Source organism: Bombus vosnesenskii, unplaced genomic scaffold (assembly GCF_011952255.1).
Source record: "Bombus vosnesenskii isolate JDL3184/JDL3185 unplaced genomic scaffold, Bvos_JDL3184-5_v1.1 scf7180000013436, whole genome shotgun sequence".
Lineage (NCBI taxonomy): Eukaryota > Metazoa > Arthropoda > Insecta > Hymenoptera > Apidae > Bombus > Bombus vosnesenskii.
The window spans coordinates 703,994-992,351 of NW_022883050.1; the positions used below are offsets into that span (position 1 = coordinate 703,994).

Sequence of the window (288,358 nt, forward strand, 5' to 3'; positions counted from 1 at the left end):
CTTAACCCACGACTAGCTGTTAATTAGCTCCGGAATTAATTCGAAATGGAGTATACCACGATATCAATCTATCAGGTACCATCGGTATACAGATGTATAATGTACTTTCGTATCGAAGGAAATTAAATTTCAATTTCTACTTGTTTGTTCTTGTCAATTCTTTTCGTATGTTTTTTATTTTTATTTCGATAATTAAGAGAAAGTCGTATGGAGACATAATTTCTTAAATATTTATGAATCTTTGGATGATGTTGAAGCAGATAGTCTATTAATAATCGATAAATATTGAAGGATCAAACATAATCAGCGATATTGAACCAGAAACCAAACTTAAGGCTACAATTAAAATAATATTTCGTCACAATATATTACCACTAATAGGAAACAAAAAAGAAAGATTTAAAGAATCATCCATAAATCATCTACTTTCAATCTCACGTTCGAAAGAAGGGAAGCAAAACTATTTTACAAATAATTCTAAAATGTTTATTCACGTTAAATGTATCGAGTCATCCTTTAATGTTAGTACTACAATGGATGAGCGATCGTGAAAGCAGAGAGCAACGGTCAGGTAGCGATTCCGATCGGTCAGCGTTTAATCGTCCGTAATTCGAGCGTTTCTGGGAAGGTATGTCTGCGTGTGTACACTAGTGTGCAGATGTACGCGCGAGCACACGAATTTCTGTGGCGATACATGAGCACAGTATGCAATGCAGGCGTCTCCACTCAAGGGCCGAGGGTGGAGAACCTCGGCGTGAACATTATGCGGTGCACCTCGCGTTTAGCTTGATAAATGGCGGCGGAGCAGCGGCGAATGCCGGCGTTGTTGCAGCCGCCACCGCCGTCTTTGCCCTTGTTTCCTATGTTCTTTCTTTTTTTTTTTTTTCGTCTCTTTCTCTTTCTTTCTTTCTCTGTCTGTCTATCTGTCTGTCTCTCTCTCTCGTTCCCTTCCTTCAACCTTTATTTTTCACCCGTTTCACGTTCTCTTTTCCCTCGATGCTTTTTTCCGTTCCTTCCCCCCTTTTGTGGAGAAATCGTCCGATTTTCAGGTAGGAAAAAAAATTTACCGCAATCGCGCGCGATCCAACAGCACACCATGAAACGGAAGAGGTAAGAACAAGCCAAAATCAAGCTCGAACCAGCAATCATTATTTCTCGCGAGGTTCGCATGATATCGTGGACGTTATGGAGATGCGATTATATTCGCGTAGTCAGCAGGGAAACGTTCTTACATGTAATCAACCCGCTGCATTATGACCCAGGCAAAGTTTTTTAATCACGTTTGTTCACCAGTAGATATTACTCGACCTTCGTTTCGTTGGCTAGGTCCTCGGATTAAAATATTCGCCACGGTTCCTGTTCATTCGTTATTCATAGTTTTTCTCGCTCTTTCTTCTTCGTTTTTATACTTATTCCCATAATTTGATTGCATATGAAGAGCAAGAACATACAATCTCGAGAAGAGCGTAAGTCCATTTTCGTTTAATTTCCTCGTACCGAATAATTTGTTAGATTCACAGGTAGAAATTTCTTAGAAACAGCTAATGGATCTATGAAATTATATAAACAACAGGATAACGAATCGTTTTGTGTATTACAAATAAAATAAATTATCACAGCTTTACCTGTTGGTAGTATAATAGAATAATTATAATATAACAAATATATTATGAAATTGTAGAGGAACGGATAATTTGTGCTTCCGTAGGATAAACTTTGATATAAAACCGATTAGTTGACGTTTCCCTGTTTTGTATGAGCTTCAACGACAGAAAGAACCGATCGTTTTTATCGAGCCTGTTTCACCCATTAAACCGCCATTAAATTTAATTTATTCGCTTAAGAAGATATTTTGCATCGAATTTATTATTCTCCAATTGCGTTACAAACGATTGGCTACGGACGTACTTAAGAAACGGCATTTCCAATTTATTTTGCATTTCTTTCGTATCGACGGCTGATCGTTCGTTTCCATTATTGCGGGAGAAAAGATCCCACCTAAAAGGTCAATATATAAAATCGTGTCGAGTATAAAAGCGTTCGAGATTTATTATCGGCTCGGATTTCATACGTAATTGTTGTATACATATTTGCAATTGACGATTGTTCTGCAATTCAGTCAGATTTCAATCCGCGTGTGCACTTTCTCGTCCAAAGAACGATGGAAGATTAAAATTATCGAATCGACGTGGAAAAAAATTCAATTTCTCAAACATTCGCGATATTATTTCTGAAACGTTCGCGACGTTAGTATCGCTCGTATGATTGATATGTGGATAGAGTAATGCAATCTTTCGAGAAATACTGATATCGATGCACGATTACTACGATAGTTATATCGTATTTATTTTTATTGCATTTTGTTCGAATATCGTTCATCGTTGTTGGCAGTGGAGGGATTGAACGCATCGTCGAATATGAATGTTCCGGAGTTTTAAAGATCAAATCGAATCGAGAATGCATAAAATCATCTTTTATGTGTGTCCGCATTTACACAGAGAAGACCACCAACCGTTTGCTCTAATTAATCCGTCGTGCATTTCAGAAACCGAAGAGGATTATTTTGGTAATTGGAAAGCATTCGAAGATAATTTCATTTGTAGAATGAAATTCGAAAAACCAGGAACTTGGAATTAACGATTAAAAACGTTTGTTACATAAATATTTGAAAAGCTCTTGGTAACGTTGTTGTCTCTAAAATAACATGCTTTTAAAAGTTTTATAACAATCCATGAATAAATGTTCGTTTGACCTAACTTTTTCTCAGGCTAAATCCTAGGTGAATGGATTTAAATAAATTTTTATTTGCTACGAGGAACAACGTTGTTATCCCGTGAGTGACACGGATTATGACGGATGCTATTATACCAAATTCCATTTCGAAGTTGAACTTTTGCTCGGCGATGATGAATAGCCAGCTCGTGAAGGGAGCAAATTAGGAAAGTTAATTCGACCGCGTGCATCCTATTCGTTCACGTTCTGCCAATCGATTAGACAAATACGTTCATAGCAGTTTTTTTAACGCGTCTTATACCTTCTATCGAGTGTTCCATCCGTTCCATTTTGCTTCGGTCTATTACTCCTTGGCCCCGTTCGCTTCTCTTCTTTTTTCTTTTGCTCTGCTCTATGCGATCGATTCCTCGAATCGACTTTCTCGACACAACCGTCGACGATTTTTTTTAAAACCAGGAACAATGAAAATGCGAGTTCGCAGTTTCGAGCATTACCGTACGAGAAAAGACGCACGTTGCAATTGAGTTTTGAAATAAATTGTTCGGAAACTATCATTCGGCTTGGGTATGAAAAAAAAGACGCGATATTGATCTACGTTTCACGCTCGTGAAAAAAAATAAAATTTATACTCTCGTTAAAATTGCATGAATATTCTGCATTATATTGGATATTCTGCATGATACTTCAATTTCGTTCTGGTGAGATTATTACGGTATAAATTACAACGTTTCGATCAGATTGATCAATTTACCAAATAAAACATCTTCTCCCAGGATTAGCTATTAAAATATTTACCCATCGTATCGACGGTGCAGTGGGTTAACGAGATAACATTTCAAAGTATTTAATGCCGTATTACAGAGAGATAAAATAATTACATCTGCGTGTATTTATATAAATATGACGATACCAAAAAGAAGATAAAAATGAGTCCATTAATAGCATAAAATAAATTTTTCATAACCATCGAACAATACATCGACTCATCCTACTGTTAATTTATTTTTTGGGAACTTGGCGGGTATTTTTTTCATGCAATAAGCCAACGACACATTCGGTTCGGCGTTTTAACAGGCGTTTTATTTTGTGGTGTGTAAGTACACCGTCCGCATTAATCGATTTGCGTGAAACGTCAGTTTTGCCATACGGTGGAAATTTGCTCGTGGTGGTGTATGTGTGTGTGTATCGGTCGCCGAAGTAAATAAACTTATTATGATCGAGTCGTGATAACGGTAAATTAATTGCTCGGTCGCAGTCGAGTTTCGCCAGCGTGCGTCAGCCTGTGAAATTCATTCGTTACGCTTAATCGTATACTGACTTCCGTTCCACGTAACACGTGGATCGCGATCATGCTCGTGTCTCGTAAATTAGACCGCCTTACATGTGACCGGTTGGCGTTGAAAGCAACCGTGCGAGAAAGAGACGACGTAAATAGATGACACGTAAGAGAAACGACTGAATAGAACGTGATGTTGGTGAAACGAATGAAAACTAGAGTAGATGAATCCGTTAGAAAAAACGTGTGAGTTCGAGAAGTTGATTCTTACATGACTAGAATTCTTATCGAGAGAGATCCTCTTTTTCTTTTTTTGTAATTTTATTTTTTTTTTTTTTAGTTTCATTCGTCGCACGAGAGATCACCAACTCATTGTTTCCATCGAAAGCGTATCGCGTATAAATATCGACGTAACGAGGGCTTCAGTTCCGGAACTAAGTGGTGCTGAGCGATTTCAGCGTGGAGGCCGCGAGTTTGGACGCGATTATAGGCGGATCGAACTTGGCCATTAGCTTTTCGATCTTAATCATTTCGATCTTTAACGATCTTTCGATCGTCCTTCTGCCTAACAGATATCGATATTAGTGTACAGCATCGCGATACCCTGGATGCGATCAAAATTACGGTTGCGTGGCAACGATTCACCCTTTTCGATCCGACGACGTACGAAAACGAATCCGTCGGTCTATGACTCACATAGCTTTCTCTTTTTGTACTTTCTCTTTTTCACTCGTCTACCTTCTATCTTCCCCTTTTCGTATCTACGCACTTTTCAAACGCAAGGAAAGACGATCTTTGATACTCCGATTCACTCTTGTCCCGATGCTTGTTCCGTTCTGTGTCTTCCTCTCGATCGCTGATTCTTTGTCTTTCACCGTTTCAGTTCGCTGCTCCGTTTTACGGCTGCTTCGAGCTTTTTCATTCCGCGACCCACTGTCAAGACAACGTTATTCTCGTGTCAAGAGCTATTACGTAGCGTAGTGCGTGTTCGTTCTCGATTACGATCAGTCACTTGGTTGCGTCGTCGAAACGTTGCCGCATCATCGCTCTCGACGTCGTAGTTCGTTTCAGATCGCGCGCATACGGAACCCGCGACGCCACGTTACGTTTCGGGCCAACTCTCGCGCTTTCACAGGGCTGTCACGTAATTCTCGCATCAGTTCGTCTCGAACTTTGAAACTTTTAACAGCGTCGACGAGGTCGCGTATTGACTGTCGACGTGACGCAAACGTTCGCATACACTATTTCATCGACGTACCGGCGTCGTGGTTAGGTGTTCGCTGGATCACTGCACCACCGCACCGTGCGATTTCCGGTTGCACGAACGCGCGTACTTTCCTCGATGGGGCAGCGATCGACCCCTGATCGTTGGATCTCACGGCGGAAGTCTTTCGTTTACCGTTCGTCCACGCGAAGAAAGAAGGGGAATAGCGTTTCCGGAATAAAACGGTTAGTAAAGCAGCAGACACAGACAGAGCAGAAGGGAGTAGAGCCTCGGTTGCTTGGCTTGACCGCCGTGCTGCATTGCCGCGGGATACTCTCCTGAAACAGAGGACAACACTTAAATTTTCTGAAGGCACCGCATCTCGCGATACGACTAGTAATACGTTGTCAAAGTATATTGGCTGGGATCTGCTGTTCGCGACATAAAGATGTATACGGTCGAAGTCGACGAAGTTTCAGGGTGTACTTTAATTCCATCTAGTCGAGCTAATTACGATGGCAAACTGACTTTGTTACTAAGGCCGTGAAGCCATCGTGTTAACGTTCCTACATTCGGATACTTCCTCATGCATATGTAGATACACTACATACGCGCATACGTCTGTACGTTTAGTCTACACATTTAGTCGTTTCAATGGTGCGTCACGTACAAATACGTTGAAGTGTGCAAACATCAGTTGCAATCGTGTTGGTGTTTTACACGGAAATTCTGTTAAACCGAAGCAATGAATTCATTAATTAAACGTGTGTGTCGAAAGCAGATCTCGTGTTCTCTGTTTGAAACTCTTTCTCTCCCTCTTTCCTATTCTTCGTTTGACGTTCATCAATTTTAAATTAATAATCCGGGGAAACTCGCCTTCGCGTTCCCTCGCCATTAATACGTCTGGTAAAAGAAATTCGAGAAAACGAAGCCGTTTATTAATTTAGATCTTGCTTAAGAGTCGGATCCCCATTAACGATCCGATGCGAAAAACCATTTACGAGTACCGTCGCTGTTTAGATTTGATAACGAGCCGGGTAAAGAGACGGCCCGTAATTAAGTCGAAATTACTCACCATTGAGTACGTGAACGGTGATCGATTTTGATTGAGCGTTGCTGGGATTACAGGTGTACCGGCCAGAGTCCGATGGCTTTGCTTCCTGCACCAGTAGAAAACTCTTGGTGATGTCACCCTTTTCCGTGACCACGGATACGCCGCCTCTGGTCGGGTCGTAGGTGATTATCTGCAACAATGATCAAAAAGGGAGCTTTGAGTCGAGCAACGTTGAAAAGTCGAATCGTACTCTGAAACGCGGAGAACGCGAAACGAAGGACGATCGGAGACCACCAACGTGGCAACTTCCTCCCTTTTATTCGAGGGCTGGAAGTTGGAACTGTTGGTCGAGGAACGTGGGAGATAAGCTTTTGGGAAGTACGTCGGAACGTCTGTTGTCATTGAACGAAGGTTGATACGAGGGAGCAGGGAAAAATTCTCGCTGTTCTCTCTCAACCTCCCTCTCTCTCTATCTCTCTCTCTCTCCTCTGTGATTTATTTCTTTACGTTGTTGGAAGTTGTTAAACGAGAAGAGATTGTATTATTGTAGAAAATATAAATAGAAAAATGTCTCTGCTTTCCTCTGGCGAGTAACTTGATAAATTAAGAGCAATTTGGAATCTGCATTTGTTTGAAAGCTTTTCATTTTCATCGTTTGTTTCAAAACGGATATATTTTTTGAGAATTGTAGACTTTTTATGGTTGAAAGGAAGTAACGGCTTTAACGATAGACTATTCCTTTAATAGACCGTTATTTGATACTACAGGTTTCAGTGCTGTTCAATAAACGCATTGTCGGATACTATAACATTGTGACGTGTCAGATCAATCGTGATCTTCACAGGATCATCGTCAAACCCTGCAATATTAATGTATCTTTCTATACGGGGTATTTCAGAAATATAAATCAATCAAGTACAGACTAGCAGTGAACTAAAAATACGAAAGTTGAATGTCAACCTGTCAACCTGTCAATCCCCTATATACGCACCAATGGTCTCTCTAGAATTTCAATAAAATTTCAAGTACTTTCATCGGAAACTTCATCATCAAATAAACACTTTTACTCTGTACTTACACACTTAAACATCCTTTACCGTAAAGGATTGGTCTCGCTATTTTCCTCAGACGTGTAGTCAGCGAATTTCTACGACAGTAACGATATTGCAGTTTCTTGTTACGAAACTTCTCGACTCATCGTACTTTTATTCTCTGCGCTGAAAATCCGCCCTGGCCGTCACGATTTCGTTTAGATTTCCACGTCCTCCTTCTCGAGCGTTTGTACACATAGATTCAGAAAGGCTAACACGGAGCACCGTCCGAACTTGCACCGGTACATAGTGCCAGAGCCCTGGAAACGTTCTGTTTATCCTGCGCCTGTTCCACTCGACGTTCCTCGCGAGTGTCTCTTTAACAGGGGTCGTGAGGGTCGATGCTCGCTGCTGAGGGAGCTAGAAGCGGTGCCGGTGTCGTCAGAGCCGAGACGGATTTCTAAATAAATGATCTGCAACTCGAGCCTTCGGTGCACTGCTCTTACGTGCCATCTTAAGACCATCTTCAGGGAGGACATCTTTCGCGAAATTTCTTGAAACTCGTTTTCTCGAATTTCTTTTTTCCTCGTGGCTGTCCCCATCACCTTCAAAGTTTCTCGTAAATAAACGGAAAAAGCGCCTCGAGTGCGTGCACGATGGTTTTTCACGTTAATGCTTGTCACGTTAATGTTCTGCTGTGAGACGATCATGAACAATATTTATTATCAGATACGTTAAAAATATCGACGATATTTTCCTTTAAATGCTAGAAATCCTAGGAATAGCATTATCAAAATGAACTAAGAATCGGTTAATAAGAAATAGGTATGTACATTGTTTCATTAATATTTGTCGTACAGAATTTGTATCTGATAACATGTACGACCCTAGAACACGTTTGCCATATCATATACCGTATATTGTTTCTAATTGAAAAATGTTTCTATAGACAAAGAACAGAGGATGCAATTCATTACAACATGTCTAATATATACATATTTAAAAATGGGACTTTGTACCACAACCCGGTTCAAATGTTTCATTAAAAGAAAAGTTTAAGTAATTCAAAGCGTACAAATGTAACAAAATTATTAATTTCTTATCCATATTGAATGGCACAAGATACAATTAAAAACATGTTGAGTTAAAATATATTAAATAAACGATCCATTTTTGTTATACGTTTGAGAACACGACCTCTCCTGGGTTGTTCAAAATATAATCAATCGGACGAGAAAGTTGCAACCTACGAACTTGATAAGCCGCGCTCTCTTCCTGCCATTCTGTTATCTACGTCCGCGATATAACGCAGAATAATATGCGAAACTTTCACTGGAAAGTACACGGTTAATCCGAGTCTCGTGTATGACGAGCTAATAACGGATGTATTCGTTCCATCCCTTCGTTCGTGTTCAACGCGAACGAGCATATACGCGGTCAAACTTTTGTACCGGTGAAATTTGAAATTTCAAGTTGCATTGATATCATGTCACAGAAAAATCCGTCGTTAAATTCGTCAATTATTTTCACGCGTCTATCACAATTGTTTTGCGATCGGCATCATTTAACGCGTCATGTTTTTGACGTTCTGTTAAACGATTTATTTTTTAGTATCAATTTTCGTACATGTGAGAGTTGTATCGAACATTTTTAGATATACGCAGAGCAGGAGGAAATAATTATCGTTTTATGCGCGCAACAAAATTTCGACGTGGTTAGTGTTCTGTACCCCTTTGAGCAACTAAAACCCTTCGCAAGCTTAAACCTCTTAAAAATTTCTAATAATCCTCTTAGCGACAAAATAAGCTATTAACAACACGGATGGTAAGCTCTTAATTAGAAAAGTCCTGTACCAGGGTCGTTAAAACGTAGCTATAAAATCCGCTTCCTAATTTTCTGTACAATGGGATACCGCGCACCCCAATTAGAGTCGACCTACCTCAAAATCAGGACCTTCTACTTTTTTTTACTGCTTACCACAACCACTTATTTACCTTCGTAGAACCGCATTTCTCCTCTACTTCATCTTCCTGGACGGTGGGTTTAGTATTAAATCACCCAATCACTCTACTCTCTATGCTCTCTTTTTAAAAATCACCAACATTGATCCTTCTCTGATATTTGAATGAGTGCAAATATTTCTTTTAATATAGAAATTCCTGTTTTAAATCAATTATGTCACATTGTTCGTTTCGATTACCTGTTATTAATTCAATTAGTTCACGGTTATGTCAGTATCAATAATCGTGTTTTAAAAAAATATCAGATGTTTGAGAATATCATCGTGTCACACAATCGTTGCAATATATCACGGTTATATCGATTCCTTCTTTTTTATGCGATATTTGTATAAATATTGTTCGATATTAATGCAACCATGGAACCATGGATTTGTGGGAGACAATAGAAAATAAATATTGTATATTATCGAAAACGAACGATCATATGGCTGGACATAGACGAAGATACAAGATAATAAGGAGAAGTCTTTAAAATGTAAATTTACGTACCTAGCTAACGCTAAAAAGATACTCTCTTTTTGCATTTTAAAAATTCTTTTCGTTGAAGATACGTACAATAGCCTGAAGCAGGAGCGTGAAAAAATTTGTGAAGGAAACACGATACAACGTAGGTATCCGAGCAATGTTCACTTTCTTAAAACAACGTAAAGAATCTCCCTTACCTTTAGCTACTGGAAATATCTTCCAACATTTTCTTGTTCGTCGTGGCGAGGTACCAGTCCGAATTCGACTTCATCAAAAACAAGACGACGAAGAATGTTCGAGTGGACTCGATTTTCAAAGAGCAAATAAAAACGACGTCGAAAAGTTGACGACGAAGACGAGTACAGGATAACGACCGATCCGATGAACGAGAAAATCAGAATTTTACTGTTTCAGGATTGCGGATCGCCAGATTTCCGCGATCTTCATTCGATGTCAGCGAACAGAACGGTGCAGTTCAACGAACTAGATAATTTCACTGCATCGTGGAGCTCGTAATTTGAAGGAGTTTTAAGCGCGTGCCGGACGATAGTTCTACATGGTCTTGAAAAGAGGAAATGGAAATGGAAGGAAACGAGAAGGGAGTCTCGTCAGCCTCATTACGTGATCATAGGAGAAATCGGCATCCCATGAGAATCTTCGGCAACTGGATGGAACATCTTGGACTCAATGGTCCATTGGAATGGTTTCCACCCAGCACGTTACTACTTTTGTCTTATCAGTCTTCTCCTGTGCTCTGATAACGACTCCCTTGTCCCCAGATTCTTTCCTTCTTCCTCCGTCCTGACATTTCCCCCCTCGACTTATATCGCCTTTTCTCGCCTTTCTCGAGTTCGCTTTTTTCTTTTTTCCTACCCCGATCTGATCTTAATTTATCTACTTCATTTAAATCGATAGCCTTTCAGCTTTGATTGAATCCTCCAGGATCACTCGAACGGTTCTCTTTATTACGTGAAATCGCTTTAGAACGTTGGAGACTGTGCTACTCCGGGTTCAATTTATCGTGATGGATACTATGCGCGAAATTAAAGTTATTCCTTTGGGCAACGACCAAGTGAAAAATGTTTTAACACGGAATCAGACAATTGCATAGGCGATAGACAATCTTTATTTTTGTATCTCTCTTTACGTTTAACTGATTTTATTTTGAGGCTATAGCGATAGTACCTATATCGAATTGTTAAAATTCATTTCGCATTTTTTTCTCTTTTTTTTTTTTACATTTAGAAACTTTCAGCTTCTTTTTCTAGGATTTGATTTTTTATAAATAGAATTCTGCGGAAGTGCGATATAAAAGCGGAAATATAAGAAATCTCGAGCTACGAGTTTCCTTAAGCAGCAGAATTATTTATTTTCGCACCACGAAATCCGGCGATACACTTGCTGCGAACGTATAAATGGCAAAAACAGGTGGTTACCTTGTCATGGCCAGCATTTCCCAGAAACCCGTCTCATTTCCTACGAAGCATATTTTCCAATTCGAAGTCAGCGATATTCTTGTTCCTTGGTCCAATTGTTTCCTCATTTGTTGAGATCGGGCAGAGATAGCCATCTGCTGTTGCACCCGTAAGATTGCCTTTTATTTTGCGATTTCTCGCCAGCTCCTAGCCAACTCGTTCGAATGTACACGTCAGAAGGAAAGAATAAAATATTTTTGAAGAACCTCGTTGTCGCTAATGTCTTCATCAGTTTAGAAGTCTTTATTAACACTAGTTTTATACTTATATCCTTGCAAAATTTCTTACTTTACTTCCAGAATGTTTTAGCAATAATACAGATGTGGAAATACCCTCAAAATTTTCTAACCGTATTACGAAGTTTCTTCTCGTCTTTTGAATGACATAAAATGCATATAAACCTATTACAGTTATTTATCCAATCTCTACAGTTGGAACTAAAATTAAATATACATAACAAATTATAAATTGCAAACTTCTAATTCAAATTCAAACTTAATATTTGGTGTTCTTCGTACCAATTTCTTTATTCTTATTCTATTCGGTTTAATCGGATTCGATACGTAATAACTCGCCTCGACATTCAAAATCGTCAAACAAGCGTTGGGCAGCTAATTTTCTGTGTCTTAATCACGTTTAGTTCGTTACCATTTTCCAAGTTTCGCCATTTCTCGTGCGAAGTAGTCGTTATTTTACGCGGCCGGGCGTATGACGCGTCATTGTGCCCCGTTTTTCTCAGAGAGAAGCGAAAGTTCGCGTTACACGGTAGCGAGTACAAAGGCGATGAAATGTGTCCACCTTTATTTGCCGCGGCCGATGCCGGGAAATAGCGCGTTTTTCGTAGCAAGTCACGCATGAAGGTAACACGAGCTTTCGACGTCCCCCCCTCGAGGACAGGTTCCGAGCTTTTTGTAGACATCCGAGCCTGAAATTGTATCCGACAGGTAAACAGTTGTACATAAAGCGGGCTGTCGTCGACTGTGTTGGTGTGCGTCGCGCGGGAGACCATTTTCGTTCGTGTTGGTGCGTGTGAGGTGCAAATAACGTTGCTTTGAAACTGCGCTGTCACAGGACAAACATTCTCCCTTTCCTTTTTTTTTCTTTTCGTCCCTTTTTTTCTACCCCTTTCTCTCTCCTACATCTAGTGTCGTGTAAATAAGTGTTGGTGGAAGATAAAGAAGAAAAATCGAGCAAGCCAGACAAGTTGCTACACTTGTCGACGTTCTTTGTACGCGTGCGCGAGAACCTTCGTTTAAAACTACAAAGGGTAAAGAATTTGGATTTCGTTAAAGCTTGCAGTTTCGATATGCAAATGTTTTTAAATACTTGGATACGTTATCGCAAAAGTGTCCGAACATGTGCTCTTCTTTGAAGGGGTGTAATTTTATCGTAGGTTTAGGGAAAAGAGGATTCACGGTTATACTGTTTTTGGCATACTATAAATGTTATGGCAGAAATTTAACTTTTGAAATTTAATATGCAGTAACAAAATTTACATTCTTTAGATAATTGTTCAGCTTGTGGAATTATTTTGTCGTATGAAAAGCTCTTTATCATCACGTTGTTTAATTTTCTGAAGCTACATAAAGAAGACCGGTGACATTATCTTAAAACAAATACAAACAGAATATATTTATAATTTAATCTTGTTTACGATAGTTGGTACAACTTCCTTTCGATTGATTCTACTTATTTCAATGTGAATTCTTATTATTCGAATAAGAAATTGTAGATAGCGAAAAGAGAAATGTGTGTTCATATTACGTGAACAATTTATCGATGATTTCAAATAAATGGAGTTCTAAATAAGAATCGAATTAAAAAGATCTGAAAAGTTTCGGTCAATTGGTCAAACCAGTAAATAAAAGTTACAAATCGAAATCGAAGGAAATTGAACTTTCATTGCGTTTGTCGAAGTTTCGCCAAGTTAGTCACAGTAAAGTAATGGAACTTAAACGATTAACAAAAATCGATTACAACAAGCAGGAAGTTTGCATTACTTGGTGGATCGTTTGTTCGCGATCGACGTGGTCGTTTCCTATTCGTTAGAATGGACTGGCTTGTAATCTTGTTTCTGAAACAACTTCTTTTTGTCAATTTAAGAGCAAAGACATTAAATTTAATAAAATTTTTTATCAATGACAATCTACATCGATGAGATGAAAATTGTCCCTAAGTTTAAGGGTTGAAATTATGCTGTTTTAATCTTTTGTGGATTGCTATCCGAGTAAACATAGTTTTTGTTTTTAATTATTGAGCTTAAAGCGTTCTTAATTTTAACACGAGGCCAATCGAGTGAAAATGACCTATTAACAAACTGACGGCTGTTGCTTTCACTTCACTATAAATGCAATTATTTACAGCCTTTAGATCTCAAGGAAATCGTTCAGTTTAGAATATTCTTTCTTTAATGAATATTTTAATTTTAATCTACTAATAAATGCAAGTATATTATACAGTGGATTTTGTTAGATTTTATCGTTCTGACTAATCTTTCGTTATATTTTAATTGGAATCGATAAATTGGAAATTGGTAATTGGAAAGATAATTTTCAAAATATCGAATGATTCATCGAACGATTAGACTTTGAGAAACACAGTGTTTTGACACAATTGAAGAAAGAATAAGAATGCAAGGGATTAAACCGTGTCGATCAAGATCAGTTTACAGTTTTACTCATTATCGTGAAGAAATTGAGAGTTACAAATCCGGGGAATGTGCTTTTATTTCTATCGTCGTAATACCGTGAAAACCGATTTGGCAACGTCTTTGCCTTGCCAGTTTGGCGATCGTCCACGATCGCCACATAAATAAGACGCGATATCATATCTCGTTTAACCACTTCCTAACAGGATTTCATTCGGGTAAACCGATTAGAACCACCAACTCAATTGATACATCTGCGGTAATAAAAGTTAGCATGAATTCTCACCTCGTTTCGTCAATTATCGTTCATAAAACGCGTATCTGTATTGTATCTGACACAATAATGAAATAACGAGGTAGAAAAAAGTTTATAATGTTAGTAACGTTCCTCGATCAATTTTTGTTCTATTTTTTTCAATACGATAAAGTCATTTAAAATTTTTGACGAAGCGAAAAGCGTTTCGATATTTAGATTAGTAAGTTTGCTAATGTGAAATCGGAAATCATTAATGGAGACTTGTTTTGATCTTTATCGTCCTGTTTCGATGACGTGCTTGCCGATGTTCGCAGAGAAAGGACTGACCTAGAAAATCACCTAATGAAATGTAATCAGACAAATCGGTAAATATCGTTCTGTTCATACAAAATATCTACGAACGGGAAATTAAGAGCAAAGAAAGCAGTTGATTTAGATTTTTCCTGATTTTTTTCAATTTTATTATTAATTTGAAATAAGCTTCTCAATGAAGTAGAAAAGCACGAACAAATATGTGCTCTTGATTGCAACTGCTATTTTGTTGTAAATAGCAGGTAATAAAGCTTTGAAATTTTATTCCTTTGATTCTTCCTGTTTTTAAATGCTACTTCATTTTGAAATATTTCTCCTATCTTCTGTGTAACAAATTCGCTCAGAGAACGCATATATAGTAATTAAAATATGTAGACACATTGATATTTTCATTTTGGATATTTACAAATGTGTATTATAAGATTAACTGATAATTCATTTAATTCATTTAATTGAATGTTTGATTTTGATCGTTGCTCCACATGTATTGATAACAAATTATCAAGCAGAGTTGTACCATATGTTCAAAAAGCCGGAAATTAACCCCTAAATTGTAAAGGTGGGTGTTTCATGCCCGAGCTATTTCAAACGGATTGAGTTCCTCGCAATGTAGGAGGCAGGAAGCTTTTTTCCCCGTCTAAAAGGGGTTATTTGATAAAAATTTTATGATAACCCTAATTTAGGACGTTTGAAGATGTTACGTGAGTTTTTTTTATTTTTTAATAAGTATTTCCACTGAAAAACGTATCGGACATGAAAGACCAATGTTTACAGTTTGAGGATACCGTAAAAACTGTTTAAGGGTTAATTGCCAGAAGCTGAAGATCAACGTCAAGCATGTTTTAATCTTGTTCACTGATAAGTGCAGTTACCTATGTGTTATACACAAGAATCAGTAAGAGAGAGAAAGAGAGAGAGAACAAATTAATATTAATATCAAAAATTAGTTGCAACATGAATAGTGATTGTTATCAAACATGTATTCCGAATAGTCGATCATTTAATTAAAATCGTACGTACGCAATTTCATGTATGTTCATTTACATGTGAATTTACATTTATTTATTTTTATATAGTAGATTGCGTCAATTGAATCACAAAGTAACAATGAAATTTCATATGTGTTGCGTTATTTCATCTCAAGTATACGATACTGTTTCATTAATTATTACAGTTCGTTACATCCAAAAGACCCGTAACACGTGTCATCACCATTTTAAGAGAGCATCCTAATTTTTCTCATTTAAGGTCGTCGATCAATAATCATTTCTCCATTATCCCTTTTAATCAAGCCGAACAAACAGCCAATACTCGAGTTACCGTTAATGAACACATGACGATCGCAAAGAAAAAAGGGGAAAAAAGAGCAGAGAAAAAAGGAAAGCTAGGAACAACATCGAGGTACCGATAGCTGACCAGGGAAAATAGACTTTAGACCAACGTTCGAAAGATACACGAGATACGTCTGCTTTCGTCGTACTCGAGTGAAAAGGCAACCGACAAATTGTTAAGTCAATTTAATTGCGACCAGCTCGGTCTTTTCTATTTACAAACGCACAGGTACAGTGTTCACACACAGTGAGATTGAGCGAGAGAGAGAGAGAGAGAGAGAGGGAGAGAGAGAGAGAAAGAAACACGCGAAACGAATAGCTGATGCTCGACATAGAGAGGACAAATCCGCAAGTACACGCCGCAAACCGGGAGAAAACACGTTCGTCTCTCGCACATGGATAGAACAGAGAGACGCAGTCTCGAAATTCAATCGAAATCAAAGGGACGAGGTTTATTGAAGCGTATGGGGAAAGCCCAGCGAGCTCTGATGATTCCTTGCGGTTGGAAAATGTTTCGCGTCGCGGATCGATCGATCCATCGATCTTATCATCGAAGGATTGCAATTTCGCCTTAGTTCACCTCTAGGGACGATGCGTGTTTCCTTCCTTATCGGTTTGTATTCCTGCGCGACGTGTTGCGAAACTCTGCAAGAATCGTTTCCCTGTGAAACTCCATCTCCTCGTCTCTCTCTGCTGTGCGGGAAAGCATTGCATTTGCGCAAGATCGTGACTTTGACGAGCGCCATTTCGCGTTTTCTCGTTTTGCTACGACTTTGTAAGATTTATGGGCTCCGTATCGAGGGGTCTAAGGTGAATATCTAAGATGGTTAAGAAAGTTAAGGGTAATCTCGTCGATCTACGTAACGTTGAACTTTCCATTCTTCTATTTTTGGATGCAAAGTAAATTATAATTCTTCTGTTCGAAATCGTATGATTAATCAGTATGATTTTAAGGGGAAACCTGATATTTATACGAATTTCTAGAAATACGAATAATAGATGCTCGTTATAATTAGCTTTACCAGTGTCGCAGATTAGCTCAGTTCGTTGTCCTGTGTTCAGTTCCAGGTTGTTTGAACCGCACGTCTAAGTCACAATGCCATGGAATTCATCTTGAGGCTCGCTGTACCTGTTCGTAGTCGCGCTAGGGAATTCCAAGGGCGTTGGTCAGACTTAATGGGCCTAATGGTGTTTCCCATGCGCCGTTATTAGTCGCGCCTCCACTGACAATTTAGTAGTTACTAACGTCACGATTATCAAAATTTATCGGTGTTTCGTTCGCTCGAATACCCGACGTTGGTTTATAGTCCGTTCCTTTACGCTGTTACGTGCTTTGCTACACTATATGGCAAGTGTTCGGAAAAGACATTTCCGACAAGGACTGAATCTCGTATTTAAGTGAAACTCTGATTATGATTAATTTTTATGATGCTGCTGAGTGCTTTACGGTAATTGTTTACCGGGGTGCATCTACGAGAAATTTTCTCATACTGGAGATTATATGTGGTGAAAGAGGAGGGTGGAAATGCAAGGAATACTTAGGTGGTATTTATGAGAGAATATTTAGATTCGGTAGACTCAAATAAAAATAGTAAGTGGAAATTTTAAAAGATGTTGAGGTATTTTATAAAGATACGTTGAGAATTTAATAGCCTCAGGGATACAGGCTGTATTTATACACTGTAACAATCAAACTGCTAAGATTTAAAATTAAAGTAAATCTTATTTAGCACTGCTTGCAATGTATAATAATCTATAGTAATTTCTGATGTTTGTTAAAAAGAGATCTATTCGACTGTTAGATCACTCATTAATATTAAGCTGTTAGTTGGGGGAAAACTACGGGGAGTTAACTCGTCGCGTGAATTTGTTATTCTGGACATAATAATTTCTTTGTTTAGGAATTTCCTACATTTTTACCGACCTAATTTACATTCATTTGCCATTAATAATTTCTCATTTTTTAATTATAAAATTGTTTGTTCCTTGTTAACGGATATTTACACTTACACACACTATTATTAAATTACGGATTAAGCATCCTTCATGGTAGATCCACTTTTGTCACAGATCTGTTTTACCTCAACTACTGAAGTTAATATATATCGATCATTCACATTATGAGTAACTCGATAGAAAATAGTGAAAATATCGCGCGGAGGCAAAGTAATCTTAAGCGAAAGACGGATGACGAATTTCGAAGCAACTTCAGTCAAGCGGAAACGTTGAATTCACTTGCTGCTTTCAGCAGAGTACAGAATGTACATAAGTTTCAAGACATCAGGCAGCAGCGAAGCGCCAAGAACTATCGTCATCAATTATACTTGTATAAAGTTAATACGTACTGGCATAAACTATCTCGATTGTAAATTACAGTTTCACGATGCTTTTCGTATTTACATTTATGTATTTACGCATTAGAAACGTTTCGTTATTGGACATTCTCTCCTATCCTCGAAGAAAATTATTAGATATGAGAAAGTTATTGGATATTTTCTCCTATTGCCGTGTTCATATAATTTTCGAATTTTTAATCGATACTTACGGCATTGTTATGATTCCAAAATATGTAGGCTGGCGGCTCTGGACTTAGGAGAACCACACACGTCAGATTGATCGTGCTACCTCGATTGATGTATAGGTCTGGTGCACCCAGGATTTCAGTTTTTGGTACTGAAAAATAAAGTGACAAAATTATTTTTAACTGTTAATTCTCGTATGATTGTTATATAGAGTTTCTTTATAAAAATATTATAAATACAATTACTTCTTCAATAATTCTCATTTTATTCAGAATCCATTTAGTAGCTTTATAAAATTCAAACGACAAACTAAACCCTACGAAATATCATGCTATTCAATATAAATCAGTAGCAATAACAGTTAAGGAAAGAATAATTTCTCTTTATATCCTTTATCGCAAAAATTCATGCCATTATTTCAAGCACAAAGTACTACAAAAATGAACAAAGAGTAAAATGGTTGCAGGTAAAAGCAAGACTCTTTCTTCCTCGAAAAGACGATACATTGGCTGTTAGTAGCGCAATCTTACTAGCTCAGAACACACGAATTATTTTTCCGGCGAACTTTTACATCTCGTAATAATATCTCTTATTATCCTTAGTTCTTTTTAATGTCTGCTATAAGTTACATACTACATCCGTTTAACACGCAGGCTCGTACTTCTTTGACAATTTGTATTATGCTTAGCCATAATCCTTCATGAGTATCCAGGCTTTTGTCTATACGTCAAAACTTGCGTTCTACACTCCAGTTCACAACTACGGGAACGCGAGAAGCAGGATAAATTGCATCGTCATTCTTTAATCAGTTCATTCAACTAAGATTTAGAAGACATAGTTCTAACCTCCTTCTGACCTCAAGGAACTTTATCCCTGGCATTTTTCTCGGCAATATAGGTTAGCAGTGGAGAAGCACCAGTGTTTCGTTTAATGTTATTAATTATGCTTTTTATACGTCTAAAAATTATCTACGAGAGAAAGAATTTTCCCTATAAACATATGTGCTGTTATCTTAAATACGGTAAAGCAATAGTATTCCTCTGAAGTCAAAATATTGCAAGCAATTGTATTTATGAAGTTCAGTATTTACCAATTTGTTAGCGGACCATCTTGTCCCTGTTTGTTATTTTACCGTTAATTTCGCCTATTCAATGAACCAGCTTAGCTTTTCTGGTTGACGAGAAACGAAATGAGCCGTTTGAGACGTTATTTATCGTGGCAGAAACTGCTAGCTGCACGAACGCCGCGGTATTTATGGTCAATTCGGTTTCCGAATTTTTTGTATCCTTCTCGTTGAACTAAAAGAGCCACGCGGCTAACTTGGCCCTTGTATCCGGTCCGAAAGAGCACTTTGAGGTGGCTCATACAGAATATCCGTTCTCGCGTACTGTCGTGTACTGTCAAAGAGAAAAAGAGACCCGGAAAGAGTGATCTGTGTGGCTAGTGCAAGCGTGACAAAGACGGTATATAGGAAAAGCGAATGTAAAGGGAAAGAGAGAGGTCGAGGAAGGAGAAATGGTTCGATGGACGATTACAACCTGGCTATTAGTATGAAAGGAAGGGAGTCAATCAAGATTTGAAGGGGAAGAATATTTCGATCAGGATGAACGAATTTAAACTGTTGTGTAAAAGCGGTGCGTATACAATGTGCACTTGTGGGCGAATATTGCCAGAGAAAGATAGGAAACTGAAGAGAGGTCACTGGGTATAGATCGATGTGAATATTTTCCAGACGGTCTCCTCTTGGAGGATTGACCGAAATAACCGGGCACCGTACTTTACGGCTTTGTGCACCAGATGATACCAGAGACGACATTTATATCTCTGGCGATAACCTTTCGCTCTGCTTTCTTGCTTTGATCGGTACTGCGTCCTTTTGCTTGTCTTTCGAATACGTCCTATCCCTTAGCTTTGTTTCTCGTCTTCGCCCACCTATTTCTTCGTAAGTACTAGGAAATCTGCTGGTCTCGTACAAAACACGATGATTTACGTGGATTGTCAAGGAAACGATTAATCGATTTGAAATACGTAAAGATATTAGTAAAAGTTATTTGTAGAAGTTTCAGGGAAATAACGAATTAATGAGTATACTGACGCTTACAATTTGTACACTCTGTACATACGTATGTACGTCCGTCACGATAGGAACATGGACAACATAATAATATGTCGCGTTGATTCGATGGAAATCGTTTTTGTCGCAACAAATTCTCCTTATAAATGTTTTTACGCGCCCATTTTACTTGAAACACAGGACTATTATTCCTGGTCCATGGTTCTCGCTATTCTAGAGAGGCTCTGGGCATCATTCTTCAAACATGTCACCCAGTGCTCGCACGTAATTTGGTAATTTCCTCTTTCGTAAATGGACCCTTCACTAGGATGTGCTGCTTTGTCGAATTGCTCCTTGAGGTAGAGGTTCGCTCGATATTCGCTTGTAATTGCATTCGCTTCATATGTTAAATATTCTTTATTATTGCGTACAACAAATTAAGATGATCAATGCTACTCTACTGATCTTTTGGTTTTGGTGTTATTCGGTGATTAAAAGTTTTTTTCGAATATAAAACAGGAACAACCTATTCGATCTAAAGATATGCTCCTGTTAACAGATAACAATTGCACGGAGTTTTGTGAACAAGTTAATGACACATCTAGTGTTTACAATACGATAATCCATACTTTCGAAATCAGTATCTATCTCAAGGAGGATTGAGTTTAATATTTTTAGTGTAAATACCCCTCAAGAGAAACCCATAACCAGATCTAATGAAAAGACAATTTTGATATTCAAATCATTGGATTTTAAAATTGTTTTCATATGTAAAAGCAGAAATATGATGTATCGTGTCCTTTGCCTGTGATCTTCATATAAGAGAAATTTGATAAGCTACAACCAGTGTTCCTCCCTTTCCATTCTTCTGCTTTGTTGTAATTTCACATTCTATCTAGAGATTTTCTCTAAGTCGAACTTTTACTCAATATACCCACGAGGAGATCGTTTATCTGGTTTATAACAAAAACTGGACACGTTCATCGTGATTTAAAGAGAATACCTTTGAATCGAACATTGTTCGACATTGTACGTCGTTTTTATCGTCGAGAGATTCGCTCGTTTCTCTTTTCTGTTTTGTCATCGTTTAAGCTTTCGTATTGCAAAAGGAAATCGAACCAGCATTCGCACACGTTGAAACGCACGGAAGTTATTTGTATTCCGGAATAGTTTGAAATATTATATCTCTGCAATAACGATACGTTGCTCGAAACAATTCAATAATTACTTATTCCATAAAGAAAATTATTTAAACACAGTGATAAATCATTTTTTATAAACTTAAGAAATAATACGTTTTAAACATTTCGTTTCTATACCTTATTATAATTAGTAGCTATTTATCGAGTATATACGTATCTACTTATAACAAATAATGATGATTTAAATTACAAAGTAGTCGCCGTGTAACTAGAGAACGTATATCTACGCAAATTCGTATTTTTGTGAGCAGAACTTAAAAAATCAAACTTCAGCAAACATTTGTTTCATCCACTAAATATTATGACTACTAGTATACTTTGGTTATTTTTTATATATACTTGCATATTATTTAAATTTTGCGTATTTTTGTAGCTCTTCAATTTCCATACAAATGCACAAACATCTGTACAAAGATCTTCGGTGCTCATTCACATTAATGTGATCACGTTGCAATATTCTACCAACGATCGTAACGCTAATTCGTTACAACACAAAATGCCGATCGTAGGTTGCACAGCTATTATAAAAGTTTCGACTCGTAAAAGAGCTCCAAGAATACTGATTTAAAACGAACATCTCGAATGGTTAGCTCGATTCTCAGAATCAATGCGAGCTGCCCGAAATTCCTTCGACCGTGTACAATTATTCCATTCATCCGTCTAGAATTTCTCAATTATTCTTCATTATCGAGGATACGCTCGGATTCGGAAAAGGAATAAGACCGAAAGTAAAAAAAAAAAAGAAAGAAGAGAAAATTATAGATAAAGGTTTTTCTACTTGATTTTTGCCCCCTACCCGTTTCTCGCTGGCTGATTCTCACTCTCGTCCGGTCCGGTTGACTCGCGTCCTATTTCGGTTACAGATTTTTCCCTCCTTTCATTTTTGCTCGGCATTTTCCTCTACGAGATGATCGAGGCCATGGCAAAAGCCGAGCACCGCCGCCTATAGGTCGATCGATATCAGGAATATACGCGAAGCGCTTTAACGTAGGTTAACCGCAGATGAAAGCAGAACTGGCTGGACGACGACGCCGCGGCGTCCGCGCGGACTCAAATCACGTATTGGCTCTCCAATACGGTTTCAGCCTTGTACTTTCCAAAAGGTGTGCCCACATCCCGTCCAAATTCTAATTAGTGACCACGAGTGCTTTCAGTGGAGCGAACTGTACGTCTGATCTCTCTGATCTGTCCCTTAACTTGTTAGAAAGCTGAAACACCTAGGAACTTATTGGTGGCCGGCAAGTTTTCCATGTCAAAGGTGCTTTTTATGAGCTAGCACGTTATTATTGTTCATGGAAATTCATCAGTTTGCATGGTTTTGTTGTTCCTGTTTGAGGAGTATGACAAAGATAAATATAGTTATCCTCTTGAAATAACGTAAAGATAATTTCAAGAAAGTGAGTAGGATTGAACGAAAAGTATAATTATATTCAGATTACGGCTGTTCGTGAAGATGTATATTTTTATACAAATATTACAGATTCGTTTTATCTTTCAAGTATTATAATGTACATGCAAAACTTTGGATATTTTGTATATCTAATTATTTCTAATTAAATGTTCTTCCTTAGAAAAGATCTCAAGCGTGAGCAAAATTTCAAAGAATTTCCATGATTTTTTCAAATGTTGAAGGTCTTTCCGTTTATCGAAATGAGAAGAAAATTACTCAAGTTTGAGTAAAAGAGAAAGAATTCTTACCTGTACGATTTCCCGTCTTAATCTTGCGTTTAAAGACTTTTTGAAACGTTAAGAGTCTTTTCGTTGGTTGAAACGAGAGTAAGACTGAGGTATAAAAATTCGAGGACCATAAATGGGTTAAATTTTCCATAAATACATAAACATAGGGAATTTCTTCAATTGTCGTTTGAATTTCAAGTGAACAAGAGTATCCTTTGTTATGCTTCACTAATATTTATCCTCGAGGTAACATCAAACGAATATTTAACAGTACGTAAGTAAATAAAATTTGTATTCAGCTATAAGTATCAATCCTCGCATTATTAAAATGAAATAGGATACAGGATGAAACGATAGTTGGCCGTCCACAGATCGTCCGTTTCTAAATTAATTTCCTGAAACAAGATAAGGGAAGAGGAGCAGATTGTCGATCAAAAAACTTTGAACGTTGCTCGATCGATTTATCGTCCGTTCTGTATCCTTGATCCCCGGTATCGTACGATGGAACGCTTTTGTACTTACGGCTGCTATTTGTTGAGGAGTCCACATAGCGTACTTGCACGCTTCGTTGTTGACACTCGACCTAAATAAAGCGCTGTTCACAATGACGCGATACCTATATCCTTGTTTCGCGCGAACACCCTTTCTGGCTGTCACATGATAGAAAGACCGGACATGGTCAGTGACAGAGACAAAGCGATAAGCATAGAAGAAGAGGGAACGAGAGGGATAGATCGAATCGTAGCAATTGACGATTGTCCAATTGACGATTGTCCTTTGGACTAGACGGTAAATTGCGTTAGACGATTCTCAAACGATGTACATGCCTGCTCCGAATACGGTCATTCGTTCGAAATACAGGCTGATTTCCAACGAAATAGAAACTCGAGATATACGACCGAGAAGGACTTCGGAAAATATGGCGTTCGCAGCTAAATAAGCGAAGCAATCACAGGCAAAGGAGGTTTTTTTCCTCATGCAACCTGTGGATGTTTGTACGACCATTTTGAGAACTTGTGGATGTGATGGATAATTCTTCGGAATGATTTGTAGTACATGTGTCGCGCTATCAGGTTAATCGAATAGAAAGACCATTTACGGAAGATACTTGCTGCTGTTTAATTATTCATCTAGTATTATATTAATTTTGTCTATCTAAAACGGTTACAGTAGCGTTATCTAATATATATTATATTATCATCGTACACGTTAAATTCATATCGAGTCTGTTTTATCTACTAAACGATAGGTATCGACAATCACGCAGGATCTTTGCAAGTGACGCAATTAATCAAAGTAATTAATTTCGCCATGTTATGCTGCACCGCTTTTTTTTCATTTTTTCGATCTATAAATTGCTTATTGTGCTTATTATTTCGCATGTTTGCCGTTTGTCGTTACCTTTATCGTAATCAGAACTCTGGAATTTCGTTTGATTAATTGTTTTTAGCGGTTTATTTTGTACACGAACGGGCTATTTGAAATTGCTATTTAACATTTTAACGAGACTCGTTTCCACAAAGGTATCAGTTGGAAAAGGAAATAGGAATTTTAAACGGCAATAATTTAAGCAAATAAATTGACGTGAAATATAAAACGCAAGAAAAAGAGTAACGTAAGAAAAGAATTTTGAATGAACATGATCATGAATTCTATAACGAATACTTTATCAATTTTAAAGTCAAAGAACTTTTTCAACAGTAGTTTTGCTTGTATTTTTGAACAACATTCGGGCACGTAGTGATATGACACAATTTGCACGTAGTGATATGTGTCTCGTCGACAATGTGTTAACTTATGTGTACCAATTGTTTTACTCTTTTTCACTTTACTTTATTTTGTACTCATTTTCATATCGTTGGTATCTACGATTTATTTTCGTACCGAAATATTCTCATTTTTAGTGTTTCCCTCTTTTTCGCGAATCGATCATCGACCTTACACGTGTGGTTATATCTCATTGTAAAAATGCTATCGTAAAAAGCCTGAGAAAGATCTTGTAATTTGAAATTATTTGGAATGTTCATACTTTGTTTTATTTTACTCAGTATTTCTTTTATGAACTTACATTTTATAATATCATCAATTCACTTACAGCTCTGATAAGTAAAATCTAATCAAATAATCGATAAATATTGTCCTCCTAAATTTACATGAAATTCAAATAATACCCATAGTAATCGATAATAGAATTCTGTTAAATTCAAAAGAAATTGTAACTGTACGATCACGAGTTCATAAAACGAACTTCTAAAACCGGTGGAACACGATTTCTCGGAAGAACAGCATGCTCGTTCGACTATGTCTAATACGAAAACTTTCGGCATCTCCGATGCGATTCATAGGACGAAATCGCTTTAAAATACTTCTTGGGAATATCGCGGCAACCAAAGTAGGAAACATTCGTGACAACTCGGTATGAATAAAATTTATTAGTCGAGGTGTATTCACAACATGACGCTGGATTTTCTTTTCCGAACATTTGGAACATAGTTGGAACTCCGTTTCGATTTGATAAAAGTGGGTCAGCGAGATTTCCTCTTTCTACAGAGGGTGGAACGACGTGGTTTGGACAAAAACGCAGGATGTAAATCGCTATTCTTCCTTCTCTTTGCTTCTGTCGATTCGAGTGACATCCCTGAACTGACAAATCAGTTCGCGAAGTCGTGAGTTTACATTCGAGAATTGCGAACGTTCGTTTACTGGTAGCGAAGCATTGCACGCGAGCAGGTGGAACAGCATCGAAAAGAACGACGTCAGTCGGTTGGCCGTGGCGTGAACGGAATGTAAACCGGACCGTTTTCGATTTCTCTCCTCACCTTTTGTTTGCGTTTGCGGTCTGGTGGATAAAGCGGCGAAAAAGGAGCGAATTTTCGCATCTTTTTCGCCATTCCCACCGAACTTCTCTGTCATTTGTGTTTATTTCTCTTGGTACCTCCCCTTAAAACTATCGAGTGGTTAATTTTCTTTTATTTACGGTTCATTTTGTGTTACGAGTTCCGTGTGTGACTATTAGAATAAAAGTAGGTTTTTTTTTTTAATTTGGAGTAATTTGGAGCATCGAGGATTTTAACAATGTAGAATTTATCGATAGTTGATAAATAAGGAAGACAGTTGGATTAATTTTATGTAAACTAATCGTAATTTCTGAAACTTAGAAAGTTAGATTGTGTATGGAACACGCATTTATGAATTTATTGAATTTATTTATGACAACCTTCTTCTGTAAGTAGAAAGAGATAAAGTTTTAGAATAAAGTTACTTCATTGGGTGGTTAATTGTTGAATTTATAGATCCTGAGAAATGTATATTTTTCTCTAACATTGTTAGAAACTAGTCACGATACGAGTATATTGATGTAAGACCTGAAATTAAAATAACGTGCACTTGTTATTCCATGAACTGCGCTTTAAATTAAAAAACAAACCCTTCCATTAATTTTTTAAATAATACATCTAATTTATCAATCCATTAGTATCACTATAAACGTGATTCTTCAGTTGCACTAATTAATTCTAATACATAGTTATCCTAGAATTATTATATTGTTTCTCTTTCATCCCCAAGAGATCACATTGCATCGTCACGAACGGTTTTTTAACTTCTCGAGTGTGCTTTACTATTCCAGATTATACACTGATTTCACGAGAGGACGTAAAATTTCATTTGACGAGAAGTATTTCGAAGTCAGAGATATTTGACTCTGATAAATATTACGACTGCAAATTCGACAAACTTTTCAGTTCGTTTTCCAGATAAGACCCTTTAAAAGAAGGATACTCGTACAGAGGTAGGTTTCGTTCGGTATTGGTCCTCGCGTGAATCGAATACGGAAAAGGGGTAGTTTCGAGCCATGTAACTGGAGAAAACGGTCGAAGAACTTTCGAAACTTTTTTATACGTCAACTTTTCCCGTTTCGGCGTGTCATTTGCACGGGCTACCTTTTTTCATTCGTTACCAAAAACAGAGAATGCAGCCGCGGGGGAGGAAACAAATTTCGTTTTCCAACGAAATCGGGACCAGAGATGGAATGGCTCGATACTCGATACGCTTCGCGATCAACCGCTGGAAAGTATCGATTTTGCGAAGGACCATTGGTCAATATTTCGAATAAGCAAACGCGAATTAGTTCTACGAAGTTCAGTGTAGTTTTACATCATAATTCTTCGTTGAAAAACTACTGTTTTATTGTTTGCTTTTCCGGTCTTGTGCCACTCGGGTATTTTTAATTAAATCCTATTACTCAGAATGGAGAAACGTGCTTTAATTAAAGAAAACGCAGCAAACGTTTATAGGATGTTGTAGAACGCGTAAACATTATTTTATGGGCAAATCGAGGCACGGAAGCAACCAAATATCGCATAAACACATGTACATATTTGTCTTATATTATCCTGTTTTAAAATTACAAGTAGTCTTGTATCTTCGCAATTCTTTTTCGAGATTACCCTGTACAATTTCTTTATCCTTTTCCTGATTTTACTGTTTTTCAATGAATTTAATTAAAATACATGTTTGAAATATTTCATTAAAAAATCCTCGTTCTAGGAACATTAATAAAATTATAAAAGTTACACGGTTAATATTTCGTACGTTATGTATAATATTTTATGAATTTCTTTGTTATATTGATAAAAATATTAAGAATACATTTTCTAATGGACTTCGGTGATTTTTCACGTTGTCATGCATACAACGAGAGTCATTAAACTACCGTGGAAAATCGTCTGTAGCTCCGAGATAGGGTCAGAGTACCAACAAACAGACTGAAGGTTTATCCGAACTTTTGGTATATTCGCTTCACCCGTGAGAATATGCACACGTGTTTTGAAATACCCCGTAGGCTTGTAAAACAAGCAGCGAAACGTTCTCCTTTCTGGAGGAAGAGGTAACAGAAAGTTTTTATAAAATCCGCAATGTCAAGCGCGGTTGGAAAATAAGAATGATGCCTCTTACCATATCGTAACTACGTTAAACAATACTTTGTTTTCCGATTCATTTCCAATCACGCGTTAAACCGCTATCTATATATGACGTATATATAACGTTGATCACATCTATCTCCCGAAGATTATAGCACAATCATCGGGTTTATCGTCGTTTCTTCTTAAACGATTCTAAAGAGCCTTGTTATCGCTCAGAATCGTTTGCAGTAAAGTTCGGCGGCCATAACTGGCTTTTACTATCACCCTAAGCAACGAGAAGAATCTTGAACTATGAAACTCGTCGAAGTGAGCGATAGGTATACACGGTGTCTCGAAATACGTGGAACTTACTCCAGAAATTGGATGTGCTTCTGAAATCAATAAAGAAAGTTCACGTGAACGTACGAATATACTTGTGCTATTTCGTGAAACATAATCAATTCTATGTTCTTTGATACACAATAATAGTCTATAGGATTGTATAGTTGCGAGAAAAGAGGAAGTGAGCCGAATCTACGCGATTATTGAGATAATTGTAAATCGTTTAAGAATTATCATCTCGTTTTGAATATCAGATTAAGGTATTAAGAGAGAGAACATTACATAAATGAAGAATTTATATATTCAACTTAAATTGTCATTATCTTGTCATAAAATATCATTTTTACATCCCTCGCGTTTTTTCATCGTTATTTTAGCAGTTTTAACGTTCGTATCATTAATCCTTCTATCGCATTTGTTCTCATTTGGTTTTAATTCAAATTTTAAATGAATTTCTTTAAGATTTTCATTTAACTCGCTCGACATTTCCTCAATGAGGCTAGAGGATCGTGGAGAACAACGTATAATTGTTAATTCATCATGCATCAGTCTCCTATAAAGAATGTTCGAAAATTTCAGGAGCATCGCGTTGTATAAATAGAAAATTCCGATTGATTAATTGTTTTCTCAAATCAATTTGTGTCAATTATCACGTCTTATATAAGATCAAAAGATCTTCTGATACTCGTGGACAGACGTGTACGCTTATACGGACTTTTTTCATTGTTTTCAGCTACACAATCGATAATTCCTGAAGTAAGCCCAACATATTACGGGATACCTTGTATAGCTACGCCAATAGAACGACAAATTGAGTCATTCCATAACTTCGTGTGGTTTTTATCAGCAGGCCTCGCGCTACGTTCACTCGGTTTATCCCGCTAGCTAGCTCGCGCGGCCATTCATATCTCGTCCAACTTCTTATTACTTTTCCCTGGGAAATTTATCACATTCGTCGTGTTCCTGACTATCGTTCGCTTCGTTTCCTCCGCTCCTCCCCACCTTTTTGATCCCAAAAACACGCAAACAACCAGGAAATCCGGGCCTACGAACTTTGATCTCGATATTAACTTTATTCGTCACGAACCCGTGACTCCCATCCTTCTACACCATAAAACGTTTCGCTTGAGAAAATATTTGCTCGTACTTTTCGACCACCGCGAGGCAAAATATCTCTTTCTCGACGGGCGGTTCCGTCCTGTAAAATTTACACGCGTGTACGTTACCGTGCAAGAGATCTGTTTTATTTCTTGCGCGATGGTTTTAACTTAGAAAATACGCGAGAATAACCTTCGCCGACATGTATACGCGTACGAGACGGGAGATAAACGAATAATTAACACGTTCTTCGACGAAGCGTAGTATTAACTTGATCAGGCAACGTTTCGTTTGCAATTTGTTTTTCCCATGTTCTGAATTTTTACTTTCACGATGTTTGTGACTGTAGCATTCTGATTTTTAGCACTGCGTATACAGGTACCGAGTGCGTATTTTCTGGTCAATTAGTTCAATTAGTATGAAATTTGTATTCCTATACTCTGTAAATACATAAAAAAATAAGATTCTTTAAGAGCCTTTATAAAACACAATTACAGCTAATGTTTCCAACACAAGTCCTGCGAGAGTTATCATCAGTTCAAACATAGTCGATATTAGAAACGTAGAATTATAAAAGTTGCAATCCAACTTACTCGATTTAACATTTTGTCGTATAAGCCCTTTCAGCAGAAATCAATCGCGTAAATACGCCGCCAGCATTCACAGTATAATTTATGGATAGCCAGCCATCCAACAGGTCTGTGACCATCTTCTGTCCCATCAGCGTATTACACACTCTGTTTAGTCGAAATCGTCGATATCAGAAAATTCACTTATCCGATAGGTGTCGAGTCTCGTTTCCGATAATCGATATTTCTGTCGTATTTCTCTGTACAATCCTTGCAGCGAAAGTTGTGAACGTCCGAGAATCTCTGTCGATACTTCGCGAAAGGCTAGAGACACGATCGGTCGTTTCACGTTCGAAAGACGATTTGGTTCTCGGTGGTTCGAGGCAGGGTTTGAGCATCCGCGCTTTCAAGGCGACAGCTCCCCACGGTCGACGGTTTTTCGCTTGGACGGCCAGAATTTTCAGCGCGGAGGGACACATCCTAGACGCTCCGCGGAGCGCGAACGATCGCGATGAAACGAAATTATATAGCCGCGTCGATATTCTCGAGCGTGCACACCGGAGCGTGGTACGAGGTCTCGTGAAAACGCTAGGTGAAAATAGGTCTCGCAAACGTTTTTGTTCCTGCCGCCCTGTTAAATGTCCCTTGCTCGTTAAAAATAACATTCAAGCTTTGGCGCATTTCTGTACGGTGCGATGTGCCTAGTAAAAAATGCTCGATAAATCATCCCAGAATGCAAAATTGTACTGGTCTTACCAAAGCTTTAGCAAATAAATTTCGCACGGGCTCATAGGAAGATATTCGAATACTCGCGTAACTTTATATTCAACATGTCATATACGTTATCAAAATGGTTTTTATGCCATACGATATGATATGATTATCATGTTCATATTAGTACAGTTTGAAACAAATCCGAAAATGTATACAGGCGTTACGAGATGTTTACTGCAAACATACGCTTTTCACAAAAATTATAGAAAAATTTATTAAAAAAAGAGTCACGTTCATTTGCTTGGCTATTTAAAGTGACGAAGGCGACCGAAGTCTCGGACCTGGACATTTTGAAATTTGCTCGGCGACTGACTGAAACCTGACATCGACGGTTCGATGTCGAATGTTTAGATTATCGGACCACCGCGAATACCAACACGGGTCCTCGAGAGAGATTTTCACGTCTTATCGCCTACAATGTGATGGGACAAGACTACAGAATGTAGCGAAGAATAACATTTTCTATAACGGATGTGTATATGAATCGTTATATTAAAGAATAAACGAACTTGTACAATTAAATTGTATAAATTAAGAGTAATTTTACAAATTCTTCAGAAACGTGGAAGTGATCGTAAAGATCTTTTGATTCTATTTTTTTGATTATATCACCCTTGCAGATAGATTTATTAGAATCTGATCGTAGACATTACGAACAGAAGAATATAATTATGTATTTGAATCCCAAAAAACTAAACAAACTTTGAAAAAAGAAAACTATTTTAGTTTTTAACATTATCAAACTGCGATCGCACGATATTTCCTAAAAAATACGGTGGCCTGTTTGTACATAAATTGCCCAGAGAGTGCGACATGGTCGCTAAAATAACTTTAGTTTAACCGGTGCACACGAGTCAGCCGAAAAGCCATCGACATCCGAATCCGCAAAAATTTCACGAATTTTATGTTGCGCTAGATATGTCCACGCTTCCTTTGTACCACATTTCGACGGTGTCAAAACGAGTGCAGCGGCAATAGAAAATAACAATTTCGTATCCACGACTCCTGCAGTCATAAAGCAATATGTCCAAGTTTTTCCAGACAGTCATGATATAACTCGTGAACAAAAGTTGTTGGATCCGTCGTGTGGATGATTTTAAAAATGAAGTTTCACCACGTTGAAGAATATTTCTGTACGACACAGTCGTCCTAAATTCACAGCAACGTCTACTGGAAAAGTTAACGTACGCCATTTGCTGCTGAAAGCCTGGTCATCATTTTCCTCTGATTCTGAAGTGACTCGTCGTTACTTCACCTCCCTATGCTTAACTCTCTTTCTTCGCCCGTTACGTTCTCACACGTTACATTTTCGTTTATAGCTGTTTTCTCTTTCGACCATACCGCATCCAGCGGTTGTAAGTCGTACAGTTTGCTTTCTGAGGGGAGCTATGACCCGAAGTTTACCGTAAAACCTCTAAGTTTTCCGTCGAATGGCTAACCCTCGGCTCGTCGAGCGCTCAACGAAACTTGAACCGTGTTTTGACCTTCGACCAGCAACGAAGATGTTTCCGAGAGGGAAAACTACGTTAGGCTTACGAGGGCTTGGATAAACCGAGGGTATTACGTATGTAGTTTATACAGAACGATTTGTTCCTATTCTATTTGTATGCAATAGGATACCTTAAAGGTAATATGCCGTGTTTGTCATTTCCGAAGGTGTAGAAATATTTTCATAAGAAACAAAATTCGTATATTCAAGAAAGAGAGAGCGAGGGATGATTATAAGAAGACACTTGTAAAAGACTATTTCTTAAGTGAAATTTAAGGGTAATTTTAATTAGAAGAATAAAGTTTTAAATGGCAAGGTAACATGTAAATTTACAATATTTCCTATAGCATAAGTTTAATTTAATGTATTTTAATTTTATGTTTCTCTATGGCAGAAGTGTGTCGAAGTGTTCGGTGACTTATGGTTGGCAGTGTATACGTATATATATTCTTGAACCTCTATTTCATTCGATAGGATCTTCCAATATGAATATATGTGTTCTTGAACCTCTATTTCACTTCTATAGGATCAGCCAATATTACGTATGATATAATATTCTTGAACTTCTATTTCGTTTCATTTATTACTATCTCCTTCAACGATCAGCTAAATTTGGAATTCTGATAAAAAGAATGATTCGAAGTAATCCGCTTCTTTTGATATCGCACAGTAGCAGAAGCAGAAGAGTTATTTTTCTTTCAAATATCAGGATTTCATCTCTAATCGAGCTTTCATAACTTCCAGAACAACAAACAGGTCTAGATTATAAGTTTTCCACTCTACGGTATGGCTCTCTGTTTGTTCTCGTATTTCTATACGTACTTGTATCTACGCTACAAATTTCTCAGAAACCGCGCGTTTTAGACGAAGCCGTAATAAGAAGAAAATATATTATTAAAATAGTAAGTATCGTGAAGGATAAAAAAAAAGTAACAAGAGATCTCTTTCTAGAGAATGGGCTTCCTCTTGAGTCAAAAGCTCCGGTGTCGCATATGGAAATAGAAGGAGATCCCCTATATAGGGAGAGCGGTTTTCAGGAAATTGAAATTTGCTCGTCCTGCTTTTATCGAATCAGAAGATTGAATGTAGCCTCAATTTTGAAAGGGCATGATACGTAATCTTTGTTCGTGAAATATACGAAGATGTGTCGTTTCAGTAGAACTTCCTTTGATGAATATCTATATAGATAAACAATCTTTTACAGGTAATTATTAGGTTATATCGTATTTCTCTGAAGGAGAATTAACAATTACTTCTGTGTAAGATCTATTTAACCGTGTGTACACGATTGAACAATGTGTACAATGTTTTGTTTTATTATCATCTATGAATGGATTAACCTTCTTCCTAATTATTCCAAGGTTTTCATCGGTTTATTAAAAAGTTGCAATACGTTAAAGAGATTCCTGCAGTTAATAAGAGCAATATTTCTATAATATTCCACAAAATGTAATATCGAGAGACGTACGAACTTGTTACGTAACCGAATATCATTTTTTTCGCCCGAACTGATAATTAAACTCGCACGTTAAAACACTTGTTAATTTAAATGCAATTAATCCGATCTATTAGATGCCAGGAAAAGAAAGCAGAGCGTTCAACTATCGATAAAGTGTGTCAGATGAGCTGAATTTTTCATCCCTTTGGAAGTTTCATAAAGTTCGAAACATTCGGAGAATACGAGCGAGTACTTTCTCTATTTCCCTGCTCCTTTAATTCGCCCGTTTACTACCGGAGAATCGGACGATTTTATCGATCCTCGGTGTCCTCTTTGAGCACGGGAAAGTCTCATCGAGATAGTAATTTCAGTTTCAAATTGAAACCAGCCGCGATTTATTAAAATTATTGTGGCCTCCGGTAAAGTTTGCGATGAATCTTCAAATGGCTGCAAACAGCCGTGCATTTGCTTTATACTCGAGCACCTTTTCCTCGGGTGTTCTCAACGTAACTTTTACGTCAAGTTCTTTTCCTCTTCTTGAAAATTACGAACGTGAGTGTACAGGATATTGCTGTAATTATGGTACCACATAGATGATTATTGTGCGTCAAAGAATAAGTCGAAAATGTCGAATAACGTGTTTGTCCCATGACGTTTCGATTTCGAGAAACTCGAACCTGAAAATTTGCCAATTATTTTTTACTTATTTTCGCCTATAGAATAATCTACTGCTAATTATTCCGCACGTTTTTTAGCCGATGATTTTAGTCGAAATTTTCAAATTCGATTTCATCGAGAACCAAGCGTCGTAACAAAAACTTTATTGTATATTATCAATCTATTTTTTCACGTAGAATCACCCCTTTGTCAATTGTAAACCTTGTACATATGGGACACTCTGTACATGTATATATACAATATACCAGAATTCAATTTTATTTATATTAGAGCAACAGACAAACTTTTTTATAGTCTTTTTCAAGCTTCTCTCGAAACAAAAATATTCTCGCAGCCGATAGATTCAACAGTATGTTGGACAAGCAAACAAAGAGACCACAAGAGAGAGAGAGAGAAAGCAGAGAACAGAGTAGACACATATGTATATCTGCCATGCAATACAGAGGAGTTCAATCAAAAGTAAACGAAAAGGGAAAGGGTATATTGTCGGTTGGCTGGCGCGCGGCCTTTTTCCAGTTTTAAAACGACGACTCTTTGAGACCTGGACGACACGTATAGAGAGATGCTCCTGTCGCAAAATGCCCGAGGGGCAGTTACGTGGGTGCATACCTAATCAGAGAGACGTCCTGCAGAATGCTTGAAAGCTTGGAATCTCGTGATTCTTCCCATCGCGTGCCAAGACATTCGCGTACTTTTGTTGGGCATATTCCTAAAGGACAACGCAAACTGTCATTCTACGAGCGTACTCGTTCTGCCATGCCGGACCCCTTGCAATTCAACACGAGAGGAAGGCCTTCTGTTGCATGAAAGTATTAATTTTCCAGACGCGGGAGCATTCACATTCGTGTGCATCGGTCAAAAGTTTCCGCTACCGGTTGGAAAGTTTCTGAATGGAAAATTAATGATCGTGCAGTTCGCGAAGTGATCGTGTAAAGTTTATGATTCAGGCGAAACACGATCGGGTAATTATAACGGCAATTAAGCATTTAAGCATCATTGTATTATAAAATAAAGTTATATTAGCTATACAAATTAATGTGATTAGACACAGTAGCGAAGTGTTCGCATTACGTGTATACAGGAAATTGCTAGCTGTTCAAAACTGTCAGGTCATATTTTTCACGCGAGAATACTGGGATAATACGCGCGTTAAAAGGACGTCGCATATGCTAATCCTTTATACACTGGTGGTGTGCCGATTTCACTTGGCCCGTAACAAGCCCGAAGAGCCGCACAGGAGAAAAGGAACGCGCGGTTAGAAACGGGGAAGAATGTCTAACGACTAGAAGATGAGCAAGTCCGCTGATAAGACGAGCCTTTACAAACTCAGCCGGCTAAAAGACGCTGGCAACAAAGCTGAAGAGAAAGAGAAAGGAAACGTTTCAATGTTACGGAGAATGAACCCAGCCTTTATCAGTAATTTGTGATTCTCACTTGCTGTCTTTTGCTTTCTCTCTCGAACTCTAGCAACAGTTCTCGGCTTTTTCTTCCACATCTTGGAAACGTTTCATGCTAAAACGCCCCTTTCTTCGCTCATCGTCAAATAGAAACGAATTTTCCAAAGTTCTTAGCGGCTGTTTCTAACTCTATTTACGCGTAACTAACAAAGTGTACCGTATTCTGTTTAATGAACGAACTTCCTTAACCGCATCGACAGATATTAAATTCATCTTATGCTGGAAAGTTACGTCTATGAAGCGTAATGTAGTCTTGCATCTGGTTAAACAGTTCGTGAAAACCGCAGAAAAGATTTTAATATGCAGAAAGTGATATAACTTCGAGAAGTTACGGTTACCCAAAAGGATCCTTATTATTGTCTTTAGAAGCCTCTGCTGTTTGACAATTAATTTTGTGACATCTATTCGCAAAGAGAGAATAATCAAATGCCAGTGAACTGTTCGCGGCATGACGTATGCAGATATTATATTTTCTCGATTAAGCATGCGCCGCACGTTAACATCGTTCGATGATCGTGCTAGAAATATGTATTTTGAATGCAGTCGGTTTAACATCCGAGCAAAAACTTTTATGAGACAATCGCAAAAACGAAAGCTATTAGCTTGTCTAGCGATTACTCGCTGGCTTGACAGTAAAAGTGAAATTGCTGGAGAAATAGCTTGTATTATGCTGAACAGACTGTCAATCTATTTCGTTGGCAGTCGTTACACGATTTTGTAATTAGGTTTCCTCTGACAAATGACAAGTCGTTCCCTCTTTGAGTGACACGGCATGTTCGCTGGGACGAAGAAAAGACAGTTAAATAGCAAATTTCGGGTAGGAGACAGTCTAATCTTATTACTTTGATTGAGATAATTTGGGAATCATGGTTACTAAATGAAAAGTGAATTCGAGGCCGATGTCCTATATTAAGTAACGTTATTTTAGATGCATGATGTTATTTCATAACAATATGATATATTGTTCAACCTTACCGAGTTGTAACTTCGATAAAATCATAAAATTGCGTATTTTAATAAAATGAGATTGAAACGTTTCAAAAATGTACAGCTTGCAACTTCACAATCTAAAACCGTCGATCGAAAGTTTATTTCTGTCGTTTTACAATTTTGATGAGTAATGAGTTTTAAACGTTTAAATGAATAAAATCTAATTCTATTATTGTTCAAATTTTATGGATTTCTGGATATTTCCAGTATATTAGATAAAATAATAAAATGGTACTACGTAAGATTGAAGCTCGTTTTATAAAATATGTCGTTTCTTCATATTCCTGCCTGTTTTCAATATCGTTTGACGTCGCTTCATCTCTACCATATGAAATTTACACTTACTCTAATAATAAAACAACATCCAAAATACAAATATATACATACGCTACACAATAGCCGTCGAAGAACGCGAGGGCGTCAGAAATAGTCATCTGCAAAACGACCGAAGTTTCCCGTAGTAATTCCCAAAGTGGCAGTTCAATTTTCCCGGTGGATGTCGAGGCGACGTCCGGTAATTAAATCTGTAGCAAAGCTGGCCGAGCAGAAAACAAGAAGGAACTCTAGTTGGTTAGATCGGCCGGTTTTCCCTTCCACTGAACACGGAGAATCGCATAAAAGAAGTTGACACGCGAGGGACTGTAAAACATCTCAGTTTTTGCACGATTAATCGAAGTCTAACCCCAAGGCGTGACAGAAATCGCGTTTAGCTCCAATTAGAGTGGCGCGCCGAGTTCCTAGCGACTTTCTGTGACAGAGCAATCATTGTTCTCGAAACTTCCGCCTGTCTCCTGAGTAGCACAATATATCCGTGGATCCGTCTTCTGTTCCCTTTACACTTTTATCCTTCTTTCTCCTACTTACTTCTTTCATTCCGACGGATTTCATCTGAACTTTCTCGAGGCTTTTCACCGAGCGTGAAGTCATATTTTATACCGACCCGTTTCTCGGCTGCATGAACGAACAATAACGTGCAAGTACCGGTTCTCAAAGTGTTCGAGAGACCGCGAAAAGTGCTTGCAATTGTATGGTGATTGAACTTACGAGTTCCAGTGCTGGATTAACTCTTTAGCGGGTTTGAAAAGGGCTTGTTACTGTACAGATATATCGAAAGGTTGGAGACGTTGAATTTTATATAATTAGGTCTTTTCGAATGTTAGGAAAAGGTGTTCCTATATTAAAAACGTACGTTTCTTTTAAGTACATTTTATTCTTTTAACGTCTTCTAAATTGGTATTAGAATATTTATTAGTGAAAGATAATGTGTTTGTATATTATTGTATTTTGTCAGTTCTATGAATTTTTGCTGCGGAATATTTTACAGACAACAGTCAGGCTTACATGATTTTTTGTGAGAGGCTGTATCTCCATTCGTAGCTAATCCGTGGCAATTTGTACTCGCATGATCGCATGAAGTTTGTTGGCGTAAACTTTGATGGATCCGTCGACGTAGCAAATATATTAGCGTAGTTTGCGAAGACGATGCAGCGCCATATACGTGATGTACTAATGAGAGAAACAAATTGTATTGTTCTCGATGCAGTTGTCGACGAAATTGCTAATTAGCAGGACCGTGGAAACTCCGACATTCGTTAATTCGCCCAGTGAATTAATTCATCGTTTCGGTGTTCAAGAGATACGAATTAATCACGGTAGAATCTTCGCGTTAGACGTGTTCTTGTTCCTCGAGGAATTCTGAAGCTTCATTCAGAAAACGGAAGGATCTTTCATTTCCTCATCTTCGAAATGGCTCGACGACGCGACGCGTCGAAATTGACGATCAATAGTTTCCGCCTCAACGATCCTGTAGGCAACAGTCTGCACAGATTTGTCGTAGAACCCGTTTTTTTTTTGTTTTATTTTAACATAACCCCGGTGGAGAGAAGACAGAACGCGTCAAAACTCCCTTTTTACCATTCTCTCGTGCTATTGTAAAGCCCCTAGTAACGTAGAAAACAATATTGCGACCGAACGTCTCTATCAAAACTGTCGGTTACTACGTGGGTCGAAGCTTCCTTGAATTTGTAACCAGAGAAACCAAAAATTTACAATCCTATATTTTAATAACGTATATATATATACATATATATTTCTCTTCGATATTCGTGTCTTTTCGCTGCTTTGTTCTTTGCTATTTTATTCATATTCTCGTTCTTGAATATACAAACGTATCATACGCTCATAGGAGGAATATCATGTCATGCTTGGATATATGGATAGCGACTGATATACAGAAATAGCGATATTGTGAAATTTCGAATATAATGCGGAAATATCGGGATTACGGGGAAAAGATCAAAATGATGGTTATGTCGAAAGCTTCCGTGCGCAAATTAATTCCTGCTACGAAAAGGGAGAGGTTAAGAGCCGGGGATAGAGGATCGTGAAAATGAAAAAGCCGAACAGATTAATAGCCGGGATATTAATTGAAATTCATCAGCGTGGAGCGGAATATCCGACAAATGCTCGTTCCACGGATAGATGGTACCTGTAACGCTGTTACTACTGTTACATATTTGTATTTGTCGCGTATCTTTCTTTTTTTTCTTCAATAATCTATTACAATGTCAATCGCTTGTATGGCTCATTAACGACGTAAAATAATGAAAAGTCTATAGGTTACTATATAATTTAGAGGATTTTAAATAATTTAGTAGCTCTTGTATCGATTTATTTAAGAATTGTCCTTTACAGTAAGCTTTATATCGAATTGTTGTCTATACGCGTATATGGCGCATTTATCTTACAGAACTGATCTTTAATTAACAACTAAGCGTAGGTTTGTTGAAAATCAGGTATCTCTCGTCGCGCAACTGTAACGCTATCCGACGTGTAAGCAAAAGTCGAGTCGACTATTTGCTTTTCAGGACCTGTATTCTCTTATCTTTCTCTCTTATCTTTCTCTCTTTCTCATTCTGGTATAATTTTATCAGTGTTAAAGGAAGTTGAAATGAACAAGCTTATTATTACGCGAGAAATGGAAACGGATGGGAGAGCTGGTTATCTAGGAAGAGATAGAGAACGACAGAGAAATATAATGTCGTAAGCACTTCGCGCAGTGTAAATTTGATAACAGCCGACCGTTACGTGCCGTTTCTCATCGTTCCGTTTAAAGTCGCTTTAATTCCCCCAGAGAATTTAATTATAATGTTAGTGGCGTTTCAACGGTCGGTATCAAGCAAGAGTTCGCGGTGTTTCGCGTCGGAATTTTCCACCGTACGAATCGGAAGGAACCGCCGAGGATTTACGACGAATGATTTATGACAAGTATCTGCGGGTGTTGCTGGAACAATGTCTGCCCCTTTAAATGTAGCCGTGTATCTCTGTGCGATACAGCGAGCCCGATTAAACTTGTACCGGTATTCTCTTTTTCAATAGAAGGCCACTGTAGGATCAGTAGATCGGAGGAACTGAAATTATACACCATCGTGGATGAATAAAATACGATATATTTATTTCTTTAGTCGTAGATCCTGTGGAAATTGTGTCTCATTTGTTTCGTTTAGTTCTGCGAGACCTAATTTATAAGATATCTGAGCGTTGGAAATTAATATTTTCTCCATCGAATCAACTTTCTTTCGTATTAAAACGTCAAAAGATATTGTTTTACCATGTTTTATTACGTCCATGAATAAAATACGACGCTTTCTTACACACAAGGGAGAAATAAACGTGATAAAAACAGCCCACATTTTTGTATAGAGAAATTAAACCACTAAAGAGACGGTAGTTTCTTAAGGTTGCAATGGTCAAAAATATCTTTGACGACTATAATTTTTAAAGTACGATATTATATAATGAAAATCGTTTAGAAAGCTTGTTTCTTTAATGTATTGTTATACGAGTATCTGTTACCGATGATAGGAGATGCTTGCTTATGAACGTTGCGTCTGGCTAAAAGTAGTAAATGCACGCGTTCAGACGTACGCGTCTGACTCTTTCGAGATACTCTACTTTTAGATTACTCTTGCGCGACGCGACACTTGATCAAGTCGTCACATACGACTCTCTCAATGCTCTATTATTCCGTGCTCTTAAGTCTTGTCTAGACTTACAGACAATTGCTGTAGACATGTACATATTCATAAATCATAGACACTGTCTCTTGTTCTCCATTTCAATAACAGACAGGTTAATGTATTTGTTCATGGAGTATTTCTGAATGTATACGATTGTATAGAGATTGTCTGCTGACTATTCATAGAAACATTGTCTATCTCTAGACAATTGCTGTAAGTCTGTATGATTATCTGAAGATACCAAATCTACAATGTAAATTTTTATTTTAATATTTATTTATTCTCATTGTCACGTGCACTGATCAGTCTAATTATTACGACACCTATAAATATCTATTAAAAAATGAATGCTTTTCACTGTTTTTATTTCTTGACTATTCGATTGTAAATCTATTATTGCTTTTCAATTATATTGTCTTATAATGCAAAATATTAACTAAAATAAAATCTATTGGAATTTTCTATCAAATGAAACGAGTAAGCATCTTAATATTTCTAACTGGGAGTGTATAATATCAAAATCATTCTTTACTCATTTACTTTGTACCATTGTATTTGTATTATTAAATGTAATTGTGTTTTTGTTATACTAAAAATTCATTAATGTATTAAGCGACTCTTTAATACGCGACCACGAATAAAATATATTTCATCGATTTTACATGCTGTACGCTTAGTATGGTTGTGATATCAGCGAGCCAGACTCAACGTAGACTTCGTCATCACGTACATTGACGTTTATATTCGTTGTACGGTTTGTTTCGCGCGGCACGAACACGGTCCAACACTCTATACGATCGTGGCAAACTATAAAAAAATAAATGGAAGCGGAACGCCACGAAGTGTAAAAAGCAAACCGTACATGTGATTCGAAATATTTGTACACGGTTCGTTGATAGAAAAATATATTTCTTTGGTGTTGGTTCTAACGTTGCGACAAGTTTCATTTTTCATGGTTGTAAGGGTTATTTTAATGGAAACACTGGCATTTTATTTAATAGAATAACCATTCAAACAAGATAGAAAAATGTTTTATGGCGTAGTAAGGGAATAAAACACGATGAAAAAGAAAAGTACATGCATAAATTCATATTATAAAATATATACATAAATTCATGATATTTCACTTTGAAATATACAATTACATAAAATGTATAAGCTTACTATGATATATAAAACGTCCAATTTTTAAGACCCCAATGAATTCTAAAAAGGGAAGATCGATTCGTGTATGTAAAAGATTTTAATGAAACAGCGAGAAGGAAAATTCTCAATTTTAAAATGGTAATATGAAATTTTGGAAGAATATAAAAATATTTGCTGGGACACAAAAAATTTCAAGAAATGACGTAACAGAAAATAACAGAGAGAAACGTAATAAAATCCAACATTTTATATGTTATAACCTAATACATATAAATATTACAAAACATATAACGATGAACCAGAAAATTTACATTTAAATCCCATAGCAGATTTTTTTGAAATCAAGTGTTCTTTGATATGATAAATTCCTTGAATCCTGCATTGTGCGCATAGATCGTCACATTAAACATGTCACGATGATCGGTGTTCTTGTGACTTTAACGCGAATATCCCTGTCCTATGTTTCATGCTGTAACGCAGGGCACTACAGATACGTTCCTCGTCTCTTTACCAGGAAATAGAGCAACGAATATCATTACGTCGTCTTTCATTGTTGCAAGTGTCAAGCAAGTTCAGAAAAGTGGAGCGTCGGCTAAACCGTACGACCTACATATTTCAGTAGCATGTGTTTCTTTGCCTCTTCTATAATGTCACAGAGTGCTGGCCGTCCTATTTACAAACATAGATAGTAGATACTAGTGTGGGACATCTTTTGTACAGTTGTAATTTCTCTATAAGCGATAACTACCACGTCTTTTTAATCAAACCTTTATACCGATTTAACGTAGCAATGAATGACCATTGACTCATGAAACCCGCAGAAAATTTTTATGAATATATTACATACATTATGAAAAAACTTTTTGATACGTTACTACCGCTGTAATGAGACACGGCTGTCATGATTATTGCAACAAAATTTGAAACGAACGTGGGAACGTATATGTAAATAAGTTGCAAGGTGTATATTGCAAACATATTAAAACTTTGTATATAGAAAATTAGTATAGCATGAATAGTTACCTCAGACATATATATGTAATTCATGCTAAAAATAACCTCACTAAATATTGAGACTGATTAGTGTAAAGGATAATTGACCATTTAAATAATTTTGCGATGTTAGTGAAATGTAAAACGAATTCGGGTTTGTTTCAAACTTTACCGATGTGATCATGATAATCGTATAAAATAATTATATCGTATGATATTTCATACAAAATGTTTCATATCACACATATACTATATTCAGAATAAGTTTCCACGAGTGTTGGAGCCTGTGCAGGTCACAGAATCGATACATTTAGCTTTCGGCGACATCTTTCTCTTATTGAATGAACAAACTCAAAAACACAGAATTCTTCCATTCCTTTTTTAACTACATAGAAAGACTATGTCATCGTTGTTTACGGAAAGACTTTATCACGCCGTAAATTCTATCCCTGAAGTTTCGTGGAAATTTTTAGCATACGAATGGGTCGTTTCTTCGTAGACCAATTTCGTAAGAGCTGGCATCAAGACACAGGGAGGGTGATCTCACGCAAACTATGGCTTCTCTATCAGTTTCATATCAAACCAATTGTCATCGGTATATCTTTCGTTCTTATTGACCCAAATCATCGGCCCTCTATTTTCACAATCGCGTGCTCTCGGTCGTTCTTTTGGGACGCGTCACATTCGAAATTGCTTTGATCTCGTTTGAAGCGTTGTCTCGGTCGTGCCGGGCGTTTCGTATAACGTATTAATCAAAATGAAAATCAGAATTCCGCGGCTAGAGAGTGAGGTCGGGTCGTAAGGGCTGCGGAGGTCCGTGAAGTTTCCAGAGGCGCGATTATATATCTTTCCCGGACGGGTTGCGCGTGAGTGCTACGTTATTCTCTAGAGCAGGCCAATGTAGAAAGGAAGGAGCGCGCACAAGCCCTTGTAGAGCGAGGATGGCGACATCGGAGAAGGGCTAGGCCGTAGAGAAGCCGGAAAAGTGCTCGCGCACGTATACACTGTGCCCGTTTCCGGAACGTTTTATCTTTTTGGCACGGAATATAGAAGTAATCGCGCCTTATATTACTCGAAGAAGCTCTTGTCGAGGCTAGTTTAAAGTGTTTTATCATCGTTGGACCGAGAGGCCGCTATTACTTCGCCAGCGTATTTTTTAAACCCTGTTTTATCTTGATTCTTCCTGGCCATTTTCATCCCACGCTTCTTGTTCCGCGAGTAATGTCTTTCACGAAACCCTTCGACGCTAAGAAGCTCACGATGAGAAATTGTCCGGCTAAGTTCTCCTGTGTCTCCTTCCACTCGGTCAATCGTGTCACACCTCGAGTTACAACCGCTTCAGAGCGTCGAGTACACGACGACCCGTATGAACAAGGTAACGGGTACGCACGATTCTCAGAAACTCGATCGTTGTTGACTAGGTGATTTTAAAGAGAAAGGTAATCTCTCTGGTAATCCTCATTCTGTAAAATTTTTTACTTATCGTGATGTTGCGCAAGTTCACGGTAGAGCAGATTAGGATCCATCTTTTGGATATGCCACGGTCTTTAATTAAATTCGTTGAAGAGGAAGTTTCAAAGTTGACAAAGTGTATCGCTTGTATTATCGCTCTTATCGGGCGAGAGAAATCAGCGGAGGTTTCTACGCTGCTCATATACATTATATATAATTTTATTAATAATTACTGATAATTAGTATTTTTAACAGGATAAGTGCTCTCGATACGATAAGAACTCGAGTTGTCTGTAATCAAATATTCTTGTGAGCGCATGAAATGAACATCGAATTCATCGCGTATGGCACATCTGGATAAAAGCGTTTCGACTTATCGGTCGTTGGAAAATGCTTCATTACAAGTATCGGCATTTGAACAGTTTTTAAACCGCCGTAAATTTTACGTCTATATTTTCTACATAAACGTAATATTTTTACTTCCGTTTTGGAGAAACGTGCTTTTTCGATGAAAATAAAAATTGAAAGGTTCGTATTTGAACGAAGGAAGGTTTATTCGATTTATTAAAGTCAAGATGTCTTTATGCTCGTGGAAAATACTTTGTTGCGCGTACATTTTTTATTGAACCAAAGCAGTCGGCGAATATTCTCTAAAATATATGACAGAGTTACGCAGAATAATAACATCGATAGAATCAAAATTTTACGAATAGTAGCCAATAGAAAACTTTTTTTCGAATACAAACCACCGTGAATTTTCTCGGTTCACCAATTTTCATAAACCTCGGAGCTTTATTTGCGCTCCGTTAATCGGTTCTTTATAAACGTTTGCTATACCTACGCCGAACACGATGTTTGGAGATGGTGGCAATCGAAAGCAAATATATTTTTCCTTCGGATTTACGTGCGATGAGTGTGCGACCAGTTTGAAAGAAGATTTTCTAAGATGGGACGCTTATTTTATGGAACGCTCCCAAACATGATCGCAGATTTTCTCGCAAGTATATGGCAATTTAAATGGCATTCTTGACACTCTTATAGCGTACACTTTACCGTCTCAGCAGATATCAGAGAAATTTTTGAAAGTATTATTGAGAATCGTTCTGTTACTTTTTCCATATTCCATATTTATCGATACATCCGTTTTTCAATTTCTTCCCAATCTTTTTACTGTCTATCCAATTCGAGATTCTCGAATTACACACAACTAGAATCTTGTTTGGTTCATTTTTTTTTTTTTTTATCAAATTAACCTTAAGGCATATTGCTGTTAGTAAACTAGCAACTTTATCAGCATCCTGTAATATAGTAAGATTCATTTCTAAGAAAATTTTCACGTAAACGGTCACGGAAACAAGGGTTATGAATGTGTCTTCGCGTGAAAGTAATTTCGAGCGAGGCAATTTTTTTTACGCACGAACTGCTTTTCCTTGTTGGCATGTGTATAAGCATGCTCGTATGAAACTGCGAAGGGAGACAACATTTCTGCGCGAAAATTTAGTGGAGGTTTAGTTACAAGGAAAAATTCCAGGAGATTAATCTGCAAGATGCGGTTGTGTTTATTGCGGTAGAAAAATTTTGAATCGCATCTCCTTTTCGTCGCTCTTCTAATTTTTTTCATAAATATAAAACGCTTGTCCGCGTATCTTTTTTATGTTGCTCGTATCTCACCAAACAGAAACAAAAAATGACGCTATTAAATGTACACTGACGATGAAACAAGTCTACCGCGGAGTATTGCATAAAGTTCTCGGAAACGTCTCTCCGAGTCAAAAATAAAATTTGCATATGCAAACGCGTGTAATTGCTAGGAACAGTTTACTAACTGAATATAGACGTACTGGATACCGACCTATTTATTCCGTCTTTTAATCAAAGAATTTTCCTCATATTGCTGTTGATTATGAAACGTAATGCACTTAACTATTGATACACAAGATATTATGTAGCTATTGATTAAGTAACTAAAACATGGCAAGAGATAATGAAAGAAACGTTATTTCCTTAGTAAACATACACATTTGTCTTTACCTTTCACTAACGAAACTATAAAAATGTACCATAAATTTTGAGATTATTTGTCGACGAATGATCTCTCAAACCGTAATTGTTCTCATTTGGTTTTAATAGTGTGTAGGTTGCAAAAATTGTATATTTTATACAGAGCTAGAGAAATCTACATTTTTAAAGTTTCTTTACTGAAATAACGCAGTAACACCGAATTTAATTTAATTTATTTAATTTCTGAAGCATCTCGTATCTCGTATCTTACCGAGATAAATGATTGATCAACGTCTGCTTCATAATCATTGTGTTTTTAAAGAAAAGAAGTTTCTGACACTGTGATCAATTATTCAAAAATTAATGAAGGAAGTGCCCCGGATAATTAGCATAATGCATAACTCTTTCGTTGAATATCGTACCGAAGAAAATTTCAGAAGCGGACGAAGTCCCGTTATTTTGTAATTACGTAATGGACGCCAGTGCTAATCTTTTCTCCGATGTTGACGAATATTACACGCTTTCTCTGTCTCTTCGAACGATCCTTGTTAACAAATCGTACACACGCTCGTGGTAGTTCACGGTGAGAAAACAATTTGTTTTGAATTTCATGTTCGTACCTGACTAAAAGCATTTTATTAATCAAATAATTTATAGGGTGTTATGTGAAAACCGACACGATCTCCGAAAAAATAACACAAGAAAATGTATGGAGCACAAACGATAAATGGCAAAACAAATATATATAATATACATATATATATACATATATTTGTTTGTTTGTACTTGCTACAAGGAAATAAAAGATTCATACCTAAATATGCAGTTGATTGCATTATCTTTCTCCGATGCAGCCGTGATTGTAACTATTTCCAATTGCTTTCGAAACGTTTGAAAAATAATCGTTTGGGTTAACATGGTTTTCAGAGAGAAAACACAGTTCTGTTAACGAACAATATGTTTTATTCTCTTTTTATAGCCTTGAAATTCTCAAATAACAATTTCATTGGTCGTATCAAGCGAGCCAATCGGTAACATGTATATGTATTTAGATATATTCGAAAGAGTAAATTGAAAAGCACAACTGCTGTGGTAAATTGAAAAAACCAGGCGAAAAAAGAAAATTACTAATACAATATAGGATACAATCGTAATTATTACATTTATTGAAAATGCAAGCCACATACAGTATACACATAGTATTCGAGATTCCAATTTCTAGTAAATCCGCCTATCGAATACTGTTAAAATCTTCCCACGAACTTCCCTCGTAGTTGAGAATTCTATTGTCCAATGTACACAGAGTTCCACTACTTTGACCCCGGTTCAAGGCTTTGTATCTTCGTAGCGATTCAACGGGATTGTTTGTTTCGCTGTTTCGTTGAATTAGCCCTTCTCTAGTCGAACGGATTACCATACAATCGCAACGTGCGGTTGCATACCAAACAACAGCAAGTATCCCCCTTAAACTTCGCGACTACTGCACAAGATTTGTTCTTACATACCTCCCTTTCCTAGTTCGATGTAAGCTTACGATTTTCCTTATTGTTGCTATATAGAAAATACAAGGAGACAACAACTAACCGTAAGAACAATAGACCTTGCCTTCTCTGTTTCTCTGACTGCGTTTTCATCCAGCGTTCCGCGAGTTGCCCGCTATAACCTACACAAAACGCAGCTACCTCGAATCCCAACAAAGTAATAATTAATCCTAGTTAGTTTAACGTGCTACTTGGGTCGTTCCTGGATTCGCAAAGACGTCCGCTGAGCGCAAAAGGGGAAGAGGGCACATTATAGACGTACGAAATGCAGGACCGGCGAAACTTGCGTTATTAAATCCAACTACATGGCACAAAATGGAGCTGGGCTCGAGCAGAGGATCGTTGCCACACTTCTGCTAAAGCTGACTTTACCGACGAGGATGCGAGGCAGCCTGCCAGATATCGTCTTGCCTACCTAGAACCGAGCTCTTCGTAACTTTGTCCGTCTTCTGTGGTCTGTGTGTATATCAGCCCATTTGTTTCTTGTCGAGTAGATATTACATACGGTCGTTGGTGTACCCTGAACACTATTCGTCTTTCGATCTTATTAAAGCTTCCAGGACGAGTCTATCGAGATATGCTTAATAGTTTTAGCAATCGTTATATCATTACAGGAGTTTATATTTCGACGAGGGAAAGATATTTTAATAATATTCATCCATCGATATGAAAAATCTGATAACACGATATACAAGTTTATTAAATCTTTTGCTACTTGTTGGAACTGTTAAATTCTATTTGAGGTAGAAATTTTGCAATGATTCACATATGAATGCTCTTCAGGCCAGATCGAAGTCACTATGAATTGCCTTGTCGCCGGTTACAGCCGTACAAAAGCGCAATTTAGCTTCATCAATCAATAGGAATAGTTATAATTTAAGTAAACTAATATTGCATCCCAATCGAACGAACCAGTAGATTCGAATCTGGAACAAGGTTCCTTCTAAAGGTCGAACAACTTAATCCTAAATTATGACTTCGTATCTGTCACGTTAGCCACGTGCCCGTGCATCGTTCGTACGTGCCAGCAACTATATGCTTTGTCCATCGAATGACATAGTCAGTAACAAAGTGAGGAAAGAGAGGGAACGATAAAATATCCAATGTTTTGCTAAGTATTTGAAATTCTTTTTCCTTCCTTTTTCTCGATCGTGTATTTAGTTATTAGATAATTATCGATAGTTTGTATTATTAGCTTCCGAGTCAGAATTTGAAGTCGATTATTGTATTTATTTTATATCTTTGCATTATATAATTGATATGTAATGCAATTGAATTAACAAACAATTTCATATTTGAGAACACTAAGGTGACATTGGAAAAAATTATAGAATTCATTTTGCTAGTTCGAATATATTAAGTTATTCCTTCGTTTCGAAAAAAATTAAACGAATTACTCCATTACTCCGATTCACATATATCTTAAATAGAATTCTGAACGATTAGAATGATTGTTCTTAATAGACTTTTCTACTTCTTTCATACTGTTTCCTTAGTCGATTTCGATAGTAAATATTTTTTAATAGACCTTTTAATTTAATTTAATTTGAAGTCGATTTATTTAATTTTATTGTATGTATATATATAATCTTTCACAGGTTGCAATAAGTCATACTGTGTTGTATTTCCCGCGTGAATGTTCTATAGTATCGCCATCTCACGACTTTTATCAATAATTTTTATTGTTTCTAAAGAAGACGCCATTATTAGTTCGGTTTTTGGCGCGTAGCATTATCGTACTCTTCAAACAACTATTTTTCCAAGTAATTTCGGATTTGTTGCAAAGATTTTCGAATATTTATAAAATGTGATACAGTTTATTACTAGAATACATATATCAGCCTTCGGTAACACACAGTATAATCTCTAAAATCAGTTATATTGCATTTCGAGTATTCGTTGACGTTCAATGTAAATAAAGATACATATACATACATTCGGAAATTAGTTAATTCCACACGACCGACTTCCTGCGACATAAACACACATCCCCACCCTTGGGGCGTTTGTGAGACGAACGGGTCGCGGGGAGTGTCATTGCGGTGTCGAAAGTCGTCGCGTAAGGATCTGTCAATTTTCGTTGTTAGCGACGTATTAATTAATTGCGTAGTATCTTCACTCATATTCCTTCCTGCCTTCGTATGCTGTTATTAGGTTCGTGTTATTAACAGTTGTTCGCTTATTAATTTATCATACGTTATTATGACAAAATTAAATAATATTTGAAATTACTTTTCGTTCATTTTCCTCTCGATCGTATGTTTGGTTATTAGTTTTCGAATTAGAATCTGAAGTCGATTATTGTTTCTGTCTCATTTTGATTATAATTCTATATATTTGTTTTAAATTGGTGATTTTCTTTTGTGCAGATTGCTCGACCATAGCGGGACGATAACTGGGAATTCAAAATAGCGTCGTTTGGACGCCATGATGATCAACAGTTAATTTGTCAACTTCTCATGGAGATTGAGTCAGGTTTGTTAGAATAATAAGATGTTTTAATTATTGTAACAAAAGCAAACTGATACGTACGTTTATATTATCTTTTCATTAGATCATTGGTAATACAATTATGTATTTATTGTATAATACATATTTGATACGTACCTTTGCACTATGTAATTAATATGTAATATGATTGAACTAACGAATAATTGGTGGACACGTTTTTATTCGTCGGTTCACTAAACGAAGAGGAAGTGCAATCGGCGTGTCACGAACAAAGCAATGCACGTGCCGCAATTTTTCGTGCTACCGATTGCGAAAGGTGATGTCGTATTGAAAAAAAGGGAATAAAAGACCAAAGGTAGGGGCAAAAAATAAAATAGTGCCAGGCTGTGCAAAGATCCAACCCGCTTTGGTTCCAATGAAGTGCTATTTAGTTGGACTGCGTGTCCTATTACAGGCTCTCGTTCCGTTTTATAATGCAACGATATTTTCTGAACGTTGCCCGATAAATGAACAGCAATTGTTCCCCTGGTCCGCGTTTTCTCATTCCTTTTATTTTTCTCTCTCTCTCTCTCTCTCTTTGTTTCGTTATTCTCTTTGCTTCTTTCTCGTGCAATTTCCTTTTGAACTCGATCATTCGACATATACAAGGTGTCCTAGTAATCATGGTACGGTTGAAAAAGAGTGATTCTATATGAAAAAGTGTCGGAAATATGAAACGAAATTTGTTCATACGACGTTTCGATTTCGAGAAAATCGAGTTGGAAATTTATCAAGTATACTTGAACTTGGCTAATTTCAGACTGAATATGACTACATAAAGGACAAGAAGTTATTCTACATGTGAAAATAAGTAAAAAATGTGGAATAATATTTCTTCACAGAAATTTCCAATTATTTTTTCACGTAGAATCATTTACTTACCGACTGTACCATTATAATTGTGACACCCAATATATCGCGAATATAGGAGCGGCGAGTAAAACGATGCAGTTCGTGGCAGTAATGATTGGAGATGGAGTCACGCGATCAGCGATACTTTGGTTCTGGTGTGCATGCGGCCTTAATTATTTTTACCAACCTTTCGTCCCAGACAATTCGCTACAACTCCCAAGATAATTTCCCACTTGGCGAATTAGCTTGTTCGCGGCTCGTGCTTAACGCCCATCGACCGCCGATCTGGCTGTTCCATGTTCTCGTTAAATGGCAATCCAATTGCGTTATTATCCGTAAAATGGGATTGCCTTTCAAAAGGATCGCCGGGGCACTCTTCATCGATCGCTTTCGTTTATTCGGGATTAGTCGGAGAAAGTGGCTATGGTTATTTAAGATGGATTGCTTAGCTGGCAAGTGGTTCGAATAAGGTTAACGAGCGTCTTAGTAGCTAGTAATTTATAGTTACCAGTAATTGTCTACCGATTTGTTAAACTGAATATCTAATAACGATGGCATTAACTACGATAACGTGCAAATTAGTAACGTAGGTTGCTAATATTAATCATTGGTTGAACGTTTGTACGAGGATTATTTCTCGATGGAAAAATTGAAATAATTACAGTATGGCTCACGAAAGTACTTCAACACATACTATACAAAACTTTTATGTGTATATATTGTGTGTGTTATATAAAATATCCTGAAATTCTGTTAGCTCTGTAACGAAGCACGACTACCGTGGTTGTATCGATAAAAGTTGAGGCGAATCTGAAAATGTACGTAGAAGTCGGAAGATATTTATTGCAAACATATATATATTTAGAAAACATTAGTATGTGCCATGGAGATGTATCTTAAGTATATAATAAGTATTCCATTAAATAATTCCGCTAAAAAGTTGTTCCACTATATGTTGATTCCTATTAATATATCTATTGAATAATTAATCGTTTAAATGCTTTCACAATTTTTGTGAGATACACCGTTGCATTAAATATATCGTAGCTGCTATGTACGCTTTTAGATTTGTTACAAACTTTACCAACATAATCATGGCTATCGTTGTATAGGATCTTCTGTTTTTAAGCAATTTGAAGAAATAAGTCAATATCTTACGATTTATTCTGTATTAAATATTTTACTCCAAAGTCGCTTCAAAATTGGCATACAAAATCCTTTATCTAAGCGATACAGGAATCCATGCGATTATATAAAAACTTTATACCAACAGCGAGCCTTAAATATTATTAAATCTAAGAATTCAACAATTTCAAAGTTTCCACACGTAGGCTGTTATACTCTCTATAAACATTCATAGAAAATTCTCGTTCCCACAATAACAATATATACCGATTGTTCCCCGCGTTATTGGATCATAAAAAAGCTCCCGGTCTCAAAGGTAACGTGCGCAACATTCATATTTCGCTTAGCAGTAAAACGATTTAAAAGACGCTATCGTGTAGATGCAAATTCGTCGTGTAGGCCTTTCCGGGCACGCTATTTACGTTGCGGATAAGCACAGATTAATCTTGTAGAAAGATGCTCGTAATTCTCACAGATCTATACTCTGGCATACGTTTGTTTGAACGTTATATCTCACCACCAATACGATATTTTTCTTTCATCGTCGAACTTGTCCAGGAACATAAAAAGAATAACATTGTAACTTTATTTCGATCGCGCGAATGAGACGTATCGCTCATATCGTTTGGGAAGGATCACAATTACGTGTAGGACAATAATTGTTTTTAAGATTTTTGAATCGACACGTGTTACTTACTGCATTTCGTATTCACTGTGCTGCCATTCTCTTTGTAAATTTTACAATAAAAACAAGAACCTCCACCACCAAAAATTGTTGCGCACGTCAGAAGCAGCACCAAAAACCCAGAGATGTGAAATGAATCACATTTGTGATTGGTTCCCGCGAAACGATGTCTTCCGTTATTCGGAAACGGAATATAGTGGATGATAGTATAGAACATGACGAGTGGCTTCACGTATACCGACATTTTGATTTACAAGATAATGATTAAGGGCAAATTTATTTTCAGTGATTGAGATTGTCTTTTCAAATTTTCCGTTATCATTTTTTAAGCAATAATATCGGAATAAGAATATGAAATAATAAACATTCTTGTAACATTTAAAAAGAATCTATTTAATTTAAATACGAATATTGATACGTGAATTATGATTGGTTACATAATCGAGCTTTAACTTTTCCGAAGACAATAGGTCGAGTTTGAAACTACTCAATCAGTTATGTTCAAATGTTTAATAATCACAATCGTGTAATGTTTTCTAAATATGAAATACAATTTATACTTGCAACGCAAAAGGGTAACAACGTAATAATCATAGAAATATTATAATTAAGTGATTTTTATAGTTTTATTCGTATCTTTTTAAATAGAAACTTATTTGGAATACAGTAGTTTCCGGTATGGTTTAGCATTTCGTCAAACGGCTATTTTATAGGACGCTTCACTGTCACGTATGTTTGCTTATTTGGTGTCTTTTACTCTTTTTAACGAATAAACTATTTATATGTTCTTTAAATAATATAGTTTATTCAGTGCAAGAAGCGTTGACAATGATTAAGCAAGATGAGTAAGTATAAAATTGATATTTATAATAATTCATTGTCTATTCTTTGTCGACATGGAGAATCATGTACTGATCTGAGTATCAGCAGTATAAATTTTTTTACCAAGTATTTGTTGAATCACTCAATTTAGTTAATATTTATACAAATTATATACTGAAAAACATATGATAAAATTTATAGGTATATATATTAACAAGCAACAGTAAAACGTGTTTTCCCTTACACGCGTTAGTTCTATATAATCTTGTTAAATATTAGGGGTCAAGTGCAGAATAACGAGGAGAGAGATCGAAGTAGAGAACGTGATCGTAACAGGAGAGTGGAACGACAAAATCGCATAAATTCTACAAGCCGTGATCGTAGAGAACGAAACGATCGTGGTCGAAAAGCTTCAGATCGATGAATCTACGTAACAACATTCTTTATGATTTTCTTTGATAAGATCAGAACAGAAGTTGGAAAAGTTGCTCATGTTGAACTTTTTACTGATGAAAATGACAAAGTAAGAGGTTGTGGTATTGTGGAATTTGAAGATTGAGACTCGGTAAAAATTGCTGTAGAAAAAATGCATCGGTATGATGATAAAGAGGTAATTAGTATATTGTTATTCTTTCAACTTCCTTACAACTTGGATGGGTACCATGTAACCAATGTTAAGAATATATTTAATATTTATGTATTTTAGGACTTTGATGTTGAACGGGACGAATATGGCCGGTTAGCAACAGCTCGTAACAATGAAAGAGTTCGTGATGATAGATTTAGAGATCCGCCAAGGCCACAAAATGGTGGGCGTCAAAATATGAATGCTCCTGCTGGTGAAGGTGATGGTGGTGGAGGCGGCGGTGGTGGCGGTGGTGGTGGTGGAGATAGCAAATTTGGGGATACCTATGGTCTAAGTACTCAGTTTTTAGAATCTTTAGACATTAATGGACCTTTAGTTACTAGAGTATTCGTAGCAAATGTAAGTATATCTTGCGATACAGTTTGTATAATATTGACAAATTAAGTATGTGAAAGTTTATTAAGTTATTACTTTGTATATTTAGCTTGACTACAAAGTGGATGAAAAGAAATTATTAGAAGTGTTTAAATTAGCTGGTAAAGTACTACATGTTGAATTAGGAAAAGATAAAGATGGAAAATCTCGAGGATTTGGAGTGGTAGAATATGACCATCCAGTAGAATCTGTACAAGCTATATCAATGCTTCATAATCAGCAACTTTATGATAGACGTATGACTGTGAGACTTGACAGAGAAAATGAACCAGACATGCCACTAAAATTACCAGAAGGTACCTTCTTATTTCCTAAGAAATATTTTATTTTGTTATATAAACATATAAAAATGAAAATTGATATCAATTCCAAAATAGGGTTAAAGGGAATTGGAATGGGTCTTGGAGCTGGTGGTAATAGATTAATGGATGTAGCTAGAAACATTCCTATTGAACAAGCAAATAATCCACCTGTTGTGAGTCCTATGTCTGCTCTTCTGTTGGTTGCTGATGCTTTTAGAACTGGTTTAAATAATGTGCCAGAACAGTTCGGTGAGTCTTACCATAAATGTAATATATAAAATAGGATAGATAGAAAAGCTGACAAAGACATATTTATATACCTATAGCATTTGTATTGACAAATTCAAATGCTGCAGTTCTTCAAGCACGAGTTCTTTGCTGAATTCGTCGGTAATAAATGAGTTGGCTTCTAACTTTAATAATTTCGGCGTAGGAGTTGGAGGTTTGTCTGATTTACAAGCCTCTACTAGACAAGGCAACAATTCATTTGCGCGGCAAGGCTTATCTAAAATGGACAATGATGTAGGCTTCGATAGAAACAATGTTTTTGATGATTCTAACTTCGCTGGTGGCAGAAATTTTGACGGTAGATTCAACAGAGGGGACAGCGATCGTGTTCCTGGTGGAGATGGTGGTTTTGCCAGAAATCAAGATGAAGGAAGAGGTGGGAAGAAACAGAATACATATGATTCTCGGCCGATGTCAGACATTATTCTTATAAGAAATGTATGTACTTTCCTTAATTTGTACACAACAACTAATACGTGTATGTTTATTTATAAACATAAAGATAATTATAACAGCTCCCACCTAACACAACATGGCAAATGTTGAAAGACAAATTTCAAGACGTTGGAGAGGTGAAATTAGTTGAAATGCGGGGAACTGGCATGGCCATAGTACAATTCGCATCTAAATGGGATGCTAAACGTGCTGTGTGTATCCTTTTAAAGAATATGCTAATAGTATAGATCGATTTTGTCTATTTAAGAGAATACGCATTTTGAAGGGCATGTATCATTTTAAAGTTTTTTCTTAATAATTCTTATATATAGCTATGATGAATAGGTCACGTATCGATGGTAGGACGATTGATGTTTGTCTCTACTAACTTACTTCAACCGTTCGGTATGTTTCAACTGGTTCATAAATTCCGATAAACTACTTTCCAGATCAACACTTCCTACTATATAAATTAAACTATAATCAGATTGTGAATGTTTATAGAGGCACATATCTTTACTTATTTTTATATTTATTTCATATATTTATTACATCTCTATTATCACATTTTAGAAAATGAACGAATTTTTATATTTTTTTCTTTAATTAGACACAATAAACACAAAGTAATATCTTGCATATTATCGTTGAAAAGAGTCAACTGAATCATCCAGCTTCGATTGACATTCGTAAAACCGCAAACGGTTATAGAGCAACTGGGGCCCTCAAACTGCCTTTAATCGGACACATACACTGTTCCACCGTTTCTATTAGCAATAAATTCAATCAGATCTTCCCCTTCGCGTGGTTGTAAAATCTTGTTACTTCGAAGGGGGAACGGAAGCCGGCATACACTTATCCGGACCGGATCGACGAATGCAAATTCGCGTAGTATCACTTAATTGTTCTGTCGATCGGAAGGAGCCACGTTCAGTTGGTTAGAAAAGAGGGAAAATGGTCAATGGACACGTATTGCCATTCACGTTCATCTTGCGTGCCACCTTTTCATCTTTTAGGATTTAAAATCCACGAATTCGTTGTGACAAAGTTTTACTCTTCCATCGTTAATTTCTTTCCTAGAAATGTTTCTGCAACGTGGAAATCCGCATTGCTATTGTGGGGACTGATGTTTACATCGTACACAGGTGTCATTTTGAAATGACACTCTGTGCTTCTTCTGACGTAAATCCATTCGTTTCATTAATTTTGAATGTTTTATACCGCAGTCAGCATCCTCTATTTATATAAATAGCGAGAAATGAAAAACACTCGGACTTTATCCTGTTTCAGGAGGAAAAAGAATCGTTCGAATTGCCGGACCAGATTCGAACTTTGATCTGTCCTTTGCCGAGCAACTGCTGTTATCAATCGAGCTATGTAGGTCATCGACGTATTCTTTCTTTTTAAGTCCGATGCTCGAAATGGATGCTGTCTGCACTCTACTAGAACTCGTAAGTTCCCTTTTATGTGATATACTTCTTTCCCAGCGGATCGTCGTATTTGAGTAGTTGTAAAACGCCGCAGTTATACTTTTGAATGGAGATGCGAGGAATTTATAGGCATTACCATAAAATTTCGAAGAATTCCTCGAACGTAATGCGACTCGTAAATAAAATATAATTATTCTGTGGTAATTTTCTAATTTCAATTTTCTGTTCCCACGTTTCTATTTAACGAGTGTTAAAAAAATGAAGTTAATTTACAATCTTATCATTAAAATAGATAAGAGATTTTATTGAACAATTATTCGGAAGATTTTAATATTAGCAATACCAAATATAGAATACAAAGTCATAGAAGTTTGATTTCGTTCATATATTCACTGCTATCGAGCAGCAACATACGTTGCATTGATTGCTTAACTTAAGAATGTTACGAAATGAACGAACTTCCTGTAACTCTGGAGGATATTCGGCACGTGACATTTCGTGAATACAATCACGTAAATCATTTTGAAATCTGTTTCACTGCCGGATTATCATTGAAATCGATCGATTATCCATACACCAGCATTGCTTGATTATAATCTAGTTCCTCGACGTTGGAACCCGAGATATTAGGGGAATTTAACTAGAGACCCGGTCATGTCCGAGATAGGGTTATGACAGCACGACAGGGATCACTCTAGTTGGATTGCTAATTGCTAATAGAACTATGAGTGAAATACGAGACAAGGGCAATGTTCCACGTACGTTCACGTTATGAGCTTTTCAAAGTAGTTGATTTAAGTTGATTTATTCATGTGGAGAATAAGCAATGAACGAAATCGCTGAACATAGATACGGGATGTATGTTAATATTAATAGTAAGTAGTAATGGTAGGTACACTCTCGTATATAGTTCACAGGGCACTTATTAATTTTAAACACAAGTTTTAATAAAATATGCCTATAATAAGACCTTTAAACGATGGTATAATTTACTTTTTCTTATGGTACAGCCGCTTAATAAATATCAACTTTATTTTGTGATTATAAAATCCATGTACCTATTGTGTATTAAGTGACCCGAGATTTATGAATAATGATGTATATATAGCACAAATTATTCACGTATACATCAGTGATGTCATATGTATCATTGTTTGAGAATTACTGTTCTAATCGTTTAAAGTTAGAAAAGTCACTTATCTCTGCTGCTTCGGTATCATCAAAATTAATAAAAATATAAACAACGTTCCCTCCATTGCTTAGTTAACTTCTAAGATTTACTACATGCAATCTAGAAGTATCATAATTTCCCTTTACCGACTCACAGCCCGTCCCACACCCAGACGCAGCGTTAATCCGCCGCAGGTGGGCTTACGTACAATATCTCGTTTCACGGAATAAATCGAGCAGATAGAAAAGAAATGGCAGAGACCAGGGAGCAGAGGGTGGTAGGATAGAGTTAATTAGCCACGACATGACGCGACGAACTACTTTCTGATGTCGCATCGTGCACGGCGTAACCCAATTTACGTTGGCGAAAAGATAGAAAAAAAGAGGGTTTCGGGACGAGCGCACGGCCGCGCGACGATATAGAGAAGGAGTTCGGGAACCAGGAATGACAGAAAGAAAAATGAAAAATAAATGCACCTACGACAACACGGTGCACCACCGAGCTTCCAATGCTTTTAACTTTCCCCATAAATTTATTTGCCCTCCCTTTCTCTCATTTCTACGTTTTTCTTGCGTATCTTGCCTTCCACCGTTTCTTCCATGCTAGGATACCCGGCGAACTTTCGTCAAGAAACATAGTTTCTTTTCCCTTCCTGCCACCCCCTATTTCCCCTTCGTTCTGCTTATCTCTTGACCATCTGTCTCTATTCCGACGCCTCTCGTCCCGCTTTTTGTACTTCTATTGACCTCCTTGTCTCGCGTCCCGAGAAGTCGCGGCACTCGAATTAACCCGTGATTCTTCGACTTAGTTGCTTGTCGGAAAGTTTTAAGCTGCACGCGACCGACCGGCGCGTCGTCGCCGCCAAGAATAAACAGAATAATATTGACGATGCGATAAACGAGCAGAGGAACTTGCTGAATAGCTACGTAAATATAGACATTAAGCTCCAGAACAGTATCATAAATTGTGGCGAATTGTATTTATGTGATGGGTATAATATAAAGACGTTTCCAAATTAACGGTTTTTTTATGGTATAAGTAGCATAATATTTCATTGCCGGGAATGATAAGATACGTATTGATGAATATATGAAAAATATATATCGCTACTTGACGACGATACTGGCGCGCAACTAAACATCTCAAATTTGCTTTTATCCAATGGAAGACCTACATTATGTTCTTACTTTTATCATGTCAAATATATTTATAATTCCATCAGTTTTATGTCGGAAGCAAAATTACTTACGCCGCTGTCAATTTGGCCTTAGTTTTTACAACGCTGCCTCATCTTCTGGGACGCTACAAGTGGAAAATTGTAGATACTATTTTCTTGAATACACACATTGTATATACACATACACATATTGTGCTAAGTCAGCCTTGCAACATCGTGACTCGCGAAGATTTCTTTGTATATTTCAAAAAACCTCCCCTCTGATATTTACATTTTCTGAGTCGTGACATGATCGATGCAAAGCAGCCAATACGGTTCTACTTAAAGAAAAATTTCATCTTCATACATGCTCTAAACCGTAACATCATATTTTCTACAAGAAAATTACATATCAGAGCTGAATGGTTTGACATAATTTGATATAAAATAATAATATAACTTACACTAAATCATTCCACTTTTAGCTGATACCTACATTCTTCGATATCAATTTAGATAACAGAGATTTCGTGTCACAGTGAAGGGGCTTCTCAGTTTTCCCAAGATTTTTACTACAAATGTAAAATTACTACTATGTATAGAGGATATTGGTGTCAGTACAAAGTCACTCGTGAAATACGCGTAGCATACGAGATCTTTTTTAATTAATGAATGCGCATAAAACACTGCATAAAATTGGCTCAGCGGAGTCTGTCAGAAGTTAAAACATCCGAAAATATGCTCATCGAAAGTTTTGAGCTTCGTATCAGAATAACTCTGAAAGTTGGAGTAATTAGAAAACTTGAACTTTACTTATTTGCATATTATGTCTACTGAATAATTATTACGTTCCTGGAACTTTAAATTTAAAACAAACTCCGTATATATTAACTCACATTTTTCATGTCAGAAGTCGCAGTTTTATAAGAAAAAATGTATGTACATTTTTAACAGTGGATAGCTTACTGTTTAATTATATTCTTCTTTATGTTATGATGAGTTAAATCAGACCTATTCTCACTCTACTACACATCGCAACATCGAATATAGGATAATGCATAAGTTTTAGATTCCTGGAATTGAAAGACCATATGTTAAATCGTGCAGAATTCAGATTGCGATGAAGATCTAGAGATCCAGCAAACCTCATAGGATTTGTTGAATTTTTATTACATCGTGACAGATTTCTTAGACTTTGATCAAATTCGTCGAAATTCCGCCAGAGTCGTCAAAATTTCCATAAATTTAATCGGATATGTTATAACAGAATATTATTGAGACTTATAACTTTCCATTAAACTCCATGTTTACTTCGTCTAATGTTATGTTTCTGAAATAACCTTTAAGAATTGGAAACTTAAATGTCATTCGATCAAAGCAGAAAATTTCTTTGTTTCGGAATTTATCAAAGTAGCTAAAGACTGTCAACAACTTTGAATCTAATGAAATCATACTATTATTCTTAGAAATCCTATGGGTTTATTACAATCTCGCTATAATTAATTTTAGAGGTAATATTTGTGTTCCAGTTTTCCTTTAATGTTTTCAAAATCTGTCAGCAGTTTCATAATTTTCTTGATGGCTAATAGGTTTCTTCCACTTGCAATGTTAGCCGGTTTTGCTGAGTTCAGTAGATTTCATGGCATCTTGTAAAATTCGGTCAATTCCCTATCGAATCGAGAATCCGCCATGGTCTGCTAAATTTGTGGCTACTTCTGGAGGATCTGCAGAGTGTGGATGAGTTCCTGTGAAATTCGACGGGCTTCGAAACTGCTTTAATGTAATTGGGTTCGGTGGACTTTCTGCCTCATTTAGCAAATTTCAACTGCTTTCCAAATCGTGTACGCTTTTTCGTGATTGTTTCCTCATGCACTCGGTTACAGAGTGTCACTGCTACTTCAGGTTTCCAATAATTTTAATCTTCCATATATTTTTAAGTATTATAGAAAAATTTTACAAAATAATTCTTTAGTCAATCCCTGTGTAACTTTTGGTATTTCGTTTTTTATAATGACAAATTCATACTGATTTTGAGATAAAATATTATGAAATAATAATACTTCTTTCGTAAGTCATCGAACATTTGCACTGTTGCGCACGCGAAACTGCAATTATATTTATAACTGTAAATAATTTTTCATCGTGCAATGATTTTTCATTTTCGTGAATATAAACGATTCCATTGTTCGACTATGTGCGACGATGTTTACGAGAATTTCTAACATTGTGTAGATTAGAAAAAGACATTTTCGCCGCCTGGTCCATGGGGTATAATAAAAGCTGAATGAGCGGTTCGTTCTGGCCGAGATGCTCATTTTCTATGCTTTACGAGTTACGAACTTGCGAGCACGCGAGATTGTCATTGTTACTTAGGATACCTAGGATACAGCAGTAGACTTGCGTAAAGAAAAATTAAAAAGGAAACTTTCACTGGTGCTTCTTCATTGTTAAAGCATTTTTGTTCATGTTTTTATGTATAGAGAAGATTGGCTCAATATTTATTTTAATAAAGACTAAATGTTTGTTTTGTCTAGTTCTTTAAAAGGTTTCTTCAAATTTGTTATATATATTATCTATATGTTATACAATATCACAAAGAAATTTCTTTTTATAAATTTTATTCAAAAATAGAAAATTCAAACTTTTGCATTCTAATATTTAGACAAAACTAATTCGAAAGAATTTCACTACCGCAGAGAAGGAAATAGAAGCAAGTAAATTCAAGAATCATTTTTGCTTCAACATACCACGTTTCAACATATCACTTCATAGTCTAAGAATGAAAATGTGGTTACGTCAGGATTGAAAAGTTCGAGCTGTCTGCTCTACCTACCGCCGAGGTTTCCGTGTAATTTTTAACGGCAGCCTTACCACGGTACTTCTTACATGACTTCTCACTTAAGCTCGCCCGAAAACTAGGCGAGTTTAAAAGGGGTAGTAACGTTCTTTCAGGTCGCTTCCTGCGTCCCTTCCCCCTTTTTTTCTTGTATTTCCGGTGAGTAAAACGGCGAACATACACGAGGACAGAGGTAAACCCCGCCGGATTACTCGGGATTCCATCCCGTTTCCGGTTGTGCCCTCCGTGACTCAAGAGCGATTGCATCGACCTTTTGCTTCTTTCTCAACCAAGTCACGCGCCACTCCTTTGACGTCTACGATACTGCTCCAGCGGAATAACCGGAATCCTCGTCGGATACAATGCTTTCTATCAAATACTTCCAAGTAGGATCGATTAAATCCTGCGAATGTTTAACGTTTTGGATTACGCGTATCATCTACCAGGTTACCACTTGTCTGCCTGTTGTTGTTAATAAACTAAAAAGACAATGGACCATGCTTTTTTTTTTAATATTCCAAATTAATTAGTTGTTAAATTGGTATCGAACAGATGGATTCGAATAAGGAACAACACGTGTCATTCTTTCATACAACAGGAGAATTCATTTGTTGCTTTGTAAAATAAAAATTACTGTACGTACGTATTAGGATTTCTTTTCGATTCCTTTTATCGTGTTTTGCCTATGATATATGAATTTACAATTTTAATGGATCTTTCAGAACTCGAAGTTTAATGGAGGAAGAATTATGCATGAAGGTGGAATACAGGTTTTAGGAAACCCTGGTTTATAATGTTGCTGAGAATAAAGCGATTTTTGATCTGTCAAGGTTTTCGTGATTCGCTCGCTTTCAGATTAGCTTGTTTCATGCTAGCCATTAGACGTACGAAATCTTTAATTACTTCAACATAGTGTTCATTAGGTCTTCACTGTGTAATCTGTGGCAAGGATATTAAAAATGATGGGTGATAAAATTGCTACACCACCCGTCGCTTCTTATTACGGTGTTTACAAAGATGAAAGCTGCTACTTAAAAGCATACGCAGTCTATGTACATCACAAACATGTGAATTGCTTTCATACACATAATATCAATCAAGATTATGTTTCGATTTTCATATAATTCATTGCTGTGAATAAAAATCTGAATTATTGAAATTGTGAAATTCTAGATTATTGCAAAATTAATTGACAGAGATTAACTATGAATATTGGTTGTGAATTTCGGGTTTATTTCCGTCTTTGTCAGTTACATTTAATTAGCTATCAAAATATCAATTATTGTTTAATCGAATCTACAAATCAATAATTACGTATATGAACAGTGAACTGACTAAAATTAAATTATTACGTTGCGGAATAAGTCCCTTCAGTGTTACATTTTGTGGAATATCATAAAAACACATTTGTGTTGAATGCATCGGACAACATACAAGTAATATGGACAAATATTGTTTATAATTGCATCATTTAATGACAGTAATGCAGGGAAACCGGACATTATGGATATTTTAGACTTTTCTTTTTGACATAGCAGAAATCTCAGATTTACAACGTGTATTTAACATTAATATTAAATATGAATCTTTCTAACCGATTGACTGAGGAATTTAGTTTTATAAATCTCTTATGAAGCTATATCATGAAGTGCGTAAATGAATACAAGCGACGACGAGTGTACAGGTCAAACGCATCGAAGTAAAGATTTGTTTAACGTGTATACTCGTCAAACGCAGTTAACTGGTTAATATTTGGTAATCTTTTTACGAAGGATATTACATATTTCAAGAATATAAAGATATACATTTCGGAATGTTTCGTTATTTGAAAGGAGAAGAAATGTCAAACGATAAGGATAAATAAATAGGTTATTTATTCCATTTGTAAAATATAATGAAACAATATAAATAAAATATATGTTATACGAAATGTTTTGGCACTCTTTTAAAGAAATGCGAACGAATTAGTACACAATATAACATCGGATTAAAAAGGCTAATCAGATGAATGGGTCTGTGAAAGAAATCATTTTTCAAAATATCTTGCTTGTTTAAAATATCGTGCCTAACAATAACTAACTTGATGTACTGTGGCAAAAGCCACTGCAACCTATTAGAATTATCGCTTTTCGTTAAGTTAAGTAATTATCGCTTTAAGTTAAGTTTTCGTTGACAGACTCTTGGAAAATGTCTGCTGACAAGCAATATTAGTTTGCGCCTTGTATAACATATATTACGTTTACCTACGTAATCTAACTATGTGTACCACCATTGACAACTATAACACCTCTAGAACATACTGACAAGGACAGATGTGCACTATAATAATTCTGTCACGTCTCTGTAGAGTTTATCGATTAATTGGCACGTACCGCACTTCTCTATTCCACTTTCTTCAAGTTTTCTTCCACCAACTATAAGACGAGCATTTCAACTCTTTTCTTATTTCCTGTAACGATGCTCCCTGAAAGTACATTTTATATGGAATGATTAAAAAAGTTCACCTCGTTCTATTTGACGGTCAACTGTGAGATACAGAGGGAGAGAGTGAGTGAGTGAGTGAGAGACAGAGAGAGAAAGAGAGAGAGACAACGAAACAGAGAACTTAATCCTATGGTACTTCGCGCGTTACGCTTAAGCTTTTTTAAAAGTTAGCAGTTATTTTAATATTCATGAAGATACATTCTGGACAACAACGGAGAGTCGTATTTGCGTCACAGAATTATGATCTACATTGGGTACCATGTATCCGAACACACGGTTGCGCTATACAACTATTAAAAAATCATCCGGCTAATCCCGTGCGCGCTTTCGTTACCGTATGCAAAGCAGCTTTTGTTACTTATTTATACCTGATCGCACTTCGCGTTAAGTAATAATAATTTCCATCGCTTTTCCCTTCTAAGCTATAAATGCTCGCAGCATTAATTTCTTCGGTCTGGAAACACGCATTTTAATGCACGATACTTGCATCATGTAATTTGTCGATTTTCCTTTCCTTTCATTTATTAAACCTTTTAAATAGGCAGATATGAAAGAAAGGTTTTCTAACGAAGGAAGAATATTCAAAAGTATTCTTTGTTATATAATTACATCGTACATGTCAGGAAATAGGAGACTTTGGAAATTTGTTTTCTATCGCTAAGATTTTATATTTAAAGGTTCGTTAGATCTGAAATCTAAATATACTTGAAGTAATCGAAAAGGACGTGTATGACGATAATTTAACAATTATAGGTGTCACAAGTTGTTAATTTAGAAATTAGATGTGAAAACTACTGTGGCCAATACTAAGCCTATTTAATATTATTTCTTCGCTTACGATCGTTAAGATGTGTATTGTAAAATTATAATTGTATGAGATTTGATTATAGTACAAAATAGATAATTTAGTTGAAATTATATTCAGATGGTTGTTATCAATACACTAAAGCTTTTGTGATCAAGTAGGTACTTTAGAATTTCTGTTCTATGTATAGGTACAATTAGATACTGTATCCAATATACTAATGATTTACGGTTATTGCTATCTAATGGTAACGGTATATCTGGTACAATTAATATTCACCTGTAGTCGTAGTTGGTATAATCATACTTGTATTGGAATCTGATATAACCATTGATAGTAATTCTATTAATTATTGAATTTATCGCGCGTCAAATTAACAGTCGCCAAAGAAGTTCGAAATTAGTTTCAATACTCTTCAATATTGTTCTAAATTAATTTTTATTTCGACGAATTATTTTTCTATGAAATATTTTCTGGATATATACCATTTTTTGTCCTATAAATTGTTTTTTGCGTTCCATAAATTGGTTTCGCGGTATAATTACAACAGTAGATGTGCTTCGCATAGATGTTCGCGAAAATACATGAAAATTTATAAAGGAAACGTACATGTAGCTTGAATAAAGCAGAGCGTGTTCGTGCAGAAGAACGATGAAGTAAAATTTGAAATGTAGTATTTGTTTCAGAAATAGGGAAAGCTTTCGTATATATCGTAGAATAGCTTTCCAAGAGCTGTTAAGACACCACCAGAGAAACGTACTCTATCGAGTAAAAAATACCTCTTCTCTCTTTTATCTCCGTTTTACTCCTTTAAGGATGCAATATCTTTAAAGCTGTTGGATCTTAAAAGATTTTAAAAGGACACTTATGTGTCAAAAAGGAACGCTGCAACTCAAAAGATACAGTTTTATAATTTTCGTTCGGATCTAAATTCACCCCTTTGTAAGCTGAACAGGGGCATAAGCCTGAATTACGTTTCTATGCATTTGTATGGATAACGTTTCTAAGCTGAACCCAAGTCGGAGTCTCATCCGGCATTGGAGATATTGGAAGAGTCCGTAACACACATTTTACCCCTTTCCATACCCTTAAGACTTGAATTTAAAAAAATCTCTTCTTAGTGGGTGCTTACGTCATGGAAGGAATTTACTGCCCGAATTTCATGTTTGCTTAGGAGTTTAGACTGTGCGTTGACAAGAGTCAGTCAAGAAATTCGTTACTAGATAGGCGACCAAAAGAATTCGTGCAGTCTCTGAGAATAATAATTTCTGCACGTATAGCTATTTTTTTACAACAAGTGTAAATAAATTAAAATAATTGTCCTCGCAATTTATAATCCTTTTTCGACGAGAATCAAATTTGTAAATTCCGCTTCTACAATGTGTTCTAATCCTAGATACAAAAAAATTACTAATTTCCGCTTGAACCTCTGCTCTATTGTTAATCGTATATGATATTATCGCGCCAGGAAAAAATGATAATCACCGAGAGAAATGTCAGGACAGTATGAAAAATGAAGTAGTGTTTCCCATTATAAAGCACAAATTTTCTCAGAGGTGGTACATTTTGCAATATGAAATCTTGCGTTATCTTGTAAGAACAACAGATATATAAATGAATATCAGACTTCAGTGGTGATATAAATATTTGACCGTAAACAAAGCAATTTATTTCTTTAGAATACACTTGTGAAAAAATACATAGAACAAGAATGATGGTGCTGAAAGAAACCAATGGCGCTTAAGTATGTTAATATCATAATGGGGGCTACTTTCAACGAACCATTCTTTTTCACAGCGACAGGCGAATGGCGTATGGAGAACACAGACTTTCGTTGTTGCTCCTGTAAAGTAAGATTACTGTTTGACCCACTTCAGTATAATTACATTCTTGCATTTTCATGCATTCATTGTGCTCTACCGGCGAACGTGTACTGTGTCAGTGACTCTCAAAAACTAAAAAGGATATTTATTCCCATATATTATGAGCAAAACGTTCTCCCAACCATCGTTGAATTTGATAGCAGTCTTCTTAACATCGATAAATATCCAACGAATCGTGAAATTGTTGAATTTTAATTTGTCGGTGAATTGGCAATCTTGTTATACACAACAAGCGCGCTAGCGAACTAGAAGACCAAATAAAGCGTAATATTAATATATATTTATAAAGATTCATAAAATATTTTACGTTTACCGTACAGAGTACACAGAGATGATTGTAAATTGCATGGACAAAACGATGCCTTTGTCACAATTGGCTTCCCGTGGCTCATTGTCCATTTTTACCGCTCCACCTTCACTCGGCGTGCAAATATTTCAATATAATTGTTCTTTATCTTGATTAATTTCGTTTATCATGATAAAGCGTAAAGTATTTTCCACGCGAAATTTCATATCGTTGCTATTTGAAGGACGTGAAATATGAATTTTCCTTCCTATACAGCAAATATTCGCCATAATCTCTCCTGAGCTTCGAATTCCGTGGCATTGTCGTAAATTCGGTTCTCGTAACGTTCAGGCGAGATATCAATTGCCATTTCTGACCTTCGATACATGTTGCGTATAGCGTTACATACGGGGTCGAGCATCGCATGGAGATTTACGAGTGCCATACGAACGATCAGCTTGGAAATGCCGGGAAAGCCTCTGGGTATTTACCATCTCCTCTTAAACATACACCTGCTACTCTATGCATAGCGGTTAAAAGGGCTATGTCCTTTATCTTTTGCCAACGGAGAGCAAAGGTCGTGGTTACAGTTTCAGATGGTGACAATAAACTGGTCGATATGTCACGCGTATATATGTATCTCGTTTTACATTGTTTGCTTGTGTATCTGTGAACGTGTTCAACATTGGCGAGATGTCTACCAACGGACCATTTGAAGTTTGATAATTGGATTTAACACGTTTCGTGCTCAAAAGAAAGCCAACGTTTTGGGAGAAGTTTCAACTGGAATAAGGAAATTATGTTCGAGGCGTTAATGCAATATTTTATTGGCAATTTTATTTTGTCAATGTTTTACCTGATTAAATTCGATTTTTTAACGTTACAGGCTAATATATCATAGCTGAAATATTTTCATCCAAACTTTTCATTTTACATTTATATTTATTATAATTCAATTATTATATTGTACATAGTTTCAATACGATTTAATACTTATATTCTGGTATGTTTTAAAGTATTAATAATCGAAGCCGTGTGTTTTTCTCGAAATACGTTCTTCTTTTTATACACGAATTTATTAACTATAAATTTCATTATACTTTACCGCTTGAAAATTCTTCAATTATTAGTATCTCCATTTTCTCATTTTATCTTTTATGTCGATTATTGTTTAAATATCTCAAATATTATTATTATTATTACTTTATACTCTTCTATAACATTACTCATATCGTTAAGTAAGACCACGTGAATACAAACTAATATTTCACATCCCTTATGACAACATTCCCGGAGTAATCTCCCTGCGTTTCAACAATTTCCATCCTCGTTACATCACATTCCTCGCCAATTTATTAGCGCGAGGAATCCAATATGCGTGAGAAATTTTGTCAAGTCTAACAAACGTAAGTCGTCTTATAAAACGGTTAAAAAGCGGTCGCACGAAACGTCGCTATTGTTCCTCTCGATAAAGGAGCAAGAAAAAACTGAGCAAGATTAACTCGGCCTCTATTACACGGCGAAACTTGCAGCAATAATGGTGATCCAGTTTCGCCGCGGCCGATTCTGTCCGATGAGCTAATTAAATGCAATCGTTTAATTCTAATTGTTCATCGTTGCTCCGATGGAGAAAGCCAAGGCATGCGAAGCCCGCTAATGACGAACGTTTTACTTATTAAACGTTGGCTGGTGAATAGCGCCACCAATTATGATACTAAACGTTCGTTTCGTCGTTCATTGGTCCGTTACCATTCTCGAAATCAAACGATCGGATACAGTGTAATCGACATAGGCGCATTCGAAGGAAACGCGTTGGAACAGCAACGCACCATTTGCATCTCGAAAACGATGTAAATTGCGTTCAAAGCATGCCTGGAAGGTTATTTTCGGGAATATAAGATTTGCCGTTACACTGCATCAGAAAATGGTCAACGTTTAGCCGGATGGTATTAATTAATGGGCGGTGTAACGATATAACGCGATCAAGCGACCCAATTTCCGGCGAAAAATCAATAACGCCAGAGCTCAACGGCGGTTTCGACGTTGTCACGCGAGTTCGTCGCGTGCGCGACCGCGTTTATGCTTTTTCGAAATAATTTCGCCACCTCAAAGCGAGTCATCATCCCTTGAGCGGTCGCTAACGAAGATTTAATTGCTTTTACGGCTGCAAGGTGGACGAGCTGTAGCGTATTTTTTTTTTTCTCCCGTTCCTTCTCCTCGTTGTTTTTGTTGCGTTGTTTGGTTTTTTGTCCGTCTTTTCTTTCTTTTTTCCGTTTTTCCTTTCCTTTTTTTTTTTAATGCCGCGACGAATTAAATTCCTCTGAAAATTTATACCGCCGACTCCCTTTGATACGTTGTTCCGAGCGACGAGCGCGTAATTTTCGCCGAGCGAATATTTCGTCCGCGCGATATTAGCAGCGGTTTCGCACGCCAGTCATCGTCCATACCTCGTAACGCGTTGTTGTTTTTTTTGGCAGAGGTCACGGAATTCAGCTTGTGTATTCGATGAATTTTTTCATAAATTTCGCACTCCCTTCCGTTGTCGTGCTTTTAATATCAAATACTTGATAGATTGAAGCAATTCGGTTACGGTTCCCAATTGCGCTAGAAAAATTGGGAAATATTGAGAATTTCAGGTGGTCTTAATTTGACGGGTTATACATGTAAAAGCTATATTTCTCTCTCTCTCTCTCTTTGTCTCTTTCATTTTTAGTAGAAACGTGATTAATAGAAGAATAAACGCGAATATAGAGAGAAAAATCCTTTTCGATCATTATTTATCTTGGTCTGGAACAAAAGGGTTAAGCTTTACAATCTCAAGTATCAACCGCCATGGATTCGTGCTCGTTAATTCCCGTTTCCACTTGGCAGACAAAACAGCAGCTTGCCATTCCCTCTAAATGGAACAAGAGAACAAAAACCGAATAAAGGTAACGGGGGATAAAGACACCGACCGAGACAGCTCGTGTTCTAATGGTACCGCGTGAAAAATGTCGCTCGGTGGCCTTATTACACGGCCGCTACGAGCGAAAGTAAGCGGTTAAATAAATTATGTTCGCCAAGTTGCTCGCAAGGACAAACGCGCGTAACACGGAACAAGATTAGAGGAGACAGTGTGGAATCGACCGCGGAATTAGTTTCGTTGTCCGGTTACAACCGTAGGTTTTACGTTGTCGCGGAAACGCGTCTGTGCTGACTGGCGTTACGTGACCGAAATTTCCAATATATTCGTTCATAAATTTTCTCACGATTATTCAGCGAAATCCCTCCGTGAATACTTCCTGAAATATGATTATTAAATAAAAAGAAAAATCAATGGTACGAGTGCACGCGTGATATAACCTAATTTTGCCGCGATATCCAACCTGTTAACACTTTCGTTGCTATTGTCGCGTATGCTGCGTTTCATAAATTGTTTCGATAATGGTCCTGACGCAAATACTTTAGTATTTCATTATGGCGCAGTGACGTTATTTGGTTTCGTTAATCGGCGGTTTTTCTTACTGATTTCTTCAAATAATAATTAACGAGGTAGGATATAATAATATTTTGTGGCTAAATAGTAGTGTATTGTTTATCGAGAGGAAAAATTAACTTGAAAAGCAGCACTTGATAATAAATAGACGGTGAATGTCCATGTAGTTGTGAGAAATTTCAGATTGTACAAAAGTACGGAATATACATTGTATGCAAAAATATGTAAAATAACCATATCAAAATACTTGTTATTATCGTTTGGCAATTGTACCAATATAAATGAATTGGGATTAAAAGGAATTTGATTTAATAAGATTTAATCCGAGGCAATTATTTTACAATGATAAAAATTAGAAAACAAGAAAGGGTGGAAAATATTCGTTTCCAATTTTATTTTGTTCCATTACATCCACTTCTGACAAGAAAGTAATTGATTTCTCTATTAAATAATACTAATACTAATGAAAACAAGATGACAAGTCAATTACGATATTTCCTTCGCTTTAATTCTGTTTTGAAAATTTCTTACTGCCAGAGAAATATGTCAAAACGTTTCCTTTAGAAAGACAGGAAGAAGGATGGGGCGCTGTAGTACAGAGATTGTGGAAGAACAACTTCAAAATTTCTACCTCGTACAAATACATTTCAGTTTTTGAGTTTGATTAAGTTTAAGTTACATTATATAGTTTGTTAGCTGAGTTGGAAAGCGTAGATACCGCGAACGGGCCAGCATACGAACTGAAACAAAAATATCCGGCCAGAAGTTGTAAAACAGAAAACATGTACACGTGTACTATGTTCCTGACGCTTGACTGATTGAGAGCAGTTAAAATTTCAACTCAACTTCCACCGCATCGAGTCACGTTTCCCGTACGTATGTAATAATTATTTGTTGAAAGCTTGGAAACATATTTTTTGTCGTTTCTATGGCATGCGTCGTTAATCAGATTGTATCCTCCTGTTCAGTAAATAAAAATGAAAGTACGCAAAGTTATATTACAAGCAAAATGATAAAATGCTTTTTTACCACGCTTTCTATTTATTTATTTCGCTTTCATACACAGGATGTTCACGCTATCAATTCCAAATATTTTTCAAAAGTTTATTCTATTTTTTAGACACGATACAATGAATCGGTTTTAAATTTACCATGGATTTTATATAATGAAAACATCGTAAATATTTTAAAATATTGGTAGTCACAAAATCCTTGTTACATTATTATTATTTGTCAATAGCCACGACAGATTTTTTAAATCTGTTCAATTCGTCGCATTACATATAAAATATAGAGAAACTTTGCCCTTTTGTGTTCCTCCTATAAATTTTGCATTAATGGGAAAAAATGTTGGCAACTAACCTCGTAGACACTGTGCATAGACGTTAAGCGCTTTTACGTTTGCCTTTTCGCTAAATTGCTTCCGTGAAGCGTAACCGAATTCCTCTTGCAACGTTAAGGAGAAAGAAGAGACAAGGTTGCACAGGAGGAAACGAACTTCACCCGCAAAGCTCGAAAGTTTTTTTCCACCATACGGAGGATGGAACATGTCTCTCGTTTCGTATCGTTGAAATTAATTCGGTATTTGAATCTGTACAAACGTGACAGACAGGTGAAGTCGGCATCAAATATCATTTCGTTGTTCAAACGAAGTGCTCCGTCGATCCAATAAAAATAACTTGGTCGCGCATGGAAAAGCTTTTAGCACGAAGAGCTTTTTGCTTCCACAATGTGATATAGATTTCTTTGTGCCGTGGTCAGCCGCTGTGATTCGTCTAGAAGCCGGGGCATGAAACTTTTCACGTTGAACTTCGTTCGAAACTACGCGCCTTTGTACGCCTTTTCCGCGGAGAGGAACCTGCTCTGACACCGGAAACAGTCTTTCTGTTAATTCGATGTTCTTTGAGCTAGACCGAACTAAATTTTGAAGAGAAAGATTGAAATATTCCCGTTCGATATAGCCAATGATAAAATATGAACAGAGCGAGTAGAAGGTTGACAATTTTGATGATTATTAATTTCCTGAGAAATTTAATTCTTGAGTTGAGACTTTGGTTTGGAATTTAGGAACTTTGCATGTAACAGTATTGTATCGCAGCGTATAAGCTTTGAAGCCGGAGGCCAGGCTTAATTTATGGCCAGGTTAACGTTAGGTCTTCGAGAGGCTCTAATGTGAAAAGCTTCTGCAAGCTTTGCAGTCCTGTGGGATGCACATGTTTTGAAGCAACATAGTTCGCATGAGTTAGTGCGTCATAAATCACTGTAACGTGCATGTAAGTAATAGAAATTCTGTTGAATCTTCGTTTATGTTCTTTCCACCAGAAATTAGTAATTCGTATGACAGGTCAACTTGTCATTTCTAGATAGCAAATCGACGATAACGCTCTCTGCCTTGTGCACGTCTTATAATTATTAATCTATGCAAACTAGTTAGAAAATTTCTTTATTAATATTCAAACTATAAGACCAAGAAAGGAATATCCTATCTGTAAAACAGACATAATTTCATCCTGTGTCAATTTCGTCCTCTATATACACTATATAATAAACGAAAATAGCTCGACTAACAATAAGTATAGAACATCCTCTCCGAGAGGAGAATCCTATCGGTAGGTACATGGGAACGTTAATAACCTTCGACTCAGACACCGACCAATAACTTATCGGATTTGGCCGACGCGCCGTCGACTACACGGGCTTACCCTTTTGAGTCTGCGTGGCACGTCAAAGTCGACATAATTTCATTGGATCGGAGAAAACTGCGGAAACACTCGACAGGGAATCAGAGAGAAACAGAGGGAGAAAGGGAGAGAAACTGGAAACTCGGTTATAGGAGAAGGTTTTCACTTAGTAAATTGAACTCCGGAAAGTTATAGTCTCTAAAGCCGCTACTCCAGGACACTGGGAAGACTGTTTCGCAAGCGCAATAGGACACACTTCGTACTCGGTCGCACACACACGCCGAAACACCAACAAACATCAGAGTCCAGAGAGGAAGAGGACAGGGAAGGCGTTCCACGAGAATGTCCAAATCATTTTATATCCGGCAACGGAATCGCATGATGATGCACGCTTTTGAATCCGGGATCAAAAGTATTTCGTTACGAGATGGGACTGCATAATTCATTGTCTGAATGTTTCATCAGCCAGATTATTCTTACTGTTCGCCACAATGTGGTCGTGTGTACGTTCGTTGCATCCCGCAAATCATTAATTATTCATTTAACTGCGAGAATTTTTGATGAATCCGTCCTCTTACATCAATTTTACGTTGCTCGTTTCTCTTATCGGCAATTTCAGATCACGATTCAAGCACCGTTCATTTCTTTAACGATATCTTCTCGATATAAAAAATGTATGCATTGGCAGGCCTGTTAGCTCTGAGAATATCTATACTCCACGAATTCATACTATGTTGAACGCTAAATAAATATACGTCTGACCATCGAGAAACTTCTAAGGACGATATTGATTGTATTAAGGTTTCCAAACATTCAATAAGTCCCTCACGATCCGGTTTCACTATACGTTTACTCAAATGGAGGAATATTTCTAATAATTAAACAAGAATAATCTACATTTAATAGATATCATTGCAAAAGATAGCATTTATAATAAATTTAGGTCACAATCGTGTAAGGGAAGATACATCAGCGCGTTGTCCGCCGCATGTCCAATTCAGTTTTCAGGGTTGAAACAAACAACGATATAAGTCTTCCGCTGCGATACGATACGGTTCATTGATAACGGCAGATATACCGTGAATTTTTCGAAAGAACACTAGCCGAATGATGCCCAGCAGCTTTACCGCCAGCTCTTTACACCCTTGTCTGTGACATCCTTGCGCGACTGACACTCTCCAAATGAAATTTAAGCGAATAGACGCTTATTTCATTACGCGGCCACACGTTGAATCGTAATGCGTGCATCTCACCGACGAGCCGGATGGACAAAGAAAATAATTTCGCTCTCACATTTAACCGTCACGGCGAAATTTTAGGTCAAAGCATTATAAAGTTGAGGAAAAAAAAGTTGTTAGAACTGTAACATGGTTTTCGTCAGTGATAATTTTTCTTTATTGCGCGTGCTACATAATTGATTAGAAAAAACTTTATGGGAATAATGTAGTGACTTGTATCCATGTTTTGTTGAAAACTAGATATAACAAAATAGATCTGTAAATCAAAATTTTCGTAGCAAATATACTCGTATACAACTATATATATACGGAGTGGTTGGTAACTGGTGGTACAAGCGGAAAGAGGATGATTCTACGCGAAAAAAGAAGTCGAAAATATAGAATAAAAATTTTTCGTTTGAGACTTTGTTTTCGAGAAAATCGACTTTGAATTTTCGCTCAGTACGCGTGCACTTTTCGTGCGATCTTAGTGTAGATCGTTGTTTCGATGGAAAAATTAAAAAAAAAAGAAATTTTTTTATTCTATATTTTCGACTTCTTTTTTCGCGTAGAATCACCCCCTTTCCGCTTGTACCATCAGTTACCAACCACTCTGTACATATATATCACTAGATTATGAATTTTTAGATATTTATGAGAAATTTTAAATGTAGGAAAATATATAAAAGTAACGTAATATACAAAAATATATAAAATGTCCAAAATCAAGTTCTCGTTCCAATATTTAAAGTAGAAAATATATCTTTATTTGATTTCCATTGCTTTGCACACAAAAACATTACATATGTTTCTATTAATTTTCTATTTCTGTTGTTTACGCAGTCGTCAATACCTGAAAAAAGGTGCTTGTAATTTACAAGAATATTTTTAAAAACTGATAAATATTTCCAGTCTTACGATGCACCAATGTTCTGCTGTAATTTTATTCATCAATCAATTCCAATCTCAATCAATATATTTTTCTTTTCTAGACTCGTAGGTTAAAATCTTACGAACTGTGAGGATGAATCTTTCTAAAATCATATCCATGCAAAAAGCTTTGATTTTTTGCGTTCTCGTGTCTCGCTGTTAGATATCACAACGTCGAGTGCATACACAGGGACCGTGGGGAATTTTTTCTGCTCCGGTCGTTCGCTAATGGTCGTCCATTTACCATGAACCGACTACCATGTTTGATAGAGTAAAAGAATGATTTCCGCGGTAACAACATGCTGCTTAAAAAACGTGGCCATAAGTGCGCATTTCCTGGAGAAGTGCTTGAGGTGCGATTGATCGCTACTGCTTGAAAGAAGCACGCTCGGACTTACTTAAAACGAATTTATTCGTTCCGCTTTTTAATCACGCCGATAAATTTCCCTCGACATTCGACCAGAACTCTCGATTCGTCGCGGAACGAATAACTCGCATAATTTAACCTTCGCTTTTTAGTCAATTTTAGTCGGAAATGGAGCAAGAAGAGAGTGAGGATTTCAATACTGTAACCCAATGGTTTCTGACACAAACATAAGAACGAGTGATGATTATCTTTGACTTTGGGATTTTTAGTTTATTGTGGTGTAGAATGTAGAAAAAGTATTTGCACAGCATACAGTATCAATTAATTATACCCAATATTAATTATATACTTCGTTTTACTTGATGGTATTTTCAAATGATTTCAAAGATTTGATACTTCAAGAAACGCTTCGTTAGAAAATAAGGATATGTGCAAATGAATTTTGTAGACATTACATATATGTAAAGAATTGAGATATTTTCTAATGGAAGATGTTAGAGCTTGGAACTTAGAGCTTTTTAAAACTTGCTTCTTTCGTTTCGATAGCCTGTAGGTGTATATTATAGCATTATAAGGTGCGTATTATAACAATTTGCGGAGATTAGCAATTAATTTCGACTGCCTGGAAAATAATTTAATAATAAAATTTGCAAAAGAACCTGTACTTTTGCCAAAATTTTTATTGCCTCAAAGTATCAATTAGTTAAGTTAATTTTGCAAACAAATGTATTAGAAACTTAGGGGAAAGGTCCTCACGGTACCAACAAAATACGATAGTGGTTTTTAAATATTTTTAGTGATAATCAATAATAATTTTAGAAGTTTTCGTTGCAGCGAAAGAAATCAATGTTTATAGACTAGTTCTGTCATCTTTCGATCTTTATAATATCTTTCAATTGAATTCGAAAATAGATTTACGTATATCGGAAAATATTTTCATAAATGCTGGTGAAAGGTTAAATATCTACACTGAATAATTTAGCACTTATGAAAGCTTTCGGAGGTTTTTATAAATAATAAATCACAATACACTGAATAATACCAAACGTTTTACTTGTACCGTATCTGGAAATTGTAATCCATCAATTCTGTTACTTGAATTCACCAATTTCCCAAGAAACGCTCGCAGTTTCGATGAAAATGTAGTTTCCTAGCTTCGAAATAATTCGCCAAAGCAATTTGTACGATTAACGAAAATCGAAATCTTCTTGAAATCATCCATCAGCAAAACTTTCCGATTAGTTGAAAATATACATTCGCTTAATCGTTAAATATAAAATACGTATTCCACTCGCGTATCAATTTACATGTTTTGAAATCATCGACAAGCAGCTCACGGTAATATCTTTCACTCTGTCAGGATCGAGTAATTCCAGAGATAATAACTCTGACAAGCATTGGTCCGTGAAGGGGGAAGCCGCGATGCATTTATCTCAAAATTGGATTGATTATAAGTTTGTCGTGGAGCAACCTTCGGTTCAGCCGTTACAGAACTCCAATACGGCCAGAAACTGGTTATTTCGAGGCTCATAGAACACGAGCACGGAGAAGGAGGGAATATGTTACGAGGCCAACTTTATCGTCGACATGTACCACTGTGTGCTACTATGTTATATCGCTGCTCGAAAGCTGCTCATAACTGAGCTAGCAATGTTTTTATGGATATCCACTTCTTTCGCCTTATTTCCCCCTCCCTTTTTTATATTATTCGCTTTTTTATATATATAGTTATAACCAAAATAAAAGAAATTATAGCATAAATATTAATATTTTAGCTGAAATAACTTCGGCCAACGATAGACGTTGTAAATAATCAAAATTTTATTTTTATTGCTTGTTACCATTATCGATGCTGAGGTTTTCTTGTAAGCAGAAGTTCTTGCCACAGAACTTAACTTTTTTTGTTAAATTCCTTTCCAATTTGCATTTTGGGGCTGATGTTTAAACGCGACCATCAGTTCCCGAAATCGCAATTAGTTTGTCGGTGCATCGTTGTTGATTTGTGCAGAAAAAACTTAAGATGGAATCGATCGAATTTTCCCTCGCGTTCTGTATAAATGAACTGAGAAAACAACACAGTTGAAGATCGATTAAACGTGTATGGCAGACGTGGAATGAGATCTGTCTAAATGAAAAGGAATTTAGTTCAAAGGATGATATTTCAGAGAATTTGAAATACGCGGAATAGCGTCAGATGTTATGATTACACCTCTTTTGTTTCAAATTAATGTAGCTTACGTTGCCACTAATTATTTTACTCTATGTTTTCAATTTATTTGGTTATGCTTCCACCGAATTTATCGCGGATTGGTATTCAGAAATTATTTATATCTCCTTCCATTGTTACCGAATTAATTAATTAATCTTGTAATTACACTATTCATGAGTACGAGTGTAAAAGTGTGACAAAAAGTGTGAAAAAATATATAACGACTTTGGATTAAATTTATGACGCATGTATAATAATCCTTAATGAGAAATTATAAAATCGATCAAACATTGTTATGGTCTCCTCACGATAAAAGTTTTTCAACGAATAAATTAGTCGATAGAAAACGGTGGATTCGATCACAGAAAATTTCGATGTCTCGTTTCATTTGCTATGAAGCGTAGATCCAGAACGGGGATCAAGAATTGAAAAAAAAAAGAAAAAAATGAAAAAGAAGGATGACATAGTTATACCGTATCAATGATTCTAACAGAGATCAAACAAAATTTCACTCTATTCGCCTGTCGTGCAACCCGATTACTTCCGGTTTTAACTTTGACGATCGACGGAAGAAAAGAAACTTTACGGTCCATCCAATTCGTAAGTTCCCTTTCGAAATGGAGGTTCGAATGTATCGTGTTTAACAAATTGAACCGAATCGAAGATATTCCAACGAGAATCTGTTCTCCGCGAAATCTACTATGAATACGAATTGCAGGCTACTCGGGCGAGAAGAATCGGAGGAATCAGAGATTCACGACTTTTGAACTTTTGCGTGTTCTGACTTTCATCGATACCTTCTTTTCCACGAATATTTGATACGTAAAGGAACGTTCGATAGGGGTAGTTTTGCTAAGAAACAGAAATTCAAACTTCTTGATATTCTAATGGTCCATTTTTTTTTAAGTTTCTTTATTACTTCTTTTTCTGTCAGAAAACCACGATCACTTCGAACAATCTACTGTTTTGTTTAATAATTATAAATTGTATCTATTTTAATAAAAGTAACTATATTTTTAGAACACAAGCATATTGCAATCTGCGAGATGAAATTCTTACGATACTCGACGACTCGACATCCTGCACGTTTCATTTGCATCGTCGTATCTTTCCGTGTCAATATTCGATCACAGTTATTAATTCCTTTAACCGATCATCATTCAATCGTCGTTTCTGTAAGTTGGATCCGCGTCATTGTACACTGGGGAAGCGAAGGTAACTAATCGAGATCATTGGATACCGTGTCAGGTCGATAATTAAACGATGACTGGTTTGTTTATGAAGCTGGTCTGGTGATGTATCGCTCGGCCACGTCCAGCTAGAGATTATCGATGACGAAGGAAGATCGATCTTCTTCTCTTATCTTCTCTTTTCACTTTCTCTGCTTTCGTTGTCTTCTCTTTCCTTTATTTTTTAGTTCTACTTGATAGATGAGCTTAGGCTAGGATAAATGAGCCGTGACACGGTTAAGAGATATCGTGATGTAACGAAGCGATATTCGGGACATCGTAAACTTGTCAATTTTCACGTTGCACCAAGATTATCTGCTCGAGTAGATACGGGGTGTCTTAAAAATTAGATTGTCTTATACTCGGATTAGGTGCTCTCTTTATACAAGGCGATGCATTCATTTGTCACTTTATAGTTGTGCAATAGGCACGTGAAAGATTAATCGCACAGCGTCGCACGATGAAAGAACGAGCGATTATTGTTGAAACATACGTTGAAACATACAAGTGACTCACGAAAATATTTCAACACTAATTATAGAAAACTTATACGTATATATTGTATGCGTTATATTGTAATTTATTGTATGTGTTGTGTAAAACATTTTGAAATTTCATTGGCTATAATAAGACATGATTGGTAAAATTGAATATCAATCTGAGAATGTATATACAAGTTACAAAATATTTCACGAATACGTATATTTAGTAAAAAGTTAGTATGCCGTATATGCTCTCGATCTTCGATAAATAGTTCGTACGAAGAAATCAAATATTTTTTATTCATCTTACAAGTTATTTACAAAGAAACAAAGGGATTCATTGGGAAGCCCCGTGGAAAACGGCAAAAGTAATTCCGTGTTTCTTTCTTTATGGAGATTAGGGCGGCTTGGGAATCCATGTACTTTCACGTCGTTGAGAATGCATCTTGTAGATATAGACCATTACAGGAAAGAAGGTTTCGCAACGCGAGAAAGAGGATTAAGGACTTATCCGCTTTGAAGAAGAAACGCTGAAAACGTTGCTACTTGTAATTTGATTGAATTTTATATCTTGTATACGGTATATGCATTCCATGTTGATTACAAAGTCGGTTCAAGTTTATTACATTCATAATATGCATCGATGAAATTACTGACTGTTCACGATAAATTGAGATTTATATTCAACGATGAAGTACCAATGACCATGGATTTATTTAATCGTGTGTCGGATTTAAATACGTGTAATGATAATTGACTCGGATCGAGGAAGATTACTTGTAGCGTATTATCTCTTTCAATATCGTCCCATTCGTATACATACATATGCGTAGTATTTGTTATCGTATCGTAATTACAGGAAATAATGACATGGCTGTTTTAACTAAGTTCTGTTACTACTTCTCATGAATATAATAAAAAAAAAAAAAAAAAGAGAGGGAGGAAAAACGTTAAAACAAGATCTATTGTACATTCAGTTGCTTCGTGGATTTTACGGTTTAAACGGGAATAAACTGCGCCGGTGCCAGCGAATCCAAGGAATTAGTTTGACGGACAGCGGCGGGCAAATCACTCGCGGCTGGCGAGAGTGCGTACAGGACGTCGACTGGACATCGTTAATCGCGACGAAGGATCGACGTCGGCCGTTAATCATCTGTTCGACCGACGACCTTTACTAGCAACGTGGCTACCGTCTCTTAACCGAGGCTATTCGTCTCTTTATCCATTAGTACGCGTCCTGGTGGTTGACCAGTCACGTTTACCTTGTCTCGACCGCGAACGCCAATTTGTAACGATACCAACCCTTGAAATCGCTATTTAGCCTCGCCAGATTTTTACCAAAGGACTCGTATTCTCCTGTATATGTGTCAGTTACACGCGTCATCGTGCCATTACCTTGCATGTCGCTTTATTAACTTGGTTAGTTCCTTTGGCAATAGCAAAGCGATGTTAAACTGGGAGACAGAGTGTGTTGAGGGTGGGACGAGAGGAAGGATGAATTAGTCGATGAATGCATCAAAATGAGGATCCGGGATGATATCGGTGATTAATTTCTCTTTGAGAATTAAGGGACGTCATCGAGCACCTTGATAATCGCGTACGTTGATTACGTTGCTTCTATGATGACGTTAGACCTCTTACAGAAGAGTCACTGACGTTCAAGATATGGGCGTCTGACATCGCTGTTTATGGCAATTTTTTGAAACTTTATTACTTAATCTTTTCGCTCAGATGCTTTTTAATACAGCTTTGAATAAAGTTTTTTTTTCAAATAGAGTTCGGTAACGGTTGCTTCAAACGAGGTTTTCGTTCTATCAGATCAGAATAAAGTACTTTTTATTTCCTCTTAACGAGATGGTTCTTCGTGAAATTTTGCAAGTGACGTGATACGTGGCAATTTCAGCAAAAAGGGCCCACCGATTAATAATTTCAACTGCGGGTATCAATTTCATTGTTTGTATCTGTAAATGACGAAATACCAAATAATATAGCGAGCGATTGTACTGGAACAAAACGAGATATCCTTGTTGTTCGTGATTTTTATCGAATATTAAACGAGATGCGTTCCAACAATTTAACACGCCGATTCGCGTTTTGATCTTTGCAATTTTGTGATTACAGAAGTGCGGGCTGTGTTTCATTCGAAATCGATTATATCATATCGAAAATTGCTAGCCATTCGGTGAGGCCATGCGAGAGCAAAACTGGGTCGTTTGAAAATTACGGGAATGTTTCTGGAAAGGTAGGCGTCCCTCTTTCATGTCGGACATCATACGTCAAATATATTTTATCCCTTTGTGAATTCTTGTTCCCCTATATTTTTGTCCTTTTTATATTACACTGTAGTTCGATATTCTGTATCTGAAATTTACTTACTCTTTTTTTTTTAACATCGTCACAGAGATGATTGTAATAATACAATGGGAAAATGTTATCTAGCCGACTGATGACATTTTATTTATAGAATCATAGGTACGTACATCTTCTGACTTTATACCGTTATACTTGCTGAAAGATATTTTCTTTCTACTTTTCTCAGATTTACGTAGGCCGTTCTCTGTTTCATTTGTCTGATCATACATGCTTCGTGTTTTGATTGTATCATGTATCGCACGTAATATGTTTTACTTGCCGAGCGACATATTATCTGTATACTTATTTAGATAAATTATTCGTGACTGATTTTGTTTATCATACGATTATCTCATTTTCAATCGTACGAAGAAATCATTTCCAAGTTTTCTGCGAGTACAATTAAATAAATGCATATTACTAAAAATTCATAACCTTCTGTGTAGAAAAATGAAATTATTCTGGAGGAAAATATATTGTTAGAGGTCAATTCAAATCGATGAAGTTTATATTAAAAATAAAAAATTGCTTTTCACCGTTTTACAAGCTAGCAAGTTAAATAGCATTCTTAGTTTCTGTTATTTAGTTAAAAATTAAGAAATCATCGATATAAGGATCTCGTAAATCTTCGAGTGAAACGTTAAAATGAGTAAAAGTAATAGCAAGGCAACAGAGGAAACAGATTTGTAAGTGACGAAGTTGCCGATTAGTTTACGACTCGATTACGTATAACTTCTTTTGCGCTTCAAGTGCAAACGTTTGATTAAATTGCAGCGCCGCGTTGCAAGAATCTAAAAATTTAAATTTCAAGAGCGCATCGTGTTTTGCAGCGTTCGAGCTCCTCATGAATTTTGATGCATTTAACATGCTGATGAGCGGAAACATCTCGTTTTCATAAGATTCGTTCTATTCAAACATGGCTGTGTCGCGTTTTAAAATATTTTATTTTGTTATTCACCCATTGACTTATGTAAGATAGTCAAAAGCCAGTTAAATTGTTCACTAGTTGCTATTTGAATTACACCAACTCTCCAAAATATTTATGAAACTGATTATGATCCTAAATAAAAAAAAAAACGATATAATTCTAAATAAAATATTGTGCAATTCCATAGTAATAAGAATGAAAATGCAAACGACCAAATGCATTATACGAAGAGAATCCAAATCTGCTTAATTTGAAATGCAGGTATGTTGTAAACGTGCAGCAAGGCTCGAAACGAAAAGAAACGCAGTGATATCTTCCTTAAACAGTTTTTTGAATTTTACATACGTTGTGTTACATATATTTCTCCCACGTTTCTGAATTTACATATATAAGCTTGTGGCAACATACGCAATGCAGAAATATTGCAGAAATTTTAAATTTAAACAAGGCAACTGCAATCCTACCAAGAGCTTGAGGTTATGCAATTATCCTTAAGAGAAGTATTATACTTCCTTAAGAAAAAAATACGGACACAAAAATATGTAATGTCAAGGAAAGCCAACCTTAAAGAAGAACATTTTATTACGACAGTTTTTTATTTTCTTTTTTAATTTCTATGTATAATTAAATGAGTACCTAATAATTAATTAAGCGCGTATTTACTAATAAAATAAATAATTAATTCTGTACGTACTCTCAAAAAAAAAAAAAAAAAAGAAGGGAAAGATTGCCTATTAAAAAGTAACGACAAGAAATGTCAAACGTTACATGCGTATCAATACGACACACTGGTTTCACCAAGCGAATAATGGTAACCCAAACAGATGTAGAACGTAGCGTCGTAATTCACACGGAAAATCTTTTCGGATGATGTATCATTGCACAGTTTATTTCGACAGACGGTTTAAAAATAGTCGGAAACAAAGTTGATCAAAACTGCGCAATAATTTCTCTGACACCGCAATAACTCGTAGTTTCCCAGATATCACAACTGTACCGCTTCCGAGCCAACCAAAATGCGATTTAAATTTCCTCCCTTTGTTGGAATCGAATCGTTCGTTCCCTGGTTTTATGATTTACACCCGAAACTTTTATTTTTGAGATCTCGCCACTGACACTGGCGTATCGAAGTTCGCGCAATTTCGCGAATGCTTTCGCGGGAACTTGAAATCAGCTCGAGGACGAAGGAGAGAAGACGTTCGCGTGCCTGTGAGAATCGGGACGATGTTGAAGCGAAAGTTTTATTTAAAAAAGCCCGGAGACGGTGGAACGAGCTGCAATCTCCAAGCATCGTGTAAACACGGTCATAGATTTTCTTTATCTCGACGAATTTTTCCTTTTCTTTCTTTCCCTCCTCCATCGAATGACTCATTACATTCCCCTTCCTTTCTGGCGCACCCTTTTCAAATTGCCATGGGGACGTATCTTAAGGATATCTGAAAAATTCTCCCTCGCGCCTCAACCTATCGGATACAAACATCTAACTCGTGGCAAAGCTGCTCAGTCAAGATTACGTTCGTCAAAAGGTAATCCCGACGAGGAGGTCTTTTGTTAATGGAAGTTATCTTCTGTATTTCGTTGTGTGGTTCAGATGAAAAAATCAGGTGGACAAGTTGTTGCCGTGATCTCTTCTTTTCATTAATGAAGGCTATAAGGCAAGGCCGTTATGAGTGAAATTTCTTACTTTTTTTTCACAAGAAAATACTTTGAAAAATCAGAACGTTTTTAATGAATTTTCCTTGTTTTCTCAAATCTCCTTTTTTTATTTTACTCATACTGATCATAGCTACTTTATAATTAATTTTTTCTGAACATTTAATCCATTCTCAGTTATAAATTAATATCTCTTAAACAAATTAAGATCTCTTTCCTCGTACAAATATATCCAAGCATCACAGTATGTAAATTATGAATGCATGCAGTGGTGGCAAATATCCCCGCGAAATCTTTTAAATGAAAATTCCGGAAGTCTCACTAGAAATGCGTTCAGTAGAGCGGAAGAATGACGCGGGAGAAATCGTCGTCGTATCTGATAGAAGGCTTGTTAGCCTAATTGTGTCCTCCTTCTACCCGCTCGGTCTGCTACCCTTCACGCAGATGAAGAGGCAGCAGAGAGTTTTAATTGTGATCCACCGACTCAACGCGGATACTTTGCCTGGACGTGTTCGAGCGCCGCTGCAAACAGTTTCAGGAGCCGGAGCCCATCCCCGGAAAGTAAATTAACTAATGGAAATACAATCCTGCTTTTGCCACACCGCCACCCCTTTTCCTCTTAACGATATACTTTTGCGCGAACGTTTGCTTCGATTCTCTTCAGTTTCCCTTGCTCGTGTACAGAATAACTAATTGTAAGAGTAAGTTATGCCGTTATAATATAAAATGAACATGATTTATTAGTTTATACGGGAAGCGTAGTTCTACTTCTATCGAAGAAGTATCGGTGTTATTTAATCGAATTATGAAATTCTGGATATCGTGATAAACACTTTTTTTCCACACAATTAGTTGATCTTCGACGATAAGAAATAACATGCACATCACATCTTTGGAAATATCGATTTCATCGTGTCAGTTACATTCCTGATTACTGGAATGCGTTATCATTTGGAAAGTCGAAAACTTTTATTAGAGTTGTTTATACGCACTTACTCGTTAACGTAACAAAGTGTCACTTTAATCGATACGACTGGAAAAAGAGAAAAGAGAAGAAGAAGTTGATCGTAGCCTGCCGCGAGCGTAAACGATCGTTGGAAAGTAATTGTTGGCTTCGGGATAATCTCGTAAAGATGATTAAGAATGGTCCCGTATCGGAAATTGAATTAAACGAACGCCGTGAAATCGTGGCCGCTCTCTTCGTGGCTTTATGGATCTACCATTTTTTCCCGCAGTTTCCTTTCTTTGTTTCCCCCTCCCTCTGCCCCGCCTTGTTTCTTCCTTTCCTCCTTTTTTCTTCTCGCCGTTCGCGGAAGAATTCTTTTATTCGCCACCATATCGAAAGCGTTGTGGAGGAACGCACGTTCACGCCAACCAACGAAACGAGCAACGACTGGAAATTAGCTACTAAAGAAGAAAATATACGCGTGATCCTAACGATACGGATTGAAACGCGCTGGTTCCGGCAACGCCTCGGGAATCTAATTTGCCGGAAGGCAACGCGACCGAATTCATTGCCTCTAATTATCTCGCTTGCTTCTACCGTTCACGACTCATCGTTAATTGAAGGCTATTCACTGGAAAAACAGAGGCACACTGCAATACTGCAGTCGGTTTCCATTGACGTTGCCCACTTGCGAATCTATTACACCAACGAATATGACAGTATAGAAGACGAATCACTATTCATGAATATTTTTATTCCTGTTCGTATACGTCCATATGATCGTATTGGTAGCCGCGAGTCTCGATCGTTCGAAACTATCGAGAAACGAAATCTTCTACGTCTATTGATTGTTCGTATTGGTTTTCCTTCGTAGCTGGTGGAATCCTTTTGCTTTTTCTTTGAACTACGAGTATCGAGGTATGTGGACTTACAGGGTGTTCAAAGTTAGATGGAATGGAAGAGGAAATTTTATATGAATATATATTTGTGAACTTAGTTAAAGAGTTGGAAGGAGAATGTGAAAGAAATAGCGAGTTTGCTGTTGATACACTACATACAGTGATGAGTAAATCAGTAATATTTATCTGATTTATTTAGTTTTACGATGTTATAAGAAGCAAGGGAATATTTAATTTTTCATTTGAAAGTAGCATTCGCTGTCTGTTACGTAATTTGATACCACCGAAATATGCAATGCATATTATATTTTATATCGAATTTATTTCAATTAAGCGTATGCGTCGCTCCTATCGCTAGTTAACTTTATATATCGTATTATTTACATCTTATTATTTATACTTCTACTTAGGTTCGTACAATATCCAGTTCTGATCATTTCTTTTTATTTTACTTTCCTTTCCTTCCTCTTACTTTTCTGTTGTACTTCATTCCTCTCTTCTTTTCTCTTAATTTTCTATTCATAGAGTGTACTGACACAGTTTGATTGTTTAATTTTGAAATAAGCTTCATACGTACAGAGATAATACAGCAACGAAGAGAAAGCTTCTGAAAAAGGAATGACCAAGTAGAACAAAGGCCATGAATTTTGGTTCTTCAAAGCCATCCAGTGTGTATTTCACCGTATTGTTTGACATTTTGCCACTTTTCCATAGTCTCTTCAATTCGTGTCAATTGACATACTCGAGGTATTTATGTGTAGATACACGAATGTATTATAGTAACGAGATAGAAGCCTTTTGGGCTAAGAACTGCCAGTATAAAACGTAAAATAATGGCAAAGAAAGACAAAAGAGGAGGAAATAAATCTTAGATATTTCGAATTTTTACGCTATATGTATAATACGTATTATATATTATTATAGTAAATTTGCATCTTGCAACCATATCAAGTGTTCTGATGCAGAATCAAGAAAATGATAAATATCTATAATGAAATACACGATGAGATGACCTTAAATGACTAAGGTACATAATCTACGCTGTAATTTTCATTTAAACTACATGGAAGTCATGGTTTCTGCATTATTAATCGATTGACCCTTGAACAGTCGCGTCGTAGAATCGATCGTTGCGACCCCAAGACGTAAATCTAAAGTATTATCGGGCGTTTGTTTCGAACATTATGTCCTTCATATTTCATCAAGTATCCCCTCTGAAGGTTCTTCCAGCTCAGGTTTTTCATATATCAGGATCTTTATCTTACCTCTGGGTCACTTTGCATTGCTTTCAGATAAACTTCTTCGTCGATGCCATCGGATTTCTAAAGTTCCTTACGCGTATATCCGTTTTATCGTGGTGCAAAGGTCGATGGGATCGAAATAACGAGGAAAAATACTGCGAAAACCGCGGTCTAACCCTGTGGCTGTTCGAGCAGCAGATATCGATATGATTTTTATAAGAAGAGGCGTGGTATTTGAGACTGTTATTATATTTAATAGTTATATGTAAAATTATTATTATATTATTGTATTTAAATTTCTACGAATCTGAGCAGGTTTGTTAAGAAAATTGTTCTGTAATGAATATTTCGTTGTTAATAAAATAAAAATATATAATTTGTATTTATCATTAAGTAAATAAAGTACAATGTATTTATAAGTGAAATTAAAAATTCTTGATTAAAAGACAGTAATGATAACTGGATTTAGTAAGTTCGACGGTTTCAATAAATTAATTTGGACACGTTTCTACAGACTTCGTTTAAAATTCTACATATAATGAATTTGTGTCAAACATTTATTTGTTATAAAAGCTTTAATTAATTATTCAATGCGACACACGCAATCTATAATGCACGTGCATCGTTGACTCGATTATAATAGATTTAATTTGACTAATTTTTATGTAAATTAAAATGCGACTCGGTTATTAAAAGATCAGGTAACATTTCTTTCGCGTTAAAATTTATTTTATGACTAAAATAAAGCTCAATCGCTACTGTGACAAAAATTATTTAAATTAGTTAAAACTATCATCGTGTAACATAGATTCTACGTCATTTACTAGAAATTGGAAAATCTGAATAAATTATTATAATAACATCTAGTAGTAAAAATATTTTTAGTTAATATCAATTGAAATATAAATTTGCATAAATAGTATAGTTATAAAGGATCTAAATATACAAGCTGAACAAAATGTACAAATGTACACTCAGATAAGCAAAAACTTTTATTTAATCATAAAGATTATCCGTTTTATATATATATTATTATTACTCATATATACACATATATAATGAATAATAGAATAATACGATAAATATATAATGAATGTAAGCAAAAATATTAAAAAATTTTCTATTTTATATAGTTTCACGATCCCTCAGTTACTTATGTAAAAGCGAACAGCCACGACCGACAACTTTACGACGTTTCGTTACGTTTTTGGGCAAATAGCGAGACATTTTCCAAGGATGATTTACCGTTCGTGGAGGACGCTTTTCCCCTCTATAAAATTTGTAGCGAACACAAGCGATCGCGAGCGTCGGGGCTAAAAACGAATTCGCATTCGAGGCTGAACCAGAGTGTGAGGCTATTATTTATCGACGCTTGTATGCGCCATTAGTTCGGAAAATATCCGGGAACAATGATCCCTCCTCCCACCTCGCCCACATTTCGATTTTTTCTTTTTTTTTCTCTTAATACTGCATTCGTTATTGGTGGCACGAAATCGAGAAAAAAAATGTCAGTGACGATAAACGGTGGCTCATTGTCGCATCGATGGACGCTCGTCCTATCGTGAAAACGCCTCGGTCGTTGTACTGCGAGTAACGAGCGATGTAAACGTGATTTTAATCTCTAAGGCGTTAGCTTGAAAAAGTTGATGGCACTTGTAACGATTGATGTTACAGGTTCTAACTAACGATCGGCACAAGAGAAGTGTGAAAAAATGAACGAAAGAGTAGCTTTCGTGAAATCGATACGTTTACGAACTTATTTCCATTTCGTATCAAGCGGATATCAAAATTACGTATTATAACACGTATCGAGGACGAACATTTACGACGAATGGAGATAAAAAGATATATGGTAGATCGTATGTTTTCCTACTTGCAAACGTTTCATTGTAAAACTTTCACGTTGCCAATGCTATTATGAAAGTTATCCGATACGCGAGATACCCACTCGACGATTAAATGTTCGATGGTTCTTTCGCGTCCATTAACGTTTCGATTAAATGCAATTTACATTCATTGCACACGGAACGCGAACAAAATTTCAGTAGATTCTATCAATTTCTCCCATTTTTTTTTTATACTCGGCAAAAGGTTAACAAAACAATTCGATGGATCCCGTGCTTAATTCTAATTTTTATTTGATGCGCAGAAGGCTTTTATCGATATTTACAAACTCCAGTGATATTGACAGTTGCCCGCTGTTCTGTTTGGAATTGTCGTTTAAATAATCGAACTGCAAATTCGCATCACGCGAATTCGATATTTTCAATAACTAAACACGACCGGAATATTTACTGCGATTGTGCGTCTCAATTGTGCAAATTTCAATCGAATTTCGAATCGGAAACGTGTGAACGTAAATGTAATGTTGCCGCATTGTAATGAAAAATCGATGAACGCAAACTTTCACCATTATCTAACAATAAGTTCCAGGCATTTTATTAATGGGATATCAAGTCCATTATTAATTATATTCGTTCTGTAATTTTTTAAATTTTCGTATACTCGGTTACGCGTTTATAAAATTTATCCGCGTAAAGTTGGAAATTTTATTTTGCTTTGAATTATTATTTTCACGAAACAAAGGAGCAACTGGAACATTGTAATCGAACAACCAACAAATCAATAAAATCTCATTCGTCATTTGAATAACATCCGGTATACAAATATAGAAAACTACGGTGCTATACTATTCAACGGTATTTCTTTTTATATTTACTCAGTTGTATCGTGTAATAAACTGGTACTATCATTACCGTGATCTTCATTGTCATAAAGGAATTGGATCCATAACTCCGCGTTCTATTAAAACCCGAGTTAAACAAAGAAGTATCACAGTTTCACAAAGAAATCACAGTGTAACGAATCGCGCGTTCCCATTCCCATTTTCCGGTCAAATTGTTTTTCCGTATTCCCTTTCATCACACAGTGAGTTTGCGTAGAGGGTCGGCGACAGTAAAAAAGTCGCAGTTCTTTCATTCTTTCTGACGTGTGCACTTTTTATGCATTTACTGCAGAACGTCACGAATACGAAGGACAACGATCTCAGACTCGCTTCTCTCTCCGGCATAATCGAACTTCAGCTGTGGTTTAGTTTAATTCGTACTCTATGCAGATTTCTATATTGGATAGGAGAAGAATGAATAATTACGCGGACGAACTTAAGGCGGAGATTGTTTAATAACTGGCGTAATATATTTTGGATATACGATAGAATTAAACTATTGAGATATGTATAATTTTATGTGCCAGACTAGGTTAGCTGCGTAGTAGTAACACTTGTATGTGAATATTAGTGTGCGGAAGTATGTGTGTGCACGGCGTCTCGAAAACAAAGGAATGTAAACTGTTTAGTCGGTTAACAGTCGGATATGGAAGAAAGGGCTGAGACGCGTGCAAGTGCGTATCGATGAATATCTTTGAAATCGTTTATCAAATAAATATATAACTATTCTAATATAAATTATAAGTGTAAATTTAGTGTTCCTATATCATTATTTCGGCTATTAAGATACAAAATTCTCAACAGAAACAGATGGTTAATAAGAGTATAAAACAGATGGTAATAATATTACGGAAGATTGAATTTGTATAATATATAATTTTCTATATTCGCGTATTGTGTTTGACGGTGAAATGCGAGCGCTTCGGAAGTCGAACTGATCAACCCTATTTCTGATGAATTTCATTACACGTAAGGAATCAAGATCGATATTCAATCTTCATTAAACATGTAACTAAATACTTCTGAGAGTTCCTTCATCGCCAAACAATTATACGTCATCTATGATCCAACGATGCCACTCGAGGAACGATAAATCAGTTAGACAATGGAACACAGGTCTCTAGCCGAGCTTCTTTAAGGCTCAAAAGGGGAAAGCAAAAAAAAAAAAAAAAAAGAAAGTCAACCTCAGAACTCACGGCTAAAACTTCAGTGCGACAAAGCATGATACAATACATTTCACAATTCAATACCTCGAACGCTTACAACAGTTCGTATCGTGGATTCAACCGTCCATGAACCCTAATAGCATTGCCTTCTGTGTCCGCCCCTTCGTCTGGAGGGGGTTACTTTCAGCGTCACGACGAGAACAGATACGTCGTTTGAATTCGCGACAACGCCGCTGGTAAAGCAATTTACTGGGCGTGATTCGATGAACGCGCATAGGTGGAGCGGCGACTGGTCATACAAGGGGAAGCGACGAAATGTGAATCAAAGAGAGAGAGAGAGAGAGAGAATTAGATAGATAGATAGATAGATAGATAGATAGATAGATAGATAGATAGATAGATAGATAGATAGATAGATAGATAGATAGATAGAGGCAGAGAGAGAGAGAGAGAGGGAGAGAGAGAGAGAGTAGGGTCAAAGGTGGCCAGGTCAGGGCGTTTTTCAACCGCGAATAATGCGACAGAAATTAATTGTATCGCGACGAGAAGGCCGCACAATGGTATCGGTCGCCGAACCATTTATCACTGGGTGTAATGGATACGCTCGGTTTATCATGGCACGCGTAAAAAACGATCTTGAAAATGTCGCGCCTATCTAGACCTTCGCTCCACGCTTTTCATTCACGCTCGGACATATTCGCTACCTTTAATTGTGATATATCGTTATCGCCGCGCTTTTATACGCGCAAATTGCGCACGAATATAATATGCTCGCTAACGAGCGATTTCACGCTGTTTTTCCCCACTTTTCTGTTTTTATTCCGCGCGATGTTAATCTTGGATAAAACTGATAATAATCTCGTACGTGGCTCGGTACGATGCGCGATGTTTAGAATTAGTACGTGGAATAATTTGAGGAAAGGGGTAGGATAAATGGAGAAGATGTAGTTTAGATTGTTTTGCTAATTGCATACAATCTATTGAATCATTCTGTATTATGAGAAACAATCTATTGAAAAGAAAGAGTGTTAAAGAAAGAGCGCTACTTACATTATCTTCTCAAACATTAAGAAAATGAAAAACGTGAAATTGTACAAATTTAAAGATTCTCCTTAAAATTAGAAACAAGTTAATTCTCTTTGTTATATTGCATTAGCAAAATGAACATTTAAACTGTTGGAGATGAATAGTCTATAGTCGAGGATTAGTTTTCCTCGAGTTTCCCTTATTCGTGTGTTTATGAAATCGTAGAGTATTATCCGCTGCAAAATTCTCTTCTGTATTTGTTAGGGAATAGTAAAAATACTTAAAGAGGAATCTTATTATTTTGTAGAAGCAGATATACAGCAAAGATAATTTCATTAAAATTGCACTATCACTAAGTTCGCTTAAACATTCCGTTACAGCTCTTCGTTCTGATTCTACCTTTAATTTCCTGTACACACTATTTTCCCCTAACGTACTGTTCATTTACTTGTCGTGTAAATTCACGAGCCGGACCATCATTCCTTCGAGTTCGAGTTTGTCATTCGTATATTTCGCTTAAACGATACTCGAATATTGCGAGTCAAGAGATAAAAGAGGGAGAAAAAAATTAAATGAAAAGTTGAAAAATTGAACAAATTCGAATAATAATCTAAAATTCTGATATTCCTAACTGTAGAAGAGAATAAAGGATCCAGAATGTACTATTTTCCGTTCTAAAGCCATCTCCTTTGCGCACGAGGTAGCTTTGTCCTAGTAAAGTAATTCTCTTACTATTCACTAATTAATTAAATTAGTTAAATTAATTGAATTAAACGAATAAAAATTAAATTATATTCATTATCTATCGTTAGTCTACTTACTTTATAAACGCATAACCAAATTTTTGCATTGACTCGGTATATCTTAATCTATCAATTTTTGTCTCAACTATGTTACGTTCTTTCCTTGCAACGAGAAACAAAGATTCTTTCAAATCTATTCGCCGAAACGTTGAATCACTGTTCGTTGCATCGAACAGAATCATCGGTACGTTCTCCTATAACCGCAGTCCCGATGGATCGAGTAGAAATTAAACGAATATAAATAACGATAATCGGGAGCGGCCGTAGTCGCACGGAAATTGGACTGCGGGTAATCACTCTATAACAACGCCTGTCCAAATGTGATTTTCAGTCGCGACCATTGTTCAGAATTAACCCGTTTTATCGAGCACCGTTCGATGGCACAACGGCCGAACAGATGAACTTGAGCGGAGAGAAAATGGCCTGGCCGAGAGAAAGAGAGAGCACAGGTCATGTGGTGAGTGACTGCAGGGGATGTTGAAGGGTAGACGACACTGGCGACCGCAAATAACGTGAAATATTTGAAATAATTGTCGGCGGAAATTAATTAAAATACCACGGCCTCCGAAACGCATTAATCGTTGCACGAAACAAAAGCGACCACCTCTCATACACCCCACTTCCACCTGCCATCGTTCTGTGACAGTTTACATCTTCCATTCGCCAAGTGGAATTAAAAAGTGCGGTTGACAACGAGCCGACTCGGGCGTGGTTTGTAAATCGTCGTGTTTCTCGGTTGGACGATATTGAAACACGCTATTGCGGCTACCGGCCGGAACGAGTGGCATATATTATGCTGTGCAGAGATAATGAGGCATCCCAATCCATTGTTTTTTAATCGGGTTGTAAGGCATTTTGTGGGTAATCGCAAAAATTAATGTGACGGATTTTCGTATAATAGGTATATGCGATATGTATTATGCTAGATTTATCGTTTATAGGTATATTTTCGATTGAATTATTTATTTATGTGTGTTTTCCTGTTTATTAAGTATTTATTTATTATCATTATATCTTGCTCATGAAATCTCTTTGTATACTTAATTTATCCTGGTAATACTCATTAGCTACTACTCGAATAAATCGTCTACTTAACAGTGATTTTCATTTCTGAGCCTCGGTACAGACCGAGATCGCGAAATGGATGCCGATCGTCGCTCTCGTCCAATTATGCTCAGACGTGCGCTAAAACGGAGAGAAACTAAAGAAAAAGATCGATTTTTCTTATTTATCTTCGATAATTCTCAGGATCGAACGTAGTTTAAGCACAACAAGTCAAGCGTTTAAAAACCATTGCCTCGTTGAAGAACAGTGCCAGCGCCAAAATTTTCGTTCTGTAGTGTACACGTGTGAATTAACCGATTGCGATGAAAGTTAATCAACGCCGAATGCTTCCGCTTGATCGTGGATTTCGGAGCAACGGACAGACAGAAGGCAGGAAGGGCCGACATATGGGTTCCTGGATCGCAAACAATTCGACTGCAATTAATCGAAAATACCGCGAGATTACATATGAAGCTATCGAGCGTTCCACTGTAAAGATTTTACGGTCGATCGGGGCCAATCGGCGATATATGCGCGTGTGAATTCATTACGCGTTCATTACGAGTATTTATGCAAATTTGGGGATGCCTCTAATTGAGTTCCATCGATCGGTTACTGACAAAGCTCCGTTTCGCTTCGATTTGGTTATACGAAATGCGCTTCATGCGGTCAAGGTGGCGTAAACGAAGAACCAATCAAAATGATAGAAAGAATCGTTGCGAGGCGTTTACGGTCATAAAATAAGATTAATGTTAGTAACGCCAAGCATTTGATTTAGTAGTCGTCTCGTTTTGTTAATTTAATTCGTTGTGTTACATGATGATCAATTGTTCATTAAGTATTCCTATCGCTTTTGTGCTCCAGTCTGAATATACTAAATATTTCTATTATAAGATCACAGACGCTAAATGTAATTGTTTTTTCAGAATAAAATTTAGAGTATTTCGTTTACGTACCATTATTTTTTACGGTGTACCATGATATCGATAAAATTAGGTAATAGCTAATGAAAATGTTAGAAAATGTTGCTCTTTATATTTGATACACTGTAGAAATTTGTTAGGAAATTGACTATTTTAGAATTTTATTTGACATACGTGCTCTTTTTACGTTGTATTTTTTTTATCTCCACTTATCATGGTCTATAAAACACAGCCTTTTCGGTAGAAATAGGGAAGAAATCCGGAACTGGGTCGGCTACTTTCTCGCCATGAGAAAGTAGAATCGTTCTATCGCCGTAAAATTCAACTTTTAGTAGAAAACTTGTAGCAAACGAAAGAAACTGTTTTAGATAATTGACATCGTACCAATAATTGAATAACAGAGATATATAAAGTATACGGAATAAAGATGTTCAACAGAAACAGTCATTACTTTTGCATATTCAGAAAGATATGAATTCCATAGACGTTCACAGTATTAGTATCGCTTAACTCTAAAAAGCCATTAGGTTCAGCTTTGTCAAAATCTCTCTTGAAACTACTGACTTTGCAGTAAATGATCCATATATGCATATATGATGCGTTCGTGGTTGAAAATCTTCTCCTTTCCAAACCAAAAGTTGCCCATTCGATAACTTAATCTTGGGGCTTCCCTGGCCCGTGAAACTGTCGACATTTAGCAACGTTGGAATCCTTAGGGTTGCATTTCCGAGCCGAGGATAACCTTTGCTCTTTCGACGAAACCCTTTGTACGGTTGCAGAGAACACGCGACCGTTGTTAGTATCCCCATACAACACGAGTCTCACGGTGAAATGAATTTAGATTATTCCTGCCACCGCTCGGCGGAAAATACACGGGGAAAATCAACGCGGCTATTTCCGCGCGCTGTTTAAGAGGATTGAAATTACGAATAGATTTATGTCAATATCATTGTTCGTGAAGAAAAATGGATTGGATGGAAAGGAACACGGGTTTTAAAAGGAGAGAAAGGCGTATGGAATATTTCGCGGATGAATGCGTTTCAGAGATTTCAAAATGATAATTGAAAATTGAAAATGAAAATGAAAATTGTTGCGCACGGTTCGCCGTGGTAAATTCTTGTCAGTTTCCATGGTAACATCTTGAGAGATTGGTTTTTAGAGGAATACAATTATCAGAAGTGTCGTTGTCTGTGTAGTGAAATTTTATGCACAAACTGAGCTCGATATGACAGTCGTTTAGTATACCGTGGTTGATGAAATATCCCGACTATTTTATATCGTACAATATTGTTATTTTGTTAGGATAACAGGTTTTTGACAGTAAAGGCCACTGTAGGAAAAATATTACGTTATTAAATTTTTGTGAGAGGAATTTTGTTAAAGTAAATTTAAACTGGAAATATTTCATCATACTTTTATTTTATTTCTGAATTATCTGTAAGAAAAATATACTGTTTTCATGATAATATCAATACACTTTTTGTACGTTCTTAAAAATTTGACGAACTTAAAAGAACTCGACGAATTCAATAGACGATGTTAGGTTTGTAAATTTCATTCTAATGGTAAATCATATTTTCACGTCACAAATCTTTCACAAATTTTCAATACAGCTGCCTTTAGAAAAGTTCAGAAAGAAACAAGCTGGCTAAAATAATGATGGAAAAAGACCTCTATGTGAAACTAGTCTCTCCCAAAATGGGAACAAGCTTCATTCTTACGCAAAATTCACATGTTTATTACGAATGATAAAATTTCTACGAATAAATTGACAATCCGAATGAACATCAAGACCTTTTTATGTCAACAACGGTTCGCATTGTTTTCCGTCGTCGATAAAACTCAAACAATGTACAAATGTTAAAATAACATGTGTTATGCAACGAACGATGTAGTCATCAGATTTCGTCGATGAAACTTCTTAATCGAGAGAATAATTATTATTGACTTCCATAAATTGCAAAATATGCAAAATTGTGCGTTTCTTGATAATAAAAGATTTCTATCTTCGAATGGAAACAACAATCATGTTGAGAACGGACAACAACGAAAGTACTCAACTGGTTGGTTACTTTTCATCCGGGAACGCTATCGTCCCATAATTCATTTTCGTTCCGAAGTTTTGCCGAATTTACCGCGCCAAGGAACGATCCACGCTCCCTTAAAACTTTTCCACGCTGCCGCTTGCTTCCTTCCCGACTTAAATCCGTTTCGGTTGTTCATTTTCCTTGAGGTCGCGTTATTAAGTTCTGTCAACACCGTACAAAAATGGGGCTGATCATATTGGAACGCCTCTACTTTTCAGATTACTTTATCATAACGCCTCTTCTTATCATCATTTCTTCGTTGATATTGACAGAGACAAGGGTGTCTGTTCGACTATCTACGAGCTGACTTTAACGACAGTGTGTCACGGCTACTTAAAAATTATTTCATATTATTGTACATGTTGATAATAAGATTAAAAAATGAGAATTGGAAAGTGCTCTTGTTTGGGTTCAATTTTTCTGTCAAATTTTTGCCATTATTTTTATAAGAACTACACTTTCATTTTCTCAGAGATAATCTAATAGAATTGCAACAATGCAGAGATCGTGCTATTTCAAGATCGCGACGAACTCAAAATCTCGTTATCTCTAAAACAAACACAACAATATCGTATAATTGCTGTACAGCTTGAGAGAATAGCGCGTCGTTAGCAAGCTGTTCGGTCAACACAGACTATCTGTCGACCAGCCAACCAATCTTCCCGCTAAACACTGCTAACTTTTGTCTGGCTTATTATGCAGTTTCTTTAAGCTGGCGCCACGTTTTTCCCTCCCACCCTTCATAATCTGCCATCTAGAATTTTCCACCCTCTGAACAATGCGGTTGAAACGTTTCGTTATTCAATTCAGGGGTTCGAGTGGATGAAACTGCTTTACCGTATGGAAAGTATTTTATCTCACGCGATAAACTCGTGGTCGCGAGTTGAGAATAAAAAAGACAGAAAGGATGAGTTATCGTTGCGTCTTGGCTTCCCTTTTCGAAGCGAAAATACGCAGGATTTCTACGGGTTTTATGATAATATTTGTTAAGCCGCTTTTATCGCGAAACGCTGGAAGACCCGCTTGATGCGTTATCGATTGAGATGCCTACCAACGATATCTTTGTCTTCGTGCCTATTCGCGTGTATCTCTCTCTTTTTTCTCATTTGTTTTACGGCAATTTACCAGGATGCCAAGCACGTTTCCAGGACTGAGAGTGAAAGGGATAAATTGTATTCGAGAGCCTAAGTAACGAAATGTAGATTCGGAAGACATTTCTAGATTGTAGTTTTATCTTTCGCAATAAAATTGTTTCTGATTATCTGACATAAAATATACGAAGTCGCGAAGATATCACGAATTTTTTTTTCTCAAAGTTTAGTTTTAGTAAGAAACAAATATACGTAGACAATTTGAGTATTACTTTTTACTTAAAAATTTTTAATACTATTCCAAGTACTATTTTCTTGGAGGGGGGAATTTTTAATAATATTCCATGTACGATTTTTTTACTGAAATTTCTTAACTCTTAACGTAGCTATAGTGTAACACAAAATATCAATATATATTTCATTTTCATGATTATTATCTTTCACGATGAAAAAGTTTGCATAAGAATGACATAATTATATTCACTAGTATTTGACAGTAAAAAATATACTGTGTATAAGTAATTATAGCAAAAATTATTCTTAGTGGTCGCAAGAAAAAAGAACCGGGAATTGTTATTTTGTCGAGATTGCTAATTCTAATATTAAATGCTGAATACTACGAAATTAAGGAAAGTCAAATACATGGCAAACGTGTATGTACGTAAGCTCATTGGTGCAAAACTGCGTTTGTATGGATTAATTGATATTCCACTAACGATAAATATCGTAATAATACTGCGTCTAGAAGAATGAAAGGAATTCTCATAACGGACAACTATTTGTAAAAGTTTCGCATAGAATTAAGTGAAACAAAGCTGAGTTTCTGCTACTGCTGGAACACGTCTCAAGAAACAACAGGCGAGAATCTAAACGCAAAACTTTTTAACGCGTGTCTTTGTATTCATCCAGACAAGGTATCTCTTTTAACTTGCAAGTTGTTACTTAGTACAATGCATTTGACGTGCTACCTTTAAAAATGCATATCAATTTTGTTAAATATATTTCAAATTTCTCTTTACCTTTATTTTTGAATTTTTGCGAGCACTAAAATTTTAATCTGGAAAAAAATGTACAGAGTTTACACGGGTCGTAATACGTTGGTGAAAAGAACCTTTGAGAACGTAAAATGACATGTAAAATGGTACAAAGACCATGAAATCAGAATAGCGCCAGTGTTTCTGAAAGGATACGCGTCAAAAGAGAGGCGAATAAACGAAATTGAAACAGGAACTTTGATTTTTTGTAATTTTCCAGCTTATGTGACACTTTTGTAGTTTATAAACGGGACACCTTGTAATTTCCAATAAAATCTTTACAAATGTGAATACAGGATTTAATTAAATTTTATACAAAAAGGGCATGTAAAACATACAGTACACAAACACGAATGTTAACAATTTATAAATTAAGGATTTTATGAGGGATACGGTGGCTGAATGATACATCATTCTTTTTCATTCTTCTTCATCTGGAAAATTTTATCACGTACGAATTTCCAAATTTAGTATAGAAATACAGATCGATATCCATACTAATTCTACTAATGTGTCTTAATTTTTCGAGGCTGACTCTCATTTTTAGAAGCAAACAGTAATTTTCACTTATTTGAACCGATCAGTCAGTAAGTTACATTAATCATACATCTGAAACCTTCGCTGTGAATCAAATTCTTTCGTGACAAATAGTACACCTGCTTGTACACTAACAAAAGAAGAAAGACTTTTTTATTAATCCATTACGTACTGTGAAGCCTATGAAACGCTACTATCGGCCTATGTACAACCCATAATACCATCTTCTGTAAAGTTCTGAACAATTCCATGTACGTGATGAAATAAAATAAACTTTATTCACAGATTTTTCAAATTAAAGATTTAATTATCCTTATCACTTTTCTTCTAAACTTCTCTATCAAAATTGTATGATCAAATGTTCCAAGCAGATAATTACAAAATATGATATATATAAATAATAGTTACCAAAATAGAACGTATATTGCCTACTGATGTAGAAATTCGTGTCGAGCAACCACGAATAGAACGGCAGTCTCGATTTCCTTCCATGGACCAAGCTGGTTTTACTTTCGAGGCTGCCTGACTGAAACTAACCGACGATACAATCACCGGTAACGACATTACTCTACAATTATGACGACCGATCTATGAGTCATCGAGTTTCGAAGTGCAAGAGTGAATTAACCGCATGGGTTGGCCTCGTTGGCACGCTTCCGAACTTGCTGCTACACGTCGTTTCCCGAAACTTCGATAATTCATGATCATCTCATTGACAATAATACACTACCAGCCTGTTCGATCCACAATACAATAGATCCATTTCGTTTCGCTAATATTCGTTTTCTTTGACAAACGACGTATTATGCCAGCGTCTACTAGAGATTTTGATTTGAATTTTTTATTTAATTAACGAGAGCTAGTATTTTATTATTTGAGTTGTTAATAGTTTAGAATCGTTATTACAAGATATCACAGGGCCTGGAAACATTTTACATAGAAATACTTTGCTGTTTCTTTGAAGTTTAGTTTCGAACACTCGAAAATCAAATAAAATTTGATGCACCGTATTCACGCGTTATTTACAAATTTCAGAAATTCTCGCGATACTACGTTAAATGTCTATATATCGAATATAAAACATCGAAAATGGAATGCCAATGGATTTTCTGTCGCGTAAAAGGTACGATTACAAGGCATCTGCGATCACAGCATGCACGTTTCTCGTGTACGTGCGTGAAACGAGCATTATGTCAACTCGAATAGCGTTTTCGCCAATGGCTCGAGCGGGTCGCGTGAAAAGCAGTGACAACGACAATCGAGCAAGAGCTCTCTTTCGATCGCGATCGACCGGAAATAACGAACGAAGAATCGTTGACCCTTCTCGACCTTCCCAGGCAGATCCTTTTTTTTTTTATTCCCTCTGTTACCCTGGACTTGTGTTCACATTCCATTGCGAAAATTCCACAGTCACGGGATCTGGCGTTTCTGGTTTTGTAGTTCGTGACGCGAAATGTTGAATTGTCGCGCTGTGCGAGGTCCTTCGGCTAAAAACCAACGTAGATAAAATTCGCTGACAGTGGATGATGGATCTACGACGGGAGAATCTTGCTGGAGAACTCGAAGGTTCTAAACGAAATGTTAGATTAGAGACATGCGAAGGGGATGTCGAACACTGGCGTTAAAATGTGAGGATTTAGGAGAAAAAGATATGATGGGAGTACGACGATGGGAGAGAACGTACGACAATTCGAGTGCATCTTAAGCTGAAAACAGCTTGACGACTATTCTCTAGATTATCGTTTGGCTGAAAACTGTTGAATTTTATAATTTGTGCACTTGTATGTAATTTATTTCAGCGTACAGTTTGCTGCTTACGAATGTATATGGAGAGCTAGAAAGACGGAAGAGGAAAAGGCAACAATCAGTCCTAATTAAAAAATACACAAATACTTGGTTGAAAAGTTGATAATTCACATGAAGAGCTACAAATACCAACTTTGCTTATTAGCGATTGAAACAGTCATAAAAGTATCAAGTACATCGAGTTCTCGTGTTATACAGTAGATTAATTATACATCGTGAATATCGCTTATCACGATGAAACGAATAAACAAGGCTTGTTTTCTTCGTTAGGCATTATTGATAAAACCGAAGCTACATCGCTTCTGGGGAAGAGTAGTCATATTTTCGTAGCAGCGAATGTATTGAATACCAAGTATGCTATTAATCCAATGAAAAATTTACTTGACTACGTAACGACGTCTCAATTTATTTATCAATGTTCGAAAACCAAGATTCTCCACAAATTTCACGAACAGGTTCGTTGTAGCAGCGAACATGCATCAAATGGCGGATGAAGATTCTAACGATGATCCACGCAGGGTTGCCGTTAGTCGTCGATATATTTTCCATCGCGAACGTTATCGCGTGCAGTGCAATACTTAGAGAGAGCAGCTGTTAACGAAATGCTTGCGGACGGGGATCGTTTGATTAGGATTTATAGGGTCAGCCGATCGCTGGTTCGAGAAGAACGAAACGGTAGTACGTCGCGGGCAATTCCGCAATTGCGGCGGCGATGAATCGCGAGGTTGGAACAGGTTAAAATTTCAATTCGCGCGCACCGGTGCGGTGGTACGCGTTGCAGTGGTTCTAGCGCTCGACAGTTGGACAAAAGGCGCCGGAAGTGGTGGTAGCACGCTGCAGACGAGACGTTCAAGCCCCGTGTTGTATACTTTTCACGGTAAAAAATTGGGTGACTGCTGGTACGAATATGGTTCATGATCTTCTTTTATCTAGTCAGAAGTAGATTCTGCTTGGCGTAATATGATCTTATGAAGGGAGAATTTTTATGATCCTGTTTAATGCAAAATTTGTTTTATAAAGGAGATTTTTCATCCTATTGCAATAGTTGCAAAATAGTTTCTGACTACAATATTTGCATATAATTTTTAAAATTTCTCCTGTATAGTTTCCATCATTATCTTGCATTGATATCAAATCCTGACTAACTAATCGTTTCTATATTGATCATTGTATCAATCATTATATTTTGAACAGGATCGACAGGTATTCTAATACGTACGAATGAGGTGTACACGGTAATGTAATGTATGGATGGAGTAATGAGTACATTTCTTTAATTCTAATTGAATTGTCTGAATCATCTTCAGATGCGTTAATGCGATAAATCTTTTTATGAGTTATATAAAATATATTCATCGATAAAATTTAAAAGCGATCCTAAACACGAAAAGAGGCTAGAAAAGTAGCAATAAAATTTTTATGACTATGCTTTTAATATTGTCATAGTTGAAAGCACTTAAAACGGATTTTGCGATTACGTAAAAAGCCTTTGTGTCTCTGCAAAACTCAATCCCGAAATCTGAAGAAAATTTCAAAAGTACAGAAATTTTCTCCAACAGGTTTATGTAAGTATACAACTTATCAGTGAAAATAGCGAACCACCCTCCCCCTTAATTAGCCGAGACTTGCTGCAGCGCCGAGGATGTACGTTACGAAATCGGTTCATAAGAGCATCGCTTTTCAGGAATCCCGAGACCACTAGGAAGAATTTGTGCAGGACACAGACAAGACAATGGTAAATTTTACGCTGAATCCTGGCTGAATCGTTAAATCTCGTCGAGTAGGAAACAATTTTAAGGATTTCCATTAGGTTGCGCTGGGAGCGAGAGCGAAGTAGCGGACAATCTGGCCTAAAACTGGAAGAAGCGGCCCCAGAGCTTTTAAGGTTCGCTCGATCCATTATAACGCTCCCAGTAGCGGTATTACTTCCGAGCTTTTAATATCGTTGTCTCCCTGACCCAAGCCGATTCGAGTATTTTCACCAAGCGTGCTTTTGGTCAAAATTAAAATCTGCTTTGTGCGAGCAATTTCGCGTGCACGGTTCTTCGACTAGGATCTTATGAGCCCCGGCTTAAGGATAATAACGTTGTAAACTTTCGAGAAATTCGTTTTGCCCCTCCACAGCTTTCCTTTATTCCATCGTAGAGCTTCGTTTCCTGATCACGTCATCTCACTTCGCCAGATCTGGTCCTCTTTCGCTTTCTTCGCCTCTTTGTCTTATCATTGAGCGAAGATTCGTTTAAGTGTTAGTTTCAACATCTAGCAATTTCGAAAAGAGGCAGGAGAACTTAGCTTGAAACTTCGCCCTATGCACTCGTGTATTAATAGTAATTAGACGATGTTCCTTTGATCGCTCGTTGTACAGTTTCGAACCCACGGAATCGTGATCGAAGTGCTTTCTCGAGGTAACATCGATCAGGTAATAAAGTTTATGTGTTTTGAGAATCCAGACAGTAAGACTAGTACGAATTTATAATTTAAGATTTCGCCTTAAAGACTAAAGTCGAAGCTTTCTTTTTAAGGTTTACTGTTCAAGAAATAATCCGAATAAAGTAACTTCACAAATCTTTATATCAAATACTCTGTACTTTTTCACCTCTGGGTTACAACCAAGTTTTTTTCTTCTGAGATTTCTTATCTCATTGATAAGACAAATAGAGAATTTTGAAAATTGTAAATAATATTTCTATTAGAAGTCCAAGTGTCATACGAAACATCGACATAAATATATATTTCGTCCTAGGAACGACATCGTTTTCTTCATTCCAATCTCCAGCAAAAATTCATTTCAATTGCAGCTTATTCCGCTTTCCGTGACAATCATTCAAGATATCTTGTATTAATATAGAATCAGGTTGGAGGTAAAATCTGGCACGTATCTGACATTCAACTGTGGAAGTTTGGAATGAAAACAGTTTCAGAAGACTTTGCTATTTCCGATGGAAATTAAGCATTCTCCGTCACGTCGTTTTATCTTCTTAGATTTTCATAATGAGACATGTCCGCTCCTAAATTAAGCTTTCTCTTTTTCTTTTTATTTGATAGGTATAATTTTTATTTGACGGTGTAATTTCATCATTCGCCTTCCATCTTTTTTATTGAATGATATTTCAATGACACATCATATGATCTCTCAAAATTGTTAATGATGCAGTACTATGTGAACAGCACACAAGGGCAACATGACAACATTCATTTTTCTTAGCTTGTTATGCTCACAAATATTAGCTCGTTAAAAATAGGTGGTAAATCTCTGAAATTTTGTAATCAAACAAACAAAGGATCATTCTTGGAATGTTTAGCTGATGCGTATCGATAGTTTTGATAACACGAGATTGTACTTTAAAATTCCTTATCGTGCTTCCTATCTGTGGTCTGCATATTTTTTTAATTTTGTCTGATCGATGCTTCTTCTTAATTGTAAGAAATAGAAATTCACCACTATATACAGTGACTACAACAAGTATTTGTACAGCATCACTGTATTTATTGGAACGTTATCGCTTATCTACTGGTTACATATTAATTAATTACGCTCAATACAAAATTTCGTATCCTACAGCAGAATCTTCGTGTGACCACAACAAATTTCACACTGTGAGACCAAAATGTAGATAAAAGGGAACGCATTAGAATATAACGGTACGTACAGATACTTTTTGCTTCGACCACTGCAACTTTACTATTCATCTATTACAAAGTTGCACGACAAACGTTTAATTTATCGACATCGTGCTAAACAGCCGCAAGTAATCGAGTTACGGCGCGTCTCTGAGCCCAGTTCTCAGTACCTCAAGGTATTTCATTAATCTTCGATGTCTCTGGAAACGCGCAACGGGCGCATTGTGCCTTCAGAGCGTCGCGATTGCGTCGCTGTCCCTTAGCCGAGATTCGAAGGGAGCATAAATAGAATCCAAAGGAGGCCTTTAACAATTCATGCCGGGCTTCGTTGAATACGATGCTGACGTACCTTAGAAATTCTGCCATCGGAACGTCGCTGATAGGTTACATTGCTTGATAATTACCATGGCTGGAAGCGTGACACAAAAGCGAACGTTCACGAAACGAGGACCTAGACACGAGGAAAGCTACAGGATCGAGTTAGAAGGCGCATCTTGCTAATTCATTTACGTAACGGGTTTGGAAATCAAACTCGGCAACGTTGCATACACGAAATTTGATAACGATCCCGCAATGTTAGCGAAACCTTTGATAACCATGTTCGATGTCTGTTTGTTCGACGTGTTTCTGTGATACTAATATCTAGTTGTTTCCCTTTGTATCGTATGCTGAGAACTATGTGTAACAATGATTTATATAAGAAGCTGCTGCTATGATTTACGATCGATTTCTTGTCTTGTGAATTACGGCCATTTGATAATAATTCTTTCGCATTGAGTGATTTATGTACATTCCAATAATTAGGGATTCAAGGCAACGTAGTATTACATCATTGGCTAAAAACTATAATTTGTCCAAATAATATAGAAGATCCACAATTTAACTTATAAAGATACTTCTTTTAAATTGATTCAATTGATTATGAAGTAAATATAATTGCTTCTCCGATATTTCTAAATTCAGCCAAAAATCTCCAGGCTCTTATCTTATTCTCTTTCGAAGACTAAAATCTACATTTCGAAAACCTGAATACAAGTTCCAACTTGAATATACGAAACATTAGATTGGCTCGATTTTTACCAGACTAGTCTATGGATTTACTCGGTCCATTGATAATAATTCAACAGCGCGTTATCGACTTTCGTAGAAGAGGATTTCCCTGTTCGTATTCGCGTTGTACAGATATCGGGGATAGAGAACAGCGAATATAGAGGCGTCGAGGAAGGAGCAAGTTTCGACGAAGTGTGCTGCAAGTGAATCGAGTGAAGCAACGTGGCGCCGCTGTAGAAACTTGTCAGTAGAACAAGTCGACCTAATGTCCGACCATGAAGGTGCCTTGTCCGCTCGCAGATGTTGCACTTTGTCTCCGTCGCTTGGCTACCACGTATTTACAAGTTGTTAACGACCAACGATCCACCAAAATTTGTTCGTTATCTCCATGATCGACGCGGTTCGAAGCGATAATGGTGTGGAGGGACGTGAGCAAACAAGGAAAGGAAGGACGAAAGGGAGGAAAACACGAAGACTCAACAAACGAAGGATATCCGAGCGAACTTTGTAAGTAAATCTTCGTTTATAAATAAAAGATTTAATTGAATTTCTGCGTTAATCTAAATATTTAAGGCATCGAGCGGTGCAATTACCGCAATGTTTATTACTGTCGTATTTTAATTTTGTTTTCGTTCGTTCATTTAATTCATCATCGTCGCCATTCTCCAGGTAATGAATGGCGTTGAAAGGTAATGCGCTTGTACACGTCAACGACGATATCGTTGATGATTATTGCTGATCGATGAACAACTACATTTCAGGTTCACGCAGCAGACGCAAATACATTCTTGTGATTGGGAGAGTGGCTGGAAAACGGGTGAAGTGGACAATGTTGTGAGTTATTTAAGGCGTCGTAAAGTAAAAAATGGAACGATAGAGGTGAAGTAAGTCGGGAAGAGTGGGGTGAGTAGGAAGGTATGGACATTGCAAATTTGCAGATCGCGCGAAAGAGGTTGTGGGGTAGAAGAAGTGAGCGTTCATAGGCACGTTTTAGGGCGTGAGGGGATGAAATACGAGCCGACAGTAGCATGCACGCGAAACGTCCGCTAAGGTGAAATCGAGTTTAACGCGTTAATAGAGGCTAGCGATACTAATTTACAGGAGTTGTTACTCCGTCAGTAATGATTCTTTGGTGTTCAAACTTCATACGATCACCTTGTTTCTTACAGGTGGACGAAGATGAAAATAAATATTTCTCTTTAACCTTACTATGTGACAAATGCATCTAAGAAATATTGCTCGAATCTGGTCATCGTCTCAAGTTACTTTTAAGCGGTCTATCGAACTAAAATATATCCATACGTTGACAATTAGTCAAAAAGATTTCGATGATGGATATGGTACTACGATTCTTAATTTGTTCGTGTCTTCACTCGTCTTATCTCATTGAGAAAACTTATTGAAACAAGCAGAGTTCACTTTGACATTAATAATTAACATATACAACGTTAATAATTAAGAAATTACGATTTTTATTAATTAAATTATAAAGAAACTACGAGTGATAGGAAATAGATAAAAGATGAAGGCAATGAAACATCATTCTCTGTAATTTCTTCCAAATAGAGAAATTCCTCTTAAACGATATTCGGAGATCCATTTAATAAAGTTACGTTAAAATACAATCGGAAATGAGAAACTAGTTTTACAAATTTTTCAGCTGTTTTCTGGCGACTAAGTCTACAAAATTCTTGCAAGAACCGTTCACGTAGTTTAAAACCGCGAAGGTATCGCAAAGATGTTCGACGTAGCAATAATGGTATGCAAACGGGAGCGCGATTTCCTGTACAAGCATCGAGCCTGGCGAGGAAGTGGCAATATTTGCAGACTGGCTTCGCTACCGAAAGTTCGGAATCCATCTACCTGAAGATAGTGCCGAGCAATATTTACCCACCTGCAATCAATTTACTGATTTCCTCACAAATTAGATCGAGCTTTGCGGCTACGGTCACATATACATGCACCAATAAACGATTTTTGCTTCGTTGGTCGTCGGATCTTCTGTAATCTCTCATTTCGATGGGTTTAGGGATATCAATATTTGTATGAATCATGATTCGATTCAACTAGTTGTGTTTATAATTCTACTAACGATAACTGTGATACGACGTGTATGAAAATGACCATTCCTGAATTTCAAATTTTCACCTGATTTTTAATACGACAGTAACCCTCGTAATTAATCACACGACGCACACATTTCATGCTTCAGTTCATTTTTATTGTAAAAGTTAACTAAAGATCCCTTGCTATCATAAATACATATAATTATTTATTGGAATAACGAACGCTGTTTCCATTGTATTATTGATTAGGAATTTGTATGTGCTTGAAATTTAAATTATTCGACCAGTGCACATAGACTTTTGAAGTTGTTCGAATAATTACGAGAGATAACACATATACGAAGATGAGTATGGAAATTAACGAAGGAGGCTAGAGTATTAGTAGAGCTGAGTACAGCTTAAACATATTCATTACTGCTGACATATGCATCCATTTAATTGAAGGAGGAGCAAAACAACGAATATTCATTACGTGTAAATAAGTTATCGAATAAAAATCAGATAAAAATAAATTCACTTTAGAAATCATTTTTCAATATTTTAATCGACCGATCATTTAAACGAGAAAAAAGAAAGGATTTTTAGGTACGCTACATCCTGTGATATTCGATGATACGCACTACAATCAGAGTTACGTGAAAGTATTATTAAATTTTTTATACTTTTCTCGACAGGATAACTGACGATAATTTAAAAATGTAACACCAGCTTAACGTAATTTCTTTGTTCATATTTTTACTTTAATAGGGTCACGTAAGCGGAGAACGCGAAGTTACCTCGCACCCTTGGCGTTGCTAATAAAGGTTAATGAAAACACTAATAAGGATCCCGACATTATTTTTCATTAGCGCGACGTTTCATCGTCGCTGCTCTGACCTCTTCCTGTCGAGTTTCTTATCGACTAGAATCCAACGTATTTCCTTTTGTTTCCCCGAGTAAATTTTCCACGCTAAAGGTGCAGAGACGACGTTATTAAAGGCAATGAGGGAGCTTCCCTTTCGTTGATATCCAGGTGGAAAAGTTCGCGCGCGAGCTATGAGAAAGAGAAACGCGAATGGAGTCTCGGAGATCTGAACGCGATTGTTTCGTTTCAACGTGGCTGATAACGCGTAGCTGCGACGCGACGACCGAGCTTTTGGCGCGCGCAAAATAAATGCACGCCGTAATTGAAATGTAAATTTTTCTGAAATAATTGAACGAATCGATTGTAAAACGGCGCGAAGAAATACAAACCCTTTGTTAAACAAATAAATTTGATCCAAAATTTATATTGATACGATCCAAAATAATGAAGTATATAGTTTAGCTTGGTTTCTATTGATTTATAATTACATATATGTTTATATTGAGAAAGTTTTGTATCATCGTTTTAATAATTCGCTTGTAAAACAGACTTGTAAAGCTATAAATAGTAAAAGGCGATTTATAAAATATGGTCCTTTTACTTGTAATGAAAAGATTTTTCATTAAAATAAATTATATGTTCATGTAACATCGTACGTATCTATTACAAAATGACAATAATTATTATAATAAAATATGCCATTCCACAAAATGTATATGTATATTTTGAAAAGATATATTTTTTATTTTGTAAATAGATACATTTTTTAGACTCTTGTTCTCTTTCTCTCGACCTCCTTTTCCGGAAAATCGAAGAGAAAAGATACGATATTTCCTGTGACCTATGATATACAAATTCTGTAGGATCGAAACGTTCGACGAAAGGTTCGTTTGATGTGTCATGAAACTAGTCGAATGTTCAGCGGACTCGTCACATTCTCCTATCGGCCATTTTAATCAATTTGTCCCCATCGATGAGAAATTTCCTGCCGAATATTTAAACGACTTCGAAACTCTTCGTTTCCCACGGGAGATCTTGAAGCGGAAAATAGTTCGATTACACTTTTTCTTTTAATTGTTCATTGCAGATCGTCGATTATGAGACTTCACATAATTACGTGAAGATGCTACGTAAAATGTTAATGCGCTACCACGAATAGGATTAATTTTGCGTAAGGGCAATTTCATTTTATGTGGATCGAGGACGCAGACTGGTAACCGAAACTGGAATTTTAGGTTAAAGTATAGTAGATATCTACGAGGTAAGTGTGCCACGCGAGGCATCTGTTGGCTAAGCACTAACACTTTCTCTTGTAGATTGCAGAACGTTGATTGTAGAACGAGATAAGTTCCCGAGCTTTATGGGGTTGGCGGTTAAAGGGATGTGAAACTGATATGTCGTACAGACGTAACATTTTAACTTTAATTCATATCATTCGAAATTATTACAAGTATAAAATTTGCTTATGAACTATTTTTCCCTACACGCTAGAAAAAAATTCATTTCATGTAGATCGAAGTTATAAAAACTATTCTGATTTGAATAAAATATTTATGAATTGCCAACTCCCAGAGAAAAGTCAACAAATATTATAAACTCGTAGTTACTATCTCATAAATGAAAAAAGGAGAAAGATGAAATAGGAAATGCCTCTTCAAATGCTTCGTCTGATTTATGGCGACCTATACCACTTACGCTCCGTTTCTCTGCACATCATGTACATGTTATGTAAATCTCTACGCTTACTAATCGATGTAAACACATACTAATCGGGTAAATAAACATGCCGCAAAGAAGAAAATCTGAACTTTTACCAATGGAAAACATACTACGTTGCCTAATAGACGAATTTTGTTCAATCTATCATCTATTAAGGATACTAGATGTTTTTATATTCGCGTAAAACAAAATTCAGTCAAATCTAATGTAAACACGTTGGAACTTTACGCTTTTACGCATACAGATGCAATGACATATAATAATTCGTTTCATCGCTAATCAAATCAGAGTATAAAATGTCTTAAACACGATACGTGTATCAGTCTCAAATAAGCAAGTGTAGCCACAAGTACTTAACATTTGACAGAGAAATGAATTGTAGCACGTAATCTGTTCTGCGGCTATAAAGGATCGTCTCACGAGTATAAATGCCGATTAAGAAGATAGCAGGAGCAACGATTACCGTGTTTCGTGTGCATTCGTATCAGTTTCGTGAGGAATAGAAAACAGAGCTTAACCAGTTGGAATTCAAGTTGGGGAAGTAATCTCCCGTAATCAAAGCCTTGTTCGACGTCGTAGCTTAACTGGAAATCGGTATCAACCAATCCCAGGTGTTCAATTGGCACCGTGCCACGATTTAAGCCCAGCTTAAATTTCTCGCAATGGCCGGGGAACTGGGGCAGATTCAGATTAGAATTAACTAATTGTTGCGTAGAGCGGTGTAATTAGCCCTTCGTTAACCGTCTACTAACGTTTAATTAAAATCATATACGGCGATGAATCGTTCGCGATGATACGGTTTGAAGGCGGCTGACAAGCAGCCGCGCGACCCAGTTATGCAAAAATCTAGATCCTTGTGCCAGGAATGCGGGAAAATGTAAAATTCATCTTATTAAAGGGCTGAATATATTAGGAAAACGAAATATCCCTAGGAGACTGCCTCTTCGATATCTTAGTCATGATTCATAAATGTTATTGCAGTTTCCAGTTGAATTTAAGTTTCAAATTTTAACTCTTCTCCACGCTGTTCTTGCGATTCTCTGAAGCGAAGGATATCTAAACTTATAGAATACAAATTTACTTGGAAAGTAGTTATTCATAAAATTTCTAACAATTAAACATTAAGTGTTGTTCGAATTGGGCTATAAGGATTTAGCCATATAAATTTTTTAACCGAGTATATCTTCATCTTTCATGGTCAACTATATAACAATTTAACGCAATTTAGTTATCGTCTAGTATCAATTACTGCTATTTATATCTATTCACAGTAATTATCTCACCACATCCATTTATATCAGAATATATAATACTTTTACTTTCTACAAAAATGAGTGCATAAAAACAAACACTACTATATATGTATGTTCTATAATTCCATATTGATAAAAGTGAAATATTCTGAAATAAATTTACTTTCTACGATTTCCCATTAAACGTGCACTGTAGTTCAATATGATCATTCTAATTTTGACAAACTACATTCACACAACATTTGTAACGCGTGCAACGTAAAGATGTCTGAAATAGCTTACCGATCACGTCCAAGTATACGATGTGACTCATGTGCGGCGTCGTTGAGACCTGGCATTCGTAATAACCGCTATCCCGCAGTTGCGGATACTTGATTTCGAGCGTCCAATCGTCTGTCTGTGCATTGTGAATCGGCCTGAATCGCTGGTCGTTCGTGTACGTGTAACGACCGATAGTGAGCAGATGAACGTCTCTGTGCCGGACCCAGGAAACCTGCAACGTCATCTGTAAAGTAGAAAAACGTGTCTTCAATCGATCGAATAATTTGTAGCTGTTATTCTATATTTTAATCAACTTCCACAATAATTGACAATTATTCGCGAATTTATCATACAAGTTGCATCTTATATATTTCTTTTTAATCAAAATTTCGAATGTACCATTACACCATTTATGTGATCAATTGAATTTACTCTCAATGCAAGTTATTGCTTATGGTGGTTTTTAGGTTGATTAGATTTTCAATAATAAGTATATTAAAAATGTAATTGATTTGCCAAGCTGTAAATAATATATACAGAGTGGCAATTTAATTTTGATTGCTACAAATTACACGCAAACTCTCGTTAATTGAACACGTGAATTTGCACGTGTCAAATTAAGGAGATCTCAGCACAAGTTTTTCTTCCAGAAGTATCGAATCGATTTCGACAGGTAACCGATGAGATAATTTTTATTAAAATATATAAAGTACAGAAATTATAACTAGCGGAAGAAATAGAGTATGATTGTGAATTAAATACTTTACGTATTTCGGTTGAAGCTGAAACAAAGTAAGGGTCGAAGCTTCCGAGTTCAAGAGCTTTTTGTACTTCAAAGAATTTACTCGACCGAACTCCAAGAATATTTTATAGTATTTTCGTAGCGTCGCTACGTTTCTTCTATCGATTACATAACGATTAATTTAACATAACATACAAATAATATAAGCTTTAAAAAAGTTCAGGTTAACAAGAGAGTTGGTTTAAAAAATTACGCTGTTACGTATAAGAAGACTGAAATAGAACGCGCGTCTTAAAATGCTTTGCCTGATTTATAACGCTCTATACTACTTACACGTCTTTTCTGTATACGCTACATTGCTTCTTACAATGTATGTTATACGAAAAATTGTGAAATTTTATTAGCAGTGCTCGACTATCAGAATTATACCTACATATTGGTAAAATTTGAAATAATTCTGAAACATATAAAAATTATAAATATCTAATACATATAGAAATTTAAGGTATTACAAGAATTACAAGATATTCGATAAAAGTACATATTTCGCAGAGATTGCGATAGTATTTAAGCAGAAAATAATCAGGGAAAAGTTAAAAGCGATAAATGGTGGAATTTGCATGGTTTCACAGTCTGCCAGGGTGGCGTATAACCTGTTCACGGGCCGAATCTTTTGTCCCTCGTTAAGAGTTTCCCATTAAGCGGGACCACGTAATTAGTAGTAGCTCGTGTGTTGCGTTGGTAATTAGCGAAATGCCGGGGACGACATTTAGCTGGGTATTCGCGATCCCGTCTCAACCGAGGTTTCGAGTTTCCCACCTATTTTTTTTTTTTTTTCTTACCTAGTCGAGAGCACCGCATTTTTTCGACAGTTCGAACTACGTTTGGTTCTTCTCGCGAAATTCAGAAACCTTGCAGTGTTCAAATGTGCCAACTATGCTGGGCTTTTAATTATTATTAGAGGCCAGATAATTTGCACAGCGTTAAGGTATGCGCGCACCGTCGCGTGGAATGCTTTTCACTGAAAACTGTAGTACAGTTATTACGGAGGGAATAATATATGGTTATTCCTTTTTCTTCTTGTTAATTATTGATGAAACGAAGTTGAAGAGCAAGGTAAACCTGTATAATACTGAAATGATATAATGGAGTCCGGTTCTCAATCATCTTATGACTCATAACATCAAAGAGTAAAGAGACAAATGGGGAGTTCGTATATCGACTCTGGTTGTTGCAATTTTAATTGAACGAAAATTGAAACGACTAAACAGCTTGCCAGTGTTTTCTCGAGTACGCTACTTTAACTTGAATAACTTTCCAGCGGATGATCAAAAAACGAACAAAGGAAACCGCTTTCCGATAGTTCGCAGCGTATTATTTCAACATAACCGTACCGAATACGTTCGGTTTTCCAAGGCGTAGTTCTTACAACCTGCTATCCGGATAAAAGTTAATATAACTCAGGTTATTTATGCTAACAGTGAGGCCCGAATTTCAAGCGAATTCGTTCGGTGTTTTGGCAGCTGTCGGCGTGCCGCATGTAACTCGCGCCATTAAAAATTAATGAAAACGCGTTCCATAATGCAGTAGATTTGAATTTTCATTCGCGAGGCCGAGGCCTCGTTGCAAATTTCAAGGATACAGTACAGACGCGTTCCCCGTGTTTCCGTTGCCTCGCGTTCCCGACGTAGTGGAAAATTAATAGAGCCGCTTTGCATATCGTCGGAAAGTTAGCGCACGAGATAAAACGCCTCGGGACGCGATAATTGGACATCCCGAGTCGGCGACGTGTAAATATTTGCTTTCCTTTGTAACAGCTGACACGCATATCCCGTGGAAATTGTCTCGACGTGAGCGGATAGCCTCACTGGCGGGAAATTTGAGAAAATTACAAGGAACCGATGAAATCCTCTTTTGTGACGTCGTTTTTCTTCCTTCCAGCCGCGAGAAGGAAGAGTATTTTCTTAGCGGCAGATTTGCGAATTCCATTAGATTAGTCGAAGAGCTGATAAACTAGAGGAGGATGAGCATCTTCTTGACACCCGCGACGATCGGAAGTAGGTAACGAGATTAGAGTTAGAAGTACGCGACATTTTCAATTTTCCTTCTTTCTTTCAGCCTTTTTGTCTTTTTCTGTGCGGTGATGTAAAAGCTGAGGAAAATGAGGCAAATCTCACGGGAATAGAGTCCGCGATCTTAAACCAGCTCTAAGCTGACAGTTTACGTCCGTTATATATTTTTCTTCAAATTATGTCGTTATACACACAGTCTGTACCAAGGTAGAGGCCAACAGAATTAAATTTTGTCACTTGGTATAAGAAAATTATTGACGGAATCATACATTCTATTAGAACAGACAAAATTATCCAAATACATTCAAAATTCGATGAAAAACTTTTTCTTGAAAATAATCTCCTTAACCCCTGCAGAACCGAATGCCCCTTGTTCTTTGGAAACCGATACTTCATCTGTACTGAGAATAGAAACATAATTCTCCCCATTTTTTTCTAAGAAAAACATATTGTAAAATGATAAAATTTATGAGCAGTGCGAATTTAACACGGAAAAATAGTTTCATCGAGAACAAATACGTTTATCGTTTAGTCACTTAATATCGCTTTAAAGTATAATATTGCGCAACATAGAGCGTGAAAAGGTTAACGATGAACCACAATTTCCATTGACCCCGTTGCTCACTGTACTTACATTCCAAACTTCAGGACTGCTTCTCGAAACTTTTCAAGAAACTTGACTCTGGAAATCGAGAACACGACAGCGATTCATTCCAATCGAAAAGTAACAGACCTTTCATTTTTCTCTCGCTGTCGCACCGTTTCGAAACTGTCAGGACGTCGAACCGGATCACGATCACCTACGTCGTCGACGAGAATCGTTAAAGAACAAGGACAGTCTCGTTTACGCGTATCTGCCGACGTGGCAGCGATCGTTCTCTCGAATCAGCAGCCCGCGATCCTTATCGTGTTTCCTTCGAATTTTTTCAAGGGGAAACTTTGTCCCGCTCCAACGAACGCGAATTGTCGTCGCCGGAATTCGAGCTATGAGCCGTTCCAAGAGACGTTCGCCAACCAGTCGCGCGATATCCGAGAAGATAAGGTTACTAGGGGGATGGTCGACAGATAGCGGATTGCATAAAAGACATTTCCTTCGAGGCAGCGGTAAGTGGAAACGTTGGAGATTGCGGAGTAACGACAGATCTGTGATTGTGTTATATTACTGAAAGTTCATTGTTCTTTCTTTCTCTTTGCTTGTATATCCGCTAAAACGTAGATAGGCAACTGAACACTTTTCTAAAGTTTAGGCAACTTTGAGTTGATGCGTTAAATAATTTGAACTTTGGTGATTTTATAGAAGAAAGAAGGTTTAACCAGTTTCGATGATTTAAGCTCTTAAAGTCAATATTCTGCTTGGCTTGAATTTTAATTGTTCCCTATTTTATACAGATAGTTATAGATAACAGTCATTAGACTGCGAATATTATGCACTGTATACATTTTCAAGTTGCTTTCAAATTTTATACAATACAGTCAGGATGCTCGTGTCTCATTCTGTTAATGAAATTTCAAAACACACACAGTATGTACGTACATAAACGTTTTCTATACTGAGAATTCAAATAAACGAGCAACTGCGTCACAACATATTCATGTTGAAAGAAAATTCTTCAAAATCTTGTCACTCGGCTGAAGGATCTCTCTATTTAAATGAAATGTTTCAAGAAACTTATACGAAGAGACTCTCAAGTGACATAACTCCGTACTAGCTACATCCTTTCCCTTGAAGGAATTACATTTTTTACAGGATTCCAGAGATGCACGTGCAAATAATAGTTTTGCACGTTCCGGTCTCTTTTATGCACTCGGGCGTGCATTTGCACACATTCAAATGAATGCACTATTGCTCGTACGTTTCTGCGTACTAATGGTATCCCGGAATGGTGTCACAAGTCGCAGACAATTTTCCTTTTTCTCTACGACCGCTTCTCTTATTCCACCGTGTTCTTTCTCGTTTGCCCACTTTTTCCATCCAGTACATTCCTTTTCTCCCTTTCTTCACTGTTTGTTTCTCCACCTATGTCTCGCATTCTGGAACGTTGTCTTCGCCTTGTATTCTTACGTGTTCCCACCTATTTCTCTTCCTTTCCATGCTGATAATTTTTCCAAGCTGTTTATTCTTTCTTCTTTGCCTCCATAATTTCTCATTCTTGCATTGTTCGTCTAAATTTTTCTCTGGTCAAGAAGTGGCAACTTCGACGTGGAGAAATTCCAGCATTTGTGGTAACGGTATTATTTCTAGAATCACGTGGCCTCTACTTTTCTAACTCTACGGAGATTTACGTTTATACGTCGATCGGTGATTTAATTTATAAATATTATTATTATACTTTGTATTTACATCATTTTTTCTCCATCAAATACTTCTACAATATTTACGACAGTTGGTATTTTATTAACATTTTAAAGATTGATAAAAAGCACAGTAAAATATATCTATCTCCTCTATTTGCATTTTCCCTAAATATTAGGTTGTCCGGAAAGTTTCTTTCGTTTTATAAGGAAATAATAGACGCACGATGTTTTTTGTGTTATATTAGTTTATTGAATTATGCACGAATATAATAATAGAAATATAATGAAACGGACCATACCTAATTCAGTAAAATAATATAAAATAGAAATTGTTGTTCATCTATTATCACCTTATGAAACGAAAGAAACTTTTCAGACGACCTAACATCATTTATTTCTATGACGAAGATTCAAATTTACTAAAATTTACGATATATTAAACTGACGACTCGTCAAACATCTTAGAAAGAGTCTTTAATAAGCAGCGTATAATAATAATAATAATTTAAATATAGATAGACCATATTTCAATCGAGTTACAAAAATAGAATGCTAATTATACGGTCGCTACTACACATACGATACGGTATCTAATTTTATTAAGCTATCCAAACCACAAATAGACTCCTCCTCTCGCAATCACTCCATCCATATTTCCTGGTATCCTATCCGTTAGCATCTTTCTTTGCTTACGACACAATGTATTCCCAGGCACACGTCCCTTCGCACGTTCCACCCTGTGTGCACACGTCGCCATGAACCTACATAGCGCGTATAATTTATGATACACTGCTAACGCAAGCCCCCAAGGCTTGACCCTCCATGGGGTTCCAGTGTTGTGGAACGCCCCGTATCCGCTGCCGACATCACTGACACCCCTTTGGAGTGCGATGTCACTCTACGCCCTCTAGAGTTGCCCTTTGCATACCAATATTGTTGTCCTATGCAAACGATTTACGCACGGCAGCCCATGGGTGTCAGCAACCGGTTTTCCTCCCGTGCGACGAAAATCGGCTGATGTTCCGGTCGAAATTTACCCCCTTGACGCTACAACCCCGGAAATTTTATCCTCTATAGAATCTTACGAGTGGTTGTCTCAACAACATACGACTATCCTAATTTTGCATATGCTTTTTTTATAAATATTACTTGCGTCAAATATCGTTTCGTTGACCGATCGTTAACGTTTTTTCCAATTAGTTTCACAATCAAATACGAAAATAACGAGAAAAATGTCACGTCCCGCGATATCGTATTTCTGTCATTTGTTTCAGCAAGATACGTGTACATCGAAATATATAAATTTAGAAATATTTATTAAAAACTGCATTACGCTTATTCACATAGATCTAATTTACATCATCGAAACGCGATTTTATGTTCGAGTGTTTATGTCGAGTTTGTTATTCCCGTGTACCAGGGCAAATCAATCGCAATTCGTCACCCACGGTGAGCGACGTTTAAGAAATTCCTGCTGATCTTTGTACGCGATGGAGCGGCAACGGGACTTGTTCAATTTATCCGCTCGAATGGGACGTTCTCTGATTACACGAGGTACCAGGGATTTTTGCGAATTGACTGGGCGAGGTTGCTCCGAGAATTTAGTTTTAGGGGAAATTGAACGATCGATTTTCGCTACAGATTCCGAGCGATTCTATTCCATGGTTTTTATTTTATTTTTATTTTTATTTTCATCGTGCGTCTGATGGGATTGTTGCAAATTTTAGCGTATATATTGGTACCGCAAATTTTGAAACTAGAATTGTATTTTTTATTCTAGTCAACACATTTCAATGAATAATTTGCAGACGCTTCTGGTACGCTTTACTATTACGATTTTTATTAGACTTTTTAAAATAAAATAGTGCGTATAAGAGAAGAAACAGAAAAAGTAAACTTTTTGTATATTTAGCATATCTACGAAATTATCTACGAAATGATATAAAATTATTTATATCGTATTTATAAAATCGTACATTTTTTAATCATAACTTTGTATCTTCCATAACATCACAGCCAGAAATTAATTTTCTAAAAATATCACTGCGATCACAAAAGGCAATAAACAATTCTCCTTTAATGCGGTCTTTATTGTTCTAAAAAGCCAGAGACGAGAAAATTAAATTCTTGGAAACTAATTTATCTCATAATAAGAAGCTAACCTAATTTTTTCATGAACCTTGTATATTAGTTAATCAAGAAAATAGCTCGCCAATGATCTGTCCATTGAGCTGAGTAAATTGACGCTTTAATCATGAATGTGGCAATCCAACGATCCTGGCACAATTACTGTGAGAGAAATTTTGCACGAGTTTCGAATCCGCAATAATTACCATATTATTCGACGATTACACGGTGTAAACAAATTTCCTGTAAGAAGATTTTAACACAATTTTATGTTACCAGAAGAACTCGCAAAAATGCAAGAAAAATTAAAATCGATTTTTCAAAAAATATTCGTAATACAAAAAGTAAAATTCGCGTAAAAAATTCACGTTACACTAAACAGCTTTCATATTTATTTTTCAAAAAAGAAAAACAAAACGTCAATGCCTTTCATTTTTTAAAAATCATGGGTGTCCATGTTTAAGTTACGATACGATATAGACAAGGCGTTACTATGAACAATAATTTAGTTCAAATTATATCTTTCAATAATATTCCTATACTTTATATTCAACATTATCCAAAATTGACATCATTCTGAATATTTATATTTCATGATTACACGTTGCAATTATTTCACGTGGAACATCAATCAGCATGCTCCAGTGTTGAGCTATGAATATCAATGGTTTCTTGCGAAATTTAAATTATTATTAATATTAATAGCTTCTTACGAAAATCTAAATTATCGGTAGCAATCGTTCTCTGTGAAATTTAAAATGCATTGTTGAAATTGTTAGTTTCTTGCAGAGAGCAAATAATATTAGACGAAAGATTTAAATGAAATTTACTTTGAATGAAAGACAGTCCACGAAATTAAAATCAAACCTTGCCTTTAAGTGAAACGAAATAATTACCAACGCTAACCAGATTCAGCGCTATAAAACTTTTTACCGTACAACGGTTACGATTGTAAATTCTAAAGCGGGCGATTAAACACGCGTCGTGTCCATTATTTTCATTCCGATGCGGCCGCAATCTGTCGCTGTGAATTTAATCTTCTCGCGTGAAAGAACCGAAAACGATCATGAAAATGAATGGCGCGCGCGTTGTGATCGCGCGTTCAGCTCCTATGGAATACGACGTAAAGTCCGGTAAAATAATTTCGCGTTATGGAACGCGACCATCAGCTCGTTCAATTAGACCCGCTCATTATACACTGACGGTTTGGTTACTCTGACAAGCCGGCCGTATTTTTAAATTGCCTTTTAAAATATTCTATTAGAAGCGCATACACTCGGTACACCGAGGACGAGAAAGAACAATGGAGGATATCAATCTTTGTTGAGAAAATTTCATGAAGGTAGAAAAGGAAAGAGGAGAAAAAGAAGCACCGCGCTACGATGGCAAAATAATGGACAGCTTTTTGCTTCTTTCGTTTTCGACAATACCTGTGAAACGAATTTCCTTAACAGATATCTAACGTTTCACATCGTTCGTCGATTTTCAGTCGATTTATCTCGGAACGTCGTAACTACGACGAAAGGTCAGCAGGGGTAACGTCTATTTATCCCATGGGATTGCACCTTCTTCCCCATGCAATTTCGTTCGGGCAATCTCCATCTAGCTACGACGGAATCGTCCACTAAACTAGTTCCTACCTTTCCGTTACTCTTCTCATGCCAGTTTTCGCGTTGCTTGAACATACACGTATGTTCTCTTAATACAATGTAAGGTGACTCGTTGTGTCATAAATTTCCAATGATGTTCGGTTGACCTTCACCTTTTCATTCGCAGTAAAAGGATAAGTAAATGAAGAAAAGTTAACACAAGTAGACTTATCCTGACGAAGTATGTTAATAAAGTAATTTTTTTTAAATCCAACGATTAGACTGACGATATTTATATATATATATATATATGCAAAATCATATTTTTATAAACACAACCGAGAGACATTTCGTATTTGCGACATTTCTTGTATCCTTTAAATATTATATGTATTCTACAGCAAAATACATAAAAGTCCGTAATCTAGCAATGATAAAATAGGTTTTATTATACGAATAAAATACAAACAATACTATAATAATGAATATAATAATAATGAAACCAGGAATAATAATGAACGTACAATGATAATATAATAATGATAATAATGAAAGTATAATACAATTACTGTCACTGAAATTCTCGCGGATAGGAAAAGATTGAGGTAAATTTCGAGCAAGATTTTTCTTTCGACACATATGTATAGGCATTATAGTTTGGCGGTGAAACACAATCAAACACACGAGATACACGTTACGTTGCCGAAATTATTCAAACAGCGTACTTCAAAGATGTTTTATATTCTAAACTACTAAAAAGCCCGCTGAGCGACCACAATGCCAACAACGGAATTAGCATTTTTTTCTCTTTTTTTTTTCCAATTCGATTCAACCGGCAGCGTGTACGTGTTGCAGTGGACGCGTTAAGTGCGTTTGTTTTATCTTGCTTTGGAACGATGACACGATGCGTTATATGGTAGTGTAACGACGAGAGTGTGCGCGCGTGTGCATGTGTGTGGTTGTAGAACCGTGTTGTTCTGTCCGATAAGTTTCTCACGAGGATTACAGTGTTCGCAAACACTTTGTGCTAGGGTCCCTTTTTCACGTGTCGTATTCCGTCGCTGTGCTTTTTCCACTCACAAACACAATTTCACGTCGAACGATGAATTTGGAAGCGCCATCGGAGATTTCGCGATGGATCATGAATATGACACATTCGGTTAATTTTGTTTACTTTTTTTTACTATTTGTTTACTACTGAGGTGAAAATTTATCCAAACGCTCTATGAATATTTTTCGTTTCTAATTTCTCTTTTTTATAAATGTTGTAAAATAATGCTTTAATGAAAAAGAGCTTATAGCGCCATTTCATTGTTCGAAACTATTTAATTTTGTCTAATAAAATTTTGTTACTTTTTACCACTTTCTTTATTAATGATTCATGCTTGTTAGCAAAGATTATTAATAGTTGACATAAGCATATGTTACGTAATCTGTTGACTATTTTCTAGACACAGTATATTGCTCATAATGATTACTTGGAATTGAATAGGAAAGTATGTTTTATACTTAAGCTGAATATCCTAATATTCGTAATACTCCGATATTGAAAAATCATAATTTCCAACATATTGAGCTCTCTATATTCTGGTATAATACATTAAAATTTCAGTAGCTTAATTGTCGAGTATCGCTCTCAAAACGTTAATGGATCAGTAAGTTAAGCTTACTCCCCATTAAATTAATTTCTCTCTTAAAAATTATAATTCTTGAATATCCTATTTACCGAAACCAATATGGAATACCTAAAGTATTGAAAAAAGGCACGGAGCTTCCCTTTATATATCATGCAATTAGGAAATTACTATTTTCTGACATAATTCATCAACAACAATATATCCATTTGTACAAATCAATAACATGTTTCCAAATTCCTAATTCGCACGTCGATGCGATTTCAATCACCGCAGCAGTGTCACGAAACGATCACCTAAACAACCAAGCCAATTTCCCAACAAAATATTTGCGATCTGGCATGCGTGTAAAATAGTTCTCATTGATTTACGAGTGGTTAATATGCATTTCGATGGATGTGTGGTATATAGATCCTTTTAGTCAGCACGCAATAAATACTTGTCGGTCACGCGACATGTGTAATCGTGTGTAGTGTGTACACCATCGTTTAATATATCCGATTGCTTGATTTGAAACTACAAATAAAAAATAGAAAGCTTATGTTATACAGTTGTCAGTATTAACAGTTGTGCATAGTAGAATATTATGACACTGTATTCATCTTTGTATAAACTTTGTATAAATTGTCAAATTAACGTACAATAAGAAACTGGGAACTATACGTTTCAAACCTTTCAGTATCGTTCTATCATCTGAAAAATTCTTTATTCGACTAACGATAAAGTACGTTCACGATCTTCGGGTCGAGCGTATAATAGCGTTATACAGTCCATAGAAACTGGAATATATGTAATTTAGGGTGACGCGACGATTCGTCTATTTCGTCTATTTATTTGACTTTCTTCTTCAGGATATTTTTTCGCGAAGTATCCGATCAGTTCGCGTTTCTTCGTTTACAAGTAAGTATTTTCAAAAGCGGAGCTTAGCACAGTCATCTACTGAGTAAGTTATATCAGTGATTATAGAAGCTGAGGTTGCGATGCGGTTCCCATGACTAGCCTAGTTTGCCAAGATCCTTGAATCTTGCCTTTCGAACTCCGTAAGCGAAAACCCGACGCTTCGAAGGCGAACCACGCAAGCCCTTGTAATACGATTTTGTAATTTCAATAGGAAGAGATTGCTGTATGGTATAGCGTATTATAACGATTCGAATAAAATTGGAAATTGAAAATATGCTTGATTCAGTGAACTATATTTTATTAAAGCTTTGAGAATATCTTTAACTTTCTAAGTGTACAAACATGTGTTTTTTTTACACTTTACACAATTAGTAATTACATTACAGTACAATTAGTAATATCCATTTCCTATAAAATCTTGAAAGTACATCTTTTTTTATTTGATTTAAAAAATGCAAGAAATCTTGACAACAAGAAGGTCATTATTGCCTACATCATCCACACTGAATTCATTAGTATTTTATTACACTAAATCTCTTTCTCTGCATTTTAGACCGGAAATACAAATAATTCCACAATATCAGAATGTTGCACGTGCAGATTAAACCGCGATTTAAACCACGTGCATTTTTTTCAGTTGACTCGGGAAACGCCGTTTTTCAATCATGTCCAGTGTTGCCCATAACACGAGGCACAAGTACGAAATCATGGTGACACACACTCAGCGGTGCTCGTGTAAACGGGACGATTAAGTGAACGACGTTACGTTAATTTCGTTTTACTCGCAGTCGAATAAACGATCGGATGCGTTGTCAGCGAAATCCCAACGCCGGCCAACGCATGCACCGAAAAACACGATAAAATCGTGAACGGGACTACGCTCGATTTTGCACCTGAGCGACACAAACAGGCGAACGCCGAGTGCGCAAAGGATAAACGGGAGCGTGAAATTGTTAAAAGCAAGATAATTAATTGCTTGCGAGAATTTCACTGATTAATTTCCACAATGAAATATTCTCGCATTCAGTGGACAACGATGCGAGGTACGAGAAAAAATCGGCAGAAAAAGATATGAAACAGAAAAAGGTGTGAACTCATGCGGGTTCCAACGCGATGTATGTTCTTTGAAAGTGGCTTATTACCGAATTTTTATTATTTTCAAGCTCCTGAATCCTTATTTCTCTGTTACAGATTACGCGTTATTATATAATCCGTAATTAGGACATCATTTATTTACAGAAATTATTAAAATAGAACAGGTAACGCGTACGTGGAAGTTGTCTTAAAAACAACTATTTACCGATCGATATTTCTTCTTCTCGTAGAAGACATGATGTTTACAGTGAATTGTTTCACTTACTGATGGATTTCGTAGAGGAAAATTCATTTCTAAATTTCGTAATAAACAGAGAAATAATACATTTAGAAAAACTTGATCGTCGGATGTTTCCATAATTCTGAGAAACAAACGAGAAACGCAAGGGATTCCGCTAAATATTCGATTTTTACCAGTGAAAAATGTGTGAAGTGTGGATGGATGCGAGGGACGAGACTTTGGGGTGGGCGCACAGGGGGTGAACAGATATTATCGCGGGAAGCTATGTATGCCGCGTAAAGTGCTATTAAAATATAATTAACGTCGCTATAAATTATATTTACTACCACTTCTACATATGCGTGACCCGTAATTCGATTTGCACCCGTGACATTCTGTCCGACAAGTTTTATGCGAGTTTTAATATACGACTATTAATAAAGGGATGCCTATGATGGAACGCCAGACCGACACGTTAAAGACAGCTTATTAGGTTCTGTCCCTTACACCGGGGATTTTTCGAGGATTACCGATGCAAACTTAACTGGATGGCAAAGCTCGCGAAGGAAAATGGCGGAGAATTTTCTTCAACCTTCGTCTTTCTTAGCATTTGTGCTCGATAACGATGCAAATAAAAGGTTTGGACTAGAATGAGTCACTCAGAAGCCACACTAATCAACTTCATAAATCGAAAAGCAGCAGAAAGTAATAGTGTTGCGTATTTTGTTTTTATAAATCTATGCTATTCAGAATTATTCATGCTACCACATCATGTTCATACTATTTCAGAATTATTCATGCATCTTCTTGCACTAAATAAACTTTGATATGGAAGTTGTACATTGCAAAAAGTAGAACATTAATCATGTGTAATTTGGCTTCTGAGAGACTCATATTTTGGCTAATATTTTGGTTAATATATTTTGTGGTTATCTGAAACGGACGGTTTGTAGAAACGTGTTCGTAGGTGCAGAAGGTTTAAATTTTTGATCACTTTATTTTGATACCAAATAGCGCTCAACTCGGATTTGCGTTTATTATTCATTGAATATATAAACTGAATTAATTCACGATTAATTAATTATGTTTATGATAATACACTCGATATAATTTAGAATTTTTCATTCTGAATTAATTGTTATGCGAGGATGTATTGCGTCTATAAGATTACAAATATACGGTTCTTGCAATATTGCGGTACGTTTTATTAGTATCTTTATTTAAGAAGATAATTAATAAAAAAAACATATCTTTAAATAGTAAAATATAAATCCAAGAATTATCTTCTGGTATACGATTTCAATATTCCATTATTCAATTATTTCTGTTCCTCATTTCTTCGTTACAATTTGCGTACACGCTTCGTTTATTTAGCTTATTTTTCTATCTTCATAAATATTTTACATTCTCTAGCTTATGTTATTACACCGTATATATTTTTTCATGGAAAACTCAGAATAAGTATTCTCGGTAAGCATAACGATATTTATTAGTATCAAATGATATGTTTCCCGATAAAACAACGCGTGCAAACGAGGCAAGCGAGAAATCGATTTTCGATTTCTAGGAAGTGATCGTCAGTTTTATTTTTATCTTCTTAACAGTGGAATTAACTGTAGAGACGCGTAATTACATAGAAATGGATTGGAACGTATCGCGAATCGCAACCGCGAATAATGGCGTCACTGTTTCTCCAACCGCGTTTTATTTCACTCGTTTCAGCTTTCCATTAATTTCCCCCGGTCGTTTCGAAACGAGGAAAAACGCCCATTCAAAAGGAAACTGTTTCCGGAACCATTTTCCTACGCGCGTGATGTAGTTTTCTCGCCTCTCGTAACGAGTACAATCGACTTCTAAATTATTACCAACTTATTCGGTTACGTTCCATAGTCTATCGTTATTTTCATTTGGGAAAGAACACCCTTTGATTGCATTTATTCGCTTTTACGCCATTACAATTATAAATTCTGCTAGAAAGATGCCGAATGACGAATTAAAACTCTCTTTTTCGAACATTGTGAGGTCTAGTAATTAAAGTAAAAGTAATAATCTTCGTGCAACGTGTTTCTACGCATATCCTTTGTTTTTGATGAGTAGGAGTTATATCTTTATAGGAAGCTTTAATTGTCGAGCTATCAATGTAAATTTGTTTACAAATGCACTGTTTATCACTGCACTAATAGCGATTTAAATTATCTGTTTTCAAGTGCAGATCGCATAGAAAGTCTTCATAATCAATTTTGACGAATTATGAGACAAATTACTCAGCTTAATTCAAATATTCTTTTGGTTCAAATAACTCTACTGTGATACAGACAGACTGCTGCTTTGAGCGCTACAATTTCACAGACAAGAAGAAATAGAATAAAGTTAACTTTTCAATAGTTCAGAGATCATTTTGAACGTCCAGCACGTTGGTATCGTGTGATACCATTCTTTCACCGTTTTCACGTACACCGTGTGTAAAAAAGCGTCAACAGGTGTAGCACGTACAACGTTTAACTGTTCCTCGACGACACTTGAGTGTCGCCGATCAAGCGTCACGACGCGTTGCAGCGGGACAAACTTGTCGAGTTGTTCGGTGTCCGAGTCAATTCGACACGGTTTTTTTTCTTGTGTCGATGTTTCGTGATATTTTTCATCGGCGAATCGACGAATAGCTCGAAAGCTTTCGCCCTGTTTCGACTTTTTAACGAGGCCAATTCCTCCGGTGCACAAATTCTCAGTATTATGGACGAGAAGCAAATGCTGGAATTACTCGAGTTTTCCGAGGCTAGCTGTGTGCACTCGGGATAATTTGGTATTTCGAAACAATGGTAAAAATGTAAAAATGCTAGAAGACAAATGAATTAATATAATTTTACAATTAACAATTCTGTAAATAGGTAATCGCGAATAATCGAAATTGTCGTGAGGATAAATGTAACTAAATATGGTAAATAGCAGGTTAAAATTCCAAACTTTAGAGTTTTTAAGTGCAGTGAGATAAGATTAATTGATATATAATTCAGAATAATTTCCACCATTTCTTGGTTTTTGTAAGTTTGCAACATTTTTTGGTTACCAGCATTTTTCTGATTGAAACAATTTGTATCTCATTTAAGAAATTATTCTGTGCTGCTTTGTACATTCTTCCTTACAAAGAAAAGTACGAATTACAAACACACTATTTCCTAATATTGTTAGATTACAGTTCTTTGAAAATGATCAAGCGAAATAAGAAATCATTGATATAATATGTAATAGAAGAAAGAAAGAAACTAATATTTCTTGGAATAATTGCAAACGTTCAACTGAAATTTTCAAGATAAAATAAGAAAAGATATAAAATATATCATAGGTTAATTATTTAAAAAAGGAATGAAATTATAACGATTACAATTTATAAAAGAGTACAGAGAAATTAAATCGAACAGGACAAGGCTAACATGAGGCTTAATTAAAGTCTAGTGTGAATAACAATTTAATTCAAATCCATTTGTATTTTAATTATGTAGGATAATATCCGCAAATAATCTGTTTTCCCTCTTTCGATACGAACAAATTGTCTTTCGTCCATTTATCTCCAAACGTATTTCATTTGATCCTTTCCGCTGAAAGCTTTATTATTTAACAATGCTGCTGGACGCTCGATCGTGAAACATTCACATACTCTTGGATCCATTCCGGTCCCGTGACGATAATCCCTGGTTAACCGTGATGCTTAATTAAATACACGATTCATGTAACACGAGAAACAGGTATACGCCGCTTCATAGAGTCAGATCGGCATCGATATGGATCACAAATCGATGCTGATCTGCGATATTTCATCGCACAAATGAATCAGCCAACCGTGATAAAAGCTTCCGTATCATTTCATCGAACGACAATTTCATCTTCTTTATTAATGGAAATTTCGATAAATCCGAGGGATCCTTATTTTACACATCTTTCTTTTTTTTTTTTTTAGTTGTTAAAATTCTTATTAGAACGTATCAAAAGTCGTTCACGAAGAGTGAAAGGATACCGGATTTGTTGATTGTTAATACAGAAAAACAATTAACGGATTTATGATCACGATATCGGGTTAACGTGGACACTTCAATTGTTAATGGATCCGTAATGATCGAATTGACTTCCGACAATGAGTTTAACATGCTTTCGTCAGGGAAATGTAATAATCGGCTTGTTCGATAGCTTCGTCACGATCGATTATTACTTATATCGTACAATTCAGAGGGAATTTTTCATGCCAGGATACCAAAACTCGAAGACTTGTGAATTTAAAAGTTTGAAAATTCGAATGTTCGAAATTTGAAGAATTTAAAAATTGAAACTTGAAAACTCGAAAATTAAATACATGAAAGATTCGAAAATGAAATATCGATCAATTTGAAACTATTTTTTGATTCAAGTATTTATTAAAGTTCGATAATAAAAAAATTGTAAAGTAAGTCCATTCTGAGTTCCTAATTTCTTTTATTTCTCTGTGTTATATACATCGTTTAGAATATAGAAGCTGCGAGCACTTATTCGAATAAAACAATCTGTAGTGTTTTCAGTTAAAACGTAATCCACCTAACAATGTTACTCTTCACATACAGTACAAAGTACAAATCGTTAAATCGGGAGCTATTAATAGCTACTTGAAAGCGAGCGAGTCACAGTCATCCAATGTTGTAACACAGCGGTGGTTTTCATTGAAATTAGTCGTTAATTTCGTAATCGGAACGATGTCGTTCGAATATCTTGATATCCTGTGATTTTTCAAATTAATAACCTGCAACGCGAATCGCTTATCGGCGAACCCGCTTTTAACAAAATTAATAACGGAATATTCTCTTTCATCGCGGCCATAAAACATTTTCTTCTATTCTGCATCGTAAAAAGTACTTCGTTATTTTTTCACTGGCTTCAGATACATATTTTTCTGGTAATTGCTTTTATCTGTGCTTGATTAATCTTTACATCCTTTCGCGGATTTACTTCCATAAAATGAAAATCGATATTTGTGAGATTTCGTGATGAGAACCGCACGTAAAAGGAATACATTACCGTACGTAAGTTTCTGGACACTTGTAAATTATTGCGAATACAGTGGCTCACAGAAATATTTGAATACTTGTGGAAATTTATTACGAATATAGTCAATGTGTTATACGAAACATTTCGAAATTTGATTATCACTATAATCAGACACAACTGTCATGAGTACGTATATAGGGGAAAGAAACAAACCTGAAAATGTATATAAAAGTTACAAAATATTTAGTACAAATATACATGTATATTTTACAGAGATTGCGAAAGTATTTAAACAGTCAATTATGCATTGCATTAATAAGTCTTTATATTCAGTTGGATCATCTCTAACATTTATCATAAATTTAACATAGATGCATACTTATGCCGCGTAATTTTCTACTAAATATAAGCGTTTTTACAGTGAATAACTTGCAAGTTGTATATACTAATTGTATAATTTCAAAATGTTTTATATACCTCAGACAATATATACATAAATACGCTGGTTCGCCATTACTTCGTAACTATATTGTATTATAAAATATTCTTAAAATGATACTCTTTAATCTAATTTTAGCTCTTAATCTTTCCTCGGGCAACTATATACAATTAATAGAGATTTATAGTGCACAGAATCATTTCAACCTACTGCACGCTCTAAAAGCTAGAACCAAAATCGATGAATACGAATGCTGGAAACTTGACTTGGTTCTAACAATCGGCATTCTTATACTTGAAATCGAGAGACGTTAATTTCGCGGGGGTAACAACTAATTATCGACTGAAATTTAATTAAGTATTCGCACGGCGAACATGGCTGACGGAGCATCGTATCGTGTTTCCACGCGCTCTCGATTCTATACAACATCGCGCCAGCTCGAACACTGTTCCATTATCTGTAATCGTGAAACTGATAAGCTGTAAGCAATTTACAGTTGGTTGCTTTAGAATTCACTGAGCGTGATATCGATTACGTTTTACCAATCGTTCGTAAGGGAGCACTTGGATGGGCCCTCTTCTCTTTCTCGCCCCCTTCCCCGACTCCTGTCACTTCCTTCAACCGCATCAGACTTGTTACGGCCTGAACATCAAAATTCCTGAATTTGAATTTCCCGGGGATTTGGTAATATTCGTACGCTTGGTCAAAACGCGCTAGAAACTTTACTCGTATTCTGTCAAATGTTTAGTAAATACATAACGTGTGGTAGAATGTGTGCAGTAAGGTATAATATACAGACAGGAAAATTCGTTATCTGAATGTGTATTTTCCGGGACATTTTAAGTCGCTGAAGTCGAAAGTGAGGATCGTTTCTCATGGAAATGAACAGTTTTGATCATACGGTTTTACGAACGTTTGGCCAACGAAGGTCTTAACTTTACAAATCCGCGTAAGACCGTAATTATACAGAGCGGTAAGCGGCGAGATAAGTGATGGCACAGCCAACGTTACTGCTCCAAATGCGAATTTTACCGATTACCATTTACCGTTGTCAGCATTATCGCGGTTCGGTATTAACGTCGGATTAACGTAGAAAATCAAAAATAACCCGAACCTAATCCAATATTCAGGATTCAAATGCGAACAAAGTAAGCCTACGGCAGATTAAGATTACTAAATTTTGTAAAAGATATCGTCAAAATTCACGAGGACTTCGCATATCAACAGGTTGAGTAAAATCTTGTACGCCTTATTTCCGTGAAAAACGACCTTCATTTTCAACTCGAACGACTTCAAGAACGCCTCTGAAAAGTGTCATTCTGGCGGAATATTTCGCAGTCTTGTTGCTGTATCAGAGGCAATGTGTGAATTAATACGTATCTGGAATCGATGTCAGCGATCCTCGAATTGTTGTACGCGATAATCTGGGAGTTGTGGAATGTGGTAGCAGAGTGCGATATCGATGTCTTTGAAGTTGTAAGACGCGTTTGTGGTGACCCATCGGTTGTTCAACATGACTACAGTGACCTTACATAGTGACCTTACATAGCAATTAAATTTAGCGATAGAGCATCCGTGTTATCAGCTATAATGGAGGTAACCTCAGTTTGATGCAGCAATATAGCAACGAGCGTATAAGCTCCGCGAATCAAGTCGATATCTAAGGTTTCCTATTATCTAGACAGTTCTATATATCTGCTATACGTAAGTATATTAGCAACAAATAGGAATGAATTATAGTATATAATGTTATGCATAACTGCAGAAGTACGCGAATATTTCTGGTTTCTGTAATTGAATTTCCATTTACGGATATTCATATTTCATATTTTAGGCGAAAATGTTCATTAACAGACTATTAATAAATTTCATTAATAAACTTATATAAATATTATGACGATACGGTATTAGTATCAGAATACTTTAATGTTTAGTATTCTTTAAAAATTTGTTTCTCTAAATATCTGTATCAGCTTAAACACTATTTTATCGCTAACGTTTGTAATTTCTTCAACAGAATTGTCGAAAAATATTAATGAAATATTTGTTAATAGAAACTTATGCACAATTACGGTGCTCAACATTATGATAACTCTGTATTGGTATACTGAAATATGTACTCGGAATACTATAATGTTTGATCACAACGGATCCAATACTGTGAGTTATTAATCACGTAAATGAAGGGGAGGGGGGATTTAATAATAGTAATCTCCTATCCGTGTAATTGTCGATGCGCGTTGACTTGTTTGATTTAAGAGTCATTAGTATCGATGTCTGGGACTGGAGGATCATTATTGTCAACAAACTGGTTCGAGGATCGCCAATATGAGCGCGCGTAAATTTCAGATAGTCAACGTCATGTTGCCTCAACCGCATCACGTCAACATGATATCCTGAGGCACTGAGATGCCGATATTGATTTGTTTGATTTGTGGGATATTAGCGGTGATTTCTACAACTAGACAGACTGGTATTGTTAACTATGGTAATTGGAAAGTTATTGACATGAATTCATATCACTTACAGCTTGTAAATATTTCATTAATTGCCAATCATTAATACAGTTTCCCGATGTCGTCTGTCGTTAGAATACGTATATTTCGAAACATTGAAATTCTGTTGTTAGTTTCACGACCATATTATGATCATTTCTATTTTCTAACGTGACCAATTTCAATTATATAATTTTAACTACGTTTCGATGACGCTATTTCTAAGATGCTTAGCTATTGACGATACTGGCCGTTAGTCGTCACCAACATGGGAAGGAGTGGAATGAATGGACTTCCTACGAAGGGAAAAGCCTCGTTGCCACTCGAACATGCAAATATCCTTCGTAGTTGCTTGGTTAATATCGCGTGCCTCTGTATCCCACATGGCATATTGCGTATCCTTTTTTAGTATTTGGTAGAGCGTAAATATATGAACCGATAGGGACAAAGTCACTCGTTGACTCTCCCGAAAATATATTATTCTTACATTAATTTCTACTTTTACACTTACTTAAGATCACTTAAAGATCAAGAACAAGAACACTTAAAGATCTATTTAATATTAAATGAAGAATTAAATATTGCTGTTAAATATTTCTGTTTATCGGTCAGATTATTTTAGGTATTTCATTATTTAGTTAAAAGTACTAAGGTTTAAATATAACAAATATTCGTAACATGTACAATTTTCACAGAATGAACGAAATCTAACAATTCGTTACGCTTGTAGTTTAAATACTTCGATTAGGAACACAGGGGAGCAAGCAAAATACCCTCTGAAACTTTAGAATCGATCGAAACGAAAGGAAAGGGGGCGGAACGAAGGAAAAGTTAGAAAGAGGGATAACTTGCGTGTCACGGTTTAGTTTGTCTACGCGCGTACTATCGGTTAACCATCCGTCTTGCCTGCCCGCAGTCCACTCTAGTCCTTCACGATACCTTGGCCCTCGAAGAAGCTCTCTGTTTGCTCTCAACTGAGAATACCAACATTCCTATGGCTCTTTCACGCTACTCAAGCAAACCCCTGTGCAACCCCATACAGAAATTCGATTCTTAAGAGGTGTTTCCATACTGTGTGTTCCTTGCAATTTACCAAGAAGCTCCGCGCACAGGATTCATGAAACTGTATCTTTGTTGCTGATGTATCGTGTTACGAATTTGTAGCCTGTCATGATAAAAGGGAATCCTGACATTAAAGCTGGTTGGAATAGTTTATTTGAGAACTATGATACTGTACGTATATATATACTCTCATTGAATTATTTACAATTTTAATCGTTAAAAATATAAATATGTAGACTATATATATGAGGAATTGTTAACAGTTTCAAAATAACGTTTCTATAAATGATACGAATCACTGATGCGAATCGAGCAGGTGTAATAAAATGAAGATTTTACTGCAGCAATTAGAGCTACGATATTTTATTACATGCTGTTTTCGCACGTTCGCGGGGAGACACGATCTCGAAGAAGCGCGCCAACGGGAGTCGTAAATTCCCGTTACGATTTGCTAATCGATGCCGCGAATCGTTCGATCCCTTATTTCTTTTAGGATAATAAGGGTAGTTAAATTAAAGATAACGCTGCTGCTAGCAGGTTATTATATATTTTCACAAACCAACAACTTCGGTGTAACACAAAATGAATATTTGCTATGAGATGACTACGAATGAGCGCGACCTGAGTCTCTAGACGGATTATCCCGTATACGGATTTGTCGACTCACTGTATTCGAATTGTTGACTGCTTGACGAGATGCTTGATTGAGACTGACTGATCTTTGGGTGTAAACCCGGTCGAAGGATGTTGACTGTTCGAAGGATGTAAAATCAGTGATGTTCGGAGACGATGCTGTGGCAGAGGAAAGCTAAGGATGGGTGTGTCTAGCGCACGGGACCATCGGATTTATTGGTGACGATTTTGGCTAAGAGAGTGAGGGAAATAGTCTTCGTTGTTAATTGGTTAAACGAAGGGTCTTAACCGCCCTCGAGAGAAAGTGGTTAGTGGGAGAAAAATTGCATCATACGTGAGAAAAACTAACTTTCCCTTGCCAAGCCGTAGTAGACAAAGGTCTTTAGAAATGCTTCGGAAACAGACGTTTGTTCAGTTTGAAGGACCTCGACTAGGAAATTCCTGAGATTTATGGAAGGTACTTGAGACTATTGAGGGTACGCAGTGAGTATCCGAAGACATCTGGTTGCTATCTTGCCCGCGGTGTGTGGCCTGGGCTAGGTAGAGTGTTACGCGACGTAACACATGCAATTTAATAAAATTGATGTACATTTCTCGTAAACTTTGTGCACTGTTTTAACAGGAAGAGCTAAAAACGTGCGATATTCAGTATATGTATATAATAAACGCAGTTGCAAAGCAACCACAATTAGAACTTCATACGTTTCACGGGTTATATCGGGATACTAGCCCATCTTAATTAATCAGAAGTTTCATTGATTTTAAAACTAATTCTCTCAAATGAACTGCACGTCGTTTGAACAACAAGCTCTCTTGTTGAATATTTATGTTTCCCTTTTGTTAGTAGTTTCGAATATGATTCCAGAAAATTAAAGGTATACGTGCATACAGCCTTAAATGTATTAAATGTTTATAGAAATATTTATAGCTTTCTTTTCCCCTCTACAATCCAGACGTATCCTGAATGCAACGAACTTACGCAAGTACGTTAGGAAAATCATTGCCACATAACTTTCATAGATTTCTTATGCCCTCGCGTGGAGTACCTGACGCGATCGCGGAAGTTGCTCGCAATTAGCGCGAAATTGAACCAACACGGGGTCAGGGAGCAAGGCGTTAGATGAAATTTCGCGTAATTAAACGGCGGAACGAAGTGAAACACCTGGCTCCAACGAAGACGTAAGACGCAAATTTTGCTTCCGCGTATTTTCTTCTTCTTCTTTCGCTCGCCATAATAACAGGGTATCGCGTTGTATCGTTTTAATTGGCTGCATATTTTTTCGTGGACACCGCCGAAAGCCCTTGCTTCTTCTTATCGCACGCTGCAAAGACAAGAATGAAATAGCGCCGTATATACGTAGATGAACGAAACGTAGAAGAACGAGGCTGCTGATACTTTCAAGAATTCCACATTCAGGTTGCCCTTTATTAAATGCTGTTTCGAAAGTGAAGCCACGATTATATGCATATTCGTAATGGAACTTTTGAATAACGATAGAGAATACAACGATGTTAAGATTGCCGGAGGTAGGTCGGATTTATGGGCTGGACGTGACTGTGTTTTTATTGGTAACGGATAAGATTTTACGATTATTTCAACCCTTTTCAGCTTGTATATTTACGGACATAGATTCTAATTAAGATTTAGCATACAGAATTTTTTATAGCTACGGATCGATGAAGCAGGAAATCAATTCTTTTGTATTCGATACTTGCATATCTACAAATGTATCATTAAGAAGTAAAAGGAGAATTTGAAGGTATAATTAATAATTTTCAATTATGTATCTCGTTTGTTCTCTCGGAGATCAGTGTAAATGCGTATAAGCACTACTCTATCACGATTCACTGGCATTTAAAATTTTCTAGCCGAAAATCCCGTCCCTGAAACTTTGGGTGGAAAAAAAACTGACTTCGGTTTCGAATTTACTTATGGCGGAGCAATTAGAAAGTACGCAAAACCGATTAACGACGAGGGCGTAGAGCGATTGACGACGTTTGTAAACGTTCAGAGGTTGGTTTACTATTAAAACGAAGCCCGCGTTCATGTCGCGAAAAGCCGTTTTTGTCGTGCAGTGACCGTGAAAGGAAACCTACGAGTACTTTGCGGTACCGGGACCGGAGCTATCGATCAACCCTACGTTTCTATTCCGGCTTAACGCAGGAGAACGAAGAGCTGAATACGAGGGGTGAAAAGGCGCTGCACCGTGAATACCAAATAGGTTTTTGGTTACACTTCGCGGCCTGGTATACTGACCTTTTCTCTTTCCTTTCCGATAGACCTGTTCTCTATCACAGAACGCCCGTGCCACTGCAGATTTTGTCTAGCAAAAAACATGATGTATGAACCTCTGCTGCTCTATGCTACGCGGAATTTGAAAAATTTGTGTTGTTTCTTTATTCTATATGCATATCCTATACACATATATGTAGAAAAATAATAAAATCTCGTATTCTTGTGTCTTTTAAATTTACAGTTTATCAACTCCGTAAAAAGATAGCAAATTCTGCAACTTCGAATTATTTATTTGTCACAAATTTGTATACTGAGATTCGAATACTGTCACTAGAAATTGATCTAAGCGTTGAAATATTAGGTTGTCCGAAAAGTTTCTTTCGTTTTATAAGGTGATAATAGATGAACAACAATTTCTGTTTTATATTATTCCCTTATAAAACGAACGAAACCTAAAACTATTAGGACAACCTAATACTTATGGACGATAAAGTACATCACAAGGAGTAACATAAAAATATTATCAAAGATTAATGCCATTTACATTCTTCGTTTCGAAATTGCAATTTCTATTCCACAGGTTACACGAGAAATTTCGACACCCATGAGAAGATTCCACATTTCAAAGTTTGTCCATCATTTTCCTCCTGGTACCGCAGCGTCGCTAATTTGTACACAAAATAAGGGTCTCATATAAATTCTCTTTCCGTCTGTCGTTAGCTCGGAAAGCAAATTAAAGTTTAGCAAACTCCTTGTCCCTTGTTCCTCGTGGCCAAGGGTGTACCTTCTTCCTGGTCCCGAAATTCTGGAATGGCCACCCATGTTTTAAACGTACGGGAACTCGGAAAAGTATATACGTTCACGAACGTGACTCACAGTAATGACACGAGAAATATAGTCGTAAAGGCTGCGCGGTCTGTGCGCTGCATGCAAGAACCTTCGACGTCTCTGAAATCGCCTATCGTCCACCGTAAATCTTAGCTGCTTTGTGAGCTGTGTCGCCAGACATTATCGTTGTCCCTATCACTTTCTTTTGCAAATTTTAATACATAAAACCACCGTGACGGCAACGCAATGAAAAATGTGCATCGTTGGATGTTCGGTGCTTCCCTTTATGTCCTAAATATCGATCACAATTTAAAGGAAGCAGGAACAAACGACGGTGTAAGAGTATAGTAAATGATTTTAATACCATAGAATATTAGCCAGGGATGTGCAGTGACAGCATGTACGTAAGAATTTTCTGTTTTTATAACTCAGATGAAATATTCTTATATCGTTTTAATTGTAAATATTGGTGTAATTACAGTGGATGAAATATTGGTGTAATTGCAATGGATATGTAAACGAGTAATGTATAAATGGATAACATATACATCGTCACAACCTATTTATACACATGCTTACCACTGTATATTAGGCTATTTGTATATTTGTAATTTGTATATTTATGATTATTAGATTCGTATTGATATTATTAATAATTGTTAAAATTATCGTACACTCAACATGAATTTCATCGATATTTTCGACAATTCAGGAATTTTCTTTAATTTATGAATTTCTAAAGAAACTGTAGATTGTAGTACATAATGATGTACAAATTTTGATGTAAAAATGATGACTTCTAGAACCACTCTGATTATATAATACGGCACCTGATGCAGTTCATTCACCTGGTCAATTATCTCCGACAGAGAACCGTAAACGTGACAAAAAGCTGCAACACCTTCTGAAACTGAACATTAACGAAAGAAGCGGGATAATTGCTTCGATACGATCCGTTTCTTCCAGAAAGTACATTCTGGGGTCCTTCTTAGGATTGCCCTTCGCCACTTTCAAGCAAGCAAGTTACGAGCTTCGCTACTTAGCTTCGTATCAGAAAAGCAAGGATCTTCCTAATGGGAGAGAATCGAGTTTCTGTAGGCGACGAAGAGTAGCTGGAAGCTAGAGACGACTGAAGAATAAAATCTTCTCGTACAGCCGTGGTGATTACGAGTAACATCGTTGCAGCGAGTAGCGTACAGATTAAAACCGACACCGGTGCACCGGTGTTCAGTTTAATAATGGAACGAACTTTAATCGGCCGGCGAAAGAACGAAGTCACCGGGCGAGCTTAACACGGTTTGCACGGACGTGCGTTAACGCATATCCTCTCCTTTGTTCCCGTGCTTCCTCCTTTCTTCCCTGCTACGCTGGCTTTCGCTCCTTTATGCACCTTTCTCATCTTTTTTTTTTTTCATATTTTCATACCTCATACGGCCCGTATGATTCGCGTTAAATTAGCTACGTTGCGAGGAAACGAAGCGCGCTCGCACGCTTCTTGCTTCCTCCATTTTGCACCGCTTCCATTTCCTACTTGTCTGTTTGGCTTTGCTGGCAGAAGAATATTAACGCGGTTATCTGAACGCTATGGAAGTTTCAGAGAAAATTAGAACATTTTGTAGTTTCGTAGGATTGGTTCTGTCCCATTTCAAAGGCAAGTCTTGCTTTAACGACTTTTTCAAAATCCTGTACGTCTAACGAGACTTCGATCGTAATCCAGCTTTATAATATATAACGCAAAGTGAAACGATGTACATGATAAATTGTGAGAGTTAAACTAATCGAGTTATCAACGTGTGAAGTTTAATTGTCATTTGTTATATATCGCAACGCGTTGACGTTCGATTATATTAACATTGACGATCTACACCGACCTACGATCGCAGCGTTAATTTTGTTACTGATAATTACTCGTATTCTAACCATCCTCCGCCTTTAGAGATATTTTCAATTTTACCCCGTAATTTTGTATAAATCTGTCAGCACCTGCTCTGCCTTCATAAATCACTCGATCAATCAAACAGTCGAAAGTCCATCCATAACACTCAAACAATTCCCTAAAATCGGATATAGTTCGAGGGAAACACATACATATATCAAACCGTTAAAAACATGACTCGAATCCGACAATACTGCCACTTCACTCGACCCCATGGTATTCTGTATATTCTCAATTTGTATTTAATACACACACTCTCCACGCTGTACTATGTGTTCACTCGAAAATCTATCGCATAACCTGCCCCCCCATGAAACGAAATATATATACGAAGCATGTAATATATATGTATTTCGGTTAAAAAATATTAGGAATGTTAACTAATAGTTAGCACTCGTACGACGCCAAAGTCGCGTTACTGATCATCGCAGTGTTAAAATAACAACACGCTGCATTCTCTATCACCTATTATCCGCACGAATTATCACACGCGCGATATCGAGCGCTTGGACCACTATAATTATGATGAAATATTCACTGTATCTCCCGGCTTTAATCGCGAAGCGTATAAAAGTAGAATGACGTATCTATCCCTATCTTTCCAGCTGATTAACGTGCTAATTCGGAAGTGTGCAATCGCGGCGTTTTCACACGTATCGCCAACAGAGAGGAAACGGTAGAGCGAGAAAGAGAACGAAACAAGGAACACGGCTGGTTAATCGAATTTTGAAAATCGCGATTCGTTTTAGCAAGGCAGCAATGCTAAATCCACTGACCGGAATTAAATGCGGCGGGTGCCGTGTTCGGTGGATGAAAGCGTGCGATATAATCTTCTTATTGCTGCGAAATTGTTCGTCGTCGAGCGGCGAAGCCTGTTTTTCCATATGTATAAACCGATGAATCGTGAAACGCGATTCACACCCGAGTGTCGGTGCGAAGTGAAATTTATTCTTTCCACGCGCAGCTACATATCGTCTCGCTTTATCGCCCTTGGTGAATTCTTCGTGAAAAATAGCCCTGAGAAACAGTCGCGACCCTTCAACGGCGTTCGTTGCCTCGCGCGATTTCCAGCGAACGCTGGTCGGTCCGTGACAGAATCAGAGGAGAATTTGCTTTACGAGATGACGCGCTTGATGTATCACTATGCATATCTTTCAGTGGAAGATGCGAGTCGATCGCACGCGGTGAATAGTGCAAATATATTCTTTTGTCAGCTTTGTGCTACAGGCGGTTTGAGGGTGTGTTGATGTTTGTGTATCCTGATGCATTACTTTGCTTGCGTACGGCGATTTAGTGAAAGGTGTAATCGCGTTTTACAGGCAACGAGGCAGTTGATTTTAGGTGATAAAAGGGCAGTTTTGTGGCTTAGGAAAATGGAATTCCCTGAAGTACGCCTTTTCTTGAGTTTCGAAAAATCCAATTTAATAAAACAGTATCATAAGAAGTGTATGTGTATGTAGTGAACGATATGAAAATTATTATAGCTGTTACGATTACGTCATATTAGTACATAAGTACTTATCGAGTAATAAAACAAGAATCTTGGATTTTTTTAAATTTGCAAAAATCTAGAACATTCGAACAATTTTCGGTAGACAAGCTGGCGTTAATGAGAAGTTACTATGGAGAATTAATAAACACAATATAAAAGATAAATAAAAATTTGCCTAATAAACCATGTGTATAGTGTTTTTACAGCATTAACAATAGAATCACGTGTAAATCACTAGTACTATTAGCTATAATTTTGATCATGATCTATTTCCATATATTCAGATGGGATCAGTTGTTTGAAACAGCAGCTTCCGTTCAATAAATCGGCACCGGTTAGTAGACTCTGTGCTTCCTGCATTCTACGAGTAATGATTAATGCACGCGGAGGTTTACCAATAAACACATGGCCGTATTTAACGCGGTATTCATCGAATCGTATTATCTGCTATACGTTGCCATCAGAGATATTACCGCAAATTTCAAATTCCACTAACCACTAGCCTCAAGCTAAAGATTTTCCTGTCAAAAGATCGCGCTAAAGAGATATTCTGTTGTATGCATAATGGTATTGAGCTAATTGACCGTTTAATAACGTGACTAATTAATAATGAGCAAATTAAAAGTTTTCTGTATGAAGGTATATTAATGTAATAATAAAAATATAGAAAATATATTAAAAATTTATGAACAGGCATTTATCGTACATATTTATATGTGACAGTGTCTCAAATGGAAGATAATAATTTATTTATTAATTCTGTTACGTTCTTTGGACCATTTTCAATCCGATCATGATTTTTTATTCTTGCAAATCCTTTTAAGTTTGAGAAAAGTTTCAGACTTATGCTGTGGTTCTCTAAATACCAAGTCTTCTTCTGCTCGAAACAAAACTGAAATTGGATCACAAAAATTCAGCCCGAAGCGGTATTAATAATTACGAAGGAAACTTTATCTGAATAAGAAATAACTAAAAATAAGGAAGGAAAGATTGGAAAAGTGTTCGAACGAAAAACAAAAGAAAAGTCCTGCTCATAAGCCTGGAATTTATTAATAAATATATAGTCTCCGGTATTCGATTCTTGAAATAAGAAAGTATTCCCATCTAATACATTTTATTCAAGAAGACTCATGCTTCTAAAATAGATAAATGAAAATATGCGTAAACAGCGAGTAAAACAACACAATTCATCGAAATGCCATGTATTGTATGTATCTTTCCCTCAAAGCTCTCCGTCACAAAATTTTAAAAATTCCGTTTAATAAATCGTTCTGCAATGAAATCCTACAGAAATATTTCCTTGCAGAAGATAATTTAATTTTCTATTTACATGAGAACTGTTCGAATGTTCTCATTCGACACTGAAGAGACAATCTTCGTTGTTTTATGACGGGATTCGTGAGTTCGAGGCAGATTTTTGAGGTTAGATCTCGTAAAGATGCCGGCGCATGACTATAAATCACCAACGTCGAAATTCTCTAGAATATTGACTTTTGCATTATTGGTTTTTACACGACGAGTACTTGGGCAAACGTCTGCATCCATACTTTATCATCTTCATCCTTTCCGCTCTCGCGAATTCTTTTCCGAACAGCTGCTTTCTCTCTCTCTCTCTCTCTCTTCCTCTTGCTCTCTGTTTTCATATCGTCGCCGTTCGCCTGCTTTCGTTTCTTCCTCCACCTTGTTTCTCTTTCACCTGTTTTTCAGCATTCGCCTTTTACCGCTTCTTGCTCCCCTTTCACTTGCTATTCCATTTTTTCCTTCTTTCCCCTTCGTTTCGTGACAAATGAAACTTTAGTAAATAGCCGTTGAAGTTCTTTTACGTATTGTGATCGTACTGTATTAACATATTTTACGAGGTGATCTATCAAAAACACGTTAAGAATTCTTCGTTTCGGAATTCAGCGTCGCGTATTTTGCTAAAATTCTTCTTCATTATGCGTGATTTAGAGCGGAAATATTATTCCGTAATTTGGACATTATAATCCAATTACAAAGAAAATTTCTCCTTCTCAGTGCACGAAACTATTTCGTTTCTGTATCATGCAACGTATCATCTTATTCTTGTATTCCTGACGTATCGCACCATAATTCTACTTATTGCATAATTGTAAACAGTTATCGTATGATTGTACAGTACAGTCGTTGTATGACTGATCACATAGCTGGGAGATACATAACCGCCAGATCAATTGACATGTTTGAGAGATAGACAAGGACCCTCGTGCCGCGAACAATAGCAAGCGATGCATGCGAGTGTATTTGTGCTGTACATGAGCGAGGGTGCGTGCTCTTGAGTCTTAACAGTGTGTGACGTATGCTTTGATAGTGAACTATCGAAGGGGTGAATGTACAGAGAGAGACTGTAGGCAGTAAGAGAACATGCAAGATAAGATGTAGTTGGAAAACACCAGAGAATAAAGAATATCGTTCGGAACATTTCCTGACTTGTGATTAATTGAAGAAAGATGTACATCAGTCGGACTAGAATGTAGTTTAAACTAACTTAATAATATGCATTGCATACGTCTGTTACACGTTTATCGCAACGTTTTATCATTGCACGACTGTCTTTTGCCTGTTGTTACAATTCGAAGCGATAAAATTGCAAAATGGCTCGATATACTTGTCTAATGGCTTCGTTGAAGTTGTAGACCTTCTTTTTAATGGGTTATGGGCCGAAGAATAAATTTAATATCGTTGGTTAGTATTAATCATATTGATTTTCTATTAGATACTAACGCGTTTAATATCTGAAAGACTCACGTAATAAATATCTAGAACAAACACGATTAACCACTCACTAAATCTCGCCCCTTTCTTTCTCTTGTTCGTCTCTATTTCGGCACTGGCTCTATCAATTCCTATCTACTCTCTTGACAACCTGATCTCGCTTTATGTTTATCAGTCCGCAGGGAACTATGCCATAACTTCCCGACTGGTACAAGCAACGTTTAAATACATGATACGAAGTTTGTTTCTGAATCCTCGGACATGGAGATTAAGCACAACGTTGCAGAACTTGAATGTTGTAACGAACATTTGATGGTAAAATTTATCCCTTATCGAAGAACGATGAAAAAATTATACAAGTCAGTGCCAAAACTGTTATTAACAGACTACGGATATTTATGCAAATTCATATTTTCATGGGTACAACTAAAAAGTAGAATACACATACTATACTTTGAATATTTCATACATCTCTTTATACTATATAACATACACATTTTGTGAATTTTTGCCCCCTTAAATTTATGTATGATAAATATATGTATAAAAATCTGTAATCTAGTAACAACGCTGCAGTTTAAGAAGAAACAGATAGGAAACAAGTAGAATGAAAAGTTTGATTTCGAGTATCGCCATCGCCATATCGCTCGTCGCCATTACGAGCATCGACGTTCAAGGCGAAAGCGTGCCTTTTACTACTCAGTAATTAAGTGCTACAGACTAACGAGAGACGAGGCCCTGGATTTCACTCGCATTAAGTCGAGTGCCACTAATAATCCCGACGGCGTGGCCGTTAAATCGTTAAAGGGTTACTACGGAAAAAGCTTGCAGACGCTTTTTGCCAGCTGGTACGTTTTAAAACACTGCCAGAAGCAACACGATCCACCGTATCTTGGTTGTCCCTGTCGTCGAACATCGATCTATCTCTCCGATATATTTCCTTCTCTTTCCGTCTCTTCGTATACCGCGTTAATTAATAACCGCGATAAACTGTTGGTGGCGGTCGAAGAGCTCGTAGTCGGTTAGAAAAATTAATTAGACGAGCCACTTGCATCACGACCAAGACGATTTTAATTGAATTTCATTGTCATTTTCAATTCATGAAGCAATAAAAAAAGATTGCAATTACTTTGATGTTCGAGGAAAAGGAATATTGTATGATATTCGATTACGAATGTTAACGTTGAGATTGGCTGAATTGCAGCTAGCGTGTGAAAAAAGGAAACATAAGAGCAGCATGAAATCTAGGTGAAAAAAGAGGAGATTGGAGAAGATGGAATTTATTGCGATGATATGGCGTTTTAATTCTTGTGTTTTTATTTTTTATCATATTGTTATAAACTCCAGGTAATTGAAGGTCTACGTTACTCGAGAATTTTTTCTCGAGAAATATTATTCTATACGCAACACCTGGCTCATGTTACACGAATTCAAAGACAATTCGAAGTAGCAACATCACTTACTTCCTCCAGTAAGAACTTCTTGTTTCTTGCGTGCTTATCCTCAAGCATAATCTTCTCTCGCCCTTTCAAACTGTGTAAAGTGTTGTAACGAGCAGTGAAAAAAAACTTTCATAAGTCCACGCAATTATAACGTCTAACCTGCCAACGAACAAAAATTCCAAGACTTCGCAAATGAACGAGCCCGAGAATTCTTCCTCGATCGACGAGAAACAGAATCGCACAAAGTTAAATGAACAAACCTTGCCACGAAATATTTTATCTTTATGGAATGAAGGTTATTTAAGTAAGTGCATCTTCATTCGATGATCGTGTTCAATTTAAAACCAAGGTATTCCATAGGAAATCCATTTCGAACACGATCTCCGGCAGCGTACTTCTAACGCGCGAATCGTTCGATCGTTCGACAAGGTGATTTTTCTCATCGAAGTGAGGCAGTTCACGCGAATAACTCGATTTACCGGTGCACTGTTTTTCGTTGGTATACATAAACATAGATGTTTTATCATAAATTATAAATTAAGCGGCACATGCGCGTCGAACATCGCGCTTTCCAGTGCAACGAATCAATAATATTGCGTACAGTTTGCGAATCAGCCGAGCTTCGATTATCCTCTTACTACTTTGTGAATTACAGAGGATGTTCGAGAAGGTTGTTGCCAAACTCCAGGAGTGTGTAGGACTGATCGAAAGAACCTGCGAAGTTTTAAACATGACTCCAAGTATCGTTAAAGTTGATTAAAGATGCCTGCAATTGTGAGTCTGTAACGGTGTACGAGGTATTATTGTGTGAAATAGCTTCTCCGAAATGTAAACAGACACACAACTAGTAAAGTTTTCAACGCAATACATCAACACCTAAGACATTTTAACGAAAGAGTATATAGAATATCGAAGATTAATTTTCGAGACCGTGGAAGATCGATATCAGTGCGTACTTTCAATTTAGAAAAAAGTGTTTTGTCGACGAGAATTCCGACACAAATTGTCGAGGAGTAATATTACAAGAAGGGACTATTGAACATGTAGAAAATTGCGAATGATAAATTGTTGTTTCCTCACCGCACAACATTTCCAAGTTATTATTACTTCATTGATAAAAATGTCCTATATCTTTGGAACTGATGATACTTGGACCCATATTGATTAAGACATTTTTGCTTATTTTGGCGAATAATATTAATGCGTGCTTCTGAATATAGGCGGCAACTTTCTGAAACACCGTGTAGAATCCATAGCAAGAAAAGAGAAACGACCCATACTCGGTCAGCGAGCGTCGAGCGCATAAATTCTTCCATGAACAGGGAAAATCCTACGGATTACAATGTTCGCGTACAGCTAGTGGGAAAGTAACTCCATGAGAACTTGAGAGTGACTTTTTAGTCGGAATACTGGTGTAGCAGTGGATTTATTATGTGGAATTTCGATGAGGAAAGGTTCGAGGGATTGGTGATTTGGATAGGAGAGACTGGGAAGTTTGGATAATGGATAGTCACACAGTTGCAACGGAATTTGGAAACTGAGGACTCGAGGAATATGGGATTTAGAAGATCCGCAGACAACGGGGAGCAGTCTGGGATCTAGAGATAAACGAATATTTTACCATTTGAAGAGTTGAAAGTTTAGGAAGTCCGAAAATTGTACAATTAAATATTTTTGGCTAGCATCTGGAATTTTAAGAAGCCAAAAACTTGAACAGTATGAAATCCGCCTAGTCCATTGGATTTTGGGATGAAAAATTAATTAATTGGAAATTCGACTGACTTTCCGGATATTAAAAAACTAAAGGGTAGAGCAGCAAAAGGATTGATTAATTTTAGAATTAGAAAAATCAAGCAGCATAAAATTGGAAAAATTGAAATATGTCATAACAGAGAATTCACGTATTCCGATATTCGAAAAATTACAGTTTTGAAATATAAAAACTTTGAATAACAAGTCTGGAAACCTTAAGCTCAGAAGGTAAATTGAATTGCTTCAAAGTTTCACATAGATCTGAACAACAGGATTCTAATTCAACAGATTCCAACTACAAGAAATCCAGAAAATTAGCATTTCGAGTATTTGTACATTCGAAAATATAAACTCACAACCAATTACGCCTAGGCACTCATTATATTTAGCAGATTTATGTATGTATATTCTGCTCACGTACGATTCAATTCAACGTTCTCACGCAAAGATAGACGTGACTTCTAATAAATTATGATTACCGTAGGATCCTGTTAATAGCAGAAGTCTATACACTCGCGGCGGCAGTATAAGCAGCTGTTTACCCATTCAAAGATAACGTTCACCACCATGGTAGTTACTCGCGAAGTGTGTTCTAAAGGTTTAATGATCTCTGCATCGCGTGAAACTTCTCTTTCTGCGTGGATGAGACACGCGAGCGCCCCGCCAAGTGCTCGTTAAACCGAACATTGCCAGGGAAACGGACACGAGGAGAAACGTTAAGACGTCGTGAAATTTTCCAGATGTCTGTCGTCCAAGGAGCAGAAGATAAAAAACTGAATAAAAGACGAGAAAAGAAACAGATAAGGGAAAAATGTTCAGCACGTTCCATTTCTAGATAGGGCGAGTAGTTCGAACGATTCGTTGCTGGTGACCTCGCAACCGATTTGGAAAAGCTGATTACTTTTCACTTCGCTTCGAATCTGGTCATTTGCGAGGCGAAAGAGTTTTCAGGCTTAGCGTCACCCTTCCTTCTCGCCGATAATCGCTCCGCTCTTCCTCGTTTTCCTTCTCTCTCGTTTCTGCCTGATAAAGTTAATTTCGAGTAATCGCAAATAGGACTCGATCGTTTAGATCCTAGTCGATCCGGGACCTACGTAGGTAGAACGATTTTAAAATTCTTCCTTCGTAATTTGGATCGTACAATTTTGATTGTTTACAAAGAAACTATTCTGTCTCGCAATGGTAAACTGACTCTTCGACAAAAAATAAACAAGGCGCGATGTTAAAATACGGATTAGATTAACACTACAGTTTATTTTTATGATATTTTGGAAAATAGATACCGTGAAATATATGTAACTAAAACATATTAAACATCTTAATTAAATTTTTGTTGTCTGCAAAACAATATTGGTACGTGCTGATTTAAATCTCCAAATTCCTAGATCAGTCAAAACATCTATACGAAGAATCCTACGCTACTGTACAAATATAAACATTAAAGCGCGTCTTCTCCTTACATTTTTCAATTTACTTTTGAAGCCTATTCGTTTCCCATTCCTTGTACTAATCGAATCTTGGAACAATATCGAGAGTTTTACCATTTAACCACTTTCCAATTCACCAGCGCATCGAACTTCAATCCGGAAACCATTCAGCAATTCCACAGAAACAGAAAAGCTGCTCGAGGAGCAGATTAGTCTAATCAGATTAACCATGGCCGATTGGAATCGCGTGTTTTCCCTGACATCGTTTTCTCAAGCGTTCTTTATCCGCGTTCCGTTTCGACGCCGTTCCATCCATAGGAAAGAACGGCTCAAGATTATATTTGTTTTTTCTTTCTTTCTTTCCATCCGCGCCCTTTCTGCTCGATGCACCGATTCTCCAACGCAGCTATTAAGAAGTACACACGGTTACGTCGGGTATCCCGTTTTTCCCGTCTCTTTTTCAAAGCTCTTTAAACGCCACCTTCTAGCGTGCACCGCGGCTGCCTACGACCGTGCCTCGCTTTAGTGCATTTCCTGAGCTTTTAACGAGGTCCTCATAAAAGTACTGCTGCGCGGCCCCTTATTCTTGTTATTTAGTGGCGGCTAACATTACCTGTATCACGAACCGACGCGTGTACACTTTCACTCAGTTCGTGTACGTTGATCAACTCCTTTGATCTATACCGTTTCTGATGTGGCGTACCGGTAATTGAGCCATTTGAATACGCCTTTGTCGCTTTCGAAATACACTCGGTGCGTTCAAACTCCAATTAAAATGGTTTCATTTTATTTGGAGAAAAATTACGATTCACGCACGGGTATTTAACTTTATCTCTTTTTTCAATTGTATTTAAGAGATTTTTTAAATAGATGGTTTTGGAACATTGTGAATCGATAATCGTACAGCCTTTCTCGTTTCGGTATTGTTTGCGAGGATACATATATACATAACATTGCAATTTTGAAATTGATAATATAAAAACACCGTGCGATTTAAATACACCTTTGTCATTTTTGAAATTTCTTGGTGGATTCAAAGTCTAGGCAAGGAGTTCTCTTTCTGAACTCTGAGTTCTGATTTTTCTTAATTTTGAAGATCGATATTTGGATGTATAATTCTGCATAAGTGTGTTTTAATTTTTTCAAAATTTTCCATTAGATGATTTTATGAAGTCATGAAGTATTATACGGCCTTTTTTGTTTTAGCATTGTTTGCAAATATATATTGCCTCTCCCCATAGTCGTATATGTATGTAATTTTTGGATTGCTGATGTAGAAGGGCAAAATGCGCTGCCTTACTCGTTCGAACGAGCGGTGTTCTACTTGTCTGCTCAAGCACCGGCGCGTTCTACTTGTCTGACTAAGCACGATCGTGTTTACTAGTCTGGTCAGACACGCTCTTATTCTACTTTCATGAGCACCCATGTAGACTTCCAAAACTCTCGTTATTTACATCGGCGTACCATTTCGTTTTTTTCTTCAACTAATAGCACATATTTCATTGAAAACTTTTATTAATAAACCAAGTAAAATTATGAGAGACTCGCCGTTAAATTCTAATAAAAATTCAATTTTTAATATCATCTTTAAAACTATTAATCTGTAGATTGATTTCAGTTTCATGCTGATATTTTTGCAAATTAGAAATGTCTGGAGAATATTATAAATTTCTTTATTATTCGACTCAAACATGGTTCGCCATTAAGAAATGGAAATTATTATAAATTTCTTAATGATATGTTTTGCTACAGTTTGACAATGAACTCAAAGGAAAGCAACGGTTATGGATTTAAAAAACTGAATCGAACGAAAAGAAAGTGAAACAAGTGCTTAATAGCAATCGAAAAACTCTTCTGAAACCTCGCGTCGTTCGCGCTATACTTTTTCCTTGTCTCTTACCTCCATTTGTCTCCTTGAAGTTCCTCCTTTCCTTCCTTCCATCGACTGAATCATTTATTCGCAGAATTTTCCGATAAATTCCAGTTTCTTTTTCCATTTTTTCACTAGCTAACTGAACGAGGTAAAATGCAATTCAGGATTGCTATTTAGATAATCTGCGATCGTTGGACCGGGAATGAAAGAGATCCGCATATTTTGAAAGAAAGCTTTGATCGTATCGCTGCGAAAAAGCAAATGTTAAATATACATTCAAATATAAGTGTAAATATATTTACAATTTGTAAGATAGGTAAAAGGTAAATTGCAAACGTTTTATATGCCCACATAATAAACTATGGTACATACTTTTTGCATTATTGTTTATCATCAGATCAGTTATCATCAGATTGTTATCATCAGAGTGTATGTTAGTATAAATAACATGTGTATGCGTACAAGGAGATTTATTTATTTACTAATTGGAAGAGACGCGAAGTCACGAAAACTGTTCTCGCGAGTATTTATCCAATTTTAATTTAATATTCGTTTATTTGACTGAACTATACTCTATCGTTAAATTAAAAAGCATTATTTCTCTCTGATTCCTCTTTCAAAATCTCATTCTACATGAAGTTAGTATTTAGTTCGTTTCGCCCAGCAAAGACCCGTTCGATTACACAGCAATCTACAAACAATGGACTCTAGCACTCACCACTCGCCACTATTGGCGTAACCTACAATCGATCATCCCAAATGAACAATCATTGTTCTGGATCCGCGATTCATTTACCTTTCAACGATAGAAAGAACGAGACGTATCTCGTAAAGGACGAAGAATTAACAGCTAGCTAATTGCCAGCCATAAAACCCGCCAAAGCAGCTTGGCCTGTCCTCGTTTTCTCATTTCGTTCTATCATTGCCCGCGTTCTTTTCATCTAGCTGCGGTTTAAAGGACGAGGTTTCGTGGAACGCTTCTTCCAATTGTGTCTGTTCCATTCACTCAGTCGTCTGATCCGTGCCCGCGCTTCTTCAGCGAGTCTTCATCTTTTCTACGCGAAGCCTGCTCGTGGGATTCGCGGTTGAATCTGATTCGAAAGCCGGAAGCCAGCTCAGGAATTACTCTGCAGATCCTTCTTGGTTAGACACCGTTTCTAAGATCCAATTTCTAGTAAAGTGTGCAATGTACCCAAGTATGACGGCAGCCACTTCGCTTTGACGAGCCGGAAACGCCCGTGGAATCCTTTGCAACCCTGAACACGAGACTCTGCAACGGCGTTCGGTTGCTACTTTCGTCTCTGCATCCTGTTTCCTGTGTATCGTCGCGTGTTTGCCTATTGCTGGAAGCACAGCGCATCTCTGTATCTGGATTCGATTAACGGACAGGAAAATCTAGTCAAGGATACAGCTCTGGTATTTGAGTTTCAGCAGTGTCAGAATGGTATTCATAAGCAAATTGCTTCGATGCTATCTTAGATCGATATCGTTGCGAACATGATGGTTAATCTTGGTTTCTGGAAGGTAGCGATACGTTGTTTCTATAAAATAATTTATTCCGAATTGTTGAAACCGCCATTAAATTAATCTAAGGGCGAGGAAAAATTTGTTGTACTATTCTACATAGAGTGTGTAATTTGAGAATATATTTTTACGCTCAACCATTTCTTTCGGAAAAGAATATACTGTATCTCGCAAAAAGAATTCATAAAAGGCTATTTCCCTTATCCAAAGTAATTCAATTCGAGTCTATGAAACCATTAAATTATCCTAATGGAAAACAAAATTTTCTGTACCACCTCTGACACGGAATATATTCTGCAACTGACTCGTCTCTCATTACGCTGTGATCTACGTGCCGACATCTCGAGGCGAGATGTCTTCCGATACTCGCGTTATTCAAACGAGATTTCGATATCTAACGTTCAAGGAGGTTACAGGTCTAACGAAATTTGCCGGATTCCGATCGCGCGGTACTGTCGAAGCTGAGAAATACGTGAACTACGAGGACGCGTCCTCGTGGACGCCAGCTAACTTTCACCCGTCGATCTATTTCGTCCTCAATGTCTTTATTTTTCTCTGCCACCGTTACTACTCTCGTTTCTCCGTTCTTTTCCTTTCTTTCTTTCTATTCTGCATTCTTCGCATTTTTTCTCTCTTTCTTCCTCTCGTTAAATCCCTACTTTATCAGTCCCATCGTTCCTGGTTCTCACACGGTCGATATTAACCGAGCTGATTTTTTTCACGACTGCGCCCACAGAGGCATCCTGTCTTACCAATTTCCGTCATAGGATTCGATGAATTTTCAAACCCTCCGATATTGTCCCGAGTCCTCTTCGATCCCGAGCTTGCGAAAAGATTCTTTTTCGAATAATCCCGATAGCGAACGATGTAGGATTTTCTTCATGCTATACTTATGCGAGTCTTCTTAGATTTATTTTCATGCCGGCATATTGTTGCTAATTTCGTGTATTGGATACGACAGAAATATCTTGGGAAATATATGTGCATAATAATTCTCGAGTGAATATGATACATTTGAATTTTGTAATTTTCTTTTGGATCTTCTATATAATTTCTACACTCTTAGGATAGTTTCTATATGTTTCGACAGTACTGTCAAACTTCTGTCTTTGAAGTATACGTACATCGTTATTCATTGACAATTTCAAGGAATTTTGATGACGAATCCCCTTCTCAGTCGTTAAACTGTGATTTACTTGCACTCTCGCAGAAGACTATATGTTTGCCTTGGACTTTCACAGAAGACTATGCGGTTGCCTTGGATTTTCGCAGAACACTATGTGGTTTCTTCGTACTTTCGTAGAAAACCACTTCGACTTTCCCAGAAGACTATGTGGTTTGCTTCGATTTTCGCAGAAGATTACATGGTTTCCTTGGACTTTCGCAGAAAACTGACTCTTCGATTTACCTCTAATTGGATAGTTTGTTACACCATCCCTTTCGACGCGTCGTGGCTTATCTACAACAATTTTCATTAAAGGATCATCTAATTTGATACTCTATACGACAAAGAGAATTTCTCATTTCTCATAAGACGAATCTATAGAAGAGCGTTCCCTGTACAAAATATTTTAATCGGACTCATTGAAATTACTATTAAATTATCCGATCGACAAACACAATTTTTCGTACTGCTTCGAATAGGCAGTGTGTATCGGATATTCTGAGAATATATTTCTACATCGGATCAATTTCCCCGACAATATGTCGTTTCTGACAGAAGAATCCATAGGAGGATTACCAGTATACTAAGAAGAGTAATAAAAAATACACGAGTTTAATAAGTTCGTTGTTTACATCAAATAGGTGGAATTTTATGAAAGATGAAAGATGTCCCTCTTCTGGTGTTTCTCGATTCATTCAGAGTGTCATCTTCTCTCGTTTCCTGCTTTCGATGAGATTCCCTTCTTCTAATTAATAACTTTCTTAACAAGTTTACGTAATTATGAGTCGAATTTCTTCAAGTGAGTATAAGGTTCAAATATAAAACTTCGAAAACTGCAGCACCGTTAAAGAATGGGGCTTCTGAAATCTCCTGTCTTTGAGAATGACATAAATGATTTCTTAACTTTCATAATAATATAATTAACAAACACACATTTCCAACAAACGATTACTGACAAACGAACATAGAAACATCTTTGGAATCTCTCACACTAACGATTTCTATTACAAATTTTCCCAAGTCTTGCCAAACCAAGAACAAACGAGACATCCTGGTGGTTCGCTATCGCTGTATCAATAACGGTTGTCATCACGATTCTCCGCAAAGCCATACGAGCTTCAATTGTCCCCTTCATCTTTCTCATCCAATCATCCGGGCAATTTGAAAAAAAACGATTTTCCAGACTTCTGCGGCATAGCGGTGCGTGCCGGCTGCGTGATATCGGCGAAGAATTTTAATGACTTCCCATAAATCCGAAGCGGGGGATGGTATCGAAGGAATTTCACGTTGTTTTTTTTCTGCGGCTGAGCATTCCACGAGTCCTCCTTAGCGAATCCATTGAGAAGGAATGGCGGTCGTATCGTCATTTCCCACCCTTCCCAAAGGAGGAACGTGAAAAAGCGGCAAGAAGGCGATAGAAGACGTATAATTGCTGGGAGATTGAAAATTCCGTTCGCACCACCCCGATAAATCCGGCTTTCGCCCTGCGAAAATGTCAGCCGACTTGAACCAGAACGATCGTTGATCGTCCGTTTGATTCCGTGTCGATCCAACGCGACACACGCTGCGATCCTTTGCTACTAACCGAGCAAATTTGACTCCTCTAATATCAGTCATCTTCCTTTTACCTTTCTCTCGTTTCCTTTTCTGACTATTCGAGATTTACTTTCTATTCTTTTGTCCTGGAGAAATACCTAGATTCGATGTCGAGTCGACGACACGTGATACTTCTTTGTTGAAGATATCACACGTCGGCTCTCCTGTACGATAGAACTAATATTGTTATATAGTGAAATAGTTGTTTAAAATATAATGTGAAATATCTGATAAATTGAGCAAGAAAAACGCGCTGATAAAGCGGCAATAGAATTTATAGTATCTTTAAGATAAAAGTAGAAACAGAAATTTCGTAAAATCAATGTTGAAAAGTGATCTATGAAAGAAAACTTGGAAAACAAGTCGATCGAGCTAGTAACGGTTAAAGATAAGAATACGGCGCGATATTTCTCTTGCTGATCCATAACTCGTGGTTGGAACACTCTTTGTCGTTCGTTTCATTTCGAAACGTGCAATTGATATTCTCTGCTGGTAACGATCCTCTAAAATTTATGTTAGCTTCGTTATCATTGTTTGCGCCGTTAAAACGAAAAGTGTGTTTCTGGCTGACAGTACACTCCGCTAGACACCGATTTTCCTAGACGAACGTTTATAAATCAAGCTATCCGTGACAACGTCGATATCGAATCGTTGATGAAACCTACCGGAAAACATCGCCACGAAATCAATCGGACATTTGCTTCCACCAAAGAAACTTCTATGAATTTACACCCAACTAATTTATACTTTTCAAAAAAACGACCAACTGATAGATTTTTCATTTTAGATTATATTTTAACTAAGGAGAGTGAAATAATGACTCATACAGACACGTGGTCCTAGCTATCACAAAGAAGACTTCGATACCCATTACGTTTAGTGCAATTTATTTTTTATATAAATAATAGATAGATAATAAATCGTTGTTAGTTTCTAAAAAAAACCACAACGGCAAATTATAAAATTGGATGGAAATTTGAGGTGAGGCGTGTTCCGGTAAATCAGCAGCGAGCATAAATTTCACTTTGATTATGAGCGACGTCGCATAGATTCGAAGCCTTTTCAACAGGAGGCAATCCAGCTTTCAAAGTTTCGCCTGTCTATACATATGTATTCGCCGGAGCCGGTCAGTGAATGCCGGAAAATAAACAAGATTATTTAGAAAGCTCCGCCGCGTTTGCAACTTGTTCGCGCGTCCACCTGTCGAATATATACGGTTTCTGTGGCCTGTGACCACGAACGGGCATACACGTGCATACTATACACGTCCAGTCCACTTACGTTGGTGTAAACAGGCCCTTGCGCGAGTACACATATTTGCACTTACGATTAAGCGTATAGATACACCGTGAAATACAAGTATCCGGGCGTTAAACTTGAGTGGCTCTGTCTTTTTACTGAAACGAATGGTAATGGGCAAATTATTTCTGAGTGGTTCAAAATTTTATTAGCATTCTCATAAAAATTTTTGGAATTCAAGTATTAAAACTCCTTGAAATAGAAACGATTGTATAATTTATTAACACATTCGCCGCTGATGTCTTTATATCTTTCTTCTTGTCTTCATTTGTGGTTCCTCTATGCTCAGGATCGGAGAGATGTACAATAATTGTAAGGAAAAATATAAGAATATGTTTATTGAAAGTCTTTGTTGTAATTACCTTTCGATACGAATAAGTTATTTAAAAATTACACTGATCAACTCTATAAATTGTAAAATAGAAAAAATAGATTGCTCGTTTGCTTTTGATGAAACAATCTGACGTTAATAGCCTTTTCATAGGCGAACGTGTACAGGAGATATCAAGATTAACTACATCTTTCTATATGAAATTATATGTTTTTTCACATATCTTGTGACAGGGCGTTTTAGATTCGTTGTATTAAATAAAATATTCAGCAATATTAAATCATCGGTATCGTGTAGAGAATTTGTCTGTGTTGGATCGTAGCGTATCATCCCTTAGATCGATAACCGAAGATGGTAAAGAAAGTTTCGTTTTGTTTGTCGAGTGAAAAGAAAACGGCGAACGAAGTTCAGTCTGGCTGAAGGAAGAGAAATTACGTTGGCAATATCGAATCCGATAATATCGGGAGTGTTCTTTAATAAAGGCGGATGGAATTGAATTTTTCGTAATATTAAGATAAACTGTTTTAATTAATTCTTCCGGGGAAATTTCTGAGAAGGGCTTAATTGTTTGTATAATTAATATCGAGGCAGCTGTATCTTCCATTCTTTCTTTTTTTTTATTTAGAAAGATGAATGCCACTCGTTCCTTCTAGAGTTCTTTTTTTTTCTCTTCTCTCCCCTTTAATTTATCTCGGAATTTCTTGCGTTCAACTTCCCCAAGTTCGTTTCCCATTTTAGTTTCCATCTTCTTCCTTGCAAAAGATTGTTCGATGTTACAAACGTTACCGTGATCAGAAGGACTCAACTTCGAAATCCAATTCTATCAAGTTCTGGTACTAAGTTCCATCATTTTTTTGTTTCCAGATGCTTTCCTTTCGTTAATGGGTATCCCGTTTTCCCTTTATGATTTCTACTTTTCTCGAAAGAAAAAATTGAAAAGCCACCATTTAAAGTCCAACTGCTGGAAATTGAGGATTTTGTACGAACCAAAGCTTCGTAAGAAGGCCGTGGAATATACTCTTACAAAGACCAATAATAGCAATAGGTATAACACTTTGTAGACATAATACGTTGAAAAAGAAAACTCATTTCAAGAAGAATATACTTATTCAATTAATTAGACCAACGTTTTGGAGAACTACAATGTCCAGTAAAATATTTTAAATTATATATTACTCTCAAAAGATCGATAAACATGTGCAAACCCTATATTTTACATAGTATACATCATATGATAATACTTCCATATAAATTTGAACTTTTGAATTTAGGACTTTAACTTTACAAATTAATAAATACTATACTTTGAAGAATTTACAACTGATACATGGGCAACATAATATATAAACTAATAAATATCTATAGAAACTGGAATGTCTTACTTCAGAATACTTCGATGAACGTTTTACAAAAATCTGAGTCTCATCACCAATTCAAATTCCACCATTACTCTCACCCCAATTTCCCCATCCAAAAGAGACATTCTCTCCTTATCTCATTACAGATCACGCAGTGAGGTAACACATAAATGTTCTATAAACGTGTAGGGGGAGGGCTTAATGGTTCCAAAAAAAGCGACTCACGTTCAATTTCCTAGTTATTTAAATGTGACGAAAGCGACCGAAATCTCGAATTGGGACCCTTTGACATTTGCTCGGCTACTGACTGAAACCGATCGTCAACTGATGGATGTCGAGGGACGTTTAGATTATCGACGAACACCGATGACTGTGGCACGGGTCCTCGAGAGAGGTTTCCACGTTTTATCGCCTAGAAACGTAACATTATTTAAAAAAATGCGAATGAAGTAAGTCATTGTTTTATGAAGGCTTATCATATAGAGAGAACCGTTATTCTTTTGTTCTCAAATTACAGAACTCCTTTCTCTGCCTACAATTTGTACAGTGATCCACGGTAATGTATTCGCTGCTGTAATATGCTTTTTGCACTTATAAAATACTTTATTCTCTTGGAAGTTCACAAAACTGGATCAACATCTAGATCAAAGAAATTCTTGAGATTCTTCTCATAATCATACAATTACACGAATGAAACACGTATGCGAACGCAACGTACGTCCTCGATTCGTTAAAATTCCAAAGGAAGGTCTACTCTTCTCATTCAGCGATTACGCAAGAAGGATAATAATTATCTAATTACGTCTCTTACGACTTACCTTTTATTCACCTAAATACCGTTTAAACCACCCAAAAACTGGATCTAGATATGGCGAGGTACGCGTAGCTAAAATACAGGAGGCAAACCGCGACGGACCTTAATGTATATTTACAGTCGACGTCTAACTCTCGTAGTACATATTCGTCGACTTGCATGGTCGTTTCGATGCACGTAGAGGCGCGTATAACCAGTTGGACGGTAGCTGGAAAAGCTGGCTTCCGAAGGATGTGCACCCTGAATTAATGAAGCCACGGACGCATTCGGCTGTGTGACTGGTAATCCTCTTTCGGTATTTCCTGAAGCACCGGTTGGGATTGCACGTACGATAAATAGAGATAATCCAAGGGACGTGTGTCTGTGAGTGTGTAACGCCACGAAATATGCGCTGCGAGTGCGGGCACGTATTTGGTAATCGTTGCGGAATCGTCCGTAGACGCCGGAAACCCGGATGAACGAGCTATGCCACTCGTGGAACCGTCCCGTTAGCGGGTTACCGTGCAAGAATATGCCGGGTCATTTCGCGGATTGTTTGAAATTAATGCGCTTTGGTTTTCAGATTAATAGGGTTTGCAAGCAATTGAGAAAGGAAGAGTAAGGGACGAAACATAATGGCTTTGATTCAGAGGACAGATAGCGTAATGGCACGAAGGATATATCTTTGGGAATTTTTTAGAGTTGTGCGTGGGATTCGTCGATATACGATTTGTTTGTTTAAAAGAGTAATTTCATAGGAGATCGGTATTTAATGTAATGTTATATAACGGAAAAAGGTCTCGTGGTCATCGTGATGTAGCTATCGTATCGACACGTTACCACAATCGATATCAATTGAACATTCTGTGTACTGGGGATAACGTAAGCTTTGTTGCAGGACAAATAGTTTGCACACGTTCGTTCACGTTACACAAAAGAAATTTAATCTTTAAGTTGGTCAATCGTTGTATCAAATTTTTTTAAAAATTGCCTAGCACAAAATGTATGATATCGGCCTTCTGAAATAAACCAGGAAATTTAGTGCTAACGTAAGCGATAATAAGTGCGTCCATTGGCCACAGTGAAGCATGTTTTTGAAAGAAGAAAAAGGGATGAAAAATGTAGGGACTCACGTGGATCGACAAAACGTGCGAGAACGTCCGTGTCGCGTTGTTCTCGCGCGAGGCCGGCCTTAATTGAAAAAGCGTCGTCATTGCGGTCATTGTTCTAGTCACCGTCATCGTGCTCGCGCGAACGGATCGACGTAACAGCGGCTTCCTCCGGCTGCTCGCCGCACACATTGTTCGCGCGCGCATACGCTTCATTCTCTTCTGTTCCACCCTGGCTCCATTTAAGCCGTGGCTTGTTACAGAGGCATATATTTTTTTACGATCGGGACGAGGTTTGTGGCTCAAGAATGTTTAATGAAAAAGGAAAAATGTTGATAGACGAGAAATACATGTCACGATCAGAATTGGACGATCTGTGTCAAATAAAAAATTAGATTACGGAAGAGACTCGTATGATGTATATTTTATTTTTATTTCGACGGTAGAACGTCGATTATCGGAACACTACTTAAATAGAAGATCTAACGATGGTTCATTTATATAAATTATTGGAGATTAGAAAGAAAAATTGAAAAAGTTAATACGTTTTTATTCAGGAACTTTTCTTCCTATTTGATGTTGGTATTCGTGAATTTAACTCGAAAAATATCTCTTTCGATATTTCCTACTGATTGAGTTATTGTTAATTACTTTTTGAAGGTAATTGTATACGATCAATGTGACATAATATTGTTGAAATTTTTTATTTTAACCAATTTCGCAATAATTGTCACGGATATAAAAGGATAATGGTTGAAAATATAGAATTTAATGTACTATAGAATGATTTTATGAAATTTGGGGAAAAACATTGTGGATTTTGCAACAAAAACTTTTATACCAGGTAGATCTATTCATCTCTTTATTTGTTCCTCGTCGATCTGAGTTTCTATGCAAAACTTTTTCTAATGGATAATAAATTCTGTCTTTGGACTCTTTTATATGATACTCGTCGATATCCTTTCACGATCCGAATCTCCTTTGACGTCTTTCACGTAATATTATACTTTTTATAGCACAGCTTATCTCAAGGTCCAAAAGATACGATGAAGAGGATTTTCGAGGAATGAAAATTGTGGAAATCTATATAGAAATCTATACGACGGTACTAATGCGCGCAGAATACACAATGTATATGGCGAATGAAAATTTAGGCTATAGATTTTAAAGATGGAAATAAAAAAGAAAACAAGCAAACGTATAAGCTAAATAGAATACAATAGCATTAAATTATTTTATTATCAATCTATGTATGAAAATAATTACAATGAAAATTCGAAGCAAATTTTTAAAAACGTTCCAACATTTTATTTATTATCATTTACGTACACGTGTACCCATTGAGTTATCTTCCAACGCAATAAACGTCAAACAACAAAATAATATAACACATAAATGCAATTCATAACTGTTTATAATTTACCCAATTTTTATGGAAAAATATATAACAACTGAGCGTATCTGCTTTTAATAAAATAGCAGAATCATTATGAAAATTGTTTTATAGATATGCGAAGAAAAAAGTTCTTAAGAAAAGCGATTATAATTATCAATTCAAATTTGGTTAATGTTAAAAAAAAAGCTACGATTAAAACATTTTACCCCCCATTTTATCTTACAGGTCTTTTTTTTAAAAAGCTGCTCAATCTATTCATCCCAAAATATCCCACATGACAAGCCAACCACGAGAATGACATAAACACTAGAATTCTAATTCCCAGAACGTTAGTCAATTAGACGTTTCACACGTGTCGCGTTATCTTTGATAACGTAGTCCTATTAATCACATTCCTTCTGCGGAGAAAGTAGTTTACGCGGTGGTACTTTGTTTAACGAGGACGGTTAAGTGGATTGTAGCGGAAACGATTTCCGGGCGAGCAAGCTCGAGAAACAGGAGGGTGAGAGCAGAGAGAAATGGAAGCGGTATAAGAAATGGCCGGCGATTAGGGCGAAAGATAATCCATAAATTATTAAAAGAGCGGATCGTGCGAATTTTCAAAATGGCCGTGCGGACGCCGGAAGACGGCCGCCATTACGTCGATTTTTCTCACTCCTGCAAGGGGGTACAGGAGAGATCTTTTTCCAGGATACATTATGGGATTATTAGAGCGCCACGGCGAACTAATCTTTCTGGGGGCGAAATTGTTCGCCTCGTCCTCGACGCTGGTTCCCGTGCCAGACTCGTTTAATAAACTTTCTCGGACGCGCACTTTGCGGACGCCGCGGCAGTAATTTCTTTAAGGCGCTGCCCATTACGCGGCTCGGATTCCGTGCCCCGTAAGGGACGAGCCCTTTCTTTTTTTACCCTTTGTTTTCCTCCTTTCTTTTAATTATTCTGTGTCTAACGACCATCGGTGATACCACGGAAAATTCATCCAGTGACCTGGATCCCGAAGGGATTCGAAGAAATTTGATGGAAGACAAGAAGAACATAGGAGGAAGCTGCTGACCGGAAATACTTGCGGAACGATAAAGGTATAGCACACGTATTCCAGGAAAAATTTATTTCGTCCCGAATGGAATTGGATATCCTGTTTTTTGTAATAATGATATATAAATAATTTGTAATCGTGATTCGCTGAGAAAAATTGCGTGTATTGGCTAGAATATAGTAACAATATACCTAGTTTTTGTGATACAGTAATACGATGAAATATAGGAAAACGTGAGAAAAATCTGTAGAAAACAAGGTCATTGTGTTATTCGAATTCAGTATTTATTATTCTGTGAATAAATTTAATATAGTATCTGGTATTGTTTCGTTTCTGTAAATACTTCTTAATTATTTAACACGAAAATCATGAATTATGAACTATTTAAATGAGATACTTGACAGTTTTAAACGATCAATATTTTATATGACTCTTGTTCTGTTGGAGATATCGTCAAATAAATGTTTAATAAACTCATTTGGCACGATTTCTTTCTCTTTACTTGCATTTTGTAACTTCGTACATGCCCTGCGTATTTAAATTTAGCAAATAAGTTTGGTAAATCAACTAACTAAATTTGGTTCGCTACATGGTCTACAAAAGAAATTTGCACATAAACGAATTGTATGTTTTTAGATTTCATGAGAGTTGTATGTAATAAATCGTAAATAATGTAATAGACATGTATAAATGAAGTTACAAACGACCAAAAGAAAGATAAGCGGTTGATTTTCATATGGAAAGATTTTTTAACATCACGAGGAAACATTTCTTACAAATATTACACTGTAATTAGTTGCTATTACGTTGTAAAGTATAGTTAATTGCGGTTATATAGCCGCGATGGCAAGCTTAAGATTTTAACACAGTAAGTATCGTACATTTGACGATTTTGACCGACTAAAGTAACTAATTAGCGCAACTCGTTTGCATTAAAGAGAATGTAGCGTAAGGCTGATCGATATACCCAAGAGCGTTGAACAATTTAAAGATAAATACACGCGAGATAGATTGCTCTTTACGATTGTTATAACAGTTACTAAGATAGCACCGATAAGGTATCGCACGCGAGCACACGTGACCAAAAAATCTACTAATTACAAGACACGAATAATAGAGGAGAATCAAAAGCGAATTGCAAATATCTGTGCAATTGTCTTAGCGATTACGAATCGAATAATCAAAATTTGTTCAATCTAATATTAATTGTAGTAAAAGTAAGTTTAAAGTAAGAAAAAAAAGTAAGGGTAAAAAATCTTTCTCGAGTAAACATTTCATTTTTTTTTAAGAAAAACATATTTATTTCTATATTCTATCATTTTTCTCGTAACCTTAATTAGATCGATAAAAACAGAAATATTTACTATTACGAGTATTATTTCTTTTCTTTTTCTTTCAATAGTGAGCAATACACGATACTTTCTTGAAGACCCTTGAGATCAAAAAACTACGAACTACGTAAGAGATAAACATTTTTCACTGTTAAAAGTACGTAATCAGACATATAATTGATAATTTTCTACTTCAAACTTTCTATTCCTCTTATCTATATCACTTTTCTAGCAAATCAACGATATTATGCATTAAGCTTCGCATACAAATCCCTTCACGTGTAAACGAAGTTTCAAGTTGAAAATTGTCATCAACATGTTCTACGACATTCGTCACTCTCAAATGTATCTACGTCGCATAAATCTTTACGACGTACGATCGATTAAAATCTATACATAACTAAACATACACAAACGTATGGTCGACTATCCAATGGATATCATTTGAATGAAACCAGGTGGTCGAAACTCGTGCTGCGAGTAAACGGGCGTAATCCGGAAGAAAAACGAAAGGAGAATACGAGGATGTAGTCGAAAGAGATCGAACGGTGTCGGTGTTATCGAGAATCGAAGATAAAGAAGGGAGGGAAGTGGAAAATCTTGGAAACTCACAACTTTATACGTAATAGTTCCTAGTTCTGTGGTACATTGGGCTATTTCGCGAAGCGACCGGTATCACGAACGTCCGATTCTGTCTCTCTCTCTCTCTCTCCTTCAATTTCACGAACGAATCTCTTCGCAAATACCTTCCGAACATTTCGTCGAACTAACTCGACCCAATTTGCCAGGACGCGATGAATTACCGATTGTTCGATCGCTGAACGAAGAGAACAATAACAAGGAACGGTGAAAATTTCACGCGATACACTCCTCATGAGAATCGTTAGCATGAATATGTGCGTCATCAATGTCGAATCAGATCGTAACACGACAAGGATGCATCTACTTTATGGAACATAATAAAAGTGTGTTAAGCTGTTTCACATTCGATAAGTTGAATTTCGCTCGTCTCCTGTCTGTTATATTTCGAGGGTTATAAGCGTCTTTCTAGCGAGGCTGACGATGGAATGCGTTTAAACAATTTTTTTTTCTGCATTGATACGTCGTTGGATATTTATGGATAATTCTATTTGTTCAGGAAATTTTTTCACTGCATTAGATAAAGGATAATCTGTTAATCTATTAATTGGTTCACTTCTTAACAGGGAATGTGTAATAATTCTATAATCACGGAGTTAATCTTCTCAGAACAGAATATTTCTGGTGCTGTGAAGAAAAACTTTTTTGTCTGATAATTTTTTTAAGGAGGACATAATGCATTAAAATTGGAAATAAAGAATACATTTATTGCTTAATTAATTTCAAAAAGGTAACGATATTTTAAGGTACATAACATGGAATAACAAGAGTTAGATGTTAATAAGGACAAATTAATTTACATTAGGTGGGCTTTAATTTTTGCATCTTATTATCTTATAGAGAAATGAGACGATGCACAAATAGAGAAATTAAAACGTAGCTATTCCTGCACAGGAATTGCGAACATTTTAATCAGAGATGAATGGTTATTTCAACTAATAATGTTCATTTTAATCTCGTTGCGTATAATTTTATTTGTCATTTCATATCTTCCGTTGAAATGCATAAGCAGTTTCGTTTTCAATTTTTACTGACAATTTAGCAAATGAAATTTTACGTAATTAGAACAACGCTACGTATGCGTCAGTAACATCAAATATTTTAACAGATTAAACTTGTTAGATATATCCTGTGAGCATGCTGTTGAAACTTTATGTGAATCAGTTACATCAGTCAAATAAGAAATAACTGACAATGAGCAAAAATTAATTTATTAAACTTTAGAGATTTTTAATAATTAAAAATCAGTGTCAAATCTCAAAAACCAGATATAGATAGGAGATTTATAATAAAAAAAATTTCATTGACTTTTAACAAAATAATAAATAGATTCCTAAATTTATTCGAGTCCAATCGTCTTAAAAAATGGTGTAATTTTTAAACGCGACGATGAAACAAACAAACGAGACTCGTTGTTTTGTGAACGTTTAAAAATACATAAACGTGAGAGTATAATAACTTTGGAACGGTTAGGGAATCACCATATTCAATTATTCAACCAACGCCATTGTTGACTCAACACGGAGAACGTTCATGTCTAGAGCATATTTAAAATGTTCTCCTCTAAATCTGATAAAAGCAAGTCAATAAGTGAATAGGGGCAGCGTACTACCAGGAAGAATAGTCTGAAAGCTTTTCACGCACAAAGGAGTATTGCATTGCTATCAAAGAATTTGTTTCGAACGATGACAATTGACCACCCTTTTATTGCTGGAAATTAAACTGGAAATCATCGCTGTTTATAAAGTGCACGTTCTCCTGCTATTGAAATTTCGAGAAATATGAAATTCTTGCGAATCGGTAGATTATGCTTGGATCTCATGATACGTACAACAATTTTTAATAACAACTTTACCCTCAGTTTCCGAAATAAATCGATTTTAGTATAACATAGTAAAGATTAGACGTTTGATTCGTTTGATGTAAAGAATTATTTATAAAAAAACTGTCCAAAAGAATTCATTTACAAAGGATGCTTTGCACAAGAAATTTTACACGTAAAAAGAAATTCCTTTAAAAAATACCACTGTCGAAGTTCCCTTTTTAAAGAACACAATCAAGGCTCCCTTGCACAATACTTTAGCAACTAATAATATCAGTACATTAACAAGTTAGAAGTTCTCGTTTATAATTTTATAATTTCTTTGTCGAATAGAATAATCAGATAGAATAGAATAGATAATTCGTAATTTATAAAATTTACTTGTAAAATTTGATTTGTTTCATGGTCAAACTTGCCACTGAAAATCTATATTGTTCAAGTGATAAATAAATCTAACGGTTAAATATGCATTTTTAATGCATCTTTCCTGTTAACACTTAGATAATTTACCATTTCAATTTTTCAATCGTTAATATGGAAGATTTTCACGATGGAAATTGCAGGATTAACGCTAGATAAGATAACGAACAAACCTACGTGTGCGCTAAAGCGATCAACTAACGTAAGGGAATTGTGACTAAGAAATGATTTCTTCCAACATCATAAAGACAATATTGTAGACGCGTGTACATAGGTTAGATACGATAAGATATCGATGGAGAGGAGGGCAGGAAATGTTCAAGGTTCTAAAGTCGCACAAAGTTCCACCGAACATTTACAAGTCGAGGCTTCTTTCGATCGAAACTAAAATGTCTTGTTAACATATTACAATACAGCTTGTTCGCGAGTAATTACCGGTAATGAACTCCCTCGTGAAATTTTCAATTCCCTGGTGCTGAATTTTATGATTTCGACGGCGGGCAACGCTATACCAGCGGTGGATTATGTAGCAAATAATATACCATGAAAGTTTCACATTGTAATTTATTGTTCCTTTATGAATTACAAGTTTCCTCGACATGTTATACGACCATTACGATAACGGAACAAAATAGAAATGAATATGATAAGCATATTTTGGACGACTTTGTTATACGAACCTGACTTGATAGGTAAATGTGAATATTTTAATATATTTAAAATTTCGAGGAAGAATTCGATAAATTGAAAGATACGAAAATGAATATAGATCTATAATATAAATACATATGTTATAATAATTAGCATTTCTAGAATGTTCGAGTGAGTGACAAGGATATATATTTAGTTCCAAAATCAAATAACTCATATTGTGTAATATGCAACTGTTTTACTAACTTATGTTTCATATTCTCAGCGTATTGAATTAAAAGACCATTGCCTTAAAATATAGGAAATGCAACTTAACACATTTTCCTCTATGTTGTTCAATTCCATGATAAACAACAGAACTTACGTATGAAATAGTAAAGACTACTTGTGAGATAAGCCAGACTGTTTCCACGAAACATTCTAACCAGCCACATGTTAATATATCTAACAGACCTAATATCATCTAATCCACGACATCGTAATTCCTCGCTAAACCGATCAAAATTCAGCTCCACGTAATGAACCTGTTTTTTGCGAACACTTACCCGTAATCCAACACGCATACACACACATGCAGTAAAATAAAGAGGAAAATACATCTAGATAACTATCGTGGATCGATGTTAATAGCAGCTGGTAGAATCGAGTTGTCCGCGCAAGGAAGTCCTCCTCATCCTCCTGATTCCCCGAGGAAGGACACTGAGAATGCAATAGATTCTCGTGCCCAGAGGTTCGCTTTTTCCTTTCGTTTGATCGAATGTCCGTGCTGGGAATCGGCTTTCGCATCACGTTGATGGCAGAGTCGCGTGTCTCGCTTGACAATGCCGCGAAGGCATCGCTTGTGGGCGACGCCGTAGCCTGACCGTGTAGATAAATAGAAACGTTGGTTCGTCCTGGGACTGGATACAATAGAAAATTAATGGCGGACTGACCGGCATATCGATGACGGGGCTCGTCGCGCGATTTCTCCGCGGTTCAGCAAGCACTTTTGTTTTCAACAAAACTCGATGTAGCCGCCGCTTTTATCCGGAACCTCGCCGTGGATCATCGTTCGCGAAACTGGTATCGAGAGTGTCCGATTACACAGATACTCTTTCAACGAGTCGTTCGCTCTGTAAACTAGTATGAGGAGGTGGGACAGTTTTTCCATTGAAATTGTAGATCTTTGTAACCGCGTTGATCCGAGATCCACGGGGAAAATTGGGTCGCTTTCAACGTCGAAAAATATGTATATATTTCGAAAATTGTTTATTTGTAGGCTGAGAGGATAATGTATTGGGGCGGATAAAGGTGGACGATGTAGACTGGAAATGCTTGTATTGATATTGGTGGAATCCGAGCGAGAGATAGATATCGATTATTTTAACAACACCGTGTATTTAGTCAATGTATTTACAAACGGGAATTTTCAGCAATGTTCCAATTTTGCATGACAGAGAACGGGAGAGAAGAGCGAGATAAGCGAATCGAAGAATTGATAAATAAATTTCGAATTTAAATATACTGTTTGCGTATTTAATACGCATTCGTATTTGTCAAATAGGGAGAAATGTCCTTTTTAAGAAGGAAATTTCGCACAATTAATCCTATACAGTTGCGAGTGCACGATATCAAGGTTCGATAATATCGTATTTAAAATTAATCTGAAATTATATTAATATCGAAATCAATGAATTTCGGATTAAATAATACAAACGCATCACCTACCTTATTTAAAGCATGCTGCAATATTGCATCATAAAAGATAGGTTTTGATTAACAAGAAAGAGGTTGTGAATTATCTTGGAATAAAATCTCTAAAAACTTCTTATCAACGACATAGAGATACATTTCCTCAGAGCTTATCATAAGTAACGCTGAAAATAATTCACTATGATATAGTATTTTTCTTTTCACTTCACAAATTTCTTCATCGTTGACGTTGAAATCTTCGCAGGGTGAGAATCACGCGCTGCGGCATCGACCAAAATCAGTCTCTCGCATTCCAATGGATCATGAACCCGACCCGACGATCAGCAAGATACGAGCCTTAATCGGCCTTACATTAATTCGACATCAAAGCGTTCGACGAGCACCGCCAAGAGCTGCATCTCTACAGGGACAGACTAAGAAAGACACATAAACCAAGCGTAGAACAGACAGAAAGCCATAACCTCCGGGCCAAAATGGCGAACTAGGGAACAGTGTTACGTAAGAAAGTGAAATCCTTTGTGGCACTAAGGAAACCCGTAATGAACATGCAAGGGCCACAAGGGTTTCGAATGAAATTTCATCGGGTGCGATTTACCTCGGCCGCAAAGGTGGCCACCGTACCTTTGCTAATCCTGCAATTTCTAGGGCGGACGCTAACGTGATTTTCGAACGACGACCGCATCATCGAGGAAACGCGCAAAGAGACTCTTTCGGCTGTTTGAAAATCGAGCATGTGCCATTTGTTCCTTTGATTTCGCAGTCCAAGCAGCCAGGCTGTACGAGAACGCGGGCGGATTTCGAATCACGAGGGGTGTCGTACACCGCAATACTGTCCGCGACGAATCTATCCGTTTGTGAATTGGAACGCGCACCTGTGAAGATACTGAATACCGGTCTGAATGACGGATTACGTGGCGAAATAGGGATATTTGGATGATAGATTAGCTGTTCAGTGAATATATGTTATGTACATGAATACTGGAGGACTATGTCAATGAAACGAAATAAGATAAAGCTGCATTGGTTGTTAAATGTTTTCTTGAGTACGAAAATTGGAAATATTGTTAAATATATAGTTATATAAGAATATATAGAAAGGAGAGTATATATTTAGTTTCTTATAAGCGTTTTAAGAAACTTCATATTGAAGAAATTTTTTTAGTCTGGTAGAGGAAATACGTTGTAGCGATGTATATCTTTAGGAATTTTTTTTATGGACTGTTTTGTTGGTTTTGATATGATCATATCAGCTATTTATAAATAAAATATAACAATACAAACATCGAACTGATAGGAGAGCTTTTGTGCAAAGTTATCACTTTAATTAACGAGGACTGTGTAGTGCGCGAGGGAAAATAAAATATAGAGACAATGCATGTGTACGTGTATGTATTTACGTTTAATTTGAAAATATGTATGCACAGTAATACGTATTTTTAATACGATACATTAATTAAAGCATATTTTCCATATCAAATATATATATTATATTATTACGTATATTATACTGTTCTACGATACTACCAATGTATCACGTGTTCGAAACTTTTATAATCATATTTTCCTGTCATTATGCTGTATCAGAATCCTTAAAGTAACCATTATAAACAAATTTATATTAAACACTTTATCGTAGAAAAAAATTATAATCGAACGAAAATACTATCGTATGATGATACTTCTCGTGACAATAATCATTTTTTGAAATTATAGAAATTCAAATTTCTTACATAAACTGTTCATAGGACAAATCGGCAGACATGTTAGAATAAGATAAGGAATTTTATCATTTTGTCATAAATAATGAAACGGACAACAAACTTGTAATTTAAAACATGTAACTATTTGAACGAATAATATTGTTGTATCAGGAGAAGTTATCGATGCGCGCAGTTAATAATTCTATCAATGTGTAACTTAAAGTGCACTAATCTTAAAAGCGATAGCGGAAATTCAATGTTGAAATAGATGGAATTAATGACATATCGTCGAGAATGCTATAAATTTTGGAATTTTTCGAACTGCACTTTCGGCGAATTCGTTCGACGCACCGACACGGATCGAATTTTAACTCTTCCAAAGTTTTAATGGATGATCGTGTAAACATGATCTCCAAATCAAATACTCGAACTCGGTTGTAATTACTGGAGTGTACTTTGCGGAATAAACTTGGTTGCGCCGTTGGTGAGCATCGATGAACTCCGACCGCAGAAATTTTACATGGGGAACAAGCTTCCTGCTAATTTCGTCTCCAAGAAATTGATTTGCTCGTCTGATAATCAATTTCAAGTCAGAGATGCTAATAAACATCATCGTTATACAGAAACTCTTCATCCGCAAAAGCTATTTTACAATAATATCAAGGAAATTCCAATAACAAAAAAACAGAAAGACATTTGAAAACTCCAATCTTTATAAAACGTAAAATCAGTGACTTAGAAATTCGATAAAACTCCAATTTATTCTTTTAATTTAGCAATAACCGAAGCAACAGCTCACCCGGTCAAAGATTCACCTCGGGAGCTTTTGGTAATCGTTTTGCATCTGCTATTTCAACTATATTCCATTACACAACGAAGCTTCAGCTTCTGTCGTTCGTTTATCGTCCAGTTATTTCGCCTGTTAATTATCGCAGGAAAGAAGAAAAGTTAGAAACGTTTGGTTCGGCTGTTAGTGGCTCGTGTCGAGCTGCTAGAACGCGCGCGCGCAATAGTATAATTACTCGAGTCAATTTCCCGCAGGCTTGCAAAGCACTGTGTCGGCCGATCGTACGCGGCGTCATTAAAATTTCGCGAGCAGCCCTCCGCGGTTAGAAACTGACTGTATCTCCGACACGAATTTCGAGGTAACGTTCTGTTCGAGAGCAGAACGCAAATCGAAACTAGGTTATGTTATACATATGAATGAACCGGACATAGTTACGCTGCTTTTTACCAAGCAAACATCGAATTTTCGAACAGAGGCCGCTCTTTTCGATACACCGATTAATTGGGATTGCGTCGCCTTAAAAGATTTCTCTGATTACGCTCGTTTCTTTTATCGCGTTTGTCCTCGCGATACGTATGTAAATGTAATTTTCTTCAGTCCGCTGAAATGGAATTTATAGACATGTTTTTTGCTATTTAAACATTTGGAACTTCATACGACTGTATTTCAGCTGTGCGACTATGTTACAATGTCTACAATGTTTTATAGCGGCTAGAAAGAGTATCGGACACAGAAGTATCGTATTTATGTTAGTACTCACGTATTAATTAGTTAGATCCAAGTATATTAAATCTCGTATGGTTTAATAGTACCTTCGTACAAAAGTTTCATTCTATGAAAATAAAATCTGATGAAGAAACGTTTCATTAGAAGAGAAGGATATGTAACAATATTTTGTGTAAGCACTGCATAACATTTAAATTCTGTTATATATTCTGAACAGCAGATTTGACTCTAAATTTTGAAATTATACTTTTTCACAAATCTGTAAATATACGAAGAAGCCGCCATGTGGTTAAAATGGTGTGATAAAAATAATATTTAGCACAAAACATAGTCAATCCCCTGTATTATTCACGAACTTGTTTGACTAATTTTCTTTGTTATAAAATTCCAAATTTTAATCAAAAACATCATTGCAACACAATAACCTATTAAGCCTTCGAATATTTTAGTCCATATCAGAATATTCTATGAGCGATTTGTGACGCTTAAAATAATTAATTTGCATATTGGATATTCAAGTAGAATGACACATTACGGTACGTTAAATGGATATATTACACGGTACATATTTAAAGACGAATACATTTTTAATTCGTCGTGTGTGCTTACTATGATATCAGACTTTTAAATTTTTGATAATTTTACCGAGCACGGATTAATCAACATTATCTAACTAAGCTATTTCTTAAGTATCATTCGCAAAAGAACTCCACGGCGAAATAAGATAATTCATTTCGATTAAAACGATTCTTGATATTTATCGGTAAATAAACATTCTACATATACCGGGTGGGACAGTCACACTTCAATAGCAGGGTGGATAGGTCGACGACGGCCAAGTGCACTTCCGATGCATCCTTTGCAGTTTGCTACAGACAGGTGACGATCCATTGTGCCGCTAAAATATTGACACTCGATATTTTCCTGTACTCAGCATGGCGTAAAAAACGTTTATATGTAAGCCCATCTTCGTGATGGAGGTCCATGCTTTTTGCTTCTGCTATCTCCGTTGGTTTCGTCGATATTAATTTTACCTCTTAGGAATTATTTTAATTTCCGAACGTGCCCTGCCCGCCCGTTTATCGTTGTCCAGTGCTTTTAAGCTGTCCTCCAGTTTATCGACAAACTGCCATCCAATTTTCTTACAAAATGTTATTTCCTCGATAACAATACGTTAGAAGAATTCTAAACTAATGTAACCACTCTCATGATATACAGTTTGAATTTGCATTGAAAAATATATTTATACTGGAAGAAACTTTAGTTATAATTGGCTTCTTATACGATTGCGAGATGCTAAATTTAATACGACTCGATCTAATTACAGATAATGCGAAATCGGATAGTTGAACACGTAAAAGTTAGTGTCACAATTTCGTTTTATCGTATTATTGATAATTAATTAATTTTATTAGAGAGAGAAAGAGATTAATTTTCGTGTATTATATATTTTGCTTGAATGTCAATGCAAGAGTAAAAAAAAAAGAAAATTAATGCGCTTTATACGTTTGAGATTGTATTCAAAAGCTGAGTTCCCTTTCAGAAATTCACAGCTCAAGTATCGATCACTCTATTCAAGTTACTACCTATACATCTACGTAGGTACATGCTGTTACTCGTATCAATTACATTGGAATTGCAGTTGAAATTCGTTCCACTTTTTATTCGAAATGTTCAACACGAAACGTTGAATCGATATCGCGTTATCCTTGACTGCAGTTTTTTTCTCGGTTATGGCGAATGTATAGGAAAACGTGTTGTACAGAAGGTGATCTTTTTTTTTCTAAATATCTTTTTTCTAAATATATAGTAAGTGTCGAGCATAAAGGAGTAAGTCTGAATAATTAGTAAAGGGTGTGGCCTGTTCAGCTGGAATATGAATCATGAGTCCTTAATCTTTCTCACCGTTGACCCAGATTAAACTGAAAGTGTCGCCATCGATTCAATCGATCCCTAAATATACGATTACAAATATTTGGCATCTGACTTTTACCTCGAGCAACATTATAAGCAATATTTTAAATGATATTTGTGTAATTATATCGCAGAGATAAGTCAAGTAATTTACGAAAGGAAATTATGGCCAACATTCGATGAAGAATTCATTATTTGATATCTTGAAACTCTAATGATTTGTTTGCAAATAATTGCGAAGGATACATCTCTGCACGCCAGATATAACTATTTCAAGCAATATAATTAGAATTATTTAAAATAATTAGAAAATAATAAGAATAACAGGAACTCTTTAACGTATATTTAAATTAAAATTTTACGAAATTGATATTTCCAATTTTTGTTAACTTTTCGATATATAGATACAGATAAAGATTGATCGATTCTGAACCGTTCAGATAATCTCCGCTTTTATATTTCATATTTCGAAACGTCATATTTCAACGCGAATTTCTGGCATTACATTCGATTGTTCACTTACCGTTTTGTTTCCCAAGTTCTTCACGCGGCAATTCAAGTACGTAGTTTTGCCCAGTATGGTGGTCACGTTCTTCGAATTCGATATATCGAAGTACGGACCAGATTGTGTACTGCTGTCATCCAAGCTGTTCTGATGAACGTTGCTATTCTTTCCGCTGCTTCCGTGTAGCATACTGTAGCAGTGCACCCCTGCAAATCAATGCAATGGCGATTAAATCTCATTGAAAGTGGCAACTTGCTCGTTATCGCTTTTCCAACTGAGTCCAGCAAAGGAACAGCGGAGCTTCGTTCGTTAACGTTCGCGAATAATGAAAAGATCCATCGCTAGGGTCTCCCTCTCGGTATTTGTACCGACAAGAAACGAAGCTATCGCTACGAAAACGGACTACGAGTTTCCCAATTATAATCGTCGACATGCGATCTACCGTGCAAACAAATTGAAAGAAAAATGCACCGTCTGCGACGTAAATTGTCCTCGCTGTTCAAACAGAATTAGCATTTTTACTTTCATATTTATGCACATTTTATTAAATTTAATATTTAAAAACAGGCAAACTTGATTACGAAAATTTGCGTCGCTTGAAATAAGGTAACAAATAAGAAATATTCAAATTCGGATAGTAGTTATAATATTTAATGAATTAAATGAATTTCCATACAGCTCTATTTCCTTAGTTGCGTTACTAAAAATATACAATTGCACAAAAATCAATAGTACGGTAATGAGCATCGCGCGTGTATGAATAATAATTTGCGATTAATTGTATTTCAAATAAGATGCAAACGAGTTAAAGTTCTACGTTGATAACGTATTGACTTTTCCAAGCGATCTGGCTTGCGTATTCGATTAAAACGTCAGTCAAACAGGAACGACAGCTTGCAGTTCAGGTGATAAATGTCTATGTTTTTATCTGTGTAGCGTGGCATAGTTCGCGGCGTGAACTCTCCAAGCGAATCTGTTCAACTGGTCGTTGTATAGGATGACAAAGCCCTTTGCTCGCTGTGATACTTGTCACAATCGTTCGCATCGCCTATTGTTTCGCTGTTGGGAACCATCGCGACGTGCACTCGATTCGACTGTCCTGTTTATCGAACGAATTCGGCGATGAATTTCTTAATGTACACCGATGGAAAGATAAATTGTACCGATAACAGAGACGACTTGTGCGTTATTGGATCGCGAGCGTCAGCGTAAATTTCACCGTTGATACAGTAGTTGCTTCGCGATCGGTTGTGCCGCGTACTCGCACGTCGAGACGACTAGCTGACAGCGTCATAAACGAGGAAATGCCCGTTTTCAAAATTTATGGAGGTTCTTGAGCCGTTAACACGTGTCACAGAGGATATTTGAAATGATCCTTGCCCTGAATTTTTCATGATCTAGAAAGGAAAAGTACTTTGCTACATGACGATCTCTTTCAGTTTCCATTCTCGTTTTCCAATCTTCCTTGAAGACATCATTCTCGGAACTTCTATGCTCCGAATCAATCGTTCCCATGAACGAGATTCATTGCACGTAGTTTTGCATATTAACTTTGCTAATTATTGGAAAATAGTATATTTGCAGCTGCGAGTAAACTTGTTTGTTAAAGTGAAATTACCAACGAATTCTTGCACTACTTCAAATAAACTAAAATATGAATTGGAATAAATTCTGAACGTTAGAAAACAATATTAAAACAACACTAAATATATTACATAAGTAACAGACATATAAATATAACATCTGTCGTCGTCAATACAATAGCGATATATTCTTGATATAACAAGCCATAAATAAATAAAGAAAATAAATCGGCATACGTATTAGATTTGCTAAGCTACTTTTTTAAAGAGTAACCTCAACGAATATGTTAACGAACGAATTGGTAATCCTAACATTTAAATAAATTAATTCCTCGTTTGCTTCAACTTTCTTAATTGTAATCCCATTGGAAACTTTTTATATGAAGGGTAAATTACATTCCATTCAACCACATAACAAAGAGTACTGCAATGGCAGCCATACGTCGAATCGAACAACCGTCGATTTACTCATTTATTTTCTTTGGCGATTCTTAATCTGGAAACGTCAGTGAAAGATTCCTGGTAAAACGGTCCGTAAGTGTTTCCGAGTTCGACCAAGGGATACAGTTTCAAACTGTTCGCCACTTTTGGCGAGTTGCAGAGCAAACTTCTGGAATGAACTTTAATGCAGTATACCAAACTTTCTCGATAGAAAAAGGAGAATCGTTGATTTCACCGCTGCCCTGAACAATTACCGAACTTGTTTATTATTTTAACGCGAAGCATCTTCTCTCATTTCTCGATGATTTCTACAAAATTCCCCAGAAACGCTTGTGTTTTCTGCACACGTCAACGTATGTTGAGTGACAGAATTATTCGGATAATTGTAATGTACGGCAAAAACGTATGAAACAATAAGTTAAGAGAGAAATGAAATTTTAATATTTTTAATTTACAGATATCTAGAATGACTCGCATAAATATTTGCAGTTTTCGTGAAATTCGAGCATTATCTAGTTTCTTTTTTTATTATTCTTTATTTAGGAAAAGTATGTGCATTAAATAAATGAAATGTATTATACGTTTCTAACAACTACAATATATGTTTTAGTATTTTTGTAAAATAGTGAATTAATTAGCCATTATGAATAAATTTATTTTATATTTTTAGTTTATTTTTTTTTTATTTTAAACATATTTTATAACAGTAATATTCCACATAGTATGCTATGTTAAATATTGATACGAGTTACTGTAATTAAAAGTTAGAGGTAACAAAATTATGAAACAAGCTTGAAAAATCGCGCTATACAATTACGCAAGAACAGCCTATACTTTCTTTGTGTATTTATTTCTATATGTTTCCATATCACAAAATCAATGATATATTTTACAAATGTAATTATTTTGCTAAAATTAATATCTGAAAGGATACTCTTTTCGTCTCATAACTTGGGCCAATCTTCCTAACTAATTTTTTGATTTTGTGATTGTAAATATGTAGGAATATATATATCATAACTCGTTATACTTAAATACACTGCAACTTTTCGATTTTGTTATCCCAAATTTTTAACTGTACATTTTTAAGTAAGAGATATTAAAACATTCTTTTCATCAGCTTGTTATATCAAGAATTTTTGTTATATAGTCGACAATGAGAAGTATTGAATTTCTCAAAAATTACTTTTCTCTCGTTTCTCTCCAAGTCACAAATTAATATCATCTTTAATCCACAAAATATTTGATCTTCTTAAAAATATCAAATACTACGTCTGTTTATCATACGCTTCGCTTAGCATTGTGTTTTCGATTCTCGTTCGATTAACGTAATAATTTCAGAAACGCGCAAAACGCTGAAACGAAATGGTGGAAATTGTTTGAACAACAATTATCGCTTATGCCCGACTAATTAATATACATACATAAGATCCCGCTAATGGATTTATAATTTATTGAATTCTAAGATTTATCGAAGACTATACAGGTGGAAAACGAGTATTGTATTGCTTCGAGATGAAAAGACATAATTTCCACGAAGTGGCTATTGCCACGTTACAAAAGAGCAACGCAAGAACAGAGAAATTAATTTACTCGTATAATTGTTCGGATGCAAGGTGCCGTAATGAAAGGTGGAATTTAAACGACACTTCTTACATTACGAGTTTAAACGTTGCGGCGGATATTCGAACGTTGTTGTTCTTTGCGTGCAATATTCTCTTAATAATAATTTTTATTCTTGAGCACTCACAGCGACTATGCTTTTAGCAGTAAAGAATATTAATTAAAAGCAGCTGTGCATACAAAGAACAAATTATAAAGAGTAAAAGATCTAGTTAAACACATCCTTTTATCTTGATGCATGAAATAATTACCAAAAACAACTAGGTGAAATTATCAAGACACGAAAATGTAAAATAACTTTAAAAATGTTAAAACGTAGAATAGAGAAAGCTAACAGTCTGCTAGGTAGATTAATTAGAATTATATGTTTGCACAGCCATTTAATGCCAGATGAAAGCCGCAAATAGAATTAGACAACCGTGCAGCATAAGTATAACACCATTAATGAGATACATATAATGCGATAATAAGATGAAAAATGGCTATAATAAATCTAACAAGCTACAAAAATAATGTTAACCCGCGAAACTTAAATATTTTCAAAAAATTAACACTTCAAGTATGATTCCTTTACATTATTAGCGTATGATTTCTATTGTTTTGTTAAATACAGTTTATTCCTTTTGTTCTATATAGAATGAGTTAAGATCTGCTTGCAAACCAATATTTTCACAATGCTCTTTTTTCACGGAAACCTGAAATTCTTACTCGATCGAAGTAACTTCCTCCTCATTGGCTGCGCTGTTTTTGATCTTGTTAAGCCTAAAGTACACAGTATTTTGATTTTTGCGAGATATGACATGACACGATCCTGCGGATATTTATGTAAATTTTATAAACACGAGTGAAAAAATAGAACCAAGTATAAATTTGTTTTGCCTATTAAATGTTACGATCAACACAACTTTATATATTTTTTCACACACGTTATGTATTTTCTGTACATCTTTGTATCTTCACATTTTCTATAAATGTTTCAAAATCCACAGTCTAATTATATCAAACGTCGATAGTGTCTCGCAATATACAACCAGATTAATTATGCTACGCAAAGTTCAACATTAGATTTCAACATACTAAAGCTTCGTTGATTCCAAGAAATCTATTTTGTCCTATGAAGCAAATAGCTTTGTGCAGAAACTGATGATTCATCATCTACCTAACCATCTATCACAATATAATTGAAAGAGAAGTAATTTCGTTAACAACTTATTCATAGAATTCTCGACGTTCTGTTTGCATGCGATACTAATTAGAAGTACTAAGAGGCAGAAGTACGATTTCGAAGTGGACTATGTTTTCGCAAATAGCAGATAGACTTGTCGTGTCGCGTTGAAAGATCGAAACGCAAACGTAATTGGCTTGTTATCACTTTGGCAGACGTTCTAACCGCACGATTCGTTTTCTACGGGTTTCGCCGCTAATTACAGCGCACTGCCGAGAACAGGCGACTACATAATCGAATTTTGCTGCTCTTAATTGCAACACGATTACACGAGCGGACGGTTCGCGTAAATATTGAATTTAGTCACATGCTTGCTCGCCTAATCCACCTCAGCACAGATTTCTTCTTCGAGTTGTATCTCGACTTTAGAGATACCAATGAAAAGTAATTGCTATGCAAATGAAGTATCAGTAGGTCTATTCGATAGGCAAGTTCTTTTTTTCTTATCGTATTTGGATGTTTGAAATTGTTTGCTTCGTTCTAAATTTATACGGTTTCCTTCCAAGATATTTGCTACCGTGGCGTTAAGGAAAAAAACCGTACAACATTTTACGGACATTATCCTTATCATTTGCTAATTATATTTGTATGTTTACACCTCTTTCTAGAAAATTTACTGTTGTCTGTGTACTACTGGCGGTGATACTGTTATTGATACTGTTGTAATTATTTGCTAACAGTATTTGAGCAACAAAATCGTGTATGCGTTGAATTCTCGCTACATATAGCTTGAAAGCAGACCGTATTTCAAGAATTTATAACATACAAATTTTTCATTTCGGATATGTAACGAACATGAAATAAAATTGTTATATTCGGAAGTGTGCCACATTAAACTTTTAAACTTCGTATCGTGCGTATTTAAAATTTCGTGCTGAAAAAATTAGAGTTTTTTCATTTTCCAAGTATCTAACTCGCGATACGTTCGTGTATTTCATAAACGTCATAAATTGCAAATTCGATGGAGAAATGTTGTTATTTTCAAATATTAGTAAATAATGGTCCGAATTAATAAAGGAAAATTTGACGTTCCTCTTTTGAAAGAGAAGGAGAAACGAGCGAAAAAAAGAGAAGGATCCTTGATGTGCGTTGTCGTATAAAAAATTTTAAGAGAGTTGAAGTCGTGAGCAACCCTTCAGGCGTTTGAAGAATGACGATCTTTTAAGAGAGGAGGAAGTTTTCGATTCCGAGCAGCCCTTTATGCACCCGTTTCTTCGCGACTAACGTTCACGGAAGTTGAATTGCTTCGAGAAAAGCGCGTTCGACGTTTCCCGTGACTTCTCGTCTTTTTAATGACGCGCCTTTCTTGACAATCCCTCGTATAACGCATTGTACAAAACTTCGAGCGCCATTCTGAAAGTAATACGATTTCGAGCTGTACTCGATACGAACTGCGTACAAACAAGATCGAGCCGATTTCGTTTCATTGATCGAGGAAGGTGACAAAATGCGGTGAAGCTTTCGAAATACAGCTTCAAAGACGTACACGAAAGTCGGTGAAATTTGTATTTCCCTTTTACAAAAATACTTATATTTTTACAATTTCTGTTTGCTTCTTCATAAAGACATTTCTCCGACGAGAAAGTTGCTCTTTACTTTTTTCCATATATAGTAGTTTCAGATTGAATTTATTATAAAAAAATAATGATTTTTCTAAATTCTTTGATGTTTGCTTATAATTTTTCTGAATTCTCGATAATCTTTTCCTTATTTGGGTCCAGCTTGCGATCTAGTTACGATTTGAATACTTTTCTTCCTTCAGAAGGAATGATTTGTAAGAATTATTGTCCATTGACGCTATAATTACTGATTTTTCATATGTATTGAATGTATCCTTCATAGTTGATCAGAATTAAAACAATGTGATGAAAATAAATCGATTCTGCTTCTGATTTTAAACGCTTCGGTAGTTCTAGTGTTAAGCGTGACCTATGAGGATTTTAATTAAAATTTAATTGAAATTTGAAACTTCAATGTTCGAAGTTATCAAATCGATTGAATCGATTAGACCTATTTCATAGACTTCTTTAATACTTAGTACTATTTCGTTGTATGATCTAATTTCACTCGCATCAGCTCTAGAATCTCGAAAGTTCCGTGCGCAAGTTCATCGCAAATCTTGGTCATTACAAGTTTCGTGGCATAGTCGTAAAAGATAAGACACACAAAACGGCCCTCAAAAATAATTATCTGCTCTGTCGTTAAGGATACGAAATGACATTGAGGAGGAAAGTTCAGTCGTTTCATAGATAAATGAAGTGTAAAGATAATCCCGCCTAAAGCGATTTTCTCGAACGATCGAGCTTTTCCATGTTCCCAGGGTCATAGTCACAAACATGAATGTTTCCATTTTACTATTTAGTTTTCTTCTGCCTCTGAAAAAATCGATACAGAAATATATACTATATGTATGTAAATATATATAAAAATAAATATATATAATATAAATATTATATATATACTATATATATACTATAATCTGTAGACTGTGAATATTTATGCAAAATTATGATAAATCTTCCTTTCACTTAGCAATTGCTATAACAAGTATTTTACTTTCAATATTCTTTCATAGATTTACTTATGTTACCGAATAGGCTGCCGATGGATACATATTTATATTTTTGCCAACACTCAATCTAACGAGTTATAGATATTTCCTACATTTTCGATATTTTCTATATTTTTTACATGATTTATTGTCAAATTTATTCGAAACCTTGTTGAAAAACAAATTCAATTTATATTCCAAACATAAACCGTGAATTGTTAATAAATAACTATTGTTATTATAGAATTAAGTAACAATATAAAATATTATAAATAATAAATTACCCAACTGCCAACTTAATTTTATCTCGATTTCCACTCGTTTATACGCCACACGTTCTGGCGACGAATTTTGACCTCAATACCAGCCAGCCATAAAGTTTCGCGCTGCTTTTTATAACGTGAGCGATCGCTTTTACTGTAACTTTGTTTCTCACACTAAAATTACGATTACTATTCGAAATTCACTTTAAAGCGAAACACACGGATGAAACATCCGTATTTCCATTCCACGAAAGCGTTATTTTTCGTGAGAAAGATTTCGCATTGAATCAGTGGTCAAACGAATGATTGAAGCCAGAATAGCCGACTGGACCGACTCACGGATGGCCACAATGGGCTTGGATTAATTTAATTATGGATCAGCTCTATTGGGAGCGTTGCATTGCTATGTAACCAGCCTTTTATCCGCGAAAAGCTCGCCTGACCTTTCTCGACTGATCGACTAGAACGCTTTGTTCTTTGTCATGATGTTTCTTTTGACATACGTCGCCGCGGAGAAACGAAATTATAATTCAAAGATTGGGAACAAAAGTGAATAAAAGGACCCCGTTGGAATGGGTCTTGCGCAAATGTAGGAACGTGTTTCGTTATGAAACAATACGAATATGAAATGTTATCAAACTCATGATTGATCTATTATTGAATTCATTGGAAATTTTGAAAACTGATACGCGCAGTAACATGCAATACGATTGTAAATTCTATCAGTGCGTGATATGATGAAGGATAAAAAATGATTAACAAAATAGAGGTTGCGACAATGCTGTGAAATATCTAATTCCAAAATAGATGACTTAGAAACATGATAAAATATATCTGCTACAAAAATTATTAATACTTTTTCGTACGCTTAGTTAGCAATTTCAAGTTTCCCAATTATCATCGTTCAGTTAACTTAAACGAAAGAAACAATTTGCTAAACACCGAAAGTTGCTTCAACGATTTCACGACCAAACAAATCGGCAATACGCTCGGGCAGAGGAGGGTACACAGGCCGAATTCCCAGGGAACTGAAAAGTCACAAACTCGACTTCCAAAGCTGAACGACCGTTCGATATGTAAAACTCGTCTCTTCAAGCATTTTGTTGCCTCGTAAACAGTCGAAACGTACTTCCTCGCCAACGACGATGCCTGTTATGTGGTTTGAATGCGCGTTTCACACGCAAGCATACAAAGTGCTATTAACGACGTTTGGAATTCCGTTTGAATTCTTTTATCGTTAGCACCCTTTCCCTTCGTTTCGATATTTATGTAACGCTTTATTTTCTGCCACGCTTTCGTTTTTTTAAAACCTGAATAAAATCTAGGTATCTTAATTTCCTGAATTATTAATTAAGGTTCTTTAATTTCAATGATGTGTGTATATACATGTTCTCTAATATTCGAATTAGAATCATTCAAAACTTTCAATTTTCATCTTTTTAGTGAAATTGAAACACGCAAACGAATTGTAGAAGCAATGTTTATTAATTACTAAGGTGTTTGACAAATACATGTTAATTCGTGTTTTCTCCTTTTGCATTCATAGTAGCTGATATCCTATTACTGCATATTCACTACCTTTATATTTTACTACAATAGCTCGTTATTTTAATTTTTGTTTTCAGATTCGGCCGATGTGATGTTTAATGATAAGTGCACTGCTAATTAACCGAACATTTTCAATGATCTTCAATTTCGATGAATTGTCTGACCATTGAGAATACGAGGATACTCGTCGATACAATGGCTGTTTGGCAGTAAGAGAGACAATCGAGTATTTATCTGATATAAAATGATCGCAAAAAGAATTCACACGGTATCGTATTTGTTCTGGCATTTATATCATATATAATCAATTAAATCTAAATATATTAAATTTCGTACCATTCGTTAGTACTTTTGTATGAATAACACAGGAATTTTACACTGTGAAAATAATATCTAGAGTTTGATAACAACAAGAACGTTCCATTGGAAAATAAGAATCTATGGTAACAGTTTTGAGAACCGCTGTAATATGTGACAGTGCATACTACTATGACACACAGTAGAGCGTGGAATATCCATCGCAGATGTAGAAGTGAAATTTCTCGACGTAATTCTAATTCGATGGCCAGAAAATACAGCAGTCAGTAGTCTAATTAATATTTTGTTTATTTAAGCCAACCTGCCACTAGAATAATATTTCCAGTACCGGCTGAAAAAACTTGAAATTACCTAGCAAGTCCCTCCATCGTATTATACGTCATATTACGAAAGAGAATGCAATGTACATACAGCCCCGAGTGCAACGACAGCAACGACGCCGATTCTTCATGGTTTACATAGTTTTACGACCTCGCTACGTCTTTTTATTAATCCGAAGTATACAAAGTGAGCTGTAGTATCATGACCAGGCTGACTTAAAAATTCCAAGCCCCAGGGCCATCGTGTGTTGGCACGCAACAGATTCTCCCTCTTAATTCTCTCATTTCACGGCTCGCGGTTTCAAGCCAGCTCGTAAAACATTCGTGTCGCTCAGAGAGAAACGGCAACGCGGTGTGGCGAGACGGGCGTGAGGAAGAGCGGGGTCGGAAGGGTGAGCTGTCGTAGGAGGATCTTTCAATCTAGCCAAGGCACGGGCGGTTGAAGAAAGAGGAGGAAGCTGGTTGCCGGAGCAGCGGCCCCGGAGTCTGCTTTAAAATTCAAATTCACAACTTTTGCTTAAACGTCTCTTAGATAACCGAGATAGCTGCGTCGCCTTCCGAACACTCTCTGCCCCTGAAACTCTCCGGTTTCCACCCTGCGGCTGAATCTCGTCAGACGCGTAGAAAAACGATCCCGGAGTTTCTATAGGGAAACCTGGAGAGTTAGAAGAAGAATGTATGTACGTGTACTTGCTACGCGTGTATTTTCTTCGTCTGTGTGTATGGAAGTTCGGACCGTAGCGCAATCTCCGATAAGTAAGTAAATTGGTCTAGATATTAGGAGCCTCCGACGCGCTGCAATTCCAGTGGGGGTGGTTCAGGTTACGTTACAAGACCCGCGCAATGGCGAACCCGAGTTTCCCCTTCGTTATTGGTGAACTCAAGATTGTCGACCGCGCTAACGAGGGACATCGATTACCGGCAAGAAATTGAGCATATGCCGGGTAGGGGACATAGAAATGAGCCGGCTCGTGGTATGTAATTCCGTGTACTCGAGCGTGAACGCGGTCGGCTGGTGACCAATTTTAAGAGAGTGGAAAGTTTATTACTGGTCGTTGATATTTGCTAATGATAGGGGAAATGGTTATGACGGTAATAGGTGAACAATATGTGCATACTCTTGCGGATAATTTTATTTTTCTGCTTTTTAATTACGAGGTCATGGATCGTGCATGTTAATCAATTAGTCACTCAACGTTACATCAGCATTCAGTTAAAAAATGTATCAAATTCTGTTCAAGATTAATGTCTAATTGCTTTCGGAAAGATTCTCTTTTTTCAAATTTGGTGAAGCAAATTTCTAGGTTTTAAGTCGAGAAATTCTACTATTCCCTCCGAAATACATTGCACGTCACCGACTCGTTCCTTCTTCTTGCGTCATTTTGGAATTTAATGCCCAATTACGTTTCACAAGCTTATGTCTTTACGATTACTGGCAAAAAAAAATGAATTTTTCTGATACAAATAGGTACAGCCAAAACTGGTTGGATTTTACCTTCTTCATTTAAAATGTTCTTTTTCTATTCTTGTTTTCATTGTTCATTGTTTCAAATATACTAAAAAGGAAGCATTAAAATGATAATATTCATTATTGTAAGAATGGAAGGTATTTGTCACTTATCACTTTTCCAAATAAATTATATAATACACTATATTCAAATCTTCAGTATCTGAACTGATACGGAGACACGATTGGAATAAGAAAAATTCGAAGAGATTGTTTCGATGATGAAATACCATCTTTGAACGAATAACATCCTATCACCTAATTTCCGTAGCAATTCGTTTTAATAATTTCCAAAAATAATTGATCTATCGCAAATGGCTATTAAACTTTGAATACATGTAAATCAAAGTACTACAGTCTAATGTAAGAAGTTAAGGACACGTGTAGCTTCTCGCCTCCGTATACGTAAACTACTATATATGCATAAACATTGAAATTATATCGAAAATATACGAAATTCAGAAACAATAGTTCGAAAAAGCAAACAGAAACTTCTTTCTCTTGAAGCAAGAAATAAAAATACGAGAAATAAAACATAGGGATAATGACAATAGTAATACGTATTCGTACAAACGTGGATGCTATGAATTTAGAAAATTGTTACTACAAACAACAGAAAGTATTAACCAATCAACAACAAGTAGTCGATAAAACCGCATACCTTTTCCAACGCTTTAAATCTCGCAAGACAAAAGACAACGGCAAAATCCTGCAGCATCGTGCGAATCTGCATACCGAACCCATAACCTTTAGCCCGTCGGTCTATAAATTATCGGGAACTAAGAGGGAATCGTAGTCAAGACGACGCTGCGGTTCGATGCAGTGGGAGCAACCGGCGATTCAACAGGCAGCTTGGGGCGGAAACGAAAGAAGCGAACGGAAGGAAACAACGAACAGCCAACGGGCCCGTGGCGTAGCAAGCGTAGCGAAAATTAATCCAATCGGGCGCGCGGAAAATCAATTCGATGATAAATCTTCCATCGAATCGTAAATAACGGCGCGCCACGATCCCGCCAGATAGTCTTGCTTGAGACCATGGCGCGACAAAGAAATATGACGACCAACACTGGAGCTTATTTATCGAGAAAAACGGGACGTGAATGGGTGTACCGGGTTTCTTTGCTTGATCCACCGTGCCACGGGAATTCATCGACACGGTCCTTTTACATTTTTCCAAGCCCTTTTCCCAACCGTCCAGCATCCCCGCTCTCATTCACTCTTATTCACCGATCTCGAGCGGAACCGGTTCCATCGGTTTCGTCGTACTTCCGGCTATTTCACGAGTCTGCTCGTAAACTTTTTACTACGATCCTCCGTACAATATGCTCGGAACAATCTGGAGACGGCAGCACCACGACATCCACCTCCTCGTACCCTAGCCGTTTATTCCTCTCGCTTCTCCTCTTCGACTTCGCAACTGACGTCGAAACGATAGAACGACCGTCTCTGTCTTCACGAATTTAGAATTTAGAATGACAAGAACTTGGTAAAGTGAGTATCCTGCCGGTTACGAGTATAGAAATACTTGGAGTAGTATTGATTCCGAGAACGTCCAGAGGGTGGTGATACAACGAGATGGAGCACCACCAGCATCGGATAGCGTTATTTATGATTCCGTTGCGGCGTTATATTTATCTCTTTTCAGCAGGCCATCGATCCTTCGATTTTCGGAAAGCAAACGGCCACAGGCTCTATTCATGCTCAGGGTTCAAGCAGATCGTCCTGTGTTTTCTACGTTTCGAGTTCTCTTGTTCATTGCACATCGTTTCTGCAACTTGGTTTAGCTTGTTATGAAATTCTATACACGGAGAAATCATACGTACGTTTAAATGTAAATTGTACTCGTGTGCAATTAATATTTAAATCTTATTAAGGTTGTTTTTTTAATATACTAGCTTAGATTTAATTAAAGACCCTTCTATAATGTTCTATATTGAATTTAAGTCAGAATAATCCGCTCGGTTTTTAATTGTTTGGTCTGTTCGAAAGGAAATTAACACGGATATTATGCAGATATTATAATTATTACAGAATAGAGTGGATATTACAATTATCACAGAATTAATACAGATATCATAAAGCGAGAAATTCTTGATAGATTAACGAGCATGGATTTTCTCGACAGATACATTACGTTCAGGTACAGCTACTCGTGTAAAAAATTCTTGTTCGTTAAATAGAAACGTATCAACTTAAGTCAAATTAAAAAGCGTTTTTAGGGAAAGAGCAACTACTATTTATATAATTGTTTGCGAATATATGAATTCCAATATTCGTTAAGTTCTCAAACTATTCTAAGAATTATCCTAAAGGATCGATTCCAACTGTCCAAATTTCGGAATCTCGAAAGTTTACAGTTTCAATGAAAAACATACAATCCAGATTAAACAGCCATAAAATCGATCAAAATGAAAATATTTGCAATCCATGTGCAATTTTACTTCTCAAACTTCGACAAATATTTTTATTTGACTCTTCTGCCTTTATCTTGAAAAGAACATCGAGACGCAAAAATTCGTTAATTCAAAGTAAACATTTCATTCGATCTGTTGATTAAACATGGAAACAGAAAAAGAATGGAAATTTTTCACCTAGAATACACAAAAATCTTACAGTTGAGTTGTAGATACCGATGCAAGAAGTGTTTTAGGATGCTCGTTATGTTAATGAGTGACTAGTTCTGAACAAGTAACGCTAATAGGTAACGGATGTTCTCGTTACCGCTCGTTCTTCGAGAAAGTAAATCGTTATGGCAGCTAACTAATTTAATTCGTTTACTAGGTCATTGATTCGTAAGAAAAATTGGCAAGAGCAGCATTGGATTTTTTTATACCGGCTTTTCCTTTCTCCTTTATTGTTTTCTCCAATTAAAAGTCCGCTTTTTATCGATACAATACGGAATGGCGAGCGTGATTGAAAGCTTAAAGCACACGGAATTAAACGGCCTGACTAAACGTGGAATTATCGTGCTGAGATTTTTATTCGTGATAGGCGGCCGCGATTGAAGGTTGAAAATAATTTCGAAATTTTATCCTTTGAGCAATTGTATGTTCAATTTTATATAAGTGCTGTTTGAAGGGATAAAAATGTTTTAAATGTACATGATTTAACGTTATATGAAAGATAATGAAATATGGAGAATGTAAAGTGACGTTGTAGAAGCAGAGCGCTAAATGTGAAGTGGGTATCTTCCTTTTTCAGCGTTTTTTTCGCATGACCTGAGACCTATTAAAATAAAAAAATTTTTAATACCAGGGACAGGTACTGAAGAACATGTAATTCAAGTTTCCATGTAAAATCATAAAAAAAGTTACGTGAACAATTTATCAATATATTTTTTAATTCTTCAAACTTCGCCTATTAATAAGAACTTTGTTTTCAAGAATAACATCTTTTTTTATAGATTATGGAAAAATGAAATTTATTCACTCTAAGTACAGTAGATGACATAAAATTTCAGGATTATAATATTTATAACCAGTTTCAAAACTAGTAACGAGAACTATCGTTTCTTGTAAATTAAGAATCATTACAGACCGATAGACAAACGTTTGAAAATGTACACTGCTCAAGAATGTTAGCCATTTAAATCCAATATTTGCCACGTACGAATAATTCTCTCCGGTCGCTGTGAATAATTCTACACAAAATATTCTGAACACTCGGCATAATCAAACACTTTCGTGGCTATACGATATATCTATATCAATATCCATCGAACAATCAGTTCATTATACAGTGTCTATTGATCAATTATTACAGGACTGCATCCTGGAGGATGGATCGATAAGCAGTTTAACGCGTATTATTTTCCGTGTCTGAAGGTTCGACGACGTAGCTCGTCGTTGCATAAATGAAAGACAGTTCAAGGGGATGAGGTAAATCGTCACGTAGCTGAAGAGCCATATCGAATGAAATTTACAATGGAAATTTAATCTGCCTCGGTTTGTACCGAAGAGTACTGGCTGCTATTCCTTCTTAACACCACCCGTCTTTATGTCTCGCGGAATTTTCAACGGGAAAATAACAGACAGGGTGACGAACAGAAATTATCGTTGCTCGCAAGAACCTCTATCATTGGTTCGGGAAAATGCAGTGGGAAAGCTCGAGTGGGAAACAGGTTTAGCGGAATATTTTATTTAAACCGCGGAAAGATATGCGGGGACCAATCGATTCCGACGAAATCGCTCCAGGTGGTTATTCGAACTGAAAAAGCTTTCTCGCGTGTTTCATTCGAACAGAGAAAGGTAATCAATTTCGTTGAAATACCCGAGTATATACGAATAACCTGCGCCATTTGCTAGATGAAGGCCGACTCTGCTAACTCGTGAACTTTTTCTAAATCAAATGTCGACGAAAAATACGCTCGATGAAACAAATTACGAAAGTATAATTTATTAGAATATCAGATTAGTCAACGAAGCATGAATCTGCTATGTTTGATGTAAAATTCATAAACGCATATCGCGAATGGGCGGACGCACTGGTTCCTAAAAATTTTATAAATTTCATGCGAAGCTAAAAAGAAAAAAAAGTACATGGTACAGAATTGAGCGTGATATCGTTGGTTCACGACATGTGGACGAGTAGCTTCGTACTTGAACCGTCAACCACATAAAAAAACAACGTTGACCAAGGTTACATATGTACTTTGTACGCTACTGTTCAGAAGTGCCTATACTGTTGCATATTTTTGACACAGGACTCTTTGTAATTACAAAATTACAAATAAGACCACTAAACGTCTTCTCTCGAGACGTTCTCCCGCGGTATCGCAGCTTTCGTTTTGTCTGGAACGTCAGAAGAGTCCACTCGTGCGCAGCCAATTCGGTTAATTTCATCTCGCGAGCGGAGAAGACGATTTTGCGCTGCTTGCCTTTCTGGATCGTGGCACCCGCCTGCTCCAGTTGCGCTGGTCGCTTCTTTATCATCCTTTTCGGCCTGTTTCTTTCCCTTTCATTGTCGCGCACTATTCGGTGTTGTTCGGAGAAATTCCTCTTGAGGTCTCTTTTTGCCAAGATCGTCGCACCTTCGCGAGCTCAACGAACCTTTGGTAAGAGAAAAAGTGGCAGAACAGAGAGAAAATGAAATTGCCTTGAGTCTAGATCCTAGAGATTGATTCTGAGAACAGGTTCAGAATTAAACGAAGATGATTGCTTGCGGTTGAGTATCGGGACGGACTCTGGCTGTCCTTGAAATACATTGCCGCCTAGAGATTAAGGCTGGTTCAGACAATATTCAATAGTTTAGTCAAATAAGAAATAAAGCTGAATTTACACCATTCACCTTGGAGAATCATTGCGGATGGAACGAGGAGGACGACAATGATGTTTTTCGATGAATCATCCATTGTGAAACTGCAGTATGAAACCACACAGTGTAAATTCGGTTTTATTTGCTACTTGACTAAACTACTGGCCATATTTGAAACAGCTTTTGTCACAAAAATAGCTGCATAAAATTTACGAATTTATTCTACTAGTTTGAGAATTGAAGAAAATTAAAAAATGTAAAATTAAAAAATGACATCTTTTCCTGTATCATACACACGTTAAATTTTCCTCTCGCTCTTCTCTATATGCTTGTTCCTGGAACATTTACGAGAGTTAAGTTTAAGTGGGCATAATTATCAATTGCGACGTTAAGGTTTATACACATCGGTACGAAAGAACAGCAAATTTTAAATGTAGAACACAATGATAAATCAAATATTAAATATTTACAAACTAAATTAATTCTATTAGAAAAACTTGTTTTATAATTATTCAAAACATACAGGAACGTAAAAGAACATACTAAAGTAGCTAACACAGAAGTTTCTCTTCTTATCCAATTTACACGCGGACACGTTATACTTCACATAGTCTCCAGCACCGGCAGGAACATCTGTCGTGTTAGCGATAAAGTCATAACTAGACTGAGAATTTTTATGTGTTTATACGAAATTTGTAGATGCAAAAATACACAGAATATATAAAAGATCCAAGTGTACTCGTTATAATATTCTGCAGGGAAAACAAAATTCTGCTTACAATTACTTTAGATTCGTTAGTTACGTACACAAAAGCGTGAATTTGTATAAATATCCGCAGTGTAATCACAACACCTATTCAGGAAACATAAAAACAGTGCAAACAACATGCATCATAAAGACCATGACAGCGAGTTATAGAATGCTAAGAACGATAAATATATGATAGCGTGTAATCATTGTTTAGAATTATTGTCGAATATAGTAGGGAGTGGTGAATTATGCAATAAAGTGTATATGATTGAATAAGCCACGCCTTGTTTTTTTCAAATAACCATTGCATATGTAATTTAATCTACGTCCAAGTATACTTCCAGTTAACTGATTACATCACAACTAGTGATGGGATCAAGTTCAACATTATGTTAACTTACATACGTATAATTCAAATTAAATTCAATATACAGGGTTCATTTCTGGATACTCCTCGTGAAGTACAAGAGTTCGTTCGTTGTAAGTTGCGAAATATTTGATGTTCAGAAGCTGGTTTTGAACTTCAGAATGAGTTAAATGAGTTGAACTTATAAGTATACATTCTAATGAGTCAAAATTCTTACGGATACTAATCGAATCATTGAATATCTCGTTGAACTCCTATAACAAATAGAAGAAAACTATATAGAATTGTAGGCAGTGAATATGACAAGGATTCCTATAAATTTTACTTTGGTATTTGCACTTCTAACTAGACTGCGAATGTTTATTCATATTTTATACAAATACAAAAGAGAAGGAACTTAAGCAGAAATATAACGAGTGAATATAATGAATAAGTACTATGCTTGAGTATTTTATATCACACATTACATTTTTGCATCTTTGATCCCTCATAATTAAGAATTCCTCATGATTAAGAATGATAGCCGATAAAAATTAATTCAAGTAAATGGAGAATTTGTATATTTTCTATTTAATTAAATTTCTCTATCTAATTTCTATAGTTTCAAATTTATTCGATCAGTGCTTGATGCTAGAGACATTTTGCAAGCACTTTTTATTACCCAAAGTATTTATATAGCGTTCGAATCTGTCGCATTTGCATACAGGTGTACTTGAAAGTATTACTTCTTATCTTTTGAAATACTTATATTATTCTTGTTTCAGTTAAAATGACAATGTGAACATACCGAGAATACTCTATTGTTAAAGAAAAGTTTTACCATTTGCTTCATGCATTTATGCTTTTCTTCACTTAATTTAAACTATTTCGTATAAGCCTGTACAATACAATTTTATTTAAAAGTTAAAAAACACAGGAAGCTTCAAGTATTTCAACATATCTTGAAAAATGCAAAGAGTACTGCATTGGACAATTTAATTAATTTAACTAATTTCAAACAGTTAATGATCGAACCTACTTGCAACGTACTTGACTCCATCACTACCACTCTTTTTCTAGGAATATTATCACGGCTTTGCCGAAGTATCGTGTGACTATGAATGAGTCTTTACTTCCTCAATGTGAGAGATTCGCTATATCATGGTCTGTACTCTACGTCTCCCACTCTACCTCTCGTGCCTCGTTTCGTCACATAGTCAATGTTATCGGTGTATACGAGATGATAGTTGACTCTCAGTTGCGATGGTCGTTGTCATCGTCAGTCTACGATCGTAACTGTAATTAAAAGGAACTCGAGCAATCGTCGCGATATTCATTGCTAATTGGTGATGCCATGATGTGCGAACAAACGAAGAATTGTCACGCCTGGTTAGATCCTCTGGTCGGCAAGATAACCACGAATCTCGGCAAAAATTTCAATGATATACGATACGAAGTATCCACTCCTAACGACTCCTTCTTCGTGTCGAGTTTATTCTTCGTCAATATCGTCTCTAACTCGACTGCCAACAATGACGACGAAGAGAAGGAAACATCGAACAGCGTTGTGATAAAGATACCGTCATCGTTGAGCCATTTACGAGAAATGATGAAATTGAACGAACAGTTCCACAACGAGATATTGTTCTACAAAAAGTACGCCAAGTATTACGATCAACTGCCTCGTTGTGTTTACGTTGAACAGGATGACTCTTTTAATTCGGTGATCGTCCTAGAGAATGTAATTACTCAGCGAGGTTACAGCTTGTGCAAATGGAAGAACGATATACCTCTGGTATATACTATAGCTGCGTTTCGAGAAATCGCAAGGTTCCACGCGAGAGCGTACGCGATAAAGAAGAATCATAAGGAAGAATTCTTCGATTTCGTGAACGGTATCCAGGAAGTTAGGTTCTACCCAGGCACCATTATGAGTGATGTATTCAATGAAACTGCGACCAGGTGGCTCGACTACCTTCGAAAGCAAGGCCACGATAAACAATTCTGTGACAAGCTCGAAGCTCGATTAGAGAACGCGTATGAGGATTTGATTCTGAAATTTGTCGAAGTCGAGGAACCTCTCGCCACGCTATGTCATGGCGACTTCACGATAAATAACACGTTGTTCAAAAACGAAAATGATAAACTGAAAACTATGTTTATCGATTTCGCATTAATACGGTATGGGTCGCCGATTTTGGATCTGTCTACGTTCGTATGTCTGCATTGCGCGAAGGATATCGACAAAAATATGTTGGATAATGTTTTGAAAGCCTATCATGACTCTTTGATACAGTGTCTTAAAGAGAATGATATGGACTGTGAACAGTATCCGTTCGAGGCTTTCTACGAGGATTATAAGAAGAAAGGTCTGTTTGGATTTTTCATTGCCGCGTTTTTCCTACCTATGGTGATGGGAAAGTCTGATAAAGGACTGGAAGATTTCGATCAAATGGACATGTCAGAGTGGATAGAAACGTTGCATCACTTAGGTGGAGATGAAATTAATGAAATTTTGGCGAATATGTTGCTGAAATTAAATGAGTTTGGGTGCCTGGATTATGTGCTGTAAATGATCAGTATTTGTTACACTAGTTACGATCAACAGAATCCACGCTTTTATAAATCAATAAAACCAAACAAATGTAATTTTTATTATTACTAAAATTTTAATCACGAATTTTATAATTGAATATTGGATATTGTTAAGTTTTATAATTTTGGACGATTTGTTGAAGAGTCAAATTTTATTGTTTGAAATTTGAAATGTATATAGCAGTTGCAGAATCTACAAATAAGAGCGAAGTTATTGTAAAAAATATCATAGAAATGTAAAATATAAGATATGTTCTTTGTACGAAGCGTATCATTAATTATCCTTCTTTTTTACCTTTTTCCTCTCTTTTACATCGTGCAACGAATTATCAGTACGTAGATATTAATTTTCTAATGTTCACTGGCAAAACATATTCGCAGGAGTACTAGGCGATATTTTACGGATGTTAATCAGCGTAATTTCATTATAACTAAAAAATGAAGAGCGATATAATTTATAGATTCCTTATGCGCATTATGTAAAATGTTTGAAATTATACGGAGATAATGTTGATAAAGTTGGAAAGAAATTCGAAAGTGTATATAAATGTTACGAGATATTAACTGCAAGTAAAATTTCAAAATGTTTTATAGAACGTGCCTGATATATTTATAAAAATTTTAGAACATATATAAAGTGTGTTTATAAAAATAATGGTAATACTTTCGCACTGTACATTGTATACTAAAATGTTTATAATACACATCTGGTATTTATCGTCCATATGAAACACATAATCACTATCCAATCACTATTATACATATCACACAAACAGCATGAATCGGTACATATGTACGTTTATATATATTTACGTACGTTTGTATATATTATAACAGTACGTCCTTTCAAAATCTCGTTCTACGTACAATTATCGATCTCTTCAAGATAATCCATCCTTTAAACCAATACAATCAAACATTATACAATTGAAATTTCCAAGAACTTAATCCTTCAAAGATTACGCTTTTGATATCTTGTACTGCTCACAGTATATAGCAGAAACCTTCATAATCCACTCTATCACATATATAAAACATCACCGAATAACTACTATATATACCATATATTATAACTGTACATACATGTATCGTTCACTCTGATAAATTCTCATTTTGTGTCAATCCTTTAGAAAATAATCCACCAAATCCGCTATCATTAACGCTAACATTATATACATTTGAAATTATCAAAAACATTAATCCTTCAAATCCCTGTAAAATCCATCTGAAAATAATCGGCAATCCGTGATACGCGCAATTAACGTTTTCCATAATGAACCGGTATCGGAAAATTTGTCGAGAGATAAGCGGCCAGAGCTTTTTTTCATAGGAATACACGGATGGAAAACGGGTGCAACAACGCGGGTAAAAGGCTGGTTTAGAAGAGTGCACGCGTATACCGGGCGTCATATAGGTATGCGATGTACATATCCAGCGAAATAAAGCTCGTAGACACGAGGCAGCGGGGACGATGCGCGAAATTATTCTTTCGCCTATATGCAAGTACGGATCTGCCTTTCAAATAGAGGCACTCCGTGACGCGCGGAAAAACTTTGTCATTTCCATATATTTCGCCGAGGACTGACAGCCCTGTCTCTCCCGGGAAATTCACTTACGCTCTAACCTGAATTTTAAGCCCGTTAAATTTTGTTCGTCGCGGCGGTTCCACGCGCGACCGCGTGTCTTCACGGCCGGAAGAGGAAACGAGGGACTGGAACTTGCTAGGAGAACTTGCAGGAATACTTTTAGCTTGGAAACGGTCCTGAAACACGCGACCTACGGGAGGTTACCTTCGATATCCCAGGAATCGTGGAAAATAAGGAGAATGATTGTTGGATTCGTAGAATGTCGTTAGAGCTGGTTACGTAGCAGATGATTAACGGGTACTAAAAGTGCAGACTGTAGCAGGGAAATTATACAATTTCTCGAAGAAGATTCGTGTAAACTACTGTTCGAACAAATGCATACTGTGGCATTCAGAAATCGGTTGATGTACTTCATAGAGGATACCTTTTTCTATTGGAATGTCGTACCTTTCAGTTAAATGTTTTTCTCAAATTTGTTATCTACAATTTGATATTTATAGCATTAAGTTTGATCCTTAAGCGATCTGGTTTATTGTTATTGTTATTGTATAGCAAGTACGTCGTGCGAAATGTTATGGAAAATTCATCCGGTCTTTGTGAAATGTCTCCGAAATCTCTCTTTTATCCAGAAATTTGATTTATTTGAGTTTTATTTATTTTAATGGAAAAGTCGATTAAAGAATAGCTTTTAAATTAAATTCGCGTATCATTGGTTGAGAACTTCTGGTATTAGAGGAATATTTTACGATGCGCAGAATCACTGAAATTACATTTTCCGTATGCAAACTTGATATTTTACGCGTTTCAAACGCTACTAATTAAAGTTTCTATACGGTAGCATGAGAACACACTCTGCATTTAATGACGTATAATTGTCAAGCGGATATATTGTGTCTTGTAACATGTTTAATCACTGATACAAGAGAGAACGACACGTATGACATAAGCGTTTTGTTACTTTCAAAAAAAAAAAAATATTTGAAGATACGTACGAATAGAAATTATGATGGTTGCGTGATAATGTGAAATATGTCAGCTTATCTATCTTAAAATCTCACAAAGAGTGCTTGTTCTTCTATTTACATTTACGTTACCACATTAATGATCTTTTATTACGTTTACGCATATTCAACGCAAGAAACTACTACATCAATCCATCCGAGTCAAGGTTAGAGCAATAGTGAGTAAGTATTTACACATCAATAATTTATATCTTTCCTTGACTCTCATGTAACACTATTGTCGAATTTCATGAAATGTGACAGAATATTTAATCATATACGAATAATAATGTTACACTTTCGTATCTCAATTTCAATGATAATTGCATGAAATTATTATGTTTACGAAATACGTTTGACAAATTTTAAGGTATATGGAAGAAGCAATACACGTAGTTAATTTAATTAGACGAAATATGTGACGTTTAAATTTTACGGGAATAACAATTATTTAAATTTCCGGGTTGCTTTGATCTCCAATTAACAATTCTTTGTAGAGGAATCAAGTAATTTTAAAAACAAATCAATCTTCATATAAATATACAGTGCCGCTTATAATTATTGAAATGAGACACCTTTTATATTTTACTTTTCTACCGTAATATAAAAGCCAAACAAGAGCTTTTTCATATTTTCAATGCATACGAGTTTTTATTGGAACAATAAACATTGTCTTGATTATATTATTAATTAGAAATTGTACCACGCTTAAGTATACATTTTTCCACAATTGTCCATCGATTTTCGAAGTCGATCGAATAATTACTTTACCTTCCTTAATCAAGATACGTAGATACGAAATTTTAATAAAAAAAAAGAGTTTCGTTTAAATTGTAATTGATAGAAATTATGATAAAATAAAATTTGTTATAAAAATTAATGTAAAAATTTGAGATTCCAACGAAATGAAATCAAAATAGGGAAATAGTGAATTAAATAGGAAAGGGAATTCATGTCGTACTGAAATGTAGACTATCGGAAATCTCGACTTGAAATTCAGATGGAATCCATGTGTCGCTCTCACCGTCAGAACGTAAACCAATCGTGTTTCCCTGGGATAGCTTTATTGACGTACGTCACTTCTACGACACGGAAATGTGTCAAAAAAATATGTATCATGTTGCTTTTATCTTTGATTTACAAATCGGTATTTAGTGTCTCAAAGGTAACATCTATTAAAATAAGTCAAAGATACGATAAAGACTAACGCAATAAAGACTTAACGTTATCTTATTAGCTTCGTTTGCTTATTATTAGAAGGAACATGATTAAAATTTAAAGAGCTTTATCCTGCATGATGGGTCACGATAATTAACTAAATTGCTTAAAATTGCAAATTCACTTAATAATATATTCATTAACCCTTTAACGTGACTAAATAGATAACAATATGTACAGAAAATAACGCACACGCGACGATCTGTTATAATTATACGCACTTTCAACGTTGATTGAGCGTATGCAAACCACTCGATCAATTTCGAAATTACAAAACGCTCCGATAATTGACATGTACCGTGGTAAATCGCGGACAACCTTCCATCTAATGGCACACGCGAATACATATTTTGAAAATTACGATATAATTCTTGCATATTGAATTCGACAAAGGTTAGAAATATTAAAACACTAATTATTTTTCTTCTTTAAGCAACTAGCGATTTGCGTCAAATTGCAAAACATTGATCTACGCTAGTTTCCATTAAAAGTAACGGCAATGCATGAGTCAAATATGGAGAGAGTATAAAAAAATGATCGACCTTGATTATCATAGATTTATTTTGCAGTTCATTTGGGTCGGTGGAGATCTGTTACAATCGATCGCAAAATTGACGTTGAGAACCGTAAATGAACCGTTCTCATGGAAAATGGTAAAAAAATTACATCATGATGGGAACTGATTTGATTTACATAATCTGTTTGCTGATACACACACACAAAGTCAAATGTATCAATGCGTTTCATGCTCTTAGAAAGTAAAATATAATACGAGAAGGTAAAAAAGTTCAATTCCAAAATGTCCAGTGACAATAGTTTCTTCTATCAACACCGCCTTTATGCTGGAGTGTCTGAATCGTACCAAAGATATAGATAAACTAGCTGCAGACTGCATCACTGGAACACACGTATACAAAAGTTGAGTTTTCTCGCTATTATTATTTTTCTTACTTTGTCCGGTGTTTTGTTAGTGTTCATCTTCCAGTCTGTGCATAGCTTTTGTTCCGAGTGTTCATATTCTGCTTTAATAATGGTTTCCTTTTCGACCTTTTCGAATTCAAAGAGTTCAGAAACCACGAGCAATGCGAAGTAAACCCATTGTTCGGTATGAGCGTGCAAGTGCAATGACTTGTTCTTTCACGTGCCAATGCACACGCGGTCAACCAGCTCCCCTATAATTAATAATAGAATTCAACGTTCATACTTCATCTTCAAAGCGTTGGTTCTTCATTAGCATTCCAGTCGATTAGCAAGTTCTGTTGCATGTCCTCCAATACGTGTAAGCTACACTTTATATATTTCGCGTGCTTTGGCATAGTTTCCAAATGCTTCAGCTATTGCACGAGACATTTTCCGGATACAATATTTTCGTACCATTATTAACATTGAATACGAACAAAAGCTATAACCGGAGGATGAACGTTAACGAAGCGCAGCCGGACAAAGGAAAAGAAAAAAGAAATAGTAGTAGAAACTGAACTTGCGTATATGTATCTCTCAATACTGCAGTCTGCAGCAGTTTATCTACATTTTATGTATTCGTACGCCCTATCGAATTTCACATGTTCAGGCACTCCAGAATAATGGCCATGCTGGTAAAAGAAACTATCGTCACTGGATATTCCAGGAATTGCATCGGAATCGGTCTTTTGTACGTTCTCATATTATATTTTAATTTGTATATCAGTGCTAGCCTTTCAATCGGTTTCCGCTAAATTAATCAAAACTAATTGTACTAGTTTTACCCGTAATATTCTACATGTATATATTTTAAACAATAACAATATCAACGTACGATATAAGATTAAGATAAACCTATTTACAAGAATAAGTACCAAGACCTTAAACCCAACTAGCATCGATACCGCACCATATTTACCATGTTCGGTTGGTACGAATTAGCAGTCGTAGCCAGAAACATGATCCTACTAATCCGTTGCGCGTACTGTGCGGCTTGTTGCTGCGGTAATGCAAACCTTAACAAGAACGGAGCTACGTTACATCGGATGTAAACGAATCGTTGAACAAACAAACAGCCTGATAGGGAGGAACGTTCTCCATCCAGCCACCCTAAACCATGAACACACCGATTGCTTACAGTCACGCTAACTGCGCATCCTTCTATATAACCACCAGGACGAACTTGTCGCTTACACATTTATCAGTTGCTGCAAGTTCGCCCGTTAAGATCGAATAATGCTTGTGCACGCCGTGCATGTCGTACTATTCGCGAGTTCCAACTTTTCGGACGATCGAGACGAGTTTAACGATCGTAGACGAGAGACCTCGTCGCTCAGGAAGACGTTGTTGAAGCAGTTAGAAGGTAGAGAACAGGAAGAGACAGCTAGAAGAAGATCGACGTGAGCGCGAAGTCGGTTGAAACCAGCGCGAAATCCAAGATGCGTAAGGACCGCCTGCCTTAATCGAGCTTTATAGTTCTAACAAGTGCACGAGTTCGAGGAGCGCGGTGATTCTATTCACGACGAAGTTTCGACACAGTTTCAGAGACTTCTCAAGAATCTTCTTGTTATAGATATAAAATGGTGCTCGTAAACAGTCGACCGTCTCTCGAGGTGTCTAGGTTCCAACGAAGTGAAGAATCCGATAACGGAATTTCGTGATTACTGTAGGACAAGGCAAGAGTGGAAAATATGACTCAACGTGATTGGGAGAGATTGATGAGAATATTAAGTGGCGCGGGAGGGGGCTGTGGAGGAGTGGACGATTGAATTTAACTCAATGAACTTAGAGAAGCCATCGAAGGTCGATTATGGTTGCTTGCAGGATATCTTTCTGAGGCACTCGACGTTTCCTCGAGACAGAAGTTGGTTATATGTTTCAAGTCGATTACTTGTTTCAATGCTGTCAATCGCGAAATTGATCTGCTACTGTTTTAGCGAAATTTCATCTTGTTAATTAATATGAAACAGGCTGATGAACCGATATTAGACAGAATACAATTGTTTCTTTCTAAAGCATGCAACATCATCAAACGAGACTCTACGAGATCATAATTTTCAATTTCTCAATTGTTTCTTAACCCTTTATGAAAATCGTATCTTGCCAACTAATATGAAATAGGCGCATGAGTTGATATTGCATAAAACACAATTATTTCCAAACCATGTAACATCACCAAAGGAAATTCCCCAATTACGTTCTGTTTACAGACGTCTCGGAAACACCGACAGAGGCAACGTTCAGCTACAATCACAAACAACAAAAACACAGAATCTCATTTTGGCCGGTATTTTCAATGAAAAGCCGGATCGGTGAACACGAAGTGGAGAATAGTTTAAAACAAGCGACGAATTCGTCTTGGCGTTTATTTAAAAAGAAAACAACACGGATCATGCATCATCTAATTCCGTTGGACACGTCTTATTTTTATAAAATTTTGCGCGTCCCCATTCGATGTTATTTTATCATCCATTGATCATCGAATATTTCATAAATTTGGATTAATCGTACTTTATTACATTTATGGTACGAAGCAACGTATCTAATAATTCCTTATAGCATTGTAACGAGAGATAAATTTTTATCTTTTCGACGATTTATTAAACGTAGAAAATTTTTTTTTAAATTATGATTTATAACGGAAACCATATATCTTGAAAAATGTTCTTTACAAGGAATATAGAAGTAATTTATTACTTTCCCAAAAATTCATAAAATCAAAATGAAGTTACAAAAATAATACATTTATATGTCAAATCGGGTAGCCATTTGAGAAATCCAAGTTATTACCTGAAAGAGAATTTGCGTTCAGAACATCGTTGTGAATTATTTTATTCCTGCTCGTTTTTTAAAGGTAAGAGAGCTGAGGCACACTTGGTTTACTGGGATTTCAATCTAAACATAAAGCTGTCAGCTCTGCAGAGATTGATACATGCACCTTGTAGGCAAGCATACTATATCATTTGACTGATCTAACCAGTAGTAGATACCTACATTCAAGTATACCTCTTCACCGTTGAAGGGTTGAATCTTTTTCTTGTACGTATACATATTTGAGGGAACGATAGTGATGGATTTTGTACGTATTTATATTTGAAAGCTGAAGTAGAAATGACATCATATTTTTTATATCATTAAATCTTGTAGAAAAAGATATGTTTAATTACTTATACATATTTACTCACATATTAAATAAAATATTGTTAAGTAATGATTTGAGATTGTTGTAGGTAGTAATGTAAGCAATCGCAATGAAATTCTAAAATACAATATTTTTAATTTCAATTTTACAATGAACCTGATACGAAATTATTACCATTAACAAATTATTTCATCTCCCATTTTGAAAAATTCCAAAAAAAAATTTTCGCTGCAGTAAATGAAAATGTCATGTTGGCTTGATATAGGGGAAATTTGAGGTACAATATTTCAACTTCGGTACCGCTGGGGTTACTTAAATTTGAACTACATGTACAATGTGTCCTTCTTAACAAGTAACTAAAATTTGAAGATTTTCCTAAGAAACCTAGTTTCTCGGAACAACATCTTAAACGTTTTATCGAACGACACAGTGTTTAACGTTTAATTTTCCGGAACTCTGCAGCTTCCATCGTTGAAAATTTTATTGTTCATACTTCTAAAGTTCTACATAATAAAAGCCGGACTATAGAAGCACTTTACGACGCGTTAATGTAACTCTAAAGTCGGGTTACGGCAACATAATAGCTGCTTCATTTTCTGGAAATAATCCAGTGACACCATTTACCTCACTCACTTTTTGGACAACAAGCGTTTCAAGTACTTATGTTTGAACAGTAAATATTGTGTCACGTGTTTCGTCACAAATATTTCGATTGCATGTTATTGCGCCGTTATTAGAATCTACTTGAAGATTAAATTGGTCACGGTTAGATACTTAAAATCATTACATCGCATGACAAAACGTCGAACGTTCCATCTTTACGTCTTATTATATTTTTCCTATTACAAATAAATACGTGGCATCTAATATATAACAAACGCGCATAATATATAAAATAATAGAATTTTATTATGAAGAGGTTTAGTGGATATCAACAAACAGGTCAATAGATTTTATAAACACGTCTTAAGCGATAAGAAGATAGAAAAGAGGGAAGACTTTTAGTGTAAAATTCAATTGCCCATAACTGGAAAAATTGCGTCTAAAGCGATATTCTATGTAACATTTTATGTCTTTGTTATATTTCTAAAATAGATCCTGCAAAAGTGTTCCACAAAAATATACCTTAACATCCTGTATATATGTTCTCAAACGCCGAACAATTATACACTAAAATTATACAAATACCTGCGTTCTTTATGAAATAAACTCATTTTTATTTTCATTTATATGTATCATCTTACAATTAATTATTTATTTAAATTCCCGTATTTGTAAAAACTCTTCATCCTGTGTAATAGAAAAGTTTTCGATTGTAAGAGGACCGTAGAGAAAGGATTAACGCTAACGTAACTTACAAATTCTACCAGGACACATCTCCTTTAAGTCGCCAGTCAACGTTATTTTCAGGCAATTTCTCGAAATAAAGAGACCCAGTGATTCAACTGTGCATATACTTACACAGATTCAACACTAACAATATTTAACACTCATTCTGACAACATGACCAAACACCAAGGAGACAAGTTTATTCGGTACACAAGCTTATGTTTAAATAGCACGATATCCGAGAAACACAAAGATGTAGTCTGAGGGACGGAGAATTTGTCGCCACGATAAACGTCGTTGCTGGAGCAAGAAAACCTCGACTCCTGCTGCCAAAACATGGCCGCGAATCCAACGTGGGTATGCGGGTGCGTATTTCGTGTTTCCTAGAAATCTCTAACAAGCATCGTGGTCATTCTGATCTTCGTCGATTTCACGAAACAGAAAACTCGACCGTACTCGATTGTACATATTCGTAATAAATAATTCCAGGTCGCCAGCGAACCGTCTCACGGGTCTTCCGGCACGAGATTCGCCTCTGGTGTGCATTTAAACGAGTGTTTCCGGTTTCTCGTGGTTAGTCCCCTTTACCTGGCACCGAGTAATCCACACATAAAAATTTTAGAACTCTGATTGAAGCTTTAAAATTGATAACCTCATTAATGAAAGGAGTTTGGTAGAAATTTAACATTATAATCAAATTGTTCGCGATTAATACTAAAAATCATGCAATATAAAGTATCAAATTATTTATTGCTTAACCCAAATGTGCGCTACGAATTTATCCGAGCCTAACTTAAATTTACTTAAGTCATAAGAAGGTGCTTTTTGCATTCAGAATGCAGATGGCGCATTTACTAGATGACTAAGTATGAAAAATATTTTTGGAGAAATTGCAATTGATCGGAATCGCGAAGAAAAAGGTAAAGGTCGCTTTTCAGTCTTTCAATCTGCAACGAAGATTTAAACAGCACATTTTGCAGATTCATATCAGTTAGATTCGTACCAGACTAGAAAAAGTGAGATTTTTTCAAATTTCTTGTGTTGTCTAGTAAATGAATCTTCCTACTTTTGCAAAAAAAAAAAAAAAAAAAAAAGAAACAAGACGTTTGGTCCAATTTCAAGAAAGTTGTTCAGTCTCAAAGAGTGTTACAACAGTTGTGGAAATCGCTGTATCTATTATTTACGAACAACAGTTTCATTGAATAAAGCTTCGTAAATTGTGGAACGTTGTACGTTATACATATGAATATAATGGTTAATTTATGCATAACAACGGATAACATTGGTTGGGAGTAATACATTGCACATTCTCAACCTACAAACACATTAAGAGCTATGAACATAACATTTGCATAAATTCTCGTCTATCATTTTTATCAATTACACTTTAACAAGGTTGGACAGTAAATTAAATTTAGTCCGAATAGAATGAATTCTTGTAACAATAATAATAATCGTATCTGAATAGATAGTGGCAAACTTCTCCGCGTTTTAAATTATTATTATATTTAAATTGTTATTACTCCGTACACGTATATAGTTAAACAATCGAGGAGCCACGATAATTATTAATTCAAACGAATCCAAGATTTATTCGATTCACTATTTCGTTTCGTGAGACTGTTTACAGAAAACTTCTGCGTTATTTTCAATAACAATTTAAAACACACGAAGAATCTTATTTCCACACCTGGGAATCAAGTCGCTTCGTGTCAATCATCCAACATCACAACGAGCAGATATCTGGCCAAAATAACACGCTCTGTAAATCCGACCACCTGGAAGTGCTCCAAAATCCTTAAAACATTCTCAAGCGAGAAGATCGCGAGGATTTGCCGAGCAGCTGACTCACAAGACTTCGTTGCAGATGTTTGCGAAGATTCCCTGAAACAAGGAGCGACGCACCGGTTACGGGAAGGTGAGCGGCTCGGCCACCCCGTCGAGGAGAGGGTGAACGCGACGCGGATATAGAATCTGAAAAGGAGCGAACACCAGGGGAGGATATGGAGGCCGAGGACGAGAGGTAACTATGCAAATGCAAGAGTACATTTATCTCGGCACCACGCCCATGTATTTCCTGGGAGCTTCCGGACGCATTGTCGGAAGCGAATCGAATCCCCACACCCTCGGCTGCCAGCCTTCGTCCCACCTCATCCCGGTTCTCTTTCATCTTCCTCGCGCAACCATACACCCTCGCCCTCTTTCTCCCTTCTCTTCTATTTCTATCTCACTCTTTACGCTATCCTGGCTGCCGCTGTCTCACCTCCCGATACTCTCGTGTGCATGCACGAGAGTGCCACCACCCAGGCCGATACTCTGGAGATTTACGAGCAAACTAGTCCGGTCCCCAGGGCTAATAGACCGGCAAGTTATGGGGCCAATTCAATTTAATTTCGAAAATAAACAACCGCCAACGGCGATGTTGGTCAATTTATTCAGAAATCCCGTGAGCGGATCGCGATACACCGCAACGGGAAACATCGTAGAGCAACATATTCTTGAGGAAAGGAAGGAGGAACAGGCCTAGATTTGTGTTAGGAAACGATGCCAGACCGCGTCAGGTCGACGCTAATTCGCCAGACCATCTAAATTGCTAATGTTAAATTAACCGTCTAAACGACGTATATTTACGCGCGAATTGTTCTGTCTGGCAGCGAGCCAGCCACTCTTAAGCGTACGCCAGCGTCGAACGCGTACAGATACTTTTTATCGTGAACGGATGCTGCTCTTACACAAGTAGGTACTTTCGTCCTTTCTTTATTTCTTTTTTCTTTTCTTTTTTGTGCGTTTATGTTTTCCTTTCGGAATAGAATCGTGGCACTCGTGGCTCGTCCTAGAATTACACTATGTTTCGGTAAGAAATTGAGAAATGGAGAAACCTCGGTGAGCTATGGTTTTGAGAGCAGATAGGATACGTTTGGGATGACCTGGTAAGCTATCGCTTGAATTTCTTGATGGATGTTGCCAGCCGAAATGAGACTCGTCGTTTATTCTGAATTTGCCAGTCCACAAGAATATTTCTCACTTGCTACGAATGCGCTTGATAATTTCAATAATAAAATTATATCACGTCTGACAAGTCTGAACATGGTATTTTAACGAAGGCAAAATGACGAAAACGTGGAAACAAAGTTGAGTGAATTGGAAATATAAAACCGCAAATGAAATACTGAAATGTATGATAACTGAGAACTGGCTTGTGATATTACTATTGTTGGCGTATGCAGAATAAATATATTTTTTCCTTTATTTTATGATCTATGAATACGTGGAAAAACAATTTCACGCTAGGCAAAGTACTATGTACATGTTGATTGAGCGATGCTGATCGATTCTTGTCGGATATGTCGTCTTCGTCCCAGATTTATGACACGTTATGCAATGCAAAATATTCCGATAACTCTTCATTTTTACGTATCGTAAATCTGCGCGACTGCTCGCAAGTCTCAAATATTTTGTTTCACTTCTGGATGGAATATTTCGTAACGTATGCGCGAAAGACCAAGACGACTGTTTGACAGGCCCTGCTATCTTCTTTCAAAAATAACACGTTCCAGCTGAATATCCCAGAAATTGATGTTTGAGATGGTTCGCCAGGTTCGATAACAACATAACAATAGCATTCATCGCTTTCAGTGAAAAATATATTTTAAATATTCGGCTAATCGAATAGAACAAACAACTATTTCCGTGTCGTGTAATAACATTTCTAAATATAACATATACAATGTGGACACGTAAAAATTTTCTGTGCTAAATGTTTAAGTACTTTCGTGAGTAAATACATATAAAATATTTTATATATCTATCAACATCGAATCTCAAAACAAAAATGATCACGAGTTTGCTAATTTCACGGAGACGTGGCGACGCAATTATAGAATCCACGTATCTGCATATATATTTCATACGGTCGGAAACTAACTAGAACTCGCGATGAAATTGTTTTACACGAATAACGCTCGCACACGCATGCTTCCCGAACAGTGCGATGGTGTGGGTAAATATTCACCGTTTCTATATTCCTTTGAACTTACAATATCCACTTATCGTGAAAGAACGGAAAAGCGTGAGAGTGCATCGTTATTGACGGCATCTTGTCGCGAGTGTAGCATACGACGCGTTTCTGCTCGAACTTGCTAAATAACCACGGCCGTACACGTAGAGTGTTCACGAATGAAATTGGTTTTCTATAATCCTAAAACGAAGAAGTGCAGCACTTTCAGAAAATGAAGCGTGAGAGTAGGAAATTCGAGTGCCTGTTGATATTTGTACAACGCGTGTGCTTGGAAAACGACCTAGTGACACGATTAGGAAGCGATTTTTCGATTGTCCATTTGGTTGCTGATGATATTTGTTTGTTGTACGATTGAATCTTTGAATTTTTGAGCTTCTAGCATTTTGTAATCTTTGAATCTTTGAATTTGAAGAATTTGAAGATTCTTTTACTTATTCAAAGTAGCGGATAATTTCTTCAGTAACATAAAGATATAAAGACGATTTCTCGCTTGTTTTTCTATTATCGAAGCTCTAGTATATACAGACAATTACGTTGTTGCAACAGTGTTAGATATAATCTTTCAATCTAAAATAAGATGTGCAAAATATAAAATACTCCACAAATATTGATATAAAAATTGATATAAAAATTGTATTAATCTACTTATATTTGATAGATGAAAGAAATATTTGTGAAAATCCCATTTTCTTAGTTGTGTTTATTCTATTCCTCTGAAACCTGATTATAATCCATTTCTTTGTCTAATCATTCAATAACAAAGTTTCTCCCACTGTAACATAACGTGTATTTAAACAATTCTACATAAATTAATCTACACTTAATAATCAACTAAATCATCTTATACGTATAATCACCATTTCGACATTTAACGACGATTAGCGAACACGATGAATCGAGTGCATCGAACTGGTGGGATACATGCAGGGGGATCTTTTCCTTTATCACTTAAACTGCTAGCAAAGGCCAGGCTATTATTGGACGCCGATATTCATGCTGGGTCAAACTGTCGATAGGCGTGTAGCGGTTCGCGCTCTCTCGCCATATCCCCCTAATCATAGCTTTATAGCGGCGTGTTGATCATCACACGTGTAATTGGCTCCGTGAAACCCTGTATATCCATGTAGCCCCGCTTCGATCCCCTCGCCCCGCGTATCCATTTCCTGCCGTTGCCTCGATTGCACGACGGCCGCGTCGCGACGCGAATTTGCATTTCTATCAACGCGTCGATACAGGATTCGACCGCTTGACGATATCCTTAGCTCGTCTCCTGTAAACTCGGTATCATTTGCACAAGATTCATGTCAAATAATCACGATTCACCGATATTTCCTTTCCTCTTTATCTTCCTCCCTACCTTCCTTTTGAATCGTTGTATCTTTGAATATTTGAATCTATGAATCATTGAATACTTGAATATTTGGATATTTGAATATTTGAATATATCTTTGTATCTTTATATCCTTGAATATTTGAGTATCTGAATATTTGAAACTTTGAACATTTGAATATTTGAATCCTTGTATCTTTGTATCTGTATATCCTTGAATATTTGAATATTTAAAACTTTGAACATTTGAATATTTGTATCTTTGTATCTTTATATCTGTATATCCTTGAATATTTGAATATTTGAAACTTTGAACATTTGAATATTTGAATCTTTGTATCTTTGTATCTGTATATCCTTGAATATTTGAATATTTGAAACTTTGAAGCATTTGAGTATTTGAATCTTTGTATATGTGCACCCTTGAATATTTGAATATTTGAATATTTGAATATTTGAATATTTGAATATTTGAATATTTGAATATTTGAATATTTGAATATTTGAATATTTGAATATTTGAATATTTGAATCCAGCTGTCTTCCATGCTTACTCTTTTCGTTTTCTTTGTTTCGTTCTTTCACAAGCTGGTTGGATATCTCAATGGCTCGTAAATTGCTGTCCTCTCACGGATTTCCGGATTTCGCGGTATAAATCAATGACCTTCTCGGTTAATCAGCCGCGCCGATTCTAGGAGATTGCGGAGGTTAAGCGAGATCCGTTAGAGACTAAATGGTCAATTAAGTCGACGGAACGTAGATAAAGCGATACGTTGATTATAGTTACATAATCCATCATTTTTTCAAGTACGTACATAAAATTTGTTACTTCAATTTTAACTGAGAAGAAACACGCGAGAGTGCAAACTCCGCTTTTGTCAAGTGTATTTTACGAGGGCAATATTTACCAGGGGCAAATATCCGAACAGTCGATAGTATCGGTGATCCAGGGGAACCCGTAGTTTCGGTGGTTTGCTTTGCCGGTCCCGAGACAAGCTCACCACAAAGTGGCATCGAAGGATCGATAGTCGACGACGTGTGGCCGCGAGTCGACAAGTTCCTGGCCTCTTTTGAGGTCGCGGCTTACACGTACACGCGGTTCAACCATGGTGACAGTGTTTCGGCGGACGAAGAACGAGCTTTGCGCGAAAATGGAAGGGAAACATGAGAGTGAGAGAGAAGGGGGAGAGGAGAAGGGGAAAAACAGAAGAAACAGAGAAAGATGGGATGGAAGAAAAAATGAACATAAGGGGAAGTAGCTGTGAGAAGTGGAAGTATGGGAAAGCAGTTGAAATAAAGAGAAAGGAGACGTAGAAATAAAAGAAAAAGGAAGGGTTGCACGGAAAGAGGATAAAGTTCGGAAAGAATAGAAATAGAAACCAAGATGGAAAAAGTAGAGACTGTTAGAGAAATAGGTACGAAGTAAAAAAATGTGTTGCAACGGGGAAAGGAAAAAAGGTACAAAACATGAGAAATATTTTAAAAGGAAAAGCTCGAAGGACATAAAGAAGAATGACATTCTTGAACAAAGAAAATTGAAATACATGAAAGAAATACATTGATGTTACCGTGATGTTTTCCAAATTTTCCTCTCATACTGCTAATATAATTTCAAAATGTTTCCTGTAACATTCATAAAAAATGTCTGCAAGTGTTTGAGTACTTTCATGAATTATTATATATGTATGCACCGTATATCTTCCTCGATTTTCGTACAAACAAACCAAAATCAAATATGTTTATTATAACGATTAATTAACTTGTACAATGAACTTTTAGATAAACGTATATATTTAAATCAAATACGCTGTATCACCGGGCGGTGTTGCACATGGTTATTAATTACGACGCGTTCCAAGCTTGTGCAACCGTCGAACGAGCATCATAGGGAAAGCGACACTCGAATTTTGATAAACGACTTTTCTCACGTCACGTCCAAGTCGCAGATCGATGAGTTCCTTTGTTGTTGACTTTATATCAGACTATATTTTTCACGATCGACGTTCACGTCCCCGATGCAATATCAAGACCGTTCAAATTTCGTTGCAACCGATACGGATATTTATCGGTTCATGCGAGAGAAGAGATTTAACCTTAATTCAAATTCAAAACATCATTTGAATCGTTGAACATATGTATTTGTAGTAAAATCTAGTAGCTGCGATTTCAGCCGAGATATCATTTTTGATAAAATACTGAATATCATTTAAATTCCCACATTTATTGTGCAATCTAGTAACGTAATCCATCGATTTATTTGGTGGCGAAACTTTGAGATTTAATTTCTAGTTAAAATGTGTAAAGTCGTCCGGATGTTGGTATTTTACATATTTTTGCATTTATGCACAACCTTACCCATTTTTGCATATTTGTACCTGGTATAAATGCATGAATATTCGTAGTCCGTTTATCAGAATCAGTTAATGAAACCACTGATCTAATCTTACAACAGACCAACCTAAAACCAAATCCAATCATATAAAATTGCATCTCTCTCTCTTCCTGTTTCTGTCTGTCTCTCTCTCTCTCCAACTACCAATAAGATTACATCACGGTTCTCCCAGAAAGCAAAAACGCTTTACCCCTTTCCCCCCGCTGCTTTTCGCTTTTCAGCTTCTTTTCCTCTGACATTCGATCACGACTGATTCGTTCTGCTCGTTTTCTAGGCTAAACTCTGTTCAGCTCCCTTCAGTCGGCATCAGAAGTCTTGACGGCGACCCCGCGGCATCCCGAGGTCGGTATTAACCCTTCTACGACGCGTTTCTCCGGTTCCCCAGCGCGTGAAAGCTTACATTGCTTGGCTTACATCATTATTCTGTCCGCTTAATTTCTTCTTCGTCGCAAGCCGGATGGCGGTCGTCGAAATGCCCAGGGCATGACTCGCTACAGGAGGAAACCTACGTGAGGCGAGATTAGCCTATATCCGGTTACAACCCTTTCGACGTGTAGTACACGACGATACGATGCCGGCCTTTCCGTACGGCTTCATATTGTTGTGTATTATCGTTGTCGAGCATCGGGTGAAACGCGTCCGGTGGTCGTGAGCAACGCGAATAGCAACGTGCGATTCGCTGCCGTGGAATTAATGTCAATTCAATTTACCATTTAGGGTTACGAGACGGTGCTTCTTCCGAGGGCCTCTCGTAACCAAAATCAATTGGCCATGAATGAACTCGCCAACTTAACTACGGCACTGCCGTTTAACTGCGTTACTTCACCTTCACAATTTTTCCCTGGTGACTATTCCGGTTTACTGTTTCGATTTTTGTTCTTTAACCCACTATACACACACAGACTTATTATTTTCTTCTTGCAACTTCTTTTCTTCGGAAATCTCCTCTTTGAAAGTTTACGTTAGTGAATTTTTTAACATCGTGATTATGAACAAGAATCTCAACAATTTGGTTAATCTCCTTTTCATTATTATCCCTCCTTTCACCTGGAACTTACAACTTTACGAAGTTCGAGGAAATTTGAAATATTTTTAGCAGTATGAGGAAAAGGATATTTCTTAAAGATCATGAATAAATGAAACACTTTGCCAGCAGGTAAATAAAATACCTTGTACAGTACTTTTGAAAGTTCCTAAATAATACAACCAACGACTCAACATCTATTCAAAATTAATCAAAGATGTTAAATATGACTCAGATAGTAGAAAACTTCGAGAAGCTTAAAGGAGGAGAGATTAAAACAGAAGGTCGGGCAACCTTCCTTTTTTGCGCTAATTTGCATCGCGTTAGATGAATATTTAAACGACGCTTGAATAGTCAAATATGTTACTTAACGAGAATAACTTGGAGCGGATCTTAAAACGTTGTTACCGACAATTAAATTAGAGGTAGGAAATCTTAGCGCCAGACATAGTTATGGTGTAAATTAAACACGAACAAAGTGATATTTTTCTTAACCGGAATTAACGTCGACACGATGAAATAGCATTTCAATTGTCCGTTATTCAACCGTGAACGAAGGGAAAATGTGGCCAAATTTTTTCAACCTCTTTGCCAAGCTCATTTCAGTTATTTTACTTAAATCCCCTTAAGTTCTTCTCCTCTTCCATCGTCGAATTACGTACTTCGTATAACGTTTGATACTCCTCGACAGAAGACAGAATTTATTGTTAGTAAAACTTCTAACGCATCGGTAAAACTACATATTTAGAATAGTTTTAATTTTTTACTGAAACGCGATGAAGATTAATCAAGCAACTTGATACCACTGTATCAATTTAAACTTCTTACTTTACTTCACATGAAGTATCCTTTCCAAGTTTCCAAGTGAATTTCGGATTCTTTTCGTTGTTCTGTGACTTCAAAGAAACAAGTTGCTAGATAATTTAATTTCTAGTTCTTGCGGATATTCGTTCCTTAAATAAAATCAGACACTTTGTAAACATTGCATTCGCTTGTGCTAAGAAAATGATTAAACTTTCTACGTTCATTGTAAGATGATTTTTATACAACGAATAAAATTCTACCAATATATATTTCTTTCGTCAATCCATTTTCTTTTAGTCAAATAGATAATTTCCTTGCAATGTTGTTTCTTTTAAACTTACAACAAGTGTGTGTGTGTGAATTACTCTAAGTAAAAATTACTCTAAAGCTTAAGGAAATATACTGCTATTCATTTATCATCAACGTTCCAAATTAACTGATGTTAATAAACAATTAATTATTTCGAGGAAACAAAGGTCACGATACGGTTCAATTATCGCGAAGCATCTTGTCCGATATAATTCTCGGATCGGAACAGGCACGATAGATATCGACGGATCGTGTGCACCTCTGGGATGGCGGAAGTCATCGAGCTGATCGCGAAGTACGATATCCGCGTATTATTCGCGATATTCGAAGCTGGAGTAATGGATAGCCACGGGGGCAATATTAGCAATCGATCAAAGAAACTTTGCATCCATATGGATTTCGCGTGCTCAGCAAAAACCTTTGCGTTAATGCCACTCCGGTGTATGTACTATCCTCTAACTTCGTGATTCCACCATTATCTCTTTCTTTTATTTTTCTTTTGTAAAAATTACAGACTTACACAGCGGAGAATATTATTCCCTTTTTCTTTTATCATGAAATCGTTTTGAAACGATATCAAACGTATTTGTTCACCGAGTTCTGTTTCCCATCGATCCAGATACGAACAAAAGCTTTCGTTTTATTTTATTTTATTTTATTTTAGCGGAATAAAAAATAGGAGCATGTTCTACGGTTATGAAACGCCTACGCAATTATTCCATTGCCGAAAACAGAGCAGACGGATGAGAGAGAGAGAGAGAGAGAGAGAAAGAATTCGTATAACCGAGAATTCGTGGGAGCGTAATTTTTTTTTTATTTTTCCTTGCCTATGTTCGAGCCACGGTTTCGTTTAGTAGATTCGTTGCGAATTTAATGAATTCGACGCAGAAATTTACTCTTCCTGAAGGATTAAGCTCTTCAGACAACCGACTGCGTGATAATTTCATTAATTACGACGGTTCCATTAAGCAGCCACTTTACGTGCAGCGAGACAGTTTTCGTCTCGCGATATTAATTGTTATAGTCGATTTTCCATACAGGCTGTCGTGGATGTGGTGTGACTGGTGTTGTAACATAACTCGATGTTTTACGAAACTATGGTTTCTTTACTTAATATATTAGGAGACTTCTATAATATAAGAGAAACCTTACCTAATATATTAAGTAATTACGTAACTACATATATAACATCGAACAGAAGGTATATAGTATCATGTAAGAAATTTTCTTGTCAAAAGATTAATAGCATGTACTTGTAAAATGATTAGGAAATGATGTTTCTTTCTTAAAAAAAAAAAAGAAAAAACAAACAAAAAAGACAATATTGGAATATATGCGCTGTTTTATAAATTTAAATTAAAATACGCTTACAATTGGAACTTAAAAGGTTAGTTGGAACAACATGTGCTATTGTACGATGAATATCTGTTACATGAACTGAGCGTGTTTAGTAATTTTAGGAGAAAGATACGAGAAATGGTGCTCCATAAATTGCACTATATGTATTCTTTATATCTTGTTCAGATCTGCAAGTGTAAGTGCCTATATTTTCACAAACTTATTAATTGAAGCAACACGTTGTTATAAAATTTATTGTATAGGCAGAGTTTCTTAAATAATTCTATAAGAATATGAAAGTTAAAAAGAGCGATATTTCGTGAATCACACGATATAGTTTATACTTCATTCAAATATAACGACATGAACAATAATTTATCTAAGACAGTATCATCTTATATGTTCTGTTTTTTCGTATTAATAGCATTTTTATTTCGTTTTTATATCAAATTCGTACAATATTGTACTGTTTCCTCTTCTCTTTTCCGTTTCCCATGAGATATACTTATTACGAATTATCAGCAAAAAGTACACGCGATATTTGAACGATTGAGATTATTCTTTTCACAGTGACCTGAATAAAAGAGAGCTTGCAAGCGATTGAAATATTCTGTATTGTTTCTAAAGGAACTTTGTATTTATCGCTGCAACCGCCAGCTAAAGAACTGTCACCGACAGGTTGCATAGTTTAAAATTTCCTTCCACTCACGCTATTTCGCATGCTGTCTCGTCCAAACTGCGGACATTGTGCCTTTTACAGCGAACAGCGCAACTTTTATTTTTCTCCGTGATTAGTATTGACTCTTTATTATGTTTTAAGCAAATAGACAGATAAAATATATGTAATTTCACAAGAAGAGAAACGATAACGATGATATATAATCATTTAATTTTCATTTGTAAGTAGAAAATCTACACTGGTTTACAAGAAAAAAAAATACAACCCTTTCGCTTTGTAATTTATCAAAATTTCGAAAAATCACAATCGATCATTCTGTACAATTATTTCAATCAGGTCACACATTTTATCTTATTATCTGTTCATTATATCCGCAATTGTATAACGAACATATTATGAAGTAACGTACCTTTCTAATAATACAACAATCGATTCGCATAATAAGTATAATATACACAAGTGATTATACTAATTAATACGAAAATCTATCACTATCGGCTCGTAATATAATAAGTGTATTACATAGATAATTATAATCAAAGTGGTGCAATGAAAATAAATACGTCCATCTGTACAATTATGTTTGTGTCTCAGTAAAAGTCAATAATACCTCTACCATGAGTTGTTGTATGTTTGAAATAATCCTAAAAACAAAAAGATAAGAAACAATTAGAATAACTAAATAATTTTGTTCGCCGAAATGTAATTTTCATTGCGTTTAACGATGTTTTCTCAACTTCGTCATAAAACTCGATCGTATTTTTCATAAAGTAGTTAGTTAAATAATTTTCTACGTGCCTGCCGGCTATTACAGACGGCCACAGAAATTCTAAAAGAAAAAATCATATTTCATTCGAACGCAACTGCTTCTGCAGTTACAGCACGTAACGAAGTTACAAAACTCCCCTATTCACCATATACAGTAGAATAGTTGATTGCACGAATAGCGAGTAACGAACAGCGAACGAATAAAATGTCGCTGAGACGTCGATTCGTTGCTCGAAAACTAGTTCGCGATATCGCGTAAATTGTTAGAATATTCTAAAGGGAACGATATGAAGGAGACCGCGATTCTACTTTCTCTTTGTGTTACGGTTTCTCGCGTTTAGTTGTGTTTGCACATAATTTCGTGTAACTTTAGCTCTCGATCGACGCGTTTCGCGATAGAAACCTGTGAAGTTGCCCTACAACGTGCTTTCGTTCGCACTGCGTTTCGTGCTAACTTCCACGGCTTCGTTTTCTTTTTCCGCCTCTTTTCTGTAAACCGCGCGATTCGTTCGCGAAACAAATGGATACGAGTTCATGGAGTCGGCGACTGTTGCAGGAAAAAAAAAGAGGATATTCCTTTAATTCCGCAATGATCCGTTTAATATTTGGAAATTTCAACGATGGAATATTTTACGAAATTCGTTATAGAATTCGAGAGCGAGGGCAGCTCAGCATGTAGTTCGACCTCGGAAGTTCGAAACGCGATCGAAATAAAAAAAGCCTGTCCAAAGCTGTGTGATTAAGTTCTGAGTCCTCTTTTGAACGTTATTGGAAGCTTGCGAATGGAAACAGAAGTATAGAAATGAGTTTTGCAGAGGGAACACTGTTCTCCATGATTTTTAGAATCGTCGATAATCTAGGATTACTTGAAATAACTCTCGTGAATTTTTCATACACGGATATTATAATATTCGTAATACGACAGCTGTAATATCAGGTTCCTCTCGTACAATAATTTACCGTCTAATCGTATGAATAAACTAGCAAGTTATATGTTATAGGTTATAGATTTCCTTTTTTTTTTTTACGATTTTATAATTTTTTGCCAAATAAGATACGCAGTCAGATAACTTGTACTTTGCAACGTTTACTCGTACAATTTCGATCGTTTTATTATCGAACTTGTTACTATCGTGCAAGAGTCTTTTTTATTGATATCGGTATCTCGCAACTTGTGATTCATAACATTTCATTAACAATATCTCGTGTAATTAATTACGAAGAATCAATAGCATAAAATAAAATGATTTACGGTTACTGAAAAGAGGATAACGATAAATTATGAAATGCTATCTACTAAGTTGTGTAATATTCGAATAATAAAGTGGTATGATACTTTATCTATTTCACGCAGAATAATATTTCATGAATCGTCGACAATCTGCACGAAATCACGAGTCACAGTGAAAATATAAATAACTACAAGTACTGAAATTATTTCTCGTTTATACATTTTACATGTATCTTCGCCTAAAACGCCATGTATTTTACGAATACACGTTACAATTCTAAAAATCTGTTTGAACTTACTTGATTCATAAATTTCTGGGTAACCGCGTTCGACATTTTCGGTTACCACGGATAGACGCGATAGAACAGCCTAGTTGCATAAATATTCAAGCGACTACGCGTAATTGTCGTAGTTCGCCGAGTAGAAATTTATGCGTAGGATAAAATATTCAACCATTACAATAATTAAGTGGTCGAATCGGACAATGCTTCGAATTGGCAATTAATTTTATATCGGTAAATAAACGTGGGGGAGGGTGGCTCAGGTATCGTCAAATTAGTATAATTACATCCCGTGGAATTCTGTTGCATTGTTGAATGAGAAATGAGCTCGATCCACCGGCTAAAAGGAGGGATATTTGTTTAAACAGGTTTAAATGTCCCTTGGGTCTCAAAAATTAGTTTTGTCGAACGTTGGAAAATGTCAAGTCAAACCCGCTAACGAACGCTGGTGTGAAATGTTACGCGGAACGTTTGTACGTTATTATTTATAAAACGACGATATAATTTCGTTTTCAATTTCTCGCTCTGCTTTGGCTTTTTGTAAACTTTTTCTGCAATATCACTGAATATTTAAGGACTTTGTAGCTGGATAAAGTGTAATCTCGGACGGGACAGCACGAGCTTGAAATAATAGAGCTCGCTGAAACGGAAACATTAAGATAAATGTAGCGTTATAAGTGTAATGCGGTTTGAAATGCGCACTGGCTGGAACGAATGAGTGGTTTTCCACTGTTATTCGAATATTTAAGCATTGCTCATTGGCGAAATTAAAGGAACCAAGATGAAATGAACGTTGGTGAAATGTTCTAATTTTAAAGGAAAGAATTACGTTATACATATAGAGGTTTCTTGGCGTGGAAGAATTATGTATAAAATGTTGCACATTTTGCAAAATAGAGGTAGGTGCTTTTGATAAACGTTGATTAACGTTTATTGAGGCAGAAACGCGATTACTTCATTTTTAATTATTTAGCTATTTATTGTTGTCATAACATTCTTATCACAGTCGTTTATGCAAATAAGATATTTAGATATACACGTATCACATATCGGTAGTTCTACTGCTAATATGTTAATGGATTTACTATTCGCATGCGTATGTTTATCATATTGATCTTTTTTATCAAATCTCTTCTACTCTATAATTGTCATCGTTCCTTCGTACGTAAACTCGCTAGCAACCTCGTAATCTCGCACAGAAGAAAAACACACCGAAAACAAATCAGTCAGCGTGTTCATGAAACGCGAAGCTCGAATTAAGAACCCCTCGCAGCCCCTCGCCCTCAACCATTAACTTATCAACCATCTCGCTTTAAGAGTCCAGGCCAATTAATCAAATTGTTAAATTAGAGGATGTTAAAACCACGAAGAACGTTCGATAACAATCCTAACAAGATTTTCTAACGTGTCAGTTAAACGCATTAAACGCGTGACTCACTGGAAACCGCCCAAAATTTCCCGTTAACTGTCTCCATGACAATCAAATTCATCTCGAACAGTTGGACCTATCTGCCGCAAAATCCCAGTTCAATTCGTCTCAGCCATCTCGTCGCGGTCTCGTCAAACGTCAACATCTCGTTCTGCCTTCTCTGCAACCCCTTTACGCCACCCTCTATCTGTTCGTTGGTCCCGTTTGCGGTGGCGCATTGGTCGCGTGCCTCGCAGAATGCTCGAGGAGGTTTTTAACATTCGTCGCGTGCTGGCCGCCGTACATGAAAGACGAATTGTCGGCTGTGTCGGAAATATGCAGACACACGAAACATTACACACGCGACGCCAAACGGGAATCGAACGTTCCTGTTCGGTCGGATAGACGCACACACATCGTCGAAATTTCAGCGGAGCCGCAGGATCGATTCGAATTCGTCGAATACCGACGACAGGCTGGACGAAAAGGGGTTGGACCAGGTATCGGGCCGTGATCACGGTATTTCTTGTCCGCGTGCAACATGTCGTCCGAGTCGACAAATTACTTGGACCGCAGAGTGGCGAATTCTCCGACGAATTTCCTGAAAATATTCGGAATAGCACCGGTGGCGATCGATTCCTCCCCCTCTCGCCAAGTAACGAAGCCCGAAGCTTTGATTAAAATCGTCTGACTATTGGGCGAGACGTATTAATTGAACGAAATGGTACCGTGAGCAAATTGAATGACAGCCCGGCTCGATCGGGTGGGGATTAAAAGATTGTTTTATTTATTGTTAGAGGGTAGGTACCGTGTGCTTCTGAACGTAGACCTTTTTGCGGCAGAACGATCCGTTTTATGGAAATTACTGCTTCAGATGAGATGCTATGAAATTTTGATGTTTTTTTCTATTCGTGGATAGTAGTTTCTCATTTTGATTGGTAAGATAAGTAGGGCGACAGAAGTTGAGGGCAAAAAGTGTTTTCACCTTTGAAAGGGATGAGAGAGATTATTGTCGGTGATAAAATGGCAGAAAATATTGATTCTTATTTCTATTCAGAGGTAATTTCCTCAATAGGTAACGGTAGGTTACTTGTGAATAATAAGTAGAATAACAACAGTCGAGGGTAGAAAGTGCTTTCAACCTTAAATAAAATATTTGAGTTGGAATAACGATAGAAATTATTGTTTCAGGCGAAATTATATGGAACTATTGTTCTTACTTTTATTCAGAGGTACCAGTTTCTCACCACAATTGACAATAATGAATAAAGTAGCCAATTGCAAGTAGAATGAGATTTAGTGAAACGAATGATCTATCTTATAAGGAATACTGTTTAGTACGAATTTTTATTTCTATCCGAGGATACCAGTCTTCCCCTTTAATCGGCAACAATACGTAAAATGACAGCAACCGAGGATAAACAGTACTTTCAACTTTAAATACAATAGAATGAAATTTTAAATACGCATTTTCCTCGATTACGTTTAATTAATTGTCTCGTTAACAAATTTTAACTACGACATTATCAGATTCAGGATGAAAGATTATATTTAATAAAGTGTGCAAGAGATTCCATCGTCGTGTATTCACAAACAACAGCGTTACAGCCACGGAAACAAAGCGCAGTGTTTCATCGCAAACACACGATCAAGCTCCATGTAACACAAAAATTCAGCACTGGCGGGAAACGTTTGGATGGTAAATACATCATCCAGGTTCCCTGTTTACTCTCTCACTGAGCGTTCGAGTCAGCACTTTCTCCGGACCCTTCTTCGCTGCCGAAAAGAATGTAAAAGAAAGAATCGCCGACTGCAACCTGGAACTGTCCCAAAAACGAACAGACGAAAAAGTCGTCTAAAAGGACGTTGCGGGACCTGGCAAGTAGGAATTTAAGTAACGAACGATAACGATTGATTAGGTGATTTGTGTCGGTGGCAGCGCGAGCGATAAATCTTATCGGACCGGTACTCGGAAGAATGGCAATTTCCTGTATAAGGCTCGGACAAGCAGAAGGAGGCTCCCGTAAACTGCTCGTTCCCATTGAAATTATTACGCGAGCGTGTCCGTCCGCGATTATCAGTTTAGATTGTAACCATGGGATTGATGGTTGCGGAAAATAGGGAGAAAGTGGCATTTTCGCAAATGGAGGAAAGGATTCTCTTTGAAAATCAAGGAAATCGGGCGGAGAATAACAGCAGCGTTCATAATTTCAGTGCAACACGGACTTTGCTGTACGATTCCCTCGGGCTAACCGCTAGCTTCTACCAGTTGCTATTGTTAATATGTATAGGGTGTTTCAGTTATCAGAGTTTAGTCGGGAAATGGGTGGTTCTATGCGAAGGAATGAATGGAAGATGTAGAATAAAAGCTTTTCGTGTGACTCATCTTTTTGGAGAATATCGAGTTTGAAAATTTGTGGAGTGTATATCGGGTTGATTCTGGATGAAATATGTCCATATTCTATTTTCTTGAAAACGAGGCTTTATAATCTTCTAACAACGAAGATGTTTCACGTCTATCGCTATCTACGTTATATTTTAGTATCATTATTCCACGAAAATCTAGAAATAATCCTGTTTTTCAATTAAATTTGATTATCACATAAGAGTAAACAGCTTTTCCAATCAGCTCTTGGTTCTGTAAAATGAAATATTCGACACTTGTGACAACAGAAATCCAATCTCTGATGAACAAGTGGTATATGAAAAACTTTTATTCTACATATTCCTGTCTTTACAAGGAAATTAATTAAAATTTTAATATTTGCATGTAAAACAGGTTATGGTATTATAATAGAAATAACAATGGGTTCTATTCATAACCAATCAGGAAATAACCAAGTTCCCACGTACATATTTGACAAGTTTTCGAACTAGATTTTCTGAAAAGCGACGTATTATATGAACAAATTTTATTCTACTTTTTTGACATACCTTTTCGCGTAGAATTATGCCATTTTCGCTTACACTGTGACAATTGGTACACCCTATATGATCTTCACGAGCTGTGTTCCTTGCGTGCACAGGTGAACGGTGTGCAAGTGTGCACCTACCAGCATTGGCAGTCGGCTGTTCGTGCTTCTGGTCGGGCCACACTTATTGTTAGCCCTGCACGAGACCACGACCCATTCAGATAAAACGCGCAGTAAATAAACCTGGCAAACGCTATTATCTGCGACAAGGAACACCAAATCGATGCTGAGCGACGCTTGGTGCTAAATTGCACAACTTTGCGAACTCGTGCCGCGTCTTTACCGATGTAAACGCTTAGTGAGACACATGGAGACACTTGCGCCTTTAAATGATTTAAGTTCATTCGGTGCTGTTCTTGTAAAGGTCGATTGTAATTTTTAAAAGAGGACTGGAATTTTTCGAAATTCTTCTGATTACGGAAATGAGTGTTTTACGATACTAGATGGATTGATCTTCTTCCGAATAAAAACTGGTTAACTCCAGAAAATAAAGAAATAACAAAAATGCAAATTGAGATTAATCTTCTTCCGAGCAAGATTTAAACCTTCTTTCGAATATAAATTTTCAGAAAATAAATTTCAGATAATGAAAGAATAAAGGAAACTAGGATTACGATTTGTCTCGAATTTAAATTATTTAAATTATTTTTCAAATACATTGCACAATATTGTAATACATCGAGAGATGGAGAACAAACCGAAAATTTTTGGACCGCGTAATTTTCTTCTATGAAAATTTTATCGCCAATTTCAGCAACAGTTATACTTCGAAAGCATTAAACTCGCATACGTTTCTGCAAATAAACGGTATGCGTCCGCGTATGTATAGACGAGGTTTGTAGCGATATTGTTTGCACAGCATAGATATGGAGGATTACAGATTAGTTGCGCACGCGTATTCGTGTTTGTTAAGCAGCTTGTTGTATGTGCAAACACTAGCGAAGGAGCAGGGTGCTTACACGTCTATGGCCATGTTCTAGAGAAACACATAAAGATAATAAGTGTATCGTTCGTACGTAGCATAAACAAATCTGGAAACTGTAATTTTTATATGAGATGGAAAAATAAGATTAACTACAGCGTGTTATCTGAGAAAGTTCTTTGGAGAAGGGGTAGCAAGTTTTAATTCCACGCCCTTGCTTTTGTAAGCGGACCAGTGGAATAAAGCTCGAGTTTCAAGATTGCAAGTTAAGTCCGTAGGAAAAAGAAGAAAGATGAACAGAGGGGAATAAAATTTATTTCCTCTTTTACAACCGTTTGCTGCTAGAGTTTGAGAGCGGCTGTCTAAACTTTACCTATCGTTGAACACACGCTATACAGTGACAAAAAGATCTCTTAAATGTGTATATAGATCAGAAGCAATTCAGCTATAACAAATAAGCGCATTCAACTATCGTCAACTTAAAACTTTATTACGTTACGTGATAAATCCAATAATTAGTTCTATACATATATAGACTAGAATATGCAAAAATTCTTCCCTAATCGAAAGGAAAACGTTCTTCGAAGGATAATTATCACACGATAATACTAAAAAAGGAAGAAAAAATACTTGCTGGAAGATGGAAAAGGAATATCTTTTACGCGTTAAGTATTTTCAACCTGTATAAGATTTATTTCAGCTTACGCGAGTGTATTTCATTATATGCAAATATGTTAAAATTACATTAACGGATAGAAAGGAATTAATCCAAAGTATGTTTTTTAACTTATAAGATACATGTTTCTAAGTACTTAATTTGAATTTCTTTTAACAAAGAAAGAAAAAGCAAACACAAAAATAGGATTTCCGAATACTAATGCGAGTAACATGGAAGCTTTCAGATGGCGTTAAAGATCGCTAGTCTTCGACGTCCAGTGCGAGTATAGGAATAGAATTATCGATACACACGCGTGGGTGAACGCGTTTGTATTTAGAACAGCCAAGCGATAGCGGAGAAGATAGATGGTACGTGTACGTGAGATCTTGCCACCGATATGGAGCAGCTTCCGGTTTACAGGTCTCATTATTTTCGCGTTAGATCCGCCGTCAGCTCGGTTCTGGGTCACTTCTCCGCCCACCATACCAAACTCGAGAGCCCTTTGAACCGTGAAGTCCTATCTGTTCGATATCGCCCAGGGAAACTCGACTCGATTTTCACTGCTCTAACGTATTCGCGCGTCCGCGCGTGCACGGCCTCCGTCGCTCTGTCGGGAATCATTTTATCTGATAACTCCGCCCAATGGCCTTATCAGCTGAGGGATTCCTGGTGTTCCTACCGTATGCATCGTCGGAATGTTTCCTGCGTTAATGCCTTCGTCGTGTCTCGAAAGCTTGTTATTTGTTGTTTCGTGTCTCGAATATCGTGGATTTTCTGTTAATTTTCCTATAACCCGGATTCCTTTCAATCGCATGTCGCATTGACGATTATATTAAGACATTGTGAAAACTTTTATGAACTTTCCTTTAAAATATTTGTTGAAAATGACAGCGTGAGTTCGCGCTAGTTATAATAAATAGCAATTAGAAGATAGTTCTAGGTACAATCGATGGTTTTAAGATGTTCTTTTGTTTTTATCCCTAGTCCATATAAGAAAGTGCAATAAAGGTTTTTCGGCTCAGAACGGCGTGATAGATTTGTCCAAAGAATAAAATAATAGCTAATATGATCTTACTTCTGAATGCAGAAATAACAGCAGTATTGTGCTTCTATATATTATACAAATATGATTGAATATATCGTAAACATATATAATTATGTTCGAAATAACGCGTCTCTCTGTTTCGTCTTCAATAAATCTTTTTAATGGATATTTCAATTGAACAGAGATATAGAAAAGTATATTTAACATTCACGACTGCCTTTGTTTCCTCTGCTCTTTATAGCTTTCGCTTTCGTCGGTGAATTATCCCGCAATTACCTTTGCTCTCCGCTTATAATAAATTTTAATTGGCGCAATTTTATATTTGACAGTATCGGAGGGAATCTTACAAAGCAACATTTTGAATATCATTATTCCACTTCTTCTGTCATATTATTATCGTTTTGTGTGTATACAAAAAAATCAGTTGATTCTTTTTCCTTTAAACGATGGCTCCATTATCTCAATGAGGAAGATATCAAAAGGTCTTACACTGTATCTTATAGATAATTGCTTTGTACTCGATCGTTTTATTTTTTCAGAAGTATTTTTACATCGACTTCTATTGTTTATTTGATTTTACGACAAAGAAATTCTTTCACATTATGAGTCGTAGATGTTTAGAATTGCAACTTGATAAGATTCCACAAATCGATCGAAATTGTTATCTACGTACATACACGTACGCGTATCAACCAAAGATTAGGAGTTCAAAGTTTCTCGTTGAACCACAGAATATCGCATTTGGATTGATCCCAATTCTATAAACTCGACGAAAACTGAATCAATTTACAAAGTGTCGTTAATCTATATTATCTGCAATACAATTTATATGTACATAATATTTCAAATATATTTTCTTCTTAACAAGGATTATTGGTTAATATCGACATTTTTCAATTTATATGTCGTACGTTATCAGTTACAATCATTTTATAAGGATAGTGCTCTATAGTGTTTATAAAACACGTTGTATCGCGTCTGAATGAAAAAGATTAGCGCTTATCGTTCAATTTCGATAGTTACATCTTTGATTAGATATCCAGTGGACTCAAAACATTCCAACACTTGGCAACTGCTTCTCGAATCAGCTGGCTAATCTCAAGACTTCTACTTCCATCTTCAATATGCTTCTTCGCTTTCATTACTATCCTGCAACCATAAATTCCAACGACATTCAATTCAAACGAGAGAAATAGTAAGGGTGGTTTCTCGGTGATCCAACAAGATCCTCGAAGAAGAGCCAACCGATAAGAGCGAAAACTCGTCGGATGGGATCGTTGAATGGGAATTAAATTAAAAGATCTGGTAGAGCACAGGGGTCCGCGCGATATCAGGCCGCTGAGCTCGGCGAAGTCAACGAGCGTGAAGTTTTCAGGTCGACAGAGCGCGTGAGAAGGATCCTGTGGTTGAAGACGTCGGTCAGGGAGCTAAGATCTAAGAAGATAAAAGAGGAAGTGGAAACAGGACGAGAATGGCTGAAGGTGGAACACCCTCGAGGAACAATTGAATCAGCGAAATCAAGCTTCCACGGTCGACAGGCATGGCAATCACGACTCACGACTCGAATTTAAATGTCCTACCTAAGTCCAAGAAGGACGCCGATCGAGGCGGAAAACGTGGCCGCCAGAGAGGAAATCTAATGTCGCGATTGGAATCTATGTAGATATCGAAAGTTGGCCGATACGATCGATAGAGCTTCGTGACCTGTTCATCATACATATGTATTAGTGCACTGAGCATGTTCATATCTAGAAATTCGTATCGTTATGAATCCAATTAACCTTTTAACGGTCAATTTTCTTTGACCTAATCAGTCAACGATGTACAATTTGAATTTTTTTGCAGAGAAACATCCCAGTAGATTAATAATAATAACTTAATTTCTTCGCGCGTAAAATATAATGTGTTAACAACCGCTAAAACATCGTTTGCATGTTTCAAAGTAATTAACGCAATACGTTTTATCCTCGTTGTAACTAATTCTTGCTAAGCCGATGAACTTTTTCACCTAGATACATCAACACGTGTATTATAGTTCAACAGGTTCCACGTAATTTATGGAAGTACGAGTTTCGTTAAAGTACGTGCTTCATTTCATTATTTAGATCAACGAGAAGAACATCGTGTACTTATGACACGATGTAAACCTACGTTGATCTGAAACATGCTTTAGATTCCTGTAGAAGATTCTACTTTAAACGAGGGCGTTTAGCGCAGTAGAGGTATAAGTGCACTTTTCTTGTCTTCATCGAGTAACAAGCAAAATATATTATTCTTTTACATAGTATTTACATAGAGATGTGTATTTTAGGTTTGTCGAGATTGTACGTTGATCGAGTAGATACAACTAGATCCACGATCTACTGATAAAAATGTATAGCTCGACGTAGGATCACGAAGAGTCAAGCGTAAGCACTAGTTTGAAATTTCTCATTAAAATTCTAATGGCAAATAAACTACCACTCTTTCAGGCTTCGGGAAATAGCCATTCGCTGAATGCAGCTATTTTATCAAAGAGCATCTCACGGAAGACTGCGCTGCTTTCCTACTTAATTCCCTCGGCGCGGCGCGGCGTTTCGATTGGATCGAACCTTCTCCTGCCAAACGACACAGGAATAAACGGTCTTTGTTTTCGCGTTCTTTCACAAGCCTTTGTCAACAACCTCGAAGAAACCAATACAATTTCCCCATCAAATCAGCCGGGTGACCTGGTCTAGAGAAGAGATCGGTCTACCTCGTACATGCGAGGTACAGGAGAAAGGGCGCAATATTCTTCTCCGCAGTTCAAGGAGAACCTCTTCTACGGGGAAGAAGCTGTTTCGCCGAACGACTCGTTGAACTCGCTTACTATCGGCTGCTTCTAGCCGCTATGAACGACGGAATGCTGCAATTTCAAAGTTCCGTACGAAGAAATGAAAGCGACGAACCGTGACACGAAAGTCAGCCGTTGTGTTTCTATTTGGCGAACGCGGGTTGCGTTCTCGAGATGTCGAGCAGTTGCACGCGACACACTTTCAACAAAATTCCAACGATTATCCGTTATTTCTGAGACGTCCTGGTGCATGTGCAGAGATAAAGAAAAATGCGTTAAATGACGGCTGAAGACGTTCAGCACGCGTCACGCGTGCGCGTGCTCAACCGATGCAAACATGCAGCGTTACGAGACATTTGTACAATATTCAACCGCGTTTAGGGCTGCTTGCTATCAGACGTGTACACTGTACACGTCTGACATGCATCCGATTCGACGTTAATGCTATACATTTGGCTTGTCAGATCGATATGTCTGCGTTTCGTTGTCGCCGATCATATGTGAATATTCGTGCGTCTATTGCGATGAATCGAAATGAATATCATTTTTAGATATGGTTTGTTGGAGGATATAGTTCTAAAATGCGAGTTTAGAGAAACGTTTATTATGAGAAATGTAATGCTTTTTTAATACAAATACTCTATCTATGGCGAAGATGAAGGATTTCGTGTTAATTTGTATATTTTCATGTGACTATTAATTTTCATGTGATTTAAAGTGGTCATTTTAATATGAAATGGTGTTTTTTAACGTTTGTAAAAGACAAATAGTATTCCAAGCTCTTTTCGAGTGAAAATCATTGTAAAAATTTCATAGAAGTTGAGACACGTAAGTGTTCTATTAGAAAGTTGGAACAAAATACGACATAGCGACTTCTTAGATAAGAAAATAAACTTGAAAATGTTAATAAACATCCTTATTGGTATAATAAATATTTTCGAGATAATATTGCTATCCAAATATCAAGATATTTCACATTCGTTCCATTTTCCTTTCATTTTGTCTCTGATTTGATCCAGTTACCACCTAAAAGTGATTCACAACAATTGGTTTTTATTATTGACATTTAATCTGTATAGCATATTTTTATCTACGACACTCTAATCTTTCTTTTCATTAAATATTACTAAACCAAAGTCAACAATGTTAAACATGCAAATTAGATTATCAAATTAGACTACATATGGAGACCAGACTACTTCAGACAGAAATTAGGCTACATCAGCTGAAACCAGAAACATAAGCGAATATTTGTAACGCTTATTAAACACAATTATGATTACCGTACTCTGAATATTTCTGCATGTTATGTGCATTCTATTCAATATTTTATTTTTCCATCTTTATATTCTGTATCGATGCATAAAGATTCGTTCTACTTGTAATATTTATTACTTAATCTCTGTGTATAAATGAAACATCGTTATCATATCTTGAAACTTTGTAATATCTGGCGTAAATTATTTTAAAGACTCGTACCCTGTACATTTACATTTTCCGAAATGTTCTCGCTCGCGTGCTCTATTTGTTCCAACGCGCACATATACACGAACATATAAGTACACTTATACATGTAAGTACACGTACATATGTAAGTACACGTATACATGTAAGCACACGTATACACATACAAAGAGCAGGCGTTCCATTTTCGCGGGCATTAAGATTTAATAGAGAAACTTGGTGCCGAACGCAGTTAGAATTAGTAGGAACGCGAGAATATCGCTGTTTTAAGCACCGTTTCAGGGTATTGCCTCTAGTGCCAAATTACCATGTCGAACAACAACGGAGCGCGCATACAGAATGAAGTGGATCTGAAGGGTCGACAGCACGTTTAGGCTTCCTGCTGTGTTGGCGGGTACACGGCCAGCATGTCAGCAGTTTTCGCGATAAACGTGGTTAGACGCATCGAACTGTGATCTTAATTCTCGGCACGGTTAATTAAAGACACGGTACCGAGGCAGAATTGTCCGGCGCGAAATATGGCCATCCTACGGCTGGATATTACTCGGATATGATGGAATGCGTATAAATTCCAGTTTCGCGATTTAATTCTGTCCAGTGACTTCGGAAGCTGTTAGGTTATTAATTTTCCTATTAATTCCTGACGTTACAACGAGGCTACGGAGATATATGCATTTATGTGAAATTTAAGCTTACAAAAATCTGAAGAATGCACACAATGCTCAGAAATGTATAAAATATTGAAAATAAAATTAATTCCTCTTCTTATAATTAGACTGTGGATATTTATGTATTTACAGAAAATTTAAATCTGCGAAAATATATAGAATGTACGTAATACGCGAAAGTATACAGTATATAAAAAGTAAAGTATATCGTTATAATAATTAAAGAATAATAAAAATAGAAATTTGAATAAATATCCTCAATCTACTTGTAACGTTGAATCATCTTTATGACGTAGGTTATGGTTTCGATTCAATAAAGATTATCGTATAACGAAGTTCAATCCCCTTTAGACTCAAGATTGTTATGTATAAATTATGTATGACATTATAATATTATGCCATCTGACACAGTATTATACCAGTGAACAGCTAATGACAACGAATAGCTCACTTACGTACCAACTGAGAAAATCATAAGGCAAGGTATTAACTTAACACAGGAAATTCTCTTAATGCGCAATCATGAATCTTAAATTTCGAGTTGTTAATTGAGCTAACGACAAAACCCTCAGACTGTGCATTCTACCTAAAGTACAAATGCAAATCAATTACTTGATTGTGATAAATCTTATTTCTAATGAACGTAAAAGGTTTTCCTCAACGGAACTATCTTGTACTACAAAGGAGTTTTTGTCATTAATATCAACAAAAGTATTACAATAAGTTAACTGTTAATAAATATATCGTAAACGAAAAATTTTGTCTAAAAAATATACGTACGTATATATATGCCGTTTTCATATTTGTCTTTCGCTCTAAAGAAACTGTATACGTGCGGATTTATTTGTTTATGGTTTTTAGCAATGAATTACATCGTTAAAAATGAAGGGTACTCGATTAATTCGTTAATTGATGTATGTATATGGATGCAAACATAAAGCTTGCCAAACGTGACGCTTATAGTATCACTGACGGCCCCAATTTTCAGGAAGCTGACTATAATACCGCCGGAACGTCGGTTTGCAAACAATAGATGTAGCTTACAGCTAAAAGCCACGGCAAATTTAGGGGAAGCTGTCCTCAAGACATGCAACCTATCTTATCATCTACGTGGATACTGACAGGTATGCAAATTTCTTTTGACTTTAATTATTTGGCAAATTCAAACAAATTGCAATTATCTGCGACTGATATTAAAATATTACAAAATAAAGAAAAGATATAAAGAATGCAATTGTCAACTATAAATATTTCTTGCATATTATTCATTTGCCTTTTCCTATCTATTCCATTTTCAAGGAATATATTTTCCATAATAATATGTTACAGATGGCTACAATATCGTACGATATATCTCCATCGTTAATTATAAATATTTAAACTAACTAAACAATTAACGGCAGTTACATTGCCATTTATCTCGCATAAATAACACAATTATTCGCGCATACACAACGTGTATATATCAAGTGGATAAATATCCATCATGAAACTCACAAAATTTTCTTCAATAATATCTCTTTCGCCATTTATGTATGAAATTAATTTGAACAACTTAAACAGTGGATCTTGTATTATTTCACATAAAATTAATGTCCATGCTAAGCTTCGTGCAGCTTCGAACAAAATTAATTGCGATGACGTTTCGATATTGCTTAGCGTGGAAATTTTAATTCAACGCTATTCTGTTCCATTTTCAAGCAAAATTAAACATCGTTATACTCTTATATAAAATTAACCCTCTGAGGATTCAAAGACCCTTGGATTCTGAAATTGGATTTTTCATTTGTCAATTATTAACAATAGAGACTCATTTCTTTTTATCTTTCTGCGGACAAGACATAACGCACTATTATCAGTAATTTTATCAAAATAATAATGTTTTAAAGGAGCAAATCTCGTTAGGAATTACAAAATGAATTATTGCAGAATGGACAACTATAAAATTTCAGATTTCGCAATGCATACACCGGTAAAACGAACGAATCTATTACTCAGCCTGATTTTCCACGCACAATATCGAGCATGAAAGGGTTAACTGCTTACGTATATCCGTAATCTCTAGGAACAACCCGTAAAATTTCAATAGAAAATACTAATATCTAAAGTATCGAGAAATCGGATAAATTCTATAGGAAGAATCAGTAAATTCCGGGATCTTATTCAGAAAAACCGATTTTCCTCCATTTCGCTTACGCACGAAAAGTGGAAGAGGAGCACATCGTCTCGACAAAGCTGAAGACACTCGAGCAGCTGTGTATCGCTACGAACGAAGGCTGCGTCGTTTCACGAACGAGGCGGGGAATTTCTTAAGCAGCTTTAAAGCTCGCAGCCAGCGCGTGGAATACGAGTTTTTCATTGTCGTACGTTAGCGGGCGAGCTCGGAGCTTACGTGTGCCGCAATTTTCTTTTCATTGCCGTCGTTGCGAAGATATATGTATAACGGGCCGTTTCTGAGGCGAAATGGTATGTAGGTCGATGCGAGCATGGAAGATACTCGCACTTTTCCTTTCGCCAGAGACCACGCGACGGCACACAATATCTCATCCCCGACGTAAGAATGAATTGGTTTCCGCCAGCAACATTATCCGACGCGTTTTTCCCACAGGTTCGTGCTGGAAGAACTTGTATAATAGGGAAACACGATATAAAACACTCGATTAACCTTTAATTTTAAATTAATACGTTTATCTTCAACTACCTATTTGCTAGATTCTACCACCAAATTGTGTTTAATGCATAGGATATCTATGAATGAATGTTAACTTTTCTTTAAAAAAGTGTATAAAAATTTTTTGGTCGGAGAGGCAGAGGTTTGAGTAAACAGAGATTCCAGAAATATTGGGAAACAGATATATCCGTAAGATTCAACAAGAAGCTTACATTAATTTTCATGAAACATAGAAGGGAGGAGAAAATATGAATTTCAAGGAATACGATTTCTTCGTGCTGAGCCGCTTCTTTCAAAGAGACGTATACGAATCGCTGGTACTATGTAATCCTCGCAAAAACTAGATTTCGTATTCGCGAGAGTCTCGAATGGTCGTTTCGAGGTCTCGTAACTCCTCCACGTAAGTTGATCGAGGTTACGTCATCATGAAATAATAACACGGAGCTTCTTATATTAAAACTCCAAACTTTTATAGCGATTACGATATTTAATCACGTACATCCCCTAAAGTTTGATAGCTTAATATCGAGTCGACGGGTTCGATTCCTTCTCAACGCTTTTTACAACTTTCAATGGCTCGTAGAAAGAAATATCAAGTTTAAGCACTCAGTTATTGCGAAGATATTAAAAGGGACTAGAATAGCGAAATATACTAAATGAGAATATATAGAGATGTAAGTTTTAATGCCATCTAATGTCATCATTGATGTTAATCATCTACGTGACGATGTTCGGTGATCATTGAAAAAATTCGCTATTCTCACACAGTATAAATGCAATTACAGAAGACAGTAGTCTTTTTTTTTTTTATTATCCCGACTAATCGTATGATACGCTGTATTTACTATTTTATAAAAGTATGGATATTAAACAGGAAGAAAAATTTGTAAATCTATATCTACTGTAATTTATACCTGACATTAATTTCATTAAGAATAGAGAAAAATTAAAAATAATTCGCTAAGCTTTAAATTACGATTATACGCAGGTTATGAAAGCAAATAATATAGACAAGGCAATAAAAATAAATTATAGCTATTTCTGGCCGAAAGTAACGAGTTTGAAAAACGATATTTGCTGGCGGAATTCAACGGTGCAGTTTAAGAAACCACGCATGCGTTGGTAGGGAAAGGCGTGCAATTTTCGCGAGTGGTTCGTTGGAATTTCTTTCTCGCACGTATTGACTGGTACGACGACTACGTGCTGCACGACACCAGTTAAATCTATATTTTGTTTCCTGTTAAGTCGTTCGATCGTATTTTTCTTTCGTTCGTAGCGTTTCATTTCGACACTTTCTTATTATTTATTTTTCCTTTTCTTATTTTTTCTTCTCTTTCTTGAGGAAGAATTCCCCTTGCCTGTTTCCTTTTCTCTTTTTCGTGAATTATGTCTGTGTTCTTCCAATTTTCCGTACGATTACTCGGTGTATCGTCATTCTGTAAATAATCATCTGTTCGTGCTACGCGCGATATCCATCGTGTCGTTTCCGCTATTTACATAACAGCAGCAACGACATATTCCGCAATACGCGTTCCTCGTTCGCGGCAACAGTACGAAAACGACGAATTCTTAGGGGAAACATCCAATTCAGCACGTACCATACGAAATGGGAGAGATTGTACGTGTTTCGAGATTCTACGGCTCCCTAATGACGGAAGGCTATTTTACGAACAACACGAGCTAAATGTCGACCGTGCAGCTAACTATAGTTATCGAGCTTTTGACTTGCGGCTAGACGTTTGCGGAATAAATATATTGTTACGTGAGTCTTGTGCCAATTTATAATTTACTCGCAAGATAGATCATTAGATGAAGTATTTCCTATACACATAATCTATATTTAAGTATATAAATTGCATATTATAAAACATACAAGATACTGGCACATTTTGTAGAAAGTAAAGTAAAAATACATCTCAATAATATTTATAACGCATGTTACTTATTTAAGAATATTTAAGAATAGAGAAAGAGACAGAAAAAGTAAATCAATTTCGATCATTTTTATCGCAATAACGATAAAAATAATCGATTTGTAAAACAAATGTAGGAAGCAATAAGATTTACGATTTGTTAATATTCGTTACTTCTGAAATAAATCAGGAAAAAATCTAACAGCATCTCTTTTTAATTCGAATGATCATGCTATCGATGTGACGCTAACTTTTGAATCAAAGAAAAATGTTAAAAGTAAGTGGACATTGACATGGCCAAAGTTTACAGGATTTACAAGGAATACCGATACTTTGTTGAAAAATAGTTAAAGATTCGTGTTACAAGTTTGAACAATCGATCGGACGTGCACAAGTCGTAAATCTAGGACGACGGAGACGGTATCTCTGACATGAGCTTGATTACCAGCAGCTGTCAAGTTAAAATCTACACTAGCATGGTTCGTGCCTGCCTTTCTTTTCAAATTTTCATGCTCACCTCATTTTGGAGGAAACTCGGATCTGTTTTGGAAGTATGTACCTCGCGTAGACTCAATTCTTCTGAACGGTCACGAACTCGTTCATTTTATCGCGTCAGGATTTTTATTTCAGTCTTTTCCAGGTCGTTATTTTTTATTCCTTTCTTGGATACTTATCTCTGGACGAATTTGCAGCATTAAGAAATAATTCGGCACGGTAGAGTATAACGTTACGAGAATGGCGTAGCTACTACGCTCTACTATACTGAATCGTATTTAATTTGACGAAACATGAAATTCCAAATTACCAAATTGAATTGCAGAAAATATCTACCACGGGTCGTGTTTCGTCTTTTGTTCTTTTGCACGCTACATTCCACGATACAATGTACTTTTATTATAAACCATAACGAGACCGAGTGTATTTATGCAACTGTACATTTTTACGAACGACAAGATATTTCATTGTTCGAAGAGAATTCTCTTCTTCGCTCTAACGCGTTATATCGTCGAGAATAAAAAAATACCATCGATTTTGTAAAAAAAAATTCACCCAGCGATTCATCGACATTCCTATAGACGAACAAAACATTGTAAAATATTAGTTCAAAACGAGCACTGTTCTTCGTTCTAACGATATAGATAAAACAAAGGATACATTCACAGATCTGTTAAAAAAAATCCACTTATCAGATAATCTAACAACGCGTTCATCCTATCATTGTTTAACGAATATTCTAACAGAGTAATTGGATCTTACAATTTCAACGATAACGTCGAATATTTAACAGAGTTCGAAACAATCCAACCAAGAAATTCGTTCGAACGCGTCAATCGGCTGTATCTTATGGCAGACCACGCCGCGAAGCAGGTTTTACTATGCGCGTGGCGTAAATCGGGAACAAGTTGCAGGGGTTCGAACTCGCCGCTGGCACCGGCCTGTTTCCAGCATTTCGGTCAGTTGCCGATGGCGTGCAAACGGCCTGCAATTAGCCCGCTTTCTAATTTGGTTCTGGCTGCCTACCACCGATCTGACGATCAAATCACGTGACCCCTGGTTAGAGCCGAAGTTAAGGCTAGTACGCTCGTAACTCGATAGCTCCGACCCGTACTGTTGCTGAAATGTTTTACGATTTATTCCGGTTTATGTGCATGTTCTTGTACCATTCCTTGTTATTAGGATTCCATAATTTTCTACTTTAACTCGATGTTCCGGTAATAGATGTATAGGGTGTTTTAAAATTGCCAGCAGATTGCCAAGAATGTCCGATTTTGTTACCTGAAACCATTTTAATGGAATTTCGTAGAAACTGACGGTATATGGCAGATTACTCATTGACAGGCCATGGTATTTTTCATTTCGCTACGTTCTTTCTGTCATTCTCGATCCAATCGTATTTCTTTAATGTAACAAATAATTCAACTTGGAGGAAACTATGAAAGAATTGTTATCGGCATGAGCGATCTTTCGTTTCAATTTTTTTACCAGATAAAAAGATTTTCTTCGAACGTTAAAAGTCTTTTTGTTTCTTCAGATGAGAATAAGATCGAAGATCACAGCATGATTAACAATTCTAAATAGTAGGAAATATAGCAGAGATCTGTTTATTGCAATGAAATCTTTGTCAATGGTCGATTCACTGAATTATTGCAGGTTGAATCCAATTATCTGAATACAAACTCGTATTATATGAATGAAAAGTGACAGATGCGAAGAAGAATTGATGGACTATTGTATGATCTATTTATCTAATACGTACATGCACATATGTTTACAAGAGAAAGATATTTGTCTTTCTCTAGAATCGTTTATCGTATTTCTCTTAAAGCAGTTTGTACGCTAATTGTTTCGTAAAATTAAGATTGTAGAAACCATCGAAATAATTAATCCAAGAGAAAGCTATGATATGAAGTGAGTGGAATATTTACGGGTACGTACTTTATATTTTAATCTTGTAGGTTGCAAATGAGTAATGTTTGAATACGGTTACAGATGTTTAAGTCACATTTTTCAATTTGTATGGTTGATATAGATTTGAATATTCGCATGCAGTTGCAAATAGAAATTACAATTTATTTTCTATATTAATGCACGCATTCTTACATTTCTTGATATATTGTTCATGAAATATTCATAGTTTACATAGGAAGCTGTTAATTCGAAAAATATTTCGACTCAAAGATCGTGCTATTTGTTTGCCTGTACTGCTCGTATGTCTGACTAGTACGCGTATTACCTCGCGTGTACGTAGCACCTTTATCACGTTTACGCGAATAATAATAGCCTACAAGATTAAAGCTAAAATATCTCTCGAACTAATTGCATTCTGTTGGTACTTTTTCACGAATGCCTTTTACAAAAAAATATCAAAACAGATTAAAACGCACACAGACGAGATTCTATATAACATATTCGCAACTTTTCAAGAATCAGGATAAAGCAATACGCTGATGATACAAGCAACATTCAGGTTTTATGAAAATATGTTCTTTTATAATTCATGTTTTCTTAGTTTTTAGTTCAGAAAGGCGATGCTATTCATACAACTGCTGCTTATTCGCAAGAGAGCAATAAGTACTCAAGGACAACTCGAAGACATAAAAACTCAAAGACGCAATGAGAGCCTCTACAATCAGTATCTAATTGCAAGACTTCGACTGTAAGGCACGAGTCTGCTAGATCGTCTTACTGTTCGTTATCAGATCCCACACAAAACGCTATCTCTTTTCCTTTTTATTCTTTCAGCGATCTCATAACTCTACAAGAAGGAAACTTCATCTATCGAAATCTACTTGGTTCACGTTTTACGTTGGAAACTACGTTGTTGCGCCATTTCACGCCACACCGAAATACGCTCCAACACTAATCATTTGGAAACTGAAAAGTTTAGAAATCGAGTTCAGATAGACGTTGAAGCTCGGCGAGCTCGCATTTTTCTCCTTGATCGAACGCAACATTTCCTCTTTCGCTTCTTTTCCTCTTCATCGTCGCTCGATAATCCTTTGCCACGGCGATGGAAATTCTCCCGGGTGAACTTCATTCAGCGATGCTCAGCAGCCGCGATTCAAGAATCCGTAAGAGAATCCGTAATATCGACTCACGACAAAAACCCGCTTTCCATTTGGATTCTCCTACGTATTTCGTTCACGCTCCGTAAAACTTCAATGTGAAGGTAAGAAATCACGATCGAAGCGTGCGGGCCACCTCTGTTGTCCTCGAGAAACAAACCCTCCCGGGAAATGCAGTTTACCTTCCTTTCTCGCAAAATAAAGCGACAATTTAAACAGACAATTTCTCCGAGTCTGGATTAAGGAATTTCAAATTGCCTCGACCAGAACTCATCTTCGCCTTGTCAGGTTTCTGAATGGAATTGATCGAAGTAGAATGTGTCCGTACGTTGTTGGCGATCTTCCGAGTAAAATTCGATATATGAAGGAAACTTAATACACGCCAAATGAAATATTCTTCGGTATTCGAAATTTTTAAATAATTTTCCCCCTTAATACTGTTGTATCGTGAACTATTATGATCAGTTTATTAATAATAAATGGATTAAACAGATGTTGATTAAACAGGAAACGATGGTTATTTAACATGAACTAATCACAATAACGTATTATAATTAAGACAACTAGATAATTAACTAGCAACTCTCGTCACCACGGATTCAACTCTCTCTCAACAACACAATTCGCACTCTCTGGCTTCTCGACTCATACTGCTGTTAATTCGTTTATGTCCCTTAGCAACCCCTCGTCTTTTGTCTTAGCCTCATATCTTTTGTCTTAGCACCACCACGCACATGCTCAGTAACCGCTTGTTTATAATTCGCACGACACCTCTCAGGCCCCTCGTCCTCGATACCACAATACATTCGCTGTTAATCGAATGTCCTATCTTAAAGTCAACTAAGCCACAGTCCATATGTAAATTTCGGCGGTGCTCTACTTGCTGGCATCTTTCTTTTTACTTGGCAGCGGAAACGATTCGCGCTTCAAATTGATTCACTGAAGATGGAAGTACACAGAGTCGTGAGAATTTACATTTTTTGGCGTATTCGTGTTCGTTGGAACAGCTATCGATAACTTTCCCGCAAATCGCCGATTTCCGTAATTTTCAAAAGTTTTTGATGAAAAAAAAGACAGCAGAAAGAAAGAAAGGAATATCCGAATGTACGCCATCTGTGGCCAAACAGCGGCCACGACGTTGCCCGAGGAAACTGGAAAGTCGACTGGAATCCGAGGTCAATTTCGCCGCGAGACGCTTCACCCTTCGGGAGACCAACTCTCGTGAGGGTCGAGAGATTTACGAGGTTCCGTGTGAACCGTATTATCAACGAGGATCGAGCCGAATTTCAGGCTTGTGACGCAACACGGGTGTCACGGGTCAATCGAACATCGTCCAGGGCGACCGCGACTGCGGCTTTTAGCCTAAGGAAGCGACGTTTTCGCGCGGTTAGGCAGATAATTGCGGCAACGAGCATCTGTGTGCCAGCTGTCGCTTGTTTGACGTCCGAATATTAATCGTCCAAGGGCCGTGACACATTGTTCGTGACGTTCTTCACAATTTTGACTTTATTACGGGACGTTACATGATCGCTATGATTCCCTTTTTGTAGATGGAGATTTCGTTAAGTTGATTTTTAGTTTCTAATATTGTAATACTTAAATACTTTGCAATCTGTAGCAAAGAGGAAATTACGTGACTTTAATTTATAATCGAGTAGCAAAGATCGTATCACGTTCGCTATGAACAATACGATGCTTTAGGATTAGTTTGGATTTAATTTTAAGCTGTAAAATGAATGCATACGGTATAACTGATATGCCTGGTTCGAGTCAATTACGTGTACATCTAATCTAGATCATTAACAGAACTAATTTAACGGTGGAAGAACTGCGACAATGTTTTATCTAAAGGACTCAGAGTGTACTTGTTACGCTATTCTGGAGAATTCCACTTAAGTGAAATAATTGTACAATTCTACCGACACCTCTTTCATACTAACAACTTGGAAATAACGTGTAAGTACGTAATAATTATAATTTACTTCGCCGGATCCATTTGCCACTCATCGTATTGATCTTGAGCAATTGCAGTACTTCATTTTAATCGCTTTCACATTCTAGAAAGTTAAATCCGTAGTAAGAGGCGCTTATGGACACGGTAACTCGCGATTGGAATATCAATATACGCTATCATCCAAATTTACAGAGGTCGTTGTCCGTTTCGACAGACCAGGTGATTATTGTTACACAATTATAAGTTTAAATACACCAGAGTTCTTACATTTACAACGGAATTTATATTATCCATAATATTTTTGTATCTCAAGTTATGAATTGTCAGCAGTAATAAGATTTCTTATGTAACACTAACATAAGTTTGACGTTTGAAAGATATGACAATTTTCGAGTAAATTACACATCGTTTGACTCTATCGTTTGAATGAATTAATTTCATTGAATTTGTTTAAAATTGGAAAATATTTATGTACCATGATACTATAATATTAAAACACTCGTAAGATTATAATGTAGTATGGTGGACAAAAAGGCCTAAGAGATATCGGGCAAACCATAAACAATGTCGGGTACTTCAATTGAATAGTTTCGTAGAAAAGGCCTATGTGATCCTGGCCACCAGTGTTTGCGGAACACGTGCGTGGTGAGCCTAAGAAAGGACAAAGGGATGCTAGAACAGTCAGTGTCAGTGGAGAAGCCAGACAGTGTGAATCGAGAAGTCAGAGAGTGCGAGTTGCGTTGTCGAGTGATAGTGTTGCTAGCGTTGTCGTGAGAGTGTGGTCCGCGTGAGAGAGAAAGAGCGTTGGATCCGTTGTGACGAAAATTTCAAATTAACTATTGATTTGTCTAGATTATAGTACGTTATTGCGATTAGTTCACGTTAAACAACCATCGTTCTTCTGTTTAATCAACATCTATACAATCCATTTATTGTAAATAAATCATCAATAATAAATATATATTTTATACCCGATATTACAATAACATTATGAAAGAGAAATCCACAATGTATAATTTATAACTTGTCAATTCCTTCGTATTATTTATTCGTAAATTACTCTGCAAGAAGCTTCAAGCTAATGTTTGTACATGATAAAGCTGTAAAAATATTAGTAAAATGTGATGAAATAAGCTGATAACAGTGAATGAATAATAATCAAAAGATATTCGAATGATAATCGAAATTGCTGCCTTTTGCATTCATGAGGTCGCTGATCAATATTGAAGTGAACGTAAAATAGACCATTAAGACCACATTTCAGGTGATGAATCTTATATACATAATTTTATGTTTATAGCCGAAGGTGTCAGATAATTTACGATCCCGCTATAAAATTAATGACATAAAAATTGTACTAAAGGTGTATTTCGAGGTGATCGGTTGATCCATGAAATAAGTTTCCCGCTATAAACCCTGTTTTTGTGGTATTACGAGAAGTAGATATAAATTTCATAAGAATCGAAATGTAATATATCTCCGTAGTTGATCGATATTGCTTTGTTGAAAAATGTATCAGGCGAACCTTAGTTATACAAATCACTCGATTTTATAGATATTACATATTATAAAAAATGTGCGAAATTGATGACCAATATTAATGACTGTTTCCAAAGGAAAGAATATTGTCACAATAAAATAAAATATTATCAAATCATAATGACGGATAATCAAGCGTAACAATCAAACGACGCTAAAACTACTAATGTTTAATACGTTTCTAAATATATTATACAGGAACGACTGAAATTAAAGAGATGCTATGAAAATAAACAAATGGTTGCATGATCATGTTTCTGTCATATAGATAGAAAAAGGTATTTCTTAGAGACTACACGCTTCAGTTTTTTTTAATATTGTCGACCTGTATATAATATCATAGCAATGCCATTGTTCGTAATTACTGTAAACAATAATTCTTATACTTTTTATCTAGTACTGAACGATAATAAAACATTTAGTTCCACTTATCTAACTTTGCTGATTCTTTAATTTAAAGAATACATAGAGGTAAACTTCCTACACCCATGTCAGTTTAAGGGATAATTAAAAGTACCTGTTTAGTAGTCGCAAAAATAAAAAGAAATAACAAATGTTTATTCCGTGATTTTTATAGATTTAGTAGTTTTACAGTGGTATTAGATAGAAAGTCGAAATTGAAAAGGAACAGAGAAGAACATAGGTCTACGTGTTAGAGAGGCCGGAAAACTGCGAAATAACGAAGTTCCACGATGGATGAGAATTTGAACAAGCGAACCGTAAGGCTTTAACCGAGTATCCTGAGACTCTTCGAGTCGCATTTATCAGAGATTATCGCTTAACTTCTGAATACGTTTATCATGATCCCACATAGGGCGTTTGCTTTCAGACTATTCATAGTGTTCATCGGAATTTCTGATTTCATTTTTTCCACTCGACTCACGTTCAAACTTTAACAATTCGACCCTCTCTCGAAAGCTTTATTCAGTACTTTAAATCACCATAAATTAGCGGCATAAATTACAAGTGTACAAGCTTTATGGAGACTCAGGTGAACGTTAGAATATAGACGGTGATTGGTCGGACACAACGAGTGCTTAACGGAATTGGCGCTACATTATTCGCCTGTGTATCGAAGGTAATGCAAACGACTCGGAACAAAAACTTTACAACAGGATATTCACAGTGTATCGAACCGCTTCAAAACGATTTATAGCCATCGGTAAATTATGGCCCCACTAAATTCTGCTTTGTCAATATACATACACGCGGAGACATAGATAGATCGGAGCCATTGTCGTTCTTGTGATCTCGTGCAATACTGTTCCACAGCCAGTTTCATTCAATATTCATCGATACATAAACAGTTAACGGGGCTGTGAACTCGCGCCGCGATAAATTGAGTGTTTCCCCTTTTTTTCAATGCAAACAGAAATCTTTTGACGTATCTATCTTTTAATGATTTCAGAGTTTTTTCTCTAGTTCATGTTGCAGTAATTGATTCTTTTGTTTTTTTTATGCAGAACATATAGGGCATATGAATAAAAATAGAGAAAGAAATGAACAAAGTAGTTGTTTTGCTAAATTTATATAATAATACAATAAGAAATGTATATTTGTTTATAATAGTGTTATCGAATATTAAACGTTTCTAATATGTGAAAATACTTAAATACTTGCTGCAGACACTACAAACATAAGTTACATTTATATTATGCACGCAGATTTTTCCATAGTAACTTAATAAATCATGAACTAGATAAGTTCCAAGCATGTTTTATATTAATTTCATATGAAATGTATACGAATAGGATGTATACATTTAAAATATATAAAATCAATATATTGTTCAAAATTTACTGCAATCTTTTCGTCTTTATATAGTTTGTCGCTTGTTATTGGATAACACATTTAATTGGAATAAATATTAATTATATACTATCTGTATAGAGAAAATATTCTTAAATTTTTCCAATAGCGTTTACAATTTTTAGATCTAACAAGTACTTCCGAAATTAATCAGTATAGTTTCTGAATGATTCAATTACAAATCCATGACATATCAATTAAAAATCGTTACAAACCTGTGAAAGACCAAATTAACTGGTTTTCCGAGAGAAATTCATCCAAATAACAAACGCACTGCGGTGGTTGGCAAGGATAGGGGTTTGGATCGAGCGTGATTTAACATGGTTGCAGGATTTACAGCCTTTTAAATCGCATCGGTCCGATTTAAGCGAGGATCGAGAGGTCAGATAACGATGGCCCGGTTCGGGGCTCCCATGGAAAATAATAGTTGCAGATAATTTTATCCCGTCGGTGCGGCCTCGTAATTTCACGAAATCGCGAAATATCATTGCGGCCCAGGGAGCTCGTGTAACGTGTCGCCAGTTCGTGCAGACCGGCTTAACTGCATCTGCTACCGCGAAACAAACTGAATACTAATAACCATCCGTTCGCTACCTACTACCTACCAGCCATCATATTACAACATTGAGTGCCAACTGCGCCTATTCGCGTGAGTAGATGCGCGTGTGCCCTTTCTGTGTATACGGGGTGTCGCATAAAGTGTGATACTGTTGACAAGAATACGATCCTTTGTGAAAAAATCAGTCGAAATTATGGAATAGAATTTCATTTAAGTAAGGCTTCGTTTCCGAGAAAATTCACATTGAATATTTATCAGATATGTGTACATTTATATCTAATACCGATAAACCAATGAGTAGCGATAGCTTACATCATTTGAAGGTTAATTATGTACTCGGTCTTTCTCGAAATCTTATGACGAGTAAACTTATGCAATTATTAATGAATTTAATATCGTCGGTTTACTAGAAGATTGACTCAACTTTTTCTTCGATTCTTCTCACGATTTATGTAGTATCCTTCAGGTTTTAAGAATGTCCAATGAAATATCGTTTATGTGTATTTCTCTGTACGAAGAATAAACGATTCTTGTGAATTCAGATATTCTTCTTGTTAAATACGAAAATTTCATTCAATAATTATAATCTTCTCGTTCCAGTTCATAAATAGTTTGCTCGTACAATCAACTTTTACAAATAACTGAAAATTGACGAGATTCGGGATATATCGTTCCTTTTAAAGTCGTTCTTGTCGTTCCTATTAAATCCTATTAAATCGTTTTTCAGTCATTCGTTATTACACCGAGATTATATTTCATAGATCATATTACGGGTGTCATTTTTTAAATAAATACATGCTCCTCCGCCTTGGAAAAAAAATAACCATCCCTAAAATACCTATTGTACTGCGGTGCTTTGTGGGACACCTTATGTACGTTTACGCACGCTCCCACGGTATCTCGTTCCAGTGGATTCAATATCGAACCAGGTTGCACCAGCCGTTCGTGTCCCATGACACGTTGATGCTTGCTGGCGAATTAATTTCATACGTAACTAAGTACGCAACGTTGCGGCCGCTTAGTGCGTGACTGGAACCGTAACCCTGATTCCCCTCGTCTCTACGCGGCTGTTCTATCGTTTATCGATAGAAATTTCAATCAGCGCTTCGCGATTCCAACGAGACCGCTGACGTTTGTCCAGGTAAAGTCGGTTTGAGTTTCGCCGAGTTCGTTTGATGTGTTTTTGGGAGTTTGTTTACGGGTCGGTTTCAGGTGGAGGTTATGGCGAATCGAACAGTTTCGAACTGTGATCGATATGGGTTGGCAAGGTTATTTCATGCGGCGGAGTAGAAGAGGTTAACGCGATCGTTGGGAAAAGTAGGATTTAGCCAATTACAGGATATTTGTCTTGCTGTATTTTCCTCTGTTCTCGAGTGTTTGATTTGTGCGATTTTCCCGGTTGAAGTTCGAATGGAATTTTTATTTGATAATTGTGAAACGGTGCGGAGGGGATCTGTGAAATTTTGCTAGTTATTCTCGTATTTATTAAGTTTTAATTGGTCCTGTGAAATTCTGGAGTATTCCGGATGTTGTAAATATTGTCGTAATTTCGCTCTTGAGTAAGGCACAACATTAAATACATTTCTTGGTAATATTTAGTTACGTGGAACCTTATAATTGTGACTAAATCGCTGTTGATGATGAATTTATGAGAAATTTAAATGTGCAAGAATGCATAAAATATTCGCAGCAAAGCATTCGTTATAACATCTAAAGGATGAGACAAATCCTTAGGTTCTATCTCTATAGTTGCGTTTATAAAAATTTTAATTTGCATGGAAATTAGCATTTTAGTAATGTCTTGTAGTAACGTACTCCCATTTCTTTTTAATTATCTAGCTAACAACTACTTCTTATATCCTTTTTTGTTGGAATAATTACCAACTTTTACCCATCATTTTGTACAATTGCACGCTGTAGCACCAATAAATGAAATAATATCTTTTCCAATTATGAAACACTAAAAATTATCCGTATGTTGCTTAGAAATGAAAGAGAATAACGTAAGACGTTCTGTGGTACTAAGTATATCGAGCTTAAAGCAGCGAACTGCTCGCACCATCAACGGAACTTAATCCTAATTTGGAGAAATGGATTTGCGAATCGATCGAAATTCGTAACTGTTGTACGAGAACATCTGATTGCTGACGGGTGACGGTCCGATCGAAGGGGAGAAGTAATTTTGTTTAACTGTGGCAGCAAGGTTAATGGAATATCGTTCATTTAAATTATCATTTATGCGGTTAATTTCGCAATTACGCGGCGGTTAGCCACGCGAGCGAATTAGAAGCGAATCATCCTTCATTGATCGAATAAATGTTATAAACTTGCTTAATTTAATCACGTCGCGTCGCGGTGAAATCGTATCGCGATATTCGCCGTTTAAATTATACCGTTCACGTTGCCCCTCATTTTCCAATTACATCGTGGTCAACCGAATAAACTAAGTACCTACACATGACTGATTAAGTGACTTCGACGATTTACAATTACTATGATTTCACGCGTATTATATTTCCATTTTACTCTACTTGACAAAATAAAATGAACGTTGCATAGCAATAAACGTAGAACACTATTTACCGTATGATTCCTAATTCTTCGTATCTTTTGACGCTGTCAGTATTTGTTACGGTATAGTTTACTCTTATTTAGGAAAGTAATTAACGATGAGTATTTTTACGATGCGTAATTATGAACAGTTACATATATTAGGTTGTCCGAAAAATTTCTTTCGTTTTATAAGGAAATAATAGACGTACAATGTTTTTTGTTTTATATTAGTATATTGAATTATGCACGAACGCAATAATAAAAATATAACGAAATAGATCATACCTAATTCAACAAAATAACATAAAACAGAAATTGTTGTTCATCTGTTATCACCATATGAAACGAAAGAAACTTTTCGGACAACCTAATACGTACAAGTATTAGTACGAGAAAGTTAAAATCGTTTGGTCGTCTGCTCTCCGATAACATTCTCACAAGGCAATTTAATATTGTTTGAATTTATAGTTTTAGGAGATTGGTTCATCGTACAGAATACACGAGAATCTAGCAAACTAGTAATTAATATGTATTAAGTTGGGAAGACTAGACGGCAATATGATTAATGAGTATGTAGAGATCTGAGAACCTGTGTGAACAGTCTTTTTCAAACTTCAAATATTCTACTCACTTTGATCACTGCAAGATCAAAGTGATCATATTAATCAAGAGAAACGTATTTAACAAGCATCTGTTCTCATTATCTAAATGTGCACGTTCGGCGCATTGGTACGAGTGCTTCAATGTCCAGGTCCCTCAGTATATTCACAAAAGTAATTTCTAGGCTCTGACTTTAAAATAGCATAATAATCGATGGAATAAAATCATTGTATTCTCAAACAATTGCCTTCATAGATATAAAAAATTAAAGTGACAAACGCAAAGTAATTTTAGAATCAGATTTTATCGATAATCTTCAAAGCTTTGTTCTAATTTTCTTCACAGCATCACTAAAAGGTTACGTATTTTATAAAAAATCACAGATACAAAGATGCCACGTAAATCTTTAGAATAAATTAATAACGAACGACATTCTTCGTGAATTATTGTACGATATACGTTGTCAAATTACATTTGTACGTCCCGTCGATAGATAGAAAAAAATGAATTTCTTCGAGTATCAAAGAGTTACGAGATTACATATCGCAAGAAAAATGTAATAAAGCAACCGATTGCGATTCACCGGCTGCAATAACCGTTGTTTCCCCCTTTTCATTACTGTCACTTACCAGTTATAAAGTACGGTACGGAATAAATTGTTCGAAGTTTCTTTCTCGTTGGTAGTCACGATGGAATCGCTTACCTGGAACAGAAAATGCGAAATTTCCCATTAACGTCTTTCCTCTCATATCTGTGCTTGAATTTACGATTACACGGCGTACCGTTCTGCAATTTCAATTCACGGTGATTGCTATCGGACCCCCTGTAAATTTATAGCGGTTTAATCGTTGTAATGCAAACGCGATATCGACGGCAAACAGATCGACAACGTTTACCGTACGCCTCCCATCCACGTTACCCGTTGAAATAGACTATTTATATTCCCTTCTTGTTCCTTTCCCTTTTACGATTTCTTTTGTTCGGTACGCGTTCACATTTCCTACACTTGTAATAATTTTCTTTTCTCAGGATGTCCATTAAGTTTATATTACTCTTCAAAAGTATTTACACTTCTCGCTCACGAATTACAAATGTATGTTCGATTTATTAAGAGAAAAAATATCGATATAATGCGAGATCTACCTTTTTATCGTTTCATTCGCTCTGTACGTTTTTGTTTTTTGCTTTTCGCGTGTATAATAAATTATCTCTTTTAAACGCGTATCTAATCTCATTGTAAGCAGAAAATACGATAGATATTGAGATAGTAAAAGAAAATACGTGGACCTCAGCCTCCGTTTAAAAATCGAGCATCAACACAGACCACGTATTCGACCTTAAAATATGGTAATCCCGATTTTAAGCAGCGTGGTCGGCTCGACTCGACCGGTGGATCACACGAGAGGTACGAGCTTCCCGAGAAGAGAAATTTCCCTTCCGGAGGCACCCGCGAATCCATCTTATGAATCTATCCTATCACGACCGGCATCGGTCGAATTGCGAATTTATCGCCTGGTACGTCAACGTGATCGATTCTTGATGGTTTTCGGCGCATCTCCACTGGTCAACCTTCTCGGGCATATAAATCCGTTCGCGGCAATTACGGTAAAAGTCTCATTAATAATTAGGAGAGCTACGAGATGATTCGAATGTTTAAAACATCGTGAGATTCGCGGTCGAACCGTTTGCGATCAAATCTTATTTCGGTGCTAGCAGTCTATGACAGGAATCATCGAGGATTTAAAGATCGCGAGAATATAAAATGATTACAGAATGTTAACACTAAAAAATAACTAGCCTATGATTCAATTCTACTATGTATAAGTAGTCGTTATTGAAATAGTATGATGAAAGCGAATAAGCTATATAATAATCACAATTTCATATCAATAAAAGGGCACGTTAATTTTGCCAAAAATTCCTGTGCATTTATTTTTTAACGATCATAAAGAAAAGGAGGAGCTGGTGTCATCATTTTGATGAATTTGATCTACTTCTAGCGCAAAAGAGGATTTTAATTTGCCATTTGGGTTATAGGAAATTTCGAATGTCAACAAATGTGAAATAAATTTTGTATAAAATTCTTCTCGTGTACAATTGAGGGGGGGAAAAATTCTCATTAACAAATTGTAGAAATAAGTTTGTTATATTAATCGTTCGTTTTCACTCTGTAATCTTCCAAATATTGCGTGATTTTTCAATTCGAAGATAAAGAAGTATGCAAGCATTGTCTGACATATTACTGAGATACTCTACTTGTTGAATACCCATCTCGTATCTGATGTTTCCGCTTTTAATTAAGCCTCGCATTCCCCTGTAATTACTCGGCTCACAATTTCTTCAGCCGAACCTCTCAAATTCAAGATCATATCGTGTACATAGCTTATATTTACCCTAATTCGACTAATTCTTGTATAAACGCAAGTACGCTACCCAGCACCATAACTGATCTTAACCACTTGACATGAAAACTGTGCTTTAACCTACAAGTTCTCGAAACTATGTATATACACAAGAAACAACATCAACGTATAACATGCTTACTTATCATTCAAGCTTGTTACTGGCTTTGCCACTCAAAGCAGAGAAACGCTAACGAAACTACGAACGAACCATCGTCATTCACGAATTATTGTAATTGTAAGTGTCGTATCAGGAAACGTGGAGAATATTAGAATTGGCATGGCAGGCTGAGTCGTAATTACAACGAGCTCCATGATGGAGAGCAGGCTACTCACGGCGTGGAGTAGCCGGGATTAAATTGAGTGGCGCGACGCGCGGCTTGCGAGGGCCGCATAATGCCGCGTGACCTGCCGGAACCTCGCGTGTAAAACCCATAACTAACCGACAAGTATCCCCTGAAAACTTTTATCGTGACCCTCACTGGCATCCGGTGAACCGCAGTGTCATTAAAATGGCAAAAGGAAAGTCCGCTGATAAACGTTCGAATTTTCTAGCTTTCTTGGCAGCTTTAACGTGTATGTAAAACAGCACGCTCTAAAGTAGTTAAATGCCACCAAAATAATTCCAGCACTGGCATTCTTATTATTAATTGAATTATTTTTTATGGAAATCATTCTCTATTGTGTTTAAGATATTGTTAAATGCTACCGGTTAAGAATAATTAAAATAACTAAATATCAAATTTTATATCTATGAAAATAATAAAAATGAATAAAGTTACGGAAGATAGGATAAACAGAGAATCTAGAACCTGCTAGAAATAAAGATTAATTGTATTAATAAAATTATTTGTATCTAAATTACTATTGTTACAAGAATGTGTGTTAAACGTTATTAATATATTTTTTAATGCTCTATGTAGCTTTTTAAAGGACATTTTTCCTTTTTATTCGAATAAATATTTTTAATATATTAAACTGAAATATCAGGGATTTATGTCAGTAGATACCCTGACAGCAACAACCTTAATTTTCGACTAGCAATATATCTTGCGTGTTATATTTATATAATCTGCAACTTTTTAATACTTTAGGTATTATAACAGTTCACAGTGTAGTTCAGCTGATGTTGTGTCTCTAATATTAGTTCAGTGTTCCAGTTTACAAAGTTTGAAAATATTCTACCACATAACTCTATATTATTAACAGATTCTGTATCACTGGAGCCGTGGGTGGGCTACGATGGTCATGAACGAAATATTGCGTGCTGTTTTCTCCGTGTATTAGAAACTCAGCGGTATTTCTATTTTTTCCACATCAAATATTCTAATACAAGTTCTTAAACAGACTCTTCAAAGCACTGTGAAAATGCTTATATCTATTCTTCTTAATAAATGGCACGTTAAATAAAAATTTCAAAAACTACTTTAACTAGCTTTAATCCAGTGTAATTCGATTAAACGTTAAATAAAAATTAAACGTACGTCCGTCAATCGGAACAGGTTTAATTTAATGTGATTTAATTAAATATGCTTTAGACACATATTCAATCTCAAATTTCAATTCCATGCTAGATAACAGTTGCAATGCCTCCACATTTTCCACATTATCTCCATCCCTAAATCGTTGTCCCATTATCAAACTCACGAAATTTATTCAACTTATCGAATTATTAACGCAATAAACACGATTATTTCTTAAAGTTGTCACCATTTAATAGACATTATCTATTTTGTAACTACGTAACTGAATTATTAGCCAAACGATTAGATTCTACGAGACCTAATCGAGCGTTCAGGTCATCGTACCGTTCGATTTAATCCACGTGGAGCTATACTCGAACCCAGGACGGGCATACGTACTTTTTCGATCGAATATTTGTTTTGTAGATTACTCGCTGCCTGTTTTATTAATTCGGGTGTGCTTTTATCATGACGGTGAATGGCAAGGGAGTGGCGTTGCAGCTATATCGCAGGGACCGAGTTAATAAATGCCCACCGACTGCGACGCTTTTCCCCTGACGAGCGTTGTTTTCAGCACCGATAAAAATTGCAACAGAACAAACCCGCGTGATCGACATTTGCTTTCAACCCGATGCCTTCTAATATCGATTCATGATCGATCTCGTTCAGATTATCGATCCACTGTGACGAACACCACTCGCAACTCTCTGGATTATGCAGAATATTTCGACAAGGTCGCTTGGACTTAAAATGTTTTCTCTGTTAGTTATCGAACCTTTAATCTGATACGTCGATTTCCTTCTGAGAATTCATTTACGGATTAATTAAGGATTCACTTATTCAGAAAGTTGATTGAAAGTTATATAAAGTGCTTATTACTTAACGACTCTTGACTACGCCTAATGAGGTAAAGTACTGTATTTTCGATCATAAGGGTAGTTTTTCTTCATCTATTGTAATATTTCAAGAATTAAGTAGCTAATTATTTTATCAAGTAGCACAAAACAATTATGATAATGGGCTGGTATGAAGCGTGATCTTCAAGTCAAGAAGAGACAAAGAAAAGTCAATAACTTTGAATATATGAAAATTATAAAAGTAGAATTAATATATAATTAAAGAAATGTATAAATAGATCAGCAAATGTGTATATTGTATACTGGCGGTTAAAAGCTACTAGTTGAACGATTAAATCGTTAAATGAACTCGTGAATTAATGAATCAACCTGACTTTGTGATTTCTTAGAAATAATTCTTCGAGAATAATCAAATATTAAACAGTAACGCAAATTATATCAACCATATTGGTTACTATGGGAACAAAATTACTGGCGTATCTCACGATGATGGTTTTCGCGCGTAAAGGTTCATGTGTACGTGCGTACTATTTTCTCACACGCTGGTTTCCACGGAAGAAGTTCAATAAGGTAATACAAAATTACACGTAAGTTGGCACCGAACGGCCGCGTAACTTTTATTGGAATTCATTCGAAGTTTCGCGATTATCAACGAAGTTGAATTGCACTCCAACGTCGTATTCAAGCGTAAAAGTTTCTCGATCGTGCAGCGTACATTGTAACGGGAAATGAAAAGGAATCGCCGATAATGGTGCGAAGAAACACAGAGTCTTCTAAAAAATACAACGTTCCTCTGGCAGTTCATTTGAAATTTTTTTCACGCCACGATATTTCACGGACCTTTCCCATTTGAACATTAAAGCAACAGGAGAATTTTAAGCGACCAGTAATGATGCTACTTCCGACGATGCTATTTCCACAACTTCGTCAATGAAAATTTAAAATACTCTCGTAATTCGATATACTGCACATTGCCGCGAATCACGTAATCATTTATTTTTCGTTTTTAAAAACAAAAAAAAAAAAGAACAGAAAAGAGAAAAGATAGACAACGATACCGAAATAACACATTTTCACGGGCAAATTTAAACGTGCATCTCCCTTCGTCGTTGTTCGTCCAACATTTGCATTTATTCTGTCGCTACAACGTTAAATTTCCATTTAAAGAATGGAATTGTTTTTCTACATAGGACACGCGATAAGAAGAAAAACGACTTTTAGATAAAAACCACGAGGAGCAACAATAGGCTATTATTAAACGTTGCAACAGCACAGAATGGTTATTGTAGACATTTTGAACAATTAACTAATTATTTTTTATCGCAGATAATCTGTTTCATCGATTAAATGTATTCTGCAAACGGATTACACAACTTTTTCGGTAACTTTGCATGAAAACATATCGATACTCGCTTTATTAGTTTTAAAACAATAGTAAAGGATGTTCGAAGGATTAAATACCAGCGAATGCAAAATTCAGATTTCAAAGCTACGGATATCTAAAATTCGATACGACGCGACGGCTTGAAAAATAGGAAGATGTAACGTTAAAATTCCACAATGTTAATGTTCGCGGTGAAAAATTATTAAATTATATATCAGACAATAGGCCCGGGGGTTTGAAATTTTGTATACGTATTTGATTATTAATTATTTATATTTACGTTATTACTTCAGTAGTGAGAGCGATGTTAGAATTTATTTCATGCTGAGAACTTCCAGTTTGGTGAACACGTCATCAAATGATCTGTAGGAAAGGAATCAATATGAAGTATAATGTATTTCCATATATAAGAATAATGTATCTGTAATGTAAATGTATAACGTAATATGTAAGTGGTGTATCTGTATGTACTTTTACTACATATCGACATTTTTATCGACTTTATAATATTGAAACGAAAGCAATATATATCATGGATATCCAGATCAATCAATTTATAATTACTCTAATATGAAATTAGATCGATTACATCTAATTGCGGTATGTACGATACAGTTAGTCGGTATAATTGAACATACGCCTTAACGAGGCTGAATCCTATATGGTAATCGTAGAAAATGAGATTGGCGTTTGATGTATATGTCATTGACATGCAACATTTGCGTTCAAATTTAACCGAATGCACGCGTTATATTCTAGTCATACAAGATTAATTTAACGTTTGCCAGATTATTATAACGTTTCAATGCGATACTCGTTCTGTAAATCTTCTACTTTAAAAATACAAAATTAATTGAAATTACAAACATAGCAACTTCTTCCTTTTTCTCCCGATCTGTAAAAATCAGAATCTTTTTTTAAACTATTATGTATCATCTTACATCATTTCTGTATCAATTTATAACATTAGGTCGACCAATAGATTCACACAGTTTTCATTAACCTGTGGAAAAATATCCTAAAAGTTAGACATGAGAGGTAAATATATATATATATATATATATATATATATATATATATATATATATATATATATATATATATATATATATATATATATCTGAATTTTCTTTTCGAAAGACGTAAATATACCAAGAAATGAGAAAGAAATGAGAGATTAGAGAGAGTTTATGTGAGAGTAATAATACTTTAGAAAAGCAGTCTTTTAAAAATGAACTTATAACACATACCGCTTTTTCGGTCGTGTATCTTCCCACTGTTGGCGTGTGCCGTTAGAAGAAAATATATATAAACTATTACAACACCTATAATGTCTATATAACAATGTTTCTATGTAGATATCAACCAATAGATTACCAATCTTCATTACGATATAAATCCCGAAAAATAATTTCAAGTTGAAAATCTCATCGGTCCTCTTCGCTTCGGCAATAAACAGCATCGTGGTCGCACCTGACCGGCAATGGTTCTCCATTAGAACCAGTATAAATTCAAGGCGTAATTACGAAGAAATCTTCTGGGTTCCGTAGTTCCCGATGTTTCATGGAACTCCGACAGAAACCGGGCACGTTCTCCTTGCTCGGTGTAATTTATGACCACGAGATTGCAGCTCGGTAATACGGTAATGGTAAAAGAGCAAAGGCCGCCGGTTTGGTGGCATCATTAACGTCGAGTAGGATATTCGGGTAGTTTCGCAGTTTCGCTGTTGCTACAGTTTCATCCGCGGTAATTCCCCGCTGTGAACCCATAGCGAACGCACCAGGCCGACCGAAACGGCCAGATGTGTATGCAGCATGCTCTACTTTTAAAATTCTTGCCGATTCTTTTGGAACAGGATACATAAACTGGAAGAACTACACTGACCTATGAAAATATTTCATCATTTACCATAGAAAACTTTGAAACTTCACTGGCAATCTAACGAAACGCGATTTTCATGATCGTGTTAACAAAATTTCAAAGAAATCTGAGAATGCATATCAAAATTCCAAGATATTCATTACAAATATACACTTGGCAACAAAATTAGCCAACAGCATGAGTGACATATAACTAATCAAACATATAATTAATTCTAATTACACGCACAACATACGTGTACTCATATATTGTATCGAAAAATAAAATAAAAAATTACAAGAAAAATTTCTAAAAGTTATCAATCTTGAACTTCTCCTATTAGCCGCAAGTAATGAAAGTTCGGACAAGATTTATCATAATATATACAAAAAGTTAAACTCATATTTGCTTGTTATGCAAATAGCCATGAACATTTTGTGCGAACATTTTAACATCCCTTCATACATAAATTTAGTTGCTCCTATTAGCTGATATCCTTCTCGTAAACGCATATTAAGTTGAGCTTGTTATAGTTCGTGGTTATGTGGAAAACTCTCTGTCCTGTGAGTCTATCTGAAGCTGGGGTGCTTTTAAAGGTCTACCAACTACTACTGGAAATTTTGACCAGCATAATGAGTTCTAAGGTTTATTAAACACGACACGTGACCCAGGATACCAGACACAAGACCACAGAGCATGTAATACGTTCTGATAACAAGTGGAAGAACGAAATAGCGTATTTGAAAACGAAATGACTACGAGATTGTATATTCCCTAGATAATTGCACGAACTACGAATTGTTGGATTATACGAATTTTTATGAGAATCTCCTTTTTGGAAATTGTACTAGCAGTCGTAGCGCAAAATTGTTCGTTATTCTCCTTCAGTCGATATCTCTTTAAAAATCTACGCTCGATCGTAAAAATAGTGAAAACGAATGCTTTTCTATTTTAATAAAGAAGTAATAATGTCATTCAAAAATATCATTCAAATCTACATATGTAATAATATCAGGAATATTATCAAAATTCTAAGATGTTCTTACGGTTATACAACATTTCTGGGATATAACATTGTAAAAATATCCCATGACTTGAAACTTCTCGTAACAGAACTTTAGACACCGCGGTGTAGTTCACTTTTTCCTCCGTTTTATTTAAAAAAAAAAACAAAAATTCAATTGGTCAAAAATAACCGACAAAGTATTTCGTCATAGAATGCATCGTATTTCCTATTATTTTTTAATACATATATATATTAATTTTGTTTTCATTATTTTAATAGAAATTACGACGACACATTATAGAAAAGACAGGAACACGATTAACTGCGCAAAAGTGTAATACATAAGCGCCTATAGAAATCCTCGAGGTAGGTAAGCCGATTTACCTGTCTGCCGAGCGGGACACGCAATTAATTTCCAAAATCAATACACCGAGACGAAATTCCACTAACCGATTACCAGGCACTCGCTCATCTTGTCTTCGGGTTTTTCATTAGCACCCTTCATCTAAATTTCCCATGAAACCGTAAAGAACGATCGTCAGGAGGCCGGTGCTTCAACAATCGTCGTCAAAGAGCGATTTCTTATGCGGACTCGTCGACGAAATGTTTAATGGGCTATTGGCGGCAATGGAAATGTTCTGGCTAAGATCGTTAAATGTACGAACTCGATCTATCAATTGGAATAGCGGAACAAACAGTGACGTCGATGAATGAAATGTAGTTAAGGGAGAACCGATGCGAATTAATCTTTTGTTTAAGCTCTCTCTCTCTCTTTCTCTCTCTCTCTCTTTCTCTCTATTGAGGCTGATTGTAATCATCCGATATATGAATCTAAGAAGAAGGAGATGATCGGAGGATTATATGGTACAGATTCTATTGTTATTTTCCAGTAGGAAAATCTTATCAAGCTGTTTCATGATTTGGATTGTCTTCGTAAATGTAAATAAGACGCAGCATGAATTATTTTTTAATTTGTAGTTAATCTACTTCTGTGTATACATAATGAGATGAGTTTGGATTAAGCTTCTGTGCTATGAAAAAACAAATTGTTTGTGTCAAATGCGTATTAAATTTCAACATTAATCTTAAGATTTACAATTGAGAAGATTTATTTTTCATATATCCAGATTATTTATATCCAGTATATTGATCGATACGCGTATGTTAAAATATATGAGCCAAAAATTCTTTTCCCCTTGTATTATACATATTTGCATATAGTTGTTACTTTGATTCGTTTAATACGAGTTTTATAGCGTTAATCATTCAATCAGCACAAATTGCAAGTGCGCTTAATGGAAGAGTATTGGCTTCCTAATCAAGCCAATTTACCGGGGGTCTAGTCTGCCCTCTAGTAAACCCTCTTGCCATCCTATCCAAGTCTTTCCACGCATAGCCTAGACTCGGTGCAGAACATACCCAAACCACAGTTCGATTCACTATTAAGATATCCGCGTTAAGATAGCAGAAATCCGGATTTGTGTACAATCGATACAAAGGGAGGAAAATTAGCGAGATAATTTAGATCGGCAATCAAGATAACCGAATGGTATTGAGAGTGGAAACGCTTACGGAACAGTGGATAGATTTCGAATCGAGCTAAGAACGACGAAGAACGAGGGAACGACAACTTGACCCGATTTCACGTTTACGTACTTGCGTGTATCCATCGTCCAACGAATTCCATCGATCGTTCACGAAACGTTAATATACTGCGATGATTTTTTCATACGCTCGATAACGCCGAAATGAACGGCGGAATTTTCGCGTTTACAATTCCTGCCTACCACTGTACGAGGTCGATTGGCCAAGTAGATAACCGTATGGTCAGACTGGCACGAACTTTCGTCGCTTTATTCGTGCCATTAAAAACCTTACGGGAACAGGAGAACGAGAATAAATATCGCAGGGTTGAAAGTTCACTGGCAGCTGCTAAACGCTTTGGATAAATACAACGACTTTTATTTAATATTTCGATACTGCGTTGTACGAGGTATTATTGCCCTATATGCGAACATTTTTTAAAGAAAACACGTTAAGTACATTTTTTTATGTTACTTTATGATTAAACAGGAATATTTTAATACAAAAGTGTGTCTAGCGATTAATTAAAATTCAGGAGGTCTGAATAATTTTACATGATAAAACTCGAAGCACGATCTTGCGAAACTTGAAGCAAGTCTCGAGGATTAAAGCAAAATAAAGAAATGGAAACGTTGTCTCTTGTCTCCAACGATTCTTTTTATTCCGCAAAAAAAAAAAAAAAAAAATATTGGACTTCTAAGTGAGTTTGAACAATAACATAAATAAAATTAGCAACGGCGTTTTCTTGGAAATTAATTTTTGTTTAAAGCTTTCGACCAATCTGACAATTTTTGCAAAAACGCCCCGCTGAATCCTTTCTGATCTCTCTTTCCATTAAGATAATAGCACAAATACTACTAAAAGGATGGAGACGGTACAACTGTTTTGACAACAGAAATTCATTTTTCAGAACCAAAGATGAAAAGTACATTCGAAACAATAAAAATCCAATCTCATTCCATACGTTATACCATGTGTTTCGTTTAAGAGATTACTCCAAAGTTACTCGACGGTGAAATTGTAAAGTTTTGCCCAGTTTGTGCCAGCCTGATATATATAATTACTTAAATTGGTTTACATCGCAAACAGGGCCCATTGTAGAGTTTCAGATACGTCTATGCTACGATATCCATGAAATCATGCTCCACCATTGAACATTAGCATCTATTTAGGCGCAGAAGAACATCTAAGCTACTCTCACGTGTCTATTAAACCGACTAATAGAGGAAATTTTCGCAGAAAATAAAATGGAATTCACAACTGAAAACTTCGAACACGTATTTTTGAGAAGTGACGACTATTTATAGATACGAACAAATTTTTCCTTTTCTACGGATAAACGTGTAAATGAAATTAAATGTTGTTCAATCCGTACTCACTTAAATACTCTTTTAACTATATCTATAACAAGAAAAAAAGGAAAGAATATTCTTTGAGACGAATAAAATATAATAAACTCAATAAAACATGCGCAAAGCCGCAAAGAAATACTTTTGCCTTTATTCAAATCACAAACAGCTATTCAGAAGAGCCTCGTAGGAGATTCTTCAAACGTGCACAGTGCACACAATTCCTTGAGGCAGCGCCTTCCTCTTTCTTCTCGGCGATACAGCTTCTTAAATTAATTCCCTTACTTCCCTGTCTTTCGTGCCGACTCATTTTGATTCCCTTTGATGCTCCTCCTCGAGCGTGTCTACCTCGGATTAACAAACTTTCATCTTTCCATTCCGCGTGTCCATTGTGTACGCGCCTTATCGTTGCTCGCGGCAATTCATTTATCGCGGCCGAATCTCATTGTCATTCTCTCGTTACCGAAAGATGCAAATGAGAATCCCGTGGCAAACACGGATGGTGGTTTGTATAATTCATTCGTATATTTAACAGACGCATACAAGCGTTTACGATACCGGACATGTTGCCATAATGGACACTACCGAAAGCATCCTATCCAACGGATACATTTAATTAAACGATGCGATCGCCGATCGACTACGAAATTGCAACTGCCCTCCGAATGCGACTCCATTTTTTCCAAACTGATGAACTCGTATCGAACACATGGATACGTTATAACGTTGCTGTTGTTACTTCCGACGTTTTTCGATGGTTCATGGGGTAATTTGTTTGGAACTATTGTTTGAATTTGATCGATCATAAACTATGACTGCGTAATATTTAAACAATTGAGGGCCAATCTTGCGCCAACGCAATATTTTATTTAGAATTCTCTTCAATCTGTTTTTACCGAATTCTGTTCTTCTTTTAACCCTTTCGCTTCGGCAGTCCAGTCCGCCGAAGTACTGTCACTGAACGGAAACGCGCGCCAGAAATACGCACAGTGTGCGTGGTTGCTGTATATACGTTTTCCTAAGTCTTAAATAACAATAATTCTTGTAAGAACCGTATGTGAAATATCGTTTCACTGGCAATGGATTTAATAGATTTTTTGGCATGAAACAGTATACGATCGTTTGGATGTTTGAAATATATTGCGTGAAACGTTTTGATGTTGTTTCAACAATGAGTAACTTTAAGAAGTGATTAATCTAATACGTCAATAAAATCAACAGAAAATGTTCTGCCGATAACGAAAAAATATATTATTGATTACAGATAGCACTTGTATATGCATCATTTTCGATGCCGGATATATGGGGTGCTGAACTTAGGAATCGTCGCGTGATCGCCGCCTATATGCGGCGCTCGTACCCACAGGTCATCTGGTGGATGTCGCCTTTAAGCGGCATTCGTACGGTTAATATTGCGACTATGAATTGGCTTAACATTTTGTAATATTTAATATTTCTTGATATTTAACATTCTTTCATTTATGTATATATACATATAAATTCATGGTCGAAAATGAAAGCTGCTCTTCGCTGCTCTTTTAAAAACACGATAACGATTATTGCGCCACTAGACGGAAGAATCTCTCTATCTTTGTGTCTTCTTTTTCTCAACCTTTTTCTATCATTACAGTCGTACGAGTTTAACTCCTTAATTACAGACAAAGAAATTTCATAATAGTACACCTCTTGTAATGACAAATCACATTAAGCACATAGTATCATCACGGAAATGTCCCCAGATTATAATACTCCCTCAACATTCATTTATCTAACAATACTGTCCCCTAACTAACCACCGTACCCTCAAGTCACAATTGTCCTACTTAATTCAAATCAGATAACACTTAATTACCACTCACTAATGACTCCGTCGATCAAGCGTCTACAAACCCATCGTAATGAAACGGTTGAAAACAATAGCCTTTTCCATTAATCATCAGAGAATTCGCAGCTGCGAAGACAAACGAAAAAGCCGACTACGCAAAGTGCATCAGATACGTCGAACCAACACTCTGACAGGTCAGTCAAATTTGCATAGTTGTATTTTCACCAGGCTTTCCAGCGAAACTGGCCGTGGTTGGTTTGCATGTGAACAGGATGCAACGACACGTTCGAATATGATCGAAGACGCGACAAAAAAAAAAAAAAAAGAAAAAAAAGTGAATGCACGTTTTAAAATGTGTTACGCGTTGTATACTGTACGAGTATGTGTGCGTTGGTTCGAACATCGCTCATGGCCACACGATTCGTGGATTTCATTGGCTTAAAACTGGCTTCGCATTTACATCAACAAATACTCGATGACTTTTGCGAATATTTTCGGCTGGATAGTCGTTTACGATTGTCTGCTAAATATGTCTTATTTCTCGATGATAATTTTCTATTAGGATCGTTTATGCAGTTTGTTCTCTTAGGCGTGAAGATTGGGTTGGCGTAGGTGTATAATTGTACGTTGCTGTATCAACTTGTTGAACGTAGATTTCATGAATATTTTAACTTAAAAATTTTGTCAGATACTACGATTCACGTATAATGTAATTATCATGATAACACGATCAGACACGACGCTTAGCGACATGTCACGTATAGATAGCGTCGTGTTTTTCGAAAACCGAACACGCGGTTTATTCGTCCGAAGCAACGTCGTTAAGGCAACCAATTTACACGGTTCTGATCGGTAATCGAATCACCGTCGTTTTTTCCTTCCGTGCATCGGACAATATATCGCGTACGAAGTCGAGGCTTTTCTATTTTCGCGAATGCTCTTCCACAGCTTTTGGAACGTGTTGTTGATTTAGGAACATGGACGTCGTGTGAACCGCTCGCGTAACACCACGTTGATTGCGACGCTGATTAAACAACGAAAAAGTTATATGCTCGCTCGATCCGGTAGATCTCGTTGACGATTTCTTTCTTTTTTATCACCAGTTTGATATATCACTAATGCGACCGTGTTCTGAAGGATTTATTTGGATGGTTTAAACGATGTTTATTAGTTGCTATTGCTTATCTTTGAGATAACGAATTATGCGTATATAGCTATACGAGTTGTGTATCGTTTGAATGAACGACGAATAAAATCGGCCACGTCGCAAATAATCTGCTTCCTTTCCTCTTTCTTATCCTTTTTTCACCTGTTTCGAATATTCAAGTCTGTACCACACACATACACGCACATCGTTTACGCGAAAATGTTAAATCGATTAAGTTTCCAACAAGCGGTTTTCTCATTTTCTCGCGGAAATTCGTGAGAGAATTGCCATAAATCGTAACGCAATAATCAATGAGATTATTTTTGTTGGGACAGCGGCAACGAGCCGGCGAATTATTCACGATTAACGAACGAAATCTGAACGGGCATGATTCTCATTTTCAGCTATTCAACAGGAATTCCGGTAAACTGGTAATTACACGCGGCCGACACAACAGGAACAAATATTTTCGTCCGCAAACGAGATCGCCAGTAATTCAAGCGGATCTGAACGCGCATACGCGCGCGCGAACGTTCTGTTCTCGCGTGTATCATGTGCGTGCGCGTACGCAATCACGATCTTTTCTTGTTTGACCTCGTTCAAAGCCCTATCGATTTGCCGATAATCCGATATCCGTGTTCGATGATTGTTAGGGTTGCGTTTGAATGGAAGCAAGTCGTAAAAACGACAAAATGTGAAGTGATTAGAAACAAAAATAAATAAAAAATATATATATAAAACGAAGATCAGGAAGAAAAAGCATAAGTTCCTTTTTGTTAATTTATTTTCATGTCATGCGGGACTATGGAAGAAAGTTTTTGCCGTTCAATTAAGATCGTATTTTTTCATATCATTAACAAACAGGATAAAAGTGGCATGCTAATCATGTACGTAGTTAGAAAATAAAGTTGTTCGTCGGAGAAAGGAAATCTTATTTCATGACTGTCTACGTCGTCGCAAATAACGCGTAGATTTTTAATATGGAACGTTGCAGAAAACTGAATTCAAGAATTGCGAGCTCATTAAGGTCATTGATTCTATAATACATACCGAGCTATGAAACACGTGAGCTGCCTGCGAGGATCGAATCCATGGAAATGGAAGTTTTATGCTAATAAATCAGCTTCTAGAAATCTAATTTCTAACTTAATCGCGGAATTCTTATGAATTAATTAACGAGTCGATTATCTTAAACGCTTTTGATAAATATTTGTATTCCAAACGCTTCGTACATTCGGTGTGTTTTATATTTCAAGTGTTTTTCAAAAGAGTTTCTTCTAAATACAAATATTCCTATAAATGAATAAATAAACAAATAAATGAAAAAGCGGATGAAAATCTTCAATGACAGAAGAATATTTGTTAGCAAAATAATCCATTTTTCGATGAATCTATCAAACATTAATGTCAAGACAAATATCTACGCGTAAAACAATTTCCATATATGCGTATTTACGTTCTGGCTGGAATAGATTATAATATTCCAATGTATATATTCCAATAAATCATAATGGAAATCTAAATAAACAGTGGCAAGTGTATAAATATTCTGAAATCTTCTATTTCTATCTTTTTCTATAATACATGATTTAAAGATATATTTCTTGTACTTTGATGCGCTATAAATGCAGAAAAAATTCCAATTCTTTATTTCGGATAGTAACTTTAAGTTGAATTAAATTCGATTCGACGTAACTAAATGGATTTTTCTTATTAATATGTTCACCGTGTATGTGGATAAATTCAGTAAATATTGTGCCATATGAAATCAAATTCTCAACTACGTTAATCAAACGACCGAATACGATCTTCCGTTTCGCGATTGCTCCAAGACATTTCAGCATGTTCCATCTCGGGGACTTCCGTCAACTCACTCGGCGTTATCTTCGTTAATAACGCTTCGGGGAATTGCATGTTGCATGTAATTAATATAATTCCAAACAAAATGTGTCTTACAGTTCGCGTCACGTTTAACGAACATGAACAAAAGCATCCATATTAGTTTCATTAACTATATAACTAACGTGTTAACGCTGCTAATTTAATGAGAGGAGTATATGCTCCTTTCCCGTGTGACACATATTTGTTAGAGTAATCGCTTGCTTTGTTCGTTAATACTCTGTGCAGCATTAGTAATATTTAGTAGGGAAATTAAAAACGTTATGAGGAAACCAGAAGTGATAGGCAGGCAGCAATTATCAACGAAATTTGATGTTTGAACTTGTTTCGTTACTGTAATAAAGAATATATCCATCGTAAAATACGTTTTCTTCAGTAATCACTTGCTTTGTATGTTATAATTGTCCGTTTTATTATAGTGATATTAATACGGAAATTAAAAATATTACGACGATGGTAGAGGAATATTATAAAAAATATTGTGAGAGCGATGTAAAGATGGCAATTATACGTGATATTTAACGGCTTTTAATTTGTTTCTTCATTACGAGAAAAACGTCGAACGCAGCGTATAATATATTTAAAGGGTAGTGTGATTACTCCTGGACCTTCTGACGGTGCTTGCTTCTAACGAAGTGTTTCAAATTTAATGATGATCGCTTCAAACTTGACATTTAATGGACATTAATATTCGTCAGTTTCCTGTCTTGGTTGTAATAATCGCTTCCTGCTAAAGTGCTGAAATTCTTGCTAACTGTTGAATGTGCAATCCAATTTCAGGAATTCCGAAATAACGAACTCCATACCGTATGTATAATCGTGAGCTGCAATATCATCTTTGCGTTGAATGCAACAAAAATTAGACACTTCTTAGTTTCACAGGAAAATTAGTAATACAGAATAAATTATATCTGAAAGCAAGAAGATCTTATAAAAATGTAATATTCTAGCCTTTGTTAACAAACGAATCACAAAATAAGGAAAAAGTTCATTTTCATTTGCAGTTAGAACCTTTGCACTTTGAACTAATATCTTTGAAATTGCGGACTTTTGAGGTTACTTGAATTTGTTAAGACACAAATATACATATGAGAACTATGGATTTTTTTTAAGCACGTACACGTCTAGAATCAGCGTTTTTTCAGCTTCCAGAAAACAAGACTCTCATAAATTTTATTCGTAGGATTCGCGAACTTTACACTTGTCAAATTTTAAGAACTTTACGAACTGTTAATTTTGTGAAATATTAGAATTACCAAAGGGTTTATATAACTATCATAAACTATCAAAAATTAGAACTTTGTAGTAAATCATCTTCGTTATTTTCGTCAAATGTTCAAGTTCCAATAGCCGTCTCGAAGGCTTAACAATCTCGTTAGAGTTAAACTTCTGTAACGTCGATTAAACATTAAGTATCTACAAAATAAAAGATATAGCAAAACCTCTGTTTCCCTTATCTTTATTATCGCCAAGACTTTCTCTTCGTTACGTTGTTATTTTGCTTTACAATAAATTTCTAGTAAATTCCGCTATCCCGCAAAATGAAATTTCATCAAATCTAATTCCGTGGATCAAGCAATTCCATTTCGAACCAAAATCCCAAGATCATTTCCCTCTCTCATCCTTTCACACCACAATAATCATGAATTTCATTCGCTACCCTTCTCCATTTCCGCGAAAAGGCGAATAAGACGGAACCCTGGCTACATAAAGATACTTTGCTACACGAATTTTATTCGTACGCGTGAATAATGGCGCAGCCGTGTAAAAATGCGAAAAGTTGCTTAACGTCTAAAGTCTTTCAGCGTGCCGCAGTGTGCCGCAGTAATGCGGACAATTAGAAAGTTTCCCCTGTTAATTCCCCGTCGAGACGATTACCAACGATTCGGTCCATAGGCGTGGAGATCTCGATGAACGCATCGCGTCTTTGTTTCAACCCCGTTTCGACGAGGAATGGCGTTATACGCTATTAATAGACTCACACAATCGGATGTTGCAGCTGTCTTTCCTTAACCGATGTCTTTTGCATCTGACGTATGCAACCGTTCGATAAAGTTGTTTATTGTGAACTTAGATAGAATTCAGCGAACGAGCATAGAGAGTAGTCTGAAACTTGTCGGAAATCTGATTTGAAATTTATTTGGGCCAGATGTTTCGCAGAAGCCACACACTCAGAGATCTTAGGATGATGTTCCTTTCGTTGGGTTAACTCAAGCAGCTTCTGTGCGACTCCTTCGGCGACATTAAAAAAAAAAAATATTCACGTTTTTTGCTCGTTTCGATTTTAAATGGAATACGTAGGTTAAATTTTGTATAAATTCTAACTCATCTCACGATCATCTCTGGTATCGTACCTTGCCAAACTCGTTCGCCTCTCACAAACTCGCGCATTTCACCTCGACATGTTTAACGTTGCACGAGCAACGTTAATTACAGGAACGTTCACGCAAACGTTCAACAGTAAAATGATAAAACCGGGAAATTAAATAAGCCAAGCTCTTTCGTATCTGGTAATGTATTATTTAAACATACATACGTACACGTATGGCCAGTTTACGCAAAATGTTTCACGAAACGGTCGCTATCACGAGCGGGAACCAAGAAAGCCACGGCAGAAGGTGCAATCGCGTTCTATGCAAAATATCCCGTAAACATTAACATACTTTCACACTATACATAATCGAAAGAAGTTATTCGAATTCAGGCCGCGTATCGCACGACACGAATTCAATAATCTCGAACACAATCTGACCGTTCTAACGCGGAAATATTAATACAAACGATAATGACGTGCGGCAGTCGGGTAGGCAACAGCTACAGCAACACCGCCAATAGCACGAAACGTCGTTTCTACGTCAGTCCTAGAAATTTTATTAACCCATAAATCCCGTTAGAGTTGCTCGGACTACGGTGCATCGAACGAGTTCGTATTCCATTCGTGAAATCCGACTCGGACATTTAACTGGTTTAATGAGAGTGTAATCGTGGCTTAATAATTACACCGTGAACCATCATGATTCCTCGAGGATCCATCATGAAATCCTGCACCTCGCTTTCATGATACTCCGTATCGCGATGGTCAACGTCTACATCTTTCGATCGTGATTTGCTTCGGGCAATGGACGCTGATTGGAGCGGTTCAAAGACCTCTAGCGGTAGTAGTTGGGCAAGATTTGGGGTGTGAGTTAGTGCGAGAGCAAAGGAGTTGAGAACATTTCACGAGGTTAAGTGGCAAACCTGATATGTCAGAGATTTGACATGTCATTGTATATATAGTTATACGAACGTGCTTTTTGTCCACTAATCGTGTATCAAAGTTGAGTTTGGTATTGTTTCAATCATCATGATACAATCAATCATTGCTGCGATTATTTTGAAATACTTGTACATGTACGTATCGTATATTAAATTGTATATTAAATTACCATAGGAATGTTTTAAATCGCGTTACAAATTCTTTCAAGTGCTTCCTGGAAACATATAATACAGAAACATTGTTAGAAATTCGAAAACTGTGAAGCAAGACATCGATCTCGTGCTTCAGGACGATCCAGGAGACGAACCGTGGCATCCAGTTTATTTCTTTCTTCAATTATAAAAGTACTTCGCGTTTCTCAATTAGTTAGTTACTCGATTCATGTTGTTTTCAGGATCGTTCAGAGTCGAGCATCCGTGTTAACGAAGCGACGTAAAAATCGGATTTTCCTAATAACGATGATCGGACCGAGGTAGAAAACTTTTTACCCGTACCATTTTCAAACGATAATGGATCTTTAAAGGTGTGATAAAATTTTCTTCGGGAGAAGATGAGACACTAAGGGCCATTATATAATGTCAACCAAAACTTAAATAAAACTTGGCGACCAAATTCGACAACTCTGAAGCTGTTAGTGGCCATTAAACAGAATGAATGTTGAGGAAAGTGTGATAATTAGGTGGCGGACATTTACGTAAATTTACATTTTTATGAACACGACCAAGGAAATGAAACCTACGCGGAGATTTGTTCCAACCACTAGGTGTCATTGCGAGTTTTATTCTTTGGATACTTTAGACCTCTGTTCGAAAGTCTCAGGACAACTATATTCTGCTCGAAAATTGGGAAGATTATGGACGAATTGTGTCGTGATGATTCATTTAACGTGATACTTTATATGACGAAGACATAAGAACAATTATTCCAAAAGTAGATACAATTTAAAATTCATAGTCTACACGAAACATCAAAATTTGATTAGAAATAAATGCCCTATGTGTTTTAAGGAGAACCGTATATACTTTTGTATATTACGCGCAACTTGTATACTTTTATCTCTTTAAATCTCTCATGTATCTTAAAGATCAAGTATCTTAAAAAAAGAAAAAAAGAGGAAAATTATATCTCTTGTTGCAAGATAGTCGGCTATGTAAAGCGCAAAAGAAATCAAGAATTCTAAAGAAACTAATATGTGCTGCTACTAATATTCTGAAACTTCTACTCCAAAATGGAGAATACAAATCGCTGGATAAAGAGTGGGAAAGAGCATCGTTCGAGCCGGTAACAGCGTTTCGCGTTTCATAAAGTTCTACGTGAACTATCCTTGCAAACGATGTCGAATGGTTGGTTCGTATATGTAAACGACCCGAAGTCGATTATTTACTATCGATTTGCTTTTACGCGGCACACTCGTAAAAGGAAACGTTGTTCCGTGGGTGGCGTGAAAACGGCCACGGTTTATTTCGACAGAGTTCGACGAACTTGAAAGGTACACCTGCGACGTTCCAACTATAAATGCGAGTTATCGGTGTTGAAGAGCGAAGGCCACGCGGTCCAAAAATATTCACGTTCCACTGTTTTTTTTTTTTTTTTTTTTTCTAGCAATCAAGTTTTAAAGGAATAAAGAAGCTTCCCGAAATATATATAAGTATAGAATTCAGGGATTTGTGTTTCAAGAGAAAGTAATTTTCACTTGTAAAGCTTCTCAATTTGTACGATCTTGTCATTTATAAAGTTGAGCGATAAATGTTGCAGTTTAGTAAAAATAATAGTGTGGTTAAAATTTTATGTTATTACAGGCCATCTGTCGTAAACTTGACTTTACTCGAAGGATTATATCAATACATACATGTATATCCCTGTGTAACTTTTGTTTCAACAATTACACTGAAATAATGTATTCTGTTCTTCCTTTATTTTCTATCAAGTTAGAAGATTAACGTTAGTCGTACATTTACATAATTATTTATTAAAAATAGGAACAAGAAATTGGCCAATTCGATTTTTCAGAGACTTACGTCACGCATCTAACTGTCAAATGCAACCAAATTTGACACTGAATCCCTCATGCTCGTTTCCCTAATACACATCCATTTCCAGGAATACAACATCCCCCTATTTCTGTCGAGGTCATCGATTCTTCAGAGGCATTGTCCCCCACGCTATTTATCACCATTACCATTCTAAAATTTCCCTTTGCTTTCATCGATCACCCTACCAAACTAAGCCTCGTTCAACATATACACCAAAAAGTCTCCCTCACGGTCTAATCTAACAAGCGTTTAGAATTAGGATACGAAAAATGTCAAGCCTCCTATGTTGGTTCATAATAGGCGAATAGAACAACGTAGACCGAACAAAAGACGCAGGCACAAGCGGATCGCGAGAAGCGTTTAATTTGTAAAGTGCAGCCACGTGACATTGGCCAGATTCAATTAAACGAAATGGGCTTACACTTGGCCTCACCAACGATTATGCCAATCCCTTTCCATTCCTCGGCAGACGATCCATTCGCTTTCAAGCAGGATCGCCATCAGCCCGATGCCCTAAAGTTTCAATGCCCGAATCAATGAGCGCAAGTTTAATAGACGGCCGAGCTACTCAGCCAGCCGTTGCGTTTTACGGCGTAACCGAGGCGAGAGTCTTTGAGAACGTTGCACGTGTTTATGTACGTTCATCGAGCGTCACGTAAATGATTTATCGACTAGAAACAAAGAGCATTAACGTCGTACATGATGGAGTCGTGGTTTTCTTATCAATTGCAACGTCGGACTAGGTTAATCCTGTGCACCAAAGTGACGAGTACAAATCGTGAGATTCCTAAGTTAAGGTATACGTATTAGCAACATGAAACTTCTACTCAGCAAATTTAGGGAAATTCAATTGAAATGTATGATGTTGCTGTAATAAGGAAATTTTATAAAATACATAAAATATGAAATATACATTGTTGGGTAAGATATTTAAATTTTGACTTTATTAATGCAGAGTTTGAAAATATAGTTTAGTGAAATATTAAACATATTTTACGATAGCTAAGAGTTGAATAAAAATATTATTTCTACTTTAATTATCGTTTGTAAATGAATGGCAATGAAAGAGGCTAATTTCGCTGCTTTCTGTACGTAATAAATGGGAATTAATATTTCTAGTTGTGCGCATTTCAATGTAAATGTTCTTCGAATTACAAAGTTGCAACACCGTAAAATTGAATGCTCAACGATGGATGAATGGTCGTTTGTGTGAAAAATAGTTAAAGAATATTCGTAGCTCCCGAGCGACGTATAGCGCACAGAAAATTAGAGAAATATCGAATAATTAATGGGAAAAAGTTACCCTCTTTATAAATTAAGCGAGATAAACGACACGAGAGATATTTTCTAATTTTCGCTGGATATCGTTTATTATACGCCGTTTGGGAATAGCGTTTCTTTTGAACTCCTTTATATACTGTCGTCACGGTTCATTTGGTAATTATCGTCGTTTGCTTATTATAGCGACTACAATAAAAGGATTGAGAATTAATCCGGAGTAAAAAATGTAAAATACGATGACGAAAGTTTTAGAGATTAATGTACACGTTAACTTGCAAAGAAAAACAAGGAAATCATTTTCTATATGAAAAACTGATATCTTTTAAATAATTTCTTAATTTATCGTCAAACTCTTGTCACAACGATTTATCAATTAGGCTATTACATACGAAATCTACTTTATTTTTAAATATTATAATACGAAAAAACGTTTCAAACAAATGTTACAGGTATGAAAAGGATTATTGAACAATCAAGACATCGATATGCCATTACATTTGGAAACGTGAGCGCGAACATACGTTCCACCCTACTCGAAAGGTTGCTGCGTCATTTGTTTCAAAGGGGATCCCAACGAACCCTGAAATACCAGCTGTTATGGTTCATGGGTGAAACATAACACGGATTGTGAAAGTTTTAGATCTAAGAGGGGTTGAGAAATTAGAATTCTTCGAATGTTTCCAAAGTAGTTGGGAACAACTGTGCTTATCCTTCCAGAAAGTTATAAATAGTCTTCCAATAAAGTTAAACACCATCCTAAATTTGTCTTTAATCTATACAACGTCGAGCATCGCATAAAAATTGTACGAATATTTGAAAAAATGCTTAACTTTATTAAAATACGTACAATTCGTAATTCGCTCACCGACTCTCCCAGCGTGAGGTGCTATCTAAGGAAAAAAGAGTGGAGCGCGTACCGTGAAAACGTCGTTTTAAAATAACCACGCGCTCCGCGCTGAGATGGCTCTCGACCGCGTTTCAAGGCTAACGATCAAAGAAAAAACGTCGAGGTAGATTTCAACGAGCTTGCAAGCCCCGTCTTATCTGTCTACAATTATCTCGGTTGATAATCAGCGCGAACCGTAAAACCTGATAATCGCGTTTCGCGGATCCGCAAGGCAGGTTACGACATTCTCAACGATCTTGTCTTTATCATTATATTGGGTTGGCAAGTAAGTGATTGCGGATTTTGTCATTAGCTGGTATTGACAAAATCCGTAATCACTTAGTTGTCAACCCAATACAATACACAAAATAGCGTCTTAATTACAAAGCTAGGCGCCCATTGCACTTTACCTAGCAGCAATATAGGCTTCTCCAGAGTAAGAACAAGGCATGCTGCTATCACGAAGAAATTTCGAGCTACGCATAATGCGGAATATTTGACGAGTATTTACGCAATGATGGTGCTTGTCAACTTGACACTAAGGATTGTTCAGAAGTCAAATAACAAAGAAACATAATCGTATCGAGAAATATGATAGAATCGTTTGAGACTCGAAAACTTGGTAACAAAACACGATGATCTCAGGTACATATTTCTAAAATTTTCAATCTGCCACGCCGTATGGCTTCTATTGTGACAAGGTTTGTTCATCCTTGTTCCAGAACATAACTACAATAATTACTGGACAGCCTTTCAGGATAAAAAATTAAAACAGAAATGAACGTTTCGAAACACAAACCGTTACGAAATCAATGCGCACCTCGCCAAACTGCTCTATTCCTTGGCTCTAATGTGCGACGCTACGACACCCTGCATCCAATATATTACGCATCTGTTGCGATTAGGGCGTTCAATTTCTGAGACGGTAATCGCACGTCAAGCGGCCCATCCCTTTGGCGACGTAATGAGCCCAGGTCTGCCCGCATACGCGTTTACCAAAGGGTGTCGTTAATTACGACTCGTTAATTACGAGATCGCTGTTAGCGCAACGGTCGGTAAAAGTGTCAAAAGAATCAATTTATTTGGTTCGGTATGTGGCTTGGTACGAATGTAATTCGTTTATTTTTCGTCCAATGGGTTTCCCGGTCAACGCGAGAGATCCGGAATAATTCCACATAAAATAAATGGACTCCGAAAGCAATAAAAAGTTTACACGCGGGTAGATCGGGTTTTTCAGTTGCGATTTTTCATTTTCGTTTTTCTATTTCTGCCTGATAAATGTGAAAGTGACGGGGGGTTTCGTTATGAGTGCGTCTTTTTAGGCTTCCTTTTCTTGTCGGAGAATTATAGTCGAATTCGCAATTTCCTCCTTGCTCGGGCCTCGGTTTCCAAAACCGGGCTTGAACATACTTTTCTATCAAAATTTCTTTGACGCAGCAGATTCGTGGTGACGGAGAATCTTTTTATTTGTTTTAGGGAGATGATACTTTGGTGTGAATCTTCTATTTTCCGATTTCTGGAAGTAAGCGTTCGACGTAGCTTTGTTAGTGCGTTGTTCCATCGACTATTGCAATATTTTTAATATCTTGAGAAACGAAGAGACGCATACAGATCTTTTTTTTCCGGACATTGTTCTCGGAAAAACTCGATAGACAAGTTATTTATTTCCTAAGGATCACTGATACCGATGTATCGTTCCTGTAGTTTCGTCACTTATTTCTATAACGTGATAAATGAATTTCATTCTCTGCTTGTTGTTCAATCGTACATTTGTCAGGAATTAGTTTCTTTGTCGCCTATATGTGCTAAATTTAATTCACTTTTTGTAATATAAAAGCCACAAAACTCCATTTTAGCCGGGAAGATAAAATGCAAGATTTCCAAGACATTTCATCGGGAAAATCAAATTAAAAGTCACTAAGGTTAAAGAATGATCGTAGAATATTTCAAGAGTGTGTGTCTTATTATAAGCGCATTAACACTGAACTTCCGATATGCGATAGAAAGTTATTGTTACCGTCGTAGTACACGTTTGACACTGAAATTAGCTGATCCTGGCTTTGTAACGCTAATTAGAAACGGTGGTTTGACATATATCCGAGCGACATAACGCTTTAACAGAGATCACTAATAATCATCGTTGCATTATTGATACAGCAAGCCATGGTTGTAATAAACTCCAGCTTATTACTAGACGCGTGCAAAATCGATAACTTAATAACTCGATGCCCCGGTGCGATGCTTCCAGGCGATCTTATGCTATCAAGTCCCGTCCCGTCCCGTCGGCCTCAATCAAACAGCTGTCGTTTAACTATCCCTCACATCGTTTAAGTTTCGTCGTCGTTCGATAATTACGCTATTAATGTGATATGACAATCGTTTTGCGGCAAATCATCGAATATTTGTATATTATATTAAGTTTCTTTTATTCATATGAAAAGTGTCATGATCGAGTTAACTGATAATGTTATGATCCATCATCTTCTTTCGTCAAGGTCATTCTTTTCATCTTTTCTAAGATAATAACGAATCCGAGACAACACCCTATATATACACTAAAAATAGTTTAGCCAAAATTAGCGTATAATAATAATAATAAATGGTAACAAAAATAGTGGAAGATATAGTTTAAAGGAATTGATAAGACTAAAAGGTTAATTATATTTTTCTACATAGAGCACGATATTTGATTTTATCTATACTTATCTAACTATACTTATCTAACTATTATCTATATAGGACTTGAAAGAATTAGAATAAGACTAAGAATTAAATGCAATAGTAAAATTTACAACACTAAATATTTCAAAGTTACCAAAATACTATCATAACTACAGGCAAACTATTTCATATCATTTTTTGCTTTACATTTGCTCTTGACAAATATTAGTTACACGTTAATGTACAATTAATTATGTCACGTGCCTTCCCCAATTATTTATTCAACGATCGAATGAAAGCTAACTATTTCACACACGCGTTTACCAATTATTTGTACTATTATTCCATACGTTCTCTCCAATTATCGATTTCAATGCTACATAATATATGAATTTCCAATAGTGTTTCAAATTTTCAATAATTATTCTGAAAGAGAGTCCAGAGCGATTGTTCCGCTTCAGAGACACGTACATCAAGAAACGCGATATTTGCGGAAAACGCAAGGATCTTCGTTTATCATACACTTGACACGTTTCGTCGGGACGAGGAACGACTCGCGAAGGAAGTTGCCGTCAATTTCCGTTGGCAGATTGTCTGACACGTTCCGCGGCGCGGCATATTGGATCGGTAACAAACAATTTTCAACATTACGGGAACACGTACCTTTATGTGTACGCAAGCGCGCGCGCTTCACCGCGTGGCTGCGTTATGAAATACCGGTGCACCCGGTTACGTCGTTATATTATGCATACACGATATAGTGCGTTGCACAATATGCCCGAGTTGCATCGTGTTGCACACGTACATACGTCTCCGCACACTGACACGCGGCTGCATACGATCCGCATAATGAAATATGACAAGAATGGAACGAACGCGACCCCCGATGCAACGCTGTTTCTATGTACTTCTAGCTGCCGCTCAGACAAAGACAAAATAATTCACCGATTCGCTTTATTACATTATATGTCGGATAAATTTATTATCAACCACGTTGATTTATTGCCTTGTCGATTGCGAATCGATGTACATTGCATGTTATCAGTACCACATAGTATCCTTTTTTAATTTTACCGAGATCCTTGAATTTTCGTATCACAATCTCATGTAAAAGGTTAACGCTGTTAGTTAAATGAAGTACGTGTATCATCATATAGTAAGGTATTTATTTCCTAATTTATAACGCCATAATAAAACAGGTCTGTATACACGAAACATAATTCTCGACAATCCTCAGCTAACCATCCTTCTCGTACAAATATGTAAATCCCCTGATTTCTAATCTCTGACCTGGCGTCATCGCTATCCTTACGTCTAATAAGGCATAAAACTGCTGTATGTATATATACGTACACATAAGTAGCCCTGCTATAAGTCACGAACAAGCTAGAAACAAGCCACGAAAGGAACACGCTTCTCTTTCCTTTTCTTTTACTTTCTGTGCTCGTTCGTTTTCCTTTCTTATCATATTATAGCAGCACACATCGATTTAACCCTTGATCTCGTTCACCATCGTAAACCGACTATCGATCAAAAGTGTTCGACGTCGAGTTCGTTTGCACGCTCGCTCCTCCCACACATTTGCCGCTGCGATAGATATTTTTCAGACACGAATTAGCCGCGAATAAAACAAGCGATGATCGATGAGAATTGCAACGACACACATGCGTACATCCTCACACTCAGCTAGTTCGATTAAAACCATTGCAGATCTCTGTCCTTTCTATAGTGAACGATAGACGATGGAGACATCGTTTTTTGAAAACTGAGAACCAACTCGTGATAGATCTTGATATCTGGATGAACTTTGATATTTAGTTTCTTTGGAACACTTTTTATGTTATTTCGTAAGTATCTCTCGCAAGCTTTGCGTGTCGATCATCGAGATCGCGAATCAATCGCGAATGACGTGGAACGTAATGAGTTACGTTGTAAAGATTAAGTTGTAACAATTAGGCAATTTGTTATTTTTGGCGTTCTTTAACGTTGAAGGTTTACAATCAAGCGAGTTCTCCCAGAATACGTGAATTAGAATTTTTAATTATGACGAAGAAGAAGAATTTCATTTTTCAGTCTTGTCTGCTGCAATGTGTAATGGTTTCCATAGAACAAAGAAAAGATTTTTATGTTTCTGATAAGATGCTCAGCCATTTTTGAGCGATTAAATTGTATTAATCATGAGACTGACCATCTTATTACTTGCCTACATAAACTATGAATCTTCTGCATTTCTCTAATCGATATTTTCGAAGAATCAAAATCAACAATTTACATGATACAAATTACAAATTTTCGATATTAAAAACGGGGCCAACTTAGCCAAAGACATGCTAGAACCTAAGGATCTTCTGGATAAAATATTTATTCAAAAACGATCTAAGTAAAAATTCTTAAACAATAGAATACATTAGCAAACCAAGCACGCCGTACCAAAAATGTATTCGCTATATCTTTACCATTATTTATTAAAATAATTACTTTCATTAATAAAATAAAATTTATTACTGTATACCATGCAAGCCATCATTAAAATTAATGATTCAAAAATTTCTTCAGAAAACACTATCGAAAAACGTACCTAAACAGCGGTCTAATGTTTGATAAAAGATCCCACGAAACCTTTCTGAGTATTTTAACGACCCTATCGCACTTAGATTCTCGAGCCACAAACGAAACGAAACAATTAGAATCGCGATCGCACACGTCGCGGTACATTTGCAGCGACCAAATTCGATTAGCTAGCGACACTTTGGGACCGATCAGTATCTCGGACACGGAAGCTTTGCCGGCTTCGGCCGAGACAGAATCAGTTCCAGAGTCTGCGGGTGTAAATTGCAGCGACTTTCGTTTCGCACGGTACATTCCGATCCCAAGGGGTCGTAGCCACCCTCGAGACCGAGGACGAGGCACGAGCTCATGGAAAAACGATTAGGACCCTTGGCGTGAGCTTTATCGCGGCCTGCGCGATTTACTACCGGCCGTTTACCAAACAGGGGAGAGACTGCCAGCCCTGGGATACGAATAAGACTTCTTTCGACGAGAATCGAAAGCACGAACGTTCAACCAACGCTCTCCCCTGGCCTGATCTCTTTCACTCTTCGCCGGGCTACAAGATGTTTTTAATTCGGATAAAAAATGAAAGAAGTTTTGAGAAGAATTTCGATATTTATGATATTGATTTAATAAATTAATGTCGGTATTTGCGGTGAAAAAGCGAAGATTTCAGGTAGAAGCATACGTGAGTTCGTGTAGAAAAGATTGCCGGGCTTGAAATATACTTTGGTACATTTGTAATGTCAATAATTAACGGAGCAAAGAGACTGAAACATATTTTTACTTGCACAATTTACGCTTCATTTCCCCTATTTTAGATTTTATTTTTTTCCTCCTATTTTATTTTTATTTTCATTTCCTCCTGGTAGAACCCCTGAAATTGTTTAGCATCTATTATATGTTTTTTCCATAAGAGAGAGATATTCTCTATTTTCTATACAAAGTGTGTAAGTTGCTTATATTAAATATTTATACACATGTCACATATATGTATGTATTAGGTTGTTCGAAAAGTGTCTTTCTTCTACAGACACGTCTTTTACAACAAAGCATTTTTATACAAACATGAAACCTAATCTGTCGAGCGTTGTGATCTTTATTTTGATAGAACAATATGGATCATACGTAATTCGAAAAAATAATGTAAAACGTACAATGTTGTGCATTCATTATTTCCTTATAAAACGAAAGAAATTTTTCGGACGATCTAATATATACATTATACATTCCATACATATATTAGTCTATCTATTTTTTTTTTTAAAAGCTTTGAGTTTTTAATAACAAAATAGTTTTGATCGTAACAATAAGATTAAATGCACAAACATAAATTAAACATTATATATTATTATCATTTACAAAATTTATAAGTCGATATACATACAGAAGTACTCATATGCCTTGAATATAGATGTGTAAAAAGTGTATCGTGTAATTTCATCGTCTCCAATACGATACTGATACATCTCAAATGTTACATTCTTCTGCAATACTATTACATGTTTAATGAACCTAAAGTGATCAGCATGTAAATGAGCATAAATCCTTGCAACAATTTGAACGAAATTAATATTCGTTTGCGTAGTTCTAATATTTTTTTTCATTCCGCGACATAATATTAATTCGAAAATAAGTAGTGTATCTTTCACACAAACAACGAAAACGAAATATTCCTTGCATTTGTGTGCTCGTAACTATATGTAGGCTTGTTTCACAAGAGTGCTCACTAATAAATAGCGGTTCTGCTTCATAAATTTATCTTGCCACATTGAATACAGCCATCTAGAGGAAGCTTGCAGTGAGAGAGCGTGGATACTTAAAGAAATTGCGGTTGCAATCCTTATGATAGTAGAAAGCGGTTACGATTCATCCTCGGGCAAGGAAGAGTGCAACGAATTCGTGTTACACGAATACACGAATCTTTGTCGATGTTGGTTAAGTCGAGGACTTCGCGTTGCGGGGAAGCCCAACGAGATCTATAGGAAGCGTGGAATTTGGAAATTGCAAAAGATCGATACGAACAGCATTGAAAACGTTGAGGAAAGGAGCCTTATTCGCCATTCAAGAACGCTCGTGTTACCAGAAAAATATCGACTTCACGAAACCCCATGAAACGTACAATTTTCATATGAGAATCGAGAATTCTTGAAAGATCGGATGCAAAGTAGAAAATGATGTTGGCTTGAAAATTTACGGATTTATCTTAACGTCGATATGAAAACTTGCATGCAGATTGCTTCATTGTGCAGTTATCAGATTCATAGGAATTGTTAAGTATGCGGGTAAGTACTTTAAGAGATACAATCTCACATTGTGTTTTTTCAAATTGTTTTTCTTAGATTCATTCAATTTGCAATCTTTCAAAGAGAACTAGAACTGCGCGAATCTTAATCACTTTTTACACATCACAATCAAACAAAACTTTTATTATTCATTATTAGATAATTTAAGCAAAATCGACTTATTTTAATATTCATTTGTTTTTATCGAGTTTCAGTTACTTTTTTACAGACATTCTTGTTCAAGCGATGACCAAGATAACAGATTAATTATTAAAAGTAATAGAAGAATAAACTTCCTAATGAAAGAAGATATTTCTTTCCACCTACATTATTAAAACAGGTAATTCTTTCCATCTTATGTGAATCCAGTGGATAATACCAAAGAATCTCTCCTACTTTATGAAGGGTATACTACTCTTACCACCCTTCAGGAGGTATACCACTTTTTTAAACGATCGTACCTTTGAATATTCCAAAATTAGCGAAATAAAGTTGATCTCATCCTTCTATCGATACGTCGTAATTAGGAGCTTTTTTTCCTCTTAAAAAAAAAAAAAAAAAAGAGCGACTGCTATAAAAATTGCCAGACGACCGACAGCGACCATGAAATTCATAAAACAAGCGTACGACCTACCGTCTACATCTGTTCGAAAGTTTAAGGCTGATGGTGAAGTCTAGCAGGTCGAAAATAAATGTATTCGCTATACGTAGAGTAAAGTGAGATCAGCCAGTCGAGGGATAATGCAGGTTGATGGGAAAATTGAGTGAAGGGTTTTACGGGCGCGCTTAACAGCGAGTTACATTCGAGATTATAATGTGTTAATAGTTAGAATAACTGAAGCGTGGAAAGGCTGCAATGTATTCTAGATGGATTCTATAAATAGGCAAGTTAATATCGTACTTATAATATTATATTCATCCACGAATGTTATAATTAGATATTTTACAAATTCGCATTTCGTAGAAATGCAGTCTCGACAGAGTTTTTTTTGGTTTTATTCGGTTTTATTAAATATTGCAACGAAAACTCTATCTTAGATGTTTTGGATATTGTATACATTCTGTAAGCGCATTCTTATATTTCAATCCACGTGTGAAAAAGTGTCTTATATGATACGTCGTCGTCAAGGCGTGAAAGAAAATTTGGAACTCCCTCTGATTTCTTCTTTGATTAGATAAGGAGAAATTATATCTTCCGCTCCATTTACAAATTTATTCGTAATAATTGATGAACTTGTCCAAGAAAGTTTGGATAATAAAAAGGAACCCAAGCTCGATATAGACATTTCACTCGATTAGCCGCTAATTTATCAGTGAGTAAATATCCCTGCATTTTCGCTCCACCTTATTAATTTCTATTGTAAACATCTTCTTAAAAGGATTTCCTGCAAAATTCTCTGGAATTTTAATTCGAAACAGGAATCCGATTCCACGTTGCAGGCGCTCAAGCAGAATCTTCAAATTTCCGTCTTCGAAATGATACTTCCAACCAGTTAACCACACTTTCACGCGAATTACTATGTACTTAGTATCGTTGCTTAACGTCATTAGCCATATTTCATTACCGACTAATTACCTCAACGCACAACCGACGCTAATCCTTCGTTTCATCCATGTACCACCATCGTTGCTAGAAAATGAAATGCGTTCGCTTTATGACACAGCGAAGAGTCCTGTATTTTTACTTCGCTATTCAGCAAATCTTCTCAGAGCAGGTCGGCCTGTAGCCCATATGCGCCACTTATTGTTAGTGAAAATTCGTTTGTTAGAGATCGGTCGTTGTTCGTTTCCTCTGTAGCAAAGTATCACAAAGTCGTATCTCAAAGGGTCTTTTGGAATCTATATATTCGGTACCGAGTCCAATGGTTCTCGATACTTTGTAACGCCGAGTCTTGACCTAGCGAGATCACTTTGTTGCCAAGCTGCCGCACCTTCGACCGACGACCAACTCCTTTTGCCTCTGCTCAATGATATATCGCGTTATTGACTGAGAGTCGGTCGTCTTTAGGAATAAGCTAGTCGTTACTTATCGTCTCTAGTTTACTTGTTCATCTCTGGTCCTTATCAATCGTTTCAAACTTGAACATCGGAGCTGAAGATAAGTAGCACGGAACTCATATTTCATTAAAGATTATTTGCCACAGTAGTGGATGGTCCTTCGAGTTAGTTAGTTCTACTAGTCGGCACATCACGCGCGAACGCCAGCCAACCCTGACCCAACCCAACGATCAATAAACGACGAATAAACAATCGTTAACGCGATTGGATTTATAATGCAAACGTTGAACACATCAAAACAATTTTGAGGAATGTACAAAGTAAAATTTTTACAGTGTAATTGAACATCTGAGTCTGAAGATTACTTGATAAACGTAAATTCTTTATGCATAGAAAATCAGCGTTGCTGCAACCTAGATGTATGAACTGCTATGTATGCACACACAACAGATACAGTGATATCGATGGGGAAACTTTTGAATACGGAATAATTCGTATAGGGTACGTTTTATTTTCGGATCTAATCCGTCCATTTTAATTTTCGTCATCTACACTGACCTGCTCTCGATATCGCCGCAAACTCAAGATACTAGAGCAGAGTGCTTGAAATTGAAGAAGAGTTACCCAAGGCCTATCAATTCTTCAACCATACCTTTCTTCTCCAATTTACATAAATCGACACAATAATTCTATCTCGGTAGACTCCAATTTCTCCCAACCTAATCTACCAATCTTCTAAAAATACACAAACTGACACAGTACCGAATTAACCTGTAGATGGTTACAGGACACTAACCGTTCACGGAAACCTCATTTTCCAACCACGACCTATGTCCGCAACCTACGGCAATTCATTATTCGCCAGTCCTATCTTATTTTCAGAAATTGGCACGAGGATAATCTGCTTTCCAGAATAAGTAACGCGTCTCGCAACTCGGCGACGCATCAGAAAGCAACGACCGCGTCGCATTGCGAAAGTGGTACACGCGCTCGGATTTCTGGTACACGCGCCGACTATCTCTCATGCGTGTACACGAGCGACGATTACGTACGATGAGCTCGCATGAAACGTACGACGATGTATCCGCGTACGTGTATGTACTGCTACTGTTACTCCGCGCGAGAATATCACCGTACATAATCTAACCGTGCAGTCCGTGCACTATAGTAAGCGAATGGTATAAGATATAACTTAGACCAGGCAATATGTAGTGGATTCTCTCGCGTGCGATGATGCGGCCCCGTCCAGCCACTCCACGTGTACGTACTCGTTCTGGCTAGCTTCACCGTGGGGCGTTTTCATGGAATCCAATTTTCCAAGATTCTCGTCGCCTTAACAGGGAGAGAGAGTTTCCCTCGCTCTCTTTTTCCCCTCTCTTTCTTGCTATTATCTCTTAAGCGTGCTTGTCGCATAATGGTCTCCCTGGCCGGGTTAGAACACGGCCGCTTAGTAAACACGCCCATTTCGGAGTCGTAAATTGTCGACACAAAACTGGGAGGAGACGTCCGAAAGATCCAGCCGAAATATTGCGGATATCCTTCTTCGTGCGAGCGTTGTCTCTGTCTTTCTTACTTTTTTTTTACGTTAAGTCGTGTCATTCTCCGTGTCCCTCTTTCGCACTGTCTTCTCCTTCTATGTTGAGCTTTGTGCCTGTCTTTCTCGTATCTTTGCAACGTCGCTTCGTGTCTTTTCATCTCTTTTCCACTCTCCCAAGTTTTCCACGATTCCGAGAATCTTTTGAAGACGCTGGTTATACGTATGACGGAAGAGGCGATACCGAGACTGAGAATTTGTAAGTTTCGTGCAACGACTGGATTTCGATTTCGATGGTTTTAAAGGAAACGTCACGCCCGCCTTGCGGAAAAGTTGAAACGCTTGTTCTTTGAAGCGTCGGTTCAAGTTGGAATGGCGAGAACAACGATTTTCAACGGCCCTTCGCAAGTTTCGAGTTCGCGGTCCTATTGTACTGTTCCTTGAGAGAAGTTCACGTGCAAATGGCAAGGTATTAATTGTTTTATGCCAGGAATTATTTGAATGCGGTATTCCGGTCTATAGCGCGAATTATTCAAACAAAAGGTGTTTAGATGATATGAGGATTCAGTACATTGACGAATAAGCTAACTGCGAATTTTCGATATTTTAACGTAGAGAAGATTACAGGACTAAAATAGAAATAACTTCAATTAGAAATGAGATTTTTAGTAAAATGAGATTAAAATTTTTTTTATGAAGAATTAACATCGTCGTTAATAAGAAGACAATTGGCAGTGCAGAATATTGAAAAATTCTGTAAAATCTACGCTTTATGTCCCCATATGTACTTTTCAGAAACCGTACGGGATAAAATTACGTAATTAATTAATTAGTTAAAATTATCCGATCTTTTCCCCATATTAATCCTCGAATTATTCAGACATCATGATAATTAATATAATATTATTCTGATCCATTATTCTAATCAAATTGTTTCCTCCATCTACATTCTATTAATCAAGGGAATCACAGTAGGTTACTATATTCATCATAAATACAATGCAAGTATCTACATTTCTTTGCAACGTACAACACGCAAACCATTCTTTTGCTCCAAATTAACCAAACCGGAGCAATCGACCTGTACTTAAGCACATTTATCGCGTTTAATTCAATTTTTTCTAGCGCGTATCAATTGCGAAACGAAAACACAATTTTCCATCCTATTGATAGTTCGGATGTCGCGCGGTCGGCTTTCACGACCGAATATATTCGACGCATACGCTCTTTCCATATCCGATCCGACGAAACGTCGAAAGTTAGCGAAAAAGATTCGTCGGATCCCCGGACCTTCCATTTTTGTTTCCTCTCTCTATCAGCCTATTTTCCAGCCGCGCTTCACTCCCACGCTTATCTTCGACCTCGAATAATTCGAGTTATTCGTGAAGTCCGCGTGTAAAGTTTTACCTCGACTCAGCGCGTTCCCTGCACTACGTCATCGTCTAATCTACACGCGAATGCGATCGAACGATCGATAAATTCGCTTTCCAGGCAGTTCGTGACTTTTAATTCGTTTACGGGTATCGATAGCCATTGATTATGAGAAGCGATTGCAAAAGACTGACAAGCTTTCTTTCTTTTTTTTTTTTTTTTTTTTGATGTCGTCGATAACAAAACTGTAATGTTAACGAATTAATTATAACATTATAATTAGTGGCAATCTAATCTATTTTAATTTTTACCGCGTATGGAATTATAGAGGCATTAATTATAAAATTCGATGCACATATTAATTATTAAAGGCTTCTTTCGTTTGGTTCATGACATCGGCGGAACAATTGTAAGCTTAATGAATCAATTTTAATATTATAATTGGAACAGATTTAATCTGTTTTAATTTCCGACGACTACATGTCAAGTATATATAGAATTATTAATTATAGAATCCGATAGAAACGTTAATTACGTTTCTAGAAAAATACTTCAGTTATCGGGTTGATGTAACGTTACTTAACAACTTTACGATACTGACAGTACGTCTGCTATTTTTGAGAAATTGGAATTTCCTACATCGCATAAATTGCATTATAAAATTTACAATTCTGATCACGTCCACGACTTAATTAGCATTTTAAAGCGGTCGACGGTTCCGCTCAATAGCAAACGACGTGTCATAAGCTTCGACTCCGGATTAGAACTCGACAATAGATGACCGGATGAGGTCTCTAACGAGGCGTTACGCTAATAAAATACGCACTTGCGAAAAGCCCACGACATTTCGATCGTCGCATGATTGGACAGACGTAGATTCCCTGACTGATTTCCCTAGACTGACAGAATATATTCCCTAAAACCAAGCACCAGACGCTTCAAGAGCAAACACTTAGGTCCACGATTACGTGTCTCGCTACACAAACTTCATACTTAGAACATACTACTTTTACTTCATACAAAACTTACGTTCATCAGACTTGCATCCATACTTCGTAAGTCAGATCATCATACAATCATAGTCATGTAAGACATACTACAAGGCACGCTACAGATCACAATCGTATTGGAAGTCTTCAAATAAACATACAAATCGCAATCACACTAGAACTTTAATCTTCCTCCATCTTGAGCGTTGATATCGTCCAAGGTTTGCGACACCAACAACCGAACAGTTACAATTTAACTGATCGACTTTATTATTCCGTTATTCCTTCTTCACTTATCGTTCCACGAAGATTTCCAAAGAAAAGTATCAATGGAAAAGATACAGTGCGATTTGATCGTATTTTTACGTTTCTATTTCTCTGCGCCTGAAGCTTCTTACGGGGGAATCGAAACGAAATATCGTAATTTCTAGTTCGCATCTCGTCTTGCAACGGAATAATTTCGTTAGGAGATAAGCGTTTCTGCGATGTTCCTCGTCTCGATCGCATCGAAGGAAAACATCGTGAAGATGGCTGGAATGCCAGTCTGGAAATTAGAACGTGCAATGAAGTTTGACGAGCACGTCCAAATGCAATTACAATCCTTCCTTATGTGCAACGAGCTGTGCAACTTTATCTAGAAATTAATGAATCTTCCGTTGTAAGAAAGGAGAAATCGAGTTACCGTATCAACTGCTTTCTTGTAACTGATAAGCTTGTGAATGTGTACTGCTTCGAACTTTGTAAGTGCAAACATACGTGGGAAGGAAATGATCAAAGAATGTGTTTGACAAATGGAAGCTTCGAATCAAAAGAATAAACTGTGTTCTCGTCTCGTCAATTCATTTTTCTTGTCAGAGTAATCGACTAATATTCAATAAATTTTCCTTTCTATACTTTACACCGTGTATATAAGAATAGAGTGTAAAAAAAGTGGAAATGGAAGAAAAAGAAATGACGGTACGTACCATAATTAAAACAGCCGTCAGTTGAATTTTCAAACTTTCTAATAAACTTCGTCGAGAGTAAAGAGTTACCATCAAAGAATACCAAAATCAAATGTACAAAACGAAGCACGAATGGTTTGATATATATTTTGGAATAAAAAATAGTCGTACAGTGAATAAAATTTGTCGATCCCCTAATCACAAAAAATTAGTGAGCATTTTGAACTTATTATTGGTAACAGTGCAAATTTATCTGAAAATTTCTCCACACACTGATCAAGAATAAAAGGGAATAACCCATATAGTCATAGCAAATATTATTTGAACGTATGAACACGATAAATGATATTCAATCCTCGTGTACACGTCATACACGACAATCGAAGACACGATATATCTACTCGTTGGTGTGTTCATTAAATCATCTATATCGCTGCGTTTGCTCGGAATAATCGCTTTTTCGAATCGGTTGTTAGCTCAGACATCTTCATTGATTGGAAATTTCGACAGCTCGATAGACTGATGATAGCCTCGAGTATCCTGTACGTGCAGTATATCGTATGTTATATCGCAAACTTGAATCGCGGGCACCAAATTCAGGCGTTTATTGAGTGTTTCGCAAATATCAAAGTACGAACTATAATCGGTGATAATAGGATTCGACTTCTGTGTAGTTTAAAAAATAATTCTATTAAATGTTCTAATAAATCTTGGTCGTAGTTGGAAATTGCACGATGACGAGACTTTGGAGATTAGTTTCTTACAAGAGATGAATATCAACAAAACTAAGACGGTGTATGGTCATCGAAAATTGAAAGGATAATTCGAATCTGTCATGGATTATCCTAGGTTGCATCCAAGATGAATAGAAATCGGCGATAGAAAAATGGGCGGGAAATGTAACTACAGAAGGTAAAATGTGATGTTAAAGAATTTCACGTAGAAAAGAAATCGTAAACTTCGTAATAAAGTAACAAGTGTAGAAACTAACGTGTTTTTTAATCACAGAAATCAACAGAGATTACAGTGAATTCTCTGCTTTGGATATTTTTCTTTACATTTACGTGTGTCGCGTGTATTCTAATCATCTGAAAAACTACAGTTCCTTTATTTCATAATTTCACTGTTCTCTCCAATTCCTCTTATTTGCGTTATTAACTGTGTTGACAAATTCACTATACTCTGTGATAAATACAAAGGGATTATATATCCCGTTAATCGATACAACAGCGAACTAG

The 288,358-nt window shown here is 36.4% G+C and overlaps 2 protein-coding genes and 1 pseudogene across 5 annotated transcripts; 2 read left to right on the forward strand and 1 right to left on the reverse strand.

Moving 5' to 3' along the window:
* Window positions 1-4,331: 4,331 nt before the first annotated feature.
* Window positions 4,332-175,925, reverse strand: LOC117238134 (lachesin-like). Of its 4 annotated transcripts, none has more exons than XM_033502786.1 (5): window positions 175,728-175,925; window positions 113,908-114,118; window positions 18,351-18,478; window positions 6,289-6,457; window positions 4,332-5,548 (listed from the first exon to the last, which is right to left on the reverse strand). In XM_033502786.1, the coding sequence occupies exons 1-5, from the start codon at window positions 175,896-175,898 to the stop codon at window positions 5,460-5,462; spliced, it is 768 nt and encodes a 255-aa protein (XP_033358677.1). In that variant the 5' UTR covers window positions 175,899-175,925; the 3' UTR covers window positions 4,332-5,459. The 4 variants fall into 4 exon arrangements, with proteins under 4 accessions (XP_033358677.1, XP_033358676.1, XP_033358675.1 ...); XM_033502785.1 differs by having other exon boundaries at window positions 4,332-5,551; XM_033502784.1 differs by having other exon boundaries at window positions 113,908-114,130.
* On the forward strand, window positions 54,109-57,835 carry LOC117238133 (annotated as a pseudogene).
* Window positions 175,926-194,695: 18,770 nt separating the features above from the next.
* LOC117238143 lies at window positions 194,696-196,131 on the forward strand. Its single transcript, XM_033502800.1, has one exon. The coding sequence runs from the start codon at window positions 194,793-194,795 to the stop codon at window positions 196,008-196,010; it is 1,218 nt and encodes a 405-aa protein (XP_033358691.1). The 5' UTR covers window positions 194,696-194,792; the 3' UTR covers window positions 196,011-196,131.
* The last annotated feature ends 92,227 nt before the right edge of the window (window positions 196,132-288,358 follow it).

Bases quoted from the DNA above. Each gene is read 5' to 3' on its own strand.
- LOC117238143 (XM_033502800.1), top strand. From the start codon at position 194,793: ATGATGTGCGAACAAACGAAGAATTGTCACGCCTGGTTAGATCCTCTG.
- LOC117238134 (XM_033502783.1), bottom strand. From the start codon at position 175,898: ATGCTACACGGAAGCAGCGGAAAGAATAGCAACGTTCATCAGAACAGC. The intron at 114,131-175,727 runs GTAAGTGAACAA...TCTACTTTACAG, and splicing joins AGAACTTGGGAAACAAAACG to ATGACGTTGCAGGTTTCCTG. The intron at 18,479-113,907 runs GTAAGCTATTTC...TTTATTTTTCAG, and splicing joins CGTATACTTGGACGTGATCG to TACCAAAAACTGAAATCCTG.